The following is a 288,358-nucleotide window of genomic DNA, read 5'->3' as shown; positions in this document are numbered from 1 at the left end:
ATTCACTCCTTGTACTACATTCTCACCTTTAAGATAACTTGAATACAGAGTCCAAAACACTAAAGCACATTCTGAGTCCTCAAAATACAGCCACCTTACAGTATATCAGCTGGAGAAATCACTCAGTTAAAGCAACATTATGTAGAAATTGGGATTTTGTGCGATTTGGCGTCCCCCACAGTTGCAACACTACTGTCGTAAATATAAAACCCAGGTCTGTAACAATTTCACAGATGTAATGTAGGTGCTGACTACAAACAAAACTCATTCCATCATAACAATGTCATGTCTCTAAAACTTGTATGTATCGCTGTGATCCTGCCCTCTCACTGAAGTTACACAGTGCAGAAACAAGCGATAGCTGTGACAGACACCATTCACCCTATAACAAGACAGTGTACCATCAAAATGATTTTAAAGCTGTTATTTTAAGGTTAAACAGTTGTATAATGTTGCTTTAAGCATGACTGACTGTTTATGATTTGTACTCTGATTATCATAAATCGCTTTCTTATTCAAGTCATCTCAAAATACTGTGATGACACTGTAATGCTGCTGTTGTTCGTCAGATAAAAGGAGCTGACACTGTGAAAACAGGAAGTTATAACTGTAAGACAGTTAACATCTGACATGAAGTGACAACTTTTGGTCTCCACCCATTATCTGTCACCACCAGTGAATCTGGCTACACCCTCTCTTCATGCATCAAGTTTAACCCTCAAGTCTCACTCATCATTGCGGCACACACACGTTACACACACTTGTGTTGTAAAAAAAAAAATATCAATACGCATCAATTCTGAATATTTGAAACGTGTTTTCACTTTCCTCTCCTGCTCTCTAAAATTATATGCCCCCAATGTGGTTTCAATGTTTCCCAAAGTGTCAAACATGGTATCCAATATCGATATTTTTCAAGGTTTTGTATCGAAGTTACATTTCCAGTATTGTGACAACACTAATAGACACACACACACACAGTAACACACCTCTCTGCCGCATTGACATTAGTAATTTAATGGGGGTCAGCGAGGTCTTTGGAACAGCATCAGAGCATGTCACCCTCAGAGTCACACACCCTGTGCCATGTCGCTCCACTGATAACCACAAATATAGACATAGCCTGCGCTTTGTTTGACGTGGCGCATGTGAAATGAATCAACAAACACTTACAATAACCGCAATCTACGGTACCTGGCATTGTTATATGTGTACAGGTGGATATTGTGGATATAGGGCGTCTCCTGATAAAAGTTGTTTATGAAACTGTGCCAGCCATCTGCCTGAGCCTCTCTCTGCTGCTGCTGCTGCTGCTGCTGCTGCTGTTAAACATTGTGGTAAAGCACCCTCCAGTGGAGGCAAACTCACACTGCTCAGTGTGGAGGTTAGAAAAAGGATCACAGATAATGACGGGTGTTTATATCTTCTCCTTTCTGCCTTTTTTTCTCTTGCAAACGTCATACGCCTGAGCTATAAGAGGGGCGAATAGAGAAGAAAAGGTGTGATCTATATTAAACAGAAGTGTCCCACAGTCTTAGTCATTTGTCCCTTTTCCTTTGGATTTGATCACTGGGGAAGATATTAATCATAAGGCTGCCAAAGATCCATGAATCTGTCGTTATTTAATTTTGGCACTGAGCCTTTCTGCTGAACCAGTGTGCTTAAGTAGAAGGTTAGTGTGCAGGTCATCTGCTTAGACCAACATGACTTCTACCTTCTCTTGCAGTCTGTATTTTTGTAATTGAAGGCAGAAGAAAAAACTGGACTACTTAACTGAAGACAGAAAAAGAGCTGAGGGTAGTGGCTCAAGTACAAAAAGAGTTTGCACACTTACATCTATCGTAATGCTCATTTAATTCCTTTATAAAAAATATCTACATGTTTATGGAAGTCAGATATTCATGTCTGATGCAACCTTTTTTATTTGAAGTTGTGAAGATTTTCCACACATGTTGTCTTTTTGCGCTTAATACTTAAAATAAGAGGAGGCGACTCCTGGTATTTTTTTAGGGACTAAACAATTTGTAAATTAAATGATTAGTTGACCGACGGAAAATGAATCTATAACTATTTTAGAAACTGATAAATCATCTAGCATTTATGATCTTTTCCTTGTTCTTGCCTCTTTGTTTGCTGCTTTGATGACATCACCTTGGACTTGGCATTTTCCATTATTTTCTAACATTTTACGAACAAATTTTAATGCATTAATCAGGGAGTAAAAGGTCATTTGTAATTTCTTTGACAAAGACCACGACAACAAAGCTCTCGAATTTGGATTCAGAGTTATAGTTTTGAACAGGCCGCCAGTCTAGACTCACAATTGATTAACTGCAACAATTATTTTCATTGACAAAATAATTCTGACAATTATATTTGCAGCTAGATGCTCTCGGGATAATAATGACAAAATGCCCATTCTGATGCAAACAGTTGTTTTTTTTGTCTGACCAAGAGTCCAGTGCTTACCCCATCGATTTAGAATTTTACTCCTAGAACACTGTCTGCCTGGTGCCTACATTACCCACAATGCACAATACTCGACCACCGACAGTTTTACTGGGGCACTGTGTGTGCTAATTTAGCCTTGAGTCGCTAGCAGAACGCAGAAATCTTTTCTAACTCCACACCTCCAGGAGTGACCTCCACCTCCACCTCCACCACTGATGCTGAGTCAAGTGACATCACTTGAGGCAACTCAGTTTTCGTGCAGCTTCCTCTGCAACCACAAAGGGCTTTATAAACCGTTCCCCTCCAAACAATCAATGATTAGATAGAAAATAGTTGCCACATGTTTTTCTCTGCTTCCACTGACTGACTCATCGTTTCAGCTCCAACTGTAAGGAAAAGAAAAGGCCTTCTTGTGAAGTCTTGCCATGAGGAGTCTGTCAGGAGGTTGGATTGAAGAAAAAAAGGAACCACTGACTGAAAACCACAACACCGGTGGCCACAGTGCACGTGGAAAACACACGTCCAGGCAAAGAAAAAAACATGCTGACTACACACACGCTCACTCAGCGGTCCACACATGCACAAACACACACTCCTCTCTTCCAGGTAATGTATGTAATGGTGTTTGTGACACATGCCCACACTCACACATAGACTGTAGGTCTGAGGAAGAAAGAGGATGGGGGGGGCGACAAGACAAGCAATCCAGTAAAAAGCATTCCTCAGACCCTCTCTCCTGGTGGGTGGCCGGCTTGGGTGCTGCAGCACAGAGACAGCAGCTCGTTTTCCAGAAATCCTTCACAGCCATTGTGTCTGCCCGTCTGTCCGGTGTTACACATTGACGTAGCTGCTGAACATTTCTAACAAAGCGCCAGATGATCCTTGACTAGCACTGACACAGATCTTTTTAAACATGTATCAGCTGAATGGTTGTTTATCAGTTGCTTGTATGCGTTTTAAATTAAATCTTCCAATCAGAGAAGCTATTTTTGATCAAAGTTTAGAAGGTTTTTCTTCTAAAAGCCCGTCTACACGAATTGGATTCAACGTTTCATTTAGTTTGCGTGTAAAGAGGAGCAAGGAGCCACGCACTCAGTCAGCCGCTCAGCTAGCCAACCATGGCAAGCTTAAACTGGCAGGCTCTTCAACCACTCCATCATATTTGACACTTGAATCAGCCACAGCTCTTAATGCATGAATGGCAGGCTGCATCTGTTTTCTGGCCAACCCCAAACCGCGGCAGACCGCAAGACACCCACACCGGTTACAGACATGTTCCACATATTCACCGAGGCTGAGGGAACAATAAGTATCAAACTCAGGTGCCTCCCACGAGCTGCGGTCCATTAAAAACTGGTTCTACTACTACTTACACATGTAAAAGATACTGTATACACTGTAAATCCTACTGTATGTATTCTTAACAGGCATTTAAAGAAAAACGATTTGTCTACAAACTCAAAAAATTACTTCAAAACAATCACTGGACAATTATCGACTAATTTCAAGTCCAAATTTTATGGAACATCATTTTAAAATCTACCCAAACATCTAATGGTTTCCAAACATTACAAATACACGCAGTGGCCAGTAAATTAGGAACACGTAAAACAAAAATCCTTGAATAAATCTTGAAGGTTATAATGTATTTAGTTTTTGTTTTAGCATCATGTCGATGATCTTTATGGACATTTTTGAGGCTGTCCTTTGTGGTGCTGTTGAACTGTATTAAGTCATCTTTCATTTAATATGAACGCTGTTGCATAAGTGCATATTCAACAGCGTTTTTATTTGGTGATTATGAAGATTATTACTTCTATTTTTGAGAAAATTAGAACATATGGGAAAATGTCACCTTGTGTTTTGTAATGCAGTGAACCACAGTCAGCTCTGTACGACTGTATGTAAAAAAAAAATGCCCAAAAATGCTTACAAATGTTCAGCAAGTGGTTATTAAAATAAAATATCGATAAATCTTGCATCACCTTTGGTAGGCACTGTATTAATCTGCATTATCTATTTCTCCGATGAAGTGTTGCAGCCAGACGAAAAAAACATGCCATCTTTGGTTATGCATATTTGCCTCGTTATAAAGCATCAGATCTGGTAGTAGTGCTTCTGCTTCTGATGCCACTTTAAAAAAAATCCTTTAAAATACTTCTGCATCACAAATCTTAAGTTTAAGTACTCTTTATGCAACAGAGTGGCCCATGTCTGAGTTAAATCATTTTATATTGAATTATTGGATGATTACTTCTGATGCATAAACATTTAAATGTTGATTCAGGTGGAGTTAATAATGATTACTCGTACTACTGAGCAGTTTAATTTATAATGCTGCAAGTCAAATCGACAACGTATATATACACTTCACAAACACAGTATGGTAAAACTATTACTCATTACGTCTTTGCTTTAAAACTGCAGAAAAAAGGTACATTTTTTATAGTTTCATAAAGTTTTGTGTTTTTTGTGTAGATTCTCATTACTCTACTTAACACTTTATACTTTAATCCTATTGTACTTTTTACTCTACTGCATTTATTTGTAAGCTACAGTATATTTACTTCACAAATTAAGATTTCACACACAAAACATGCAATGAATCTATAAAGTATTATGGACTGTTACATATTAAACTACTCAATAGTGTATAAAATAGCTAGAATAAACTAATGACACATAAATGCATCAGTAATAAAAATTCAATTGTATATGACATAATTGTATGACAATGACGGAGGACATTTTGCATGTTTGCATTAACTGATATTTTCTGTACAGTTTGATAATAATAACATACTTTTACGTCATTATAGGACTTAGAAACGTAACTTTAAGAAGCATTTTTTATTTAGTAAGTATATGAGTACTCCCTCCTCTCCTCCTCTTACACACGCTTAACAACACACACCAGAGAAGAAGACATAATAAAGTATATTAAAGTATAAAATAAAGAGTAGTGGAGACAGAAATGAAAGCCAAAACTAACCAAGAAAAAGAGTTAAGACTGCTAAGAATTAACACCAGCACACACACACACACACACACACACACACACACACACACACACTCAATCTGCAATCTGAAGAGCAGCTGTTGGTGGGAGTGTGCCAGTGTGTGTCATTACATGTTTTCCTGTGGCGTTCATACATAGTTTCTCTATTCAGCAGGAAAGCCCAGCTCTCAACACTAGACAGAGGCAGCTAATACCCCTGTCTGTCAGAGCCGCTCAAAGAGCAAGTGATTGGAGATGACAAACGAGGCAGTAAGACAGGTCAGGCAGCTAAATGGCAGCGGCAGAATGAGGGAGCAAAGAGAGCGCAGGCGGGGACAGAAAGGAGCATGTAAGTGCCAACAGGGAGGTGTGTGTGTGTTCTTGCATATTTGTTAATCATACCGTGAGGGTCTCTGCGGGTCTGACGCCACACTCATCTGTCAGTCTGAGGGAGATTGAAGTTTGTTTCCGGCTCTGGATTCACTTCCAACACCGGTCCTGTCCCCCCACGAGGGTCTCTTGTCACTCAGGCTTACACACTGGAATCCACAAGAGAAAGAAGACGCATGTGTGTGTGTGTGTGTGTGTGAAAATATGGCCACAAAATCCTCCGTCTTTAACCCCAAATAATCTGTTGCACAGCATGTGTGTGTTAGGACTTACCTTCTCCTCATCAGGCTTTATCCTGGTGTGGACCCTTTCCTCAAAATGGTGAAATGTTGGATCAAAAAGGGATAGAGGCGTTGGAAGTACATCACACAATAATTGTGAAGGAACTATCGACTCATTTCACTTTATTTACAGACTTTAATAAGGTACATCACACAGGAAACCAGAATAGGAGATTTACCGTCGGCCCTTATTTACACTTTTACTATATTATTATCCAGATAATATCCAGAACAACTACAAAATGATCTTTATTCCATAGAGGAAGGCCATATTCCTCTGTTTTGGGAAGATCCAGGGCTGTAGTGGACGGTGAACACACATAAACTCACGTTAAGCCATGTTTTTTAAGTGAAACATTTGCTACTATTACTTAACATTTGACAGTTCAGCCAATGGCCTTCTAGTTAAGGTTACCACAACTGGTAACTTCCTCCCCACAGTTCATTTGCAAATTATTGCATCTGTTCATTTTTACATTTTCCACAGCATCTCAACTTTTTTGTAATCAGGGTTGTCGCTTTCTCGCCTGTTGTTTGCTAGAAAACCAAACAGAAGCCTTCTATGTCCTCTCCCTTTTTGGAAGCTTTTACCTTTTTTTAAAAAATTGTTGTGTAATCTACCAGATGACAAAAGCAAGAATTTGTTACATCTGTCTCCTTCATTCTCTGTCTGTCACTTGATGCAAGAGTACATAATGATGAAAAACAAAGGAAAAATGAAAAAAAAAAAAAACATGAAGATGACGTCTAATTTTTGTGCAAATTAATAATAATAAAAAAAATTGCAAACATTTGACAGAAATTGTAAGACCCAAAAAAAAAGGGTGGAAAAAAAGTCAAAGAAAAAAGTTTGACTGTTTGATGATGTAGATAATAATATGACATTTTATGCCTAATAATCCACCTTTAAGGTTAACAAAGGTATATTAACAAATAATATTTAAGGTTCACGATAGTTCATGACGCTGCTGTTCAGGGAAAAAGTCATTGATGGAGAATTTATATCTTGTTTCCGACAAAACAATTAGCTTACCCTCTCTATCTATGAAGAACTGGCGTTTGAGCCAGAGCTATTTGGCAGCACTGAGCACATTAACTCCAGTGTAGCTCATTCCTGGTCATAAATTCTCCACAGTGGTTTAGCTTGTAAAAGGTTTTTAAGTGTGAGCCAACAGTGAACCAGAGAGAAGGGCTTTCATGACAAATGGTGCCAGGTTAAGGACCAGCCGCACAGCATGCAAAACAGGACAATGGGACAACATTTGGTGTGCAAATCCATCAGTCCATTCAAATGCTGTCCCAAACAAAAGGTTGATACACAAACAAATCAATTAACCTGAGGGGTGGGGGGGTGGGGGGGGTCTGAATAAATAAAAAAGGTGTATCATCAGCTCATGTAGGCTCAACTCTGGCACCTTTAAAAGCAGAATTTAACATTTGACTTCCAAACTAAATATAACTCCTAATAAAGTCTCCAGATACTGTGACATTTGAAAGTGTCAGGATTTCCCCTCTCAGTGTTAAGGAGGAGTCTGGGTGCAGAGCTAGCGAGGCAGTGGAACCTGTCCGTTTCTGGATCTATTCTCCTTCTTTAATCCCGGAGATAGTCACACCCATCGCTCTGCCATTGTGCAACTGAAGCCTCTCTATGCATGACAGAGCATAGACGCTGGAGTTTATCAACCTTCAAACACAGCCCGAATCACACGAACACACATGCATACATGTTTGCACATAAGCGTGCAAACTCAGCAATGCTCAGACACGCAATTCAAAGTCTTTGCTTTCATTCATTCGTGCATCTACATCCTCGCTACTGTATACCTGCAGATTGAGGGCCTCAGCCTGCATCCAGCTGTTGGACAGCCGCTCTCTACCTCCACGTCTGGCTCTGGTCAGTTTTTGCCTTGTCATCGGGTGCTTAAGACACCCACACATGAAAATAGAGTTTGTTACTTCTGAAAGAATCCAGAGTAACTTGTCGAGCAGCTAAGCCTTATCCTTCTGAACAACACTGTTTCAGTCTTGTTAAGAAATCACACAGCATGTCAGGTTGTGAATAAAACAATCTCCTTTGCGTCATCTTCCCTACACATCTTCTGTTTGTGTTGCCTCCTTTATCCAACCTTCAGCTCTTGATTTAGCGCTTTTCCGTCCTGGTCTTTGTCTCCAGTTGTTGCCTTTAGAGGATGACTCTTGTTTACAACAACTTGGATCATGGTTTTGTAGTTTGGGCCATTGTTTCAATCACTTATGCTAACGTCATATTCAATAATAGCTGAGATCTGAAAATAGAGCGATAATGCTACAATGTAGTCTGGCAGGACAAGAGGTATGTAAGAGTGTTCGGATGATCAAACAGTCAGTTAATTAGCCAGATTCCAAAATATAAACCACTTTATTTTACTTCTCTCTCAACTCAAACATGCACACACTACAAAATTTGAAAGTAATAGTGCATCACACACTACAGGATATTATCAATATTATCATGCTAGAGGAGCAATGCACCACCTCATGTGAACTCATGGGAAGTTGTAGACAAAACAAAGACTGACAGCTTGGTGAAACAACTCGCTGTAGTAGTGCTTTGGAGTACGAAATGAGCCACGATGAGAAAATGGTCAGGGAGACACAGTCGATGCAAGTTGTCAATTCTTCAGCGAGGGGTTGAGATTTTATCTGTCAGTCTTAATATCCGTCAACAGGTGTTTGCTAGCCAACACCTGTCGTTCACTTCCATCTCTTTGTTGACTTGTCTCTCTTGTAGGCTACTGATGTACAGATGTAGTCATCCAGGTTTAACTCCTAAATATCAAACACGTTTGCAATCATCAGGGTTGGCCAGATGAGTCTGAGACTGGATTTGTAAGCCCCTAATATTACCAGAATGTGCGATAAATCAACCTAAAGCTCCAGAAGTATGTACAGATAGGATATCAAGGCTCTGTGTAACATCAACTTTCAGAAGAAAAGAGTCTGTTTTTCAGCAGCCACCATATCTATATAGTTTAGAATTGATGTGTCCATTTCCTGCATGTGTCTCAAGCATAAATACACATTTGCAGCTCATTTAGATCAAGTAACGGATGCTTTGTGGCTGTTCTTGATCATGATAAACTTTCGTTGCTCCTAACTGACTGTTGACTGCTGTTCAACATATTATGAGCCGCAATCAAATATCTTAGTTGGTCAACTGACCGGCGACAGAAAACAGATGTTCTAAAAGAAATCAAACCCAAATCACCAACATTCGCAAGGGATTAATATTATCACATGACCTCTGAAATATGGTAGGTAATATGCAGTTTCTCACAGGATTAAGTTAACAGATGTCGTCCGCAATTAATACAAATTACCAGAGGTCCCCAGGTATGACTTAAAATGTTATTGTTACAGCAGCGGTCTCCAAATCTATAAAAACAATACCCAAATTGTGCTTAACTTGATTTACCCCTTAACTCCAGACCAGATGATGAAATCACTCTCCATACATTACAACTGTATGATAAAAGCTTTCATATGTATTTTTTTTTTTTTTTTTGCATTAGTTTCCTCCACGTGCTCCACTGCGGACTTTGAGTTGCAGTAGGTGTGAATGGTTGTCTGACTCTATGTGTCAGTCCTGTGTTTGACTGACAACCTGTCCAAGGTGTAGTCCGCATCTCACTCACTGTCAGCTGGGTTCGGGCTCCAGCCCCTTCCCTCGTGACACTCGCGCATAGATGATGGATGGATAGATTACTGATCGGGTTTTTAATCTCTTTGAATAGAAACTCTCTCCCTCTGTCCTGGTTATTCTATATATGAAAAATATAATATGCATAAAGTATATTATGTAAGTTCATATAAACTCCCTGACAGCACAGATGTTAAATACAATGGCAACATTAGTGAAAGCCAAACAAAGAAAAGGAAAATATCTGCTTTGGGGCAGACATCCACCTGCACCTGCACAGAGCGAAACCCAGGTGAGGAGGTATCTGATGAGGGAGATTATCAGCATTGTTCATCAGTATTCCCTCTCTCTCTCCCTCTCTCTCTCTATCTCTCTCTCTGACTCACACACTCGCTCATAATGTTTCCTCAACGGTTGATCCACCTTTAACCTATGTTTGCACCCGGCTATCTTTGCCAAGCAGAAGCCTCCACGTTATACCACAGAAGCCTTCTGTCTAAACCAGATTTTAAGACAATACCGCTTCAGGGGTGTGTGGGTATGTGTATGTGTGTATTAAATTTACAATTGCATTAAAATAACATTCTTTCCCAGGTCTCATTACAGCTATTACACTAGTAGCAGATCCTTAGAAGATTCTTTCCACAAAGGGCAAAGATATGTTGTGTTTGAGTGCCTGATTGCTTGCATACAAGATGTGGCTTGTATTGGCTTTTTGCCTTAAGTACAGATAATCCACATGTGTCAGTGATTGAGGAGCTACAAATCCCGCAGCAACAGACACACAGGTGGCACTGGAAAGAAACTGCACAGCACTCTAGATTTCTCCTACTCTCTGTCTTACTTGGCCGGCTACCATGCGAGGCTGAGTCAGAAGGGCAGCCTCCCACTGCACAACCCAGATACAGGTATGCGTGAGACTTACAACACCCAACACTACCTCTCGCACACACACAAGTGGACTGCTCTGCACCACATCCTGTTTGAGTGGTCATGCACTAGTCTCTCAGTCAAGTCACGCATGGAGATGCTTTGCCACCACTGTCATCGCATGCATCGTCTCTCTCAGATGGAAAGTGCTTTAGTCGCCATGGCAGACAATGTTACCAAACAATGTAACCCGGAACTATAAATAAATAAATAGCTAATTACTGATGACTAATAAATGCACTATGTGTACACAATGTCAGAGGTATTTATTTTTTACCTTCAAAGAACCGAAGCAGACTCTTAATCCTGCTCTGCCAATATACTGAGTACTGAACACAAAGTGGAGTAATGCACCAATCTACCTGTGGTTCCTAACCCAGGGGTTGTGAGATAATAATTAAAAAAAAAAACACACAAACACATTAAAGATGGGTGTTTGTTTTTCAAACTTCACACTTCTACAAACTATTTTAAATCAAATGTCTTTCTTCGGCTGAACTGATCACAGCCGTTGCACTCAGAACTTTGAAAAACCTGTCTGACCTGGAAAAGTGCAATGGAATGGTCATCCAAGATGAAATTCCAAGTCAGAAACGTGTTGTAACAACAACTTTGTAGTTGCCAGTTTCACTTCTATTCAATTGATTTATGCCTGATAGAGGTGTTTACGAGCATGCGGTATGAGCCTACTCCTCCCATCTCTTTTTTAGGTGCCCTTATCTGTTAAATCAGCCGTTGAAGTTGCTTGTGAAGTTCAAAGACTTTGCCATACAAACATCCGTTTGCTGCGGACATCCATGTTTTCTCAAGCAAATGGACTGGGACACATTTTGATTCACAAATACTGACTTGGAAATATCGAACTCTGACTTGCAATGGACTGCAGCATTAAAACTGCATTCTTTCAACTCCACTGTTTGCAAAAAGAAGTCTGATTGTATGTGAGCTTATGAGAAAATGACCCTATTTCTCACTTGATTTATTACCTCAGTAAATGTTTTCCTAGTGAGTTAATGGTCTCAATCGCTAGTTTCAAGTCTTTTTCAATACAGCATGATGTTCATAGACAACAAAGCAGGGTATGCTTGTGGTTGACAAGTCGCTAGGATGCCGATGGCCGTGTTGCCAATCTCAAGGCTTCAAAACAGAAGTCTAGAAACATATGTGGGTTTACACTTGATTACAGCTCATAGACATGTGCAACTTGTGATAAGGAGTCACAAATAGTCACTGATTGGCTACAAAGGCTAACATGAACAATGGTATTCTGACTTTGGTGTTTTTTAATGAACTATCGTGACAACTATTGGATGGATTGCCATAAAATTTGGTTCAGACATCCATGTCCCCCTCAGGATGAACGGTGATAATTTTGGTGATTCCCTGACTTTTCATCTAGCGCCGTCACAAGGTCAAAGTTTGTCTATACTTTGGTTTATGATCAAAAATCTCTCCCATCGCCCCTGCTGTACTTGCAACACACCTGCTAAATATTAGCATGTTAGCATTGTCAATGAGCGCATTTTAGCATGTTCATGTTAGCATATTGCTAAGTAAAGCCTAACAGAGCTTATTGTATTCATTTCATTATGATTTATGACTCCTATATTAACATCTGTGTGTGTTCGGAGACCGTTTGTCCTGCACCTGCAAAATAATAGCGCGCTTGAGGAGGTATTGTTTTGCTAAATCTACTCACTGTTTATGCTTCATTTATATAAAAATCAATCATCTCTTCATATTAAACAAAACAACATGTTCAATATCATACAATGACAAACATGCATTCTCAGAGCCAAGCTCCTTTCCACAAGTGCTTCATCTGCCAAGCTTAAAAAGACATGTCAGGAGTTTGACAGCTGAGAAAACACAACACTGTGCTCAGGGATATCGGTGGAAGCTGGATGAATACCTGTATCTTCCTGCTGAGGAATCAGAGGATTTGGGTGGCGCTGAAAGCTTGTCAGCAATGACACACAAAAGCAGTGATGTGGTTCAACGAACAATTGCAATGCCTGGGACAAAACTAGCAATTATGATCAACTGAGATAGAAGATAAAAAAAAAAATTAACTGCCAATTATTGCTGCAATAACGGAGATACAGGTTTGGTAGGGTGCCTGGCTTACACAGGCAAGACAACAGAGAGCTTAATAAATCTAATTACACCTTACGTTTACCTGCTGGTAACAAATCTATGTTAGTGTTTTTAAATTGTCTCTTAATCTCTCTACTATATCTACATGTATGATAACCAATTTTAGCTTTATGCTGTAAGCATTAAGGATTAGTTGTTGGCTTTCTTGCCAAGACTTAAATGAGAGGACTGATATCATTCTAATGTGTGTGTAGATATAAAGCTACAGCCAGCGGCATAATCAGGGGGAAACCACTATCCCGGCTCTGTCCAAAGATACTAAAATCCACCTATCAACACCTCTAAAGCTTGCTATTTAACACGTTATAGCTCATCTGTTTAATCAGCACAAAAACGTGTAAAAATGTCAGGTTGTGTTTTTAACGGGGGTTATATTATGACTCTTTCTTACAATTCTTAGAGAATAAACAAACACAATTGAACATGTTAATGAGAGGGCAATTGGAGGTGCTCGTTAGTGAATTTTGTTATCTTTGGACAGGGCCAGGCTCGCCGTTTCCCCCTGCTTTCAGACTTTGTGCTAAGCTAAGCTAACCAGCTGCGAGCTTTAGCTTTAATTTGCAAGTTGTATCGATCTTCTCATCAAAAAGGTGGCAAATGAGTGTATATTCATTAGAAAGGTTGAACTTTTAATTTGAAAAACTACATTTAAACGTACATACAGTATGTCGTTTCTGCCATGATGGGTCGCTAAATGAACAATGAAAACAAAAGATGTGTTGACATTGTGAAGTAGTGTGGGATCATGGGAGTTTTTCTCCAAACTGCCGATGAAAAACTATCTGACGTGGCACAGGCAGAAATGTTGGGACAAGGTAATGTCGGTTTATTCATGTTATGTAAGGTCAAATTCACAGACTTCCCTCCTCACTTTCCGACGTATCATCCGATGTTATCCTGAAAGTTATAATGACAGATGCACAAATGAAACGCGCCATTACCTTGAATAAAATTATGGATTTCTCTGGGTTTGAACATTGTTGAGAAACATTTGGGATAATGTGAGTACACAACTCAACAAAACTACAACAAATGTTTAAGTGTTTTTAGACATTTTAATGCAGAAATGTTTCATATTTCACGTTTAAAATAACGTGTTTAAAACACCTGTTTTTAAAAAGCTATTTTGTAATAAATAAATTGTTCAAAATAACCTTAAATGACATCACTTTGCAGCCTGAATTGCGTGCCGCTACGGAGCCACACACAAAAAGGGCTGTACCGCATAACTCGAGAGAAAAGACAGCGAAAGCTTTACTTCATGGGAAATGCTTTGCCAAAGCCCCAAGAGCTCTGCGTGGTAACAACACATCTCCTCTGACGCTGACCCCCTCCATCCTCCTCTCTGCCTCGCTGTCAGACAGCAGACACACAGACAGAGAAATGAATCTGTGTTAATGAAGTAGAACAAAATAAGGAGGATAGTGCTCGACTCCTATAACCATCCTAACGTGCGATTCTATTGTGCAACCGAGGCTCCTTTCAGGTGCAGGCATGGGTAAAAATGCTCATGTGTGGCTGCCTGGGCTCTGTGCAGGCTGAGACAACTATGAGGTGTTGACACATAGATCCTAACAGGGCCCAACTGACATGGATGCACTGACATTTGCAACCAGGCATGACTATAATTGTGATCTGTGTTACAGTGCAGGAGAGAGATACTGTCTCTATCAGGTAAGGAGGGGTGAGTCATTCTGTGTGAGTCATACAGACAAAACCTGATCCACAACTGACTAAGAATAGGGACGTTAATGTGGGTAATTTGATCATCTACTGATAAATTAACAGATTTATAAATATATAAATAAAGCAGAGGATTATTCTCATCATTTTAGCCAAGACGTTATTTTCTCACATTCTTTTGTCAGCGTTGGATTCACACCTCTAATCCTTCAGCACTAATAAGCGTTGATGTTTTTTTTTTTTTTGTGATAATTAGTTGACAAGTGCTAATTGAAGTGTCGCTGTCTGACTCATGGAGTCCGTCTGGCTCTGATGCGGCCGATTATCTAACTTAGATAATTGCCTCTAATGGATGTGGACTTCCATAAAGGCAGGGTCATTGTTTTAATTTGTTGTGTCGGAAGTATTGAGAGATGAGCTGTCACATTGTTAGTGTTGGTCTTTTCATAGAATTTGTTGGAAAATATAGAATAAATGCAGAATAATCACGCAGAAATAAAATAAGAAATAGTCACTGGATTGTTGTTTTAGCTTCACCGGTTATTCAGACAGAGCCACAGCTGTTTCGAGCTCTGTGAGTTGTTCACACCCTGAAATCAAATAAGAGTATTCAAGTTTACATGAAGGTCATATTGATTCACATTAATACAGGTGGTAATTAATGTGGAACTGTTTGAGAAGGGATTCCAGTAAGGTAGCCTGACTTTTTTTTTTTTTTAAACATCAAATACAACGTCATCTGTCCATCTGTTGAATGCTTTCTTCTGCAACTTCATGGTGATGTGATGAAGGACAATGAACAGAAACAGACTGCTTTGTGCCTGCAGATTTTTAAAAATCATGTCTGAAATTAAATGCTGCTAGTACTCGAACAATCAGAGATGTTCAGCGCTGCAAGCCCAACCCCCAAAGTTCTGGTACTTTTGGAAAATACTACCCCTCCACCACTAATTCTGAAGGTTCCCCGTCCCTGGGGAAAGTTCCTGCGGTGGAAACGCGGCTTTATTAAACACACTTTAACACACACTCACACACACAGTGATTTAACGGCTGGCTCCCCGGGCAGCGCAGCGCTTCAGTTATGTAAACTGGCCCGGGTTTGGAGCAAGTCAACCGTCAGAACTTTGCATCTTCACCAAGCCCCTGCAGCTGCTAATGCAAACACGAAGCCCTCATTTGCTCCACAGTGGCCTGACTGGGTCAGCGTTCACACACACACAGACAAACATACACACACACACACAAACAGCAGTAGATTCAAATTCAAATAAGAAATAAAAAGCTCCATCTTACAACCTGATAACCACAGTTTGAAAAAGGGAAACTTCTTAAAATATTGTAAATATTTTTACTATAATAAATAAATTATGCATTTTTTGGTTAATAATTTTTTTTGCATTTCTTTAGACAATAAAATATAACTTCAAGGCAGATTTAATCCCAATTTTTTCAGGAGGTGGTGGAGACCAAAGACAAAGCAAAAAGTGAACTTAATATGTGATGATATGTCATGTTTGCCTTCAGAAATTGTTTCAGCTGCCCAAGTGGCAAAATATATATATATATATTTACAGGTTTAATGATGAATAATTCTATTTTAAATACACAATTATTTATTTTATTTTATTTTTGCCTGAATCATTTAAATGTACAGTAAAGGGCACCACTGGTAAGATTTTAATTTTACATTTTATTTTCTTATATTTCTGAGCAATTTGCATTCAATTTGATAATGAACTCAATCCTTGCAGAAAATAAGCATTAATGACTACATGATTAGTATTTAGCAGCAATTGTTTGCATCTTTACATCATTTTTACCAGTTGTATGTAATTTAGTACACAACTGAGAAATATAAACTTCCCCCTCATTAACGCAGCTACAGTTCAAGATCGTCCATTACCTGCTTTGCTCACCTATTTTTTAAAGCTGCTGCATGTGACTTGAGCCCTGTTTTCACCTAGAATCAGTACTGAAGTCGTCCACCACCTGTATACGTGCAGTCACCAAATGGTTAAAGTCAAGTGTTCAAATTCAAATATCTAATTTGTTTGTCTTTGTTTGGAGAGAGCCGTTTCTCTCTGGCACAGCCAGAAGTATATGTGAGACACAAAGTGAAGAGCTCTTCATTTGCCTTGGCTACAGCCCTGCTCTCCTGTGCAGCTGTCCCAGCCTCCAGCCGTCATTTGCGTCTCCACACTGTGCTGTGACGGACAGGTGGAGGCCTCTCACGGCGGCATCAATGCATGGCTCCAGGGCCCTTAGCTGTGGAGGCCCTAACATATACTCAGTGATGCCAAACCCAAGTGCACTTCAAATGCAAGACTCAGTTTGCAGCTAGCTACAGCAGATTTAAAAAATCCAACAGATGAAGGTTCAGAAATTGAAGACAGTGCATGAGCGTACAGAGGCTAGACAAATTGACAAAATTGATGGAAGACTTACTTTGACTTTAATGTAACCATATCACTGTTTTAAGCTCTGCAACAAAAGTGAGTTATATTAATGCATCCATCTGTTTTGTTTTTTGCTGATACTCTGCTGAGCTGTGTATTGTTCGTCTTCTTTTGCTCTCTTTGTTGTCACACAAATGAAAATGCTAACAGCTTATTAATATTCCTCTTTGCAACACGCTCTCACAAAAAGTATTCTGTCATTTTTAGGAAAAGATCATACTTTACTTTCAGTCTCTTCACATTAGTTACAGTATTTAGGTACATTATCTTATTTACGTTACATGAATTATAAAAAACATTGCTTTTGGTCACAAATGGTACTCAAACTCCTGTAAATGACCCACCCAAACGCTCCCTTGCACAGATTTTCCTCACTCGACTGCATTAGAGGGGCGCTTCAAGAAGCCACATTCGAGGGGAACTTATAGCGTCAAACTTAGAGGCATAGAGGCACTGAGCAGGCTGCTGTATGTGGTGCGCTGGGAGTGAGAACAGGCTGCCCTTTTAGTCAATAACCTTCTCTTCTTGGTGTTTAATGCTGGACAGGCAATGTGCAGTCAGTTTATCAGGGCTGTTTTGCCAACTGACACTGTGGAAAGTGAATCATCTTAATCTTATAGATGCTAAAAAGTTCCACAGAGGTAAGGGGAACTCCAGATACTACAATTGTTATTTTATCTACTGCTAATGTAAAAGTTATGATTAGAGCAGCTTTTTGAGTGGGGAAAAAAAGCAAGCAATCAAAGGATAATAACGAGACTTGTGTTCATTGTTATTCAGTCAAAACATTGTTTTTGAAAAGAGGGTTATCTCTAAAAAGAGAACGAGATCTTTTCAGGTTGCACAACACAATCCGTTTGGCATGACCTGGCAATCATTTGAGTCACATCAGCACGCTATTAAACGTTCTTGATCAGAGATGTTGACAGTAGAGTCACCTTTCAGCAGCATAACTCAAATTTTTAATCCGCCAGCACAAACGCGGAGATGAAAAGCTCATGAACAAATATTAACAGTAAATGCTCTTCGAGTGCCAAATCATGATGCATAAGCAAACTATGGCAGCTATGAGCCTGAGCTCCAGTAACAACGGGTACCTGAGAAATTACTCACCACTAATTGTTCACAGCCATAAAGCATAATAAGCTGTCTTAGCCAAAGGGTGAGGTCCACTGCACACTACACTGCATGTCCATCACGTCTGTCAGAAGGTGATGTGAATTAACCACAAAATCAAACACATTAATACAGTCATTTTGATAAGAGTGCATTAACGTAATGCAATGTCCAATATGTTTGCACTGTATCTTAAAAACACGGCTCAAATTGTCTGTTCAAGTTGACAAGTTCAAATTTGAATTGATTAAATGTGAAAATATAATGCTAAGATTAAATAAACCATCACCACCACTGCTGTTTTGTGCGCTGCACAGCCAAACACTTTATCGTCGTATTGGCTGCAAATGTACTTCATCAATTTGTTATTTTGTACGGTATGATAACCATCTTGAAAAATGTCATGGTTTACGGTGTAACGGTATGCAGTCTTGCAACAACTACTATTATCATCAGTTACAGTCACTCTAAAAGGAATGAAAACTGAAGGGCATGGTGTTAGGTAATCACACAGACCCCAGTATTAAACATAACTATACCTCAAAAACTATTTGGGATAACAAAGGTGTCCCTACATCATAAAAGGGATGAGAACGATTTTTTTTTTTTCTTTAGTCAAAATTTTAGGTAACACAATTTTAACATTTTCAACCAAAAAAAAAAAAAAAGTTCGGGAACAAACACTTAATTATACTTTCACAAAACATTACACCCTGACAGACATAAAACTTGACATGAACTAGAAATATATTTACTTTATAAAAACTATTTTTATTTTTAACTACAGATGTGAACTGTTTTTAAATAATGGTGCAACTGTACTGTACTTAAGTTATTTCTGTGTTTTTAAATTTGATTTTGCTAATATCTAACAAGGGGACCAAAAAGACAGTGAAATTTCACACCCTCATAAGTTTGTAAATGCAACTAACCGTTATTTTCTTGATGATAGCTCCATTAAATTTTAATTACTTATATAAATTTGTCAGTATTCTATATATTGTCACAAAAAGGTGTCAAATGTTTGCTTCTCTCTTAGTCTCCTTCATTGACACGGGTGTCAGGTAGCTTGGCATCCCCTATGTGTACTCACACACACACACACACACACACTCTTCTACAGTATACACATGTACAACCTCAGGCAAATCCCCCTTTACTCATAGATTACTCATAAGCACACAGTATTGTAAAAAAAATATTTTAACATGTAAATCAAGCAGCAACAACAGACTGACAAAATAGTTTGTCATAGTGCACTTTAAAGAGAAGCTGGGTTTAAGTAAATATGTTTAGTAACATGAAATCAAAATATTTTTGTAACAGTGGCTTAGTCTTACCACATGACAGATATCACATCAATCATTGCACAATACCGCAGCTGAGTGTCTGATAATAATGTAATCATCATAAATAGCAATAAATAAAGAAATAAGTCTAAGTTCTGCATATATAATAACATACTATGATGGCTTTAATATATTCTAAAAAAAGTTTAACTTGTCTCACAGTTTTAACCGTTGTTTATTATGTACTTTTTTATAACATCTGTCTTTGTTTCTCTTCCGTTTGGTCTCCATTTTCAGCAAGATGCACGACCTTGGAATAAAAAAATATATTTTTTGTTGTGTGCAGGTATAAATAATTGAAGCCAATAGGTATGTGGACTCTCACATTTACCTTGTGTCAAACCATCATACACACAACCCATCATATAACAGAGTGCTGCAGGTCCTGCCCATTGACTGAGAGCCACATCCCCCGGCCCTCCCCACAGGACTAAACCTTTCATCAGGCTGTTTGTCTGAGCAAACCCACGCTCTCTCACCAAGCTCTCCCGCTCTGACACATGCCCGCAGTGTTAACCCAGCCTGGTGTTGAGCGGTGGGAGTGTGCTGCCGTGTTATTCCCTCTGTTTGTTTAAGTGATTAAGGTGGTGAACCCCAGCCCTGTGGAGTCACTTCATACCACCAGAGCTGCTCAGAGTGTCAGCATTGTCTCTATTACTGGTGCCGGTGGAATTTAATAGTGTTTAAAGTCAGCTTTAAAGCAGCGCTTTCACAGATTAGACTATCCAAGAATGGGTTTGGTAATTTGAAATGAAAACGTGTGTGCAAAATAAACTAATGTACAGAAAAAATACCTCTATTGTCCAGCAAGTATTACCACTAATTCCTAGAAGATACTCATAATCAAAACCAATTCAATGAACGATTTCCTCATCGAGGGTTGGTTATTCCTGTCTCTCGGGTTGCGTCCAGGGATTATGATGATGGCCTATATTTTGCATGCTGAAATCACAGGCCGGCCTTTGTCTGGAAAACATTTACATCTCTTAACACAGCTGGCTTGTCCAACCACTGGCACAAAACAAACAAGGAAGCAAGGTAGAAAAACAACACGTAGGTTAAGTTACCACTAAAGAGGTCTTTTAGTGTTAAACATCAAAACAACATGGACCATTTTGGACCTTTTAGAATAAACTGAGGTTGGCTTTAAAGGAAGATTTGAATATCAAAAAGGAAACAGTGTTTGTTTGGACAGTTCTGGTCTATGAAAGTAAAAAAGTCGTGCATAGAATAAATCTGATAGTCAAAGTAAACACATAAAAAGTAATCAAAGGTTAACAATGACAATTTATTGTGCATGTATTTATTGATCAATTCAATTCAATTCAACAGGCTTTATTGGCATGACTGTGTGTTACAATATTGCCAAAGCAAAGGATTACATTTATTACATTATTGATCAACAACAGTTAAAACTTTTAAAAATCTGATCAAAAAAGTCGATTCTGGTTTGGATAGTTCATATTCTTTTTTTCCATTTCAGGATATTTATTATGCAAATAACCTAAAACTGATAAAATATCCAGCACAAAGCAAGCAGACTCTGTCGAACATGAACAATAGACCCTTATAGAGCAGAGGTATGTCGAGAGCATGTGATGCTTAAGGGGGTGTGGCCCTCAGGTGGAGGTAATACACTCTACAGGTAACACTGAGTGACTCATTCTATCACACACACACCTTTAACACCACGGATGGCGCGCTCATGCCTTAACTCTTCAACTTAACTTGACAACAAACTCGGGGGAATAAGGGCAGCATTTCATGAAACAGGACTCTCTCTTGAAGAACTGCAGGATATGGACTCAAAGACAGTGATTACTTAGAAACTACTGTGATCTAGCATGATTGTGTGCTGGGCTGATCTCTTGATTTGATTTCCACCGTGCAGGATTTAATCTGTCTCCTCAGGGAACGTCATCTAAACTGTGGAAGTACTAACAGCGTGCAGCACTTGCAGTGAGTTTGCTTTATAACCCGTCTGTTACGTGATATTTTTGAACTGTCCATGACAATGCCGGTGGTCAAAGTTGAGAAAGACTCTTCAGCAGACATCACCTCATCTGCCTCCAGCCCTCCAGTGCAGACTGAGGAGCAGCCCAGAGGTCGGAGAAGAAAGAGACCTCTCCAGCGAGGGAAACCCCCTTACAGCTACATTGCACTCATTTCCATGGCCATAGCCAACTCCCCTGACCGCAAGCTGACTTTAGGGGGCATCTACAAATTCATCACAGAGCGCTTCCCCTTCTACAGAGACAATTCAAAGAAATGGCAGAACTCAATCCGCCATAACTTGACTCTCAATGATTGTTTTATCAAGATCCCTCGGGAGCCGGGGCGGCCAGGGAAGGGCAACTACTGGGCTTTAGACCCAAACGCAGAGGACATGTTCGAGAGCGGCAGCTTCCTGAGGCGCAGGAAGAGGTTTAAGCGCAGTGACCTCAGCACTTACACCACATATGTCCATGAGACACCAGTTTTCTCTCCTGTCCAGATTGCCAGATCGGCCACATATGCCAACTCTGTCTATCCTAACATGACAGTCAGTCCACCCTACGGGCAGCAGCTGACCTCTGCCTATTACCCATCTTCATCTCCTCCTGGGTTTGGACCTAGTCAGACCCGCATGTTCAGCATCAATAACATCATAGGGCACCCGACTCCAGCCAGCATGCTAGGAGGTCCAGGGCCAGAGGTGATGCAGCAGTCCAACCGGAGCTTCAGTCCCGAGGGGCATCCAAGTGAATCTGCTCCCTGCAGCCTGGGAGCCCCAGCTTTCCAGAGCCAACCATGCGGAGGGGCCGTATCATCCCGCTCCTCTTCACATCCCGGGTTCATCTACTCCGGCCCAAACGGCCACCCACACCACCAGAGCTCGTATGGACAGGGTCACAGCCAGGGGTATGCAGTGGCAGGACGCCTCCATTCCTCAGCCCACGGGTCTGCAGAGGCCATGGACCATTACGGCAGGGTCTCCCCAGTGTTCTCCCAGTATAGCAGTGCTGCAGGTCCTATCGCCAACACAGGGGGTTACCTGAGACACCCCACATACCCAGGGAATATGGACAGGTTTGTGTCTGCCATTTGAGCTACTGAGAACCTCGAGCCGAGCATCTCACGAGCTGGTGAACAGAACATCAGAGACTTGAGTGAGCCAGAGATGATTGTTTTTCTTTGTTCGTGAGACAAACAGACTGATGAAAAAACACCTCTCCTGACACAACTGTGATTCACTTCATTTACCCTACAACACATTTTCCGTATTAATGGCAATTTTACTTTGAGATAGATGCTTTAAAATTGGAGTTAAATGTCAAGGCCTCTTCACAGCGTGTGAGAGTGTCAAGTTCATCCAACACTGTGTGCAGTTGTTAGCTTTTGTTTTTGTCATGAATTGAATGTGCAAGTTTTTGTATTTACATTACCGGTGAGTTTAAGTGACAGACTTTGAAATGTTTGAATAAATTATTGTGCTTCATGGTCATAGGCTTTGCAATAAGTGGCTTGTATGAAGAACATCAGCTTTAGTATATTTGCATGTATTTTGTTGCTAAGTGAAAATGCATAATAGGTTGCCTTTTTGGAAATAAACGGAATCATATAGCACTTTTGTTCTTCAAGAATAAAACATTTAAATTATTGATGTATTATTGCTGTTACAGTTTTAGCAATTGCGCCAAAATGTCACACTAGAATCTTTTTTTTTTTTTTTTTAAATGTTCAAAGCTGAAATTTTGATTTGCAGCCAGGTGACATCAGTTATCCACATACTGAATTTATATAATTTTATAATTGAACTATAATACAAAAGAGCTAACCGAGCAAGACATGTAACACCCTGAAAAAAATATTCCCTCCAAAATATTTTTCTTTTGTGCTTGTGTTTCTTTGCGTTTCAGCCTCAGCTGGTTTAAAGTGATGTCTGGAGCCGCAGTATTACCAGTCACCATGACCGGCCTCAATTATCATGCCCAGACATCAACACAGCACTTAAGACACACAGACGCAGTTAATCTACCACACAGATCCACTAATCAAGAAAATGAATTGACTCGTAACTCGATATTTCAGCCTATCAAGTTAAGTAGTGTGAGTCCTTTATCGCACCACCAGAAACCTCCTTTACGCAAAGTCTGCATATCTGACAAGATGGGACTAGTAAGGAGACGCTTCATTTTAGCGAGGAAGACACTGAAGTTTCTATCAGAAAAGAAGCTTTGTTGACAGATATGACTTCGCCGTCTCTATCCTTAGTTGAAAGGATCAGTTTTTCTTGAGTGCTGCTCAAATCTTAAAATCTGTGAGGATTTAGCGATAGCAGTAATGAACAAGAGTCAGATTCTAATCATTTAAAAAGGACAAAGGTTTAATTATTGTTAGAACTGCACTCAAGATTAAAGTGACAGAGGTGATTCGTGAAGAATATTTGCATTACAAACATCAGCTCGGGTTATGGTCCAACAGCAGGCTATTAAATAATAGAATTTGGCTGATTTTCGTCAGAAAGTTTCAGTGTGCTTATTTAAGACACTAAGGTGTAACTTACAGTAGCAAACCTAATGTTAACAGCTTCAGAAAATGACTGCAGTTATAGTATGGTAATCTTAATCTGCAGCCTATCCAACCACATTTAAGGTTAAATTCAGTTGTACATGGAAACACTATTATTGCACCTGTACCAGCTTTTAGTAATGTTCACTTTTTTTTGTTTGTATTTTTTGCGAGGGAGCTTTTTAGCCTTTAATAGATAGAACAGCTGTACATAGACAGGAACGTGGGGAGAAAGAAAGGGGAAAACATGCAGCAAATGGCCACTGTTCCCGTTACGTCCATGTCAAAAAAATAAACTAAACTAAAGCGCGACCGAAGATGGCTGGATGGAAACTAAATGGGCCGGAGTCAAACCCAGGCCGCTTGCATATAGGTTGCACACTCTGCCAGGTGAGCTAGACAGGACATTTTGTAAATTAAGTTGTATATTTTGAGCATTTGAACAAGAACCTCCAAAAGAAATGTAATTCAGGTATCAGTACTACAATCTGCTCTCTTTTAATAAATCATCTGATATTAACAAATGTAAGGACATTTTAGGCCTAACTCCCTCATATTCAAAGGAAACAAGGAATAGCTTGACTCAGATAAAAGGCTAATTACTGTCACAACAAGGCAGAATGCTTCTAATGAGAACTAGCAGGCTTTACAGAAGCTCGCGGACACAATTAAAAAGAGAAAGCGGCTCGAGTATGTGAACGCTTTTCAATTGTGCTGCTACAGTGATTGCAGAAAACTGCGGGGGAGACACATGAAGACAGCCTATTTACAAACGGGTTAAATTTATAAATTCAAGCTCTGTCAAGGACCCATGGGAACCCTATATTATCTGCGCAGGAGCACAAATGCATAAAGGTAAGAACACTGTGCAGTTTGCAGTAACACACATCTGTTTTCAGAATATTGTATGTAAAAACCAACAGTGTCTGCGTGTGTTTTTAAAAAGCGACAAACTGACACAAAATAGTCAAAAACCTCCATTACTCTTGGAATGTGTAAAAAAAGAGACCATAAATAAGAAACAAATACAACTTGTTTTATTTCAATCATACTAAAAATATGAATACTTAACTGTCAGGACAAGCTAAAACATAACAGACATAAATAAAATGAACGCAGGTGACAATAAACATGTCAGCCGATGTATTCAACAAGCTGTTGGAGCTGTTCGCTATTCTTCACGACATCTGGCAAAGACAGCAGAGTCTGTGTGGAGAAAACATTCACTACCATAAATATATGTACACACATCAAGCGTTTACAGGATACATTTAAGATGAAAGAGTAAGCATCTCTCACCTCTCTGACTTTATTGATCATGTGGTTCAACATCTGAAGCTCATTCTCACTTTTCTGCTGGTTGGTCTGGTGGATGATTTGCTGCGTGAGGTATGACAACATCATGAACATACTGGATTACATCCTCATTTATATGACAGGTCTTTTGTTAAATATAAAAATAATTTCAATAAAAGCAGATTAACAAACATGGCATGTACACAGTAATATCAGTGACTACTTCAGTACATGAAGCAGATTCTTACGTGTCTTTTTGCTCTCTCGAGGAGTTTAACTCTGGCCTGCTCCACCTCCTGCAGACTCAGCTTCAGTCTCTCCACCTGCAGATAAAAATCAAAGGACCCGTGTTAGAGAAAGTGAGCATTATTAGGGTTAGTGTTTTCTCAATCATCACCTAAAAAGTATTCTAATAAATATTCTGCAGCTGACAATTCTCACGATAAAGGACAGCGTGATACCTCTTTCAACAACCGAATCTTCTCTTCCATGAAATGTGCTGGAGGAGCTGATTGGCCACCGGCTTTTCTCAGCTCCTCCCGCAGGAATTGAGACTCCGCCATTGACTGCTGGAGGGAACGACGAAGCTCGATCACCTCCTTTCGCAATTCCTGTTAATAATGGACAAATTTGACAAAATAAATGACAAATATATATGTTGACAACAATTGTTACATTAAGCCAACTGTGTTCTGGGTGTTTTATAGTGTATTAATAAATACACTTTGTGCCTTACATTACTGTCAGTTTTGTGTTTATTCAGAATTTCTTGGGTCTCTTGTACTTCTGACATCAACTTCGCCACAGTTTTCTCGTCCTGTGTAAAGAGAAACATCATTACAGGAATGTTTCAGTGCTTTTCTCAGCTCAACAAGATAATTTACATCAGTCCATCCGTGCCCATTTTGAATTTCATTAGCCGTCATAGAGATGTCCAATAGTTCTTACCTGAGCTTTCTGCTGCAGTGCCTGATTTCCCCTCTCAGCCAGGCTGTTCAGACGGCTGAGTTGATGCTTGAGCTCAAACACCTCAGTCTGTTGTCTATTGTTTGCGGCCTGCTGCTCCACCTGCAGGCCACAGCTGGAATAAAAAAGTACATACACATTAGAAAATGCTGGACAAGACGCCAATCGACATGCATCACCTTAAGTTTTACATTATGCTTATATAAACAAACGATGCTCTTTTCTAAACTAATTTGTAAAATCTGACAAAAAAACAAAAAAAAACCTCAAAATCAAAAAAATTATTTCTCTCAGAGGCAAGCGTCAGAGAACATTAAAGAATATATATAAAATGTATTAACAAACTGAATATGTCCCCTTCTCTACGGCCCCATCAAAACAAAATCTTTGATGAAGGCCTTGTGCCAAAGCATGTTTGAATAAAATGCAGACTCTTTCAGCTGGTGTTCCAGAGTTGTCTTTCACATTTGCTTTTCTCATCACTTGAGCACCTACTTGACTGTTGAAGTGGCAGCAACTATTTAATCAATTAATTGAGTCAATTTTTCTGAGCAAAGACATGAATTATTCTTCAGCTCCAGCTCCAGGATTAGTGGCTATTATTGTCTAATGAGATAATTAATTCAATATATTCTGGTTTTTAAGCCATTGGTCGGCTAAAACAAGCAATTAAATGAAATCTTCCTTGGCTTAAAGGATAAAACATGAACATTTTGTCATTATCTACTCACCCCATTGTGGATGGGATGCTGGGTGGACATTCATTCTAAGACAAAATCTTTACTGTTGCTGCTAACTAAAGATGTTGAGGGTGTAATTAATGTCTTTTCAAATCAATTTGGGAAGTTGGAAATTCCAGAAACTTGGATTAACTGGACAAGCTGTATGGAGCCGTCACTAAATCCTACACAACAGACCTTTAAGTAATTTATCAAGCAAAAAATGCCAAACATTTCCTGCCTCCCATGTTTTCCCACAAAATAATTTTCTGTTTTGCTGTTTCATGCTCCATTGTTCTGGCATTCTTTACAGTTTTCTAATATTTTCTAAACAAAGCAGTTTGATGATGATTAATGATTAGCAACTCAACTAATAATTAAAGTTATTTTTAGTTGTGGTCCTAAATTTATTAGTCATAATTCTAAAACAGATTCCTACAGGAAATCACTTACATGATGTTGTGCAACTCCTCCAGCTGGGCATCTTTACGCTGCAGCACCAGCTTCAGGGTGCTGTCGAGCTCTGTGACGGTGCTGTCCAGGCCGGTGAACAGCTTTGCCAAGCTGTTCTGGTCGTCGTCCTCCTCAGGCTCAAACTCTACTGCGTTCAAATTCTTTTTTGGGGTGACGGCTGCAATGCGGGTGAAGGCACTCGTCTCACTGAACAAAGTTTCACACTGTGGCTCAGGCACGTCTGAGGAGACTGAAGAGATAGTGAACTACAACTTAGATTTTCTACAGCCCAAAGTCATTAGATGGCGTTAAGCACTCTACTCTCTGAACCGAATTCAAGGTGTTTAATCAGATTGTTCAAATGTAGGCAGGCAATTATGGTCCCTTCAAAATTACTCAGACTCATGTTGATTCAAAATACAGCTGGCACAACAGACAGAAAATGATGGCTGTGTTTATTATCCGCGGGGAAAATGTGATAATTGCCACAGCAAATAATGTAGAAAGAACAAGAATTGAAGTGAAAAAAGCACAATGATTAATAACATGAGAACAAAAACCCAAGTTTGAGCCATTTACAGCTGTCACAGGTGAGTATCTGGGTGCCACTGTTCAAAAAACACATCTCTAATAGCAACAGATGTTCACGGAAGCATTGCTTGCAATCTGTGGTTGAGAGGATGATCATCAAGTGAGGTTGGAAGATGTTTCTTGACCCATTAAGATTGACCACCTGCACGATTTAATCTGCGTCACTATGTCAGTTGGAAAGTTGCTAATTGTGTTCAAGGCTAAAAAACGACAGAAGCCGAGTAATTGGCTGCTTTAATGAGCAAATAGTCTCAGTTTGATTCTCTCAAGAGTAAAATTCAAGTGCTTTTAAGGTACCTCAACCAAAAATATCCAGACTCTCAAAGCCTTTATCCTAACATCTAATCTTGAAAAGGAGCCAGCCTTTCAAGATTGTAAACACCAAGACGCCTGATAGTTACTACATTCTGGAAAAAGTATCACAGTACCTGGTCCAGGAGGTGTCTCTGTGCTGGCGTCTTCCTCCTTCTCAGCAGTTAATGCAACCATGATGCTGTCGACAAAGGAGCAGGAGGGGTGACGACGCTCTACGTTGTAGACTGCTTGAGACTCCTTATCCTGAAGTGGGTCTTGTTTCTAAAAAATTACAACATACAAGCCTGCATGAAAAGGACGCTTTTTCTCTGCAGTCCAATTACTTTCACATATTTTTTAAATTCATTTTAGTTCAACTTGCTTTCACAAAAATTGCTTTTTGAACCTTGCATTTCTGAATAGAATATAAACATGGGCAAAGACGGTGAAATCTGGATGTTCTGCTTTAGGTTGTTTTTACCTGGTCATTGAGAGCTGCATGAAGCTCATTGGTCAGGCCTCGCAGTGTGTGATGCAGCAAAGTAATCTCAGTGCCTGTTTGTGCAAGTTTGTCTCCGAGCTCAAGCTGGGTGGCACTGGCTTTGAACTTTGTGGTTTCCAGCTCCTCCTGCAAACTCCTGTTCTCAAGCCTGCATTGTACATACGCAGACAGACAAGTTATCATGCAGCAGGATACAGACAAAAACAGCTTTTAAACAATTTGAAGTAAGATTAGAGTCGGATTTGTTGAAGTTTAATACAGCTGCATGAGACTGAAGACTATGCTTTTTCATATTTGCCATTACCGTCATTCACACAATGAAAAACTGTTTTGATTCATTAATGGTCTAATGGTTTAATAGATACAAAAAAAGGAATCCAACATAATATATAAAATATATTACACACCGCAAACAACTTTATAAGCAAAGAACAAGTTTATTAAGCAAATAAGTGGTCAGTGGTGTCGTCAACCCGACAAATGCAATCTGCTAAATCTGGATATAATAACAGCACATTAACTGGTTTTCAGCTTTAATCATAAAATATATAAAAAGACATTTTAAACAGGTGTTAACTTAAACTTACTGAAGTTTACTTAGTTCTCCTTTTAGGTCCTCACACTGGATGTTCCTCTCGCGGAGCCCCTGCAGGTTGGAACTCAGCATACGCTCACTTTCAGACATCTGCTCCCTCGCCAACTCATTCTCCATCTGCAAGAACTGACACACACAGACAACAGGAAATTAAACCAGAAATTCACCAGAAACCAGAAGTCACATACTATTCCAGTGATGACAGCAGTCTTTGCTGTGTGAATGAACAAGTCTAGACTGTAGTCAGACCAAATCAGGCGTTGTGGCAATTACTGCAGGGTTGTGCGCCGATGTGGGAGGACACAATTGTGAGAGTATCATTTGGTCTGTGAACTCCACCTGGGTAGTGCCCAGATTCCAGCTCCCGGCTTGGGAGCAACAACTCTTAAGCCTTCTTCTCCATCCGCAACAAGTTAGCAGCATCTTTATCCTAAATTTGGCAGACTTGAATGTTTGTGCATGTATCTTTTTTTGGCCTATATGACAGTATTGGTTTCACCCTGACACATAAATGTGTGATGTCAACCACACCAAAATGAAAGACAGTAGTAGGATTTATAGTGATACTTTTATAAATTGAGTACAAATACAACTCTGTCCAGCCGGTCTGATCGCTGGCTAATATGATGGGCCACCGCAGTGTGACATTGAGTTGTGTTTCTCCAAAGTTGATCCCATTTCACGTTTTTGGGCAGGGCCGCTGCATTTCTTCAGTAACCCCTGTGATCCGCACCATTGCATCCTTCACGCACTAACCACCCCCTAAATAAATGGAAGGATTGCCGTTTTCATCATGCCTGATTGGACCTGAATGAGGCCTTAAATGGATTGTCCTGCCGTCAAGATAGCTGACAGAGCTCCACTGCCTGCAGCACATTTTCTCTCCAATCATGATTTTTGGGGCAGAAAATTATTTCCACTCAAGACAGCAAAGAGGACACAAAATCTTTAGAAAATGTTTGCCATAAAAGCTCAACTTCAATTGTTCAGCTCCATGTTGGCTTAAAGTAAAAGTGTATCATGTGTATTAGGAGTGAGATCAAACTATAAGCAGAGTGGGTAAATACATTTTTTTTTTTTTTTAAATGAAGGCAGGCCATTTGTTCCAAACAAATGCTTCAATCTTCTCAGACATGGCGGTCTAAAATCACTGGCACAACCCAGGTCACATGTATAAAAAAAAAGTGTACGTTGTATATAGAAGACCAGGAAACTGACCTCGTTCATCTCCCGGACGTTGCTGAGCTGTTTGCAAACCTCCTGGAGCTGCTGGATCTCCACGCTCTGGGATTGTGAGAGGGCCTGCAGCTGACTGAGCTGCCACTCACTTTGAGCCAGAGCCTGACTCAACTCACACACACGCTGCTCCGACTGACCCAGTGACGTCTCCAACCTGGACAGAGACAAAACACAGGTAGTGACATTAGTTTCAGTATTTAGGCAACACTTTTCAGGTAAGTGTTGGTCTTGTCTTGGTTGTATGTGTGGCAAGGAGTTTGGTTTGCTCTCTGAGAACAAGATTGTCTATAGGTCCCATTCTTAACATCTTATTATTGTCTTACTAAATGGGTCTCAGTGCAGTTTGAAATAAGTGCAGTTTGAAATAAGTGTAAAGTTAACAAGTGATATACAGATGTCAGAAGGAAACTTTTTTTTAACATTCTGTCTTCGCTAAGATGCTGAATGCTGAAATAACCATCTTCCATAACTATGAGTAAACAAAACCATTGTCAACACTTACTCGTTTGCCTTGTCCTTGGCTTGCTGGATGTCCTTCCATGACTGCTGCAAACTGAAACAACATCATTTTTAGCACCTGCTTGCTGCAGTTCAGTGACATTTTTTGCTTTGTCAAGACCATACACACATAATGTTTTAGTAGCACAGTACTTGTTTTCCTTTACATTATTCAGCACATGTATATGTTGTGGAGGTCATACTTTGTAGTCTCAGCAGCAAGGGCCTGCTCCAGGAAGGTGTAGGAGGCCAAAGTGGAGGATACAGTGGCAGACAGCTCTGTCACCTTCCTCTCCAGTTGACCCCTCTCTTCATCTCCTTCTGTTAGCTTCTGACGCAGCACACCCATCTCTGAAAAGAAAAGAAAGATATGTAAGGCTGATGAAGAAGCAAACTATATTGACTGTTTATACAGCTGGAATGAAATACCCAAACATATTTATTTCAGTTTTTTTACCTGAGGTCAGAATTGTCACCTGCAGATTTAAATCACCAATCTGTTCTCTGGCAGTTTGGAGATCCAAATTAGTTTGGTTCCATTCTTCTTCCATCTGTTGAGTAAGTTCATTTAAATTTAAGAAATAGTCCTCGTGGTTCACAGCCATCATCACACTTAAAAAAACAAGTGTCCAAATTAAATTATAAACATCTGACCTGCTCTCTCTCTTCAATGGCTTGGTCTCTAGCAGTGATATGCTCGTCCCTCTCTCTCAGAGCAGCAGCTGCCTTCTCGTTGAGCTTCAGAAGTATGGGAGCAGTTTTCTGCAGAAGGCCTCTGACTGTGCAGAGCTGTGAAAAGATGACCACAAGAAAGCACCAGAAATATTATTGGATTTTAAACAAAGTTGGACATAATGTCACCATTAAGACACCACACAAGAGTGAAATTAAGGTATCATTGTCTTGTTAATATATTGAGAGTAAATGTCTTTTTGTAGATTACAAACTACAATTTAGATAAAATGGTTTAAAACAAAAAACACTGTTGGTGCTGTTTTAAGTCAAAAACACACAGACTCTTTAGTTAATATCATAAATTATCAATTATAGTTCTTAGAAAGAAAATCAGGATGGTCCAAAATAGAAATTGGCAGGTATGACTTAAAAAAAAAAGAAATCTTTACCAATTGTGACTTTTGGGAATAGCTACATACTGTGTGAAGGTATTGTTACAAGCCTACAAAGCTTATTTAAGTCTCTTTTGAAGAACATTTTGAACATACTTCTTTCATCAAACTGGATTGTTCCTCTTTGGTTGTGGACAAAATGTCAGAAGCAGAATTCAGCGTTTCAATTTGGGCTTGGTTTAATGCCACCTGTATTATTAGGGGGAAAAAAGAGAGATTAAACTCATTTGTTGAATGTATGCTGAATAGATGTTTTGTTTTTGGCCTGTTCTCTGTTACCAGTTCTGGGTAAGTCTGGTTTATGGCAGCAAACAGTTCTTCCTGAGACCCCACAATCCTCTCCAGCTGTGAGATTTCTGTGGCACAGTGTGTCCTCAGCTGTTCCATCGCACTGAAGGCCTGAAAACACATAACCAGTCACACACTTAATGCTCCTGGAGTGAAGAATGCTATGAAAATTAATTCAACTTTAGAAGGCAGTTTGAATATTCTCCATAAGACAGAAAGCTACAACTCCTGCTACATAAAGAATTAAGCAATAAGTGGGCTGTGATTTTTTTTTTTCTTTCATTTGAGATGCCTCAGTTGGCTCCTCACCCAATATCAGCACAGGAATTATTAAAAAAATATTTTTACCTCATCTTTTCACAACAAAAGCATGACAAACATCCCTGTTTTTGAAGTACTGGCTTCATCAATTCAAAATAATGACAAGATTCTTTTGTGTTGTAACCTGCAGTAGAGCCACTTAAACAAAGATTGGATATAATCATCAAGCTAGACACAAAACACACACTGAACTACTCAAATCACATTAACAGTTAAGAGATTTGTTGCCATGCTTACCGCCTCCTTGGTTGTGAAGGCCTCCTCCATCTGTATTCTCATGTCATCTTTTTGGAGCAGAGCGTCTTTGACCTTCTGCATCATTACCGTCTGTGTCTCTTTAGTTTTCTCTAATAGAGACTTCATCTGACCGTACTGAACAGTACAGGGAAAATACACATCAACTTATTCATACCCACTGGATAATTATATAAAATCATGCTGTCACTGTTAGATGGCAAAGATATGAAAGACGCGTTTACATACATGTGAAACGAGGCTTTGATGATCCTCTTTGACAACTTCTCCTATTTGCTTCATGTTAGAGAGAGCAGTATCCGTGTCACAACTCAAAGATGTCTGTTGGGACAAAGACAGACACTTAACTGCGAGAACAAAATCATTTATATCAGTTATCAGAGTCAGAGGCTTTTGTCTATAAAGTTTCAATAATTTTTGCAACATAGAACATGTTTGTCATTGATTGTCTCACCATGGTGACACTCATGTCCTGCATGCGCTGCACAAGGTTCTGTAGAGAACTTCCGTCTTGCTCCAACTCACCAATCCTGTTCAGAGCCTCCAAATATAGGTCTCTGTGCATCGAGGTCTATATAAAATACAAAACAAATAATCCATTGAACAGAAAACGTGGCGTCTATGAAAAATCAACACAGTGATAAACTAAACTGAAGATGTCATCATAGTAAGAATTAAATCTAAAAATGAAAATCTGACTGTGACCTCACCTGACTGAGTTCAGTGTGGTCTGTCTGCACTAGTTTCTCCCTGAGGTCTGAAGGGGCCGGGCCGGCAGAACATTCACGTGTCCTGGCTGCAGTCAACTGCTGCACCAGAGCTTCCACCATAATCATACTGGACCTTAACCTCTGTTCCAGCTCTTGTCTGGGAAGACACTCTAGGCTGCCTGGAGGTACACTGAGAGCATGTCAAGAGAAGGAAACAGTGAGAGGCAGACACAGAAAACACAGAAAGCTGAATTTGCCATGTTGTTATCATGAAACAAATTTTTTAAATAACTAATTCAAAGGCTACACTAACTTCCACAGGAGCGGGTCAGTCAGAGTGCAGGAATCGACCACAGAGAACTCCCTCCGTCTCTCAAACTGGCCAGATGTATTGACGCTGTGGTCTACCCATTTCATAGGACTGGTGCCCACACAGACACTGTGAGATTCTGTAGGAGTAGCTTGTGCCGATGGATTGACAGCAGCAGGAGGCGGAACTGGAGCAGAGACAGGAACAGGATCCATCTTTCCTGTCACTAATAAGAGGAACTCTGCCATCTGCCGGAGCTGTTGCTGAAGGGGACCATCTGGAACCGAAGGAACATCCAGAACCGGCTTCTCCACTTCAGGCTGAGGCACTGCGCAAGGCTTCACATCCACATCGGCCTCAGTGACTGGGCCTGGCTGGGCCTTGCAACCGAGTACTGTAGAGTTAAACAGAGGACGCGGCATGGGGCTCTCCAAGTGCTCTGCCCACAACCCAGCGGGGTTGACGTTAACAGGAGCTAAGAAGCTCTTTTCATCCTCAAGAGCAGAATCGGCAGCCAAAAATTGGTCAGCAGCAGGATCCTTATTAGACCCTAATACAAACAGAGAGGCTCTCCTAAGAACAGGACTGAGGAGTCCAAACTGCAAAGCTGATGCTACTGAGGGGCATCTTGACAGCACTTTGAAAACATCAGGGAGGTTTTCTGCATAAGTTGGTATGTCTGCCGAGTCACAAAGAACAGGTTCATTCCCATATGAACCAAGAGCACTGTCTTTTGCCTCACTCGATCCATGGGGTCCACTGCTGAGGTGCATTTCAGAGACGGGTTCCTGATGCACTGCCACAGGTACAGGAGCTGTGGCCGAGGCCGCAAGATGGCTGCATTCAGAAGACTCGGCTTTATGAGGCACTGAAGGCAATGCACTGTCCTCAGGATGCATCAAGTCATTTTTTGATGGTTCTTGCATTTGAGAGTGAACAGATTTATCACCCAGTGCCTTTAAAGACGTGTTAGTCAGTGACGATGTAGTGATAGCTGGTGGGTCACTATCTACCACAACCTCACTGTTTTCTACGTGGCTGTTAGGTTGGTCGTAGTTATCTTGAATTTGATTCTGTGTAATAGAAGTATTTACACCGTTGTCATCCAGGGTCTGGCTGATCACAGCCTGGTCATCAGGAAGAGTGGAGGTCTTCTGAGACAACACGGCTCCATCTGATTCTTCACTCTCACCTCTGGCACTGAGGAAAGAGCCGACTGTAACACCCTTTTGTGTGTCAGTCGGTCTATCAGGTGCCACCAAGCTGATCCGTTTAACCTCCTCCACAGCATCAGGGCTGAATTGTAATGGTTCGTGGGTAATGGTGAGGTTGCCACTTGGGGTTGATGGATAGCTTTCAACATTACAGTATGGGTGATCTAAATGATCATCACCATTTTGCACATCTTGGTAACCAGCTACAATGCTTGGATCCATACCACCATTGTATGACTCACTGCAGGCCACAGTTTGGTCAGCTGGCAGAGGAACAGTCTCATCTGCAAGTTTGGTGCCATCTGAAATTTGAATCTCGCCTCCAGTGCAGTTAAATGACTTAAAGGTTACATCACTCAGTCCATTAGCAGGCTCTTCGGAACCATTTGTGGTTTCAGAGGAGGCGGAGGCGATGACGCAAACACCATTTTGACTGCTACAGTAGGGATGATCTGCATGTTCCACTTGACATATTTGGCTGCAGTCCAAGAGATTGGTTGAATTCACACTGTTGTTTACTAAGGGTTCATCAAGCTGTGCCTTGGGTAGAGGAATGGTCTCATCTTGTAGTCTGGGGACATCAGAAACTTCCACCTCGCCGCCATCACAGACAAAGGATTTCCAAGTGACATCTTGCTGAAAAGCTCTGAAATCTTGTGTGGCACATTCATCAGCCAAGTCCCCAGATGCCGGTGTAGAGTTGGACATTTCACATGCTGTGTTGATATCAACCAGGGAGGCATCTTTCATCGCAGGATTGTGATAGGGGTGTTCTTTGTGGTCACAACATGACTGAACTATCATACTGTCAGAGATGACTGTATCTTCTGCCTCACAAGTGTTTATCATAGCCTGATCCTTGGGCAAAATAATACTCTCTTCGGCACACACTGAAGCACCTGTAATCTCAACTTCGCCCCCAGGACAGATAAAGGATTTAAATGTTACATCTCCAAGTCCACAAGCTGTCTCAGCAGTTGTCATATCAATGTTGGCAACATTGGTTTGTATCAATTTGGTGAATGGAGGAGATTGTGAGTAGGGTACTGGGTTACAGAGAGGAACATCACTCTGTGGATTAAAATGAAAGCAGGGTAAGAAAAAGTCTTGAAAACATTGCAAACAGTAGGAGCATTTCCAAACATAAGTATTTACCCACCATTGTCATCAGTGATTTTGACTTGATTTTTGATGATGGAGTCGACAGATGCAGCATTTCATTCTCCAGACTTCTCAGAGGGGCACGCTCCCCACGTTTGCTTGAAAGCTAATGTTAACAGAAGTCAAACAAAATATCATTAGCTCGTTCAGTCATATTTAACAACATACATGGCGCATACCATAGAACAAAAGTCTTACCAAGCCTTCCCCACTGGAACTTGACTTCCTGGAAGACATTATTCTGAAGTGCTGGGAAACTCCTTCTACGACTGCAAATCAAGACAGACAATTCCCCATTAAACGTGATTTAAGAGAACAGCTGGTCAAACTGATTGGTGGACAATGACGTTAAGCTAGCTTAGAAGCAACTGACATCACGTCACGTATGGAGTACTGGCACTTGACAGAAAGTAGCTTTGTGATTATTAACATATGAATAAGCGATGATAACTAACCAAACATAACTTAGATGTATGAGGTAACACTAAGTTATTGTACAATGTACTGCTAAGAATAATGTTAGCAAGGGTGTAGGCTAGCAAATAACTAGTTTTGGAAAGCGTTAACGCTGTTCGTTAGCAACTCAAGTTGGTTTACACACACCTCACCGCGTCAGATAACGACAATTTTATCCCGAGCAAACTATAAATTCCGTAAAGCAGGCCCTGAAATCATATAAAACCACATTTACCTTCGAACTTTAGACCGCCAACTTTAACCAGTGTAGCAAAAGTGATGAGAATAGCGTAAACAGACCAAGCGCTGAGCTGCCATCAACCCAACCGCGTTTCATTCAAAACACAAATGTCAGCTCTGTGATTGGTCCGCTTCTCTTCTTCGGTTGTTTTATGACACATAGGGCGGACGTACCGCGTACTACCACACGCTGCTGCCCCCAACAGGAAGTTAGTGTCACTACACTAGGGCGTTTTAGTTGCTGATGAGAAATCTACAATTGTCTCGTTTTTTTTCTTTATAATTTCATGCCTGGACATGAATAAATATCACCTCTCTTTTCCTTTTGAGGCCTTGTTCGTCCATTTAATGTGTCTCATATCGTCATTTGCTCCTCTCATCAAATGATCTTGTGACATTTAACCCACTTAGCCACAGCCTTACCTTTTCCACACTCTTGTACTTCTCCTGTTCATTTAGGTTGCCTAATTTCCAAATCCAACAACAGCTTCATTCTTAACATTTCCCTTGTTCATTAACCATCCTCTCTCAGACTCAAAAACACACCACTATAAATGGTGGAAAAAGATGGAAAATGATTTGCTGCAACTGTTGGTATGGGGAGCTTTACCACTGGTAAACTACAAATATAAACACAAAAATCTACTGTGTATAGAGGGCCAGTTACTTCCTACAAATTAAGAAAAATAATTGAAAGTGGAAATGATAAACAACTGTTGTCTAAACTATACCGTAAGATTTACTTCTCTACACCAGTAGAAGTTTTGACCAAAGATCAGAATCAGAATCAGAAATATTGTATTGATCCCAGTAGGGGAAATTGCGTATGTTATGGTTTCCCACAAAATGAAAAAAAATGAAAAAGCATTGTTTCAAAAATCTTTTATTTAATCTATTTATACATAATTAAACATATATTGTGTTTAATATGTATGATTTATTTTTTTCCTCAAAAAGGTCTCACATTCAGCTGTACAGACACTGGAAATGTCTAGGTAAAGAACATTTGACAGCTTCTCGTTTTGTTTCTTTGCATGCATGAAAGAGTCTTTCCACCTCCGGAGGGTGAGACGGTTCCTTACGTTGAGGCAATGTGTTGCTCAACAGGCCGGACTTGCAGCACTTCAGCAAAGCCTCTTCCAAACCAGCAGGTGATGTCAGCTGTGTCCAGGGTAAAGAAGAAGAGTCTGTCTCTGCAGCGTGTCCTCCTGTAGACTGACCTTGGGTCTGCTGACAGCACCCCTCTGATGGCGGCTGCAGCCTCCTCTGGACTGCGCAGGAACTTGAACCTGGGTCCGTCACTCTCAGCGGGTCCTGCGGTCATGTAGAGGAACTATTTTCATATTCATCTCTTTCGCAACAGCTCCCTCTTGTGGAGAGAAGCACAACATCACCCTGGCTTCATCATACTACAATGCACATTGAAAGTCTGTCTTACCTGACCGGTGTGCTGGAAGGAATTCTGCCAACTCCCTCTCAGCCTGAGGGGTGAATCGAACCTCCAGACTGCCAACAGGGGGCTCTCTGATCCAGCCAGCGATGGTGCTGTAAGCCTCTTCTCCGTAGCAAGGGTGCTCCACCGATGACTCTTGCGGTTTGCTTTTGGTTGAATCTGAAACCCGATCATCACTCTCACAACTCATCTGAAAAAGGTCACCTTGGGTCACATATGTCTTGACGTCCTCGAGCACATTGTGGAGGTGTCCTGGGAGAGAAAATTGAGCACTGACTCCAGATGAATCAGCTTTAGTTGTTTCTCTTGCGAGGACACTTTTCAGGTCTGACTGAGCATCTGTTTCAGAGTCATTTTGGAGGTTTAACATCTCTGCTGACTCATTTAGTGACACAGTAGTTCCACCTGGTTGGTTGTTTGAATCACAAGATTCTGAGTCCATGTCCATCCTGGTGTTTGGGGAGTCGTACTCTGGGATGTAAGGTTTGATGTCCAGGACTGGGGTTCCAGCAATCATGTCAATTTCTGACAGATGTACTGTATCACCTAGAAAATAAAGATGTATTCAGTTTTTAAACAGACAATTAGTAAACATGGGGATATGTTCTCCTAAATCTGTACAAATGTCCTCAAAAAGACACAATTACCACACAATTAGTCATTTAAGACACATTTTGTTAACACTCACCTACAATTTTATCAAGTTTAGCTAGAGTTAGGCCGAGAGCATTCGGTCGGTGCGGACTGCGTGTGGAGTACACACCAACTCTCTGACCGTTCAGTCTGGGAGGCTTCACTTTGGCTTTGTAGCTCAGGTGTCCATTTTTGTGGAAGAGAAAGATGATCCTGTAGAGACCAAATATAGGAAATACTCAACTGACATAAACAGTTGATACATAAAGTCTGTATGTGTGCATAGGCGGTTTCTGACCTTGTGTAACATGGGGGGAAATCAGTGTTACTGAGGGACTGTTAACTGAAATGTCTCAGTGAAAACTCATTGCAACAAGTTTCAAGTCAAGCTTCAGTGCTGTTAAACACTTTCGAGTCTACTCAACTTTGTTTATATACTTCAGCACCCGCCGCAAAGTTGAAACAACAGACAAAATTAAACACCAATAGATTTATACGTGCCAAAAATTACAACAATTACACAATATAATGTTAAATCCATACATACAAGTCAATACAATCAAACATACCAAGGATAAATATAATGTAAAAACAAATGATTAAAACTTAAAAACTACGGCATTAAGATTCTTATAAATATTGTGAGTTTGCCATTCTTATACCCTGTGGCACTTAGTTCCACAGTTTTGGGCCATAATACAGAGACACTCTCACTGGTATTTTATGGGACGCATAAGGAACAGTCAAAAGGAAAGCTGTGGAGGTGCTCATTGGTCTGGCTGAAACATAAAATGAAGAAAATCTTCAAGTAAGGAGGGTCCAAGTTCATTTAAAGCTTTACTAGCAAGTAAAAGATACAGGTAGCATACAGTGTCTTAACCAGTGGGGTATTATCATCCATTTCCTTGTTTTAGTGAAGTCACTGCATTATTCAGTCAGTGGAATGAAAAACACTTCTTAGAAACCAAAAATAACACTTTTTGCTAATATTTTGGGTAATATCGATCCTGAATCAAGAACTGGACCATCATATACACAGTATGTGACCTACCAGACATGGGAGTAGTGCTCCAGGCCCACCAGAGCGTGCTCAGGGTTGTTGAAGACACTCTGCTGGATGCGCAGTTCTGCCCTCGAGGGGCCACAAATGGTGGGCTGTCTGGGGGTCCCGTTCTTCACAGAGAAGCAGGAACTGATGTAACCGATCGGGACAGTCTGGATGTTTCCTGGAATTATACACAGTCAAAAATGTTGTTTGGATTTTGAACATTTGTAATGCAGATTATCCTTTCTGCGCATTTCCTTCACTCGTAATTACAAATAAAAAGTACTCAGTGGTAGCACCTGCACTCATGTGTTCCACCATCATTTATACTTAGTTCTGCCTTCCTCCATGCGTGGGGGCTTATCGGCTTTTATTTTATTGATTAATTAATGTATGTCAAAAGTTAATATATAGTATAAATGTATATTTTAGTGCTCAAATGATTAATTAAGTTGATTAACAATAATATTAATCAGATTTGCTGCTTTTCTCTGATTGTGTACATTCAATATCTTATGGTTTTGGATTGGTCAGACAAAACAAGTAATTTGAGGATGTCACTATTAGGGATGTTCTGATACTGATGCCAGTATTGGGCAAGCTTCTGATACTGGGAACAGTATCAGCGAGTGCACTGATCTGGTACAACACAATTTATTTATTAAAAACAGGACCCTGCTATTTCCCAGGAGCATCCCGAACAAATATATGTAACAGATACAGATTTGTTATTGCACAAGTAGCCAATATCCCTAAAGAGCAGGCAACTAAAAATAACATATATACGTGTAACGCACTGGTATAGGATCTTGCTTGGTGTCGGCCGATACGTGGTGTTCATGTATAGGTATCGGGAAGGGAAAAATGGTATCACAACATCTCTAGATGTAACCTTAGACTCTTTTTACGATTTCAGCGACATTCCAGTATCTAAATTACTAAAAGACTCATGAAAAATATACACAGACGTATTAATAGATAATAAAAAAGCACAATATTTGACTATGCATACTGAGTGTGTTTAGCACAACAATGTCCATTGGAATGATTAAAGTTCAATCTTGTCTTATGCGATGCAGGAAAATAAACTGCAACAACAGTATGTATTAATAGTAGGATGTACTGTAGATGTTCTCAGGTAGTCCTGTACAGAAATGTCTTTATTTTCAGTACTACTGGGTTGACTTTATAATTGTACAAATGATGATTACCTTTCTCTAATGCAGCCTGTGATGATGGTGGTGAAGGCGGTGGTGGTGGTGGTGGTGGTGTCTGGTCTCTAGCAGGTTCACAGAGTTCAACCTTTGACACAGCAGACTGAATGGATATCATGTGTTTGCGATGAGCTCTGACTGCACTGTCCAACATCTGCCTGTCAAAGAGGGGCAGATACAAGTAAACATACCATGACGAAAGATCTTATACAATACAGTCCTGTAAAAGCAGCTTTATATATTAATGACACGTCTGAAGAAGATGAAACACTAAACATTTACGTATCAACACCATATCTAAAGAGACAAACTGTTAGGGTGTATGGTACATTCATATCTCCTCTTGTGAACGTACCTCAGGTTCTTGATTTCTTTTCTCATCACAGAAACCTGCTGATTCAGTTTATTGACGTGCTCGCCGCAGCAGTCACACGCAGGACTCATCGTGTAAAGGAGGACAGAAAGGTCAGACACCCCTCAATCGGTCAACTTTCAGCTCGCTGCTAAACACAAACAAACCTCACGCAGGCGACACATGTGCGAGATCCCCAATGCGGAAGTACATGTCACACTTCCTGTTGGTGAGCGTTTCACGTGACCACATAACAACCACCTGAGCAGTGTGGCTTCATGTGGATTTGTCACGTCCTCTATATTGTTTGTTTTAAAGTAAATATAAACAGAAAACACTACAAGCAGCTAATACAAATAAATTACGCGTGAATATTACAGAAGTCACTGATGAAATTGCACTAACATTGCAGGCCAGCAGGGGGCGGACAAGAGTGATGTCAGGCTCATCTACTTTTTTTTTTTATTTAATAAAGCTTTATTTATCAATACAAAACCAACAATATAAAGTCATTGGTGGAATGTAAGTACTGTGCATTCACCCGAGTACTGCTCTTGAGTACTTTTACTCTACATGTATTACATTTATCTGAAAGCTTTACTCAACAGATTTAAATTGTACATGCAAAATATAAGATCATAAAAAATCATGTCATACAATCAGAGGTGTGGACTAAAGTCACTTGACAGAAAATAAATGACTTGGACTCGATATGATGACTTGAATGACTTGTCTGTGTTCATTTGATTTATTTATTTATTCATTAATTTATTTGTTTGTTTGTTTGTGTCTGGCTGTCAGTATTTCACTGTTTCAAAGTGACAAGGAGGGAATATTCTTTTATTGAAGAAATTAAGAAGTAAATAAGCCTTAATAAGATATCAATTTCACTGATTATCAGTTATAATACAAGTACAATTCAATGTCTTTCTTTTTGAACCTGTTACATAAATTGGCTAGTAATATCATTATTAAACAGGTAGTGATACCTTGTCTTTTTCTGCAAGTATCTGCAGTATCTTTGGGAGGGGAGGGGACTTGACTTGCTTTAACTAAGGACTCGACTTGACTTGACCTGACACAACCTGTGACCTGAGTTGACTTGCCCAAGAAAAAAATGACTTGAGTCACATGTCTGAATACAATGCAAAGTTACAGATGATACTATAGGTTAATGGGGTTTCAATTGGCTCTACCTCCCAGGTACAAAGTGAAAAGTAAGAATAGAAAGTAAGGGGAAGTTTCTTAGGCCACAAAACATTCTTGTACGTTAGTTATGGGTGGTTTAACATTTAGAGGGATAAAGGGCTGTCGAGTTTGATATTGGATTACGCTAAATTTAATTAAAGGGGACTATGCACACTACTGAGTGCCATTTTAGTTTCCAATGCAGTTATTTTATTTTAATTACTCAAACAATGAGTAGCTGATCTATTGTAGTCGTGTTTCATGTACATAAAATACTTTGGATGTAAAACACATTATTTTGCTTACATGGAAATATTGCTGTGCTGTTATTGGTGAAAGGGGTTAAATTAAGTACCACAGATAATAAGAACAGATAATAAGAATATAAAATAAAAAGTGTAAACATATGTGCATTAAGCTATGATGTGTGACAACTATTGCAACAAAAATATGTAAAGACATGTGGCTCATATGACACTATAACTACAATGTAGATAATATCAATAATACTGAAATAGGTCATAACTGATAATAAATTACAGTATAAACGCCTGAGATATACTGGAGCAATTAAACACAACAGGCTGCATCATCAGGTAGAGTTCATCTTCGTCATTCCTGCTCATTTCTAATCTAATCTAGGAGAAAAAACATGACGATGGATGTTACAAAAGCAGATACATCCTCAAAAACTACTATTGAAACTTTCAAAATAAATGTATGATAGTCTCATTAGAGCCTGTACAAAAACACTATCTGTCTATCACTTAATTTAAAGAAAATCACACTTATTTAATTACTGATCATTTATACGTCACATTTACATTGTTAGTCTGTGCGGTCACAGATAATAATGACCACAGTCAGGGGATTATAAGCAGTGTACTTTATTCAGTGAAAAAACAACTTTTACAAAATTGAATCAAATAAATCCACAATTGCAAATACATAATTACCATTGATTAATGCCATTTACTTTTAAATAAAAGCAGGCAAAATTTGCTGTTTGCTGAATGTAAAATACAAAATAGAATTCATGAGCTTCGCCCTGAAGCACAAACCAGAATAAATAAGCATAAAGGTTTGGTTTGAATTCATAAGTTTGACAAATAAGCGATGCATATGATCAAAATGTTTGTTCTCTTCCACCAACGGGCTGCATACTAACCAGAATAATACTCAGATACAAACTGTGACCCAAAAGGATGCCGTCTGGTTTCTGTGTTTATGAACCGCGGCGGTATCTGAAATGTGTGTTTTAGAAAATTAGTATGAGTTTCCTGGGAGATATTCTTGTGTAGGAGGCGTCGAGGACAAAGTGGGAACTGAGAACATTTTGTTTTGTTCAGGTACGTTGATCAAGGGTGTCCCATTCAGATCTAAAAAAGACAGACAGACAGGAAACAATTAATTTTAAGTTTCATGTTTCAACAGTTCCAAAAAGTCAAAATGTCCTCTTTTTTACCTTCGTCCACTCTTTTGTCTTGAGATGGAGGGATGTCTTCCTCCTCGGGTGGGGCCAAGTCATCAATCAGGACCTGGTTAGGAGCCTCCCTGCCTTGTGCCGCTACATAGAGGGCCCCCACCTGGCGAGGCGCTGTGGGAGGAGCAGGAGCCTCATCTGGATCAGGGGCTTGGGTTGAGGTGGGGACTGGAAAATCATCTGGAGCTGAAGCTGGAGCCACGTCTTGGACAGGGATTGGAGCCTTATCTAGATCTTTGGTGGGAGCTGGAGCAGGAACTGAGGGTGAAAAAAGAGCTGGAGTCGGGATGAATGGAGCTGGAGCAAAGAGGGGGTTTTGGAGGGATCCAAACACTAGCTGAGGAGCAGGGGCAGCGAGGACAGGTACTGGTTGCACTTCCACAGCAGCTAATATTTGATCGGGGATGACCTCAGCGGGTTCAGGCACCACCACTACTGCAGGAGCTTCCTGAGGCGCTGCTGCCTCCTCCGGCATGACAGATATCTCTGCCGTGGCTTCATTCTTCCTGGGCCTTCCTCTCTTCTTTGTTCCACTCCTGTCCCCTGCAGCTCTCTGTCTTTTCCTCGGGCTCTCCACCCTGAACGAGTACAACAATTGCAATCAACCACAAAAACAGTGGACATTGATATTAGCTCTTTGTGATACTCCTGCAAAGCTAATAGTACAAAGTCCTTGACCTGGATCTGGGGCGTCAATAGAAACAACAGAGCAACCTTTGGTTTCCTCTTGCTCCATATTCAATATAAAGCAGTGTGATAAGCAGCTGATAATGTTTTTACATTGTGGAGTGCAGTGAGTTTTATAATGCCAAAATCTTCCTAACCAATGCTTAAAATTCGACTGTTACTCTCCATTGCATTAAACCAATTATTTGCTGTCTGAGTTGAATTTGTAGAATTCGTCTCTGATGGTAACTCAAACTGATCATAGCTGTAAATGTAGGTCACTGCACTAACATTGACTGTGCTCTTCTATAAATTTACCCCAAAACCCACTGGTTAGTCTCCTTCTCTTCTGCTTCAGCCTTTCTCTTCCTGAGAAGATCCCTGTCCCTCAGTCGTCGGCCGATCCCACCTATAAAACAGAAACCCGTTCAGAGAAACCATCTTAACGAGGGCAGCATAAAATCAAAGAAATGCAGAGCAGTATTTATTCATGCATGACAGGCAAATGTGAGTGAATGATGGCATATCAAGATGTGGTTTTCTACTAGCTACGCCCTGGCAAGTCTTTGACAGAAACCTTTCCATAACACTTAAAATATAATTACACATTTACAACTAAACTTGTCTTTTTATTTGTTGTAACACAGCTCAGATGTTGATTAAAATATTTCTGCATGAGTTGACCTTAGTTGACACCACACTGTATGCAAATGAATAGCTAGCTCACTCAACCTTCTTGAGTTGAAACACTGAAGTACTTCCTTTCAAAAGAAGAGAAGAAATATTAAAAGTTAACCTTTGTCCTCGTTTGGATTCACATATTCCGACTCCTGTTTCTCTTGTTGCAACGTCTCGTCCATTTCTGACTCCTGCTATGAATGAATTCAACTCATTGACGGCGGGCGAGCACAGCACAGAAGACGGAATAACGTCTGACTGTTTTCTATTCCCACCCCTAAGTGAATTATCTGGTTAACCATTACCATAGTGCTGGAAGAGTTCTTGCAGCTTTTGCTCTTATCATATTTGTAAAGCTGGAGGAGTTGGCACAGCACTCAGAGAGAGCGAGAGAGAGAGAGAGAGAGAGAGAGAGAGAGAAGTTGTGTGTAGGCAGTGTGTGACAGGGAGGAAACATGTACAGTATATGTGGTAAAGGAGGAAATACATATATAAGTGGGCTTATGGACTCAAACAATCATGTGTGAAAATGCTGTTTTATTTAACTGGTGACCACATTTGAAAATAAAAAGGGTTTTTCTTTTTTTTATTTGCATGCTAGAGGCTGATAGTGAAGCTAAAATACTGCTGTTGCTTAGCAATGGCAAACCTCAGTACAAACTTTATTACAGACTCAGGGTCCAGGAAAGGACAAGCAATCGATTGAATAAATTACATGCAAAAGCAGAATAAAAGATCATAGTTTCAAAGAGGAAGAAAGTATATATTAGTGTCTTACAAAGAGATAACTGTGTAATCAATGTCTCCACAGCCAGGACTGGTAGCATGAAGTGCTACACCTTACGTTTGATAAAACCAAAATTATTTCATTTTCAGAGACAATAAAGTGGCTCTTTCTAACTATTTATAGCAATTTGCATGTATTAATCACCTTTTTTTTCCCCAGATGTGAGCAGATTGTTCCCTTTACAAGCCTGTGGACGATTTGTTTCAGTTGTTAGATGCTGCTGGACTGTGGATTTCTTTTTGAAGAACTTGGTTCAGACAGTGACAGCCCAAAGGATGTGACTTTATTCTAGAGCGCCTCATCTCAGTGCCTCTCTCCACTCCGCTAACAGAGAGCAACAGTAGCTAACGTTTAGAAATGGAGTCTGCTAACATAAGCTACTGACAGGCTTTCAGCACAATACAGAAGTTGCACAGAACCCCTTTAAGACAGCAAATACATTTAATACACAAGATTTCTTAAAACAACCTGGAAAGCCAGCAGCCACAAGCACTTCACTTGCACTATAACATCTAGGTCTCTTAAATAATATTCTCAAAGCATCAATGAGCTACTTGAAGTCTTCTTAAGCTTGCTTTTTTGTAGTTTGACCACAACACAACAAATGGACGTCTTTCACATCAAAATTATTATTTCTTTACTTTTCTGATCATAATTTTAGTTTATTTTTGAAAGTGTAAAACTAAAATTCTTACATATTGCACCTTTAACTTTTGGTGCGAATCCCAATAAATGGACGGATCAAGGACATTTTTTGCACTTTCTTTTGGTTTGGTTTGTTTTTTTTACATTTTCCTTAATTATTTAGGTGGCTCGCATCTATGAGTCAATACAATTTGATCTGGATCCAAATAAAAATCTGGATCTGGTGGATTTAAATATGTTGTTATATTTTGATATTGGATTAGGCTTGATTGAATTTAAGGGAACTGTTGGGGCTAGGCGGAGGTATTAGATTACTATGTTGAAACGCCATTAGACGCAGCAAGAAATCCTGCCTTCTACTAGCAGGGGCATACCCATCTTATCTCACAGATGGAGAGCTGCTGTAGTGGGGTGTGTTCTCAATCTTCTCACAGCACATTGAGCCCTGATGTGTGCGTTTGAGCCACTCAGAGAGAGAAGCTGTCCAACAGAGTAAATAACACTCAACTGCCAATTGCCTCCAGCTCTGTAGGGGAAATGTTGAGGGTCTCTTGGTTGAATTCACTCACATCTGTATTGAAGGAGCTTCTAGCAATTCACACACACTTTCTCAGAAAAACTGTGTGTCAGTATAAATTGCCGTCTGGTTCATGTATGTAGGACATTCTTTACGGATGGATTTATGGGTGGAAAATATGCGGCTTCACCTGTTTTGTCATTTCAAAAACCTCATCTTCTCTGGGATACACTGACTGAAATGATCAAACTGTCCCATTGTTAGATGAGGGGCTGACACTAATGATTATTTTCATTTTAGATTAAAAAAAAAAAACAGAACATATTTACATTTAAGATGCTGAAATCAGAGAACTTGGACTTTTTTTCTTTGAAAATAGCAGAAAAAACGATTATCAACCACGAATATAGTCGGTTATTAACTGAATGCTTGACAACTAATCAATTAATCATTGCAGCTCTAGTTAGATGTCCCGTTGTCGAACAAAAACTGACACACACATTCAAACTACCTGAAGAGTTAAGTGTGTCCTTTTCCAAATGACAGACTATTATCTGCCTTACTGTTGAAGCCAAAAGCATAAAAGGCTGTCGCTCACACTGACACACACCCTACTGTTGCACAATGAAACTCAAGTTTGAGGAATGTCAAAGCAGATATTACAGTGCCATCTTCTGGTGTGTCTTTTCAACTACCAATCACAGGTTTAATAACCCTTTATATGCATATATATTAAATACACAAGGCCAGAGAGACTATTTTGGATAATGTGCCTTGAATAGTGCACATAAAGCATTACAGCCTATAAACTATGTTCATTTATGTTAACTCTTTATTATACTACTGACTGAACATGAAAAATCTCTCATTTGACCAAAAATACAAAACATTATTGCTGATTTTATGTGTTAATTCACAAAAAAAAAAATCAGCCATTCATACTGAGCAGACTTCTTCTTGGAGGCCAGGCGTCTCAGGAAGTACAGGGGGGTGGGGTTAGAGGGGGTGCCATACTCTCCATATGCATATACAATGCTCTCTTTACTGCAAACCAAACACACCCCTCCTTTCTTGCAATGTGTCCAAAAAAAAAAACGGTTAAAAGAAAGTGACATTTAAGAGCCAAAAAAAAAAAAAAAGTACAACACATTTTATCCATTATGCAGTTTATTGATCAAAATTGTCAAAATACAAATTCACCATTTCATTGCCTGGGCTGCAATTACAATCTAACAAAGGAGATGTTTGTAGCTTTTGGTGGCAACAGGTTTGAGCAACACTATAGAAACAGGATTTCCTTATGTTATGTTAGATATTTGCCTTACTTGCACACTGGATATGAAACGATACCACTACTACAACGTTAAACATATAAAACGTGGGCACGTTTTAAAAAGCTATGAAACTTTATTAAGTTAAGCAGATAAACAAAGTAAGCCATATGACCTACTTTATCGACGTCTAATTGGTTGAGTGCTATTTTTGGGGGGGTAAAGTGTACACATGTGTTCTGCACGCCTTCATTTAATAACAGTGGCTTCACATACAGAAAGGATCCCCCGTCTTCACTAAACATCGTACAGTAGTTTCCTTGCAGAAATAAATTGCACCATAGCACCGTTTCGGGGCAGCGTCATGTTTTGTGACTGCAATGCCTTTGTGGAGGCGATGGGCGGTTCTGGACGCAGATGGCGCTGTTGAGCATATATTTTGTTTCAGTCCCGTTTCCCTCCATGGTTTCTCCTCTCTCCGACTAACTTAGCGTTTGGCTCAGTTCATTATACAGTCCTATATTCTCCCTCCATTAGGGCATCTCTGCCTTTGGACTGAAGATCCCACCAAAACCCAAGAGAGAAAAGTTTAACTTTCATAGGGCAAGATGGACATGAAAAAGAGGATCCACTTGGAGCTAAGAAACAGGACACCGTCTGATGTGAGTCGTGCTTTTTTAAAACCAGCCCTTAGTTTTCTGGCTAGCCTTTGCTAGCCTGCTTGCTACTTTTTTTTTGCTTTGCGAGTGACCTGTGTGGCTAACGTAATGGTGACCACATGGGCTTTAGATTGTGTTTCTCGTTTATAATAGGGCGGAAAAACACTCGCACAACAAAGCTTAATCCTTTATACTGCTCGGGATTGGGCGTATAGGGGCAACGAGACGAGAAAAGCTATATTCAATCGTTACTTTGAAACGGCGATTCCTCAGCTTGCTGGCATTATTGCAGTGCTTTAACCGTTTCGCAGCCTCCTTGGTCAGCGGTGCACACACGATCCAGCTCGACTCCACCGATGTAGCACAATTAGTAAACTTCTTTTTACGCTGGTAGATGAGGAAATCTTCCTCCTCCTGCGCCGCGTTTGGCATTCACATAGTGGTATATTTTATACAGTCCTCGGAAGCCATGTTTGCTGCTAGCATAACTGCTAAAATGGGGCGCTTTTTTTTTTTTGCTTTTTTTTTGTTGGTATTACAAATGCTCTTTACAACTCTGATGCGTTCGTGCAAGAAAGAAAAAAAAAGAAAAAAGAGTTTTTGCTTAACGGGGCCGATCACGAGTTACGTCTTGAAATTTCTGTAGAGTACGTTAATATCAAATGGCCAGATTCAGCAGCGACAACAAAAAAAACAGTCACTTGATTCACGAGTCATCCATACCTTTTTCACCATAAGCTCAGCCAGTTTGATGTCTGCACAAACAACAAAAAAGAGCCAGCTGCCCCCTGTAATCGTGCTTTGTTTGAAGCCACGTTTAAGCTGTTGCGATTTGTAAGTTGTTGGTTTTTTTTTTAAAGGGAGTGTGCAGCAGTTAATTCCCTAAAATAGCTTGCAACACTTAGTACAGCAGCGACGTTGCCCCCCTTTCATATCGTTGCATCTACACCGTCTAAACATTGCATACTTATTTAATGAAGTCTGGTGGTCGGATGATTCCCAGCCAGAATCAGACAGCAGCCACCTAACTTAGTATTTTTGTTCCCGCCATATTACCCCCATCGCTACACTGCTCAAAGACAACAAAAAGAAAAAAGAAAAAATACCCGGTTGTAAACTTAAAACATCAAAACAACAGCGAGCGTTTTCTTCCAGTCGTTGTCATTTAAAAGCTAAACTTGACATCGTTTGCAACTACACGGATCGATGTGTTAGCCGGCCGGCCAGCTTCATTTCACCGAGCCAGCCTGCCTGAATGACACGGGAGATCCGGTGCACCGCGCTTCATGCGTGGGCAGCCAAAAACTCGACGGTCGGCGTTTCCCCTCGACTCATGCACGAAATAAAACTAATTAAACATCGGAAAAATAACAAAGGTTATGTGTAAGTAGCGATAATTACTTTCTAAACAGCACTTTTTTTTTGCCATTGAAGTGTTCAGAGAACTGCATACTGTATCTCAGGAATCGCCATGTTGTCATTCTGTCGTCTTTGAAGCTCTGGGAGAAAGGAACTGTCTCCATCTTTGTTTTTACTAAATTTCCGTTCTCAATATATTTCCTTCGCCACTTCGACCTGAAAACGATGCAGTACCCTGTAACAAACTGGCAATATCGGTCGTTCGCTCGACGACAAAGAATATTCCACTTCCCCAATGAAAGCTGGTTATACGGAAAAAAAGAAAATCTTTTCTAAGGGTGTATTCGCAATCCTTTCCGTTGCTGTTGGGTTGGCTAATGGCGGGCAGACAGACCTCTGTAGCTGCTCCTCTACTGCACGGCAGCGTTTAAAAGGGGCAATGGCTAGCGTGTAGCAAGCTAGCTCACAAAAATCATTGCATTTGTCATTAGTGACTGCATCGGCAGGCCATGGGAAGCTGCCGCTTTTGCTCTTCCTCGTCTCAAACAAACCCATTCACTAGCTGTCGCGCCCGGGTAAATTAAGCACACAGCGACTCAAAGTGTTTTGAGACGGAGACGAGGCGTCCATTGAGGGGTTTTACTTGAGAAATCGTGATCTTTGACGTTTGGCAACAACTTTTTTTGCAACGTTTTCGTCCAACACCGAATTGCGCAACCAGTGTTGGCTTTTCACTGACTGAAAGTAACTCCGCCTTCAGACTTGTTTTTCTAATATTTAACAGCAACTACAAAATGCCTTTTGATTATTTTACACAAAGTAAAAGGCCATTTTGCTAAACAACTGCACCCACCCACCCTCCCCCATTAAACACGCTGTGGTTGTGTTGTTTGACAGCTTGTTTTTATCCAAGATGTTTTTAGTTGACAAAAATAAAATCATTTTGTTTTGTAAAAGAGAGTTTGTGGAATATTTTTGCAATATTAAAAATTTTGTTTGTTTTATGTAAATTTGTAATTATGGATCAATAATGAGATGGTTCCACTCAATGCACAAAACAGTAGAGATTTTACGTGGTAATACATATTTTTTATGTATTTCAGGTACGAGAACTTGTCCTCGACAATTGTCGATCAAGTGAAGGAAAAATTGAAGGCCTCACAGCTGAGTTTGTCAACCTGGAGTTCCTCAGTTTGATAAATGTTGGCTTAATCTCAGTCTCCAACCTGCCTAAACTAGGAAAACTCAAAAAGGTAAAAGTGACGTTTCACCTTCATACTTCCATGTAAAATCTGAAATGTGACAGCGGTGTCAGCTGGAGTAATGTTTCCTTCTTCTGTCTTTCAGCTGGAGTTGAGTGACAACAGAATCAGTGGCGGCCTTGATGTTTTAGCAGAGAAACTACCCAACCTCACACATCTAAACCTGAGCGGCAACAAATTGAAAGACATCAGCACGTTGGAACCATTGGTATGATTCAACTCACATGCGCGCTCGCCATGCATAACTATTTGCATGCCTACACGATGTGTATATTTAGTCTGAGGTTGCTGCATGCAATGTGCTTTTTGTTGTCATATCTCATGTTTACTTTACTATGATTAGACAAAGAGCTTTGAATATTCCTACAAACTGTTGTTATGTATGCAGCTGTATTCATGTAAATGTGATTAGTAGTGATGCAAATTTTAAGTAATTTCTTGACTTGATAGTCTGCTGACTTAATCAATTATTGGTTCGTCATTAATAATTTATGAAGTATGGAGGACATTTTCCCATTGGAAGACTGAGTTACCATTGACTTGATCTATAGGAGGCAACATTAGGAGTTAAAAGAACAGATAAAGTGAACACCAAGTTACTTAAATAATAAACTAAATAATACAAAATAATGACTAAGCGCTATTCAACAACTGGCCCAACAAAATCCAACCCATATTTAGGTTACTAAATGGCTAAAATGTAAAAACATCAGTTTGTATAGAATCGTCTTTTTGTATTTGTTAAATGACAAATTACGTGTAATTTAATTTAATACATTTTCTCATTCCAGTATTTTATTTTGATATATTTGATAAACGAGAATTTGCAACAAAGTATTTTTTGATGTATTTGTGCCTGTCTCCAATACATTTTTAATCAGTTAAATTCTTAAAGACAATCAATCGATTAATGATTCATCATTAACATCCCTGGACTGATTGCAGTTCATTAACTGTTCTCAAATCACAGCTAAAAAGCAGCATATACATTTTTAATTTAAGCCCTGTTTTCTGTTTATTTGGATATTGATATTCAAACGATCTGTTGTTACACTGAATTATTTACTGGAACCAACCCTCTTTATCAATAACTCATGTGATTAATACTCGCTCGCATTAATTTCCAATAACTATTTGAAACTCGTATCAGAACAAAAATGTTTTTGAGAACTTAAGAAAACTGCATACACGATTCCTCTAGTTAGGACTGCAAGAAACTGCAGTGTATGTTGTGATCTAGTAGATTATTTGGAAATTGAATTGGGAAACCAAAACTTTATTGATAAAATCAACAGATACAAAAGTCTTTTTGTCTGTTAGAGAGTATTAACTATCCGGCAAATAATAGTAGTTCATCACATTGATGGAAAAAATGTCATAAATCCAATACTGCCTCAAAGTTGTTGTAGTAGTACAATGCCAGAGATGATAAAGAGATAACCTACTCTGTATAAATGTTACATCTACTGTTTATTTACAGACCAACCAAGCTTATGCACAGTCTACACACATTGGCATGTAGTGTCCTTAACTCAAGACATGACAGTAGTTCAGCTTATCACAATTAGAGCTTTAACAATTAGTTGATCAAAGGAAAAACAACCTCCAACTATTTTCATAACTGATTAATCATTTAATTCATTTTTCAAGCAAAACTGTTAAATATTTGCTGGTTCCAGCTTCTTAAATGTACAGAGTTGCTGCTTTTCTTCATCATTTATGATGGTCTTTGGGTTTTGGATGTTGGTTGAACAAAAGATGCGATTCGAAGGTGTCACTTTGGCCCCGCAGAAATTGTGATGAGCATTTTTCACAAGTTTTTTATTACATTTTATAGACTAAAAAATTTATTGTGATAAATAAATAAATAATCTTTAGTTGCAGTCCTAATCGCAGTACTTGACTGTATCTGATCAACAGAAAAAGCTGGATAACCTGAAGAGTTTGGACCTGTTCAACTGTGAAGTGACAAACCTGAACGACTACAGAGAGAGCGTGTTCAAACTGCTGCCCCAGCTCACCTACCTGGATGGCTATGACATGGAGGACAGGGAAGCCTCTGACTCTGACGGAGAGGTGGACGGAGACGGTGTAGATGATGATGAAGATGAAGGTAAGAAGCTCTTCCAGTATCTAACAGATGGCTTCCTGGTCTTGCTGCTGTAATGCTATCCTTTAGTCCACAATAGCTGCCCTCATGACTGCTGCCTGCCTGGAACTTGGCTTTGATTTTCAACACAATTTAAATTGGTGGTTTACTGATTGTTGCTTATTTTTGTATTGCAGAGGGAGAGGAGGAGGAAGACGAGGACGGCGAGGAGGAGGACTTTGATGAGGAAGAGGATGATGAGGAAGATGAAGAGGAGGTAGAAGGAGAAGAGGATGACGACGAGGTCAGCGGAGAAGATGAGGTAACAAGAATAAAAGCTCGACGGGGATTATTTGGCTGAACATTTTGTACAAGGAGTTCAGATGTATCGTTTCTGTTTTAACTTGTACATTTTTGTTGACCAAGGAGGAAGACTTCGGTCAGGATGGGGAAGTGGATGAAGAAGACGACGATGACGATGATGACGAAGACGGTACGTAACATTTCCTTAGTTTCTAAATGCCCCTTCGCATATCAAAAACATAAAAACCCTTAAAAAAACGTATTTCAACATAGTAAACTATTAATGTAACTGAAATACAACACTCCTTTTTCATATCACAGTACAAGGAATGATTACATATTATTCTGATTGGGTTGAAGCGTCGATGGCATACCAAATGAAAAAAAATACAATTTACCAACTCAAAAAAGTATTTTTACTGTTTAGTTACTGCTCAAAATTTAAGTCCAAAATCATATACAGCGTGTACTATCATACTGCCCTTGTGTTATTACGTAGTAATGTGTGTAGTCAAAGGTCAGTAGTCAAATGTACTAAAACTGCAGTTGGACACAAAACAGTTTTGCCATTAATGTCAAGGCAGAATGGCCTAGAAGGGATAGTGGCCTTTAGATTTTACATTTATTTGTACAAAAGCTGCAGATATTGGTAAATTGTGTACATAATGTTGAGTACATTCACATTTAATGGTGTCATGGTGAACTTGATAATGACTAATACAAACTCGATATCAGGAATAATATGACACCTGCTGGTGGCTTTGTTTACAGAGGAAGCTTTATGCAGGAGAGTTTAAAAAGTTCACAGGGACTTATCAAGTGCCTGCTACACTGATTACATTATTGACTATTCATTATATAACTGGAATAAGATAATTGTACTTGATCAGTTACAAGTCAAAAATGATATAAGAATGTTAAAACCGACAAGCTTGGAGTGTAAAATTGGAGAGAAGGGCCGGTTAAATCCTGAAAAATGTCAATACTGAAGATGCATATCTGACACTGTTTATTTTGAGCTGCTGATCATGTAACATTATAACATGTAGGGGCAGCAAAACATGATAGTGTCCATTCTTAAACACTGCCCACACTTCCTGAGATTACACCAGAGCAGCCATTCTCAGCCAGGGCGCCTCAGAGCACCATCTAGAAAGGCTAAGATGTAGTCAGCCAACATGGATGATTTAATTGTCCGTAGCTCCAATGAGATTTGATGTGTTAAAACTTGTAGACTTTTCCCTCCTCTCTGAACCCCTGTACTGCGAATTGCATCGTGTTTTTTTTTTTTTTACATCAGTGTGCTGCAGTTGTTCTTCTCCCTCCTCTTCTTGTGTATGTTCCTTGGTGAATCGCAAACTAGACTTTAAAAGGGCATACCATCACCTATTGTATTTGAGTGTGTAGATGCTGCGCTTGTCAATGAAAGCAATCTGGCTTCGTATATCAGCTCTATTTATTAGCTTTTTTTATTATAATTTTTTTATTATTATTCTTTTATTCTTATTTTAAAGATATTATAAATACATATCATGTGTTCCTACTAGTTATTTTTCTTTCCAAATGTATTCACAAATACACAGATACATTTTTCTTTCTCTGAAATAACATTTTTTCACAATTAAAGCATGAGACCTAGGATGTCTAATTTAGAGATTTTTAGCAGATAACACCCTAAATTAATGTTAAACAGCCATAGTATTTCTAAGATATGTTAAGCATAAAGACTACTATATATAGATTGTAAGAATCTTGCATATTGTGATTGTGACATGACTCGAGGGCTAGAAGGAGTCGGGTTGTTATTTTGATGCCTGCAGATGGAATATTCCTTTTAATATTCACCGTTTTGCTTAAATTGAAGTTTCGTGGTCTTGGCACCCCTGACACACCACATGACACAGATTTCCTCTTTGCCCCCAGAAGCAGAAACTGGCAAAGGCGAGAAGAGAAAGCGAGACCCAGAGGATGACGACGATGACGACGATGATGAAGACGACGATTAAGAGCAAAACTGAAAACGAGAGCCTACCGAGTTACCCTTCCTCCCCCACAAACCCGAACGTCCGCCCTCCTACGACTCGCACCGCCTTTGTAATCCACGTCTACCCCCCCCCCAGCTCTGAGCTCTTTTTATGGGGCAAGACTGTACCGGATGGGTGGGCCAAGTGGAGCTGCCCTCCCTCTTTTTTTCTCCCCCCACCCCATGGAACTGAGAGCCACCCAACACCCTCCACCTCACCCACCCCACGGCCCCGAGGTTCTCAGGCAGCCCAGCACTCAGCATTCCACAATTTCACTGTCGATCCCTCTTTATGTATTCCCGTGTGAGGACTTTGGGACTGGTATCTAGTTTTGGGTCTGTGCTTTTAATATTTTGTTGGAAGAATTATTTTTTGTTGTTGGGTTTATTATTTCTCATTTTTTGTCTTTTATTTTTTTCTGTTCCTTATTTTTCCCAATAAAATTATTGCTATAGCAGCTGTGCAACCAGCGAGCCATGATTTTTAGTGTGGCTGCCTGTTGCACAAATCAAGGTTGTAGCTACATTTTTACTTTCTGTATGACAAAAAAAACAACTTTGTAAATAAAATGTTAACATTTTGTGCTTTTCTCTCGTCCTGCCTTGCTTTTCTGGTGTCCCAAAAACTAACAAAAAGGGATGAAATGGCGGCCATATGGTCCCTTTCCCTTTCTCTCATCGACCCCTGCTGTTACGCTCTCATCATGCTGGTCACTGCAGTGGCCACAGGAAAGGCTTTAAAAAATGGGTTTATTATTTTTTTTATGGGTCTATGTTGATACAATACTCACATGCAATGTAATGTACTAAATGTATTTTTACACAGAATGTGGATTGTGGACATTGTCCGCCATCAAGGGATCACTTGGCAGCCATCATGGACAGGAAAAATGAGCACAGTCGTGGTTCCCAGCCACTTTATGTGTTGGCTTCATGTCTATGAGCTGTGAACAATTTCATGTGAATAACTTTTATAGGGCCGCAGAGGAAAGCATGTAAAAAGTGTGTTGAGGGAGAGGGGGGAAAAAAGAGGCAAAAATACAATATCTGTTTTTTTCTTTTCCAACTTGTCAAACAACCCTCATTTTGTGACTTATGGTGGTGGGACCTGACCCCCAGATTGGGAACGGGTAATTTACAGTGACCAATAACTTTGAATGCACCTATAGTACTGATTTGAAAATATCTTTTTTTAAACACAAATCTTCACTGTAAGCTAAGCTACAGGCATTAGGGTGCACCCCATCTGAAATGCACAAGCTTAGAAAAGGTTTAAGTGAGGAGAAAGCTGCAACACTGTTATGCTCCGGAAATGTTTTGTGGACTACGAAACGTCACCCGACTTTCTATCAGCATGGGGGTGAGTACATAATGACTGAATTTTCATTTTTGAATGACCCATTGCTTAAATGCTGGAGCAGCCTGCAGTGAATAATACATTCTGTGACAAAATGTCATTTTTCACTTTACAGACACAGTAATGTTACTCAGAGAGTCTGAAACGCCTTTATTTTTTACATTAAGCCAAGCAATAGCAACCAAAGTGCATTACTGTGCTTTTGAAGAACAATAATGTGTTTTTAAAGCAGTTTGTGGCTGCTGCTGCTCCTTTTAGAGCCCATGTTTGAATTTTAAACACAAGCCAGCCGATCATGTGCAGATGAAAAATGTCAGCCCTCCACATTTTGCAGCTTCAGACACTCAAAATAGTCAAGAGTTAACTGAGGAAGATATAGGACCTGCAAGCAGCACAGAAACCTCTGCTAAAATATTAATGTGTTTGTGCAATTGAGTTAAAATGCTTTTTACTTCAATTTATTGTTTTAGGCAGGGCAATATTCTGCTCTATTAGAGAAGAGACAAATGGATTTCTCAGAAAAGTTTAATTATATTTCATGTGATGAATATATTTTTTGCATGTTTTAGAAACAATATTTAAAGAAAAGGTTTTTTTTTTAGTTGTCACTAAAAGCATTCAACAATTTAAAGACATCACAATAATTGCATTAAAATGCAGGCACAGTGAGGCGCATATGAACCCAGCAACAACCCTTTAATGAAATGCTTTATTAAATCAGACAGTGAATGCTACAGCTGAGTCCGCAGCAACATTATTGCTCCAGTGTAATGTAAGAAATGTGCATGCTTTAATACCGAGAGGTCTCTGGAATGGATCGATAATGTTCTCATTTGGCTTGTTGAGAAGTTTTTCTGAGGACTTGGCCACATTCATAAAAGAGCAACAGAATGATGATCATCTATTACAAGTTTTAGAACAGCAAAGCAGTCATCAGTGTACCACAACACTGTGATGATTCATTTATAAGATAACTCGGGAGAAACGGCAAGAAAAGATTTATGAAGAAAGAGCTTGCCTTTTCAACTCCATTCTGGTTATTGTTAATAATCTATGTTCATGGATGACAAGTATATTGAAACTACTTGTGCAAACTGCATTTGCACAAGTTTACAAGGTGGTACACCACAAATATCCAAAAATATGAGTGGGTATTTATTGATCTAGCTGGCAGTAAAGTCATGATTTTTTAGTGTCATACTGTAGCTTTGAAATAGTGTCATTTCACCAAAACCACAAATATTAAACCAAATACAATCATTCATCAAATTAAAGGGATATTCCAGCAATTTAGTATTGCACATAAATGAAGCTGGTCAGGGGTCACAATATCCTGACTTTTGGTCCGTAGTATGGGTCAAGCTATAAAATGCTGCATTCAGTGGCATCTCTTTGTTAACTAGTAAACGCTATTTGTTTCAAATTCCACAGATATTCCAGTGTGTTATCCCCAAGCCCGAGTTGAAATAACTCAAGTGACATCATAAAAACATTCAGTTATGAAAATGATTGGTGAAGTAACATTTCATAATAATGAGCTGAGTTTTAATAATATCTTAGTCACACATTATTGGTAAATGTATGTATTTTCACAATGCATTCATATGATTATCTTATGGCTTTTTTATGTATTTAAAGGAGACATATTGTGCTTTTTTCAGGTTCATAATTTTATTTTGGGTTACTGCTATTGCTATGTTTTAATGCTCAATAAACACATCAGTTTTCTCATACTCTGCAGTGCTGAAGAGACGCTCTGTTTTAGCTCCTGTCTCTTTAAGGCCCCCCCCTCCTCCCAAATACGCAGTCTGCTCTGATTGGTCAGCTCACACACGCCTGAGCCAGCACCGCTCACCATGACTTCAGTCGGCTGTGCTGTGCTGCATAAATTATGCAAATGTATGACGTGGTGATGTATTGTGATGTCAAGAAGTCACGGAATTAAAGGCGGGACTACTGATGAGGCGTTTCAGGCACTTCAGGAGCAGAGAGGAGCTCCCGTTGGCACAGACTGTTTTAAATTTAAAGACGGGTTAGGGTTAATGGATAAGAACCTTTAAAACACATTAAAGGAAAGGGAAAAAAACGAAAAAGCAAAATAGGTCTCCTTTAATATTACAATTCTGGGGATATGGGAGGTAATATGGGGCAACTGTAAAAAGAGTGAGAGCAGATCACATTTCTGCTGTTCTTGGTTCAGTCACTATGAAATAGTGCTAAAGAAATGGGCTCAAAAATGGCAGCTGCTATTGTTATTTATCTGGAGATATGCAGTATTTATCTGTGGTATCAACTGCGTCAAGCACTGAGTTCCAAAGCTAACTTAAGCAGACACTTAAACAATGTTTTCTCACTTGCATCGACTTCTGTGAGGCAGAAATAGTATAAATACATTTAAAATAAAGCCAATTTGAATACATTCTTTGGGATCTGTCACCTTAAAAGGTGCTATATGTAAGAATTGACCACTTGTCAAATTCAACAAATAGGGGACAGCATATCAATACAGTAACTGCTTACTGCTGATAACTGTAGCTGTCGTTAGCTAGTTAGCTCAGTTAGGCGTGCAGCAAGCAGTCAAGAGTGGGAGGCCGAAGCATCAGGGAGGCTAGTTGGTTAGCATGCTAACTTCGGAAGAAATCTCTGCAACAGCGTAGACGTCATAACATCAAAACTGTTATTTCTTCACATTCTGTTGATCATTTCTGTCCATTTTTTAATCTTGTCAACTAAATTCTTACATATTGCACCTTTAAAGTGTTGTGATGTGAACAAACGGCCAAATCAGCCCTTGAGATCGTCCACTGGCCACAGCACATTGTGGCAACGCGCTGAGACTTGTCCACCAAAAGCAGTCGGTGGTTAGAGGACAAAAGTCAGCCAGAGATGAGGCTGTGCTAGAACTGTCCTGCCAGAGGTCAAAAGGTTCACAATTGTATTGAGGCCAGTGTGTCTGTATGTGTGTGGGTTAGTGTGGCAGTTTCCACGTGTTGCTTCTTTGAAAAGTGAAAGAAAATCATTATGGAGCTTGTGCCTCTGACTATATACTGTAAATACAAGCATGCATGGTTGGTTGTATTGTATCTGACTATTCGTATCTTCGGTTCAACAAATATTGTTTGTGTTGCCTAATATCTGCAAGCGGTTCTGTGACATCTATGCATATTTACATGCAGACCAGAGACTTGTCAGTCTCAACGTGGAGATGAGAGACAAGGGAATGTTTTCTCTAGGTCAAAGTCGACTGTCCCGACTGCATCGTGGCAAAAACTATGAACACCATTCAAGAGTTCCCTGAGGGAAAACACATGTCTATATGTCATGAAGGATGGCCTTTACCATCTGCTCAGTGTAAATGTGTGTACATTTTAGTTAAGTCTTTGAGGTTGATCATCATAGCTTAGCATTTAAAAACTAACAAAACGTTAATGAATTCCCTGTCACATGTAAGTAAAATGTTCATAAATTAGAGATGAAGACTCGTCTCCTGTTGAGTTCACTTCTGTTCCACTAGCCTCGTCCAGACTACGTCATTTCACACAGAGGGTTTCTTTCAAAGCTGAAACATCAGACTGGAAGTCTCTGTCCATCCTCTGAAAAAACATATATCCACGTATCTGTACTTGTTCTTCTCATCCCTTTTAGCGTTAAGGTCCAGTGTGTAGGATTTAGTGTCATCAAGCAGTTAGGTTGACAATTGCAAGCAACTGAACACCCCTCCTCTCACTCTCTCCTAAGGTGGCCATTAAATAGGCAAAAACCATGAAAGGCCCTCTCTAGAGCCAGTGTTTGATTCTAGACTACTGTAGAAACTAGGGGTGGGAATTACAGAGTAACTCACATTACGTTGACCACGATAACATTAGTATCACGTTACAGCGATTCATCTGTAACATCTAATGATACATCACAATATCTGCGCCATCATTCTAATCTAAAATAGCCGTAAACTGGCAAAATGCTGAACTGCCAGAAAGCTGCGCAGTTCTGGAGTTAAAATGCTTAAAGTGTAATTGTAGGAAACTTGGAAATTTGGAAAACCCATTTTAGCATTTTGCTGTCTGAGAAAACAACGCCCTCCGCAATCAGTTGACTTTTGGACAACCTATATAGGTTATAAAAACAAGTTGCCTTCCATGTTTCTCTCCATTGCTGAGGTTGCTCTCAGTCTCAAAAGGGTTGGTTAAGGCAAGGAAAACACAGTGATTCTTAGTTTCAGGGGATTATACATGAATTAAAACATAATTATGAATATCATATTCCATTTCTGCAAAAAATATATTCCATTTATCCCCATAAATCCTACACACTGGACCTTTAAAACTAAAAAACTCAACTCAATGTACATTTGCTCTAAAACTTCTTTTGCTATTTAAGCTCCAGGACGAGCATATAAGTGACCCTGAGTGGCGATTGTTTTCAAGGTAAGAAATGTTCTGTCAATAATTATTTTTTTGTTAGCATTCAACAACCACAGGCGGAGTGGGCGATATGAATAAAATCCTGTCATTTTTATCTACTTTTATATTGTCTTGTCAATCTATTTTATATTATCATGACATATTAAATTCACTGGAAAATCTGTTATACAGATGCCAGGAAACTGTTTAATAAATGATTAATTCAGACAGGAAAGTCTGTGTCTAATCCAATTAATTAAATAATGGACGAATCAATCATCTAAGCAACTGAAAGGGAGCTCTACCATGGGATTAAACGTGTGGCAAAATCTCTTACATTAGGCCAACTACTGTCACCCTGACTCATGGTGTCACTCATCAGAGATCCGAGGTGTTCAAATCCTACTCTCCACTACAGTCGCAGTTTAAAATATGAGCAGAAGCCCCAGTGTCGTGTTTCAGAGAGAAATAAGACACCCTGTTAGGGAAAATACCTACACAACTGAAAGCTAGTGGATCACAAGCTCACCCTGCAGTGGAGCAGGACTCCGGCTCTACAATGGCTTTTATATTAGTTCATCACAGTGACTCCACAACAGGAATAAAGCAATTATGCTGTTTTTAGGTCGTTTTTTTTTTAACAGTTTGCGAGCTGTGTTTTCCAAAAAATCACCAATTCAAGTACTTGATTAAATGGTATTTTCTTTGAGTGTATTTTTCAAAAATAAATATAAAAATTAAGATCAGAAAATGCCACATGGCATCAGTTACAGAGTTGGCTTACACATTAGCTGCTGTCAAACTGATTGATTCCCACCAATTTTCCAGTCATTCAAAAATAAAAACAAATGAAGCTCAATGGAACAAAGAAAAAAAAAAAAACACAGCGGGGATCATGATATTTATCATTTCGATCATTCCCATTCAAGCACGCATACATTAAAACACCACAGGCATCTCCACTTACAGTAGTTTAAATATTGGGGGGGAAACAACAATCACCAAGCCTAGAAAATAAATTCAGCGTTATCTCACAATCACACAGGATGTCTGCGCCTCCCCTGCAACAACTCTCGAACAACACGCAGACATCACTCACTCGAGACAGGCACAAACATCCTTTTATCTCTCCGCTAAAAAGAGAATAAAAAAGCTAAAAAAATTACAATGAACTTGCATAGCTGCGAAGCGTACAAAAAGAAAGGTGGTGAGGTTGAACAGGTGCAAAGAGTTTGAAAACATGTCACAGGTGGGTCAGACTCAGTGTTTGAGTGTATGTACATGAACAAAGAGTATGTGCACCTTGTGTGGGACAGACAGAACGACAGAGTGAGCGCAAACATAAAGTTGAGGTTTAAATCACCCCTGTGCAGTGAGTACGCGGGATAAGAGGTGACACGAAGTGTAGCGATTTTGAAAATGGGGTTTGTACAGTAATGCATGTGTTCCCATGAGGAGGTGAGGGTGACTCCACAAGTCTTAAAGTGAGCTCTGAGCCTGGGAGTTTTTGATGTTCTTTATCTCCAGCTCCAGCTGTTTGACACGCACGTCCCTCTGGTGGACGAGCTCCCTCAACCGTCGGATCTCCTCCTGCTGCTTGTGAAACTTCAGACGCAGCTGTGGACAAAACACACACACAATATATTGGAATACATCAAGGTCGTCAATTCAATTAGAGATGGTGGAGACGTCTTTGACAAGAAATCCTGGTTTTGTCATCCCCTGCTTTTAAGCTTTAATATGATTTAGTCCTCTGATGATATACAATTGAGCTATTAAAATTCTGGACAGGCCATTAAGATCACAACATTACTATGTTCTTAAGAAGTTAAAGTTTTGATCATTTTATCACATTAGCTGATCAGAAACTCATCTGTAAATGAACGACACAATCAGGCTCCTCAGTGACTGTGTGGTTCCACTTCACTTCAGGCTCAGTAACACGAAGAGCATCCAACAGGACCTGTGAGGGGCCTTTACATTAACCCTCATTTGGACAAACCGTTCTTTCTGATTACCTGCCAAACTCAAACTGGATCCTGACTGGGATCATTTTAAACTCAAACAGTTTCTGAAGAGGGATCAGTCATCTAGTCATGAATGTATCTGGTGCTGCTTGTTTTACGGTGTTTCACTGTATTGTCTTACCGTCTGTGTTTCATATTGTTCTGTCTGTATTTTCTTGTTTGATTTATTGTTGAGTTTGGCTTTGTGTTGTCTTTTATTTGCTTTGGTTTCATGTTTTTAAGGGCCCATCTAGGGACTCAACTAAACTAAACTCAGTCATGTGTTTTGGGCATGTGTCACATTAACTGTCAAATCTATGTCACTGTATGTGGGAAAAACATATATATAATCACAATCATTCAGTCATAGATATGAAAGGATATAAACTCGAGAAATTACTATAAATCAGTCAGTACCTCGTTCTCTGTCCGTGGCGGAGAGCAAAGTGCGAGGTCTTCTCCGTTGCTGACGGATGTCCGACTCCTGTCGTCCACTGTACGGCTGCCGTCCTCCCTGCCGTCTTTGGTTCCCAGTTGGTCCTGAATGTACGCCAGCTGTAGCATCCCCGGTCTGCTCTGAGACCTGCGGGTGTCCAACAAGTTCCCCCTCTCCTTGTTCATATCCGAATACGACTCTGCTATTTGACTTCCAGGCTTCAGGGACATCAGCACAGGGCCTGGAAGACAAAAGTTAGAAGTTGAACTACGTGTTAGATTATAAAATAGTTTGAATCAGTCCAACCATGACCAGCTACAACATTAAGTCGTCAACATTGTGATCTTGATTTCACCAGCAATCACCCAGCCTTACTTGTAATTTTGTTTTTTTTTCAGGCATATTTGCACCTTGATTGTGAATTAGTTTGGAGCAGTTCACCTCCAGCCTTTCACAATAAGAGGAAACCTGTAAATCCCCCAACACCTCACCATCATATACAAATGTCACACACACACACACATTAACTCTGACCTTTATCGACGCCACTGAGCCACTCCTCTGCAGTCAAAGCAGGCCGGTTTCCAGCCGTCATTGGATAGATGTCTTCTTGGTACGACTCCGACTGGAGACACACACACAGTACATTCAGACAGACGTACAGTAAGCACACCAAATTAGGACTCTGAAATCTATTAAGCTTTTGTTTCATATCCCCTGATGATTGAGGCTCGTGTGAGTCTAAGCGCTCTCACCCGGCGGGGCACGATCATGGAAAGAGGCTCGATGAGACTCTTGATTGTCACCAGTTTGTAGAACCTGAACACCTCACAGGAGCTCACATCCAGCCCCCTCTTTGGCATCACACCTGAAGTAAAACACACAGACAGAGACGGTTTTACTCTGTTACACAGGAAACACATATTTTCTGCTGCACTACTGTGATATACTTATAATTATAGCATCTTTTGTTAGATTTTGCTAAGAGTCAAATGCATAATATGTCATTTCTGTCACAAGGGCTCCTTCAATCAAAATAAAACAAAGACACTCGCTGTATACTAAAGCTGCGCTGAGTGATTGAGATAAGGTAGGTATGTGCGAGAACACCAAGACAAAACATAGCAAATAGGCTTTAGCGTGATTACATTAAAGCTTGACAAATGAGTATAATTCTATAAATTTTGCTACATGAAAAATACAAATTTTAAAAGCCCTTTAACAAGCACATATGAAGTTTATGTTCATATTGCGATGGAAAAAGGTGCCACTGCTAGACAATACAGTGCAGGAACAGACATGATATGGTAAAATAAAAATTGGGAATGATTACTTTTGTATCGCAAATTTCATTTTCACTGGAAAAAAAAACCATGATGATTATTGGGTCTGTACCAAGCAAACATGTTTTCTCACTAGGTCTTGGACGATATGAAATTGTCATGTCAGGATTATGTCCAAGATAACTGGGATTCATGATATTATCACAATAATCATAAAAATTTACTTAAACTTAAAAAAAAACAACCTGAAATTCCACTAAAACGTACTGGAATCACTTTACCCTTTCATTTTGTTTGAAAACAAATATTATCATGTATTACAGATAGGACACACACTTAAAGGATAAATAAATGGTGGTAACCTCATTTTCCTTTTGTTCTTCAGTTTGGAGTCTGTAGTATTTACACACATCTGATTTAACTTGTTTTTGTGGGGTTTCATAAAAAAAGGAAAATGAAAAATAACGTGTTTTTTATCTCGATCCGCGATAAAATCATATTACGTCCCGTCCCTACTTCTTACTTCTCAGGACATCTCTGCAGCACCACAGTGCTTCATTATAATGCTGCTGTCATACACTTCACCTTCATTAAAAATGGCAGCTGCTGCGATTTCAATCATATTTGGATTGATCGTTTAGCACTAATGTGCAGGAAAGAAATTAAAGGCTTTTTAACACCAACCTAAAATCAAATAAATGGGCTGTTTTTGCTCATTAGATCCTTGCAATGAATTTGGACATTGATTTTTTGAGGTTTTATTACACTTTTGGACTGCGACACTTCTTTGAACACGCAATGCCGTATTTTTTAAAGTTTCAGTTGTATACTAAGTGGATTATTTTTGAAGTTCTTGTTGAAATTGAGTCTTTGCTATCAATGCATATATGACATGTTGATTTCTTCACATTCTTGAGCGGTGAATGAAAATCTGGCAGAATTTACTGTAATGTCTTTTTTACCTGTAATTTAATGGGCGATATTCATCTGAGATAACAAAGATAGCTTAAGAACACAAAAGTAAGATACATAATACAATAAAACAACTTAAAATGGCCTTAAGTGGGCTTAAATAAATATTTAATAGATTTTAGTAGACTCTTGAAATTTGAGATTTTACTTGATCACCAAACTGAAGGACTAGATGCTCCAGCACTGTGCCTCCTCAGGTAGTCTAACGGACTTATCAGAACAACACTCAACCATCCGCTATCTTTGATCGAACGCTAACTGAAAACAACACATGACTGTTACACACAGAGTGGCGAAGTGTAAATGTTCAGAGTTTTACAAGCAGCCTCTCTATTCTTTGAAAATCCAGCGGAGGATTAGTTGGAATTCTGCCTTCATTGCTGCTGTTCAGTTCCATAAATATTTAATCTGAGACTAGTTTCTAAACATCTTCCATCCAACAGTATCCTCTTGAGTTAAAAGTCTACAACATGTCTGTCAGTCTGCAGACCATCACTTCACATGAAGTGATCTGTGTGATCACCTGGTTTGGCTATTCAAATATTGCAGGCTTATTTGCACAGCAGCTTTGCTTACAGGTGCAGGAGTGTCAGTACGCCCCGAAGGACGGCAGAGTTTCGAGAAAGATCGACTGACTAATTTTTCAGCCGTTCAAGTAAGGAGACAGTTAAAAGAAACATAGAAAAGTAGGCAACTGGACTTGTTTCACCTCTCATCCGAGAAGCTTCTTCAGTTCTAACTAACAAAAGTTTCCAAGAGTTTGATAGTACCAGTGTGTGGAAGTGTGTGTTTCTTACCCATTCCTTTCTGAGGTAGGTTTGAGCGGTACTCTGTCAGGTAGTGGATATACGGTTTTTCTGAGCTGATCTCATAGTACCTTATATTCCCGTCACCCTGATAGAGACAAGAGAAGCCTTTGTAACAATCATATGTTCGTACGTATTTTGTGTTTGAATGTGCAGATGCTTTTTTGTTGCTTTTAAAAGACCCACCTTCCCGGCAACGTAGAGCATGTGTGTGTCGGGGTCATAGAATGGAAAAAGGTTTCCTGACGAACCATCGAGGTTTTCTTGTAACAAAGACACAGACAGATCGTCCTACAAACACACACAGACAAAAAAAAAAAAGACAACAACACTTCAGCACCAGCAACATGCACAGAAAAATCCCTGATATCAAAATCCACTTTGAAATAAAAAGCACTCTCCAGCTCCGAATTAAAAAAAAAAACACTGAGCACTCAATCCCTAATCCGCACTCCGGCCATAATCTCCCAGACACGACATACTCTCACATCATAACGCATCAGCCTGCCACACCGACTGCTATCACAGGCTGACAGGTGTGACTGATCACAGGTAAAGACACAATCAATAAGGGAGAACCTCTGTCTCATTTTTATCACAGTGAGGTCTTCAGGTTTACTGTGGATGGTTTCATTTGTCAATCAATCTGTCCACTAGATGGCAGAGTTGTGTGTGTGAGAGAGAGAGAACACTTCACACCATGAGGGCACACGTCAGGATGGGATGAGCTTCTGTTTACTACGTGCTTTTATTTTGTTTTCCTACAGTCCAAGTGTTTGATTCTCACATGAGGCCATTTGGAGCAAGAACAGATGAAGCGATGAGTTGCTGAACACCATTTCTCAGTTTATTAATTCTAAAATATTCTGCTGGTGATGTCTCATCCATTATTTAATTTGTATTATTATTAATAAGGGCTGCAACTAATGACAGTTTTCATTAACGATTAATCTGCTCATTATCTTCATTATTAATCGATTCATCTTTAAGTCTATAAACAGTGTGAAAAATACTCATCAAAATTTCCCAAAACTCAAAGACTCATTTTCTTTCAGTAATGACAAAGAAAAGCGACAAAACCTCACATTCAAGGAGCCTGAACGAGCAGATGTTTGACATTTTTGCTTGAAAACTGACTGAAAAGATAAATCCTTTAGTTGATTATCAGGATACTGGCTGATCTAAACATCCGCACTAAGGGAGACTAGACTTTAACCATCAGAGCTCTTACTGAACTCTGGATTGCTCTGTCTCAGCAGAATCAATTATTTTTCTTTCTGTTTTTTTCTGTTTCTGCCACTGTCCCAGCTCTTTTATCTTGTGTATTCACACATTGATCTATTAACATAACATAATATAACAGTTTTCAAGCAAAAAGTTTCAAGTTTCGTGCTTTAAATTGTCAGGATATGTTGCTCTTTGTTACGATATCTGATCGGAAACTGAACATCTTTGGGTTTTGAATTGCTGTTTAAATGACAACTAGGAATTTGAATACATCACCATCAGCTGTGGGAAATTATAACAGGCACTTTTCACAATTAGCTTACACTGTATTGACAAAATGATAAACAGATTCACTAAGAAAGTAGACTAGTAGATTAAGTGAAAATGAAAATACTTCTCTGTAAATGTGAAATTCAGTAACTAAGACATTCAACCATTTACCTTTGTGAGACACCTTCTCTCACAATAAAGAAACACAAAGCAACTGCAACAGAACAGCACATGTGAGCTAATGATCCTAACTCAAAAGAGACCTTCTGCAGACTGATCTCATGGTCTTCATCAATGAATGGAGCCGGTTCAGGTGTCATCACGTGACCTGAGAGTGTCACACTTCAGTCACCTGATGACAAGTGACTGAATGCGTCATCACGTGACAGAACTTCGCTTTTATAACACCTGATCTCGCTCCATTCATGAAGACGTGAAATGTGGATGAAAGTGCGGGAGAAGCTACTAAGTGAACCTTTGCTCTCAGCTGTTGTTCTCACCTGATCCCACAGAGCGATCTGTCGATCGTTCCAACGTGAGGTGCCTGTTGTGAGGAGCATCTTCATGTTTCCCAGGATCAGCACCTTACTGGCTTTGTGATTCTTAGTGTTGGCTTCCTGCAAACACACAACATGCATCAAACAAAGCATGAAGCAAACTTTACTAAGCATTTTGTACGCACAGCGTAAGACTTAAAAATAATGGAAAAGGCCGACAGTGACTGCTCAACACTACATCACTGTGATGTAATGTTCCATATACCCTCGTTTGGCAGGTGAAGGTAGTGAGAGCAGACTGATTTAAAGCGTGTGAGTCAGTGGCTGGTGACCCAGAGGTCTGAGGAGTTATGCTGTGGGCCAGCTCAGGCCAGAGGTGTCAGTTTTGGCTGTGTGGTGCTGGATGAGTGCCTGGTCTGGGAAGGATAAAAGGAGCAGGGAACTCCCACTTATGCAAGATTGGCTGGGATGCTATTGAACACTAAAAGACACACTAAAGACTTTTCACTGTGAAATATTTGGATTTTAGCAAGAAATATGTGAGTTTAAGTGATTTTTAATGTCCACACATATCCAAACGCTGTTTTCAGCTCATTGTTCGTTACAGGTTTAAGTAAATGAGGTTCTTTTGTGAAGAGTGCATCTCATAAAATGCTAAATAGAATGCCTTTCAAAATAAGAGCGCTAACGTGCACAAAGCCTTACCTGCAGTATGTTTCCTGAGCGTGGCTCCATGAGTCGGACCTTCCTGTCTTTGCAGGTGGTGGCGAGGAGGCTGCCGTCTGTGTTGAAAGACATGGAGAGGACGACGTCTGTGTGGTGGCTGATGGTCCGCACCGGGTTCTTTATCACCTGCTCCGGACAGTCCAGGTTCCAGATCATCACCTGCACATGTCAAGGCACACAAACAAATACACACACACACAGGACAGAGGGAAGTTAAACACTGTTCATTTGCATCTACTACCCTCATCATAATCATATAAAGCTGGTTGAAAATCTAGCTTTAGTTTCCCTTTAACTGTGCTGCTACAAACAGCTGCGACCTGTTTGGCTGCATTGTAATGAAATACATAATTACTTATACAGTGTGTCACTTTAGGCCCCGAGTCTTTACCTCGTCACAGTTCTTTTGTGGCTGTGTAAGGCGAGTGTGCGTGAGTGTGTCTGTTTGTGTTACCTTGTAGTCGTAGGCCGTACTGAAGAGGATGTTGTTAGCAGTCGGGTGCCACTCGATGAGGCCTACTCTGCGGCTGTGACCCTGAAGCTCCTTCCATGGTACTGTCAGGTTCTTCAGCACGCCATGAGGAGGGATTTCCCACACTTTCACCTGTAGACATATACACAAACAGTGGTTGGATTTTGCCGACGTGCCAAGATTATTCAGTCCTTGACAATCACCACAGTAAAACAGAGATTGAGAAAACTGGCTTTTAAGTTTTAGTCTGCGCAGACGTGGGACAGTTTACAGAAACTTCTGAGGTTGCACAGGTTGATCCTTTTTGCTCGGTTCAAATTATTTTTTAATAATTTAGAGTTTTGTACTATTGTTTGGACAAACAACCACTGTGGATGTGTCACTTTGTGCACTTAGTACTCGAGATATCATTTATCACTGTTCACCTTTTATATCTAACAGCCAAATGAAAAATATCCAATACAGAAAATAATCCAGGATTGACTGAATCTGGAAAAAGGAAAACACAGCCTCGGGACACACTTTGTAAAAATAGTATTAAGAGGAAACAAAAACCTGTTGACTCTTCGTTTCTCTTTCTGTGTACAGAGATTTGTTCTGAGCCAGGTCAGAGCTGAGGAATGTGTGGAATGACTTCTAGTTCTTCTTGAAGGCTAAACGGCGAAGGCAATAAAATTATCTCCCTGCTGCTACATGCTCGATTTCAGGGAAAACGATAACGAGCCAGTGAACCATTTAGAAAATGTGCCTGGCATGTACAAACCGTGGAGTCCTCGGAGCAGGAGGCGATGCAGTAGTCGTTGAAGGGATTCCACTTGATGTCTAACACGTTGCCTCTGTGGCCCGACACTCTGGGGTTTTGAGGGTCCACTTTACCCGTCTGATAGACAAACACACAAAAATAAACAGAATCACAACATAGAACATTTGAAATTATTCATGTGTATTATTGGATTAAAGGAGAAGTTTGACATTTTGGGAAATTTGCCGACTCGATTAGCGTCGTGAAACTGAAGCAAAACAGTGAAGTTTTTGGCGATTAAACCAAATCAATGAGGTAAAAGTCAGCTGTAGGACTGTAGGAAGGAGTGGGATGATCATTATGTGTGATTCATCACTTTGAACAAACCCTTTCACATGACATGTAGTCATTTAGTTGATTGTTAAAAGAATCCTGCACTGAACAGAAATGTTTTGTGGACTCCGAAACTTCACCCGACATTCCATTAACATGGGGTTGAGTAGATAATGTCTGAATTGTACTTTTTGGGTGAAATTATCCTTTGAGAATCTAAACAGACGTCGATCTGTGCAGGTTGGAACAAGTATCCAGCGTGCAAGCAGCTGAATTCTTCATGACGTGAACATGAACTTAGTAGCGTGAACGACTGAAACTGAAGATGGAATTGCACAAAACCTTTGTGACACACGCCCCGGTGTTAGAAGGGAGAAGCCACTGAGTCTTACTGAAGATTTTCTGCCTCAACAAGAACACTAATTACACTGTTGGTACAAACAACCTTCCTTCAACTGACACACCTGCAGGCTAGATTAATGTGCAGGTGAGGTGGGGAATGATGTAACCACTATCTGTGCTTCCAGCCAACCTAACATACGCACAGGTAAGTAGAACATTACACTTCTGTTCATATATTTATGTGTGTTAACTACTTTCCCCACAGAACAATAGCTTATCTGTAAGTGCACACACATGAAGGCAGTAGAGGGGGGGAGTGCGGAAGTTTCACCTCCTCGAGACATTGAAAGGAGGGGAAGAGTGGGGTCAAACGATGAGTTATGTCATTCCTAAGCTCGTATGCAATTCCTGTCCATGCCAGGAGGGTGGTGATAATTCACCGAGACGATTTAAAAGATGGAGACAGACAGAGAGAGGAGGGAGCCTGATGAATCGCTCCAGACCGGAGATCTACAGCGGGACTGTAAATTTAACCAGCACACCAGTGAGGAGGTCTGACTGAGTTTATTTGAGAGATCTCTATTGTTTCTGATAACACCACTGGATGTGATAATACGCATAAATAATGTCTGGAAGAGTGTGGATTGATCATGTTTAAGCTGAGGTTGGTGAGCGAGATAAGACAGAATGATGAGGAGGAAAAAAGACCACAAGCGATGTTTAGGTTGTAGTGGAGGAGCTGACGGGGGTTTCCCAGTGTTTAGAGATTCTTTTGGCTGCACTGCGGTCGTCCTATTTATAATCTGAGAGCAGAGCTGTCTCTTCCAGGTGTGCTGTGTGTGCAGGAGCAAAGAGAAAGACCAGCATAGATAGAAAATAAGCATTATTTGCTATCTATGGGGAAACTTTCTGCTCCTAATAATCACTTAAAGGTTAAAGATTAAATTGTTTAAGCCCATTTATGCTACATATGAGAAACAAAATTGTATAGAGTCACGTCTGATGTGAACTGCTGCTGTGCAAGTAGACGACTTGTTGCTGTATATCTTTGTTACATCTTTCGTCAACCTGCCCAGACGTGAGAACTTTTTGGAACCTGACTTGTTGATTTTTCAACTTCTCCTGTTGCATGCCAGATAGGTGGTTTGCTGGAAGAAAGTACTAATTTGTTGCAGTATCAAACATCTTTTTATGCTGAGCTCTCACTATGCAAAAATACTAATAATACTTGTAACTCAAGTCAAGTCAAATTTATTTCTTTAGAGCAATTCAAACAACACAAGTTGACCAATGCGCTTTGCAAACATTGGCCGAGAGCAGACGATAAAAATGCATGCACATACCCAAGCAGAGGTCCAGATAAAATGAATGAGTGATGTAAAAACTAGTAAAACAACCACTATGAGAGCCCGTTTAGTAGTGGCCATTTAAGTATAATCAAAAGCCAAAATAAAAGTCCTTGAACTACACAAGCCACAAGCCATTTTCCTCTCCTACCAAAATGGATAAAATGAAGGTCCAGACCTTCAATTATTCACAAAAACCAAATTAGAGAATTGACCTAGTGTGCATGTTTTGATGGTGGAGAAAACCTGGAGGAAACCCACGCAATCACAGGGAGAACATGGAAACTCCAAACAGAAAGGCCAGACCCTTTAACAGTCTTGCTGTGAGGCAACAGTGCTAACCACTGCGCCACCATGCAGCTAAAATACTCTGATGAGATGAATTTTGTGTGTAGGCATCTAAATATTTTCCCTTAGATTACATTTGCAGAGATATTGTTAATTGGGATTAACATGATTTGGACAGTGAGAGCAGGGTTTTTTCTCGGCCTGATAATCTCTCTGAATTTATATTTCATTTCACATTATTTTGTCTTGCACTATGTTCACGTTAGATGATTTCTGATTTTGTGTGGGGATTATTTTGTTTTGCTTAAACCAATCAGTAGCGTCTGTCACACAGATGTCTCTTTCAGCCGACACGGACACGGCAGTAGAGATTCCTAAAAGCAGTTAATGTTTTCCACAGAGGTCTAATAAATATGTTGTAAAAGGAATTTGTTGTACAGTTGTTGTGTCTCATCCATGCTTATTTTTGTCACTATTTTTCATTATTCCTACACTTTTACATAAAATGTCTATATCTGATATTATTTTGGTTAAAAGATTATAAAAATGTGTGTTTTTGAAAGAGACCCTTTTTGCGGGCCATTTTATTCGTCTGATCTTTGACACGATGTAAAGTTATTTGTTTGCAATGTCATTTAATATATGAGAAGTTCAATTTTTGCCTGCTAAATGTTTCACCACTATCACCTTTATCGAATAATCACCTTTCTGACGGTTTCTGACAGTCTGACTGTTCCAAAAACTGAAAATGTATGAGCTTTGTAAAAGAAGAATTCATGAAAGAGCGGTTGTTTTGGATTGCCTCAGATTGTACAGGTGTACCTAATAAATTGCTCAGTTGTTTGTGTGCACAACACCAGACCTAGCATGAGCATGTAGCATGAGATGAGACACATCACATTATCTGTTATCAGCATAAATGATGAAATGGTGCGTGTGCCACTTTAAAAAGCTGACATGGGTCTGTAAAACCTGCCATGAGGTCGAGATACTCACATGATGGACAGACAGGACCAGGAAGGCCCCTCCCCCGGCACACTCGGTGATGACTGCCAGGAAACGTGGGTTGACAGCACAGAAGTTGTTGTCCTGGACGCTGCGTGTGATTGGCACGCCATCATAGCAGCTCTCCTTGGTGGCGGCCTTACCGAACACGTGGCGGAACTTGGAGCTGCGGTACTGAGGACGCCATGTCATCTGAGAGAGGAGAGAGGGAGGGAGGAGAGGGAGGAGAGGGAGGTCAGTCAAGGAGAATCATCTCTCACAGTTATGGTGATGGGGCTTTTTATACTCCTGCTCCTCTCTCACAAGAAAAGAGCGAAGTGATGAGGGACGTGATCGATTTTACAAAACATGAGCTGCATTCGCTCTAGACACTGAACTGGTTCCCCCCCAAAAATGAATGCACACTGCTTCAAGAACAAAGTTAAACAGTTTTATTATTGATACAAGATTAAAAACAAGAGTAATTGTTGTGGTATGTTTTGAAGCAGTGTGCTTTAATATGGGGGCGAATCAGTTCCCTTTCTTATACACAATGCTTGCCTACCCGAGCATCAGGAGCCTTGTGTTACAATGATTTAGCACTTCCTCCATTATTTTTATGGTATTTACTGAAACCTATATGTTATTTTTACACTAGTATGGTAACCATTATTTCTCAAGTTATAGATATTTGTGAGGCATTGTCCAAAACAATGTCTTGTGGTGTCCCACAGGGTACTATTTTAATCACACTTTAATTACCATTAATTGTTAATTATGTTAGGTGTTTACTTGTTCCACAATCTTTATTTCAATTTCTAAGTATTCTGCTCTTTTGGTGTCTTATAGTTATAAGAATATGGTAAAACAATTTCCGAGCAAAAGCTTTGGAAAGTCTGGCAGTTGCTGGTAAATAATCACTTAATCACTACACTTAACGCCTCGTGGCTGTAAGCCTTGAGCACCAGTCAAGTTGCTGTTCCTGAGTTACAATGTTGAATAACGTCCAGAACATTTTTTGCAGAATATTGTGACGTCACAGTGAAGTTGACCTTTTGGATACATCTGTGTGAAACCAACATTATTATGGGAATTGTTGAGTAATGGCCAAAATGTATTTTGTAAGGTCACATACCCCTTTTTGACCAAGGTGGTTCAGACACTGGTTCTCTGGAGCCTGGAGCCAGTTCTGTGCATCTTGACAGTCAAAGAACTGGCTCCTGGCAAGGAAAACTGGTTCAAGAGCAGCACCAACACTGTAGTGGTCAAGAACAAAGAACCACTAACGAGCTACAACTTATCCATCAGATGATAAACAAAAGATTTTCACTAATCGAAAGCAACAGTGGTCCGAGGACTGGTCACGTTTGGATGCCAATGTAGGGATGCAAAGCCAGGATCAACACTTTGAAAAGAGTTGATGTCGTCCGCCATAGTTATTCCTAGCAATGCTGGGAACTCGGAGACCTGTACAGTGTCCGAATTATGTGACTCTACAGTGGCTCTTATGCCCATGAAAAAACAAACGGGTTCTTCAAAGGTTTACAGGTTGAACCAACTTGGAACCAGCACTAGGTTCGCTTTGGTGGAAAAGGGGTAACAGTGATCTGACCCCCAAAATTCTAATCAGCTCATCTCTGAGTCCAAGTGGAGATTTTTGCCAAATTTGAGGAAATTCCCTCAAGGCTTTCTTGAGATATTGCCTTCACAAGACTGGTACGAACATACATAGGTACGGACAGACAACCCGAAAACATAATGCCTCGAGCCACAGCTATCGTTACACGCAGGCATAAAAAAGTTTGTTGTCAGGGTCAACTCAGCGCAGTGTGTTAAAATGTACAACGTAATGTAACAATTTCTCAAGCTCAGACATTTATTTATTGAATGTGTTGTATTTTAGATCAACGTGTGTCTGGTGAATGTCTGGTACGAAGAAACAAGACACATCATTATCTAGTGTCATGACTTTCTGTTTATGTCGGTACTTCAAAGCGTCCTAGAGATAAAAATTTACATATTTAAAAATAAATTCATTAAACACCTTCTTATGCTGCAAGCCCTCAAAAACAAGCTGAGGTGACGTGTGAATTATATTAAAATGGTGAAAGTAGTTTGTGAGATTATGTTGAGGGCAGATTTTAACAAAAAAATGTATGATTTAACAACAATATGTATGTTATATGAGTTATTCTTGTTCCTTGTTAAATCATTTGTTTATGTGTTGTAAATAATATTCATAGTCATGACTGTAATTATGTTACAAAGAGATTGCTTGTTTAATAATGTCAGTTTAATGTCTTTTCAGTGTTATCCTTGATTAATATGTCCTGGCCAAGCAAATTAATTTCACTATGCAAATAAAATCAATCCCTCAGTAATTTACAAAACACTAAATAAATTCAAGGCTGGAAAAAAATGCGAGACTTCCCAAATCCAGAGTCCCTTTTTAGCCACTTTCATAAAGCTAGTCGATGCATATGTCATTATATTGTGAGAGATAAGTGGCTCTGGTCCACTGGGACGAGGCCTGGCCAGCCAGCATGTCTGCTCTGCTACTCTGCCTGGCTCCCTGCCTGCCTGCTGCATGGTCATTACTTATGAATTAGGGGTGGAGGAGGTTGATGGACAAGATGTTAACAGAAAAAATGGACCCAAACAACGACTTCCAGTAGCCAGACAGAGTGAAGCAGTAAATGGGCAGTGAAAATAGGCCAAAGAACGACAAGACACAACATTCTTCAGATGTCATCTAAAAACAATCCCTGTCCTTTTAATCAATGACATCATTCTTCTGATTTACTGTATGTGGACTGCCCGCTGGCCTTTCAGATGATGGCTAAATAAATACAACCAATATGCAAACAGAGTGACATCACAGTGAGGGCAGTAAAAATAACAGCATTTGGTTAGCATGACGCAGGTGTGGCTGCTGGCTGGAAAAGAAGCTGAGCAGGGAATGAAAGTGACAGAAAATCTGGCTAAAGAAAATAAATTTAAAGGAGAATCTCCGAGTAACAGAAATGCACCGATAGGGGTTGTGACTCTCCAGGTCTCGGTTTACTCTTCCACCTCTCACCTTCTACCCTGAGGCTGTCACAAAGAGCCTCATGCTGTCACACTGGAATGTTTCCCCACCTGATGAATAGCTTCATTAAACCTCTCAGGTGTTCAAGAGTCTGACTGCCTCTGAGACACCATCAATCAAAGAACACATCTTCAGATGGCAAACTTCTGTGCTGTCAATGCTAACAACTGACATTAGCACTAAATGAAGCACAACACAAGCCATTAGACAAAGCAAAATTATGTCCTGATGATGGCACTAGATGAAATTTGACTCAATCACCAAAGTTATTACAAAAAATGTGCAGAACATGAACGTGTTAACCAAATTTGATGACCATCCATCCAACAGCTGTCGAGACAAGTCACTAAAGATATCGTCCTAATAGTGGCGCTTTAGAGGAAAAGTCAGGGGATCACCATAGTCATTAGGAATCATGGCATTTTTATCTACTTGGCTCAAACATTTAGCAAAACAGTTGGCAATTAATTCAGTCAATCACTTTCAGGTCTACACAGGAACATGTAACTCTTTATATGCAGTATCTTTACTGACATGCATTCCTCTGTAGTTTCCTGTGGTTAAGTCAGTTGTTCCCATTCGATAACCTGATAACGCACGTGTTGTAATGCATAACCACCCAAGATACATTCTTGATCATTATCACTCCATTGTGCATTTAAAAGAAATGCCACCTGCTCCGCTCTATAAGAACAAAACCAACATTTGAAGGAACCTTCCTCATAACTTAACTATTGACCTGACTCAGAGAAATTGTTACTTGCTTCACATTTCCACATTTGACCTGAATTTTGAATGCATCAACCAGCCGGTGCACGTTTTTTGCTAAAGCACTGCTCAGTAAACTACATGTACTTACAAACTGAGCACATCTGGGTCGATATAATCAGCATTCATGTGTTGCTGAGGCTTACAAGACCAGAGGGAGAGCCTTCCAGGGCAGAAAGCTAAGACATCTTGTCACATCTAAAGCAGGTTGTAATCAGGCCAGCAGCAGCTTCCTCTCGGCTGTGTCTTGCAGCAGGTACGCAGGAGGCTGCATGGTAGGCGGCCTGTCTCGGCTCCTCACAGAACTGATGACGAAAACACTATTCTGGCTATTTTTACGCCGGGCTTCTTGCTGATCAAAAGACAGTCAGGCACATTCACTGACAGCAGAAAAACGTTTTTTAATCACACAAGGCTTCTTTGACAGGGTTTATGTGTGGCATTTTCTTCTTCTTCTTTTTTTTTTTTTTTTAAAAGAGATGCAGTCCTTTATTGTCAGAGGGAAATTTATTTTAGTCCGTGACCAGTGAGTCACAGCAGCAACTGCAATAAGGGGGCTATAAAAACAGTCATAAAACTAAACTGAAAACACAGATATGACTTTAAAAAAAGATATATTGTACATCTGGTTTGCTCAGCTAGAGTTCTTGTGTGGGTTTGTGCTTGTATATCGATGTGCAAAGCATACGTATTCACCTATTCCTCACCTACAGGCTGTCTTTTAAGCACCTCATAACTCATAAACGCGTACACAAGCAGCCACTCCTCTCTTTGGCTTGCCAAGGCTCCGTGCTGGAGGAGGGGGGGGGGTTCAAAGTTTACCTGCTGGTGTCGAGATATCGGTTACTTAAGCTGCATTGGGCCTGAAGCTACGAGGAGAAAGACGTTTTGAACTGAGAATCTGCTAATCCTGACACTCTGCCCTCTCCTGTATGAACAAAGATGACCTCCCGACTCCAAACTTAATCCAGAAACTCACAATTCATAACACCAAGCGTGCGACAGCCCCGCCTTCTCCATCTGTAGACGGGATGGATGTAATGTTTTGTAAACGCTCCGAGTGAAACTCAAGACGGGGAGTGTACAGGAGCGAACACATGCCGTGGTGTGACAGTATGTGTGTCTGAGCGAGTGAGACACACTTCACTCGGTCGAGACTGTCTGCTATCATACACAGATGACAGCTTACAACCTCTGTCTGGTAATAGGATAACAGCCACACTGGTAATCCAATAGCTGCTTCATTGCATTTAGAGCGCACATGTGAATAAGTATAAAAGGATGAGACAGGCTGTGTGTCTGTCTGGAAGTGTTTACCCGGAGAAACTACAGGCAGCTTCTGAAAAAGAAGCTGGATGCACATTTTCTGTGGCACTGGAACAGAAATGTAACCATGTCTGACATCTATAAGAGGATGTGAGTGTTCAGACATCACAGATTTATGAACAAACACCTGCTTAGTTTCTGTTCTGTACATTTCTGACATTTCAAAGCACTTTTCGACGCCCTGGCCTCCACTTTTGTACATTCAGATCTTCAGATTAGCTCACAGCAGCCCTTTATTCCAGGAGGCTGTTTCACTGGTGTATGAATTCATAAACAGACAAAAGTGATTAATGATTAACGTTTATAGGAGTCTGGTGGGCAGGGTGTGGATGTGTAATGAAACCAACTGACTCGGGGGTGGAAAAGAACTTCTGATTTGAATAATGTTGACAAATTTAGGTTGTTTTGGAGGACGAATGAGTTTCTAATCAGGCTGACTGTCTCAGTCCCTCAGCAGCCTCGGTGAATCTATGCTTTTTCATTTCAATTCATTTGGATATGAAGTTGAGATTATAGTATTGTTCCACTTTATTACAACTTGTACCTTCTTATTTGGAGTTTTGGCCCTCATCTCTATTAATCATCAGGATATTGTACTCATGAAAGTAATTGCTAAGATCAAGGAGCACAATAACTTTACTACTCAGACCATCAGGCTGTTGTGAAGCAACAGTTTACACCCTGGATCCAACAATTAAAATCTGGATACAGCATAGGAGATGGCGCCCCGTTCATTCCTATGAAAGCTTCTCAGTGGGGCATGAAGCCAAAAAAGCTCAACTTCCCATGTCTAAGAAAGAATAAATACTAGAGCGTCCGCCAACCGCGCCGGCTAACTTCCGGCTTAGCGGCCAGTTAACTTGAATAAAGATTAAATTATTCAATCTTGTGGCTCTTCTAGACTAGACTAATTTTATTGGACTGAATGGCTCAAATTATGACAGTCGAAATGTCATTTTGCGGGGGCTGTGACGCTCAAAAAAATGTATCCACCGTTTTTCAGCCACTTCTTTCACCAGGGGCATCGCGGGACGTTGTAATTGAGCGGTTTGGCCACTATGAAAGTTGGCTTCAAAGCCAGGCGCTCTTCCTGAGGTTTAGACAGATTGTCTAAACCACTTCACCTGAAATGTTTGTAATAATCCTTTATTGCATATGAAAACTGTGTGACTTTACAACTATGACGAGTACGTCAGGTCAAAGCTGAAACCAGAGAGTGGGTCTGTAAAATGTGATGGGTGTTTACACCAGACACAGTTCGGGTGATCATTTTAACGTTTGCTTTATTTTCTCTTTCACATCAGTTTGACTAATGACAGGGTTTGTTTAAAACATGTGCAAACATCAAACTGCATGTGTTTCTTGCACAGTCCGACCTTTTTTTAAGTTAACATTGCTGGTCCCAGATCTCAGCCATTATCTTAATGAGTGTGCTGTTCAACCAGCAAAACTGTGAAAGTGAGACCAAAGTTGTGATCAGCTGTTTGTGCTTGGTTCACTGCTGGTGTGAAGATGAATCAGAAATCAATACAGAACTCAGCCACTTCTCACATTAAATCACTGGTGTACCATTAGAGTTTCTATCATCTCCCCATTGATAAGACAACACAATTCCTGTGTCCATTAGCCATTAAAGAACATCCATGAACTGTTTGCAGGACAACAGGATACAACACAGACAGCCTTACTGTAAACAGATACCAACACACTCATACTGCACACTTCAGACGAATACTTTTCCTCAAACATTACTGATTCATATTTGTCATTTAACCCGCTCGATGTGTCAGTGTGTCAGTGTGCCTAGACTTCCTCTTGAGTACACTGATCATTATTTACAGTCCGATTAGCAACAAGTGACACGACCAACCTTTGTAATAAGGTGAAATACAACGCAAATTAATTTCTGTAATCAGACATCTGCATATTAATGCAGATACATTTAAGCAAGCTAACATACTTATACTGAAAATAAACTTCAACATTGCTGGGACCAGTAATGTTGAAGTATATTTTCAGTATAACTATGTTAGCGTGCTAACGTTAGCATTTGATCTAAACGTACGAGAAGGAACTTTTAAAGCAACATTATGTAGAAATTGCCATTTTGTGTGACTTGGTGCCCCCCAAAAGTTTCTGAGTGCAACAACACTGTCGTGAATACAAATCCCAGGTCTGTAACAATTCGTCAGACATAATGTAGGTGCTAACTACATACAAAACTTATTACGTCATAACAATGTGGTGTGTTTAAAACTTGTATGTTGAAGTAAACATGTATGTAACGCTGTGATCCTTCCCTCTCACTGAAGTTACATAGTGCAGAAACAAGTGAAGGGGGGGTGAAGTGGCTGAGACAGAGACACCCTTCACCCTATTACAAGACACTGTACCATCAACATGATTTTGAAGCTGTTATTTTAAGGTAAAAAAGTTACATAGTGCTACAAGTGCTAGTTACTAGGTAATAAGGCCCAGGTTTCTCACAAGTGCCTATAATCTTAATAAACGTGTTTATGGCGCTATTATTTACACTTTAATAATGTTAATAGGCATCTTATCTGTGAGAGAGCCATATAATCTATTAACCAGCACTTAGTACAAGGTACTTAATATAAAGCTTCACAGAAGATGCTACGGATGCAGTTTGATCAGAGCTGAATAAGTCTTGAGGTTTGAGCTCTAACCTTCACTTCCACAGCTGGATGAAAAGCACTGCATGCTCATCGGTTCATAAACCTTGACGTGAGAAACAGGATAGCAGGCTTAATGAAAAGACCTCAAACAGACTGCCATTCAAACCACAAGGCACATATTTCAGCGAATGGTAGTGTTTTGAAGGGTGGACGCCGCCATAAATAGCCATCTGTGGTGAAAGATGACTTGACTGGGACGGTGGATGATGATGTCATTCTCACTGTTGTGGAACAGCCTCAGTTTCATATTGACATTTTCTTTTTAGAAAATACTTCCACGCTTATGGCAGCGAATGAGCGGCTACTCGTCCAAGTTTGAGCCGCGGGATAATTAACTAAAAAGGAGTCGGCTGTCAGATAAATCTGAGGCGCGCAGGGAAAGTTTTTTAAAAATAGTTTCTCAAATATGCACAGACGCAGGCGAGGCAAAGGGATGTTTGAGGAAAGATTTTTTGTTTCATCTTGTTGAAGCCTGTCTCATGCACATGCACACAGACCTTGAATCCCCAGGGGAAAAAGTGAGCTCACACACACACACACACACACACACACACACACAGAAAGAGACAGAGAGTGAGGCATTTGTGGACAGAGGTCTAAAGAGTAAAAGATCAATAACGGTATGTGAAACTGCAGAGACAAGCAGGACATGAAAGATATGAAGAGAGAGACGACACGGAAGAGAAAGAAAGAGCATGCAATTGAGCAAGAGGTGTGTGTGTGTGTGTGTGTGTGTGTGTGTGTGTGTGTGTGTGCGTGTGTGTGTGAAGTCAAAGTGGGAGTTCAGCAGCACTCACCCTGTCGAGTGAGTCGTCACCGGCACAAGAAGAAGCAGCAATGGGTCCAATGAGTGAGAAAAAGTTCAACTCTGTGTCTGAGTGGCAGGCCAAAAAGATTTTAAATACTCCCCCTTAGAAAAGATCACTTGTCTGGCTTTATCTCAAGCACATGGGTCAACACTGCTTCCACACACACGCATGCACACACACACACACCCCAACGCACACACACCAGCAGCCCGTCCTGAGTCTTACTATCCCGTCCGAGCTTCTTTCTCTTCTTTGATGTCCACACAGACAGTCAGAGGAGACGGTGGGCGTGTGTGTGCAGCATGAAGCCGAGTGCGTGTGTGAACAGGCAGGAGGAGAGCGCAGGAGTGTGTGTGTGTATGTGTGTGTGTGTGTGTGTGTGTGTACACTCCCTGAGAGGGAGGTGACTACAAGGAGGGAGAGGGAGGGAGAGAGAGAAAGAGAGAGAGAGAGAGTGCAGCAGGTAATCTGTGAGCGCCGCTCCCTCTTGTCACTCCTCCACAGCGAGTTTGCTCAATCAGGATTCCTCGCTCGATCTTTAAGGAGAAGGAGGAGACGCTCCTCTTCACCCTCGTTGCTCAATAATAAATGACCTACTTGTCTCTTTTCGATAGAATTGTAGCTCATAAAAGCGAATTACATCATCTCTTCTGTATAACCGTTCTCCTTGTCTAGAAATATCTATTCCTAGAAAGTCTGACGAAAAGTAAGGGAAGGTAAGACAAACAGAGTTCTTTCTTTAAGGCAAATTAATGCATTTAAAGAGCTTGAGAAGACAATAAAAAACAATAAACTAAATTAAAATAGTATTAGATATAAATACACACTATCAGTGATATAAGTCAACTTCATTTTCCAACTTTAAAGACGCTAACTACATAATGCCAACGTCCCAGGTTCTTTGCTGCATGTCATCCCCTTTTCCCTCCCTCCTGTCACCTCAGCGCAGCTGGATTCATGAGATCACGTGATCATGTGATGTTGAGGATCTATCACGCAGGCGTTGAACCAGTCAGCATCCTACGAGAAACTACTGGCAGCGATTTAGATGTGACGACCGGCATGAGAAGCATTTGAAAACAACAATGGCAGCTTCGAAAGAGGTTAGCATAGAAGAACTGGAGAGTGTATTTCATTAACAGAAAAGCAAAGAACACTGAAGGACTTTCTCGATGGAAAAGTGGTTTTGACGTTAGCCTGTGACAGACGTTGATAGACAGATGGTTTATCCAATCGTCTTCTGTAGCTGACTCTGTTAAACAGATGATAACATTCTCATATCTATCATTGGCCCCTGAATTGAATTGAACTCGTATCATGCCAGATTTTGTGATATCGGTAAATATCGCATCATTCTCCAAAGAATCGATGTATAGTATCGTGATGAAACTGGTGATTTACAGCCCTGGTAACAAACCATCTCTCACACAACAGGTTCAAAGTTGGGACACATTTTCAGAAACAAAATAGGTACTTATTTCATTAATAAGTTACACTGTGTAAGAGTAAAGGTTATCCGCTACACACACACAGAACATACATTTCTACTTAATGTTATAATCTCTGGCCGTCCCTCTCAAACCACGCGTCCTCTGTGAAGTTCGATCTGACACAGACAAAGAACCTTCAAGTTAAAGCAAAGAGATGCAACATGCACTCTAAATTAGATCGGCTGCTGGATTGTTTGGCAGAAAGCCTAAAATCCATTCAACCGTTCACATGGCTTCAGCTGGACCACAGCGGTTATCAGTCCAAGTCAAACTGAGGCATTATGTAATGCCACATTAGCATGAGAGGCTAGGAGAGCTAACAGGTCGATAAGAGGACGGGGGGGGGGGGAGCTGGCCACTGACAACTGGCCTTCACATGGTCACACGGGTGTAGCCGAGGGGCTGATCAATTGTTGTTATTGCACAAACGTGCATGCTGCACGCCAGTTGTAAAGATCATCAGGACTACTGATGCAACAGCTACCTGCAACAGTTAGGTCTAATTGAGGTACAGACTTAAAAGTTTAATCTGGCTTTACTCCCATATTTCTTGTTTCAGATTTTATTTAATGCTGGTTTAACAAGTTTTCTCAACTGTATCCTCGTCTCTTTTTTCCTGCAGTCTTGTAAGTTTCACGTTTGTCTGACTGTTGGATTTTTGCCGTTGCTTTAATTGTTTTGTGCACACAGGGCATGCATGTAACAGAGAGAACTCTCACCAGACCACCCCATATAAATAAAGATTGAATTAATAAATGTATCCAAGGTAACAATGCTGCAATGTAAAGACACTCCATTAGAATTTGTACTCAAAACTGTACATACAGTTAAAAATGAATGAATTTCACATCTCAAGTACTGTATTTCTGATGTACTGATTTGACCCAGAAATCCCGAACTCAGCGCTATGAAACACCCGGTTTTATTGATAAGTAGGCAGGTTTTTGTCACTAACTGATCTAGTGGAAAGAAAGCCAGCTCGAACATTATTTTTCCAGGAAAAATCCAGCCTAGTAGCTGACTGAATAGTATAGGTGAAGTGAAGTTTACAGAAAGCATGGATGGTGTCATTTTTCTCCAGCCATTATACTGTGCAATCAGTTTTTTCTCCAGAATGACACATTACAGCAAAAAACATGTATTTTTCCAGTTTAAAAACAAAAAAAACATTATAATTATGCAGCATGGCCTCTTTTAAAGTGTTACTGAATTGTTACTCCTGATAAATGAATGTGTAAGCAGACAATTTTGGCGCCAATTTAAACTACAGTATTTACCGCTGGTGCAGTGACTCATATTTTGCAAGATGATGTTTCGCGTGTGAACTCTAAATACAAAACGTGTGTCCATGTGGTTGCGCGTCAACATTGCAGTACAGTGCTTGAGAGAATGCACCTACCGCACACCCACACGTTTACACTACTGATAAAGCCAGCTGGAAACACATCTCCCCCAAATACACAACAAAGTCCAACGGTCACACACAGGACAAGACACACAGGACACAGGCGGGGAAAAAAGATGTGGGAAGTGGTTGACTCATCAAAGGGGAAAACAAGAACTTTAATACACTCCTAACCCTAACATTAGACAGTGACCGTATAGATAAAATTAAAAGGAAGAGCAGAACAGAATGATTAGAGATACTGAAATTACAAGGAAATGCTTGTGTTGGCTTTATTCAGACGAGCAGTTTTTCAATCTGACGTTCAATACTGTGCCAAAGGTGTGTCACAGACATCCAGCAGACAGACAGTGGAGCGATTGGACAGTGTCACCATGTATCTACTCCTCTTATCAAAGCAGACAGACAGCTTTGATTTATGAACACTTTGCTGGCTGCGCTGTATTTCCTCTCATTCAGCTCTCGATTAAACCTTAGCACTTTAAGTGTGTGTGTGTGTGTGTATGTGTGAGTTGTAGCAATTATCAATAAGGACAGGGCATGAGTCCTAAAAGCTTGCGACTCTTTCCAAAGAGCTCCAACCACAAGGCTCGCTCTCTAATCACAGATCACACGGTCGCAGACTAATAGCTGGCTGCTGTGAGAAAATAGGCCAGAGCCTTTGACACCGCAGAGACACAATGGCCTTCCCTTCCTCACTTTGTCATTCCCGATTAGCCGTCTGACTGTGTTTTGACTGTAAAACACCTGGTTTCAGTGCCAAGTACAATCATGTGTTTCAGTTTGGGGCCTAAGCTGCTGTAGGAAGGTTTAGGCTTCTTGGGACTAGAGCTGAGTGTATTCACTCCGGGCTTTCAATGGTCAAGTGTTCAACAACTGAGCAAATAGTGCAGTCCCATTCAAGTACACACTTAACTGAACAGGTGCAGCTGATGATTGAATAAGTCATCTGGAGCTGGTGAAGTCCAGTGTACACAGAAACCTCCATTAAAGACGGATTAATTTACACGAGTTGTTCAGAGAGCAAATAAAAGGGCAACACCTTCCTACCGTAGCAATAAAACCCCTTTGCATCACTTGGTATGGCAGCAATATAGTTAGTTAGTACTGAGCAATACTGAGAAAAGCAAGGTCAAGCTTTTGTCAATTTGTTATTAATTTGCATGTTGTTTGACGCTCTGATTCTGTTGCTTTAGTGTGCAAATGAGGAGCCACACCTGCACCAACACAGGAAAGACACTGATTCAACAAGCCGTCACGCAGGAGTCAGTGAAAACATTTCTCATTCGTACTGCAAGTACAATTTATATTACGTAATTAAAACTAAATTTGGGGATAATGTTGATTCCAGGGGTTTATTTTAATGGAAACAACATTCATTATATGACTAAATGTCATAAATGTAGATTTTCTGAGGGGCAAAATACATTTTCAACTACCTACTGCACAGTTACAGCTTTTGAGATTATCAAATAATTATTTAATTAAACATTAACTTGTGATTGGAGTTGGAGATGAAACTTCTCTGACAATAAAAAACATGTAATATCAAGAGATCAGTGGCGGAAGAAGTATTCAGATCCTTTACTTAAGTAAACGTACTAATACCTAACTGTGAAAATACACAATGAGAAGTAAAAGTCTGTAAAATTTTAAATCAAAACAAAATAAGTAGTCTCTGCTGCTAGGGGTCTCTTGGGAGGAGAGAGTCGGATGCAGAGCCAGACCTTTAGGAGGAATAAACACCTGCAGTCACAATGGATTCTGCTCTGATTCAGAGCTGTTTACCAACAGGAGGAGAGCTCACAGATTACTTTTAAACTTTTGGGATCAAAAAGGGGATTCATCTTCTTATCTTCACTCCTGTTTATCAACCTGACTGCAGCAGCAATCCGCGGAGGTGACCGCCTGTTTTAGCTTTCTTCCTGCTCATTTCCTGCTAATTCAAGCAGGAAATGAGCAGGGTATGAAAAAATGTAGTTTGAAAAGTAGTTAGTAACTTCAGCTGTCAGACAAATGAAGTGGAGTAAAAAGTACAATATTTGCCTCTGAGCTGTAGTGAAGTAGCACTTATCTAGCAACACAGTACCAAAGCCAGGGATTAATTACAATACACTGTTAAGGCCCAAACTGTGGGGCGTCCTCCTAGGGACGGGGCCTTCAAAGCATTTCAGGACAAATGATAAAAGATAAATCTGGGGTGAGATTAAAGTTGATTGAATGTGATACTTCAGGGAACAAAAAGCAATCAACAGTGCTCTTAATGCTGGCCAAACTATACGGATTCAGGACAGCAAGAGTCAATTAGACAGATGGAGAGTCTTTGTCAGGGAAGAAAAGTCAAACAGGTGATGCTAAGCAGGCAAACATCTTGGGTTCATTCACTGTCAGTGTCAGCTGGAGAGCTTCGTACCTTGAAGTGAGTCCAACAGAATCAAATGAGAACCATACATTAAAGAAGCAGTTCGTGATCTTTAAAATTCAACTTAGTGGTTTCCAATTATTGGACTCACTGAGGAGACGAATAAAGGGCACCTTGAAAATTTGAGCGTGACAGGAAAAAGCACTGGAAATACTGAAGTTGCTGTTTTTTTTTTTTGCATCATGTGAATCCCCTTCATCTTTTTTGGATATCTAATTGACTGGATCACCAAAAATAGGCATTTGATTTATAAACACATTCTTAGACGCATTTCAAGAAAAGCTGTACGTACTGTCACCACAACTGCGACAAGACTGACAGTACGTGTAAAAAGAAACTACTAAGACTAGTACTACTGTGAGAACATCAGTAACACAAGACACACACAAAATGAGGATACAACATGAACAATCAAGTTCAGTCAGAGTTAATCTGCTCATGTGTCTCAACAGGTTGAGGTGTGACTTAATGTACTGATAAAATCACAGGTAAATCTCTGCCAGTCTAAACCTGAGAAGCTTTTTTTTATAAAGTTTCTTTCCAGATGTTGTTTTACTGTGTTGGAGCACAAACATGCCTCTTTCAGTTACAGGAAACAGTGCGCAGATGTTCAGGTCAGATACCATGATCCATTCGAGCTGATCAAACACCTGATTGCGATCAGGAGACAGGCAGTGATGTGGGGGACAAACTATTTGATAAGACGATCAATCGTCATTTCAAAACTATGTTGCTGATGTCTGCGGTTCCAAACGAAAGAGCCACATTTCACCATATGGACGACTGAAGCGCATCGTGCGATGGTGATCTCACCTGTTAGCTTATACGTTGACTCACGTTAGCATGCCTGTGCAGTGCCCCTCATTCCTTCACGTCTGATTCAGTCCAATATCTGCATTAACACAGCCGTTTGAAACCCTTCCATTCGTGATATCACAGCCTCACTTACCTGCTTACATCATCGCTGGCAGCGAGAGACAGTTTGTACAGCCAATAATCCCTGAACTCACATCAAAGAAATACATTTACTCATTGTAAAGATCAAGAATCTGTTATATATTGAAACATTTAAGTGCACCTCTCTCTCTCTGTTTTCACACATACAACGACGGTGATTAGAAACGCAGAGAATGTAATCTTGCAGACTTCAAACAAGCGGCTGGCATCCAGGAGCACTACAGCAAACGAGCTGGAAACCAAATCAATTCCTTTATTGGCTGACGGTAAAAGGGTCCAGCCTTGAGACATGCTGGACGGAGGTTGTATTACACACAACACATAATGATCACATCAGAAAGTAAGAGAGAGAGAGAGAGAGAGAGAGGGGCACCCGTAAGACAGCTGGCAGGCACAGTTGTGCTTGTGTGTAGGAATACGGACGTTGTACCGTTGAGGGAATGTAGTGCCAAAGGAAAAGGCTGTCCGACGGCCAAAAATGTTCAAAGTATAGCGTACACTTAAACGGACGCATACTTTCTTAAGGTGGGCCTTCTTTAAGGTGGCTAAAATACGTCTTGCTGGCAATCCTGGTTAGCAGTACAATGCTCTGCTTCCCTGTCGGTGCCACGCGCTGCTTCTCCACACAGGGTCTCCCCCTGACGGTCATCTACTGCAGGTTATACACTGACTCGGGATAAATACCTCATACAACCCCACATCAAAAGACCCGAACTATCCCTTAAAGTGACTAGTTATTTTGCAGATTTAGATCAATAATACAAAAAATAATCAACAAATAAATTAGCTTAAAAAGCTTGCAAGTTACGTTAAAGCAGACAGCACTTTAATCCATTCCTATTGTGTCCGTTAATGTGTTTTCAATTGTATTTAATGCAACACCCTCCAGACTCGTCAGATATCATATTTCTCTTACCATGTGGTTACTTCAGCTGTAGGCTACAAAACAACAAGCAAATCAAGAAAGGGGAAGCACTTTAATATCATTTTTGTTGGTGAGGCAAGAAACCACACGTTGTTATCAGTTGTTAAAGTGTGTTACGTATAGATATCCACATAAACAATAAGCTTGTGGCTGACTGAGTACTATATGCTCATGTCTTTTTCCCTCTTTTCTGTGTAATTGGAGCAGATTAAATGTTTCCATGTCCCTTCACTTCACTGAGCAGAAATCATCTGATAAGAATGATTTTATTAAAGCAAAAGACACAAAAAGGAAGCGCATAAAATACTGCTAAGTGCCGGATGTCTCAAATGTACGTGAAGACTCTCACAACTGAAAAGGCAATGTGAGTGTGACTCAGGTCGTAGCCTCCAGAGGGTTTCTGTTATCTCGTATTAATTACAACTAAGCGAAGCAGCTCTGCAGACAGTCTTTGCCGCGCGAGCTCCCGACACAATTAGAAATACTCAGCATCAAAGAGAAGAAGGAAGAGGATGAATACGTGCAACACTCACAGCCACAAGAGCCACAAGACGAGGTTTGATGTTCTAAATTTAGCTCAAGAGGCGCCGCCTTGGGAATTTATATGGTAAAGAGATGCAATTTATTACAGAATTCGCGCTTATATGTGATGAATATTAAATAACAAACTGGTTGAAGGTTGATCAATTATTCAGCAAAGGCAGTGAGCTTGTTCTTCAGACCAAACAGGTCACAGGGTTCCTTATCACTGAGATTAATACAGTGTCAGTGAGCCTCACCAGCTAAGGTCATTCATCCATCCTAACCATAGTGACTGTAGTCAAGGTGAGTTTCACTTTCTATGACTCACGGGATTAGCCTTCCTTTATATAGGCACAGCTTCTCTCAGTCAACAAAACACAGACGGCGTACTGCAGCAGTGCACGCCCTGCTACGAGGCTGAGGGAGGCCACCGCTAACGAGATCAACCCCATTAGCTAACTGCATTAGCGGGTTGTGATACTCGACATACACAGTGTGCAGCTCGCTGACATGCTAATGCTCAAGTGTTTTGTCAATGAGAATACCATCACAACGTAAGCCGGGAAACTCAAAACTAGCACGAGCTTACGTTTTTAGTCAACGTGTTGGAAATTCTGATATTAGTGATGCTAGCGGCACGGTCAGGCTGCGCTAAATGCTAACGTCTGCGTGCAAACACGCTCACAAAGACACCAAGCTGATGTGTAACAGGTGTAATGTTTACCGTGTTCACCATCTTGGTTTAGCGTGTTAGCATGCTACTGTATACGAGGTAAATACGAGGTAAAGCTAATGAGAATGTCGCCATAAACTAAAATAATTGACAAATTACGACAAATTTTGACCTGAAGGTAGATTTAAAAAGTTACTACAACTCATCATGAGGGGATCCAACAGCTGTGGAGCAATCTCACTAAAAACCACAAATGTAAAAATGCTAGTGATCACCCAAAGCATAAAGGGTCACCCTCAGGGGACCATGATGTCTGCACAAAATATCCTCAAAATCCATCCAATAGTTGCTGAGATATTTCAGTGGTAGACTGAACTCTCCGTTCCCGTTTAACAATATGAGATGGAGTACTTGACCCTGCACTCACTTTAACGATCTTGCACATATAGGCTTCTGCGGGTTAGAGCATTCAACCTACATTATAGAGTATATCGCACTGTACATCCATTTGCAAAAAGCTTTCGAGAGGCCACTCTTGTTCAGTCTGATAAACAAATGTACACATTGCCACTTGCCTTGTCAGGCAGCGAGCGTTCATTTGCTCCGACAGCATTTTTCATGAGGTACAACCATTAGGGCTACTTTAGAGCTCTGGAATCAATATGGTGAACACACACGAGTGTGAGAGGCCATCTACGTGTCTTCATGAATAATGAATCACACTCTGCTGACCCATCTGCCTCAGATGATGACCCCCTGATTCCAGAAACAACAGGAGCACACACTGAAACAGTGCTACTAAATAAACACATCCTGTAGCTGCAGGTGTAGTTCAACAGAGGAGTGAAAAATCAATCTGAACATTGATGAAATAAAAGCTCTAAGACTGGTTGCTGACCTGGTGGTCACAAGATAGATCTGATGATAAACAAGTTTGGGGCAAGGAAAAGATAATTAAAATCAACACTTATTGAAAATCACATCTCTCAGAGTGTTTATAGCTCATAAAAGAGGTCATAAATCTACTTCCCGATCATATATTAAGATTTTCATGATAAAGATATTTACTGTAAATATCTTAACCCACATTCATTCCATGCACTTCTGTGGTTAAGCTTCAGCTTCATGTCTGGACATATGAACTGTTGAGAGCGTGTCGGGGAGGATTGGGTAAAGGGGTCAGCAGAGGACAAGACTGTTAATTCCAGCACCTTTATGTGCACACTTGTAAATACCGCTATGTTACGTGTTAAGTTAATTTTAACAATTGTCTCAATGATGACATACACAGGAAAAGTGACCACATTGTAGCACATAGAGGGTTTTTTTAGGTGATACTCTTAAAAATAAATCCCTGGTTTTAAGTAACAGTTCCCGCTGTTAAGAAGGCATTTCCAGACTCTTCTAACCATCTGGATAAAAATCTAAATATTTAATCCGCTGTTACACTTTTAACCCGTTTTCCAAGCTGCGTCCTGATCCAACCAAAGATGGCAGCAGAAGGGTTGCACGATATGGATACTGATTACCGATAATTACCTGCTTCTCACGGCCAACACTGTTAAATTAACCGATAATCTCACATTTTTTTTAAAAATAGTAAGTTAATCACACCTAAGGGTGAGGAAAGCTCTCCTCTTCTTCTTTCAAAGTAAAAAAAAAAAAAGATATTATATGAAATGTTAAGATAATAGTGAGGGTGGGCGATATGTCAAAGATCTTCTTTAATGGTTTCCATAATTTTATATCACGATGTACAGTAGTTCTCTAGTTGAATTAAGAAATGGGTTAAAATAACGATGACATACTTCTATCACTTCTTCTTTTGACTCTACTTGAGAATTAAAAACAAACAAAGGACTCGAGGCAGAAAGTGGTGCTACAGCTCATTAAGAGCTCACCAGCACTGTCAGATTATAGACAGTCTGGCTCGCTCAGTGTCCCAACACAGTGCTGAAGTTTCCTCTTTCCTGTGGCCTTCATAGTGTCACCTTACTATAACGTGGCCTGATAAACCTTTACAAGAGCACCACGAGCTCGACACTGAACAAATCCAAAGACTCTCTCTCTCTCTCTCTCTCTATTTGGTTAAGTAATCCCCTCCCTGTTTGCCCCACGTGGGCGCCGCACCAGATAATCCTCAAACAGTCGGACAGCTGTCATGTCAGGAACGTGCAGGACAACCTGCCACGACTGATCTGAGTGACAGTGATGTAACAGTAAAGGGAGGAATGGAAACACAAACAGGTCTTTCAAAGCTTTTGTTTAAAAAGTCATTAAGCTGGGTTGTGTAAATGACCCTGCCCTGCAGTGTCAAAGGAACAGCAGGAGCTGGTTTGCTGGGGGTGGCTGGTGGTCTTCAGGCGGTCTGTGTGTGACAATAACAGTGAGAGGGTTGTGCGGGTCACGTGCAGACTCTTCGGTTACATAAGAGCATTTTAGGATTTCCAAACCATTGTCAGGACAAGTACAGTAATCATCTTTAACATCCACCAGCAGATTGTTTCCTAAAGCCGGTGCACTTAAATATGGCAGACTTGTCTGAAAAGGTTCGCTCGCTGCCTTGAGAGCATCCAGCAATAAGTGACTCACATCCATCACTAAACATCTCAGTGTAAGTTTAAAGATTATATTTGATCACAACAAAGTGTCAGATGATGGATCCACTTCAGGTTTAAACATCTGCCCACTTGATGGAGATTGTCGTAACGAGGCGTAATTATCGCGTCAGTCACCGCTCACACGTCGCAGTAAATTGCAGATCAGAAGTTGTATGTCGTTGCTAAAGAAGTGAGGAAACAGGAAATTAATCAGCAACTATTTTCATAATTGCTTAATCATTTGAGTCCCCTTTCAAGGCTTCTCAAATGTGGGGATTGGCTATTTTTCTCAGTTTTATAGAATTTAAAAAACTAATTTCTCCCGCTCAGTCAAAAGTTAACAAACAGCCCAGTCACCAGGATGTAACGTCAGCAGTTAACGTTCAGCAAACCACAGTAATGTCCAAGGTTGACATGTGTACAGCACCAAACACGGCATATCACGTTCACATTATATGCTTATTGGTCACCTTTCACATCGGGAGGTGGAGGGGAAGTTTGTAGCATTATTGCAAGCCAACATGGCTGCCAATCGGGCGACCGGAGTTTCGAGTCACACCACTGGATATTTTTAAGGACACCTAGAGACATTTCCATCCGTTTATCTGAGGTCAAAACCGTTTTTTAAGGAGAGCTGCGGACATTTCCAGCGGTTTCTGCGGCAAACCAAAACCTGCTATTTTTCCATCTATCATCATCAATTTTCCAGTTTGAACTCATCAGTGGTTTTGTAGAAACTCATCAATGACCGAATGTTATCACTCGACTGCATTTTTACCAAAACGCGACAACAACACCACATTATTCCTATTCTAAAATGAAAGAATACAACAAAAATCCTTAATCTGACAGAGGCAGTGTATCTATACCAAACGGTTCATTGACACAAACACCATGAAGTCACCTCGGCCCTGCTGGGGAGGGAGGCAGGCCTTCAATGGGTTTAGTGTTGAGTGAACCATAGGAGGGAGTGGTGGTGGTGGAGTCAGAGTCTTAAGGCCCCTGCAGGCTTTGTTCTGGAGGTATAGTCATGCATGGGGCAACATTTAGTGGTAACATCAGGTTCTCAACCACCACCCCCTTAAAACACAAAGTCTGCTTTGACTCTGATAGTGAAGCGACAGAGGACACATGAGATGATCTCATTCACCTTCAGGCTGTTTCTGACTGTTACTAAATCAGTGACATAATCCAGCGTAAGGACAAAGAGGAATACACACAGTTCAGTAAGGGACACAACTACACACATTTATTTTGTTCGGTAATCAATTTTGTGGTTCCAGCTGCTGCTTTTCTTAATTTTATATTATTGTACGTGTATTATTTGCGGGTTTTGGACCAATGAAGATGAATGAAGATGGTTTCTTGAGCCCTTCGAAGTTGTGATGGCAATCTTCAGGTTTTCAGTGGTACTTTGAGCTAAATGCTAATGTCAGCATGCTATGTATGTTTTTTACAGAATCCAATCTTACTTTAGTGTGTTACCATGCCAACATCTGCTAATTAGCACTAAACACAAAACAACTGAGGCTGATGGGAGTGTCATCAGCTTTGCAGGTATTTGGTCATAAAAGTAAGTACTGCACGGCACAAAAATGCTCTGGAAGCTCGTGTTCAGTCTCTTTTCATTATTTGCATTATTCTATAGACAAACCTAACAAGTCTAACTGATGGTATTAAAATAACAGTTAGTCACAAACCTCCACATTGGTCATAAAGCTACAAAATATAAAGTCATCTCGTGTTGTATTTGGTATTCTGGACACACCTAACAACAACTCAACAGTCTGACCTGGTTACATCATGACTTACCACCCTTTAATTGGTTTCTTTCGTCACCTCTGTGTGGAGCAGCACCTAATGATCCATCACAATGCCACAAACCTGACACATTCTGCAGTCCAAGCACTGCTGAGGAAGGAGAGCTGCGTGTTCACTATCTGGGCATCAGCACAGTTGGGACTTTTTCTTATCAGCCAACGCCGTTGACTCATTTGCATTAGTGGAAATACGTCAGAAACATACACGGCTGCAACTAAAAATGATTCTGTTCATACAAATATAAACAAATAATCTGTTTCATATCTATCTCCATTATTTATTTGTTTATAAAATGCGAGAAAATAGTTTTTGTTTTGTCCAATTGACAGTTACAAAGTTCATTCTTGACCTTAAAGGTGCGATATCTAAGAATTCAGTTTTGACGTCTATGAATTGTGTTGATACTGACTGAAGTTAGCATGCTAAAAGGCTAGCCCCAGCCCATCCCAGTCCAAAGCTCTTGTGCCAGTGGTGTAAACAGCAACAGTCTCTCTCCCTAGACCACTAGATGCACCGCTAAACGAGCTAACAGCAGCTACAGTTAGGGGTAACCCTGGTGATATGCTGCTCTGTTTGTTTTGAGTATGATTTTGAGCTGATGAGTTTGTGGTATTTTTTGTTCATAAAATGACTTAAAACTGACAATAGACGAGATTTTTCTTCAACCTATTATTAGTTAATACTGATTACACGATGTAATGGCGTAGAATAAATCCGAGTTTAATCTGGTAGGACTAGAAACCTTCAGCCTTCACCATGCAATTTTCATTACCACCAGTACCTCTCCAGTACCCGAACTCTCCTAGAAAATGAAGAACCAGCCAGACTGTCAGCCTGGCACCATTTCTATCCGCTGTCACATCTCCATTAGAGACTAAATGAATTAATGAACACTTTCTTTCTCTTGTGTTGTTGGTAGTTGCTATTCTGCAGAAAATGGAAAGCGGTCCAGTTGTCTTTGTGACAGCAGTGCCGACAGTAACACCACTTGGAAAAGCTAGGAGTGGTCAGTTGTCTGTTTCCACTTTACAACAGCTCCGGCTTGTTTTCTCATATTCTTTCCATGAGGTTTAAAACACACACCGCAGTGCAGAGAGCAATCTTAAATTACATGTCAACAGGCTTCTGAGTTAATCAGGGCACACTGTTTGTCTTAAATACAGGTTATACCTCCTGATATTTGGCAATCACTTTATGCTCATAGCAGCATGACAGTGACATACTGTCAGAATGCCAATAAGGCGCTCTGGTTCAAGGGCGTGTTTGCTCAAAAGCGCGCCTTCAATTCAACGCAGTTATTACAGCAGGTAGGACTTTGACACCTGGAACCAGCAGCGAGGTCGTGTATCATCTCAGAAACCTGCAGCTCTGGTTGCTGTTTTGACGTTTGTGACGTTTAGTACAAGATAAACAGAAAATAACTTATGAGTGACTTCTCATGAAGGAGATCAGCAGATAAAACAATAATTTGCCTCTGAAGAAGTGAGCTTCAAGCTGCACAAAGCTGGAGAATCTCAGGTATTTGTTAACAGTCTGTGTGATAACGTGCCAGAGATACTGGGTGACGTTTTATGGCCCAACACGAAAGTGCACAACATATTTCACTAATGACAACAGTAGCAGAGAGTACAGTGTCTTCAAATACCACAAACTCCTCCTTCAAAACATTAAAAGACACCATGACGATATGTTCTTCGACACAGTTAAAAGCCAGCTACACGCAGTGAGGCTGGGAGATTTTGAGCAAAGATGTGTAGCACGCTCATTAGTCTAATGCTCATTTTGGCTGGACTTTGCAATTGGGTAGGCGACCGGCCTACTTAGACAGATCTGGTGCTGGCACGACACCTCTACACTGCTCTACGCTCCAGAAGTCATGACTCAAGTTGTCACACTTGAATTTGACACGCCACAGCCTGAAACACCAAGTTTGTGAATGAAAAGCTGGTGAACCAACAGGCTAACTTAACAAGATGTTGTACAGTAATGTGTGAGGCCTGCTCCCGAGAAACACTCGTCCTTCTTTTTATACGTCCACGGCGTCTTTGGATGCAAAAACTAGTATACGCCCCCGAGGGCAGGATGAGATATCAACATTTTATTTTATAATTTTCCAGGAAATTACAAACTTTAGAAGACTTACGCTGACAAATATATGATAAAAAAAAGACTGGAAAAGACACAAACATGAGTGAGTGATCAATCTTTCCATCTAACTCACAAAAATAAAAGCACCTACGTGAATTTCCCAAAATGTTGAGCTCTGTCCCTAATATCACACAGAACTACTCAACTTTCTGGACCATCCTCATGTAATTATAATAAACTGTGACTGGTGATGGATTACTATAGTAACAATAAGTCCGTAAAGATGTATATTGTTGATGTTGAATTATATTAAACCAAACAAGCTGCCTGTCCTGGACTCGCCCCTGTGGAAGTGATGTCCCGTGCCACAATTGCCCAGTTGGCACCGAGTCCCACATGTCTTTCTCCCACTGTTCAACATGTGGTGACCATTAGACTCGGGTCATTAAACACAGAGCCCTCAAACTGCTTTTCTTTTGTCCTTAGTTTGTTTACATCCATCCAGACTAGAGTGGGTAAAAACAATGGATTTAAACCATCCGGACACAACGCAACCACCCACCGTGCTAAAATAAAAGATTTCACTTATAACCGATGATGTTGTTTGCAGACATGAAGACGACAGTAAATGAATGGGTACAATACTGGGTTTGAAGTTACTGTTGCTGACGGGACGTGTGAATCACCAACAGTTACTTTCATTAAACGTTCATTTTGATTGTTTTATGTGTGAAGCGGAAAAAAAAACAATTAAAAAGGACCATCGTTTGTTCTCAAAACCAAATGTGACATCTTTAGATCACCAAATTCAAATTGTGGCCTCATGAATTCATCTCGGTTTGGGATTTATTGTCTTTCTATAGACTCGTCAACATTTTATATCATTTTTTATTAAAACATTTAAAATATTTACAGTCAGTGGTTTAGATTTAGATGTAGGAGGAAGCTTCAGTGACAAAATAAAGAATTGTTTTATATAAAGCTGAAACAATTTGTCCATTAGTCAATCGACAGAACATTATCAGCTATTGTGATATATTATTTTTTGCGTTTGGATAGCTGAAACCAGATTTTTTTTTTTTAAATAATCTAAACAATTCGATTGCAGTCATCTGTGATATTGAGGATTCATTTTCTTTAAATTAAGATTTCAACTCATCGACTCTGAAACGATTCATGTTTTCAGTGCAACATATGAACCTTTGTGTATTTTCAGTCGTGTCCAATGAATAATATTTAAATTTGTGTCAATCTATTTACAATTGTATAGATTTTTGTTAAATAATTAACATTTTTGTTAAAGACTTACCATCATTTCAATTATAGCTGAAACATACCAGAGTTCATGAGTCATTGTTACGGTTTCAGCTTCTCAAATGTTAGCATTTGGTGTTTTTCTTTCCTTTATAGGATTGTGAACTGAATATATTTGACTTTTTCGATTGTTGTTCGTATAATGCGGTACAATACAATCATGGAGCATTTTTCACCATTCGTCTGATCTTTTTGGAGCAAAAACAATTGATTGTTTATTTATCAATGTTGATCTGTTAAATTACTCTCCAACTATTTTGATAATTGATAACTCTGGTTCGACCTTCTTAAAAGTGTCTCTTTACTCCTCTGACAGCAAACTTTGGAAGCCAGTTTCCACTCACCCAAGACAAAAAGTCATAATTATGACACAGAAAGTAGATATTGTGATCGGTGTAACAAACGAATGTAAAAACAAATCAACACAAATTCATACTGTTTTACTTTGTTTCTATTTGGCGGACCCTGCCACCTTTCTAGCTCCAAACAGTGTTCTGGGGACCTTATTTTCCATCTGAGAACAGCTTGTTTATTCAGTTATGGAAAAAAATAAATATGTCTGAGTTTGTATTATTACCTCATTAACACTGTAAATATAAAAAATATGAGTTTGAATTTCTTCTCCAAAACTACAGAGTGCTCCTTTAAGTGGTGGAAATGGGCTTCCACAGAAATCTGATATCTTTGTGTGACGCTGATCGACATTTGTCACCATTTTCTGCCTTTTTACAGCCCAAACAACTAATCGATTAATGAGGTAAGTTGCAGCCGCAAACAGCTGTGCACCTCTGTATCAGAGCACAAGCTCATCATCTATCTAGAGGGATTAACATCACAACTACACCTCTTCTCATCATCCATTATTGATTTTATTCTTTTATTCATCTCTATTTTTGCGTTACTCTGCCTGTCTCCTTCTTCTTCTGTTATTGTGCCTGTCGTATGGCTTTTATTCCTGTTATTTATTCATACTGTCTTTTGTGTTTTCTACATTTTCTGTTCTGCCTTCTTGTTCTAACTTCACCTCAGACTCCGCTTCTGCTTTTGTAAGCTGTTTTTTAAAAGGTGCTATATAAATAAAGTTTATTATCATCATCATTATTATTATTATTATTATTATTATTATTATTATTATTATTATTATTATTATCATTACAAAGGGGCTCATTGGTGTGCATGACATGGATTAAAAAGACATGCATCTTAACCAACATGCTGCCACACATTAATCAGCTAACTCACCTACACACACACACACACACACACACACACACACTTGCAGACTGGAGTTGAGTTGTGTTTTGCTGGCCGCATGGCAGAGCTGCAGCTCGGAGCCACGCCGCAGCTGCAGCTGGTGGTGCTGGTGGTGCTGGTGCAAGTGCAGCGCCCAAAATAAACTGTCCGACTCTCAATCCGTTCATCCTGCAGCCGCACAGACACAAGCGAGCAACAACAACAAGGCTGCACGACTTTCCACTGAAGTGAACTCACCTTTGTGACGGTCATATGGGGCGAGTCGCGTCGGCAGGTGGTGGCAGTTTTCCCTGAGGAGGACTCAGTGGTGGAGCTGCTGCTGCTGCTGCTGCTGGTGGAGCTGCTGGTGGAGCTGCCGGGCGGAGACGAGTCGTGTTATAACAGCGGTGGTTGTTGCATGGTGGTCAATTAAAAGTCATGATGCCCGGCTCGACCTTGACAGTCCCCGAGAAGAAAAAATAAAAAAGCTCACGGACAGAACATGTCCCTCCTGAAACACAACACAGTCAGCGTGAGGAGGAGGAGGAGGAGGAGGAGGAGGAGGAGAGTACAGGATGCGACGAGGGAGGGGCGAGGCAGGCTGATCTCCAGCACAAACTGAAATGATGACGGTGATTTAAAATAAATAAATAAATAAATGATTTCCCAACATGAAATGAGAGTTTATCATGAATCAAAGATTAATTTTTATTTTTTTTATTTTTTTTGCAGAAACTTTATGTTTTTTTTGCACAAATTTTCCCATAATCCCTTGCATAACCCATGCATATACACAGTGGCAGTCCTACTTTGTGCTGTTGACTCACATTTTGCTCTTTTAAATCAAGAGAGCTCAACTTTTTTTCCCTTGAAGCAGTCACCTGTTTATTTTACTGTGTTGTTAAAATGCAAAATGGTACTGTACGGAAGCCCGGAGAGGCCAGTGAGAGAAATTATGATTTGAATTGATGGTCCATTTTCATAAGTCTGATCACGCCTCAGTTGATGACTTCAGAACAGGTGAAACACGCCTGGTGAAGTGCATTAATATTTGTCTCTCAGGGCCTCCGTAGTTCAAGGATCCCAGTTTCTCTTAAAGGGGCTCTGTGGGTCTTCTGAGTTGTGCTGGAAACCAGTCGTTAGTTTCCATTTGACATTTTTCACCTCACGTTACAACTCGCTCACATATGGCCAATAAAGAAGCGATTAATACATGTAAATGATGATAAATTATCACACGGAGACCCTTTAAATAAGTCACTTCCTGCACAGTGTCACTCGGCTCGAAGTGCTCAGATCATGACAAATAATAATAATAAGGGATCTGACATATTCAAAGAGCAGTTTACTTAATGAAAATTAAAAACAGGATAAACATTGATTCAGATCATTATTTTATTTTGCTGAAACATCTGGTGGGCCGAGACAATCCTTACAGCGGGCCAGCTCTGGTCCGCAGGCCACACTTTAAATGAACAAAACCAATAGTTCGACTCCTTGTTCAGGCACTTCATGTGAAAACTGTGCATCTCAAACAGTTTCAGTAGTTTTTAGTGAATAAGAGATTACTTTGCCAATCTACATTTTTAAACATTTGGTCTTTATATCTGCATCTGCAGTTCTGATACCTTTCAGGCACAAACATGGACCCATATATACAGCAGGTGGGTCATGTGTGCTGTTAGTTAGATGATATTCATACATTTATTTTCTTTAATTCTTTAAAACTGTGTGTCTCTAGTATGTTCTGTGGTTTGTATTTTGGAGGGCAGTTGCAGTCGTGTTGGTTCTTCATCATTTTCAGTTTCCACTTTAGTGTAAAACACAACAATTAAATCCTAAAAATCAAACAATTGATGTACAATTAATGCTTGAAATCTGTGTGCAAGAAGAAAAAAAACTGCGGTGCAGTGAGTGAGCTGTATGTGACGGGTGCATGAAGGGAACCAACAGTGCAGCACAGACAGAGAAGAAGAAGAAGAAGAAGAGGAGGCTCACAGATCAGTCTTGCCTCGGGGCTTTGAAGCAGGTGTGACAGGTCAGTAAACTGTAAAGCTGTCAGTGTGTTGTCAGACTCTCACTGCACAGCGCGTTATCATCATATTTTGCATAGATCCCATATTTTCCTGACTGTGCATGTGTGTGTGTGTGAGAGAGAGCTGAACAGATCCTTAACTGACAACATTCACTCTATAGGATACATCATAGATACATACATAGATGGATTAGTAGATGCTAAACACAGTATCTTGACCTTTGATAGAGACTAACGGAGCCCTAACAATAACAGGAATCTAAAAAAGTGTCATTAAATATGTTTCTAGGTGTATTTTCTTTTTTTCAAAAATGTGACCCAACCTTGTTTAAATCCTTCATGCTCTCACATGCTATGTTAAAGTGCATACTGTATATGTCCCTTTGTGAGTGAGGTTTGGTGAACATCTGTATTTGAAGGTGTTTGTTGCCCTCTAGTGTTGAAACGCAGCCATCACAAGAGGATTCATGAAAGCAGGAGCCACTCTGAGGGACATGACAGAGATCTCAACTGCTGTATCTGTGCCTTGCTTAAGTACTTTTTACTTGAATCCCAACATTTTAACACAAATATCTGAACTTTCTGCTCCCTACATTTCCAAAACAGACTCCTTACTTTAGTTTTGATGCCTTTTAAGGGGAATTATCAATTATGGATTATTTATGATGCTTTACCAAACCAAAATGTAAATATTTGACCTCCTGGGAATGAGACCAAAATATCAAGTATCTTTCTGGTGCGTTTAAGAACAGCTTGGACAAATCCCACTGATTCTACCTTCAAGTTTAATAGTCTTTGAAACACATTAACATGACGTGAGGTTCAGTTATCTTTGCACAGAAATGTCCTTCAGAGGGACACTTTTTATTCTTAGTATCTGTACTTCTGCTTGAGTAAAGAATGTGTTTACCTTTGCCACCTCTGGTGTTGGAGGAAATATTCAGAAAATTGAAGTACATAAAAAAAGACCTGCATTGAGTCATTTGTCAAACTATAACGTCAAATATTGTTTAAAACTTCAGTAAAAAACAAAACAATGTTTTAAATTGTTACTACTGGCCTCCCTTTAGGTTAAATTGACTTAGTTTAAAATGTGCCTGCACCGTGGACAAGCCCCATAATCCTCTGGATTGAAGACTCACTGTTATGTTGTGGATGTTATGTTGTCTTTTAATTTGTACGCTGTCCCAGAGTTTATATTTTAGGAGACTGTTACTTATTATCTGTTTCTCTGCTATTAATTAAGGACCGATGACAAATGTTCTCAGGGCCTGGAGAGCCTCCTCTTCAGGTTTTCTTTTGGAGAGAAGAAAAATGGCTTCATAATAAAAAGTGAAGTACTTCCTCGAGTGGGGGCTTGTTTTATTTCTTGTATGAATCCTTGAGCAAAAGGATGAGGTGGAGTTGTTGTTTGTCTCTTCTCTCTGTTTGTTTTTCATATCATTTCTACAAAGGCAGCCAACCTTTCCATTTAAAATAGGGGCCAGGTGTCTAATAAAGCAGAGAAGTTGTAAATGTTGGTTTATACGTTGCTTTTAATCAACTTATAATCATAATGTATGATATTCTTTCATCTTTATTTACAAGAGGGCTGCGTTTCGAACCAATACTCTTTTCAATAACCGACCGAATTGTGACCATGAACCACAGGAGCTTATCAAACCCAGTTTGAATCTCCATTGTTGTATCCCTCTCTTTCTTGTTTCTTGTCTTGTGTATCCCTACAAAATAAAAGCATAAAACATCAAATACCCGATGTTGGCCCTAAATGCTTGATCAGACTTTTACCTCACACACATGTTGGACAGATATCGCCTGAAAAATGCACACCTGTTTGTGTAAACATGTTGAACAGATGCATTTGAAAAGAAAAGGAAAGAAATGTTAGCGATCTTTGCCAGCAAATCTGAAGCTGTGAGAACCTGACAACACCAGAATATACTGAATCATATTTCTATTGATGTGATGTCTATGTAATAAAAGTTATCCAGCTTAATATTCAGACATAAATAATCCTGAAAAGACAAATACAAAAGTCTTATCGTGGATTTAGTAAAATTTAATTTATCTACAATTATCCCTCCATACAGGCATACAGACTGATAGATTCTTTATTCATTTCAATGTGGCTCATAAATTGATAAGTTACACAATATCATACAGAAGCTTGATGCCAGAACTGGACAAAAAGTTGCAAAAATATCTTTTTTGTCTTTACATCTTTTCTGTCAGTGTTTTGCAGCATATTGTAGAGCGGTTAGTTGTCAAAGTGAAATGAAACAACTCTGAGTGTCTGAATACTGAACATACACACTGAACTGATCGGGGTGTGAAGGTGAACTCAGGGCGCAGCACAGTGACATGTTGCAGGTGGTGCTAATGTTGTGGGTGCATCTGGTGGGAGCATGATAAAAATGAGAGTAATATCAAATTTGTTTAGTTGCATTTTTGCTACATTTTAAATCCTCCTCTCTACGTTTCCCAGATGACTTGTGTGTCAAAATTAACACTACGTGACGATACATTACAATAAACACAAGACTGGTAAAATCATCACAGACTGATGGTAAACGTGGCAGAGATGAATGCACTGACGTCTTGTAGCTGTCACTGAAAACTGAAGAACCACATCTTGAACACATAAATGTCCAAATAACTAACGTGAACATGTGATGTGACAGAGGGGGTAAAGAAAAGTGAAGACAGCATGGCAGCTGGAGAGAAACTGCTTCAATATATTAGTCCTATGCTTCCGTTTCTCACATGTGTTTCTGAAAAGTCTTTTCTTGTAAATTCCCATCTCTCTCTTTTTTTTCCTTTCAGTGTTTTGTTTCTTCTAGTCCTCATCATCGTCCTCCTCTTCCTCCTCCTCATCGTCGTCTGTCTGGTCCCTGGCGTCGAGGTCGTCTTCATCGTCCACCTGCAGGGAAAATGTCACAGTCTAACTAGAGCAAACACACAACACACAGCTGAGTGGTCGGGACACAAAGCAACGTCTTTAAAGTTGTTGCTCTACCACCAAGATTAATAGTCACGACATCTATTACTAAAAACTAAGACCACAGTTGCACCGGCAGCTTCAAAGACTAGAAAGCCATTACATTAACACCTCTTCTCACCGACATACACAGATGTTTTAGTCTTGTAAGTCAGAGAGGACGACGTAATGAATAAGTAAATGCTGAGCTCTTTATACTTATTATACTTATCTTTATCCAGGCTAGATTCACTCAAATTCATGGACCCAACACCGCAAAGTTTGATGCAGAGGTCAAGGTTCATGACTGTTACAAAACAGAGCTACCAGGCTTTACAGAAGCTCACAGTCTATTTGCAAAAAAATTTTCAAGGCTTTAATTTTCCCCCCACAAAATTTGAACGAGACAGTGGATGTAGAGACGAAGAGTTGGAGGTGACTGAACTTTATTAAAGGGAGGTGAACTTGAGTTGAGTTGTGGCTCTGCACTGACACTGATTATAAAAAGATATCTCTCTCATGGCTGTTGCACCAGATCGCTTAGCGTTTGCAGAGAGTTTATCCAGTGGTGCAGATTCAGGGTTAACAAATCAAAAAATCTAGAATCAAAACTTTGATTTAGTTTTAGACCTGCATCAACAATATTACTTTGCACATATTAGTCATTAGATTAATGCCTGTAGTCCACTTTTAGTCAAGAAAAACTGCAGACTTTTAAACAATGAGTCTAATTTCTTATTTTCTGATTATCAGCACCAAATGGCCAAGACTGGAAACACTCAATCTCAATCGAGACTGGATGAGAGTTTAACAGCAGTAAAGTTGTTCAGCCTTTCTAAAACGATGGCCAGAGTTAAAACTCCCACTGACGTTAGAAAAAAAATGTAATACTGATTTTTCTACCGTCTCTCCGAGGTCTTTGAGTCTCTGTTTGAGGCTGTAGATCTTCTGGTCCTGGTCTGCCAGCAGCATCAGCAGGTCGTCCTGCTCTTTCTTGGACTCTTGCACCTCCGTTTGCAGCTTCGCTTTCTCCGTCTGCAGGATGGCCACCGTGCTGTTGACTGAAGCCAGCTGCTGCTCCAGCTCTGGCTGGCTTTGTGACGAGTTCTTTGCCTCCTCCTGCACAAACGAAAAAGAGGGAGAGGACAGAGAGGGAAAAGGAGGATGTAGATGTTTAGTAGGATGATCCATAAATACAAATGATGGGAACTCAGGAAAAATCCTTAACAACTGATGGATAAAAAAAAAATACTTTCAAAGACGTCAGATAATGAAAGTAAAAGTGATTCTACAAACCCTGAGTCTCTCTGTTTCAGTCGTCAGTGCTGCCAGTCTGCTCTCTAGTTCAGCCATCTTGGCAGCGTCTAATGAGCCGTCACTACTGGGAACTGCGTCTGAGGACTGAGAGAAACCAGTGCAAGGTCAATTAATTTAGTATGTGCTGTGATATATTTGATAAAAACATGTCATATTTGCATGATATTTACCCCAGCTTCAGCTCTTCTCAGCAGCTCTTGTCTCTCTGTCTTCATCTGGTTGATTTCTGCAGACTGTGACTGGACCTGACTCCTCAGAGCCTCCAGCTCCTGCAACAAACAGTCAATAGGAGAAATGCTTTAGATTGAAATTTTAAGGTCAAGTCTGGTGATATGCTATATTTTGTCTATATTATATTAAACTTGATTCTACTGTCATGAGTTGCCTGTGTAGTCAAACCTGAATTATTCTTACTGCACTTAAATGCACTTAAATTTCCAGTTCACATTGCTGACAAATGTATAGTGGTCTTAATGGAAAATCAATAGAAATTGCATAACAAATATTACTCTGTGCCATAGACCTCCATTCTTGCACAATAAATGAGCCACACATTTACTCTGGATAACATGCTTCTTAATTACCATGAAGACAAGCAGGGCAGTTTATGTTGAGTCAGTCTCATATTACCTGTACTGCTGCTGTAAATACTCACAAGATATTTGTGTATTTTTAACATTTACATCTTCAAAAGGAACACATGGGTGCAGGGCTAAAGGTCGGGAAGTTGGAAAGTATTAAGAGGCAGACCAGTTTTGTTGGTTGTTATCCATTCATGCAACAAAAATACAGAACACCAGCCTGTTTGTAAAGGGACAGTCTATAGCGATGAATCCCACCTTGAGGAGTTCTGTGTTGTCTGATCCTCCTGCTGAACCATCTGCCGTCTGTGACATCTCCGACCTCTGCGGTCACATACAAAAAAAACAGTAAGTTAGTGATACGCTATAATGTCATTATCACTGTCACAGGATAAAAGTAAAACTCTCCATACTGTTCTAACTGTAAGATTATATTCAGAATAGCTAACAACCTCTTTCTTTTCTTGTTCTCAGGTCTCTCTTGGAAAAGACCTTTATCTCAACGAGCATTGTTAATCAAATAAAGATTAAATAACAGTAAAATAAAATAAAAGATGATCAGTTAATCCTGCTGATTATTTTCTTAATACTGATGTTTTAAATGTCCTGTTTGACCAAGAGTCCAAAACTACAATATATAGGAATTACAATGATAAAAAACAAAGAAGGCAAAAAGCAACAAATTATTAATCGATTATCAACAATAGCTGCCTATTAATTTTCTCTCTCTGACTTACATCCACACTAAATTCGACGCCCCAGGGAAGTGTTTCTGCTGTAAGGATTTGTTTGTTGTTTTAAATAGTTTTGGTTTGCCTGAACACTGTAGTTGGCAACCAGTACTGTAATGCTGCCTGACTGTTGCCACAGTTGTGAAGGTGTGGTTTTTTTTTTAACAATCATAGTCTACCGGCTGGTTATATGTTATGTGTGCATCAGACCAGAGAAAACTAAACACAGCTTGTTCCATGAGGTCAACTGTTTTCAGTAGGGATGCACATTTTACATTTTTTTTATGACCGATAACCGACGCTCATTAACCGATTAATAACCGTTAACTGATAAGATTTAAATGCTCTATTGAGTGTCTGTGACCCATTCAAAAGTACCGTGACAATTTTTTTTTTCTTATGGGCTTTATTATTAAATGTGCAAATACAGCCAAGTAAACACAAACCAAACAAACACCCCGTTGCAACAATAACCCGATGCACAAACACGTTAAATCCGTCATTTACCGCCAGCTGCAGTGTGTGTGCAAAACAGGGGATCGAGTCCCAGCTGACCCGTCCGGGAGAGTTGGCGGCCACGATGTTGCGCGCGTTGTCGTGGACGCATGCAGACACTTTCCCACTAAGTCCCCACGTCTCCACCGCATCAACTAGTTTAGCTGTGAGGTTATCAGCTGTGTGTCTACCTGGCATACTCTGCTTTAACAGGACGGCGGAATTAACTTTCCAGTCCTCATCGATATAGTGACATGTAATTGTCACATAGCTCTCTGTCGTGAGCGCGGTCCAGCAGTCCGTTGTAATAGCCACGAACTTAGTACTTGCAAGTTGCGTTTTCAGTTCTTTTTGTCTCTCCTCAAAACGAGCCTCTAATCGACGGGTAATGGTCGGTCTTGATGGGACTTGGTAATTTGGCTCGACATAGGCCAGTAGCTCCTGAAACCCATCGCCACTGACCACACTGATAGGCAGAATGTCTTTTTCCACCATTGTACAAATCTTCTGCGTGATCTCCTCAGACCGCCGCGCGTCGCATCTTCTGCCTGCCATCATGGAAGGCAAAGTTTGCTGTGATGGTCCTCCACCATCTGTTCCTGGGTGTTTGTTTCGCAAGTGGTACTGCATCGTACTCGTACTGCTTGAATATTTCAATGCTGTACCGCATAGTTTGCATATTACCTCCTCTCCTTTGCGGTCAAAATTGTCCCACACAGAACTCCTTTTTGCGCGCTTCATTTTTGCCGTGAAGTGGGCTGTGGCGGAAAGCACGTAAAGGCACGTGTTGCACGTATGGCACGCGTCGACACGCCCCCATGAGTTGATTGACAAGTAGGCCAGCTAAAAAAAAATAAAATAACCGATAGTATTAATCGGTCAAGGTTCCTGTTATCGGTTAACGGTTAAACGGTTAACCATGTGCATCCCTAGTTTTCAGTGACGACATGTTCTGGTGGTCGAACTGTGACCACCGTTGCTGTTTGGGGAAACGCTCCCCAGGGTGTCACCGAGCTGGAGGAGTGTGTTTTGCCTGCACGGCTCATCCACCTCCACTTGAAGCTTAGACAAACAAACACACACACACACACACACGGACGTCTTGATAAAGTCTGCGCCCTGACAACAGCTAAAAATTTTTCTTCCCAAAATCAGACACACAAAAATAAACACGTAGATGCCGTACACAACATTTACTAACCAGTGTGTTGATGAGTGCGTCTTTGTCACCGAGCTGTGACTGAAGGAGTGTGTGCTGCTTGCGGAGCTCCTCCATCTCCTCTCTGAGCTGTGTGAGCTCCTCCGTCTGCAGACCGTTCATCTGTGAGCCGTCTCCCTGACTCTGGTTCTCCTTACCTGAAGTTATGAAGACATACTCTGTTAAAATGTCAGATTCAACAGGAAGTGTGATGTGAATGTTGATGTTCTAGACATGTACACTACCAGGAAAATATATTCACTGCTTTACATTGCCATCAGACAGCCCTTTTTTGGTGGGGAACTGATGTCGTTATATTGCTCATTCCACAGCCACCAAACTCCACTGACAAAAACAGTAATTTTCCCTCACAGAACACGAGAGTTAGTCTACCGCTGCCTCAATCAGATTGTTTTTCTTGTAATATTGTGAGACTTTGGTGAATCTGAACTAACCCTTTTAAACACAGAAGTCACACAATAACACAAACAAACTAGTAGATAAAGGCAGCAGCAGACCAGCAACTCCCGTGTACTGCGAGGTAAAATTATTGTTTTATTGCCAAAGGAGTCTGGTGACTATGAAGCGAAAATATATGGATAAAGTGACTTCTATTTCCTGTCGGAAAGGGCTGTCTAATGGAGAGGTAAAGTGGTGAAAAATATTATAAATATAGATTGACTTTTTTGCTGGACCTTTTACAGGTGTTGAGTATACACAGTTCATTGCTTAGCGTCCTGCCCCTGTAATCCTGCTGCTTCTCCAAACTGAGGACGTGCCGTCCGAAGGTCATCCACTGACTACTGATAAGAACCTCAAACAACCCTGTTTAACCCAAATTATTCCTTTGAGGCAAGAGTTTAGTTCCAGTTATTCTTTCTGAGTCATCATTATTCTGTGCGGATGTGACAGCATTTTAGTCACTATCTAAATTCTTCAGATAAGGTGGAACAAAGACTCCATGACTCCAGTAAATAACTATAACTTCCTGCTGTTTTCTCAAGAAATTGTCAAATAACTCCCCTAAAACCACAAATGTACATTTTCACATTGTGTTTGTGGAAGAAAGAATATAAATCAACCAGGACAGAGGCCAGAAATATGAAAAGCCAGAACACAGAATTTTAAAGGTATTTAACTGCATTTAGGACAAGATTAAAGATTTTGTTAACCCACACTTGTCCAACATTGTTTTATGTCCGACATAAAACACCAGTTGAAGGTGAACCACTGTGGTGAACCCACCTAATTTTAGCTTGAGGATGTTGTACTGATCTTTGTGCTGCTGGATCTGGGACACCTGCTGGGTGAGCGTAGTCTGCATCTGTTCGTTCTGAGATGCCATGGATGATACCTGCTCTTTCAGCTCTTGGATCTGAGCATCCTGAGGATCAAAATAAAAAGAGTCAACAGGAGAAAACATTAAATATAAATAACATCAAATACACAAAAAAACAAAACCACATGCAGAATTTAAAATGACAGTACCACTTATCTCTGTTTACCTGTTCTCTGATCAGCTCTTTATACTGAGTTACAATGTTGTCATGTTGCTCTAAAGTCTTCTTCACTTCCTCTTCCTTCTTCTCCTCCTCGCTGGATTTGTGAACTGCTTTGGTGATCATACCTGTAATAAAAACAATTCGTAAAACGTTGTGAAACTCTCCAACTGCTAATAAAAAATGATTCATTAATCATTGGATGATAAGAACCGTCTCTGACTGACCCTCCAGTTCTTTGACCAGTTTGGTGAACTCGTGGTCGAACAGCATCTGCTCTGGAGACGGGAAAACAGGCTGTGGCTTCTGAGCTGCCCGCGAGTACAGCTCATGTTTAGTGATGAAGCCCAGTTTCTCTACAAAGTTCTCCTTTCCGATGCGCTTCTCGATGAGCTGCTTTAGCTTCTCTCTGAGGAAGACAGAGATGACAAGGCAGGTTTTAAATAGGATGACCCTGATCAAGGCCACAAGCCAAAACATGTCGGTTTGACATTAACATTGTTCTTTTAACTGCAAGTGTTGCTAGAGTTTTGACCTATTCAAAGACCTACAGCATGGGAGTATCACTGTAATAACAAAGCAGAGGAAAGAACTGAAAAATCTGTGCTTCCACAGCAGAACAGCAGTCTACTTGTATGATTCACATCTGTATAACAAAGTCAGGCAGCAGTGACAGCTCACCAAACACACAGTTGATTACATAACATGAATACATTCATACACAGCCAATATTAGTTCAAGTATGTGGTAGAAACACAGCATGTGAATCCAATAAGACTTTAGTTCACGTGAAATTGTTTTTTCATTTGGTCTATAATGTATATCTGATAAGTAATTTTTAAGGTGCATGAGCCGACACTTACTTGGTGTAGTTTTCCAGCGAGTTGTCGTTGTAATAGATGCAGATGCCGAGAAGCAGCGCACACAGGCCCTGCACCAGCCGTTCATCCTCTCCCAAGTTCTCTGAGATCTGGGCTGTCAGCTGCAGGAGTCACTGAGTCAAGGATTCATTCAACACCAACTAGTTTCACGCTACCACACCCATTTTTAACCTGGAAGTCAAATATGAGGCTCCCATTCTCATTGATAAAAAGTTTTTGTTGCCACATTTTATGTCGAGTGATTAAAAAAAAGAAAAGGTAATAGTTACTATGACTTAAAACAGACATGTATTGTAATGAAACATGTGTCTGGTTGCAAGCTGCTTCGAGGATACAAAAGGAACGTTTTCCTGATTGTGTAGAAAGTGTGTGACAGCTATCGGACAGTTGCTGATCCACGTGCACAGCAGCATGAGGAGGCCCACCCTGGTCTGCACTTTACTGCCCTGCAGAGCACAAGAGAAAACAAAAGAAATGTCAACACAGGCTTCTAGGATGAGAGAAGAAATGGTTGACAAGATCTCAATGTAGACCAGATATGTAATATTCTACACATATTAAAACATTTTGAGTTTAGAAAGTGAAGAACCAGATTTTAAATATGGGAGGTTATGTACATCAAGGCATGTGATTGTAAACAATATCAGAATGGCAACCAATGTTAAAGTTATCCAACAAAATTAATGCAAAAAGAAAGTAAAACAGGGGCTGTAAAAGGGCAACAAAAGTGCTTGAATATGAGTTGGTGTTAAAATCTTTAATTTGGTTGACAGATGATTTTCTGACAACTCACTATTTTTTTCCCATCCTGTATTTGATTTTCCAAAGAACATAAATATAGAAAAGGTTAAAAACCATCAGTGTTTAATTGGGAGCACTTCAATCACATCAACCATTAGTAGTTAATGAGGTTATAAGAAACACAAAAGGAGTCAAATTAATACAATCAGTGTATTAAAACAAGGTTATGCTGACAAGAAGAAGCTGTATTAAGCTCACTGAATACATCAATGTCCTTAAAGCCTAAAAAACCCTCTTCTTTACCGCCACAAATTCATGATTTCAATTAAAGTTTGTAATTTTCATTCTACTAGTGATTGATGACTTACAATCCAAGTATCAGATCCAAGTATTCAAATTCTAATTTTACTGCATTTCCAGATATCAGCACATGCAAAGCAAATCCTGCTAAATGTGCTTTTAAAAAAACAAAACATGAAATTGTAATAATAAAAAGATGATATAAAAATGATCGTGCATTTCCATGACAACAGCTTTGAGAAGCAGCTAAGAGGTTTAAGATCTACAACAAAAAAGCTCAAGCTGGATTTTCTTTCATCTTCACAAATGTCTCAAGTAATTATGCAGTGTCAAACAATTTATTTAAATCAGCTGCAGAAAAGGGTGATTTTCATGGAGTTGAAATATAAGATGATGAAAATCAGTACAGATTAAATCAAAGTGCAGAGGCAAACAGAAACTGTAAACTCTTCACCGTAGCGTAACGCTGATAAGAAGCTGGCGCATTAAGACTGAATGCACATCATGCTTTAAGAAGAGCAGACTTCTTTACTCTGGTGAAATAAACAATGTCAAAACTGAGTAAATATGGAGATCTGAGCAGTGACGGTGCGGATAAATACTTATCAGCATTCCAGACTACAAAAACTTACGAAATCACCTTTTCAGATTTAGTCTCCAAATGTGACGTAATGCAAAAATGAAGAGGAAAAACAAAAGACAGGAAATGACCACATGTCAAGTATTAATAGAACACACATTGGCCTCAGCAAAAAATAAAAAATAAAATAAATCATACAGTGTATCTGTGTGGGTGATTGTGGTTAAAACTACAGCCGACAGGTTAAAACTGAAGACTCCATCTTGTCATTAAGACCTTTAAAGTCAAACATCAGTACAATGGAGCCGAGGCCGGATGTGTCTGGAGCAGGACTTCTATTCCAGGCTACTTCTGGCTGTCCGAGCTCCTCACTCTTTCCCTAAGAGAAACCCTCAGTATGTGAAACACATTTCTGTTGCTTCTATCTACAATCTTATTCTTTACAGTCATTAGCTGAAGTTAGATTAGGCCAAGATTTACTAGCGAACCAAGAGTTTCCTTCGGGGTCAGCTCCTTCTTTACTACAACAGTCCAGTAAAAACCAGCACTTCTCTTGACGCCACACTAAGTGACCTGTCAATATCTCACTCCATCTTGTCACTATTAAACAAAACCCTAAAACAAAAACATTTAGCTGCAGATCTGATCCAAAATCTACAAAATCGATCATCCCAAATCTGGAAGATGTTGCTTTGCGTAGAGGTGATCTTGACTCCATCTAGTTGGTACTGCTCAACCTCTTAAGCTCACCCAGAGATCTTGCCCACAGTGTCAAGAGCCCATTTTTGTTGGGAAAGACTACCGCTTTTGCCTGCTGCCACCTTGTTACTTCTTCTGCCTTAACTTGACCAAATAACATTGGTGCCCAGGACAGGGGCCCATTTTCCTTGATCCAAACTTGGTCACCTCACTTGAGACCAACCCCGCTGAAACCAAAGCGTTTGTCAAGCAATAGCAAAGACTTTCACCAGGAAAGCGCAAAGAAGTTCATGCATTTTAGCAGACTGCCATCCCAGAATCTACAGTGGGAGAAAAATCAAAGAATTGGCAGCTCCACGATGGTTGGTTAAGAATGGCTGAATAATTCAACCTTCATCTGACACTTAAACAGACAACTGAGCAATCTTCATAAGCACAGTTTAAACTTTAAAACCATCTGGTGCCTGCACTGTGTATTTGTAAGCAGGTAGATATAAATAAAAGGACCAGAAAGGAGCAGACAAACAAGAGCAGAGATCTCTCCCTTCAACAGGAAAAGGCCCAAAAGTTTCTGCATTGCACACTTCCTGTGCACACAGATAAGGGCCTGCAGTCAAATAACGGTCTATTCGCAGCTCAAATTAGGTGTTAGGACATCTCTGAGCTCATACCACTAAAAACAGCTGCTATGTCCCTTTTCTCTGAACCTCTGTCAGATGTACACTTGTGTACTCGCCCACACTCGCCCATGAGAGAGCAACTAGAGCTTCCAAATCTGTGGTGAGGAGTGCACCCATGTGCCACCTGAAAGGGGAAGAACTGGGTCATAGCCATACGTTAGGGACGCAGAAGTGGTAGTGAAGAGTTAAAGGGAAGCAAGATCCCCCGAAACGTGGGCCAATGAGACCCCTACTACAGATGCCAAGCCAAAACAACCAGTACATGTGCCGCCCAAACACTCAAAACACACAAACAGAGACACAGTGCACACACACGTTACTCACCCGCCGGACGATCTTATCTCCCTGCAAAATTACAATAATGTCACATTGTTCTATTCACTATTGTTGACACTTTATTAACCTTTGTTTGCCAAGAATATGCCTCTTTTCTTATAAAGTCCTTCTACCCTTAGACACATAACCATTCGGCATCTCTGTCATTCCAGCAGCTCACTGTCAGGGTCCTACCTGGGAGAGGATGTTGGTGCACTGCTGCAGCAGGGACACAGGGGGCTTCCCAAGGCTTGTGGCCAGCTGAACCCTCAGCAGCTGCTCCTTCTGGGTGAGGTTGTCCTGCAGGGCGTGAGCCAGGGCCACAGCGGCGCACCAGTTGGACAGAGAGTCTGCTGAGAAGAGGCCTCCACACAGCAGCTGGCCCGCTGAGATGGAATTTGCTGGGGGGAGAAAGTGAGCAAGTCAGTACGACAGTAAGTAATTAAAATGAAACCGTATCCAGCAGAATAAACACATGTCCATCAATTTTGTGTGGTCCCATTTTATCACAACTTTTAGATTAAGTCCAAACTGCTCCCGTTCAACAAAAGACAAGTTTTTGTCAATTACACTTTTTTTTTTTACTTAATCTAACGTTCTTAACCCTAACTTGTCTTGTTCGGGACTTGGAGTTGCGTTTTATGTATGATTTGTGCTATAAAATATAGTTTGTTCGATTGATTCATTCGATTAATTGTTTTTCCTGCATTACATTATATATCAGCCACATTATATATCAGCCAGCCAGTGCTTTAAATGTGTCACTTCCAAAACATAACTACTAAAATTAATTTTACAGTTTTAAATGTTGTGAAGGGCAGATGTCAATATGGTAGAAGTGGAACTCCCGCTCCTTATTAAAAGTGGGAGTAGGAAGCTTCAACAATAACTCAAACTCCAAACATGTTGAACACTAGCTTCTGGACAGAATTATAATTGTAAAACTGAAAAATAGAGCCGGCACACTCGATAACGCTGGCATGAACATTTATAACCTACATGTCATGTTTGTGGGCACAGGCCCTTCTGCTAATTATACGGCTACAGATTACTGTCAATTTAATCACAATTAATCAAAATGTTACTGAACCTGAAATATGGCCATGTTCTATATCCAAACTGCAAAGCCACAATTTTTTGATAGAGCTGAAATGTGACATAACACCATTATTATGAAGTACTGTAGTGTTGCAGAGATGTCCTGGTCGACAAATCTTGTTCTCCAGATGTAAGAAAATTTGTTTTGTTTGGTTGAGATCCCAAAAATTGTCACACCATCACAATTTCAATAGATATTTTTAACTGAAAATAAAAACTGTGATGCAAAAATGTGTTTTCCCACTTACAGTGAATCTCAAAATATTTTTTTCAATCAGAGGTATATAATGTTTTCTCAGGTCAATTTGTCTACAAACACTACATCCTTATAGGAAAACAATGGATAATCCCACTTCTAAATTCTCATCTTGGTATAACTGACCATCGATGGTGGAGGGCAGCAGCGTAGCAACAATCTCTCCCTGGCCTTTCTGGTTTTTGTAGAGGAAACACTGGAAACAGTAGAGGACTGCACAGCGGAGCACAAACGGTTGTCTCTCGTTCACCATGGACATGAGCAGCACCACGATGGCTGGTCTGTGAACACATGAGGAAGAAAGAAAAAGTTAGTATGAGTACAGAAATCACTATCAGGTCGTTATGGGAGATTTAACATCTTGATTCTCTCACCTCGGTGGGTTTGAAGGAGCGTTGACAGAAGCAAAGTAGTCCTGGTTGACCTGTGAGCCTCTGATGACCTCTGATACAGTGTTGATGGTCTGAAAGACAGAAACCAGATAACAAGCTTGAATTCACTGAGCCTTCCGAGTCAGCAACAATCCTTCTTTGTATTGGTAAGTGATCCTGTCATTACCTCAGTGAGGATGTCAGCAGGCACACCAGTGGCCATGAGAATGGTACACAGCTGCTGCAGCAGACCACACTGGTACATGGACTTCTGACAGCTGGCTGTGGCTCCAGGTGAGTTCACTGGAGACACCATGACTCGGACCAACTGGGAACAGAGCGCAAGATTTCAACAACTCAACATCCCATTGTTCTGCTTGTTAGGTTAAAGTTCAACATGACTGCTACGTGTTACCTGCAGCATGAGGTGGAGGTTGGTGACCTTCTGTGCAGACCAGCCAGAGTTATCATCTCCAACCTCAAACCAGGGCTTCATTCTCTGGATGTAGGAGCCCTCCTTGAAGAAGTTCTGATTGGAGCTATTGTTCTTCAGCAGGTTAAGCAGCAGCAGCAAACAGTCCTCCACCACAATACCTGCACCGAGGGGAAGGAATTTACGTCAGGACATTATATCACAAGAAAGAACAATGATCTTACTGTTTTAATGACAGAAAATACTAGAAGTGTGATTTAATTCGAAAAGTCTAGCAACAATTGTGCACTGAATCTAAAAATCCTTTTACCTCCATCACTGCTGCCCTCTTCTGTGATGATATCAAGAAGGCGCTCAAATGCGTTTTCAAATGCCACAATTTTCTGAATGGCAGCATTGCTTTTGGTCAGCTGTTGGAGCAACAGCAAGCCCTGTTGGAAGAGAAAAACAGATCGTCATACATCTCTTCATTATAAAAAGACCTGCAATAAAAGCCTGTTGTTGTGGGGGCGTTTTGTTTAAGGTACCAGTGAGACAGGAAATACAATCCAGGAAGTCCACTTCTGATAACAGATCTGTGATTTAAAAGGCTTCTCAGACGCCAAAACACTGCGCGGCTGTTTTTAACACTGCTGACACAAGATTTTAGAACTCTGGAAAGTTATCATGGCTGCAATCTTCAAGCCAATTAGCTATCATCTGATGCCGATTTAGGCAACAGCCAATTGTTCAGGGCTTCTAGAATAACTAGTGGATATCCAAATAACAAATAACTGATATCCAGGCCAAAAGGTCCTCTTCTGTGTGCCAGTTATTGTTCACAGTCATATAAGCAACTTGAGTTGGGAGAGTTGTAGTTGAGTGACGACTAATCTCTATAAAAAGATATCTGCATATGAATACAGATACATTTCAAAACAGCTAACAAAAAGCTAAATCGCTGTCATACAATAGCAGATGGGTTACATTTCGTCAGACGGACTGGAATCAGGAATGTCGCTTACATGCATGTGATTAGCCAACACAGCGCTGTGCAGGATGACATAACGTAGCATTGCAGCAAAAACTGAACGAGGTACAACACTGAATGTTTTTGCTGGCACCCTCTGTGTTGGCAGGGCTGTGTTTTTCACACAGAACTAAAATTGGTCTGAACGTGACCTTTATTTCAGAAGCTTTCATACTGGGCTTATTATAAAATGGCAGCTGAAACAGCAGGGACAAGTACTTACATCATTGCGAATGACTTCTCTAGAGTCTGCCAATAGGTCCATCAATCTGGAAACACCTGAGAATAGGCACAAAGAAAAAGGGGGACTAAATACTGGGTGAACCTTTAAAAAAACTCATCTTTTTGTGCGAATTGTTAACGTTTTGAGAGTTAACAGATTCTCTCAATAAAGACATACAGAGAGATGTTGATATAACACTGAGGGTGCAGGTCCTGAGTAAAATCCTGACATTACAAAACAAGTTTGATCAATCTGGAGAGGAGAAACTCACCCATGGGGCTGACCAGAATGATCCCCTGGACTTGGACACCCTGGTTCTTCAGGAGTGCGGTCAACAGCTTCACTCCAGGCCAACGTACATGGAAGTCAAACTCCTGAAAATCACATCAATGCATGAACACATCAGGCAGTAATATAATAAAACAGAGGTCCTGCCACAGGAGCAGAAACAGCTCAGTACCTCCAACATAGTGAGCAGCAGAGTCACATGTTCAGGGTCCTGAATGAACGTGTCTGTGAACTGGACTCCCAGGTCATCTGCCTGCTTCTGGGCGTTCTCATCTGTGAAGGAGATTGAAAGCTGAAATTAGTAACGTCTCTGATGAATACTACTCCACAGCAGGAGTCATCAGTCAAGTGAGGTCACCAGTTGGTTTGTTCACAGCAATCAGCCCAAGTTAGAAAGCCATAATTATTGGAAAAGAAAACTTTTCTCAGAGTGTTTGTCACTGGTGGTTTTCTGCTATTATATTCTGACTTTACAAAAAATATGTACATTTAATTTACATAAAAAATTGTGTGCATGCTCAGGGTGACACTATTGAACACGCCTACTGGAAAATAAGGGTGACACACAGGTGAGGGGGCAGTAGGATGGGAGTGTGAACAGGGTGAGATCAGAGGGGTTACTATAGAAGGGGTTTCGTTTAGTGTGACAGGCTAGTTAGCAAAACCACTGCATTGACAATATGTATGTATTCAACCTATTTATGTGTTCATAGCTTAAATGGCACATTTTTTATACATGTTTTGATTTATTCATCTCTAAGATTCCTGCTTCCTCCCCAAAACAATAAAAAACTTTTGGTCATGGCATTGGAAAATTAAATTAAAAGCTGCAATAATCATTATGGATCAAATGACTACGTGAAATTTGAAAAGGGGGCATTTGTAGTGACAAGCCCACATATAATTATCAACCAACTTAGTTGTACTAATCATTTTAGCTTCTTTTAGCTGAATGTTTTGGTTTTCCAACCTGTATCTTTAAAGTTTTGGCTCAATCTCACCGCTCTTATGAGCATTGTTTCTAGACATAGCATCTCACATTCCCTTTCCAATGTCTTAATATTAAGAATTAAAAGTGCATTGCTTTTTGAAAAGGTGCACTGGCTTTATTATGCTATTATATTATCATATAAGTGGCATTAAATGGTACTAAATTGACAATAAAATCGTTTATGGCAATTATTTTCGGGGAAAATATGTCACCCAGTAAAAAGTAGTTATAGTGACAGGTCTAGAGGACAGATAATTCCCTCAGGAGTTGGTTGGGACTGAGCTAAAAGGATGGTGAATATTGGACTTACATCTTACATCTGAGTGTGTCGGGTGTATAAATATGCAACTATATTTTTGTCTATGACGTTATCAGGGGACTAAAACACAGTAAATTAAAGTAGGTTGAACGAGGCAATATGTCCTTTAAGTCCCTGTTACTAACGATTCTCATTTCTCAAAACAAAACACTAGATTCTTTTGTATTTTTGGGGTACACTGATAATGAAAAAACCCAAGAGGCAAACAAAACTAAAGAGTATTATTTCACCACCACAACAGTGCAAAACAACCAGCTACTAAAATGTGAAGGAAACAAAGGAGCAAGGAGACATAACATACTATAAGACAGAGGTTCGGGGATGTGAAGTTATTAGTGAAGCATTCTTGTTACCACCCAAACACCTTCTAGTAACTTCTGCAGTGCCAACTGATCTTAGTGAAGTTAGTTATCTAGCAGTTCTATTACTACTGTGTGGATAGCTTGGTTTCAGTACTGACCAGGCATGGAAGCATTCTTATGCTTCCCTGAGACAGAGATAGGGGTTACTGCGTCTGCGAGAGCAGGGGGAGGGAGAGTAAGTTTACAGCCTCACCCAAAAGAAGCTAGCATTCATTTCAACCACTCTGAAGAAGAGTAGAACCAGCTGAGTGATTCTTGTGAAGACATGCCACGACAACAACCAAAACACAGCCTTAGTTTCCATCAGCTGTTTACAATCTGTGCAGCTACAGCAGGAGGTGTAAACAAGAATATTAATGTGCTCTTTTTCCAAAATCCAACCAAGAGGAATCTTTGATTGGTAAGTGCTGCAGGAGGTTAGAGGGGGGTGGTAACATGCACAGTCAGAGAGTTTTACCTTCTGATTCATCTGTAGGGTTAAAACATGGAAGAGAAGAGAGACGAGAATCTTTATATACAGCAGACATTATCAGAGGAGGGGAATGCAAATTGACTGATGTCCAGTTGACATGAATTGAACTCATTTATACATGCAAACAAAACCACAGTCAACAGTAGCCACACAATTAAGAAGAATTATCTTCAAATGATAACAGATTTCAAGTGAATTTGATCATTTCTCATAATTGTGGGAAGGTTTAATACCTTGCTCTTCCTCCTCATCATTACAGATGATGTTGTACAGTGTGTCCAAAGCATAGCCGAGGATTTCAGAGTCAGACCTGTTCAATTGGCAGGAAGAAGCAGAGTGTTAACAAACCATGTTAACTTGAGTCGCATAACACATCTAACAAATAACACATTATACAGTAACGGGTACAAAGCTATTTTGGGCCAACAATGACGGATACCTATGGTGGCCGAGGGCAAACACACACAACATTTACGTTGGGAGAAACATGCCACAGCTTCAGAAATGATTCCAATTCATTAAAATATATGATACAAAATACAACAAAGGAAATGTGCTGTCAATTAATAAACGAGCTGCAGAAAGCCACAAACATATTAACAGCAAACACGCTGCAGATACAGAAAAGTGGAAACAGCTTGATTTCAGATCTGAGAGAGAGAGCAGACGAGAATGTGTTTCTTTTTGAAGCAGGAAGAAAAATGGAATAAAAAGGCAACACAAAAAGGTTTGTATTCTTTTTTCCAATTGGTCTTCGACTTTGACAATATTATAAAAGAGCAACATATCTGGTCTTTCTCTCTTGGGTCTAAAGTCAAGTTGTTTCACTTAGCGTCGTCCCACCTAGGGGGACTACGCCTGGAAAACTTCCGTTGTTTTGGTTTGTGTGTTTTGGATTTTGCGTCGTTGTAGTGTGTTTGCCCTTGTCAGCCACCGCAGATACCAGACCAAACAAAAACACAGACATTACATCAACATACCTGTCGGTTTGCAGTATGTTAATCAAGTGATCCATCGCCTGTGTGCCAACTTCCATGCGATATTTCTACAAAAGATAATAAAGCATGTTTATTTGTGTATCAGCTTTCAACAACAAAGCCATTCAAGTGTTGCATATAAGACATGAAAGGCTATTACAAATTAAATAAACACAAGGTAATATAAAACAACAGGAGTTTGAAAGAGTAAAAGAACTAACAAATACAACCTATAATTGAGAAAACAGGAGCATAACAGTTACAACGTGCTGTCGACGTGCTGCTCAATAACCATCAAATTCAAATTCCTTTATTTTAAAAATAAAGGAATTTCAATCAATGTGGACAACAAAAAAATTAACTTTGTTTTATTAACTTATAAAAAAACAGGAAGTCTGCACATCCATGTCAGTGTTTCTGCCTGGCGCTGACACCAGTGTGTGTTAACGTGCGACCCTGATGCCTCCTAAACCCCTTATTCATGCCTGATCAACTCATTACTCATGGTTGATGGGGCAGCCAGTTACAAAACTATCCATGAACAGAACAACTGGCTTTGAAGAAGTTGATGTCAATGGCAATGATTAGTTCATTTTAAATAGCAGAGTTTGACAAATTAGTGTTTTGTCCATGACAGTGTGGCAGAGGAGAAAAAAATCACATAGGAGAGGAGGGATTTAATTCCACTGCTATTTTCTCTTTTGCCGACAGCTACACCAGTAAATTAAAAAAGGTTAATACACTAAAAAAAAAAAAGTACTGGAAGCATCACTAAAGTTTATCAACAAAAAATCTCTAACCATAAAACACATGATACGTACACTCAATTGTTAGTTTATAATGTCTAGTGAGATAAAAAACCAATAAACAAACAAATGCAGTCATTACAACAGCCCTGCAATAAAATCCAACCTTTAAGAAGGTTATACTGCTCAGTATTTATTGCATTTTGTACTGAGAAGGGATTTAGAAACACTCTCAGTAAAACTTAAAACAAAAGAGTAGAACCACAAACTCCAAAACGAGTTAAACAGTTAAATCACCTCTTCAAAAACATTTTCAACAAAAACTGAACATTAAAACCTTTATGAAGGAAGGATTTTCTGCAGGACTGTTTTATCAGAGTGCATAAGTGATGGCTAGATTTACCAAATAAACTAAGCAGCTGGGTGCATTCTTTACTGCACCTGTTTCCAATAGCTTTGTTTTAATACTTTACCTTAGAGAGCGACTTAAGAGCACGGACAGCATCTCTGCGATCTTCTAGGAGCGTTGAGGAGGCAACGCGGTCACACAACTTCTGGATCTGTTAACAGAGGAAGAGAAGATGTCTTTATCTATATGATTTCATAGTGGGGGGCATTTTGCAGATCAGTGGACCTAATGTTGTCGCATATACTTCAGAGCCTTGGGGTAAACAGTATCATCACAATTTCTTCAAGTCTTGGTCTGAGGAGTCATGAGATAATTGACAGAAAAGGAAGACAACTTTCCTGTTAAGTCTTTTCTCTACTCTTTCTAATCTAAATATTATTTAAATAAAATAAAGAAACAAACACACATTCTTTGGTTCACTTGGTTACATAGTCACAACTGGTACCATATGAAATTGTTTGGATTTAAGGTACCACAAACACTGCGAAACACTGAACTACAGGACAGAATCACAGGCCTAATTTTTTCAGGAAAAAGTTAAGAAACTAGTACTGTTGCAATCAACATCAAACTGTAGAATAGCACAAGAATTAATTGATTATACAGCAAATAAATATAATTTACTAACTCAAAAAACTGGATTAATGTTTAGTTACATCTTTAAATATAAGTCGTATGAAGGATTTTAAAACAAACTATTATGTTTTCTGCAGGGAGGACAAGCTGACTCTCTCAAGAGCCAAAACAGGAATGCCTAGAGACAAAGATCTGATTATGTGGCTATCACGCTCCTGCAAAAAACAGCAGGACCAACTTCCAAATAAAATAACTCTGCACACAATACATACGTATTGCACATAAATACATGCATCTCATATCTTATTTTAATTGTAGATAACACTAGTTTCATACTAGGATTAGACCTGTGAGGATTTACTCCTTTTAAATATTTATTTGCCACTGGAAATTAAATAACCTTGGGTGTTGGGCAACATAAACAACTTGTCACCTTGTACTCTGGGAAATGGTGATTTTTGACATTTACTGGACTTATTCAGTCATTGGGGGAAAAAAACAGCACGTTACTCGATAATGAAAGTAATACTCAATTGCAGACCTAGCAAAGAGGACCTATTTTTATGATGTGCTATAGCTTTGACTGATTTTTATACGTTTCTGGGTTTGAATATTTCCAGCTTCTGTATTGTTGGAGGTGATTTTAATACAGATATTGTAGGAAGGTGTTGATTGAGAGACTGACAGCTGATATTCTTAATGTTTGTTACTATCCGTTTTCTTTCATTCACTCATCGTTCATTTTAGCTACACGTATGGAAAACACGAGATATGTCACAACAGCCCTGCTGCTGACTGACAGGTATGCTACGTTAGCTAATTAGCCTCCTGACTAGCTCGTTGATCTAATTTAGGGAGGCCCCAGTGTCTTAGTATGTCCCTAGGTGTTTTTTATAGAGAAATATAATCCTCAATGTAGAAAAAAAGACACGTTTTATTGGTGACGTGTGTGTGGTCTCAGTTTGTCGGGCACACCGTGGAGGAAATGTAAGCTAGCCGCAGCTAGCCGGGGCTGGTTTCCTACCGTCTCCGCTCCGGACGGCTGCGGCCCGGCTGCCTGCCCACCCATCACTCCTCTGAAGAAGTTCATCTTTACAGACGTCCTCTCGGTGCCGTATTCAAAGAGTGTCTCCCTCTGAAAAACCCCTCAGACTCCCCTCTTAGTGGTCCGTGCAATAACTATGTGAGTTGAAAAAGAAAAAAGGATACACAATGATGTTTTTTTTTACACTGTGTACACTGACTGACCGACCCCGGAACACAAATGTGATAGCACCGCGCATGCGCGCAGACGTGGCGCTACGTGGCTGAGCAGCAGACACGTCATTAGGTTATTTAAAGGGCCAGCAGACCTCATTCATTACTCTGTGTGACGTCACTGATACGAACAGTGAATCTAACTAAGTACATTTACTCAAGTACTGTACTTAAAGGTGCAATATGTAAGAATTTTGGTTGAAGACATTCTAGTATTTTATTTTTAATAAAGGGGCAAAATGTCATTTTCACTTTTCATCTAATAATTTTGGATTTTTTATCTCATAATTATAATTTACCATGGGAATATATGTTGTTTTTTTTATCAATTATGTATGTAAAACTATGATCCTACATTTTCACTGACGTTACATAATAGCAATTCTTTAATTAATGTACTTTTACAGAAATCAGCTCAGTATCAGTTTTGATACCCATATATACATTAACGTAAATATACGTATAATTGACTTTTACTTGTTCTTTTGATAGGTTACTTCAGAACATTTAATATCAGATATTTTAAACTTTCTTCAAGTACTATTCATATGGACATCTTTCACTTTTACCAAAGTAGTATGTCCATTCGATATCTATACTTTTACTTAAGTATGTCTTTTGGGTACTTTTTACAACACTGGTAGTAATTCAAACGCAGTAGTAAATTAGAAATAAAAATGATTAGCAAAAATACTCCATTACTGGTAAATTCTACTTCAGGTGCAGCAAAATGTATTAAAAGTGTCAAAAAGAAAAGTAGCCAATAAACAGCAGACTGTCACTGATATATGAGTATTTCTGATATAAATAGCAGTTAACTTGTCATATTCTGGGTCTTCACTGTTGGTCAGTTTAATCTGTACAAATGCATCCAATTTTATAAACATATCATATGTGTTGTATATTAAATCTTAATCTGAAAACTGTAAAAATTACAATATTTCTGTCAAAATGTAGTATATGAAAGTATAAAGAAACAAAACAAACATGAAAACACAAAAAAGGTACGAGTACCTCCAAAAGCACAACAAAAACAACTTGCAGAACAAGAAAGGGAATTATTTGAGTATTAGGAGACTGATATAATTTAATGTTGTTTATCTATGGTTTTATTTTATCTGTATTGATTTCTTATGTTTTGGTCAGCATTGGTCGATCGGAGTGGGAGTACTGTGTTTTCCTTGTTATTGTTATTACTAACTTACAGAGGGCATGACTTTGGTGTCCTCCCAACCCCATCTGCCTTTTGACTTCTCTAATGTTTGGGTTCACCATAGTTACACAGTTTACTCTAAGCATGTTGTCTGTATCTCTTATTTTTGTGACTCACAGGGCCAAAGCACCGAGCCATGTATCTCCACACCTGAAGAAAAATAAAACAAGCTGATTCACGTAGGCTCAGTAATTAAAGTAATTCTGTTGATAAAGTGATGTTGGGAGTGAAGCAATACTGTTATAAATTAAATTCAAGTCAGGTTATGATACAAACACCTGAGTCATAATAACACAAACAAATAAGGTATTTAAAAAAAGATCCACTCCTTGTTTTAAGTGTCACTGAGGGTCTTCAGGAAACATTTTCTGTCAGCGATGGAACAAACAATGACAGCAGCTCTGATTTTTCTTCTGTGTTTACAAAACACAAGTAAGACGAGTTTCAGCCTTCATTCTTTAAGAAATGATTTAGAAAAGCTTATTGTTTATTGTTTATTAAGGATCCCCTACTGCATAGAGGAAAGATACATTTTCACTGGCTGTCATGATGCGAGGACTGTAGTCTGAGCATCTAAAGCTAGGTCTTGTATGTTGTACATTTTTTGAAGCCATTTGAGGCAAATTTGTGATTTGGGGCTTTATTTGACTTTTCTTCACTAGGCTGATAATTGGATAATTTAGACTGATTGTGATAAATTCATATATTTAATGCTGACTTTTAAGAAAAAAAGTTATTTATTTACTAGAATTGTATTGTTTGCAGCTTTAATACAGCAAGTAGAGCTTAATACTGAAAAAACAAAATCTGCAGAGAAAACAACTGAATTTTGAGCCTCTGAAAAGAAAAAAATGATGATGATGATGACTTTATTTTTTATTTCTCGTCAACTCTTTCTAAGGGATGAGGTCATCAGACTCATGACCTCAAAGTTTCTAAAATCATAGCGACGGGGTTGCATTTAACAAACCTATGAAATAATGAAAAACAATACTTTGTCTTTTCTTCAAGGAGCTCTGCCTGTTAGGAATGACCGTGCCAACTATCAACATAAAGCTTCAGGAAATGAAAAACAAGGTAATGTGTGACAGAAATGAATTTCTTGGCACTACATGAGATTCTCTTGTGGTTGAACTTTAATGCAGTATCATATGTGTATTGCTTATGTTGTAGGGACCTTTGTCAAAGAAAGTGTTGCTGCTCAGACAAGAAATGAAAACCTTCCATGTCAGATTTTTCCTGTCACTAATGATCCTTCGATGGGAATCACCACCACTGCTCCACCTGTAATCTCCACCAGTAAACCACATCATCAGACTATTCCTCCTCCCGCACCTACTGTCATACATCAGAAACCGCCTCCTCTTCCACCTAAAGTATTCTGCCAACGTATTGGTCCTTACTATATTCTCCCACATAATCCAGCCAGTGGGGGGTCTCATGTGTTTGGACAAGGAGGGGGTCAACCTTTTCCACAACCACCTTTTGGAGCGTCTGGCTCCCTCCGACCTCCTCAGTGGTTTTTGGATCTTCTGAGAAGTAAGCACCTCCCTGTAGGCACATTTCCTCAAGGCAACATCAAACCAACAGGAAATGAAAGAGGTTTCCTCTCAGCTGAAAGGTTCGATTCGACATCGAGTAAAATGTCATCTGAGGAGGATAGTGATAGTGACGGGGACTGATTCATGTGACTGCTTATATCTTGTCTTTCAGTCTTAAAGGTGATCTTTCGAGCTTTCTTCATTTCATTTACTGTTACCAAAACACATTGTGTCAGACGGACATGTTGAGTGTATTTCCTTCCTCACAGAACATTTGTTAAGCCGACTTTTCTCCTCCATATTCATTAGTTTACAGTCTAAATACTAAGTATATACGAGTTAATTCTATTTCTTATCTCTTATCTCTTATTATATTGTTTATTTTTTACTTTTTATTATTGTTTAAGTGTGATACTGTCCTTTGGCTGCTGTGACTAAGAAATTTCCCCATTTGCGGGACAAATAAAGGAATTCTGATTTTGATTCTGATTCTTCTTCTTCATCGCCTCTGTTGGTTTAGTTTGAGTGTGTTTCTTGACGTGTTAGCACCGCCTGTAGATCAGTGGAATAATGTGAAACTATTGGCTGAAACGTGCAGCGTGTATCACATAAACACATTGCTCCATGGCGTTTACAATGTTTGTTAAATTCCCAGTGAAGTTTTTTTTTTGTTTCAGTGCACTTCTATCATCATTTCTATTCATATTCTGCCCCCAACTCTGGACATACTGTATATATCTTTGTCATGAGTGTTGGATAACCATATTTGGGAGATTACTGCAAAAAAAAATGAGTGTTTCTGTACAGTACATACAGAATTCTTTTTCTCCCTAATCGGTATCAAGTAGGCCCCAAAAATCAAGTATCTGTCCGGAGACACAACATTCAGAAAGAAGGGTCAAAATGTAATTAAATATAAAGCAGAAAGACATCCTGACGTTTAGTCCCCGCTATGCTACGAAATCACTGGATCCAACTCTTTGGGTTACACAAATCCATATTTTATCTTCCTACCAGGTAAACACCTACATAAATAAAACTCCACACCCTAAATCTACAGATTTAGGGTGTGGAGTTACAGGCTTTTTTCCCTCGAAACCCAAGCTGGGATTTTCTTAATCTTAACAAGAGCCGATAGAGACTTTTCTACCCAAAGTCCAGGGAACTTCTTTCCAAGAAACCAAAGATCCACAGAGATTAGGCAAATTAGTTTGCCGATGTAGGAAAAAGCAACATGAGGCTACAGATTTTTAAAAAATGATGGCTGAAATAAACCGCTAGGCAGTTATGGGCTTAATCGCTAGTTTCAAGCCATCTTCAATACAACACGATGTTCACTTTGTAAATTATGGTCCCATTTAGAGTCAAATAAATGTGCATGAGCGTGGCTATGATCGACAAGTCACTGGCACCGCGAGTTCTCAGTTAGATCAAATCAGGAAATCCTTTAGCAATTCCAACCTCTCTACCAAATGTGTTCACTTCTGGCTCCAAAACACAAAGTTGGCGACAGCCATAATGCCAAACTCGAGGCTTCAAAACGGTAGTCTACAAACCAATGGGTGAAGTCAAGATGGGTTAACACCTGGGAAGAACTCACTAAATATGGCAACAGGTAGGAACACGGGGCAGGTACACACATTATCCTTTACTTCATCCTTCACTTCAACATTACATGGTCGTTTATTTGTCCACGGCGGAATAAATGCCATGAAATTTATAATCCAATAGATGACAGTAAAGTTCAACAGTGACAAAACATAGCAGATATGATGACACCGTGTCATAATCCACATTCAGGGGTACCAGTAACCAGCAGGAGCAGCCGACACGTGTAGTTGCTCAAATTTCAACTCGGGGACAGTGTTTTAATGGGAGACCTGGTACAATTATAAATATATCGAGACATATAAAATGGCGTTTGTAGATTTGGATATCATAGAAGAGTGGACTATGGGCCTTCCCAAAGGTCTGCGCTCTCCGAGTATCTCTCTAGTTTAATCTTGTGTTAGCTTATTTTAATAGTTACATTATTTTTTTACTGAGTAACCTGCAAATATGACAAACGGTATGAGTGGTGCTGATATCAGTAGTTTATTGTATGTTAAGTCCAACACATTCAAAATAGAAAGGAAAAAAGAAAAGAAAAAAAACAAACTAAAAAAAACAAACAAAAAAAAAAATTCTCCACCTGCAACACTTTTGTACTAGCAACAAGTAAAGGGTAAACACAGTAAAATTAAGATGGCAGCCAACTGTTTACCACACCTGCTAAAGCCAAGAAGGTACTTCTATTTCCATTCAAAAAGGACTGGAATGATTCACAATGAGGATCCACTCATTTTCAACCACAGAAAAATAAACTTACATGTTTGTTTGTTTTTTTAATGTGGATCCTTTAAAGTTTGGAAAAAAGGGTTGGTCGTTGAAACCCTCAGTGAAAAAAGAAGAACTATCCAACCCTAAATTTATATGCTCAAACATTTTCACCACCACTACAATGTAAAAGCACAGATTGGTCTGAAAGCATGATGGCTCTTCTTCACCACTCTCTTCAATTGACCATTGCTGTAAAAAGTGTGATTGCAGTCAAGTGCCCATGTTAAGCAATTACCTGACAAATAAACATTCGGGGTAGAGGCACCCATAAGAGCTGTCTGTTAAAAACACTCCAAGACCAAAAGAGCAGTATTTTTTCTGTAATATTAGGTCAAAGGCTGATGGTAACAAATGAAGAGTCTCTCTATTGAAAACTACTCTCACGTCTGAAAATATTTCTTCTCACCTACATGGGGGAGTAGCTGAGCATCACTGTGGAAAACTAAATTAAATTTGCCATGTCCGAGCATTAAATCAAATATTATTTCATGTGGATTACAAGATGAGCACTAATATTTTCTTGTATCATCGCCAGATGAGAAATTTGGAAAGAGGCTTGTGTTCAAACTGACAGATTGTCCCAGAAATGTTGGGAATAGTGCAATACCACCAGACAAGGAAGACCTCATAAGAATATTTGTCCAGAAAAATGCTACATCAATTTCACTTCCCATTTCAGTGCAAGATAACAAAAAAAAAAATAATAAAAAAAAAGGTTAACATCTCATGTTTATGTTTTCCTTTCCAGCTGAAAGCAAAAGGTCTTCCCTCCCTACCGATTGGTAAAAAGAAAACATGCCAGAGGACAAGGAGGAGACAACAAGTATGGCATTCAGACTCGCCTTGAATGGAAAAATAAATGAATATAAGCACAATGAATAATCAGCATATGAAAATACAAATGCATAAACAGCTAGAAAAGTGAGAACAATTATTTGCTAGTCTGCAGGCTGGAACTACGGCCAGCCCACCCGCACAGATCATTACAAAATTGTTGCTGAGAAAAGAACAGTCTGACAACTTCTGAGTCCGGGGATTAACCCGAGTGCTGCCATGAGTCAAAAATGACGGTCAGACTGAAAAGAAAGAATAAACAGTATCTGAATCACATTGTGAGACTTTCCAAACTGAAATCACGGTTGTGCAGAGCTGACATGTTCAACCAAGGACCAAGCACTCCACTGTCACCATCTTTAATGTACCTTTTGTTTTTTCTTTTGGGAGTAGTTCTTCAGATGCACGTCTTAACCATTTAACATCGAACAGAACTTGAGGCACCTATTGTCTCTACAAAACCCAGAACAGACACAATACAAAACAAATGTACAAAACTCACAACAGATCATCTTAGGTAGTAAAACAGTATGGAAAAAAGAAATGCACCTGAAAAACCTAAAATCCTGTGAATACTGCAATTTCTTTCTTTTGTATCTGCTCCCAGAAGACAATAGTTCAAAATGAGCAGCTCTGCATTGGGAGGCGGCGAGCTCCGAACCGCTTTAGTAAGACTGGAAAAGGTGAAATAGAAGGCACCATCATGCTCTTATCAAGTCGAGAGAGAAATTAAATTATACACAGAAAACCAAACATACAGTAAACTATGATTTTTGCTGTACATTTATTCTGTTACTCTGCACTTAAGACAGGAAGGGAGGGAAGAGGGGAGGGAGGCGTCGTCCATCCCGGTTTTTGCGGTCTAGCTGGCAGGGAAAAACATGAAGAAAATCAAACTTTGAAAAAGAAAAACAGAGCGAGCAGCCATCGTTACCACCACTCTTCTATTGTTCAACTTTGTTTCTTGTTTATCCTTTGTCCCCCCACTCATTTGGTGAAAGTCCAGGATTTGAGCTTTTTCTTAATGTGATTTATAAATGAGGAAAAATATAATGTAGATTTGCTTGTCATCTTGTCCATCCAGCAGTAATTGAAGCGTAGTTTTGGGTCAAAAGTGAGAAAAGTACATTGGTCACAGCAGACAGGCTGTAAGCGAGGCCTGCCCCGTTAAGTCGTATCGCTTTGAGACAAAACACGTCTCTCCAGCTGCGTTCCGAGCGTGGATGTCAATGTAATACGACAAAAGTACCCATTAGTGCATATTGATGAGTGCATTATGCAATTTTGAAGCAGTGGTCTCTCAAAAGGAAAAAAGTAAAAGGCAAGCTTTTCCCCTGGAACTGCACAAATTTTGCATCTCACTCTTCCGACAGTAACGGGCAGAAAACTACCATATAAAATGTGCAATAGAGGGATTTCGTGAAGCAGCGCCCCAGTTAAGTCAAGGCATATAATCTCTTTTCCAAATGATGGGCTGTACTGTCGTAGTTAAAAGTCTTATCAGTCCCTCCTAATGTGGCAGATTACTCCTGGTTGGTTTGCCTTTTTTCACGAATTTACAAATTAAAGTTTGTGACTTCTTGAGATACCCGAAAAGGATGCTCAGCTCACAACTAATAAGCGAAATTTTTTTGTTTGCTTATTCTGTTTTGTCTATTTCACAAACAAATGGTTGACAGGCTGTGTCACATTCCAAAGCAAAGAGGGAACAAAAAATAAAAAATAAAACAAAAAACAAATATATACGTTTATACATGAAGATTTCTTTTCGTTAACGAGAACGGTTGAAGATGAAGAACACGGTACTACTTCCACACTGCAGGTGGTGCTCTTCTCAGCGACGCTGGGTCGTGAAGCGACCCTCTCCCTGGCCTCCAGAGCCGCGTCCGGAGCCCATGCCAGGTTTGGGGGCCATGCCGCCTCGAGGTGGTGGTCCCCTCCCGTCGCGTTCACGCATCATTCCGCTTCCCACGATGCCTCGCGAACCGCCAGGGCCTCTATCGTTGCGCCTCATGTCCCGACGCTCATCTCCTCCACCGCGGGTCTCTCGTTCACGCACCGCCCTCGTCTTCTTCTCCTCCACATTCAGACGCACCTCACCTCGGAACATGATGGGCTGCAGGGAGAAAAGCAATGTCACTACGGAAGAAACCAGGACTGAATATTTCCCCGTTCCATTTCACAACCCACATCATTCACTGGTTTGCACACAAGTTTGTTGATCTGTTCCAGACTATGTAAGCACTGTTCTGTGTCACATTGGTCTGACCTGACAAGTTCTGTGTCCCTGCCAGTGAAACAATTTTTATCTCTGAGGTTGTGTTCAGACCGACTCCAGCCCTGTATGAAAAAAATGCAGCCCCCTCGTTCGTTTGAGTGAGGCCAGTCTGGTGTTGCAGTTGGGGTGCCAACACAGGCAATAAAAGTTTGTAACATCATACAGCAAGTTGCATTGTTCAGTCCCATGCATGCAAGCACACCATCCTGGTGGATTACTCTGTAACATCAGTGAAGTGTTTCTACCGTTTACCTCGAGCTCATTGGAACAAAAGATGAACCGATTGCTGTTGTGTTACATTTCCAGAGTTGTAAAATCCTGTCAAAGTATTATAAGCCTCCAAACTAGGAGGACAAGGATCTGTTACTCAAACTGGATTTTCTTGTCTCAGAATACCTGAAGCGACACGTGTACGACTGCCCATCCAGATATAGATAAATGTCGTGCAAAGGCTGATTACACCAGAGTGAAAAATATTCAAGTTAAAAAACTTTCTACATTTTACAGTCTCATTGTGCCAATCTACTGTTTTTGGGGAAAGTTTGTCTCGTCTTGCCATTTGTTGAGCCCTCAAACTGCACTTCTGGATTCATATTTTATTTCATCTGCACCTGTTGCAACACGGCAATGCAGCTCCTTGTATCTTTTTTTTGTTTTTTAACTCAATGTTAGTCTGAACACAGCCTCAGATATCCATTTGCAAACTTGAAATGTTACTGACATGACAATGGGAAACAAACACACCGGTATATTTATAATGGCATAAATATGACTGCGTGGAGTTTATGACGAATGTGTCAGATTCAGGGTCTGACTAATTGTAGAAATGTGTGTCACCAAACCATCACCAAAAGAATGAAAGTGGGTAATGAAAATATCAATACATGCCCCGTCTACCTTGGCCCCCAGGATTTTTTGCACAGGATCAGAGTCGTCAAAGACCACGAATCCAAAGTTGGGCAGCTTCCCACCAACGCCCTTGGTGTTGATCCGTAGCTCCACAACGTTTCCATATGCTGTACGAATAAAAAGACATTATTTAATCTAACTATTTCTATTCACCCCATGCATGATTTTTGCAGGACGTGGAGTAAGTGTTGCTTTTCAAGGAAACATACTCATGAAGAACTCTTTGAGCTCGCTCTCATCGATGTCATGTGGGAGGTTGCCAACAAAAAGCTGGTGGCTGTCTGGATAGCGAGGATTTCGCCTGCTGTCCATGTCACCAGACTCAGAATCTCCCCTGCCACCTGCACGTCAGAACAACAGGCAGAAAAACACCAGATCAGCTCACATGAATCATCTGCATCACAGTAAAATTCTGGCATGATGAACGCCAAACTTATGCAACAAGTAAGAAGATAATGACTGAATGTTGTTGGTCAGTAATCAAAGAATGATCGTGGGTACCTTTGTTAACAAAACTCAAGTGTGGTTTTCCTGTTTGTGACTCCGAAGATGCAACACCATCTAATAGTGACAGAGACATTCAAGGCGTCAGAATAAACAAAACAAAAGAAGGTAAGAAATCTTTATTCTGGGGAATGAGTGTTGGCATTACCAGGTCTGGGACCCCGAGGAGCGAATGCCGGTCTGTCGCGTGTGCGCTGGTCTCTGGGCCGAAGAGGTGCTGTCTGTGTCTCCGGCTTGGCTTCAGCTCTGGGCTGTGAGGTGGAGGAGTGTGACACAAAAAATGAGCCAGACTTCCTTTTTATTAATGCTTTTACTCAGTGCTCCAGAGACTAGTTAAAGTGACCTCGTCTGACCTGGTTATGATTTAATTTCAAGTCTCTCAAGTCACTCTGCTGCTTTAACTTAACCATTTTTTGTTGTTTTTGTCCCCCCAACTTTTCAACGAGACCTTATGTTAGACTATAGAAAGAAATCGAATGTTTTAGTCTGAGTGGCAACACAACATTTTAATATGATCTATGCATGCAATGAAATAAAGTACTTGTTTTTGGTATTTAATTCACTTGTTTAAGTGAAAACAGACATGGCTATCTGGTTATTTTCATTTATCTTAATTAAGCTAATGCTCTTTCTTAATATTCTTTGTAGAGCTAAACCCCATCTAAACTGCTGTACAAATAATCCATTTAAAGTCTGAGGAAGTCTTGAAATAATTAGATTTGATGGAATAAAGTACGTGAGCATCAACATGCTTTCACAAAGTCCTTGCAAAGGGAAATACCTTCTTCCAGACATAATTAAATAAAAAGACTGTCAACACAACAATCCTATTCAGAAAACCCACCCCTGCCTGATAGACCTGGACAGTGAATTTTCTTTATTAAAGGGCTTTTTATTTCTACTGGGACTCGTTGGAAACTCTACTGTTACTAAACACAACACAATTGAAGAGGCATTGGACGAAATTAACCAGTCAAAGAGTGCCCCTCACACAAACCTCCATTTCTACTGCTGCTGGTAACCACTGTCAGGTCTTTATGAACATTGTGGTAGACTCTTATATAGTGACACATTTCTAGTGTACTCTTATTATCAGAAAAGTCTAATTTTTTAATGCAAATTTCATATCCAGTGGTAGTTGGTTACCTGTGAGCTTGGAGCTTTAACAACATGGGGTGAGATCCCAGAGGAGGCGACTGTGCCAGAAGGAGGCAGGTTTTTACTGGTCACCGAGGCCCATGAGAAAGTCTGTAAAATATTGAACAAAAATGAACTCTGTGTGAGAGCAAATCTTCAAGTTGCACCCACGGCTTTTTTTTTTTTTTAATGTGTTATGTTAGCATACTTGATAGATCAAAACAAAGGGCACAAAGGAGAGACTCTGAGCGAGGAGATTACGCCCCTCATAATCAAATACAAGAGAAGTACACAACAGAGACACATCAGTCTTACCTTGGGGGGCTCCTGGGTGTTAGGTGGAGACTCCACAGGGACCGGTGAAGGTGCCTTCTCCTCCATCTCTTCAAGAACCTTCTCATCTGCTTCAGGCTTTATCTCCTCTACTTTGGGCTCTGGTTCAGGCTCTGGCTCGGGTTCTTGGGCTGGCTCCTCCATGGGCTCCTCTACTCCATTACTACAGAGCATAAATCAGCAGGCCGTCACTTACACAGAAGTTTAAAAGGCAAAATCATTCATGATTTTTTTTTTTTTTTTTTTTAAAAGGACAAAACACACTAATATATAAAGCTGAGGTTAAGATGAAGTTTTAGCATACGTGACAGGGTGAGGTTCGTAGTAGGTGGTGCTGTTGGGGCTTTCCTGAAGTGGCTCAGGGGAAGGCTGCCTCTCCTCTGGCTCCTCTTCAACTTCCTCCTCTGATTCTAAGAGAGAAAAAGAAAATAAACAAATTGAGAGGTTATTTCCCCTAGCAGCCCCACCTTTTACCATGAAAACATAACCTAAAAACTTGCATTTTAAAATAATATTTTTGGATATTTGTGAACATCTTACCCTCATCAAGCTCAGCCTCAGAGTCTCCAAAAACCTCATCCTCGTAACGGAAGATGTCATTGTGGACGTAGAACTTGTTTGCCACTGAACCCTAAGAAGATTTGTCATGCAAACAAAGAAAATTCAGCGCTCAAGAGTGTCCATTTTAAAATTCAAAGCCTACCACAATTTATCCTTTTTTCTTTTCAAGCAAGCCAATAAAATGTCCCCAACTTCTTTTTAGTTAACAACACAGACATACATCTCAGGGCATAATCATGTGTTACTGTTGTTATTACTCAAAAATAATGTCTGTTAACAGTACTGTAAGGTGGAGGTACTCACCTCTGGAGCAAGCACAAAAGTTTGCATGAACTTCCTCATGGGCTGACCATTGTTGGAAAGTTCTCCAAGGACCTGCACCACCACTCCGTCGCTCAGTGTGGCGTGGGCATCCACATGCCTGATCTTTGTGTGGCATTCACTGAACTGCAGGGACATAACCTTCTTGTGGATTTCCTAGGGGACGCAGACACAAGAAAATAACCATTTAATTGATAATGATCACATTTTCATGCTACTGTTGACTGGATCCTTCAACTACCAGCACAAAACCAATCATACCATTGAAAAAAAAAACATATTTTTACTTCCAGCAAACTTTTGATGACATGTTACAAAACTTAAATTAGAAAATCTCTTTCCCATTTGCTTCAATTTGTTGGCAGTTAGCCTAAATCTGAGGTCAGCCAGTGTGTGGTTTACTTTCACTTTCATTACTCAGCTTTGCCTTGAAAGCAGGGTAATAATTTCATATCTGACACCATTTTGCTCAGACTCAAACAACAGAAATACTGATACATGGAAGCATGAGGCATCAAGTTTTATACAATGCAAGAACCACGTCAACAATGTTTCCTCCTATGTTTATTCCTTCCTCGAACGCTGTCAATGATAAATTTTGTGCCATGTTCGATTTAGTTAAAATGATTACTTCTTCATCAGCACTGTAAATATTACCAGACACCTACTTTACAGTATTTTCAATGTGAATCTTCATTATTGATCCATAACACTTACCGCTTGCCCATACACTGCTTCCGCCAGCTTTCCACTTGCGTCAAGTCCTCCATGAACATAGGAAGAATTCCTCCCATAAAACCTGAGTGGCACAAGAATATGACAGTTAATTAATCAGAGTGTTACAAACACCTACACATTTTGTGTGTAATTCAAAACATTTGGGTAATTACCTGTGCAGGAAATCTGGTGCCTTGTTTAAGAGTGTGTAATACTGCCTCACAAACTCCCGCCCTACAAGCAGGGGACTTGGCTTCTCCATCACCATTTCTTTGGTAAACAATATTAAGTGCTGGAAGAAGAAGATAAACAAAGATTTAATTGTAAACATTTATCTAAAAGAAGGAGTTAACATACATGAATACACCACTAGTCAGTTGGCAATTTATTAAGTAAGTTTAACTTAAAAAAATAATAAAAATCTGAGCATTTTAACTTTCATAAAGGTTGGATTTGTTGTACAACTTCTGTGTTCAGCTGCATTTATTTAGGTTAGACACACCTAATGAATCAGTAACTGAGTGCAGGAGACGGTGACTGAATTGTTTGAAGTCTTGACATTATAAGGAAGTCCACATTAGTACACATTAACCTTTACTGTGCCTAAGGTAAACAACACAGATGTGTCTGAGCAGGAAGTACACGAAGGGCAAAATCTGAATCAGTCTGATGGACCCTTTCGCCAGGACAACGTTTCACTTTCTTTGTCTCTTGGGGCCAATGTTTTCTCTGACCCACATCAATCCCATGGCAGGCGTACGACAGCTGACTGTTTAGCTAGCTGGCTAACACACAAGCTAACATGCAACTGCGCCATCACGTTCATCCAATGAGACAAAGAGGGAAACCGGCAGAAGATAAAAAGGGAAGCGACTGGTGCAGGTGTTCAATTTAGGCAGCTGAGAAAACTAACTTAACTACAATTAAATCCTTCCCTTAAAAGTATCAACCACATACATGTGTTACACACATCTGTACGTCCCTTTCTAGATAAGTGGCCTACTGTACGAGTTGGGCCTTTCATCTCTATGCTAACAACATTTTGCCAGTTCTCACATTTGTCGCAGGTTCATTAGCCATGTATCTTGACAGATTGAGTATTTGCATCATGTTTTCCTATTCTAGTCATTTCAGGAGCACTGTACGACTACAGTTTCACCTAAGTCAACATTATATATGCTGTAAAAACAACAGAAGGAATATTAATTGGAAACTACCGGCCTCCCCGCTGTCATCTTCAATGGCTAACGCTAGCCCGGCATACAGGAAAGCAACGCCAAGCTTGCGACATGGTTAGTTAGCTAGCTAACACTAGCTCTAGCTAACTTGTGGCGTCGTCGTTTTTCCTTCAGCCGGTGGTCATTTTAGCAATGTGCGGGAGGAGCATATTTCATGATTAAACAGAGGTGTTTCGGTAAACACAGAAATACGGACAACTGTCAGTATTTTACTTTGCTTTGAGTTCACGCGGACAGCTCTCAAGCTGATACCAAACGAGGAAAACCATGAAGCCGACATAACGTTGAGCTAGTGATAGCCATTGTAGTGCACCAATAAAGTATGTCCATGTTTCCCCAATGGGGGTCCGAAACTGACAGCACCAACTACTATTATACAATTGATTGTACCGCAATCGTTACACACTGCAGGCAATATAAACCCTTTCTCAAACTTTAAAACAAATTACTCCCAACTTACACTGTCTAACAGCATTCAATGAAACAACTTCAGTGCTATGCTAGCTCAAAGAAAACAAAGGAAGCCCGATTTGACAAATTCAGTTGATGCGCATCATTTTTTTGCCTGCATAGCTAAAACGGGCTATTTGTACAGTAGCGACACACCAAGCTGGCAACTTTGAATGGTTACTGTCTGTCTGTCGCGTTGTCGTGGTTTTTCACTAGACAATGCGGCTAACGGTTAGCTAGCTGGTACGTACTACGTTAGCTTGTCAGTCGTTTGATAGCTAACTTAGCTTGGAGGAAGGCTAACTTACCTTATGAAAGACCTATCTATGTAGACAGAATTATTTGTAATAAATAACTACGAGTTGGCGACTGCAAACTGTTCTGAAATACAAAGTACTCCAGGTGTGTGTTATAATATCCCCCACGCTCTACTATCTAATAGTTTATGATCTCTGCTGTACCAGAGATTGAAAATTTAAAGTGATAGCTTCTATTTATTGTTTTACCCCTGCAATCTGGGGCAGGGAACCCCCATCACAAAGAATCAGCCAATGGACTGTTTACACTAGGCAACATAAATTATGACGCAAAACAAATAACTCCGCCCCCTCAACTTTCTACTATTGCTCTCCTGACACCATTGAGTTGACTGGAAACAGTGTTTGATGATAACCACTGTCATGTTTTCTTGCATTGTACTTCTAATTATTCTAGTAGTAAAATAAATCTGCTGATTGTACACGTGCAGATACGTTCGCTCAACATGAGAGGTTACAGACAGTAAAAATAGTTGCATAATGTCATAGGTGGAATAGCCGATGTCATCGGGGTCAACTCAGCCTGCGTTACAACCTCATAGTATGGGATTTGAAAGGAGTCCCATAAAAATAACAGGTTTTGCTCACTGTGATCATATTGCACTTTCGATGTAAGTGATGTGGGACGAAATCCCTCCAGTCCCTTCTCCGAGTAAAAAGGTAGTAGTAAAATGTCAGTATGAAGTCGTTAGATATGAGCATCAGTCAAATGAAGTGGACAGCTTACAAAGTTACAGTCTTTGTAGTGCCAAATTCATTTTTTGTGCTTCCCTGGACAGTGTTAACTCACTGAACTGCAGTGGGAGGACACTAACAAAGTAAAAAAATGAATGTTTGCCACTAGCTCAGCTTGAAATACAACATATGCCTTTTATGCCATCATCTAATGAAAACACATAGTGTCATTTGTGTTTTATTTAACTAACAAGTTTAGTGTTAATCAGCAGATTGAGTTTCTTGTCTTTTCAAAATTAAAGCTCAAACACAGAGTTCCCTGAGGAGGCTAATTTAATATAGGGAAAAATATCTTGTAATGTGAACTTTATGATATTAACTTGGTGTTGAATGCAAGCTATAAATGTCACTTACATGTGGTATACGGTTTTGTGTGTGATTGTTATTTAACAAAACAGAGACACTGGCACACAAATGTCAAGCTGTATTTGTCATCTCACCTCTTAAATGACCATTGCATCAGTTTATCTTCCACCAGTCTCCCAGATCAGCTGCTAGAGACTTTTTCTAAAGACAAACACAAGGGATAAGTCGGTCATACAGTGAAATATGACTCTCCTTATTAAACTATCTCTCAGAACAAGTCTATATTAGCCTAAATCAGAGCTGCTTTCAAGTCTCAACGCTGCAATAAATGACAAAAATAATCCCAAAGTTGTCACCTAAAACAAATGACCAGTTTTATAGATAGCACACTCAGCAGGCAGATTTCTGTAATATAACAATAATAATCATGTGAAACATCACTTCTCCCAAGAGAAGGTCACAGTGAGGGATCAGCTGGACAAGAACTGTTGTGTCAAACAAGGACTGTGCTTTGATACTAATTTACATACATTCAACAATGGGGATGCATTCCTGTTACTTTTGGTGGGTTTGCCACTGGTGTAGGGCCAGCTTAAAGAAATAAATGTGGATATTGAGCACCACCAAGTGGTCAAACGAGCTTTGTGTCTTATACTTTGGTAAAGCAGACACACGTGCCATCATTCTGGTAACAGAAAAAGGTGTGATAACAAAAGCATCGGTCAGTTTATATATTTAGCTGGTCTGATGAGTCAAATCTGAGAAAAATCCAATATAATCTGATAATTAAATTACCTTGGCTAATAATGTGATTAGGCCTTTATATTTTCTATGAACAGGTTGTCTTTGATAACAATTACAATTTTAGAAGTATTGTTAATTATTGTTATTATTATTATTGTTATTATTATTATTATTATTATTAGGCCTGTTAGTGTTATTAACAATGTTGTGACAGTCTGAAAATAGGAGAGGCCAGCACTTTCATTTTGGAGATTATATGCTTCATTCAGAAATAAGTTTCAAACTAGTCCTTTTTAAAGGTGCAGTATGTACAATTTGCCACCTGTTGAATTCATACAAATAGGGGGCAGCATATCACCAGGGTAACCGCTAACTGCTGCTAACTATAACTGTCGTTAGTTAGCTAGGGCTCGTGACCACATAGCGTTTTTTTTTTGTTTTTTTTCTGAGCGCAAGCGTCTTTTTTCAATTGTTTGCAATCAGTCATCTCATGCAGCGTTTCATCCCCGCCAGCGCTTAAAATAGCTGTGTGGACACAGGCCGTTAGTTAGCTCAGTCAGCCGTGCAGCTAGCGGCCCGCACTTGGAGCTTGAAGTGGTATTATCGGTCCTGGACTAGCTGGTTAGCACGCTAACTTCAGCAGATATCTCTGCAGCACAACTCATCGACATCTTAGATATAACGTCAAAACTCAATTTTGGTTATATTTTGAATGTTGTCATGTTAAATTGTTGCATATTGCAGCTTTAACAGGAGCTGAGTGAATATAAGCTGCTTTCCACCGCCACTGCTTGTTGTCATAGCAACCGCAGACCCAAACATACAGAGATTACGTAATGTTTACAACTACTCATCTAAATAAATACTGTTAAACATTTTTTTAAAAACAAATTAAAGGTTAATTGGACATTATAAAGGATTCAAAAAGATTACATTTATTTATTTATTTTTTTTATACTGATCTTTACGAGTTAACAGAAACGATCCCACACAAACCAGTGCGATCTATTTGAAGCTGTTCAAATTCAAACCAATAGTTTAAGAAAGTCATTTAAAAAGTTGCCTCAGTAAAGGAAAATAAAGTTTTTCCATCCTTCGCTGCGACGCCATGACTCCTCGTGTAACCTGAGTCCCGGACAGATGTGAGCGGTGGGTTTTTTCTGGGGGAACAGTCGGGAGAACAAGATGGCTGTCCTGGGGCAAGAAGAGAGTGCTTCTCGCTCCACATAAACACGGAATTTTAATCGCCAATTAATGAAGACAGCTGCTTTGGGTAACGACCTCAGTAGATTATTATGTAACAACTTTAAAACGCTTTAAAGGCATCGCTCTGTGACGACGGACATCTTTTATTTGAGGCGGATTTGTGGAGATCGCTGGATGTTTTCTGAGGGAAACTTTTCTGGGAAGAGTGAAGTAACGGTGGCTGAGAGGAGCAGGGTAACTCTGCGTCTCCAATGCGACGTTTATACACCATTTAATCGTTTTATTAGTTTATTTAGTTAGCTGACTAACTTCCCCCAGTCTGCTCTGCTTTTTAAGGCGTTGAACACTCGAGTATCTCTGCTTTAAGTCGCTTTTTCAGATGCCTCGCTCCAGATAAAAAAAAAAAAAATAGCTAGCTAACTAACTGGACCATGAGTTCATCCCGAGTCAGACCGCAGCAGCTACCGCCGAGCCAAGCTGGTAGACTGCCGCACAGACTGGACTCAAGCGAAGGGATAGAGATGGAGAACATCCAGCACCAGGACCTGGGTCTCGGAGGAGTCATAGGCACCCCGTCCCCTCCGTCCAGACAGGCGTGGAGTCGGGATAACCCGGGGTTCGAGCCTGAGGATGAGATCATGGAAGCCGACTGGCCTCCAGCGAGTCCCGGGAGGAGGTCGGTGTCCACGGCCTCCAGCAGCAGCTGCAGCAGCGGTCTGGGCAGCTACACCGGCGGGGGCAGCAGCACCCACATCCCCCGAGGAGGACTGTACCCGACCCCGACTGTGGATGCCCAGCAGCAGGACAGGCATGAGCACCGCAGCTGTCTGAAGCAGATCCTCCAGAAGATCAGAAGTCAGTCTCTGTCTTTATTCCTGGTTAACCTTTCAGACCAACAGAGTTGATTAGATGGGTTGTTAAATGGGCACTATGTTGTTTTGGAGAAGAAATTAAAACTCAGAATGTTAATATTTACAGTGTTAATCAGGCAATAATTCAAACTCAGAAATATTTATTTTATTCAGAACTGAATAAACAAGCTGCTCCAGAGCAAAATAAGGTCCTCCGAACACTGTTAGAGCTAAAAAGGTGGCAGGGTCCGCCAAATGTAAACAAAGTACAGCAGTGTGTACCCCTGTTGTCTTGTAAGATCAATTTGTTTATTCAGTTGATTCAGTCATTAAAAAAAAGAGAGTTTGTTTATTTAGTTTGTTTAGACATCAGTCAATGAAGTTTCTTCCCCAAAACTACATAGTGCACCTTTAATTCTCTACAGATCAGTCACAGCATGATAATATACAGGTAACATGATAGTTAAGAAATAAGAAACAGTGTCAATAAATTAAAAAGTAAAATTCTCTATGACATCAGGATAAGCTCTCTGATTAAAGTCTCTGCTTAACTTAAAATACATTTTCTGAGGTAGGCATATTTTATCATATGCTGATCTGTTGTCTGATGATTATATATTTGTGTAGCCAGTGCACTTCTGCCCTTTGACTGCAATGTAATCATGTCTCTGCAGTTCTGTGGGGCACAGAGCTGATGGAGGACAGCGACAGCAGTCGAGAAAGGTACCTCAGGAACGTACTGAGAGAGATGCTCACCTATATCGCATTCCTCATCACCCTTTGTATCTGTAAGTAAACACTAAAAAATCCAGCAGATTGACATAAAACATAGTTGTACACAAGATTGGGCTCAGAAACCACTCATCTGTAATAACTAGAGTTGTTGTCTGCCTCACTATTGAGAAATAAACTTGATAGGAATTAGCTTTCAGTCAAGGCATTTTTCATCTGAACTGATACGAATGTTTCAGCAATGTTGACTCATTTGCACGACCTGCACAGCAAGTGAGTAACGACTATTTGGGAAAAGTGCTAGTTGAGCCTCATCATGTACTCCAAGCCCTGATACTACATAGCCCACTTTCCAGTCTTACATCAGTCCCAGTTCCATTCTGCATATTAATTATAATCAGGTTATTGGGGTGTCTGTATGTCGTGTTTTCACACTGGAAATAGGGCAAAATTAGAATTCAGTTGAATTTTTTTTCTCTTGGTGACTGCAATAAAGTATACTACAATGATTAATAGTACACACACAATTCAGTTATAAGCTAAATCATTCTCAGTTGGGCACTAATAAGAACAGCTGCTGCCAAACAGAGCCTTAGAAGAGAATAGATATGGTAGCTCACAGTGTGTGCTTACTGGTTTTGGCAGCTGAAAATCTAATCTCTGACACTTGTCAGCGGGTTTAAATCTCAGCAGGCACAAATTTGATGGCCGCATTTTGGGATGGTAAACAAATTGACGGAAATCCCACATTTAAAGTGTGTGCAATGCGAAAACTAATGGTGAAGTTTCTCTACTCTCTTTCGGCTGCAATGAAAAATGCCAAACTGTGGTTTAGGGTGGATCAGGAAATGACTTCCTGGCAGACTGGATTAAGGCATATTCTGCCAGGCAGAGCCTGCCTATTAAAAGCAGTTTCCAGAGCTGCTCCCTGATGCATACTGAATACTACAGAGATTAGTAATGCATACATGAAATTAAATTAAGTTTAATCTAATTTTGAGTTTATGTTTTGTGTTTGCAAGGTCATACTGCCTGTAAACACAATTATGCACACAAAACATCTAACCTGCATTAATTCCCCTGTGTGTCATTCTGTGTTTTAACCATGGCTTGTTGTGTGTTGAAATGACTTTAAATTGTGCTTTGCTCTGCAGTGACCTATGGGATGGTGAGTGCCAATATGTACTACTATACCAAAGTCATGTCTCAGCTTTTCCTGGACACACCGCTGTCTGCAGGGGACCCTTCCACTTTTAGAAGCCTCTCAACCATGGAGGATTTCTGGAGGGTAAACATGCATTAATTTTCTCATTCTGTTATATATTGAGAAGGGAGCCTCTGCACACGTACTGTAGATGGCATGCAAGTAGACATTTTGGGAAATACACAATTCGATTTCTTGCCATGAGTTGGATGACAAAATCAATACTTCTGTGATATCTTTCTGTTAAATACAAGGCAACATCCATCAGACACTTAGCTTAACGTAACATAAAGCTCGGATGAGATTAAACTGGCTCTGCTCAACGTTAAGGGAGTTTTGAACACACAATTTGAAAAGGTTGAGAGCCACTGCAATTTAATAAGACTATCTCAAGATCAGTGTATTTCATGAAATATCACCAAAAACTGTGAACAGAAGCTGAGCAGCGCACAATTTACATTTGTTGCATGTTTTCCATAATAAACTTAACAAATCCAACTGGCATATGAACATTTAAAAAAATTAATTATCACCTGTTGTCAATCTGTTCAGCCTCTGATGGACACAATATGCAAGGATCGATTTGAAGTCTGTATAATTTGGCCTCCTTACAGTTCACAGAGGGACCTTTCCTCAATGGCATGTACTGGGAGGTGTGGTACAACAACAAGAGCCTGCCAGAGAATCAGAGTCTCATCTACTACGAGAACCTCCTCCTCGGAGTGCCTCGGCTCCGGCAGGTCAAAGTCCGCAACGAGTCCTGTTCTGTCCATGAAGATCTGAGAGACGAGGTCCAGGACTGCTTCAACATGTACACCCCAGCCAACGAGGACACCGCCCCCTTTGGCCCCAAGAATGGAACTGCGTACGTCCAAAACGAGACTACAGCTGTACGATATGTTTTACACCAACAAATGTCTACATCCTCAGTCTTTTCTTTCTGGTGTCTTTTAGGTGGGTGTATGGAACAGAGAGCGAGATGAACAGTAGCAGTTATTGGGGTCAGGTGTCTAAATATGGAGGTGGAGGATACTACCAAGACCTGTCTCGTACAAAAGAAGAGTCAATGATCCAACTGCAGTTTCTCAAAGACCACCTGTGGTTGGACAGAGGCACCAGAGCTGTGTTTCTCGACTTCTCCGTCTACAATGGGAACATCAACCTCTTCTGCATCGCCAGGTAAGAATCATCGGATACAACATATCCATTTACAAAGTAATCGAAGGCCATGACTAATGCATTTTCATGATAAATTGTTTAGTCCATAAAATGTCCTTCAAAAACCCAAAGAATATTAATTTGCTCTGACAAATGACAAAAACAATCTTTTTAAACTGACTTATCGTTTCAGCTGTAGAATAATGATTATTTCAGATGTATTGACTTCAAACTATATGGAGTACAATAATGACAACAATGATACTTGGAAGGGATGAAATGCGTCAAAAAGTGTTTGAATAGAGATAAAATGTTCTTCAAGAAGGCACCTACGTAACTTTGGTTTATCCTGCACTACCAACAAAACAAACAAAACTACCAAATGATATTTTTTACTAATTCGACAATTAATGTCAGGAAAAACTACAGAAAGTTGAACGGTGACGTCTTCACATTGCTCTTTCCATCAGACAAACATTTCTAAACGCAAAAATATTACATTTATGACAGTATTAACCAAAGAAAAGGCACAAATCCCCACATTTAAGAATCCGAAAGAGCAAATGTGTGTATTTTTGTTTCATAGCTAAATTATAGGCCCAATGTGTAGGATTTGGGGGGACCTATTGGCAGAAACAGAATATAATATTCATAATTATGTTTTCATTCGTTTATAATCACCTGAAACTAAGAATCGTTGTGTTTCCGTTGCCTTAGAATGAGCCTTTAATATTTACAGAGCGAAGGGTGCTCTTTCAAGTCCACCGTATTGCACCGCCATGTTTCTACAGTAGCCCAGAACGGACTCTGGGTCTAGTAGAGGGACTTTTTGTGGCCACCATGGGTTCTGATTCATGTGTGGGTGATGTGAGCAGTATTCAGTTGGTTGCCTCAACCTAGATGCCACTAAGTCCTACTCATGATGGTTTAATAATTGATCAACTAATCAGTTAATCTTGAAACTACTACTTGTAACTACAGTTGTACGAATGCTACCTGTTAACCTTTTTTGGTGCATTTGTCAGGCTTTTGGTGGAGTTCCCTGCTACTGGTGGGGTGGTGACCTCCTGGCAGTTTCAAACAGTGCGTCTGATACGGTATGTGTCCAGCTGGGACTACTTTGTGGGTCTGTGTGAGGTGGCATTCTGCCTCTTCATCCTCTACTACGTGGTGGAGGAGGTGCTGGAGATCCGCATCCACCGCCTGCATTACTTCAAGAGCCTGTGGAACTGTCTGGATATTCTCATTGTCGCGGTGAGTGTCAGAGTTGTATTTTGGCTTTATTTAAGAATCGTTTTTTTAACGAGTTTGACTGATTTTGTTGTTTGCTCTCTCTGCTTGTTTCTCAGCTGAGTGTTGTTGCTATTATCATGAACATAACCAGAACAGCCATGGTTGGGAATCTTCTCAAAGGCCTTTTGGAGAACCACAATGCTCACCCCAGCTTTGAGTCTTTGGCCAACCTGCAGGTCCAGTTCAATAACGTGGCTGCGATCATCATCTTTTTTTCCTGGGTCAAGGTATAAATTTTTTTTCCTTTTGGTTCATGATCATTCGAAAACTACCACAGAGGATGTAATATTGAAATTATTTCTCTCGTCCTCTCAGCTTTTTAAGTTCATCAACTTCAATAAGACCATGAGTCAGCTCTCCAGCACTATGTCTCGCTGTGCCAAGGACCTTGTGGGTTTTGCCATCATGTTCTTCATCATCTTCCTGGCCTACGCTCAGCTAGCCTATTTGGTGTTTGGAACCCAGGTCAACGACTTCAGCACTTTCCAGGCCAGCATGTGAGAACATTCAAAACTAAAGTCCACAAATATACAAATACCTCTAACAACTGATGTTTCCTGTTGATCAAAAATGTTGAAATGTGTTGCTGTTTGTGTAGTTTCACACAGTTCCGTATCATTCTGGGAGACTTTGAGTTCTCAGAAATAGAGGAGGCCAATCCAGTGCTCGGACCTATCTACTTTACAACCTTTGTCTTCTTCATTTTCTTTATCCTCATGGTGAGTTTGGTAGTCACACATGTTGTGTTGTAGTTTGGTCACGTTGTTTACAGATGCCCCTCGCTAACACCAGAATACCTTTTCTCTGTCTATAAAGAACATGTTCCTGGCCATCATCAATGACACGTACTCTGAGGTGAAGGCCGACATGTCCCAACAGAGGTCTGAGATGGAAATGACTGACCTCATTAAGAAGGTATTGAACTGCATCTATCATTCATTTTGTCCAGGTAGACTTCTATTAAATCAACATGAGTCACCATGGCAATAATGACAGAACAGCTGAGGGATCAGAGTGTACACCTGGAAGTGATATTTTTTCCAGATATTGCAATTTCTGTGTTTGGTTGGATCTTCTTAGAGAAACAGATATTTGAAAAATGTCATTAGAAAATAAATTAGAGAAGAAAAAGAATATTGGAAAAGCTTTCCAGCAAAGATGTTAGTGGAATTGATTGTTTGTTGTCTGTGAAGTTTGATATTCTGACTTCTTCGTTTGAACTTTATAACCTATAGTAGATATCAGGCTTTCAGTCCCAATCGAATTATTGGGATGTTGTAATGGAAAGGGTTTGTACTGAGAGATAATGGTGGAATACTGTATAACTTAGGGGATCTTTGTGTCAGATTAACGAACAATCACAGTATGTGTTTCTATCCTTATCTGTGCTACCTATCACTTAACAACATTATGGGTTACACTTCGTAATGCTCATCATTAATAGCTGGTAAATTTATTGTTTTAGAGTTAATTAAACTGTAGTTAATAGTTATTTCACTGTTAATAAACAAAGAAAGGCTTAATATAAACCATTTTTAAGTAATTGTTAAGGTTTATAAACATCAGTTGCAACATTATAATGGCCATCCAGATAATGTTTATAGATGAATTACACAATATTTATTAAAGTGTTATAAACATCAGTTGCAACTTTACAATAAACAATCTAACTTGAGTTTAAAATAACTGTGCATCTATCATTTATTAAAGATGAGCATTATAAAGTGTTACAATATTATGCAGCTGACTTATATCTAGTCCAATGGGATTTCTCTCTCTTAGGGTTGTAACAAAGCCTTGATGAAGTTGAGACTGAAGAAGACAGCAGTAGACGACATCTCCGACAGTCTGCGTCAGGCCGGGGGCAAACTGAACTTTGATGAACTCCGCCAGGATCTGAAAGGGTGATAGAAACCTAAAAGCTACAAACTATGCTGATGTTATTTCGATGTTCAATGTGTTTGGTTTTGTAACTTTAAATTTACCCATATATAATGTATTATGTACTGAGTGTGTTTCCTTTTTTTTGTGTCTTTGTTCAGAAAGGGTCACACAGATGCAGAGATTCAGGCCATCTTTGCAAAGTACGATCAGGATGGCGATCCGGATCTGACGGAGCATGAACACCAGCAAATGAGAGACGACCTGGAGAAAGAGAGAGTGAGTGACGATGCCAACTGCTTCTTAAATTTGTGAAACAAAAGTTGAAAAAAACACAGCACACGCTGCATTTATGTGGGAGTGTCCACCGAGCCACAACAGCTGCAGATGTTCAGTGTGTTTCTGCTCGTATGCTAGGAGGACTTGGATCTGGAACGCAATTCGCTGACTAGACCCAGCAGTGGGCGGAGCTTCCCTCGCACCCAGGACGACTCAGAGGAAGACGATGACGAGGATAGTGGCCACAGCTCTCGTCGTCGCGGCAGCAGCTCAGGGGGCGTCTCCTACGAAGAGTTTCAAGTGTATGGAGCTTTTGTTGTTTTCATTCTGTAGCTTAAATGCAGGTTAATCAGTGAGGGCCATAATCATGCATACACTTCCCTTTTGACTGAAATCAATATAATAGTCAATTAATTATCAATCAATAATTCAATATAAGTAAGGCCACTAATGCTGTCTGTTTCTCAGGCTGGTGAGACGTGTGGACAGGATGGAGCACTCTATCGGCAGCATAGTGTCCAAGATCGACGCTGTGATCGTGAAGCTGGAAGGCATGGAGAGAGCGAAACTCAAGAGGAGAGACGTGCTGGGCCGGCTGCTGGACGGAGTCATGGAGGTGAGATGAAGTGAATACACAGGCAGGGTGTTTACATGCAATTTACATGCAGTGAGAGTGGATGCTTACATCATCATCGTTATCATTTTTGGTGAGGACAGTCCTTTTGTCAGTGATGTGGTGACGGCTTGTTTCTGCTGCCCTCAAGTGGCCGAAACAAAGCATGTTATTGCAGGTTAAAGTAAGTTGGTTGCAGCCGACCTTCTGCAATAATCTGACCTCTTAAACGTCTTACAGGCAAAACAGTTTGTGTAATTGAGGTAGGAGATAAGAAAAACTGATTTCCTCAGCTGGATTTCTCCTGAAAAAAAATTTATCTTATCTTTAATAATTATAGAATACAGAAATAGGTTTATATGCATATTTACAGTAACCAGGTCACCACAGTGCATCCTGTGTATCCCAGTTTCTTACGTGCCTGTAAACATACTGTACAAGTTAATCTGTTGTTGTCTGTCAGGATGAGCGTCTGGGACGGGACACAGACGTCCACAGGGAGCAGATGGAGAGGCTGGTGAGGGAGGAACTGGAGCGCTGGGAGTCTGACGATATGGTCTCACAGGTCAGCCACCCACAGCCGGCCACTCCTGTCGGCCCCCGGCCCCGTCCATCCTCTTCCATGTCTGCCGACGGCCTCGACACAAGCACAAATGGGAGCAGCCATGTGTGAGGACTTGGCCCGGTGAAGGATATTCCACTCTGGCAAGAAACTCTGTACTTAAGATTTCCCAGCAGCGGTACAAGGAAATGAAGAGGTGGGACCATTTTTGCAGAACAAAAATGAGATGTCTTATTGAAGCTGTTAATGACGTATTACAAAGGAGGTGACAAAATCAAACCCACTCCACCTTAAATAAATGCACTGAAAGTGAGTGAGGCTCTTGAGAGAGACGTCTAAAAGTAGTCACTACACTCTTTTATCAAGTATTACTTTAACGGGATGATGAATGGAAGAAAAAACGTGTGAAAGAAGTCAAAGGATAATGAAGGATTTACATTATACAGTATTACAGTATACAGCAGCCTTCAGCGTACTCAGTTGTACTCAGAATACACAGCGTATGATTTAAGTATTACATGAGAAACGTGCTCCACCTGCTTTTGATTACTGTACGCACACAGCATTTATTTAGCATTTACACAAATACCAAAAAAGGCGTTTCTATGACTGTTAATTTTGCTGATTATTTTTTTTTCGTCATTTTAATACACAGTAGGTACAAGTGTGGCACTTTCTGTCATATTTACTCATCTTCTGTACATCAATGAAGCTTCAAATTAGGTAGCTTATTATCATTTTATGATACATATTGTAACTTAAAACAAACTTCGATTTGGAGTGCACCTGTTCATGGGAAACCCATGCATTTATTATGTTTTTTTTTTCCCTGTGCCTTACTTTTTTTACAATCTATTTCTTTTTTTAATCTGTTATGATAAAATAAAGTGTTATTAAAATATAAGTTTGTTTCATCATTTTGTTTTCTCTGGTCTGGATGATTCATTTTCAGCAACAAGAAACATCCATTAATATGACAAAAATATTATCTTCATTTTTAAACATTTTTAACATTATTACTCCACAAATTTAACATATTAAAGATGACAGATGCCAAATCAGTAGTCATTTTTCTTGGTTCGCTCATACAGAACAGTAGATCTTCAGTCATCCGCACTTTATTGAATGTATATATGCCCTTTAATCTTATTGGGATTGCATCTCGTTCATTGCTTATCTTGTAGTTGTAAGAAGATATAAAGCCTTGTGAAATATAATTTCTTATAATTGTATTATTATTTTTGAAATTTAAATTTAAATTAGTTAAACTGGAAATCATTAGGAAACTACAGACCTGTAAAATAAAGCACTGCCGTGTCATCCCAACAGAATTACTATGCTAACATCAAAATAACAAGACTAACACCAAGGTTAGATGAAAATGTTTATACATGTTCTCACAAAAAACTGTATCTGAGTGTAAATGTATGTATAGAAATCTTTCGAACAATAGAAAAAGTGAGCACGTACTTACTATCTATGTGGTATAACTCTACAGTATCTACAATACAAATAATCAGTGCTGAGCTTAAAAAAAGAACGATTCTGGAAATTGTGCAAAAGCTAACCAAGACTACTGAATTACAAAAGTACTGAAAAAAGGCATAGTCTGATTTTAAAATAGTACAGCAAATGTAAATATTCATAAATAAACACTTTGAAATATAAACCTGTAAGAAAAACAGCACACATTTATCACCGTCGTTGTGTAAAAGTCTTTAAACGTTAGGAAAGTCTCTTCTGTGTTGACTTCTTAAACCACTACAACAGTGTGAAAAATAAAATAGCTGACATTGTCATATTAGTTCCTAAAACACGTGGTCTTAAACTGAAGTTTTCTTTCAGGGTTGTATTTTAACTACACTGAATATCCAAGTATTTTAAAAACCACAGGAATACTCAAAGATATAGTTTGACATTTGGGGAAAATGTGGTTATTCACCCAGATGAGAAGACCGATACTCTCATATCTGTACGTTGAAGCTGCTCTGGTCAGTATTTTTCATATTAACAATGAATCAAATTACGATCGACTAACTGTTTTGGTTTGACATCATGCAACTTTACAGTTTTAGTTCACTGTCACTGCTCTCATACAGTCATTTTTTGGCATAGAAGGCAGCTGATATTGGCGAAAAAGCTCTAAAACCTAACATTGCTACCTACTTAGCACTAAGGGTGCTTAAGGGTGCCATTTTTGACTTTGCTGAATTTGAACATTTACTGGCCTGGTTCCTTAAAGAGAAAAATAAAGAACAAAAAAATCGCACATTTAAGTGAATTTCTTGATGTAGCGGAGTTTCAGATAGGCGATGATGAGGAATATGAACGTCATAACGGTCAAAGCCACATGATTCTCCCACAGTCCCCAGGTGGTGTACTCTATTCCCAGGTAGTCCAGATACTGCTCTCCTGTGCATCTGAAACAACACATGTCACAACTGGTCACTTATAGAAATTACATTTCAATATTTAAGCTGATTTTTTGTTCTTTATAAATGTTCTAGTGTCAACTGGAATTACGCTTATGATTGTAGAAATGTCAACTTTTAACCTGAGGCCTGGTGGTCTTATTTTGCTGGAAATGTCATCATTTGTTTCAGGGGAACAGATCACAGAGTTATCACAGTGCATATATACAGCATGCAGGTCCACTCACGTCAGGCCCACTGTGCTCACACTGCAGTTGGTCATTGAAGCCGACATGTTGGTGTTTTGGATCACAGCCTCCTCGCAGAACTTCAAACCCACAAACTCATTGATCTTCAAGGCCTGAGCATAGACAGCATAGTCAATCAACGCTGAGCAGATCAAAGTGAATAAAGTACATTAGACTGAAGGCTGAGACTGAATGCTGATCTGTGGCGATCAATGGAGGAATGTAAACTGACTCCTCTGAGAGTGGACTTCCTAAATTGTCTCAGGAACATGAGATGACAACATTTTACCTACCTACCTCGCTAACGAACTTCCCTTTATTTTGACTTACTGCGAGCCCGTAGCGAGGAATGCTGAAGTACTTCAGCCAAGCCAGCCAGTCCATGATGCTGGGCAGGTTCACCAGGAGACCTGAGAAAATCTAAAACAACAAACTGAAGCTATAAGTTTTTTTTTCACAGCCAACATCTCTGTGTTTTTCTGTGTCGCTGCGTCTCTCACCATCATGAATACGAAGGTGATGGTCATGAAGATGTTGGCGAGAGCCACGACGCTCTGGTCAGCTGAGATGGCCATGGTCATGGCTGTGGCTGTGTAGGCCACCAGAGTCACTGTCAGCGTGAAGACGAAGAAGGCTGCTGCTGTGGATTTGAGCCCTGAGTGGACACATACACATACATTCTGCTATTAAAGACTAAATACTGAGCAACTAAATCTAGATTCAGTTATATGTCTGTTGCTCAAAGACGGAAACTTTAAGTATTCCACAAACTCATTAGTTTATCGATGTGTTAGTCTTACCGATCATAAAGTAGACGATACCGCTGAAGATGACGGAGGTGATGGTGCGCAGGGTGATGTCAGACAGGATCTTAGAGAGGAAGTACACTGACACTCTGTAGTAGCCGCTGATGTACTCGTGCCTGTCACAAGAAAACAGAAATCAAATTCCAGCTCTACCCCCTCAGTGCAGAGTTATGCCAGCTTGTTGAGTCCCGTACAACCTCCAGACAGGTTACATACACAAAGAGTTCCCTCTCGATGATGAATAGCTCAGCTGCAGACACAGTGCTGAAACACTGGTTGGTTGTGATGAAGAAGAGAGCACCCATCCTGTAGGAGGAACAAAAACATTTATACAGAGCGAATACTCTAAGTCAGCATTCTGTCAAAATTTATCATTTTTTATCTGAACTGTCCTTTATTTTATCTTTAATGTAAAATAGTTGTATAGTTGCACTGTAGGATGTAGCCTCCTATCTCACTTGAATTGTTCTATTATTATTATTTCATATTTAAAAAACTGTGATGAACCACAACACCGTCGCTATTGTTTATTAATTAATTTGTATTGTTTATCATAAATAATGTTTGGGTGGATTTTGAGCAATTATTGGGCTGGAAAACATCAAATGTTCATCAAATTGCTCCTAATTCCTAGTATATAAGACATTTATATACCTGCCCTCAAGCTCCAGTTCTCTGCCAGATTGTCTGTAGTACCTTCCTGCCTTGTGTTTTTATCTCTGCCTGCCTCGTCTGATTGCTTGCCTGTCAAAGGAATAATTTAACATTTTGGGAAAATCTGGGACAATCGATACCCCTCTCATGTCTGTGCGGAAAATATTAAAACCACAGCCAACAGCCTGTTAGCTTGGCTTAGCTTAGCTTGGCTGGAAGCAGGGGGAAACAGCTAGCCCGGCCCTGGAAAAAGGTAACAAAATCTGCTTACCAGCACCTTTAAAGCTCACTGATTAACATGTAATATCTGTTTGTTTCAGTACAGAAACAACACATTTCTTATCTTGGATACTTGTGATCAAAATGCAGGAAAGCGACTTCAAAATTCTGCTTATTGCTTTAAATACACAGAAGGAGAAGTATCATAAAATCCAAATACCTCAAAATTGTGCCTAAAATTGTACTTTAACGCAGGCTGTGTAAATTAAATGCCTTGAATTACGGCAGCATCTGATGTCTGGCATCGAGAGTTCACCTCAAACAGTCAACACTGTGCAGATTATGGTTCTGAATGCGGTGTGGTCCATATATACATACAGCGACTTAAAAGAAGGCGACTGACTGAACTTAACATTTAAGCCGCGTACACTGTCGTCTGACTGCCATACTGCCTATGCATTGACCATGAATATAATGACATTAGGGACCTTATATTCCACTGAACCATGCACAGAAGTGAAGAGGGAGACTGTTTAGATTTCTGATGTGCTTCACTGGGCTTGTGAGTACCAGGTTGTGCCCAATAAAACATGGTAAGAGGATTATCCTTTCAGGAATCGCTCGACTTTTCACACCTCTTTGTGTGAGTGACTTACAAAACATCAAGATTTATTAGAAAACATTTCCCAATAATCAATATACCCATATTAAATAGCAACATAATATTCTAGATTAACAGAAACAACCTAAATATTATATTTTTATGTACATTATCACAGGTGTAAAGATAATAATAGCAAGCACAAACTTTAGAATATAATTATAAATGTGCTGTTGATGCTACAAAGAAGTCAGAGCCCAGCTGCAGCAAAAAAAAAAGTGTAGATAAATATAACTTTCCTGAAACAAGCTCTATACCAATGGGGAAAACTTAGAGACTTTATGATTAATATAAGGAAAGTTTAAGTTTAAAGTTTTTAAAATTACTGAAGTCGTCCACAGCTACAGTAGCTGCTGTTAAAAACAGAGGATTTTTGAGGACATACTGTATGCAGGGTGTGTTTCAGCAGCTCTCTCACCTGTTCTGGATACCACTCTGGTCGTCTTTGACCCCGAAGAAAATGGCTCCTACGATGAGGGCGAGGAAGATGTTGACTCCCAGCTGCACAGAGAAAAACAGTGAAAAGCAAGCTAGGAAAGTCCTGCAAACTTTGCAAACAATAGCATGAAACAACATTTGCGAGTTGCAAGATAAGCATGAAACAAAAGGATGAGTTTTTTGCCGTATTTTCTTTCACTTTGATTGTTAGGATTTGCATGAGGACCCCTGTGAAGAACACAAGCCGCAACACGTCAGTCTTAATATTCCTCCCAAGTTTTGCTGGACTTTTGACCCTTTGCTTCCTTCATGCATCTTGCCAGTGGTTGAGGAGGTGCCAGTAACCCCACCTATACAGAAACTAATCAGTTAGGGCAGTAACTCACGATTATTTTCAATGAATGACAAAGAAATGCAGCAATTCCTTACATTTAAGTTGTTGACATTTCTGCTTGAAAAAAATCACTGAAACGATTAATCAAGTAGTCGTTGCAGCTGTATTAACAATATACGTATTATCTTTTTGTCTTCATGGCAAAGGAAGGTTTACCTCCGCGGCTATTCGGAAGAAAATCGTTGGTGCAGTAATTCAGAGCCACAGTTCCTCTAATTGTGAACTGAATTCTTTGTGAAAAATGGAAATAACACTTAAGCGGTGTCCTCTTTGACAAAAAAGTCAATGTCTCTGAGGATCAAGGGGTCAAGTGGACGACGGCCTATCCAAGAGAACAACCAGAACTGGTGGTGGGGGAAGATGACAGAAAAGAGTGAGAAAAGTGAAAGCGACACAAGTTTTAATCCTAACAATTTACAGATTATGACAGGACTAAGCGGTTCCCAGGGTGAAGGGATAAGCTAATACGGTTGAGCCTTTTTCACCTCATTCCCCGCAGCCCCTCATGTGAAAGCGGGGCAGTGGAGTGATAGGTCATGACGCCATCATGTGATGAGTCTCAACCATGGCCAAGGGGCTTTGGCCAGATATGATATCAGTTCAGATCCTGGCCCAAAGAGGCAAGAGTGGGGTCACAACAGTCACCAAAGCCGATTACGGCGCCCACGCCACCTAGAGCCCCTCTTGTAGGATTATTTTGACTTATTTAGGGCCAATTAGCTGTTAATAATTCTTAAAGTGAGGAGACTTCTGACGGCATTTTGCAGCCATGGGGTGACTAATGAGGGCATTAAGTCTTGACGCCTCCGGAGTGCTGTCTATGAATCCTGTTCATGATGATAACAGCAGTAACACTGAGTATTTTCTTCTCTTTTCACTCTTTGAAGTGCTTGAACAAAGTGAAGGTGATGTTGGCACAGCATCATGTTTAAACCTTTAAACCTAAAACCAGATAACTTTAAAAGTTCATTAGGTATCTGTCAGAGATGTAGATCTGCAGCTTAGACTTGAGTCACAAAACGAGAACCAAAACAGTTAAACACAGCTCTGTCATCTGTGGCAAAAAATGTTGGAAACTAAAGTCAACAGACGGCTTTAAGTTTCTCACTGTCATATTTTTACCATTCGTGATGAGTTCTCTGTTTTAAGTGAGAGTGAGTAGTGAAGGTGTGTTTACCTGGGCCACAGATGTTTGTGGGTTCAACATGAGGTTCTGGAAGGTTCGTTTAAGCACCCAACGTAGCTGGTGGAAGAAGGAACTGTTGTATGTGATGGTGCGGGATTTTGGACATAAGATACACTCCTTATCCTGGACGATGCGGTCCAGCTCCGCTCTTGTGTCACCGGAGTAGCTGCTGTTCCTGAACTCCTCCACCAGACGCTCCTCGATGCTCTGCCTGGAGCTGCTGACGTCCTCAAAGTCCAAATCTAGCCACGAACAAAGGAAAAATGATTGATTTAAGTATTGGATGACAGAAGACACCAATAATCCCTTTACCATATAAATCTGTAATTTGCTTATAGATATAAGCTTTAAATAAACCTTCTTGTCATAATCTGGTTTGAACTGTATTTTTTATTGTTCTGTTTTAATCTGTTTTATTCAATTTGAGCTTTTTTTATCTTTTATTTTTACTCTTTGTATATATTTATATACATATTCTTAATATTACATATTTTATATCTTGTCTGAATGCCTTTTATGCCTTACGTATACATACTTATACTTAATTACTTTGTTGAATTGTGCTGTACAAATACATTACCTTCTCTAAAAATAAAAATGTAGCTACTTTCACAGGTCCCCCACAGTCCAGATGACTGACTGATCGAAACTGACTTTTATCTCGAGTTCCACACAACAATATCCTTCGAAAACATCATTCATACAGTTCGATCCAGGGACATTAGACGTGATTCAAGTGGCGGGTTGAAATAAATGCTGTTACCTTCAGACCCGTGCACTTTGGTCATGGTTGTGGCGGTGAAGTCTCCGTTAATGACATCCAGAAAGAAATCGGCTGGGTTGTTGTGGGGCTCGCAGGGGTAGCCTGGAACACAGGTCACAAAGATTTATTGTTGGTTTTTATAAGCTTTATAAGAAAACATCTGCACAACCACATACATTAATGTATAGGTGCCACCACTGAAACATCAGGAACAATATAAACATGTCTCGTGGTACAAATAAATTGCCACATAGTCACCAATGTTGGCGAAGTAGTCCAAAGCATTTGGAGCTGGTCCGTGGTACACCATTTTACCATTAACCAGCAGAGTCAGAGTGTCAAACAGTCTGTAGATCGAGTATCGCGGTTGGTGGATGGACATAATTATGGTTCTTCCATGACCGGCCATTCTGAAAAGACACACAGTTAAAAATGTTTATATATTAAAGAAAATAAAATTAAGATGCAAAAATAAACAAGAGTTTAATCAAATTCAGTGTCTTTGGGTTCACAGTCAGTATTATTGTAGTATTTTATTATAATCAATTCATTATATAAAAAAGAGGACATTTTATGTTTTCATATGTGATTTTAATTATTCATTTATAATAATCAAACACTGTAATAGTCCAAAAATAATTCCTGTGGCTATTATAGAGGTTTTTATTATATAACAGTTGCTCTTTATTACATTGAGTAAAAAAAACACCAGTAATAAACTAATGTTGTATTTCAATTCAAATTACATTAAATATCAAGTGCTGCAATTTGGGAAAAGGATTATGTCCAAAGAGGCAGCATAAAATGTCATAAAATATAAATGATGCTAAATTAAATTAAGATGTTTACATTGTAGTAGGTATGAAATACACGTTTAATCACAGACAAAGACTGAACTCTGAATATGATCCTTAATAAAATCATCTTTGATACCTCTTCAGTAACAGCAGGACAGAGTTAGCAGTGCTGGCATCCAGTCCTGTGGTCGGTTCATCCAGAAAGAGAACGGAGGGATCAATAATCAGCTCCATGCCGATGTTTGTCCTCTTCCTCTCTCCTCCAGAGATTCCCCGGGTCATCTGTGTGCCCACCTGTCAAAAACATAAGGACCCAAACCATCAACCCAAGCAGACCGTGAGGTTAGATAAGTAAATGGGACGTGTGTGTGTAAATTGATTTACCTTGGAGTCAGCCACCTTGGTGAGACCCAGTTCTTTAATGAGATGATTGACCCGAGCCTCCTTCTCACTCTGAGGCACAGAGCAGGGCAGCCGCAGCGCTGCAGAGAAACGCAGATTCTCCCGAACAGTCAGGGTGCCCATGACCACGTCTTCCTGAGGAGGGAGATGAGAGGCTTGAGGTCAAAGGTCAGAGACATAGAGATGTTCTGCTTTGCTGCATTTTCTGTAAATCTACGTTTCTACAGACCTGTAATGCAGGGAAATGTTTACCTAATAGTGCTGCTCTGTATTTAAAGCTGCTATAATCAACATTTTTGTATTAAAAAGAAATCAAATTACTACTGCCCAAACTTTGAGGCCCGTTCCCTGAAGGTTTGCAAGTGCTTAGGGTTGTCCCACTGTCAAATCGTCAAGTGAAGGAGGCTTCTCTCGCAGACATTTTGAGCCTTTTATGCCCACTTTTCGTAAATTGCATTTCTGGAGACTTTGCCTGAGGGAACAACCCACAGTACGCCGTTGTGACAATAAACATGGGGTTACCAGTGGAAGCCCTTGAACGTTAAAAAAAAATCCAATAATCCAAATGATGGCACTCTTAAATACAACTACACTACAGCTGATTCTCTACTTAAATCACTCAGTTTATGTAACAACAACAAAAAAATACATAATAAGCTTTTGAAGCATCATGAAACTCTTTTTCCCTGAAACCTCTGACTGAATGTGTTTATATTTTGTCATTTTTATTTTTGTTGTCATGTGTCTTTTATTTTTAAAATGTAAAATAAAGAGCCCCAAACTCACAAAGTACTGTGATATACTGCCTGCAACATTACTGTTTTGGTGCAGTCTCACCGCTCTCATCTGTCTTGTTTACAGCAGACAGAAAAAAAGCAACTAGTCTGGAGTATTTAGCAGCTGAAGAATCAGATATTCATCTCAGGAATTTGGTGAAATCTAAACCAGCAAGTGAAAACAAGCCTGTAAATTATAAATATTGTTACTGGACTTACTAAAAGGTAATAAATCATGCAGTTTTAAGTGATCAATATAACACACCTGAACTACATAACCAGAGAGGCACTTGAAGTTTGGAGGCTGCGGCGCTCTGTCGATGAGGACTTCACCTGAGAGACCTGAAGGATCCTTTCTGGCAGCCAAAATATCCAAGAACCTTTCAACAACGACAAGAACAACAAGAACAATGCTTAAATATATCTACAACAAATGCAGGAGATTATTTCTTTTTACTATATTTCTTCTCTGGTATCAAGTTATTGATACTCACGAAGATTTTCCACTTCCAGTAGGTCCAAGAATGGCGTTGAGACCGGGTCTCATAATCCCACTGCAAAGACAACAACACAGTAACTAATTTAACGTGGATAAATTCATTTAAAGGCAAAAATTAGGATGTACGCAACTTTTCTGTATTCGTTTTAAGATACAAATGTCAGCGGTGTGAAAGAAAGTGGATTACTGTGACTCTTGCACATGTGATTTAACTTAGTAGCACTTATATCATTTACCTCATGACACTAAATTCATTTTTCTCCCCGTAATCCCAAATAAAATGATGATCATGAAAGGATTTTGCAGTTCATAAAAGCTGCACATACACAGAGAAATAATCTATACCGGGATGTAAAAAAAATTCAAAGGCCAATCCTTTGACTTCAGAAAGAACAGTTACACAAAAGCACCAGAAAGAGTCAGTGATATAAAACGGAATTAAAAGATTGAATAAAAGCCTGGCAGTGGATCACGTGATGCTGTTTAATTCGTTTCCCTGGCAGACTTCTCTTTAGTGCATCAGAGAGATTATATGCAAGAAACCATGCTTAATATCATATAATTAACACGGAGGCGGGAAAAGGCCCAAAAACTTGTGTGAAATGATTCATTCCTCCATGGGAAATGTCAGCTGTGTTTAATACCATCAGAAAGAAACCAATGTAAGGGTCCATTCACTATTGTCCCGATCTGGATAAGGATACAATGAGCCATATTGAACTGACGTGAGGAAATACCGTAATAATTTACTGTAACATGGTCTCCCAAATGAAGGAGCTCAAAAGAAGCATATTTTATTGAACCCAAAACAATCAATTACACAACGTGTTTCTGCAAGTCGGCAAACCAAAAACCGCCTGATTCACGATAGTCTTTGTCTTATTCTGAGGAAAAGCTTGTAATTAATCTGACGCAGCTTTGAATGTGTTTGTTTAAGACAGAACAATAAGCACTAATCTTAGAAAATGATGAATTATTGTGGATCTCTGTGTATATTTTAGCGAGTAATAGTGAGAAAACAGAGTAGATGAAGAGACACAAAACAGATAAAGAGTGTGTATACAAGTTTTACAACTGACTTGAGGTCCACCAGTATTTCCCTGGGACTGGTTTTCCTTTTGCAGAGGAAGCCGCTCTTCAGCTGCACTTTGTACTGGATGTTGTGGAAGCTCACGGTGGAGCCGCACGGCTGCTTGTTCTGGTCCACGGCCGTGGTGACCTTTGACCTGGCCGTCCCGTTGGTGCCGATATCTTCTATCATTGCGATGTTGACGTGATTGGCTCTCTCCATCGTTCTGTGCGAGGAACAGCCTGTCCGATGAATGTCTCTTACTGACTGTCCACATCCACTATAATCGTTAAATATTAAAAATACTATTATGAAACAAACATCAATCTTACAGGAAAAAGAGCCGAGGCAATATGTCTCACAGCTGATGCCAACAGATGAGATGCGTTAGAATATTTCCTTGTGGAGATTAAAATACTTCTATCTACCTCTGGTAACACTTAAAAGGGAAATCTACTTATTCTACTAAAGAAACAGATCAGTCAATGTTTGTTATGGTAATATGAATCAATTCAAAATCAAATATTTTTAAATTAATAACAATGTCTGAGGCAGAAGTGTTTGAGTCTCTTAAATGTTCGCTGTGCAAAATTCAAAAAACAGCAAAGACAAATATTTGTTTTAAAGACGCTGTGAACTGAAATCCAGGTGGAATAACCAGCAACTTCATCATATAAATAATATCTGACAACCATTTCCAAATGTCGTCATTCAAGTCAGAAAAGACTGTCTAAAAAAAAAAAAACAGACTGTCCAGTTTCTTTATTCTACTGAACCCGTTCCCGTCATCACGAAACCGACATCTACTGTCGATAAGAAGCAAATAATAAAGTAGGCAAACCAGAATGAATTACAGCGTGCTGTGTCCGTGGTATAATTCAAAAAATGAAGCATATTTTTTCAATTATACTTTTTTGTTTTCATATCATTATATTTTTCATGAGATGTTTTTGGTTGGAGGTTGTAGATTTATACAGACGTCCAAAGAAAACTTCCTGGATCTCACACAGCCTGATAAATGACAACAAAATAATAATTACAATAAATAAAATCCTAATTTATTTTCACTACTTTAGTATTTCAAATACGACATACTCAGAAGACATGGCTCAAATTGTAAATGTATAAAAGTATAAATGTATTCATTTTTCATGCAACAAACATCGTTGTCATCAGAGCGCATCGCTACATCTGAGGACAGTCAGTGTTGGATATCCAGCATTTCAGCATTTCAACTGTTACCAAGTACAAGCTTAAAGTTTGGGGAACATATTGGTAAATGAGAATTTTAGTCTGATTTATTTAATCATTTGTTCTTTCTGTTTGAAAGAAAATGACCACAGATGTCATATTTACTAAATAAACATTGAGAACTTATAATATGTATCAGGAACAATTTGGCTGCTTTCTTTGCTAGAAGCACGTTTTTAGTAACTTTGACACTGGACAGAACATTTATGAAAAACTGTGTCTAGAAATAATCAAAGAGTGAGTCGACTGCTTAGTACAATTAGTATCCAGACAAATCTAATCCATAAAAACCACACAGAGCACACATGACTTCAGTATTTTAAAACCCTGGCTACAATTCTCACACTACTTAATATCCTGTATTCCCTTTTCAATTCAAAACTTAAAACATTTATGTACATATGGTTAAAAAGGGTGACTGCATAATTAATTTTAAGAAACTACCAGATTAGTTCACCACCACGATGTTGTTGCAAAGTAATAAAAAGTTGAGTTGCAGTGACTTACCGGCGTGTGAGACTGTGAGAAGGCTGCTGGTCCAGAGTCCTGCTGCAGCCTTCAGGAGCGCTGCTGCTGCTGCAGACTGACAGAGCAGAGTGTGAGACTGTGCAGGCTGACCAACATCAGCTCATGACAGCAGGGACAGGTGCCTCGCCATCCAGCCACACACTCAGCTGGGATCCCACCTAGCTGCACAGTGGTTTAACCCTTTATTCACCACCCAAAAGGACGTGAATGATTGAAATGAAGGTTATTTTTCCCTCCTGTAACATTGGTTTCCATTAATTTCTGTTCAGTAGGAAAATCTCATTACACTTGTTACGGGTGTGCAATTTATCTCAGTGAACATCAAGTTTGCAGTCATAGACATACTTTGTTACATGTGCATTTCTTGCATTTAAACTCTTTTTAGTATTAGCATCAAAATATTTAAAGTAGTGAAAGTGAATGTACTCAATATGCAGGATTCTCCATTTCAGATTAATGTATGTTATATTACTGGGTTGTTATTATCATAGATGCATTAATGAGGTCATCACTATTATGTTGCTGGTGGTAATATATAATGGTGGCTTTTTTTGTTTAAGTACTTTATATAAGTATTATCAGTCAAATGTACAAGAATGAAGCTCTGCATAATGAACATAGACCTCTACATGCAAGAAAAATATAATTAAGGGAGACTAAATCAATGGTAGTACGTGCTAAATGTTGCTAAATAAAATATGGTCTGTATCCGTCAGGTTAAAAGCTAATGAGACTGTTAGCAAAAACTACGGAAGCCCTAAAGGGCCATGCATTCATACTAATTTTCTCGAGATCTCGAGATAACGAAACTTTGTTTTCCCGAGATAACGATATAATTAATTCGAGATCTTGAGAAAACAAAACGATAGTGTAGTATATTAAATCATTGCAGGAAACATCATTCAGTGTAGCAATGTCAGAGGAGCAGGAGCATATCAATCACCGCGTCACATATCTTTTCAATCAAGGCCTGACACAGGCTGAAATAGCATTATGCCTTGCTATTACAGATAATATACACATTAGTGTGCGTAATCTAAAAAGATGGTTAGCAAGGCTTCAGCTATATCGGCGGCGCAATCTAAGTGAGCCTAATGTCGTCATTAACTACATAGCTGACCAACTACGAGGTCCCGGGCATCTCCATAATCTCAGGCCGATCATATCACAGTCATTATCTCGAGATCTCGAATTAATTATATCGTTATCTCGGGAAAACAAAGTTTCGTTATCTTGAGATCTCGAGAAAATTATCTTGTTATCTCGAGTTGTTATTTCGAGATAATAACTCGAGATCTCGAGAAAACAAATGAAATTAACTCGTTATCACGGAAAATGGAGGAAATAAAATGTATGAATGCATGGCCCTTTAGTACGGAAGCCCTAAAGGGCCATGCATTCGTACATTTTATTCATTCATACATTTTTATTTCCTAACGAAACATGTCGTCGTTAACTACATAGCTGACCAGCTACGAGGTCCCGGGCGTCTCCATAATCTCAGGCCGATCATATCACAGTCATTATCTCGAGATCTCGAATTAATTATATCGTTATCTCGGGAAAACAAAATTTCGTTATCTCGAGATCTCGAGAAAATTATCTCGTTATCTCGAGTTGTTATTTCGAGATAATAACTCGAGATCTCGAGAAAACAAGTGAGCCTGATGTAGTTAATGACGAAATCTCTAATTAATTATATCATTATCTCTGGAAAACAAAGTTTCGTTATCTCGAGATCTCGAGATAATGATCCCGTTATCTCGGGAAAACGGCAGTTGTTATTTCGAGATAATAACTCGAGATCTCGAGAAAACAAATGAAATTAACTGGTTATCACGGGAAAACGGAGGAAATAAAATGTATGAATGCATGGCCCTTTAGGGCTTCCGTAATAACACATATATTAAGGTGTTAAATTATATAACTGTCTTTGTCAAACAGTTAACAACGCTTACCTGTTAGTTAAAATTAGCTAGCCAACATTTAAGTCTTGCAAAGTGACACAGTTGTCAAATATTCCCACAAAAACATGAGTTCAACAAAAACAACATACTTTTTGGTGTATAGTTTTTTTATTTAAGTGTCTCACAAACCATTCAGACCAAAAATACAGTACTGACAGAGTGCTGCTGCTGCTACAGTCACATTTAGGTCCCGAATATAGATCCACAGCTACGATGATTATATTTGAACGGCAGTGAAACAGAATACAGTAAATAAAAAATGAACAGTGTGATAGATAATGAGAAGGCTTGTACTGAGGACGTGTTAATCATAAAGACAAAGTCCTTATAAGAAAATCAAGGTTTCGTTCGACGTGTGAATGAGGAGGAAAACAGTATTTACAAAACATTAATAAATGATGTTTGAGGAAAATGATGTTAACACAAGTTTTTTTTTCACAAATACAACAATGCTGATAAATATGAAGTGTTGCATTTGTCTAACTTTAACAACCACAAAACAAAAAGATCAACAGTGAACGAAAACTGTACGATCTAACGGTTTAAGTCTGCCTTACACTGGAAACGTATCCACTCACATTAGGTCAGCCAAGACAACTTATACAGCTTAATTACTTCTATACCACCACATGGTTTGATTGTGTTCCTTAGTCATGGAGGGCATTGAAGCAAACATTCACATTGTCATACATGGCTCTTAGCTGAACAGTTCTTTAGTGTTGCATTAAGTGTGCTTCGCTCTTTCTGAGTGACATGTAAGTGGAGTAAAAGAGGAGTTACTGATTGTAATCAAGTTACAATCGAAATCATGTAGCTTTTCACAATATGAGCACCGACACAAAGTTCATGCGTGGGTGAAATATTCTGATATGAGACGAGTTAAGTTAATGCAACAGAACTATCAGTTTTCCAGATGTACATAAATAGAATTATTTACAAAACATAAAATATACATTTCTGTACCCTGAACACGTATTAGTGCCCTAACGAGACTTATTTAAAATCAGTACAGATATTAACACTTATACGAGCGTGAGCGGTGTCCAAACAGCAAGAAACATCGATATCTCACTTTTACACATGTCAGACTCAGCCAGTTAAATGCTGTTCATATAAACAGCATTAAGCAACTCCATTCTCACTAGTTCACCAGATCACAGAACAGTAAAGGGTCATTTTCTCCCAAAATGTTAATATTTCTGTTTCACACAACTTGCAAAGGAAACTCCAGACTTGACAAACAGTCATTGAGACGTACTCGCTGACTCTTTTTGGCCATGGTACCTGTATTCCAGTCGCTTCTGAATTGTGACGATCTCTGAACATATAAGACGTTTTTGTACACTCGTACAAAAGGTTCAACTAATTCCAATCAATTGACAAATTAATGCAGTTTAATTATCGTCTTTTCCCACAAGTCCGACTGTTGACACTGAGAAATTAACCAGCAGGTAAAATCCAGATGCAACTTCTTTTTCTTTTCTTTTTGAAAACTTATCCACATTAAGGTCATTATTAAAACATGTAAGTGCAAACTTGGGCATTATGAGCAGCTAGAATAAATGATTTGAATGGCAGAGTCGGGAATTGGAGTCTTAAAATCTTAGCTAATGTACCGAGTGATGTCTTGCATGTCATCATGAATTCCTGTCTGCCATTCAAACACTTCTCAGCTTTAAGCACCTGTAAGGTCATTGGCTTGCTAGTAGATAAAACCTTTTATAAAGGGGGTCTTTTTCATTTAGTGCACATCATGAATTCACCGCCTCTTATTCCACAGAGGCGAATAAATATCATGCTACTCTAAATAACATTTTGTTACCCTTAGGTATTATTCTCTGGGCAAACCACACTCTTTATAATGTTTCCACAAGAGCACTGTTGTTCGATTGTATTGCACACATAATTAGGTCCACAGACCAGCCACTTTCATCCCACGTCCTGCTGACTACGCCCAGCGACCGCTGGACACAAAACTTCTGCTGAAAGAGAAACTTGAGTCCGAACTCTCGTGTCTTCCCCAAGCACCGAAGGGCACCACGATAATTGTGCTGTTGTCCTCTGAGCCATATTGAAGAGCCTGAGAGAGAAGAGACACATTATCATTTAAAAATTGCTGGTTAGCATGCTAACTGCAGTAGACATCTCTGCATCTTAATACACGTCTCTGACATAACAGTTTTGTTGATACTTGATCACATTCTGTTGATAACGTTCGCTCATTTTTTAAAATTCTTAACTACTATGACAATGACAACGATGACGACTACTACTACTTAATACTTAAATCACCTGACCTAACATTTTGTTAAGAGAGGATATTGTGCTAACAGAGATGGGAGGGCAAACTGGAGGTGTTGTATATTTTAACTCATTCGTTTTAACTTTTTTCAGAGGGGATACCACGGACACGCAATTCAAAAAAATCAGGAAATTTATATTCACAATGATCAAGTTATCTCTCATTGTACCATCCCTACAGAACATTTAAGCATTTTTTTCAATGAATATTCCTCTCTGCCACAACTAAAACAATCCTTCCAATAAACAAACATCAAATGCACTCCGTGAGTCAAATCACAAAGATCTCTTACCTTACATACATTGCGTGTTCATTATGGGCACATTAAATACTAAAGTATGAGCGTCTTACCTGGTCAGATATTCTCTGAGCTGCCTCCTTGGGGTCATGGCACTGGTTGATGACATTGCAGATCTCCTGGCTGTTCATAATGAAGTTAATGCCATCTGTGGTCAGCGCCAGAAACGAGTCGTGGACGTGGTGCAACTGAAGAGAAGGAAAGAAATATTTAGCAACACTTCTAATTATTTTGAACTATTATTATTAGAATTAGCCTGAAACATCCAGCAAACGAATGTGAAAAATTCTCCACTTTTCTAAAACCTACCGAGACTCTCTTGGTCTCAGGCTCAGCAATGACCCCCATGTTCTTCAGGTCAAAGTCTCCAATGCTGCGCGTCATGGCCAGCCTGCCGTTGACGTTTGGCTGTCCCAGACTATTCCAGGTGATAAAACCCCCACTTTTCTTTATCCTTGAGGCAGAGAGGCAAACAGAGAATTATTATAATGGTGTAAGATGTTCCAGCAGGCAACAACCCAGCAGAGGCAACTGACAACAATGAAGTTATACTAATTTTATGGACCTTTTTGTCAAACATGGCACAACTGACAACGCCTTTGTACCTCTCTTTCTCGTCTTTCCTCTCAGGAGTGTGGTCGACAGTGAGTTTAAGGGCCTTGCCCTTGCGGCACAGCATGGCACGGCTGTCACCCACACTGCCTACTACTAGCTCAATGCCGTCCCTCAGCAGGGCCACAGTGGAGGTGGTTCCTGCATTCATCCCCGGTACTACAGAGACATAAATGGAAACATTAGAGGTGGAAAGTGCCATCAAAAAGGTTCACACACAAAGTCACTGTTCACAGTGATCACAACAGCCACATGGTGTGTCTTACACTCTCACATCCACACACTTAAACATGGACACATGGGTGGGAAGTCAAAAAGTGGACTTGCAGCAAACTAGAGGTTACACAGTTAACAATAGAGGAGGCAGTCACACATGCAGGTCGAACTGTTTCAGCACAGAGTTGAGGTCCTGAACAAATTTTACCGCAGACTTATATCTAAGGCTGAACCTCTGTCAGTGATAACTATTTAAAAAAAAAACACAAAAACTCATCTAAAAAAAAGAAAAGCAAAAAAAAACCTTTTTTAATACTTTCTAAGAGGGCTGGTTTGATTTACTTATAGCTTTGTATGCATTTATCTGCAGATACAAATGTGAAAAATTCACCACTAATCTGTCAAAACAAAAGTGACGTCAAACTTAACTAAAACTTGATTATGGCAGTTGGTACCATACTGATTAATGCAGGCAAACAGTGAGACGTTATTTTAACTCTGAACTCGGCAACATGGTTTCAGACAACTTTATCTGTCTGGCAAATTAACTGCACATAACACTAAACTTTATTTCCTAAAGGGATGTGAGTTTGTTAAAACTAGGGATGCACCATATGAATTTTTTTCAGCCGATACAATAACCGATAATTACCTGCTTCTCATGGCTGGTACCGATAAGATAACCAAAAATGTCACATTTTGGTAATTTAAAAAAAGTTTTATATTCTTCTTCTTCTGCACTTGTTTTAATTCAATGAAAGCAATTTGGCTGAATATTAACAGCTAGAATTTCACAGATACTGATAAATAGCCGATAATATACATTTCCCAATATCAGGCTGATAATTTAGCAGTGCGATGTGTATGGGGTATCCCTAGTTAAAACAGCATCACATGCCATAATAAGATTTATCTGCTGACATTTGTAGGCCTGCATTAGACTTCAAACTCACTGAACTAACTAGAGTCTTTAAGCCACATGTTTTTAAATCTGCATATTTGACATGCTGCATCTCATGGACTAAGATCTGTTACTGACAACATACATTTCATACAACTTGTCAAACTTAAGCACTGTCTCACAAGAAGCTTTGCATACACTTGGTGAGAGAAGAAAGAAAAGGAAGAGAGACATAGAGAGAGCGAGGAGTGAGAGAAAGTTAGGGAACCTTCCAGTAGGCCAGGATTTAGGACCCGCTGGACTCTCCTTCAATATCTAGCCTCTCGTCATCCACATTGGTGCCAAGGGCCTCCAGCTCTTAGCTGGGTCAGCAGCTGCCGTAGATAACATGCACACACACACACAGGCATATTGGGACATTTCACACAGCGTGGCCGATGTATGGCCACATAATAGATACACTAGCTTTTATACAAGTAGATAACCGTAATCAGACACAATGCCCTTTGAGAAAAGTCAAGCTAATTTGAAAAGTTTCTATATGACAAGGGCTAACACGTAGACCACATGGTTTATTGAGAGAAATGGTTTGCATTCATTTGTTTGAGGGAGGCTAAAATGAACCATAACATTAATTTCAATGGCCGTGCTAAAAAAACATACTTTGCAGATTGAGAATAAGCCATAACATGGGTGACAAATTAAAGGAAAACAACATTAAGTGTCAGGCACACGAGACTTGAGAACAGCTTCAGTGTTCTTTGTAGGGCTGAACCAAAGAGCTACCAACTCAAAGCACTTTGTGTCTGCATCTAGCTTGGCACACAGAGCCCAACTTATTCTCCAAAAGATATTTGGTGCAGCCCTGGTTTGTTGGCATACACTCTGCAAGTCTCTGGACCTCTACCGCTCTTTTAAGTGCTGGGTAACTGGGTTGACATGTGACTGTGAAAACCACAGCACAGGCCACAACACATATCTTCTACATGCACATCATAAACCTTTATGTGACCCAGTGTGCCCTGTGTGGAAAGAGCCACATTCGTTATGTTTATCCACAAATGCACGTTTTTCCTTTAAATTGTCACCATTCTGTATGTGTAGATGCAGTACTGGAAGCAATGAAGCACTAGCATTCGCTCTACTTGTAGCTGTGTTATTGTTCATCAGTTATTCATTAACTTGGGCTTAAATGACAGACCTCTAACCAAAAGTGCTCAGGTTATGTCAGTTGAGAAATCCAATGCTTCAAAGCCTATGGAGGATAAGTAAGTTAGGTTTTGAAGAGAGAAAAAGAAAACTTTCATTGCATACGTGTGTGTATAAATACACAGTTTCTCATCTATGTACATGTAACATGAAAGAACCTACCATTTGGAGTGAAGTGCATGTGCCTTGCAAGAGCTTTATCTACTTCAAGGAAGGCCTTCGTTAAAACCAATTCCAGATTGGACTCCTTTTCCACAAGGTCCCTGAAACAACAACCAAAAGACTTCATTGATGACAATATCAGACACAAAGATATGTTTTTTTCCTCACAATCATCAACATTTTCTGACATTCAAATAGTTAACTGGTCAATTAATTTCCTGTGATAATGACTGGTGCAGACGTGTGTTAACAGCATATCTAATGATTTCCTTACTTGATGAATTTCTCCATGTATTTTTCACAAAAGTCAGCTGCTTCCGGCCCACCATGCCCATCAAACACAGCAAAGTAGAGGATGTTGTCAGTCATTTGGGAGACCTGAAAGCGGTCTTCATTCTCCTTGCGTTGACCAATCAGCGAAGCACAGCCTACCCTTGATAAGCTGACTTTAGGAATGGGCTTGCCATAGCGGATGCTTGGCGGCAGCAGGATGGGCTCATCAATACGATTGTCCCAGATGCCAAATGAATCCCAAGTAGTGGGTCGGCCGCTGCTGTCTGCATCAAAGCGTGTGTTGCTGTGCCGTTTCTCTGAAGGGCTGTAAAGTTGTCTCCGGAAGATTGTGAACTGAAGGTGGCTGTCCTGCTGGTACGAGAATGGGACTATGGCTTTCTGTAAAAGACCAGTGCGACCCACATGAGGACCACTGCACCTTGCCAGGCGCACGAGACAGGCTGCTGACATCACCCTAACAGCACAAACTCTGGAGAAGCACTGGATGCAGAGGTAGAGGGATCTGCTGTCCAAACACTGAGGAAAAATCAGTTTTAGTTAGACTGGACGCATTTCAGTGAACATTCATAAAATCTATTTTGTTTGTTCAGGAGGGGCCCATGATAGTTTTATTACCACCATCCCTGTGTTTCTTATCTCCAAAGAGATAGAAACAGGTTAATAAGATGCAATCACTTTACTTGTTTACAAAATGGTTGTTTAGATAGTAAGTGACCTAGTTACAAAAGGATTTGAGGGACCAAGTAATCACTGCATGGTACTAAATGGTAACTCATGAGGAGAGCAGTCTCTCTACTGTTAGGATTTGTTGCTTTTCTTTGCTGTATGTAATAACAAACTTATTATCTTTGAGTTTTAGGCTTTTCCTCAGACCCCCAGCTTTTGAATACACCTCCTTTGGCCTTTGGACATTGTCATGATCATTTTCACAATATTCTGACAACTGACCAAACACTTAATGTAGACAACAGATCAATCGAAATAAAGATAATAGTCTGTTGCAGCCCGATGGGCGTCTTTCAAAGCTGACCCACAATAATCATAATCAAATCATATGCATTAAAAATCCTCATTAGCTATTAAGCCTCGATTCAGTCCAGATAAAACTGAGCGTATTACACATGCATATACGAAAGGTTGTCAACAATCTGTGTTTGTTTACTGATCATAACTGAAATTACATAATTATTAATTATGTTATATAATTGTTATATAATTAAATAATTAATTCACCCTGTTTATTGCTGTATTTGCAAACATTGCTAATGTATAACGTGCATCTTAACATTTGACCAGCATCGGGGAATAATAATAGCAACATACCTTTCTGTCCGACAACATTCACAAAGTGTACCTGCAGTATTATGACATTTGTTTCAAGAGTGACGATAAGATTAACGTTGAGGTTACACGCATGATGCAACTCTGAGCAGTCATAACACTAGCTCCTGCCGCTAACAATACATCGGCATCTCGATTACATAATGCACATGCCAGATGCGGTGTGCACGTTTTTCTGTTAGGATACTCAAATACTACTAAATAACATATCATTGTTGACATTATTTATTAAGCAGTTGGATTAACGTCAAAGATAACGGCTTTGCGTTTCAGCAGCGCTAGCATTAACTAGCTAGAATAACATTAGCTGTCTTTAGCTGACTAGCTAGCTAGGTGGTTAGCATTCGGTAGAAGTTCGCAGTTTGCCCAGCATTAGATAGACCATCACCTTGACCTTACAACGACATGTTCACTAAAAATCATACCTTCGATATGTTGAATTTATTTACACGATTTAATCCTCGGCTGGTTCCTTGAAGAGAAGCCGCTAATGTCTGAATGGAAACCGCCGCCCTCGCCTCACTGTTGTGAATCCTCAATGTTATCATACACGGCCTGTGATGTAACCGCGCCAATCAGCGTGCAAGAAACGTTTACGCCTACAGCTACGCCCCCACGTATAGTGAAGATGATTGGTCGACGGGACGGTGAATGACAGCTGTGTGCACCAATCATCAATCGGCAGTTCTGGCACTGGGTAGCCAATCAGAGAAGCAGTTGATGCTGCAGGCCCCTGTAGGGGTAGTGGGCACCATGTATGTGAGTTTAAATCAACTTTATTTACTTCTCCGTACACACCATCCATTTTGTTCCCGGTTCTTCTGGGGCCCAAGCACTGTCGTCTTCCTCTATGACCATTACTCTGATATGTACGGTGGCCGTGAAGTGCAAAACACAACGGCAAATCAGACAACAACGGCAAAAGAGAAAACACAACACAAAGAGAGAAAACACAACACAAAAAGAGAAAACACAACACAAAAAGAGAAAACACAACACAAAAAGAGAAAACACAACACAAAAAGAGAAAACACAACGGCAAAAGAGAAAACACAACACAAAAAGAGAAAACACAACACAAAAAGAGAAAACACAACACAGAAAGAGAAAACACAACAACATTAACCAAACCGGAAAAGGTAGGAACCCTCGGGCGACATGAATCGTCGCTGATTGGACTGGTCCGTCCTTTGAACCGGAAGGACATGGTTTACATGTTTTCAAAACAAGAGCGCTGCCAGTGACGACGTACACACTGCTATTAAAGAATATTTTGATGCAGGACATGGATATGGGTCCGTGTATCATCTGATCATGCAATTCTATTTAATGTGGCAAACGAAAAACGAAAATACGAGTCAATATTTCGTTTTTCTGTATGCACCAAACATTGAAAACTGGTGTTTGTTTTCCTATTTTCAGCCCAAACGAGCGGGTGAGGCCACTCGAGGGTGTCCAGCGGGGAAGCTCTGAAATCACACAGAGACGCCGGATTATCACCGCAGCAGTGGTTCGCCAATTCTCCGCCGTTGGTTGTTCACACAGAACCAAGCAGCTCCGGCGTAAAAGACGAACCGGAGTATAATTCACACAGAAAGCCGGCGCTGCGGCTCCAAAGGAGGTGTGACGGTACACGTCATGACGATGACGTATGTGTTTTTTTCAAGGTGTTTCCCGGTGTCCTCCTGTTAATCTAAACATGTACCCGCTGACTGATTATAATCATATGGATGCCGTTATAATGTGTTGTGATTGAGATCCCGACCCACCAAACATCCTGGAAAGTGACAAAGTTACGTTTTTCTCTAAATTACATAATCACCATCAGTCAACAGGACGTCTGACTATTTCACTCGGGGGGAAAGAGGCTGTTTTCTGGGGGGAAAGTTCACTGAGTCTCGGTCAGGAGGGCTGATCGTCGCGGTGATTTGGTCTCGTCATCAAAATATTCTTTAATAGCAGTGTGTACGTCGTCACTGGCAGCGCTCTTGTTTTGAAAACATGTAAACCATGTCCTTCCGGTTCAAAGGACGGACCAGTCCAATCAGCGACGATTCATGTCGCCCAAGGGTTCCTACCTTTTCCGGTTTGGTTAATGTTGTTGTGTTTTCTCTTTTTGTGTTGTGTTTTCTCTTTTTGTGTTGTGTTTTCTCTTTTGCCGTTGTGTTTTCTCTTTTTGTGTTGTGTTTTCTCTTTTTGTGTTGTGTTTTCTCTTTTTGTGTTGTGTTTTCTCTCTTTGTGTTGTGTTTTCTCTTTTGCCGTTGTTGTCTGATTTGCCGTTGTGTTTTGCACTTCACGGCCACCGTAGCGTCCAGACCTTTTCCCCTGGAGGGCGAAACTGAAGCTTAATGGTTGGCCACACCTATTGTGGCCTATTGTGTTAAGATGCAAAATGGTTCCTGGATCTCAAGTTACCTTAACTTACTGACTTCCTGCGTAAGGTGTCACCCAGCCCACTGTGCTCAGATGAAGAAAAATAAACAGTGATTTATATTATATATTATTATCTTTACTATTTATTTTATTTTTCATTAGAAACATCTGTTGCGGCAAATCAAACCCAACAGCAGGCCAATTTTGACCCACGGGCCCCACTTTGGACAGCCCTGCTCCAGACAGTCACTTTTTGGCTGTTGTCCTGTCTATGATAATGTTTATAGCATTTTTTTATTGTGCCAAATTCTGACGCAGGGGAAACTGGAGTGATGATTGGTTAGGGTAGGGGTAAGAACATCAGAGTAAGCCAATCAGAGGCAGAGTAGGGCGGGTCATTTGTAAATTCACTTCCTGATCGGCGTCCAATCGCGGCTTTCCTGTCTAGAATGTTCAGTGACGTAGCCAGCTTTGACACTTCCTAGTTTGTTTTCTGAGCTGAACCGAAACCAGACGCCCAATTACAGAATGCATCTGTCCAGGTAAACAACCCATTTACATTTTAAATGAACCAGACATAACGCAACACCGTTTTGCTTACAATTTAGACATCGGTTAACCCGTGGATATCTGTGTTTTTTTTGTCAGCGATGAGGTGACAGTCAGCGATGCTATAGCTCGCTAAGGTTAATTAGCTAACTGTTAACTATCATTGTAACTCGGCTTGGGTTTGTTAGCAAGCGAGCTGCTTTGGTTCCGTTTCTGAACTGTCTAACCAGCTAAAATCAGTTCACACACAAAGCAACGCCTGCACACCGTGTTGACCATGTCTACACCACGTATACACAGGCCACTCCTCTTTCACGCTCTCCCCAGCAGGCAGCTAGCTAACGTAACCTTAAATACATGTCCTCATTACAGATGATGGGGTTCGTCCAGGTGCACACACAAACACAGCTAAGTAGCTGCTAGTTCAGTGGGAGTCATATTAAGCTAATTCTTATTGCAGTGTGTGCTAATTATAGTAACCCACAGTTAATAAACATGGCTTAATGCTGTTTCACAGGCACTCAGAACCAAGTTTGGGGTATATGATAGAGTTATTCGTGTTTTATTCAGGGTTTACTATGTGGTATCTGTGTGCTTACTGTGGTCTTACAGTTCAGTTTCAATTTTTTCTTCGACACTGTCAGTATACACCCACTTGTCAGGTTAGTAGGTACACGCTGAAAATAATGCAGTCGTATCCAACGACCTACCTTCCCTCATGAAGCTTATAATGTTTAGTTTTAGCTGTAATTGTAAGGGAACTCCAGACAGGTGTTTACTCAATGTCCTGGTCATTTTGAATGATGCAGACTACAGCTACTAATAGTATTAAGATGATTTTGTTGCACTTGTAAATCAGTTAGTGCTTTACTGAAGTCAAACATAAAATCAAGTGAACACTGATCATTTTGATAAATTAGCAAGAACCATGTAAGAAAAAAGGCAAGTAAAACACCAAATCCTCCCGGGTGTTTTGAATATGTAGTCTACCCTCATTGTTATGGAACAGATTTAGCAAAAAGAGAACGTCATGACTCGGCCCGCAGTTAACATTTATTTTGATTGTTGATTCATCTGCCCGTTATTTTCTTTATTTATCGTGATGTCTGTAAGATGGGAGAAAATAGTGCAAAATGTCTTTCACAATTTCTCAGCTCAGCTCAGGCTGACATCTTCAAATGGATTGTTTTCTCTCACCAGCAGTCTAAAACATAAAAGTATTCAATTTACTTTTATAGATGAAGAAGGTCGGATTTATTGCAGGGCTTTTTCTATTTGGCTGTTTTAGTTTTAGCTAGGTGTACCTCCTAAATTTGTATACAGGGAGTACATTCAAGAATAATATTATGTTCATAAATCAGTGACAGAGGCTGCAAACAACTTCTCAAATAAGGGTCAGATGGATATAAAAGTGATCTAATTAAAGTGAAGAAACACTTGGAATGAAGTCATTTGAAGACTGATTCCAACACTCCTTGTCTTTCTGTCTCCAGGTTTATATCATGTTTTTTTTTCTCACCAGAATCTACTTTATTGGCCAACTATTTGTACACATACAAGGAATTTGATGCAGTCCTTCGATTCCTCTTTATCATATAATATTCAGTACCCATTTGTTTATTACCCTTGGCTAACTCAGTCAGTTACATGCATGTATTGCATGTGGACAGGACTGCTTGGAGCTGTTTAAGCCGGGATTACACTGACAGGGTTTATTTAAACACACTGCCTGTTCCTCTGTTATACAGCTTACATCATTCTCACACACAGCCACGCCCACCTCTAAACCCATCTTTACTTTATTCTTAAAAACATCAGGGCTGCACACGTGGAGCAAAGTGATCAGTGTGAGTTCCTCATGAAGAAAGATGACATGATTACTAATAGTTTTTATGTTTCTTCCAGGGTTGGAAGTTACATGAAGAGGAGAAAGCGGGGCTGCTCTCAAGCCTGATCACTTTTTTGTCTTCCTCCGTCTGGCCATCACTCTCTGCCTCTTCGGATTGGTGCTCACCCCCCCTTTTCCCTCGCCAACATGCTGTGTTGGGGGAATGCAAAGGATGGACAGTTGGGTATCGGTGTGGAGAGGAACCCCATGTTTGAGCCAAGGAACTGTCATGTGTTCAGTGGCAGGGGACTGAAAGACGTGGCCTGTGGAGGGCAACACACAATGTTCCTGCTGCAGGATGGTAGTGTGTACACATGTGGTTCTAACAGCTGTGGACAGCTGGGCCACGACAAACCAGGGACCTCCCCAGGTGAGATTTCAGTGCGAACAGCAGATTGACTGAGTTTGGGTTAATCATTACAATCTATAGGTTGTTGCAGCAGGTGATGTGTGGAAAGTTACCAGGGGTAGTTAACAGATGTGAGAATGTGGGGTCTAAATGCTGTGTGTATTGAAAGAGCTAGAATCCATGTCCTATAATTTTTGACCATGCTATCGGCATGGCTCCAGGGATGGTAATGTCAGTCTCTCAGTTAGTCAAACACTTTGGTCCAGATTTAAATATCTCTTCTGCCATTGGATTGATTGCTCTGAAGTTTTGGGCAGACATTAATGGACCCAGGTGGCTGAATTCTTCTGACTTTGTTTGTGCCATCATAAGGTTGACATCTGTGGTTCAGAGTGAATTATCTTGACAACTATTGTAAAGATTACCATAAAATGTGAGACAGATATTTGAGGCTGTCCTTTGTGTTTAGTGCTAATAAACAAATGTTAGCATGCCAACACGACAAACTAAGATAGATAGATAGATATGATACGTGCCTAACATTAGGGCTGAACGATTTTTCTGACCAATACTGAGATTGCGATTTGATTTGCAAGTTTTTTTTAAAGTCAAGCTTCCATTAAATATTCACTATGTATCACTCATTTCAGCTGACTTTTTTGCCGTACACTGGTCTCATAGGTGCCTGTGGTGTTTTTTCAAGTGCTGGTACAAGTTTGTGGTGTTGCCTCGTGGTGCTGCAACTGTTCCATGATAGGTCTTGCATAGTACCTTTTTTCTCGTTGCATGTCTGTCTCTTCGAAGCCGAATTAATTCCATATCATATCGTGAGCCTTTAGCTCAATGTAACATTAATTCTAAGTTCAGCCCAATAGAGCCACTAACTTAGTCTTAGTCTCTTTTCTGTACAGTGAATGTTGGTGTTAGAAATGACAGATATGGGGAAATTTGAATTTTTGATTCCAATCTCAAACTTCCCAAGCGATGAAAATACAGTGTAAAAAACATTCAAACTAGAAGAAATATGACATTGCAGTTGCAGCTGGATTTGCTGTGGGGTAGTTCTACTCTCATGGGAGAATATTTCATGATGCCTTGATTTCAGCATACTGATTTTCCAGGTAGCCCCATCTTTGTGTACAATTGAGGAAGCTGAATATGCAATAAAATGTCTTTTGCAGGTCTAAAAAAGTTAATCTGCTCCGGTTTTACAGCTGCTTCACCACACCTGGATTATTGGATAATTACTAAGCATAAATGGGGTTATATCTTAAGCTTCACACATAATGGATTTGATGTTTTATACATACAATTAGTTTAAATGCAAATACACATTATTCTTTTGTTAAATTGTCAATTCTGACATCTATTGTCAACATCAGATTGCACGGCATAACCATTTCTGGGAGATTTGAAACACTCATAGCTTGTGAAGTGATTGCAGACAGTGGTGGGTCTGTGTTGGTGTCATGTGGGTGGAAGTTTGTGTTGTGTGTTACTTTGTATAGGCATGTGGGTGAAGCTGTAACAACAATGAATAAATGCAAGAATCTCTGAACCTTGAGCAAATAAATACACCTATTACAAAGAAGCTGACAAAACACCTTGGTGACGTGTAGGATGGAAAATCTGCTAGATGATAATCAACTTATTGTATAAGCACTCCCTTTATACATGCATACATATACTCAATGTTTTGATAAGTAAGCCTTTATCAGGTTTGTTTAGTTGTTTGAATATATCTTTTTAATAATCCTACGAAGTGTAGATTCCTGATTACATTTTTTGAAACAAGACTCAACAATACTGAGCTCAGTTTAAACCACAGCATCAGTTTGATAGCAGGAAACCAGGTCACCAACTACACAGTTTCCGATTATCTGCACCACATTGCCTCCTCACAAGTGCCACTTGCAGAGCATCACATGGAGACAAGCCTACTTTTTACGGCGCAGTTGACAGCATAGATGATTTTTTTCTGTCTATATATAGCTTGATACGTTCATAGCTTCTGTTTCTCAGGTGTTTATATGTTATTTTACAGGCCTTTTTCTGCCTAGGTAATTAAAAGAGAAACTATTTTACTTTAAGCAGTCCAAAACATCAGATAAAATGTCTGAGTTAAATGCCTTACATGGGTTGGGTCCATGAGGGCTGACTGTTATTCAAGAGTCAAGCTGTACAAGTACACTTCTGGAATTCTTTGACTGGGAGGCTCCATTGCAGCAAACAGTGAATAAAAAGGAAAACTGAAAATAAATATATGTAACGCTTATAGATATAAACAAAGAGTATTATACTACTTTTTCATTTAGGTGCACCAGCACACTCAATCATGAATTTCTTATTAAATGTGTTAACACATTTTGTAAATTACTGTAAAAAAAGAAAAAACAAAGTGCAGATATGTGTTTTTTTCCCTCATCTAAATCACCCACAACAAGAAATTGTGATAATCCCAATTGTTCAGTAAAATAACCTCAAAATTTCAGCCAGTCCGGTGCGACCGATGAAAATGTTTTGGTCACACTTGACAGATCTTCGGGTTCCCTGTATCAAAACAACATAAATGCCAATGATGAGATAAACAGAAATGAAAGGTACAATCATTCATTTGATGATGTGATGATAACAAATGCCAGGCTAGGGCGTACCAAAATACAATGGTAGAGTCAGTAAAGAAAATATTTTAATGTATTTCTTTGTCATGAAACTGTCGATGCCAAGCTCTTCCTCCTCTCCACAGAGCTGGTCGGAGCTCTAGACACTCAGAAGATAACGATGGTGTCGTGCGGGCGGGCCCATTCTATGGCGGTGAACGAGCAGGGTCAAGTGTTTGCCTGGGGAGCTGGTGAAGGTGGCCAGCTCGGCCTGGGGACAGCAGAGGCGGCAGTTCGAATCCCAAGGTGACTGAGTAACACACCATAGAGACATCCAAGCTTTCAGCCTGACAGGAGAAAAAACACTACAAGAAAATGACAGTGAGAGATTGGAGGTCTGATAAACAAATGTTTATGTTTTTTTATTTCCTAGATTGGTCAAAAGGCTGTGTGACCATCGGATCTCTCAAGTAATGTGTGGGAACCAGCACTGCATTGCACTTTCTAGAGGTGTGACAGTCTTTTCATAGCACACCAGCACTGTTCAGATCTAGAGTCTTCCATTACGTATTTGCCTGTGCAGGCAGTATTCAGTATAGATGTGCCTCTCTGTCCTTTCCCTGTCAGATGGCCAGCTGTTCACATGGGGCCAGAACACCAGCGGTCAGCTCGGTCTGGGGAAAGGAGAGCCCAGCAAGCTGTCCCCTCATCCCCTCAAGTCTCTGGCGGGAATTCCTTTGGCAAAGATAACCGCCGGGGGAGACCACAGCTTTGCTCTCTCCTTGTCCGGAGCTGTATTCGGTTGGGGCAAGAACAAAGCTGGACAACTGGGTCTCAATGATAAACAAGGTAATAATCAGCTGGATGGAAAGAAGCCACATTGCTGTTTCAGAGAGATAAAGGATTTATTGTAGTTAATTATTTATTATGACAATATTATACTATGTTTGTTGTTGTTTCTGACATGCCTCTGTGGAATAGTGATACCATACTATAAATCCAATGTTTCACCTGCTTTAACACTGTCCAGGAAGTGTTTGTTTTTGTTTAGAAATGTGTGTTACAAGTTATTATAGGTGGCCATGTTTGGGGACTACTGTAGAAACATTAAATGCAAGCTCTCTTCTGTCTTCCCATTTTTTTGACAGAATATTGGGCAGAATAGTCACTGAATAATTGCCACTGCAGTACTAGATTGAAATGCCGTAGTTGACTTTACCACTTATTTGCAAATTGAATTAGTATCAGCGAAGAAAAGCATGACCTTGCTTTGGTTGTTTGTGTCCCCTTCCTCAGATCGTGCTGTCCCGTGCCACATCAAATTTTTGAGGTCTCAAAAAGTTGTTCACATCAGCTGTGGAGACGAACACACAGCAGCCCTCACAAAGGTATGAATATGGATAAACCCCAACGTGTGCTTTTTAGTTCAAACATTCACATAATCTAAGTACAACCAACATGTGTTAAATATTCCAGTTTGATTAGAACAGTGGTTTCAGACTGTTTGTGCTCAAGGCACACCTCTATTCAAATCTGTGCAAAACAGCCTCTATAACGTGTTATTCAATCACTCTGTACATGTTTATTTCTTCTTCCCAGTAAGGTTTTTGAATATAGAATTTAAATTTAACATTTTTTAAAACTCATTCTTCACTTGTTGTATAGTTGTATGTATCAGTAATAACCTGTGGTTGTAACAATATCCTACAGCGCATCTGGACTTGCCTCACGGCGCACAATTTGGGAACCACCGTGTTAGATGCTGCTTGCTCAGCTGCCGGATAACTGATAGACCAGTTATTTTTGCTGTATAGTGACTCACTACTTGTTGCATGTGAATATATCAACTAAGGTGCACAGATTAAACAACCATCTAGACTGCCCAACCCTTATTTATCTTAACCCACCACCTGACACCTGGGCTTATTTACCTTGAACAACTGGATTACTAAGTGAAGAATCTCATCTATTGTCTCTCCTGCAGGATGGTGGCTTGTTTACATTTGGTGATGGCTCGTGGGGTCAGCTGGGTCACGGCTCTACCAATAATGAACTTCTACCCAGGCGAGTGCTGGAGCTCATGGGCACTGAGGTGTCCCAGATCACCTGCGGCAGGTACTGTTTTTTCTAGACTATTTAATCTGGTGTAGCTGTTCAGTCTGATGCAACTCAGTAAGCTTCTATCTTTGTGAACCTTGAACTTTGTTAAGATTCAGTCAGAAAGTTGTTGATTAAGCTCTATGGTAATTTTTGTTGCTGTAGTCACTGGTGTTGCGCAGTGCTGTAGTCACTGGTGTTGCGCAGTGTGTGTTTGTGCTTCCCATTCACTAAAGATTCAAAGATAACAAATGAATTGTTGGGTCATTGAATCGGCTTAAATTCATCTGTACAGCCCAAACTAATAGCGTGGTGTAAAAAAGCTGGTTTTAATGCTCTGCATCCTAAATCTTACTGCTTTTTCCCTTCGTCAGGCACCACACGTTGGCGTTTGTTACTTCCTCCAGTGTGGTGTATGCGTTTGGTTGTAACAGCCACGGTCAGCTTGGCACAGGAATACTGGGGGACGCTAGAAGCCCATTTCCTGTCAAGACCAGTTTCCTGACTGGAAATTTCCAAAGAACAGGTAAGCAGAAGACTCTGTGCTCAGAGCTGTATGATTGTGATGGAAGCTTAAATGGATGTTTTTTCTAAAATGCTATTAATATTTTCTTTGATTAGTACTTATCTAGTAAGTATGTAGATGTTATTTCCCTATTCTCTTGGATGTATAAGCAATAGGGTCCTCGATAATAGCTTTTTAAAGACCAACCACAGTCACATGCAGAGAGCCCAAAACTGAAACAGGCACTGACCTCTAGTTCGAATGCATAAATTAGTGTAATCGGCTAATAACCACCCTTTCACTCAGATGGTTGGTAAATGTCCTGTTAGTGCCGGATGGGCTCCCACGTGCTTATCCGTCACGTTGTATGTGGCTGTGCTGATGTGTGACTGAGGATGAAAGACTGAATTTGCTCAAAAAAATGGAAACGTTTGGAGAAATAAAAGAAGAAAAATCCACTGTTGTTTGTGGTATAGGAGTTATCAAAATTCAGCTTGTGATGTGAAAGTGTTTGTTGATAATTTGATGTAGTGCATCACTGAGGAGTCTTTTTTTAAACTGGAAGACAACTATGACAACCCTTTGATGTGTGTCAGAGTTAACAGTTTAATAGTTTGATCATTCCTTGATGCATCCACAATATATTCTCCTTTATCCATCATGAGGTATCAGCATTATTTTCAAGGTCAAGTTTATTTGTAAAGCAAAATTTCAGACAAATGCGGTTGATCTCAGCTAACATGTGCTGTTTTCTCCTTGCTTTCTTCCAAACAATATACAGTGACCAAAATCATCTGTGGAGGAGACCACAGCTTCTTATTGTACTCTAATGAACAGGTATGTGATTAAGACTTTAGTAAACCTCCCTCTACAGCTTGTTCCCTGAGTAGTAATATATCTCCCACTTCTTCTTCTTGTCTTCTTCTTTCTACTTCAGCTTCTGCTTCTTCTTCACCCTCTGTTTCGTTTTCTGCTACTGCTACTGCTGCTGCTTCTTCTTCTTCTTCAGCCTCTGTTTCTTCTTCTTCTTCTTCTTCTTCTTCTTTGTCTTCTTCTTCTTCAGCTTCTTCTTTCTTTTTCTTTTTCTTCTTCTTCTTGTTATATTTATTTGCATCAGATGACTACAGATCTGTCCATAAACAATTCTTTAATCACACGATTCAAAGCATGATTATCGAAATACCACATGCAAAGGGAAAACCAAGTGTCTGATAAAGGTGAACTGTAGAAAATAGAGATAAGGAGAAACCTCCAGTCCATTTAATACATGAATTCCCTATCCTCACAGTCAGCACCAAATCCTCAACACAAACCTTAACATAATCATAATAACAAAATAAAATTACTGATTAAAACTATTTCAAAATATGTTGCTAAATGAAAAGAAAGACACTCTGATTCACAGCATCTTTTGTTGATGCCTTCATTTAATCAGTTCAGTGTTTCACCACAGGGGGACAGTAATGTCTAAGCTTTTCAACAATGTTTCAACATTACACTTACAGCGTATTGGAGCTATACTCTATATGGAGCATTTGTCTTCTACGAATCTACTGCGATTTGTCAGGAATGTGCACTGATAAAGACAAAACACATTCAGCCTCTACGGAGAAAATATTTAGACTTCAGGCGTGGCCCATTTACTTTATCTTCATGGAGGAAAGAGACACAACCCAGACGGAAGCCCAGATGTCTCTGTGCTGAACTGTGACACACACATACACACACACACACACACGCACGCACGCACGCACGCACGCACGCACGCACGCACACACACACACACACACACACATGCACACAAACAGTGGAAGTAGCAGTGCAAACAATCTTTTTGTGACAGTGCTGTTTTCTTGTCTGTTTATCTTCCTCTCTGCAGAGTTCTGTCCCTCCAGAAGACTTCAGAGTGATTAATATCACTAAATCAATCTCCCCGATCAATTATGAGAGATTAAATTCATGGAGGTTAAAGCTGATGTACAGCACAGATTCTAGTGTCACAAAGTAAGTGAAGTAAAACAGTTATTATTTAAAATATATAAAATGTTAATTCTCTGGTAGATATTTGGTATTATCGGTTGTTAAATAAGTCATATTTTTTAATGGTCTCTGTACTTGTTTGTCTGTTTTATGTTTTTGTGCACAGTGACATCATTATTCAACTCTCCTCCACGGCATGTTGGAACGCCAGCTTCTTGGACCAAAGGTAGGTAAACACCATGCTTACATGTATTAAAGGAACGGTTCGCCCAAAAACAAAAATTCATTCATCATCTCCTCCCCCCCTTGTCGATGGAAAGTCAGTCCACAAAACATTTCTGGAGCTTCACAGCAAGACCATGTTGCAGCATTCGCCTAAACAGCTGAAGTAGATTGGGATTTGTTTTCAAAAGTGAAACAAACAACTGAAAGAGAAAAGTAAAATGGCTCCATACACCTTATCCAACATAATCCAAGTCACTTGAACCCACATCCAAAATTGATTTGAAAAGACATTAATTACACCCTCAGTGTGCGGTCGAGCTCCATCTACTTCAGTTGTTTGATAATTATCTAATTATCAAAATTATATAAAAAGGTTTGTATAATTTTTTAGGTTTACCTGTACCTGATCCATCAGCATGTGTTCAAAATAGCACAAACACAGGATCTTTGAACTCTTCCAGGCAGGTGGTAGTCATGTTTGATATCAAAACCCCATTCTACCTCTGTTCACACTTTGGCACCCTACAATATCAAATTGGTCTGGAATAATCTCGATTTTCTCAAAGAAACACATATTACGCAACTAGAAACCATGAGGCTGAATGCACAGACTCACATGTAAGCTAGCGTCCTGGGAACTGATTCAGCAGGGACCTCACATGCTCCACTTATTATCATGGTATGTCGTCTTATCCAACAAAACATGCTGACCGGCAGGCCTGGGAAAGATGCAATCTGTCTGGTCACTGATTCAGATTTGTCTGACCGTCAGTCTGTGTGAAGGTGTGATTACTTTTTTGTACAGACTCATCAGCAGATACTTATCGTGTCCGGGTAATGAACTGTGGAGGTGATCAGGGTGGAAACACACCTCTGGAGACAACATGAAATACTAAAAGCAGGAAAGATACATCTTAAACTGTAAAACATGCTGTGAAACATGGTCAGCAATTTTTTTTAAGTATAGTCAAAACCAGACTGCAGGTAGGACCTAAGACTTATTGTCATTTTCATTGTGTTACATTTTGGGCCCAGAACTGCTCATCTGTTTCTTTCAGCCCACAGAGTCTCAGAATTGAGTGGGTCAGTGCTCGTACTCACTCTGTACTATCTGCATCAGTGTGTTTTGTTTGGCAAACAGTCTCCACACGATCAAATCTGATGTATTTTGTATTATGACTAAATAAAACCTGTGGTATATGAATGTGACGGCTTACACTGTCAGTAGTTGCTGTCCTTCATGCTGAAAGGTTTAGTTGTCTTTGCGGAGGCATGTTTATCAGTTTGTACTTGCTCAGACTGAAGAGGAGATCTTCTTAGGGATTGACTTAAATACCTTAAGGCTGTGCATTGTGTGTGTGCTCATGCCGGCGTGTGTTAAGAATTAGCACATCCACCATTCAGTGAACTTGGCTCATAGCTGACCTTCACATGACAGATCGGTGTTTAATCCAAAGTAACGTGTCTTTTTACATGAAGGCTTTACCACAAAGTCCCTGAACCTGAGCTGTGACCTATTTTTATCCTGTTAGTGATCCATGAGACATCATAGATAGTCCACACATAATTATATGTTTGTTTGCATTCTCAGTGATGATACCCACTTCAAAACCAACCCAAAGATCCCAGGCATCGATCTCAACTCTGTCAGACTGCTATTTGCGACGCTCAGCAAGCCGGCTTTCTCTGGACTTCTGGAGCAGGTATTGACAAAATACTGTATTTAATAATTGTATCAGTCAAGGTAATACGTTTTTTTAATTTTTACATGTAACTCCTTACCTTTATTTCAAGGACATAAACATGAAGGACTATTTTTTATAATGCCTCTTAAAAACAAAAGCTGTAAATCTTCATATTGCTTTAATGTCCACTACATGTTCTGTAATTCCCACAATCACTCAGGAGTTTTGTTCCTTGCTTGTGGTCTTGTTTCACTCAGTCATGTCGCCTAATGATTGTGCCCTTAAAGCAGCACTAATCAGAAATTTGATATTAACAATGGGTCAAATAGTCAGTTGGTTGTAATGTGAAAGGTGTCACTTGTTCGTAGTGACAAACTCTTTAGCGCTACAGAGCGTTTTAGCATCTTTCAGCTTATTGTTTTGGTTTTTACAGCCTGCAACTTTAACTGTTTCAGTCCACTCTTACCGCTCATCATCAACCTCTTTTCTTGCATCTGGCAGCTATTTTCAGGAAAAACAAGCCTCTGCACATGACCTGCTCAGCACCACAGAGCAGGGAGATACAATTAGCGACTAGCCGGTGAACATAGTGGAGCATTTAGCAGCTAAAGAGCCAGATATTTCCCTCAGGAGTCGATGGAGACCAAAGCAGGGCTAATGGAGAGTATATATCTTCCATTCATCAGGTGGACACAAACATGACTCCAAATCATTGCTAATTTTGCTCTGTCCCTGCTGGTTGTGTAACTAGGTATTTGTGTCCTAACACATTCACCATACCACTGTCACATGTTGTGTTTACTGATCCCAAGTGGCCCAAAAAAAAAATTAATGAATGCTGATTTAAAGCAGCAAAATTAAGATGAGCTCAGAAAATGAAGGAGAATTCAAACCTGCCAGTTCTGTCTCCTGCAGAAGAATCATTTCTGTCTACCTGCCCTGAGAAAGTGCGTGCATCAGTGATTGAGGTCAAATGATGCAGGTTACGGCAAGCGAGGGAGTAAGCTAACGTTGAGCAAACCTTAAAAGTGCAATATGAACTTGAGCTGCACGGCTAACAAGCCAATGTCATCAACAGTTAGCAGCAATTAGCGGTTACTCTAGTCAAATGCTGCCCCTTATTTGACAGATTAATTCTTACCTATTGCACCTTTGAAGCCTGTTATTACTAAAAATTCAAAACCTCTTTATTTAAACCTAAAACAATCCCCTCAAAATAGAAGTAGTAATTCTGGGAGACATTTGTGTCCATAAATAAAAGAAAAAAACAACAAATATTGACATAACTTAGATTTGATATTGAGCAAAGTCTCAAATTAACTCCCTGTTTAGGTTTATGCCACCATAAAATAGCAGTGTTAAAGGAGGAACATTGGGATTGTTACACAGAAGAGGATGTGTAACTAGTGGTTTTACCAAAACATCCATGTCATATGTAAATATTGGTCGTGTTTTGAAAGTACACCAAGTCCTGCCGCAGTTCCACAGCGGAAAACTGCAGCACTGAGTCACAACCTCTAACATTAGCTCGATAATGTTAGGTTTTGGGTTCATGTACCTCAAAGCAACATGAATTATAATCTGTGTATACACTGAGGCCTCATTCCAAACCACTAAAAGCCTCTCCCAAAATTTAGTGACTGATATTTTTCTCCTGCTGACAAGTTGATCCAAGCGGAATTTAAAAAATATACCACAAATTTGTCTGGTTTGTTTGTTGATACTTGCAGCTTTCAAACATATCATAATACACTACATTTCAAATCCTTTTCTCTGAATAACAGTAAATATTATTTCTTTGATCTGTGTAATTATATACACAATACGTCTCAACTCTGTTTCCTCTTCAGGCCACCAAGAGCTTTGAGAGTCTGTTGATCCCTCAGCTGCCACGCTCCCCTCCAGACGTCGAGGCCATGAGGATCTACCTCATACTGTCCGAGTACCCGGCGCTGCAGGACTCCAAGAACTACATCCGCCTCACCATCCCCCTGGCAATGGCCATCCTCCGGCTAGACGCCAACCCCAGCAAAGTATTGGGTATCATACTTGCATGCACACACTACAAGTTTTTTTTTTTTTTATATCAATCAAGTTATTTGACACAGAACATCCTACCATATCAAACCCTGTGGCTCCATGTGACATCACACTACATGACTCCGTCAACTCGTTATCTACAATATGTCATCTACAGTATGTCAGCGTCCTCCATATACACCTGTGCATAAAATGTTATCCCAAGGAATGTTTAAGATACGCCACCAAACAAGAAAAAGGTTCCAGAAAATGCCAGAACATCACCAAAAAGTAAACAGCCTGACTGACGATGGATGTTTGGGGCTGATGTTGATATTTGGGAACATCAGGAGTTGTCCTCCCTAGAAAAGTTAAGTTGGTAGCTGGTCGAGTGCCTTCAGTGTGAGAGGAATCAACAACAAACAAAAGGGTTTGCCAAAGCACGGGATGCCCTTTCATACCTACAAAGTAATATAGTTTAAAAACAAATTTATTTATTTGACATTCATTACCCATAACCCTAACCCTAACCCATCTGCAGAAGCCACATGCTTCAAACGGTTTTCATTCAAGAACCCTAAGCATTCATTTGGTACATCTTCTGATTACTGTCAGTGTTAGAAGAAGTAATCAGTATTGAGTGTAGAAATACTCGGTTACAAGTAAAAGTCTTACATTTAGCATTTGCATTAAAATATAGTGCATCTGGAAAAGATGCAGCTAATTTGATCTACTTAATATACAGCTGGGGAGCTCAGTCTATAATAGTACATCATAATGTATTAGTTGTTTTGTCTTATTTTGTATTATTGACCCAAATCTGCAAACTCACTAGTAAAGCTGTCAAAATAAGTATGAAGTAAAAAGTATAATATTTGCCTTCAAATATAGTGGCGTAGAAGAAGAAAGTAGCATTAGTTACATTCCACCACTGGTCATCGTAAACCATTGTCATGTTTTTAATATTTGCTCTGTAAATTAATTTGACCTGTTTCTCTGTCCGTCAGATAACTGGTGGTGTTTTGTGGACGGCAGTGTTTTCACCAGAATGGTCGACATGTACAAGAGCATCGTTGTGTTTATGCTGACGGGAGGCAAGACGCTGCTGGTACCGGTCTTCTACGAGAACTATTTTGTTGCCACACTGAGACTGCTGGAGAAACTCCACAAGGTATCCACACACGTCACCACCAAGTCCATCAGTTCTGCATCATCCCTCAGTTCAGTCTGAGTTGGAAATGTGTGTTTCCTGGTACTAATCTGTAGACTGCCATGTACCTGTGACATTTCCTGGAGTTGAGGCAGGTGTTTGTTCTGTCACCAGGTAAACTTAAAGGCCCAGCATGTGGAGTACAACCAATTTTATATCCCTGACATCACCAGCCTGGTGGACATCCAGGAAGACTACCTCAAATGGTTTCTGAGTAAAGCTGAGATTGTGAGTACCGACTTTCTCCGACAAAGTTTCACTTCCTTGGTACTTTACATCTGCATACACACATACACACACGCTCTTAAATCATGTCATTGTCAGTGTCTACAGAGAGTGAAATTTTATCCACACCTGCTTGCGGGTGTGCTGCTGATTTTCAGTTCTTGCTATTCAATGAGTGTTTGAATCCACAGAAAAGCCCCCGTGACTCCTTTGACATTGGAGGGATTTTTTAAATTCTTATTACAGTTTCATTTCAAGTCAGGATTAGTGACTTTGCTTTCTATTTTGTTTTCTAGAAAGGATCTTCCTCCCCGTCACAGGTACTTGATTTAAGATCAAACTCGAACATCCAAAATTCCACATCAGATTTATTTGATTATTGTAGTAAGTTTATTTCTTAACTTTCCTTGCAGAGTGACTTCCCCGCAGTGAACCTATGTGCCTACCCGTTCATACTGAACGCTCAAGCCAAGACAACCATGCTGCAAACAGACGCTGAACTGCAAATGCAGGTATCTACTGTTAATGTAGAAATAGTTTTCCTGTGGTTTCATACAGTTCGATCACTGATTTGAGTTTAAAGATGAAGATTTTATTAACTTCATAGTAAAATAAATGTCTCTCTCTTCTTGCTCTTTCCAAGATGGCAGTAAGCGGTGCGAACCTTCACAATGTCTTCATGCTGCTCACGCTGGAACCCCATCTTGCCAGGAACCCTTACTTGGTGCTCCATGTGCGCAGGAACCATTTAGTGAGTGACACGCTACGTGAGCTCACCATGTACTCTGATGTGGACCTCAAGAAACCGCTCAAGGTGAGAGCTACGCCTAAAAGCTCCTGAAGGTCACTGTAGGTCTGTGATTCCTTTCCCACAAACCCTCTGTCCTTTTCGTGATCGCCTCGTTTTCCCCCTGCAGGTGATCTTTGATGGCGAGGAGGCCGTAGATGCAGGCGGAGTTACTAAAGAGTTCTTCCTGCTGCTGTTGAAAGAGCTGATGGATCCTGTGTACGGGATGTTCACACATTACAAAGAGTCCAACCTGCTGTGGTTCTCAGACAAAGTAAGTCACTATGCAGAACAACGGCTTCAGTTCCGAAACATGCATATCGCAAGTTAATAAAAACGAATAACTGGAAACACATTAGCTTTGTGACGGCTTTTCACAACAAGTAGTACAATCTATGATTTTATCCAGCTGGATATTGCTCCGTACCTCCTCGATCTCACCTTCATATTCAGGGGCTGACACAGTAGTTTGACAAATAAATATCACGGGCCTTTTGAACCCCATATTACATTCTTAGAGTTTGTTCACTTGTCATGGAAACAGCTCAGTTGTAACCATTCAACCCGAGTATGCAACTTTGCTTCTTTTGTTTGTTTATTTCTTTTTTTATTTGTGCACTTATATTAGTAGTATAAAAAATATCCTAATGTGATGAAGAATAACAATGCTGTCCACAGCAAAGACGTTACTGCTGTTATGTTTAAATATTGAATACAGATTGACATTGGGATTCAGTCTTTTTTATATGTAAGTAATGTTTTACTGTTATTATGACGTTGAGTTAATTTGCTTCAACTTGAAAGATAATGTGGAGCTAGACAGACACTTACATGCTGATAACGGAGGTAGTTGTTTTTGTCTTCTGTCTGCTCTCTATGGATCGGAGGCAGTGACAGTTTGAGAGGCAGTGACAGTTTGTCAATGCTGTCAGTGCAGGCTTAGAGGTAATGCATCTGGAACATTGTTCAAAAGCTTTAAATGAATTTACTGGCTGTTACTGAAAAGGCAGTTCAGGGTTTACAGTTAGACAGTATATCAGTCACTCAAATGAAGGTGGATTCTTGTTGTGCTTTTGTTTTGTTTGTTCTTTTAATACATGACTGCACTAAGCCTGTAATGGATCTGCAGAATGTGTGTTATTTGACCTGCAGCTGTATTTTCCAGGAAGAGCTGCTGATTCTGACATAACACAGTGATGTCAGTGGCAACACTCAGGTTTACAAAACACTCACCTCCATAAGGGAACATTTCCCCGAACTCGAGGAATCACTGGTTACACTAGTCCTTTGACAAGAGATCCAGCAATGAAACAGAATCATCAATGAGCAGTTTTGTCCCTGTCTGTCTGTGTCAGCTCAAAGTGCCTTTTTATAACCCCTTATTTATTATATTTATTTATTTATTATATACATTTTTAAGGGCCACCACATGTAGTTGGTTTTTAAGTGTGAGCTTGGATTACATGTTTCACTGAAATATTCCAGTTATTCACAGCTCAAAAATAATACATACAACATTTTTGTGATTTAGCTTGTGGGTTGTGAGGAACTGGATGTTCAGTTCATGTTTATGTGCATAATACAGATAGTTTTGTCAGATGTTAGAAAGCAGTACAAAAGGCAATGAAAAATAAAATATTTTTTTCTTGTGTGTTTCCAGTGTTTTGTTGAGCAGAACTGGTTTCACCTGATTGGGATCATCTGCGGTCTCGCCATCTACAACTCCACGGTGGTGGACCTCCACTTCCCTCTGGTTCTCTACAAGAAGCTACTGGAGGTAACGCCCACGCTGGAGGACTTCAAGGAGCTCTCACCCACCGAGGCCAGGTAACATCCTCCAAGCTTTAAAGCAGTGTGAGACAGAATATGCTTTTTTCTCCACTCAGATGGTAGCTCTGTTTTTGTCCTAGAGATTGCTCCCTCTTGCAAACCATTTATCTTGTTTGTTTGGTCTAAAATTGGGACCTTGTTCCAGATTACTTTTGTTTAAATAGAAATTATGTTCAGTCCTGCTGCCCTCAAACACACTCAAAAAAGGCTCCTTAAGCTTTGTCATGGGGATGTAACAGTGTGTTTTTTTAAGTATCAGTGAAACTGACTGCCGCAGGGAAATGCCTCTTCATTGAATTTAGAGCCGGAAGGGTCAGCATTTCCTCAGTGCCTGATTGTGTCCAGAGTATTGATTTTGAGATTAGTCCTCTGTAAGCTACAAGTGGGGCTGCACAGCCTGTTGTGTTGCTATTAGAGACGAGGCAACCTTAAAGGACACGATCTTGAAAAATAATTTGCTACATTTTTATGTGGACTGTCTTCAGAGTTTGACAGGCTAAAGTTACATGCCAGCTACATGTAAGCATAATGTTTAAAATTATTTGAGATTTAATTATTTTTATTGTCTTTTCAGTATCTTAAGATACCCAGTATTTGGATTCAAATCAGCAGACGATGGTATTAGATCCTCTTTCTTTAATTAGCATTTTCTTTGCCATCTAAGCTTGTCCTCTTTCCATGTATCCATAAATATTTTAGTGCGTGTTTGGTGCGTGTTGTTCTAACAGGAGAGCTGTAGGACAGCACAGCTGATCCCTGGTTTTCATTTTATAAGTCAAACTGGGACAGATTTAAACCTGGGGCAGCAGGTGGATTTAATAAACTCTCTGATAAGGTAGAAAAAACAGATTTACAATCCCACAGAGTTGCTGATATTTCTAAAAACAGAGAAGGTATTATTACAGCTATCAACAAAGCCCTCAGCTTTGCATGATGATATACATGAAGGGGCTTGTTTTAGTTTCTCTTCATGGCGTCCTAAGAATGATTTTAAATGAATTATACCAACAAAAAGATTAATAGCTTGTGTTGTTTTGCCATTGTAATGATCATGTGTAAATAGTGTGCCTTCTGTTTATTCTTTAGGAGTCTACAACAACTTCTAGACTTTGACGGAGCTGATGTGGAGGAGACGTTTCTTCTCAACTTCGCTGTAAGTCAAACTTTTTACCCTCATTAATACTAACTTTAGGGATGAACCCTTTAACTGAAAACTGTTGCATTATAAGCATGTCATCTTCATCCTACAATGTCTACACTTAATTCCTGAAATGTAAAAAACTCCGACCTGAGACTTGTTGTGTTCACATCTCAGATCACCAGGGAGAACTATGGGATGACAGAAGTCAAGGAGCTCATCCCTGGAGGAGAGAGCATCAGCGTGGACAAAAACAACAGGTGAGAAAGCTGCTCACTGTTCGAGGTTGATGTGTTTAAGAATTGATTCATCAACTCGTCCTTCACTTGATGTCCCATTTGAAATGACCTTGTTTTATGAATATTTTAATGCTCGGCACTCTGTTCTTTCTGCGAGATAAACAGATAAGGTTTTTAATATATTGTTTCCAGCACTGAGATTATCGTGTGCTCACACAGCTGGCAGCTTGTGGCCCATTGTCCTCACTGAAGGTCGTGTTCTGTGTTGGAAACATAGAGAACAAAGATTAATTTGGGTATTTTAAGCATCATTCTGTGTTTTTTTTCTCCACCGTCAACACCCTGTTTCTTCAGCTCGTCCTTGTGCCGCTGGCATTGATTCCAGTGTTATGTGGATGAGTCCACAGAGAGGTGCGGGGCGGGCGGTGTCAACATGTCTGGCTGCTGGTGCTGAACAGATGGCGAGAGCAACAGTGACCCAAGTTGCTCCTGCAAAATCCTCTCAACACCCAGATATAAAACTGTAATAACAGGAATAATAGAGAAAAAGGTTGTTTCTGTGGTATAAAACATCCACAGACACACACTAAAGGAGAGATCTAGACTGAAGGCTCGTTGTCAGACAGATGATTTCCTGTCTTTGTGTTTCTCTGTCAGATTTGTCAGGGTATGAATCTGTGTGCTCTATTTGTGAGCTTATTGAGACAGTACTTGTACGTGTGCTGGTTTGTTATATGAAGCTCCTGCAGTCCAGTTTACTTATTTAGACTCAGTGAAACAATATTTCTGGTGCATCTTTCTTCCTTATTTTCAAGATTTTTCCTGTTTTAACAGGATGTTGTGACAGAGTGAAAAACAGCAAGTCATCAGTTCTTTGTGGTCGAGTGGTGAAAGTGCAACTGTTCAGTAATCTGTGATTATTTATTTATTTATTTCAAATGAATCATCACCTCCTGGTTCATGCTGGAGTCGTTACTGTCAACTTTGTTTTCCAGAAAATGGTCGTTAAAGGGTAACTCCAACAGTTCTCTGAGATTATTACTGAATTTCATATGATATGCTAATTTCTTCCACACAGTATTTTACATATATGTTGAATATATATATATATATATTGTCCAGTTGTTCTAACACCTAACACCTCATTGATGCTTCAGTATATGATGCTTATATTTAGTGAGGCATTCAAACTAATCAACGGCTGCAACATTACATCTAATGGAAGTATTTCAGATGTTTTATTCATCATTTTATGCACATTTGATGATGACTGAAGAGATTATCAGTTTAATCTACCTGAGTAAATTCTGCAGTTTGACCTCACTGAGATGTAAATAAGCTCAGATCAGACTGGAGACACACACAGTAACACGTACACACACACACACACACACACACACACACACACACACACACACTGATACAATGGAGGGGCCGGAAGGGAGTGTTTACAGTTACGCCTTGAAGTTTGAATGAATTCTTTCCTTATAAACTGATTAGTGAGGATGCAGCTGCTGTGCAGAACAAATTAATGATCTGAATGTTTACTCAACCTGTGTGGTGTGTGTGTGCGCTTGTGTGTGCGTTTCAGGAAGGAGTTTGTCGAGGCCTACCTGCGCTACGTGTTTTCAGACTCGGTGAGCGAGCAGTACTCGGCCTTCTCCTCCGGCTTCCTGAAGGTGTGCGGGGGGGAGATCTTGTCGCTGTTCCAGCCCTCTGAGCTGATGGCCATGGTGGTCGGCAACAACAATTACAACTGGGAGGAGATGGAAAAGGTCAGAATGTTGTTAAAAATCTGTCCTGTAGACTTTTTGCTTTGGACACATTTACTGTCCTACAAACCATTTCTGGTCTGCAGTCAGATCTGTTTCTCTTAGTACACATAGTTCAGTTGGAATGACTGTAAGTAGAAAATCCTCAAATCCTCAGTGACGCAAGTGTTTTCAAATTTATAGTTGTGGATGTGCTGATGATCAGGTTTCACTGGACAGACTGACTTTTACGTAATAAACATCTGTTAGTTATAGTTTTACTGACAAAGGGAGTATATTTGACTAACACAGTAAACAGTAACACATGACTCGTGACATCATGCCAACTTGGGAAGATTTATTGAGCAGCTGCAGGTTTTGTTCCTTCTTGTTCACACACTATAAGAGTTTATAGTTTTTAGTTTGAGGGCAAAGATAACTTTTTTTTAACCATGAAAGCTCTGTGAAGCTGTACTAAGACACAGCGGTGCTTTAAGCTAAATGCTAATTAGGGATCAACTGATATGTTTCTTTCAGGGCCGATACTGATACCAAAAATAAATGCATTCATAAATATACCTTACAAAGGAAATATAAAAAATGATTAACTTGGTTAAAATGCTTAACAATATATATAATATATATAATAATAATATATAATAATATTTTATTTCAAATTAATGTATAAAATCCCCCCAAATTGATATCTCTTATAGTAATATCTACTTTTTATCAGTCAAGGAAGAGAAAATTGTAAATGTGCAAGACTCAGTGGTTAATGTTCATCTGTTGTCCCTGACCAGACGTTAAAAAGGTATCCCAAAACGACACATCAAAAATCACACATCTTTATGGATAATATTGACGGTCGGCTTGTTTTATGGCTTGTGGTTGTGTGTGTGTCTTGGCACTTGGTGTCACATATTTTACTGGTGATATCAGCCCTGGTGCACAGAGGTCCCTTGTGCAGGGATCGTTATGTAAGATATCATAAAAATCAAAGCTGAAATGAGAAATGTACTGAAATTGCGTACATTTTGTGGAGAAAATACAAAAAAGCATGCACGTCTCTGAGGAATTTGTTTCACTGATTAATGTGTAAATGTCACTGCCAGGGAGGAAATGGTTGAGTAATAATAAAACAGAGAAAAGCTTCTCATCACAGCATCTTTCCTCTCTGCAGAATGCCGTTTACAAAGGGGAATACTCAGCCACTCATCCAACAGTCAGATTGTTCTGGGAGGTTTTCCACGAGTTCCCTCTGGAGAAGAAGAAGCAGTTCTTATGTAAGCTTTTAATTGCCTCATTGCTCAATCTGCATGACAGTTTAATGCTCACGCTCTCGCCCTCAAACATGTTATAAATACTGTAATTATGTGCACATTGTTTCTGTGGGGAAATGGGGAAGCCTGAACATTTTGACATTATCTCAAGCGCTTTGTTGTAAATGCATCATGTGGCATTACATGAGCATATAAAAGCATAATTACAATATGCAGTAAATTCCTTGTGTATTTTTTAGGCCATGGTATATATATATATATATATATATATATATATATATATATATATATATATATATATATATATATATATATATATATATATATATTTATATATATATATATATATATATATATATATATATATATATATATATTATATATATATATATATATATATATATACCATATACCATCAAAAATGAACTGAAATCTACTAATTATTAATAATAATCTACTAAAGTTAGCATGCTAATCAGCTAGCCCCGGTCCTGAAAACAGCTTTCTCCCAGTGGTCCAAAGCTCCTGTGCTAGTGGTGTAAACACCAACGCTTCTCTTGTAGTCCAGCTAGCTGCACGACTAACTGAGCTAACAAGCAAACAGTAGCCACAGTCAGGGCTACTGCATATGTGAAAAAAGTTGCAAAAGTGTTGCTATCACAGTTTGAGAGTACAGACAAGTCTATTCTTCAACTATAAAATATCTAGGTCAGCAGGAATCTTGGTCACAAGTCACTGATAGCGAAATGTAAACATACCACGAGGAGTTTTTAACTGGTTATAAAACAATCTCAATTTAATACTGATGCCTCTATATGACCTGCACAAGCAAACACGACCACCAGCGACAAGATTGGCTATTTCTGACCAGTTGTTCTAGTTATTCTGAATGGCTATCATGGGGTTGGATAAGTCATAAATTTCACTAATCACAGGGTCTTGTCCACATGTTGTTGTCAGGAAAAACACTGAACCCAAAATATCATATATATCATAGTTTAATATAAATACAGACATTTAACATGTATGCAGCTGTATGTGGATAAACATTTTCTTCTCTACTCTTACTCCTCTGTTCCCTGCCCCTCCAGTGTTCCTGACCGGCAGCGACCGGATCCCCATCCACGGCATGGAGAGCCTGCGTATCGTCATCCAGTCCACCACAGCGGAGGAGCACTACCTGCCGGTGGCCCACACCTGCTACAACCTGCTGGACATGCCCCGCTACCAGACCAAAGAGATCCTGCGCTGCCGCCTCACTCGGGCCGTGGAGCAGTACGAGGGTTTCAGCCTGGTCTGAGGACGGGAGATCTTAATGCACTTTAACAGCAATACACCACCGTGTCAGTGTCAAAAGAGTGTAACGGGGGGCTCCGGCGCACAGGAAAGTCACTCTCTTTATATGCTCTTACAAGATTGTTAAGCATCTTGAATCTGAAAGGTCTATGTATGTAAATGCAGAGTATTATTGTTTTGATTGCTTTGGGCAAAGTTTCTCAACCTTTATGGACCAATGGGAAGATATTTGATGTGTGATATTTATTTGACTACAGAAAAATGACAAGCTGGGATCAAAAATATGTTGGGACCTAAAATCAAAGACCACAGAAGGTTGAGAAACTGGCTTTGGGTGTTTGTGTAGTTTCATTAGTTTGTCTTAATTTGCACAGCTGTGTATTTTATATTCAACTCCTTAAATTCTATTTTTCACCTTTAAATAATTCTGTTATTACCTTGAGACAATATATCTGCTTTTTGTTACATTTAATTTATTAAATAGAGTGGTTATTTTTTGACAAAATGAAAATGTGTATATATGTATGTAAATAGCACTTTGAATATAATCTTTACCCTCGACATTGGGAGCAGTGTTCGTCCGGCTGATCCTTTATAATCTGGACACCAGCATGTCCTCTCTGCCTGAAACTAATGGACAATGGAAGAAGAGTATCTGGCAGGCGGGAGGGTGCAGGATGAGACATGGTGAATATTATTTGCAATCTTTCCTTTTGAGCTGTGGATCACAGAGCAGCTGACTTTGTCTTGAACCTGCATTCAACAGTGTTGCCTTCTACAGCAAAACCTACACAGAAAGCTGACTTTTAAAGGATTTATAGTGGTTGTTATCTGTGTGCATGTTCATGAGTGAAAGCAAAAAAACCTTGATTGTAATTTAAAAAGTTTGACATTTTGGGAGATATGCGTATTATCTTTATGGCAGAGAGTTGGATGAGCAGATTCACTGATACTATTTTCATGTCTGCTCTTTAAATTTAAAATGGCGAGCAACAGCGGGTTAGCTTAGCACAAACTCTGGAAATGGGGTGAAACAGCCAGCCGAGCTCCGTTTTTTCTTGATTGAGTCAAGTGATGTTTTATAAATTGTTCTGAAAAATTGTTCCCAAGGTATCAAATTATAAATATATATATTAATCCTCATAAAAACAGTTGATCTACAGGGGATTTTCTGCCTTACTATTTCTCAGCTGGTACTGGTGTTACCATATTCTGACCTTTGATTAGGCAAGGAATTTCAGCTAGGATTAAGTTGCCACCATAAACATTTATTATTAATTTATTTCTATTAATTGCTTACCATACTTTGATAGCTTTTATCCAACATGGCACCACCGCAGTATTTAGATTGGGGAGTCTGGTTGCCTGGCAACTACTCAGGGCCTAGAAAAAGTCTGGCACATAAGTCCGAGTAAAGCGTTGAATTGTTTTTACACTTAGTTTTTGGACATATTAAACAAATGAGACATAACACGTTAATCAGAGCACATTAGAGATGCGACTTGGCAGATTTTTTAGCTGCTGGATGGATCCATACGAGCCGTTTCCCTCTGTTTCCAGTCTTTCTACTAGGCTAAGCTAACCTGCTGCTAGCTGTAGCTTCATATTAGCTGGCTAACTCTCTGGCAGAAAGAGTATACACACACGTCCCAAAATGTTTTTTAAAACTTCACATATAATCATTAAAATTAGCAATTGTAATTAGTTTATGTCCGAGTTGCAGATAATTAAAATGTGACATTTGTGGCACCAACAAGTGCATATTTAACAGATGACCCGTAAAGTACTCTAGATATAAAGTCAGTTGATAAACTGTGTATGACTTGTTCCAAAACTTGCCCTGATGCTGTATTTATTCCTGCGGTCAAACCTCTTAATCCAAAATGTTTAATTAGGTCGTGCACTGGTGTGAAGTGTGTGAAATGGTCTTGCATATATATCTATATTTTTTATATATTTCATACCTGACAGTGGTGTTAAAGTGAGTTCAGACAGTAAATGACTTGATGTGTCCTGACTAACAGGTCACACTGACGCATCCATTTAGCAATAACAACCTGAAACAGCCCAGTAATGTAGTGATGACTGGGTTCTTCTAAAGGTCTTAAACACTGGACTCTTCTGAGACAGTTCGTCCTCTTGCTTCGCTCTATACTGCATGTACACACATGATCTACATGTTCAGTCGATATTTGTCTAATTAAAGCTGATTTCTCCTGCAGAGTTTAGTCCTATGCAAAGGTTTGTGCAGCCCTCGACTTTTTTGCACCTTTTAATGTGCTACTGAAAATGTGATTTTTGCATATTTGTCTGAAATCTACACAAAGCTCTCTGTTCCAGCCAACTTTTTAAATAAAACAAGACAATGTGAAAGCACAGTTCCCTGCATGTGTCATGATTGCATTATTGGACAAGAGTATGTTCAACGTTTTGAATCATGTTCCTGGCTCAGGATGTAGAAAGTGAGGACATGATCGGGACGAGTATGCTATGTCTTTTGCTAGCGATTTGCAAAATTGTTATGCAAAAATTGCGAAATACTTAAAAAGATGACAATTTTAAAACCCATAAGGGATAATGGGAAATCGTCTGCAAGTGAGCTCAAACCCAAGCCTCTTTGGAGCCTTGTTGCTTTGCCATACCTTAACATAGAAAAGTGATTCAAAGTTTAAATGGATCACAAGACTTGGGACTTCACTGGCCGAACTGCACATTTTGATCATTTGAATGGTTTACGAGCAAACGCAGTTAACTTGTTCTGGACATTTTCAGATTTTATAATGGGTTTGTTTTGCAGAAGCTGAGAGGAGCGAGACAAAATCCTGGAACATTTCTCTGAATCTTGATTAAGAGCCCACAATTTTCACTCCACACACATAAATTATAGATCAAATCAGTATGAAATGTTGTGCTGGTCGCAGCCATGTAATTATGGAAGCAAACAGACTTTTGGCTGTATGGGCTTTCAAGCACCAGCAACTCCACAATAAGCTCCCGTGCCAGTCCCAAAGTGCCAGTTTTGTAACTCGCTTTCATTCCCTCATTATTCCCAATCTGTATCAGTGTGTTCAACAACCTCTCCCGTCAGTCAGGATGCAAAATTTTGACAATAAGTGTTACGGTGTATTCAATAGAAGCAGGAGTTTGGGAGTTGTTTTCCTATGAAATTAAGTGAGCTAACACATAATCAATGACAGTCAGACACACACACACCCACACACACAAAAACACACACAGACTATATTTTCTATAGCTTATTTCTTTATCATTTTTCCAACAATTTAAAGTATATTTATCTGCTCATGCATTCGTCAAGCCAGGAAGTCTTTTTTAAGTATTTTGTAGTAAATGAGTACTAACAAGTGACAGTCTAATATCCATGGCTGGTAACTCATTGAGTGAGACAGCTCTCTCTCACAGACAGACACAGCTATTTATGTATATAACTACTTACCAAGCATCAGGCACACCCAAAATTTCTTGAGAAATTTTCTAGTTTAAACATGCTGTCTAAACTTGACTAACTGATGTTGTCGTGTTGACAGATCGGCAGTTTTCTTCAAACATTTCTGCAGAATTTAACAACTAACCCAAAAGATGACGTTAGTTTTACCTAATTTTTCCTGAACACAACTTAAGTTCACATCATGGTTTTGTCCCTTTTTGCTTTTTCCATGTATAAACAGAAGAGAGCTGATGATTAATTGATCCACAGAAAATAAATCATTTCTTTTTTGTCATTTAAATAATTTTTCAAGCAAGATTTCTTTAGGATTTCTTGGTTTTCTGTTTTATATGATTGTAAACTAAATAACTTTGTAATATCTGAAACAAGAAATTTGAGGACGTCACCTTGGACATACCACAACCAAACTACAGGTTAATTACTCAAGAAAACAATTGGAATATTAATCAATAATGAAAATAAAATGTACTGACGATGCAGTTTCCATATCAACTCAGTCACACAAAGAAAATCCACGCAGCCCAGAAATTCAGTAAAAATATGATTTCATTTATATTATATACAAAATACAAATACAATTTATGTACTAAAATGTACACACTCAAAATTCATTAAGCCTTGCCAGTGTTTACATTCAGTAAAAACGAAATTCACACTGATAAATCATCCATTTTGGAGAAAGAAAGGAAACATGTACTCGCTCACAGAAATGTAAACATACACAGTGATCCATATTTACAACAGAACAAAAACAAAAGGAAAAGAGCTCTGGAGAGGACGAGAGGGAAACCGCTGAGAAAACTGACGCTTTTGTGTCCCGGAGTCGTCTCACAAACGTCCTTGTCAATGTTCATCAGTGTGAGCAAAAACATACCAGTGATTCAAGATGAGAAATAGCTTATTTGACATGAAGGAAATGAGGGGGGGAAAAAAAGCACGTCAATGCATGAAATGTACAGTCAGATGCTGAAGAAAGTACCAGTGATCATAAAAATAAGCCGTTTTATTGATAATGAGCTATTTTGGTTTGCAGTTTGTACTCTGAGTCTCTATCTTTGGGTTGTTTTAAAATCAGAAACCACTTCTTTTAGTGAGTAAATACTTGATTCAACTTCTAGAGAAGCAACATAACATTTCAGATATTATTTGATGGTCAGGACTGAAATAGAGACAGCTATTCATTTAGAGAATACTGTTAAGATGATTAAAGTTATACAAATAGTAACGTCTCCCTTAAAAAAATACACATAAATCTTGATCGCAAAATCCTTCTTTTTTTAAAATAGCAATAATTTCATATCTATTATTTTACTCGCAAGGATTGTTTTTTTAAGACTTCTACAGTAAAAACATGGGAAAAATAACTTTTCTGTTCCAATAAAAACATTCAGAAGGATAGAAATAAATTATTAGCAGTAAAAGTGTGATTCAGGTTACTTGTGTGCGTCGCTGCTTAGTCTCTGAGAGAACAAAACGTCCTCTTGTGAAGGTGAAGTTTGGTTGGAAATTAACTTCTCAGGTGAAGCTGGTGACTTTGTGTCGCTTTGAATCCGTCGTGGGTCGGCGCCTCTCTGCAGGCTCCAGAGGAAAACCCCGCCGTGCTCGACGGTCCGGAATAACTAGCTGTTTCTCCACGAGCCAGAAACATGAGCAACACAAGATGGCAGTGAGATGGAAAACCAGCTCGTTTCTCTGGAGACTAAGCATCAGTCTTTTTTAGAGTCTTTTATTTGTTCTCAGATTAACTTCGATGAGTCTCTTTTGCTGATTAGGACTTCCAGCAGCCGCAGTTTGGCTTTGACGTGCTTGTATTCGTTGTACTCCACTGCCAATGGGGAGCGGTCCTCTTTCTGCACATTTCTATGGGAACGAGACAACAAACATTAAGAAACAGACGAAGGTTCGCCTGTGGAAAACCCATCATATGAAACTTTGTTCAGAATGTCCGCTCTCTTATGTAATCCCAGCAAATTCTTCTTCCTTTTACCTTCCGTTTTGTCTCAAGAACTGGTCCTCAAACTCTTTCAGGTTCTTGCGGAGCCTCTTCTTCTCCTCTCGCGCCTCTTGGAGCTGCTCCACAAGTTCCTCCCTGTAAGAGAAAGAGGAGAAATATATTAAAATTATTAAAAGTTTGTTATGCAGTGGTGGAAGAAGTATTCAGCTCCTTTATTTAAGTAAGTACAAGAAAAACTACAAGATAAAAAAAAACCCTGCGTTCAAAAGTTTACCCTGAGGCCTTTTCAGAAAAATATACTGAAAGTATCAAAAGAAAAAGTACTCCCTAAAGTGACTCTTAATGTATTATTAGTCAAGACAGTCAAATTATTAGATTGTTTACACTGATGCATTCATGTCTAAGTGGTGTCTAAGCAGTCTAAGCCGCTAAGCCGCTAAGCCTCTGAAATGTACAGAGGTGGATATAAAATGGACGTACTCAGGTAACAACATGACTTACGTGGTGGCGGAGTGCAGGTTGGACAGCCTCATGTCTGTCATGTTCTTCGAAGGCGAGAGTTCGTCCACGGGTGAAATGAAACCGTCCGCTTCCTCGTCCATGTGCTCCAGGAAGCCGATGACGCTGATCTCGGGCTGCACGCTCACTGTGAACTGTGTCTTTGAGTCTCCGTCGTCCTCCGAGCCGTCCTCTTCCTCCTGCAGGAGCATAAAAGATCAAAAGGTCAAAGGGTGGCCGCGGTTTGAAAACGGCCACGTCGTGCTGTGGCGTCAAAACTGAGACGTCCAGGCTCAAACGTGAGAGTCGTGCTGTGTTAGTCATCAATGGTTATAAATCATCAGCAGCAAAATGCACTTAATGGTCCTCGTTGGTGATTCATGTCTATTCTCATTAGTATATATAGATGGAGTTAATGGACGCATTCAACCAGAAGACACACAGTCCACTGAGAGCCAACTTTATGTAATCTGACGGTCCTAAACCAACGATAAACAGCAAAATGCACTGAGCAAAATGATTTAGTTTGATCACAGTTCGTCTTCAAACACCCCTGAAAGATAATTCTGGTTTATTACAAATTCTCCCATCAGTCCGGGACGCTGAAATCTTCCAGGACACGTGGACCCTCGTCTGACTGCTCGTGTGTGTCGCCTCATCTGACTCATCTGAAGCGTGTTACTTGATCTCAGGAATTAGCTCAAGTTTTATGCTAGTATATGAAGTATAACTATAAGTCCCAAAATGTAATAATCCAGAATGATCCCTTAAAAAGCAAGTACCGCTCACACACTTGGATCAATAATCACAAAGCGGTTCAAACATCAGATCCAGGCAGCTACTGATTCATCGTCTCTACAGGTGCTGGTGGCGGGAAAACAGGCAACTACCCAATCAACAGGCAGCAATCAGGTTCATTAGAGGGGAGGGTGGGGTTGGAGGGAGGTGGGGCGGCTGATTATTCAAGCAGCAGCGGCAGCAGCAGCTCTTCACCTTGATATCATCGAAGAAGAGTGCGGTTTCGCCCTCGATAATGGGCTGAAGGAGGGGACCTCTGCGCTTGCTGGAGGGAGAGCCCTGTGGTGACGGTTAAGAAGGAGGCGTTAACCACGCTGGTGTTTACAAAAAAAACCCGCCAGACTGCCTTCCAGATTTCACTATTTTCTGTACTCATATCCCTCCTTTTCTGTCCGTTGATTCCTCTTTTTTCTGTCGTGTTTTCCACAGGATGTCCAAATGCCCATCATTTTGAAAACCTAACTTGATTCTAATTCGTCTTAACAAACAGCTTCCTGAATGCGGGCCAAGACTGGGGTTGAGTTGACTTATTTGGGATGGCAACCACTGATCAAAACATCACAACAGATGCTTATTTTATGACATGAACGTGCACAAAACAGAACAGGATCATGACTGTAATCAAAATGTATTTAATTTAGGACTGAAAAAGAGGCAACAGGTGGTGCTTGTTACAAGGTTGAAGCTGGAAAAATAATAGCATAAAAAGCGCTCTACTCCAGCATCATCTGCCCTTTTCAGGACAATAAGCACGCTGCACCATTATTTCTAATGTATAGATTGGCAGCAGACACAACTTGCATAATGGAGATTAGAGTGCATTATATAACTTATATATGCCGCAGGTCTATAATGCATATCATATCTTACATAATATAAATGGTTATGAATACTTGAATACACAGATAATTGTTTTATGCAATTGTTTATTATCTAAAATTCAGAGCAAACATGTTTTTATATCACAGTGGAGTGTTTCTACAGTTCCTGACCCTGTCTTGCACTGAGCTGTTCATGATGTCACTTCCTGTGAACTCAATCTGCCACCTATGAGCTCCTTTATGACCAGGGCGATTCACTGAGCTGCTAAAGCCTGGACTTAGAGCCTTGAAAGGTGGATAACACGTCTGTGGCACGGCTGCCACCGGTTCCCACGGCAGGCACTAAAGCCAGCGTGAGCTGAGGATTAAGTGTCTGCAGACGTTTTGACAATGTGCTGTCAAAGAGCAGCAGGACGACTGGACAGCGGTGGAGGGAGAAAGTAGAAGGAGGAGGAGGAGGAGGAGGAGGTGGTTAAAGGTGTGATACTTACAATGACGGGGATGGTGGAGGCTCTGCACAGGATCTGCTTCACCAGGCGGTATCTGTCATACAGGGGCTTCATGATTTGCCTCTCGCTCTTGGTGACCTGGCAAAAAGGAGGAAACAGAGACACCTCGTTAGCGTTGTGTTAGCCTCTTTCTGTCCTCTTCTGTCTCCTCGCAGACTAACTAGCCACAGCGCTAACATAACCCAAAATGACAGCTGACCCAAAGCAGCTCTTCAGAGCGTGAAGGTCATTGACATAAAAACACAGAGGCACGCAGTGCGAGGAGGTGACAGAGAGGTCAGCTGTACTTCCTGTTATAGTACAGTACAGCTGACGGTTTGGATGGCACAGTTATTTTGAGATTGGGTTCGACGTGAAACAAAGTGAGTGTCAGCTTTTTTCAAATCCAAATAAAGTTGAATAAGTTATACATCATTTTATTTTTAACTACACACTCTTGTGATCTGGGTCACAGTCAAGTGGTGAAGAAGATTTCTTGAGGAGGCTGTGTGTGTTTGTTTATTTAAAAGAGAAGAAGTGGATGGTGACTCACTGGTCGGCCGTGGATACTCTCATAGTAGAGCAGAGCTTTCTGCAGGGCGACTTTCTCCGCTCCGATCTGCTCTCGTGTCATATCCTGTCAGCGGGGGGACAGGGGACAACAGGAAGTGAGTCAAAACATTTCAGAAACGGCCGGAGTTCATTCTGTGTTGCAACACACATCTCAGCACCATAATAAATTGAAGCCCTGCTGCTGCTGCCTGCTTTAAAAGTGATGCTGTTGATATTACACGAAACATCCATTTGCTGCTCCATGTTTTATTCATTCGTCCTTGCGAGAGCGCTCATGGTCTCACCTTGATGTCCTCGGGCCGGTTCACCTCCTCCCTCTTCTCCTGCAGCTTCTTCTGAATCGTCTCCAGGGTGCTCTCCACCGGAGGCTTCGGCACTTTCTCCTGCTGCGGTTTCTTCTCCAGCTGAGAGCCGAAGCTTTTGGGCAGCGTGTTGCTGCGCTGGCGGGTCAGAGGCGGCAGGTCCTCTTCAGACTTCATCAGCTTGTGTTCTGAAGAGAAACAGGAAAACATCTATAAGGGCTTTGTTGATGTTTAGTTTCCACTGTGTTTGGGCTGATGCTCATGTCTATGTCTCACCTTTTAGCTCTTTACGAAGCTTGGCCAGCTCAGTTACCCATCTGAGCACCTCTGGGTTTGCAGCTTTATCACCGTGGGAGGGCTGGAATAAAGAAAAAACGGCAACAGAACATTTACAAACAGGTTCTCGAGCATAAATCTCTAGTTGTCTTACAGAAGACAGTCTCACACCACTTCTCTTTTCACAAACAGTTTTAATGAGTCTCTGAGTCAGATAGCTTCAGAGACTCATTAAAATCGAGTCAGTGACCTTGTTAAAGGTTTGAAAAAATTGCCTTTTGAGTCAGATTTTGTTATTCCTAGCATGGTTGTTGCTGCTGCACCTACCCTGTATTTCCGCTCCTCTTCAAACCTCTCCTCGAACCTGTGGATCTTCTTCTTCAGTATGTGGATCCTCTTCGTGAGCTGGGCGGATGTCAACTCCTCTTTCTCATCGTCACAGGAGCCAAGAGACGAACTCCGTCTGCGACTGGAGAGATTCATAACTATTAGTTAACTTCACTGACGGCCCCTTCGCACAGCCTGTACATGCAGAACCATGTCGAGTGTTTTACCTGACAAACGAGTGTGCGTTTGGCGGCGAGGGAGGCACTTCAGTGTCGTCCAGGTACTGCTGGCACTGTCCGTAGGCGTAGAAGCGGGGGGACAGCATCGGGTCGCTGTCTTCCTCCAGCAGCTGGCGGATCAGACGTCCACCGGCGTGAGGGGACAGTCGAGCCTCCTCCCGGTCCATGCTCTCCCTCTGCAGTGACGAGTACGCTGGGACTGGTTCTGAGTGACACAGACAAACAAGCTTTGTGTTAAAATGTGACACTTTCCTCATTCTGCTGTCAAAGAGGAGATGTGAACAGGTTAGTCCGGGGAGCCTGTTCTGAAATGTGGTGCGTGCCAGCAGACAACACAGAGCTCGTTTTAGTACTGTTAGAGCATATTCATCCTCAGGGCTCTACAGCTACTGAACAATCACAAACACAGTCACCTCTAGATTTCTGTAGTATTTTGTGAACTCTAACAAGTAAAAACTTTCACTACAACTACAATTTTTGCTAAAAGATAACTTTTATTACTGTATATATGCCATATGGATAATAACAGTTTGGAGATTTTGGCTGCAACTAGCATTTTTTCCTTTATTGATGAATCTGCAGGTCATTTTCTTAATTAATTAGATTAATCCTTGGCTCCGTCCAAATTCCAAAGCATAGCGTAAAATATCTATCATAGTTTATTGTAGCCTCAAGGCGACGTCTTCAAACTGCTTGTTTTATTCATCCGAGCATCGACAAACTCAAACCTATTAATCTTTTATCACACAAGACAAAGAGAAGCACTCAAATCCTCAAAACTGAGAGGCTAGAACCAGGAAACCTTGAGCAAAAGACTATCAAAACTAAATACATTTTCGGCCAGAGGATGAAACTGGTCCTGCAATTATTTGAATTGTTGATAAATCTGTTGAGTATTTTCTTGATTAATCTGTTAGTTGCTATAAAATGTCAGAAAATGGTGAAAAATGTCCATCAGTGTTTCCTAAAGCAAACATGACGTACTCATATGTCTTGTCTTGTCCACAACCCAAAGATATTCAGCTTGCTGTCGTAGACGAGCGAAGAAACCGGAAAAAAATTCACATTTAAGAAGAACAAAAAAGTTGATCAATTTAAAATTTGTTTAAAATGAACGACTCAAATTTGTAATGTTTAACAAACGGGAGCATTTTGCCCACTTGCAACCAAATCCAAAATAAAAAACAGCATATTCTTCCTGCTAGAATCTGTTTTACAAGATGAATTAAAGTGGAGAGAGTCCAACAGCATGTTCATTTTCCAAAGCTCAGCACCTTTTCTCTTCAAAGACACTATGAGGTCATTTCTTTCCCGGCTGACATCTTTTTGGATCCTCTCGGGCGTTGTGAAAGTCACTAAACACGATGGAGCTGCTCTCTTTAAAACCGTTGTGGGAAAAAAATAAAAACCCTTCCTCTGGGGCTCGACAGTCACAGATGCTGTCCTAAAACTGTGGGTAAGACACACCCACCCTCCCTCTCTCTCTGTCCATCCCCTGGTTACAGTCTCTGCTCTGGTAATAATTATGTCTGGTCGAAATAGCCTTGCAGATACCCCTGACAATCCCCAGGCTATTAATAATGCCTGGCACTCCGTGGGATAATGTCAGGGCGCGACCCCTGTTGAGAGGTGCGGTGACGAGTTTGTGTTGTAGTTTCCAGTCTGCATGGTGAGAGATAAACCTGCCCTGTGTGTCCGTCCGAGCACGTGTTCATGAGAGAAAGACCAGGCTAGGTTGTCTGAGAGAGTTCACTGTTAAAATAAGAAGGGGAAAAAGCCTATAGAATAACACGACACTCAGCAGGAGTAATAATGTAGATTTCATGGAAAAGGAGAGGTCATAACACGGGGAGGGGAAGATGGAGGGAGAGAAAACAAGCTCAGGAGGAAACCAACTGTCAGTGCAAACATTCAAGGTGTCAGAAATCACCCGGGAAAATATGCATGCCCAGTCTAAAACTGCACATGCGTATTTTTCTTAGCTGGGGTGTACGAGAAGCAACTTATCTCAAATTCCAGCTCTGGTCCTTGGAGACCTCCTGCGCTTCTGGGTACGTGCAGTTTATCAAGTAGCATGTTAGAGCTCGCTCACAGCAGCAGGTGAAACCTTCAATCATGCCGAACGTCTTCTCTCTGAGCTTCATTATCTAGCTCAGTGGAGCCGGCCAGTAAGGCTCCATGGCATTTGAAATTAATCCTTTAAATCAACTGCTCGCTGATGGTCGGGGATTAAATAGACTAATGAAACAAAAAAACATGCCAGTTTGCCATTTCGCTAAAGGTTGTTGAGTGTGCGACGCACGGCCACAATGTTCCAGATCATTCAAGCATGTTGCCATGCAGTGGGAAAGGTCATTCAGACAGCCTTTTCTTTCTTCCCTTCTTTCTCTCGCTCTGACATGTTATATGCAGCGAAGCAAGTCAGCACTGACAGTGATGCAACGGTACACTTACCATCACAAAAACTTGGATGAAAGATACTTTTGAAATCAAGGAAGGGGGTGTTAAAGAACGGAGAATCTAGAGGAACAGAAGAAGAGGGGAGAGGAGAGGGAAATGACAAAATGAAGGAAGGAAAACAAGGAAACAGAAGTAAAAAAAATAAAAGGACAAGCGTACATCCTCCTTTCTGGGAAATAAAACTAACAAGCAGCAACAATTTCCCTAAACCGCAATTAACTCGCAAGACAAATGAGCCTCAGAGTCTTGGTTCTTCCTGCCAAAACGCCTGTTAATGTCTTTCCCACCGGCGCTGCTGGCACACAGGCGAGGACAGACTAGCAGCAAATATCAGGTCAACATGACAGGCGCTGGCACACACTGTACTGGGATAAAGGTCTCACACCACCGCCTAATGCCCTCAGCCACCCACAAGCCCATTTGTACAGTATTACACCTCCTGTACTGTACCTACTGCCTTTATACAGCTTTATTAACTGCTTACTCAGCTTGGCACATTTTGCCAGAACATAAATCCTTTCTTTGACTCTCCTGAGTGAAGAATAAACGTGCCAGTTACACAGGGGGGAAAAAAAAAACAACTTTGCACAATGCATTTACACAAGCGCAGTTCGTGCTATGGCAAGCCCTGCTGGCTCTCATGCTCCAAAGGCCCTGATCTGTTCGCCATCTCGTGCACCTAAAGGGGATACTGGGATACTGTATGTCTGAGCGGCCTGTCACAGCCAATCATGCGGGCTCCCTGTGGTGTCCCCGCTGCCAGGCACTCAGTTATATATTCAGGACAGGATGTACAAAGAAGGAGATTTAAGCAGAGGTGAAAGGCCAAGAAAAACAACAGATCTGATAAAACAAAATGTCCTCATGATGTCGGTGCCAAACAGCCACCTGGAATGCAAATTTCCTAAATAAACTGTACAAAGCTTCCCTCTGTTGCATCCTCAAGCAAAATGCATTTTAATCACAAACACCCACGCTCGGAGACGCCTTGTACAGACTGGAAGGGCCAGAAGGACTGACACTGCAGCTCTGATCAGACTAAAGCAACAGTTTGTTGGCTCAGGCACAATATTTATGTACCTTCTTCTCTCGTGCTGCAAATGCTGCACAGCAACAACAGCCTCTGATTGCCAGTGATCACACTCGGCCACTAGAGAGCTCCACAAAACATGCAATAGCCTTTTACTGCTCCAAACATGAGGCTGTTGAAGTTGAGAGATTTATTGCATGGAACAATTTTTGCTCTGACTGCCACATCAAACAGGAAACAGAGGTGGTGGGAGTGAGGAGGACCAGCGTTTGCAGCGGAAACATGTGAAAACTAGCCCCGACTTGTTCTATAACGAGATTTCACTGTAGGAATGAACCTGTTGGTTATCATTCCAACGTACAGTTCAGCATTTAATGCTTGTGCTTTCGCTGCTCACCACAGAAACCCCCACCCCAACCTCCGCTGTGTCGCAACGTCCGAACAAAACAATCACTGTGGCTGTGCACGATTTCCTCTCTGCACTGCACAAACTGACACATTAATAACAAACCTAAAAAAAAAAAGGGTCTGACAGCAAAATGGGAAAAAAAGGGGAGACGTGAATAATATGAATGTTTCTGCAAACTCTGCATGAAGAGGTACAATTGATCAGCCAGCCCAGCATGAAATAAATCAACCAGAGATCATGCAAGTGTGATTTAGTGCAAAGAGGCACTTTAATGCACATGCACAGACGTCATTATCAGCCTTCCTGAGAGCGGATGAGACGGTTTTCAACCAGGATCAATAATGCAAGCCAAGTTTCTGCAGCTGCTTCACTCCACTGTTATCACACCTCCACTTTAATGATTGATTTTTAGCAGCAGCTGAGCCAGAAAACAATCCAGTGCCAGACATCACCAAGAAACTTAAACATCCTGGTTAAAAAAAAAAAAAAACACACAACACAAAACACAGCTTGCTCTTTGAATAACAGCACAGCAGGAGCTCTACACTTGGCTGCACTTTGTACATTCAAGGCTCCCATGTGGCCACAATCCAGCAAAACAACTAACTTGTCTGCTTATCTCACCACGTCTCCAGTGAGCGTTTCTCCTCCAGATATAGGTGTGTAGAGAACTTAAGAGGATCTTTAACAAATTAAGTCCTACAGGAGAGGCATCAGGAGGAGGAGGAGGAGGAGGAGGAGGCAGCAGAAGGTGTGCAGCTGCCACCCCAGACACTCATGTGCTGAGCTTGGGGAGGAGGAGGGCTGTCTGGACATGTGTGTGTGTGTGTGTGTGTGTGTGTGTGTGTGTGTGTGTGTGTGTGTGTGTGTGTGTGTGTGTGTGTGTGTGAGTGAGTGAAAGGAGTGTATTCCAGATTGAGAGATGAAGAGAGACACCAAAAAAAAAAGCATGAAAAACAACAGCAGGCTGGCCCTCACCTCCCCAGTTGTTGTCCTCGGTGAGTGCCGTCAGGTCCAGCCGGGGCACGTCCTCGCAGCTCGTCTTCTCGCAATCCGGGTCCGAGGCTCGCACCTCCCCGCCGCCGCCGCCGCCGCCACCACCGACCCTCCCCGTGTCACAAGTCACAGGCGACTCCTGGATCTTCATCCTTAGCGTCTGCACAACCATGAGAGAAAAGAAACGAGCGCTCAACGACGATGACCAGCCTGTGAACACACTCTTTAAGTTGAGCCACACTCTCCCTCAGACTGGCCCTGCCCTGTCGGAGGGGGCTGGTCCCTGGCTGTGATTGGCTGCCTCCGCTGGCCAAAACATCCGCCCATCTGCCCTGTGGCTCCGCCCCCTTCCCCCTCACACACACTGGAATCCCTCACCCTCCCCTCCCTCCCCTTGTTTTCTCTCTACAGTAGTCCTCCCTTGCTTTCTCTCCATGCATATATTCTGGACTTGTTTGTCTCACAGCAGCAAGAGCACATGGGAGGGGTGAGGGAGTGAGGGAGGGAGGGAGGGAGGGAGAGAGAGGTGAGGACAAAAAGAAAGCAAGCAGATTGTGAGCCAGCACACGTAGGCTGACTGGGTGTTTTTTATCCTCTCCCTATCCATGTTTCTCTGCAGCTCACAGCACAGATATTACATGCTTCTCCTCCAGCGCCTCGCTACTACATCTGTTTCCTCCCCCTCTCCTCTCGCCTCTTCCTCATCTCTTAACTGTCCAAAAACGCCACGATCAAAGCTGTGAAATCAAACTCCAGTATACTGTAAATAATTTGGAGGAAACAACATACTCAGCTGGTCATGCATTTAGAGAGTGTCCACGGATCACTTAGCGCTAAGCCCATGGGGTCCCATTTCCTCTGTCTGGGCGTGGGACCAAGCTATTTTTAGGGGAAAACAGATCAAGACACACTGCTACTAGACCTCATAAATGCCAGGGACGGCTTACGGGAAGGGGTGCACTCAGAGTCTGGTTACAACAGGCCTCGTTTCATTTTCTTTTGTTCATGATACTAAGTTGTTGTTGGCGGGTTTATGAGAGATTACAGTGTAACAGCACAGTTAGTCTCAAGTGTGTGTGAAAACAAGGAGTTCATCAAATCTCCTCAGCCGCTACATGTGAATCACGTAGAACACAAGCGCCCGGAGAACGTGCAGACTGTGAGGAGCACCTTTACCAATCCAGGAATGAGTAAGTACATGAGTAAGTACTTCCCGCTCGCTCTATTCCCACTCCTCCTCCTCATCACAAGTCCAAACACACGTATCCCCCTAAATAACATTCAGACCAATGTCATGCTCAGCTGTATCCGCTTCCAGACCCACACAAACAAATAAACAAACAAACACAGCAGTGATAAACAAAAGCAAAATGAGGCACACAAAATGCAAAGTAATTATGAGTCGATACATAAGAAAGAAATCAGTAAACAAATGACATGTGGATGTGAATATTAATAAATGTTCTCTGAATATGATTATTGGCTGTTTTCTCTGTTGGTTGGTGTCATTTAAGAACTCATTAGCTACTGGTCAGTTTGATGAGAGCCCGCTGTGCGTCACTTAAAGCTGCTATTTGTAAGAAAAGTTGATTTTTGAGTCTCATTCCCAACTCAAACACAAACTGACGCTTTGGGATTGTAGGACAGGTAGTGGAGTGAGACTCAAAAATCAATTTTTCTTACAAATATCACCTTGAAGAAGAAAAAAATGAAATAACTAATATATACATAGAAAGGAAGTAATGATTTGTTTGTTAAATACGTCATTATTCTAACATTTTAATCATATATTTGCTGGTTAAATAATTCACAGTAGTCCCTTTTCACAACAAGGACTTTTCATGCTCAAGTTCTTCGCCAAGGAGGTTATGTTTTCGGTTCAGTTTGTCTGTTTGTCAGCAGGATAACGGAAAAGCTACTGACCTGGTTTTCATAAAGCTTGGTGGAAGCGTGCATTACAAGCAAAGGAAGAACCCATTACATTTTGGAGTGGAACCAAATCAGGGGGCAGATACATGAATTGTTGTTTAGCTCCGGCCTCCGCGGCTGCTCAGCAACAAACTCTCTTTAGCACAGTAGCCACCCACTGAGGGGAAGAGTGAGCGAGAGCGCCGGCAGCAACGGTAGTGAAGCAGCGGGGAATGGAACAGCGTGTACAGCCAGAGTATTTTCACATCGAACTCTGTTAATCAAAGGTGTATTTCAAACAAAACCCAAGTTGATGATTGCGGGAACAGTGGAGAGACACACAAGCAAATAATTATTCTCTTAATTCCAAATGTGAATCCGCTGCGATAAACTGTACCAGAGATATCATGGAAAATTGTTTGAACTTTTCCAAGATGGCGAGGCACAGCTAGGCACGAACATATTTTGACATGATTCTGATAATTTTGGAAATATATTCTTGCATATTTGCATGTCAGAGAAGAGAGGTCACTGACCTCTGAGTACGCTTATAGTGAATTTTGTGCCAGTTCACACCTTCAAGTTTTAAGTGTGCAGATTCACAGATATTTAAAGGCTAACTACGGCATACTGCTTCATTAACGTAATGGCAGTCTGTTCTTAGGTAACTTTGAAAGTTTATGATCAAAGACACACTTGTAAGCTGTAAATCAGCAGCTTGTGTCTGCTTTGCTCGACACTTAATTACTGTACTTTGTGTTACCAGCACAGCTGATGGTACTCATGCAATTAAAGTATGGACTCATTAGCTTGAAACAGAAGTGTCTACAGGGTCAATGTTATGTAATGTTATGAGTCTCAGAGGTGAGAGATGTTGAGAGAGGAGCAGCTGAACAACACATCATCACATACTGTAATAAGATTATTATATTATCTGCTTTCAAGGGGCCAAAAAGTTTCTTCAGCAGGCTGCACTTCTGTTGTCAATCCTTTTATATGCAAATGACTCGATAAAGGGAGTTTGATAAACGACTTTCACTGGATGATTGGATTATCTTACTTGTTTTGACTGATTGATAAGGTTGGCTGACGGTCATCGACCACTGACTGAGCCCTCTACCATCACAACATCATGAATGATTTAAAGACCTGACTGTTACATCGTTGTCAACCTTTTCTTTCATCACGGCAACAGAGAGAGACGGGGAAGCTCACATTACATTACAATCCGCTCACATATGGCCAAAAATAAAAAATAGTAATCATGTAAATTACTACGAATTGTTAAAGGGAGTAAAGAAAAGACCAGGCAAGTAAGTGAGGATGTACTGTGAATGGGCTTAAATGTGCAAATAATAGAAACAGTCATTAATATCCAACATACGTACACATACATCGTATCCCATAGGACACCAATCAGCAGCAGAATCGCTGGTGTCAGTGTTGACTACAATGTAAACCCACTTCAAGATGCTCTGAAGAGTGACACAGTGGATTACCAGGAGCACAGATGTTACAGTTCACCGAGTCCTGCTGTGTTCAGGCGTAATTCTAATGTACGTGCACACACACACACACACACACACACACACACACACACACACACACACACACACACACACACACACAGCTGAGTCCACACTCTGTTCTCTGGAACATCCACTGTGTTCACTGAAACACACTCGAGCCACGATTACATCATCGGGAGATGTCCAGCTGGTGCAAAGTAGGGGGGGGGTAGACAGAGCTACTGTGTGTGAGTGTGTGTGTGTGTGTGTGTGTGTGGGGTGGTGGTGGTGAGGTGGTGGTGATGGGGGGTATTAAACAATGATTAAGCTGTGTTTGGGGGGCTTACACACAGTATACAAACAAACACACTGAGGAATTTAAAGGGCATTTTGCTGAGATGGCACACAAACACGCATGTAACCTTGGACACACACACACACACACACACACACAAAATGTGTTGGATTTGGCCTCACGTAAGCTTCCTATCTGATCGTTCATGTGTGGTGGAGCTCTCCCTACACGTTTCCTTTCAAAGCACATGCACACGCACACGTCCACTTTCTGTGGTGCATGGTGTCCTTTTGAACCACAAAACTCATCAAATAAAAGGCGTAAGCTGCTGCAAAAAAACCCGACTACGGTATTTATGCGGGCATTTCATTTACATGTCAGCCTATTTCAAGACAGCCAGCCTGACCTGCACACATGAGCTGATAAGAAACAACGGCGGCCCTCATTTCCCACTATCAGTTTTCTTAGCTTGTAGATGTTCTGACGGAGGAGTCGTGTGTGTTATCGGTTTACAGGGACTAAAGTTATAACGCAACATACACGGACATATTGAGACGTGCCATACACCAACATGCTACGATTGAGGGTTTGTGTGTTTAAGAATCACAAAAAGTTGTTAAACAGAGCTGTGAAATGGAGCAAAGTGCTTTTTATTTTATTTTTTGAAATTTATATTTTTATGAAATGTCAAAAATTATACGAACTCTGTCCAAAGAGTCCAAGAAGATGTTTTATTTTGTCCACACAACAGTCCAAAACCCAAATATATGCAATTTGCACCAAAGTTAAAAGCCCATTTTAGAGGATGAAGACAACAAATGTTTCTGCCAGAGTACTACATTATGTATAAGTCAAACTAACAGGAGGTCACCATGGAGACGAGATCAGCCTATTAATTAATCTTAAGTAACTGCAGCTCAGAGGAAGACGAAGATGGCCTGACGGTAACAATCACGTCTGTGAGTTGCTCGTGTTGTTAATGACCAGCTGAGATGCTGCTGCAACAGCCTCCTCTCAGAGTGGCGCCATGCTGGCTCCAGATGGCTGCTCAGTGGCACAGTGTGGTGGTGGTGGTGGTGGTGGCAGAGCTGCAGCCTGAGCTGCTACTAAAATCCATCTGGGCTGCTTAGAGAGAGGGATTCACCATATTGGTCCAGTGCTGTATGATTCTGTTCAGTGGTTCTGTTCAGAGACGAGCAGACGGAGAGGGTGACTTGTTTCCTTATGCTCACAACCACAGCAACACCAGACTTCAATTCAAAAGTTCTGGATTCCCACAATGTTTTGAAAGACTGCCTGGAGAACAACTGCATGTTTGTTTTAGAACGGTGGGAAAATCCCTTTTAGCAAGAAACTGAAATGATATGTTTCTGTGGAACTGCAGATGAGTTTCTGTTCAGCAAATCAGCTGTGGTTGTGTTGCCACACACAGCTGAGTAAGGGAGCAGCACGGTGAAGGTTAGCATCACACTGGTCAAAAGACAAACATCTGTGGTTAGAGATTTTCCAAGTGCCTACTCTCTCTGTTTGTCACTGTTTTTTTTTTGTGAAGACGAGGGTTATTTATTCAAACCTCTCATTTCACAGATTCTTTTATTCTTCTGTTTTATTTCTAACTTTTTATTCTTTTATTTTGCTTGTTATATACAATTGTTTATGTCTTTTGATACAGCTTTGTGTTTCTTTTATATCCTTTCTGAATGCCTTTTTGTGTCGTATGTAGAGCACTTTGACTTAAAGTGCAGATACCAACACAATACTTTACTTGAAGGAACATAAACATTTTTCTCTATATAAGGCGAGGCCAAACCTCTCAAATGTTAAACTAAATAAGAGTACCTGTACAATCGTTTAAATCAGCAAGTGTTTTAAAGAAAGCTACAGATCTGAACGAGCATTTGATGCTTTCAGAACTTTGGTGCTGCTTCACATTCAGTCAGTAACAAAGCAGTATTGAGATTCAACACCTGGCCCGTCCCATCCCCTTTCTTCCACATCCATATCACTACAATCTGATACTCTATTTTTCTCTAGAGGAACGTGCATGGCAGAGCAGGTCCACTGTGCAAGAATAGGGAAGAAGAAGAGCTGAAACTAATAGTGCAACTAAACATACGGAGCGAGACTCAGGTCAGGAATCGTGATCTTACTTGTGAAGGAGAAGGGAGGCCATCTTTTCTTGAAATGTCATTCCTGAAAAATTCAACAGAGAAACAACGTTAGCAAAGTCTGGTCACATCAGCCTATGTCAAATCAAAGACTTCCAGTTTATCTTACAGTCAGAAACCTCAGGAAACCTAAACAAGTTTATACATACACATACACATGCAGTATATCTTTGCTGCCTGTCTTTATCAGATAAACTGTATGTTATAAACATCACAGTGTGTCGAACAAATTTCTTAAGATAACAGGCAGAGCTGTTAGTGGCAGCCAGTAGCTTCTCAATGTAAAACAAACATTCAGGCAACAGATGAACAACTTGTGTGTTCATAGGAAAAGTAAAACATGGCGAGAAAAAGGGATTCACCATGAATTGAACAGCTTACCCTGTCTGAAGTGTCTCCATGTAGGTAACTCCAGGTCTCTCACCAACACATTCCTTGAGCTGGAAAAAGACGTAAACAATTCGAATGTTAATCAGATGGGACAAGCCGTGTTATATTATCATAATCAATGAAAAATGATTATTGTTTTTATGAACCTTTCTGGATGATCATCTTTAAACCTTTCACGGGTGTGTCATTGCTAGTTTTTGGAGCTATCGGTAAAAACACCACAAGCTGACGCTGTGAAACAGAGTAGCTACACACGACTTAACAAGCTGCTTTACTGAAATGAAATATCACTTTCAGTTCGTGCTCATTTTATACGAAACATGAAACAAGGAACCACGATTGCTTCTAATAACCAACTATTATCCTTGAAATAAAAACCTTAATAAGGCATTGTTCTGGCTTTAGATCTGGTAGCTGCAAAATGAATAGTTAACAGTTAGTAAGTGCATAGTTAACTGCTAATAAATGATAAACTAAAATATGTTTTAATCGTAATAAAGCATTAAAGTTTATTAAAGGTTTAACAATTCCATAAAAGCTAAGTTAATTACACTTAAATGTGTTTGTAATGATATTACAAACAATTATAAGAAACTCATGAAGCTTTTAAGGCTTTAAAGTTCTTACTCAGTCTGTAAACTGTAAACGAGTGCTCACAAACGGGCTAAAATAAAAACATTAAACATGTTTATTATGCTATTATCAACACGTATATAGTCTTATTAACACACAGCAGCGTTAATAAGCATCTTATAAAGTCATTATTACCTATTAAGGACGTTAATATAAAGCGTTCCGCCCATTGGTAACATAAAAAACAAATTAAAAGCTTTTAGAAAAATGTTGGTGGACAAGAAAGAGTTTACAGCCTAGTTATCTCTGTGAGGCTGTATGTAATAACCATGCAATGCTCATCAGGTTTGATGTTTAGCGTGTTCACCGTCTTGGTTTAGCATGTTAGCACGTTAACATTTGGTAATTTGCACTACACACATGCTACATTAGTTTTTGTTAAAAAAATATTTTATTGGCAGAGATCTATTTGAAAAAGGTCAGTTGTTACAGTTCATTCTGTTGGAAACACCAATTTCTGCTTTGTTTCTATCCATTCCTCTTCCATGTTTCATTTCACTCTGGACAAAACTGATGGACTGAGCGTGTGAATCGAGCCACGTCGCTAGCATTGCTAAACACATCAAGCCAAAGATACAGAGGCTGGAGACAAGTGCATTAAACTTGTAAATTAAAAAATGTGATACTAAAATTGATCAAAAAGATCACATAGACCAAAAACTACTGCATGAATTGTATTATGCTGTGTAGCTGTGCGATGCACAACACCATGGATATCACTATAGAGGCTTTCAGCAGTCCTAATTACCCTCCGTGACTCCTGACATAACAGGCCCACATTCGCGGAGACGGCTGTTCACACGGACAGACACACAGACCCTGCCAAGCAAACGTCTGCTGTCAGCCACTCAACACGACACTCGTCCAGCCAATCATGATTGTGCCAACTATCACATATATACCATATGTGTGTCAAGGCATCGTGTGTCATCTGTGCTCTTATGTAAATGGTTTGCATGGGGACTGTGTTCCATGAGAGTGAGAGTGTAAACTCAACGAATCTATTTCCATTAGGCGGCCATCGTGACGGCACGCCATGAAGCTGAACTGTACATTGCCACATAACATTTATGAGCCAAGTGTGGGTAATAATCCGACTTGCTGTCATGCGGCTGTAGTGTAAAAAGAGTCTGTGGAGGCTGGATCATATTACTACAGCTTCAGGGTTCACACCATGTCCTCGCTTTGAATTTGACTGCTTTCACACACTCGTCGTACGGAGCACTAGCTGCGCTACACAACTGTTGGGTATGACTCACTGCATCATGGTTGGCAGGCGATAGATAGCTGAACAAGTGTTTTATTACCCAGCTGACTGGTCCACTTAACCTGGATGCTGATGATACAGTGAGCTATGTATGTTTAAGGGCTACTAACAAAAGGGTTGTTTATCTTGTTATCCTACTCATTATTTCTGCAACTAGCCGATTCATTGCAGCTGTACAAAATATCAGAAAATATGTGAAATGCACAACACAATTTCCCAGCCCCCGAAGTGATGCCTTCGCATTGCTTGCTGAGTCAAACCAACAATCCAAAGATGTTACATTACAATGATAAAAATGCATTAAATCTTCGTATTTGCAAAGCTGGAAGGAGAGAATATTTATTTCTTTATTCTGGTTTTTACTTGAAAACCGACTTAAGCGACTACACAGTCATCAAAGTTGTTGTCACATGATTATCTGTCCAGTGGTACAGATACCAAAACAAATATCCAATGCAATCTTCTCATATAGTAAACAAACGCAAAATTTTGATTTAAATCTCAAACTTTTGGAACATAGACAAAGTAATTAAGAGTAAATATCCTAGTAGCCATTCAATATCAGCTTTTGGTGTTTGACAGCTTCCAAGTTTCTGACATTCAGTGCTATGGACATTATTCAGCTGGAACAAAAAACCTAGTCATTATATATCCATTATTGATAAATTGACAGTCAATCAATATAACCAGAAGTTATGGTCTGTTTTTATCAAATCTCTCTAAAATTTCCTCAGACAACATGAGCTATTAGATACCTTTGTGTAAATGGTCGTGTGAAATCTCTACCTACCACCCAGCAGCTGAGCAGAAGCTACTTCAGTGTAGAAGCTGTTAAGCCCACACAATAAAAAAAAAAAAACAAGACAATGAAACCTCTAAGGCTTAGATTAGATTAAATGATCAAAGTAACATTCTACATTAAAACGGTACTGTATCTCAATCATTTCCCCTCTACACGATGCTAATTATCGCATCAGCAAACCCAAACTTTGCAACACTGTGGTCTCGAGCACCCACACAGCAACAGTTGAAAGGACAACTTGCTCTCTGGTGCATCATCTTCTTCAGCGGATAAAAGCTGCAGCTAATTGTGCGCTCATAAGTGGCCCTTACATTTGCACTGCTTCTGGCAAAAGTGGTTAACAATTACTGTGGCATGCTACATATTACACGTGGCTGTAAAATGAGAATGGCAGGGAGCCATTAGAGCAGCTGCACTGCTTCCTGTCATCATCCACCTCGCCGTTGTCTGCTTTAAGTGATTCTTGATAAATACAAGTGACAATTATTTGCAGTGAGTCCGAAAAAAAAAGGATGACAGGGGGTTGAGATGAAGGCTGTCAGCATCACAGGTGCATGAAGGGAGAAGATGTGTGGTGATGCTGTTTGATGCCCTGTAAACTGACGTGAGGTTTTTGGTATGTAACATTTGCTGAAATTTTTAGAAATCACTGCGATCTAAAGTAGCTGAAATAACGCGACAAACAACTGAACATACTTGTTTTCTGACCTACTTCTAGTGCTGAGTAGTCACAGTGAGAGAAAAGAAAGCAGTCAAACAAACACTCAATAACTATGAGCGAAGAGTAGGAGAGACACTGCCAGGGCTGTGACAAACCACAAAGATAAAAAGAGATGAGGAGAAAAAGGTGTGATGACTCACTGCGTGGGCGTCCTGGTTGTCAGTGAGCTGCACCAGTGTCGGATTGTGTTTCGACTTCCTGGGCTTCGGAGTCCGCTCAGCGCGACCACTCTGGCCTCCCTGGGAGTCCTCGCTGCTGCCCGTGTCCTCCCCCACGCTGCCCGAGCTGCTTCCTCCGCTCGATGGGATGTTCTCCTTGTTGGTGTCTGCTCTGACGGACGCGGCTCTGTTCTCAGACAGAAGAGAATAACAGTGAGGAAATGAGACATCTGCCTTCCATCTCGCTCTCTCTGTTGCTTTCTTTTCTATCAGCTTGACATACGGGTGAACTGCTTCAGGAAACTAAATGCCAGGGTCATCCTGAAACCTCATTTACTTATACGTTCTCCAGCAGCAAATGTGCTGTTTAGCTTTCGTGATAATTCTATTTACTGTCCACTCTCTTATTGACATTTCCTTCTGGCTGTGGTCTGATACACTCCTCTAATCCATGTGTCACCGATCTCTCAGACTCTATCAAATCTCCGTCAACAAGGATTAGCTTCTTACTGCGATGACTCCAGTTGTTTTGGCTGTACTAGGTCTCAGTGGACGAGCTTGCCGCACAGAATGCACACCAACTGGAAGCAGTAGAGCTGCAGTGAGGCACTGAGGTCAGGGTTCAGTAATAAATGCCATCTTACAGAGTTTTACCAGTGCAGCACAATACGTGGAGAAATTAACTCATAACCAGAGTGTCCTTATTGGCTGGAGAATTTCAATGGGTCGGATGGTTCTGCTCTGCTTTGTACTCACTCATTGATACCAACCTAATAAATACACCAGAGGTTTTGCATTAAGATCCATACAATATTCCCTGAGAAATTAGCAAAAATATCGAAAATTGCCCTGTGTGAGAAAAAATTCCTGGATCTGTCACTTTATCCAGATCCTAAACTTACTGGGGTCGATTCTGGGCCGAGACCCATCGTCCATCCAAGTTTCGTTGAAATCTGATCAGTAGTTTTTGTGTAATGATGCTGACAAACCAACCAACCAACCAAAACATAACCTCCATGGCGATGGTAAAAAAAAAAGTTTCATTTCAGTGTTGCATCTAAAGACAAACCGCATGCTGGTACCATCAACTACAAACGTCCTGACGGTGTCGGACTCATTTTACCTGTTTCTTTCTTTGTGTCTCAGCCCCTCCTCCTGTTGCTCTCTCTGGTGTCGACGTCTCTGGCGGGCAGTTGGCGTCACACTTGGAGACGGTGGTGGTGAAATCTGATCCTCTACATCAAAGAGGTGCTGCTCCACGGCCGAACGTATCGTCCTGTCCAGAAAACTAATGGACAAACGAAAAAAATGAGAGCAAAAGCTGTTTAAGAAATCTGCAACTTAACGTAAGAAGTATGATTTAAGAAATCATCTCTAAATAATTTCAATAATTCCAAGACCTGGCAACACTACACTGCATTTCATGCCACTATGTTGTCAGTAATGAAGCCAACTTACTTTATCACATCTGGTCTGCAGTGGACGGGGGAGAGGTGGTTACTGAAAGAAAAACAAGCAGGTAGAAGGTTACTGCGACAGAAACAGGTGGTCACAACAGGTCACTGAGCAACGCTGAAAATCCCCCGGGCTCTGGCTCTGGCCCTAGGTGATCAAGGCATCTCATGTGCATGAGTGAGTGTTAACATCAGCTGTGCTCAGAGCATAAGTAGGTCCTCTGAGAGCAGAATGGCCTGCATATATGACTACATGTAAGTCCTATGGTCCCTACGTACTGTCTATATTGATCTATAGCTTTATCTGTATCTTCTTTTTTGTTGTTCTCCCCCTCTCATGTTCTTAAAACACACACAGGCGTGTCATCTGGAGTGTGATAAACAATAGCAGGTGGTTATACTATCTGTGCAGGGGAGTGTCTGTATCTATTTTGGTATATCTTCATCTAGATAAAAAGATATCGTATCATTATTACATTAGAGTCCGACAGCAGCATATAACAAGTGATAACACATCAACTAAACAGTGGGTTTGTTACTGAAGATGCAACCCATGCAATTAAGGACTAGAAGAACTTACTCAAAGAGCAAAGGTACAACCCTCAGTGGTTCAGTTTCCATTTTTTTGCGATGGAAAATGTCATTCATCAGACTTTCCAAAGAGCTTAAACCCTTTTTCTGAGAGAGTCTGTTCATATTCTTTGCTAATTAGTACAAAATACTGGGTAGTGAATCCCAACAGTCCAATCAAGATAAAACAAAACTGATGTGCAGCTTTTAGAAACAGTTTCTGATATTTATTTTTGCAACAATCTTCATCTTCACTTCCTGACAGGAGTACAGCTACCTCGACATGTTTAGGGGTGACCTAAAAGAAATCTTTCATAAACAGTGGTGTTGACAGTAATAGCACAGCTTGGCACAGACCCAGTGCAGTGCACTGATAAAGGGAGAGATAATAATGGAGTTAAGGTGTGAAGGTGACTGTGGTGAACCTGCGTAAAATAGCAGGTACATGTAGTGATATCACCGCTGTGTGATAGAGAATAAGATTAAAAGCTGGCATCTGCTATCCTGCTAGTCAGATGATGATTTTGATGAGCTTGGTAAGTTAAAATCATAAACACAGGGCTGTAAAGGCTTTGGTGCTTTTTATGGTCAGTTTTAACATCTCAGCTCACAACTGTAAAGATTTTTATCATGTAAAGACGAGACAAGACTTCACTTTCACTCCAGTTTTTTTTTTATTCAGACAGCTGGAAAATAAAGAGGACGGACAGAGGAGTGAAAGTTATGTCAGCTAATGCTCACACAGGTGGTCCAGAGGCAGCGGACTAAACTGCTTCATTATCTCTGAGCGCAGCAGGAAAAATATTAGCCTGCTACCTTATAATAGATTTGGCACTGCATGCAACAGGTTAAAGCAACAGAAAATGGTTTAATGGCTTACTAATGTTGACTTGACTTTGGCTGTTAACGCCTGCAAATGTCAGAGGCACGAATTCATAAAGGGCAGTGGATACACTAAAGCCTGAAATATGATAAAGGCTTTCTCGAGCTGCCTTCTGAGTACTGCCCTCCATGCTTATAAAGGTGATGGTAGGGTTAATTACATAACTGGAATTTGTGCCAGGAGGAGATGGTTATTATACAAATCAAGTGTACTGTGCCCTGTGATGCAATTTGCATCATTGCATCGAAATTGTAAAGGTTTAAGACAATGGTTCCCAACTTTTTTGGCTCGTGGCCTTGTAAAACAAAGCACTCTGTGACTGGGTGATAAAGGTTATGGCACTTGAGGAGAAATTTCATGAGAAAATGAGAGAAATTATAGAAAAGTCAAAACCATATGGACAAAAACTATTTCTTAAAATATCTTTAATCACCTTTTGAGCCCTCAGATGTATCCTTGGGCCTTGTAGGAGAATCAGCCTCCATGTTGGAAAGACTGGTTTAAGACAGTTATTTGTCCATGTGTATTGAGAACAGCTGATGGATTGGTGGATAGTTTGATTATGATATAAATGTCTAGGCAAATAAATTTATTGGTCCATTTTTGTGTGGTTAAACGTTTTCTTCCATCTTAAGACACTGAATAAACACTTTGTGGATAACAGAATCTTCTTTCTATGTTGGTCTGAAATGTGAAATCGGGTTTCTTATATGTCCACTTGTGCCACGTTTAGGCTGTTGATGACATAAACAGCTGAGTGTGACTGCCTGTGAGTTGTAAGTATCTTGTGGCAGCTATCATCTACCCAAATAGACTTCGGGTTGGCACTGTACAAACCAAGTGTGGCACTTTGGTAAATCACCAGACAAAGTTGTCATTAGTGCCTAGAATAAACTTTGCACCATTTCCGTTTTAACTAACGATGCAGCAGTGTGAAACCAGTATGGTATGAGACAGGATTGTTGTCTGGTGTGTAATGGTGGCAGTCTGAGTCATGAACTACTGGCAAATGAGACAGTAAGGCAAGCGGGATGAATGATTGCATCAGAGACATGACAAAAATATCACCACCACGCCAACAATCCTTTCTTAAACTCATATATTCCAAAAATATAAAATTACACCACTAGCTCCAGTCAACTGTTCGATCAGGGACCAATCAGATTGTGATCCTGAAACTCTATGATTATGTAATTTCATTACCCTGTTGTATAAACTTTATGCAAGCTATACAGACCTTGAGAGTCACTCCCTGCCTTTCTATTGCCAATGGCGTACTACAACATGAGAAACAACATGAAAACAGACTACTGTTTAAGTATGATCGACTTTACCCTGCGTAGGGATAAAAAAAGAAGTTGTATAAAGATAAAGATAACAGTAGTTTGGTCAATGTCTGCTACAGTCACACCTGGACAGAGCAAACATGAACTTGGATTGAGGCCAATGCAGTGAGGACTACCTTAAAGGTTTTCACAACACACACACACACACACACACACACATACATATATATTATATATATATAGACACTCAAGACCAGGCAAGTTTACTTGTATGGCACACACACAAGGCAATATAAAAAGACACGTGAGAGTGGAGTGCTAGTGAAAGCATGTTGGTGTTGAGCAGAAGAGGCCTGAGAATGGAGCCTTGGGGAACTCCACATGTACTTTTGTACACTCAGATGTAAATATCGATCAGCACAAAGGAGTCCCTGTCCTTCGATTAGGATTCAGTGCAGCCCTGCGATATAGCAATACCAAGACTACAAAATCCTGACTAAAATATCTCTAAGACAAAATTATTTAGGTTGTTAAGTCTGTTGGAAAAAGCATGAGACTAGAGAAGTGTTGACTATTTGCAGGATAGTTAAGTTAATTAGCGAGCTTTGGACGTGCTGGTAGATCGATGTTTTTTTTTTACCTTTGGACAGAGCCAGGCTAACACCTTTGCATTTAACGGACGGTTATGAGAGTGGTATCAAACATCTCATCTAACTCTTGGTAAGAACGCAAATAATACAAGAATAAATTAATATGTTGAAGTACTCATTTACAGATATATAGAGAACCTTATTTCAGAAAACCTTTGTATGGTAGTGAATGGAGAGAGACATGAATCATTTTTCGATCCCGTTTGAATTGTGTCATGTATCACACATATGATGTTTGTCAATTTAAAAGATACATTTTCATCTTGAGAAAGTCGCAGTTTGTCATAAAACTAATGAAATATAAAACTTGATGATAGTATTCTCTAATGCTCTCTAAATACGAAGACTGAATTTACCAGTCATCGACAGTTTTTCCTTGTTTTCAGTTTGATGGCGTCTGTGAGATTTACTGAACTGTTAAGTCAGGTCTGTATTGAAATGATAGGTCTGGGATTTTAATTGTGTAATTATGTAATTGTGCTATTTTTGTTTCTCTGAATGTGGATTTTAAAAGCCAGCAGTGCAAGTCTTTGTTTTACAAGAGCTTAACGTTTGCTTTATATAATTGCTTCATTTAGGAACTTATAACTAAGAAAATTGCTGACCAAATCAAAGTAAGAACAAAATAACATGTTTCCATAATTAGTGTCTGTTATGGGGTTTTTAAAGTTTAGTGGTCTTTGATGCATAGAAAGCAAGGAGGAAACAACTGAAAATCTTCCACAGCAGAAGCTTATACCAGTTAAATCCTCTGCGCTGTGTACCCAGGGACGTCGATTCAGGTAATCCAGTATTACACCACAGTCAGATATTAGCCAGGACCTTTAGAGTCTTTGGTCAACACACACAGAAAAAAAAAATGATGTTGATCTATGATCCATTTTGACTGGGCTGAGGTTAAGCTCCCCTGTGGCAGCCTTCTGTTTGTGAAGGAATGCAAGTCGACTTCAGCAGAGAAAGAGAAAGTCTGGATGGTATGTGTGTGTGTATGTGACAAAGTACAAGCGGGCCATGGAGTTAGTCACTGATGAACGTGAGCAAGAGCAATGAATGGGAGAGAGACAAAGTGAGGTGAAGGTGCAGAGAGGGCGTCAACAGACAGTAGTCTTAGTCATTTCCAGACGCTGGATTAGACAGGATAGAGCTGCAACTACTGATTTCACTATCGGTCACCATATTTTATAAAGTTTACAATTACATAGTCGGGTGACACCATGACTTTTTTAGTTTGTTGTTAAATTTCGCAATAAATATTAAATGGGTTGCCATAATATCTGATAGACATTTATGCCCCCTCAGGATGAATTATAATGATTTTGGTGTTCCCCTGACTTTTTATCCAGCATCATCATCAGGTCAACTCTTCAATTTGTTGTTTGTGACCGACTACTTGAAAGCCTTTGTCATTCTTTTCAGCCTCAGCTTTACTCTAGCAAATGCTAGCATGTTAAGCGAAACTAAAATGGTGAGAGTTAAATATTAATATAAATATAACCGAATGGAAATCCCCTTCAGAAATCCCTCCCCCACTCTTCCCCCTCACTCTTTTCTGTTATTTTCCATGTAAATAACCAAGTGCCACCCGATGAATGTCTTTCAGGAGAGACTGAGTGAAAAGTTCACTATTGTCCCTACATATTCAAACTATATCACATCTCTATGATGGCCTACTTTTCAGTTGACCTTCCAGTGTCGCCTTGTAGAAGGTATAAACATTTTTCTTATTGGACCTGGTCGAACAACACTTCATGGGAATGAGTCAAGCAATATCTCCAGTCTCATAGAGCTGCATGTCTGTTGACTCTTTGCCTCACTGAGATTTTCAAACCTGATGGCGGCCTTAGGAAGAGATAAAGAGCCCACCTCTTGACCTGCCTCCTTACCCTCAGAGTTCAAATATAAACTATTTTCAACCAAGAGGAAAGGTTTTATATACATGCAAGTACAGGGCATGGTATACCTGTACAAACACATGGTTACTGTATGCAAATGTATGCATATTCATGTGCCTGTATATGCTTTGTGTTGAGAAATCTTGGAAATATTTTAAATCATGTGAGTAGTAAAATGTCAAGTATGCCAATTACAGAGATTATGTAATATATACGAAGAGATTATGCACCCCATACGACAGTCAAACATGTTATAGTAATATACATACTGTACATAGCTGACTCTATGACCGACCACATGTCCAGGACTTAGATTAAGTCCTTCGATAAGTTGGGACCTTTGACCTTCTATCATGGATGAAAAGCATTTGTTTCATTACATTATGACCAAGAGACAAAGATGTCCCAGTCAAAGTTAAAAGGTTTTTGTTCCATCCAGATTTACTGCTGGGACAAAAAAACATAATGTTCAAGCTGGTATGAAGTATACAATCCTAAAGTGTATTTTGTATGTTGTACTCCACTCTTCACTTCAGCTCTGCCTGAGTGCCTTATTCTAGATAATCTGACTCAACACTCCGGTGAAGCCTTTCTCCTCTGTCTATTCATTTCTTTTGGGGAAAAACAATACAAAGCAGCTGCCATGGAGTCATATCAGCTCTGAGGTCATGACGGCAAACATCGCTCCAAAATGTGCCAAATGAGAATGACTAACTGAAGAAGCAGCCGTTAAGACTGACTAAACAAGCTGCTGAGTATTGAAGGCTTTAGGTCAACATGCGTTGGGAGCAAACTGGGAAACGAAGGCAGAGGGGACATTGATGATTAACGAGTGATTATCAAGAGGGTGTGGATGAAACGTTATCAGCTGCACGTGCAAAAGCATTAGGTTGGCTGTATATTGTATGCGTTGATTGTCATTCCAGTCAGTTGCAATGGGTTTATTTTTACCCAGAAGACTTTATGTTCCTCTTTGGAGTTAATGACAAGAAAATTAACTGAGGATTATTTTCAGTATGGATTAATCTGCCAGTTATTATTGATTACAATAATAATGGAATAATAAATGGAAATATATGTTGAAAAAATGCATCAGTGGACCTTCTGAGCATTAAACAAGAGAACACAAGGTATTTTCTCATTATTTGTTTTGCTTAAAAAATTGTTCGAAACGATGAACTGCTCATCAAAATAGTTCAAGTTATTATTCTTCTAACATTGTCCAATGATCTTAGGCATCATTCGGAAACACAGTGTTTTTGCCCAGACATGTCTTTTGCCTAAGCGGTGTGTCTGAAACTTATTCTGTGGGCGCCTCCACCACAATAACCAAACAGTGGTGAGCAAACTGTTGCATGTGCACGCTGCCCTGCTTTCCCTCTAACTGGTGGTTCCATTGTTTCCGATGATAATGCACCAAGGCAGCACACAGCCACTTCCCCCACACCTCCAGTGCAAAACAACACGCTGTCACCCAGTTCTGAAGCTTTCCAACACAAAGACAAGAGGCCTACCTCATGTAAAAAGGAGATATTGGCCTCTCTTCTTCTTGGGAACTGGAATATAAAAAACAAAAATACACATAATTAATTGCAGGATGTGGTTATAAAGTGCTACGGCATAAAAACATTAGCCCCTCCTCTCCCTTCATCATTACATGTCATTGGGGCTGAAAATAGGAGCATGTCGCTGGCTTTTGTCTGCAGAATAATAGTCATGCAGTTCTACAGATCAGTGGCTTTGTTGAGCTTGTCTCTGGTAATTATTATGAACCAAGAGAGAAATGGGTGCTTGCTCGAGAATATAGGCAGGCTACTGCCACTGGATGTACGCCAGCAACACATGATGAAATTATGCAACGATAAGAGGAACTCAGTCTTGGCACTGAATGTTGGGGTTGCTTAACATTTTCATATCCTGGCACTTACAGGCTGAAAATTTCATAATCGCCTAGTCTTGTTTGCCCAAGCAGAGCTGAATACTGTATTATCTCCTCTCAAGTCAAAGGAGGAAGAAAAACACTGCAACCAAATCTCATCCGTGAGAACGTGTAACAAATACATACATGTTACGCCGAGGTTTGAAAGTATTTCATAACTCAAATCAACCAGGTTGTAAAATGTAAAAATAACAATTCAATTGAGCTGCTTCAGTTTTATTGTCCTGGTATTGTGCACACTGGCTCACTCTCAAAGTTTACTGGGACGTCTGAACAGAACAGAACAGAACAGAACAGAACCGTTGTTAATGTTGTTAGAAACACTTGCACTTTTCCTATTATGACAAGTCAAAATGTCTGCTGTGGAAAGATATGTTTTTCACTGTACAAGACACAACAGGGTGACTGTTCATCACTTAAAACCCCTATCGAGACTTTTTTTTGGATGTTCACTTGCGACAAGCAGACACATGAACTCTGCCTGTGCTGTCAGTTTACAACAGAAAGGATTTGGACAAAAGGCAAGATTAGATGTGTTGTTTGTGACAAACCATGTACAGCAGCAGCAGCAGCAGAGATTGTCACTATGTCCATTCCAGACATCTTCAGCTGCTAAACTGAGTATTTATCATTTGAGGAATTATTAATTGTATTAATTTGACTATTTTGAGCAAAGATGCCAAAAATACCTGTGTTTCACTGTGTCATTGTGATAATTTGCTGCTTTCTCTCTCTATATTTTGTTGGGCTGTGGACAGATCGGACAAAACAAGCAATGCTGATGACTCATGCTGGGCTTGAGGAAATTGTGACGGCCGTTTGTCACAGCTTTTTAAATATTTTGTCGACTCAACAAAATAATTATTAATCAAGGAAATTGTCAGCAGACTAATTTAGTTGCAGCCCTATCCTCAAAATAAAACATGTGGCTGACTCACAATCATAAATACCCCAAACATGATTTGTTTTTGTTTTAGTCCCGACTAAAATGAATTATTGTACTTTATACTATACAGTATCAGCAGAAGCCTAAACGTGCAGTCACATCATGTTGTTTATAAAGCAGCAAAAATATTCTGTTTTGCTGATTTTGTTCGATGTCTTAAGGGAGAGCAGAAAATCAATCTGAAACAATTTCCAGCTTGAGACAACTTTGCCTGCTGCACCAACACAAAGTCTGATGGTTGGTTGTAAACATGTTGAGTCTCAGATGTTCTCAAACACAGAAAACAGAGTTGTTTTTCACTGGACCAATCAGTGAATGTTTGGTTCTCTGGTGTGTTCTGGTACATGGCGTGCATTCATGTGGCTTCCTGTGAGGGGAGGGAGAACCACTTTGGTCCTTTGGGCAGCACCTCAACAAGTTCAAAACAAAGGATTTAGGTTTCAATTCAGGCGTGAATCAAAATGGGCCAAAGTTCGTTGAACTTCGAAAGTCTTCTCAAATGACACAATGTACAGGAAGTGTGCCTGTGCTCCTCAGTGAAGGTGTAGTTCACCACAAACACTTCCGAATTCCTTCTGAGCCACCGGAGTGAATGCCTTGTTCTTAACCGGTGTTACACAGTCTGGCAAGCGTATTAAAATAATGTGTGCCGTCACTGCCGCCGTGAATTGCAAAAGCGGAAATCCTGCTTACCCACTACCTTACTGAGGGGATAACAAGAAGCTTTGTAAGGGTGCTCGGAAAAAGCCTGATCCCTCCGGGGTGAACGGAAAACTACCAATGTCAAAGGCGGATGTGGACGCTGGACACCTGAAAAATCCTCCAGAAATGTTCGGTGCAGTACCTCTCCTATTGCTCTGCCCTGTCTTACTTTTATCCAAAACCCATCAACAACACTCGCTGTAGTGTTATTAAGTAACGTTTTAGGTCTTATCAAATCAAAAAGATGTGAATACTATTCTAGAAGGGCCATCACAAGGTGTCTGGATTAATGCTGTCGATTGCTCAAAAATAGGTTAAGTGAAGAAAAACAGTCTAGCTCGGGAAGACTAAAATGCATTCTCTCTATAGTAAAATGATATATTTTAAATTTACTGCATCGATTATTAAGGAGCCAAGGTGAATCTGGGAACAGTCTAGCCAGAATCCCATTGTGTCCCAGGTCCTCTGCTCAGTCTCTAGTCCCTTCAGGACCCCCAAAACTGTCGGCTTTTCAACGGGTGCTGGACATTCTTAGAATATCTCAGAGCACAAAGTGTGTGGTAGTCATGACCTAAAGTATTTAATGGATAAGCTTGGCTAAGCTATGCTTGGTAAATGTTCATCCCAGCGGAGAACATCAACAAAAGAGAGCAAAGCAACAAAGAGGGTTTGAAACTAAGGCACAGACATGCAGATGAACATTATGATTTATGGATGAAATATGATGGACGAATCTTGTTATGTGTCTCTGTCATGACTGTTATCTATTCACCGCCCGGGCACTAAAAACATGAGAGGCCCGCTCCAGAGCCAGTGTTTGGTTTGTGCGTTCTCTGCAACATAACAGACGCCGTCAAAGAGGAACCCACTCGCTCTGTGGATACAAAAGGCTCATTCTCAGGTAACAAAAACACAATGATTCTTCTATTCTTCTATTTTTCATATTTCCATTTTTCCCCTAAATCCCAAACACGCTGGTCCTAGGAATGACGGAAAATACTGAAAAATGCCCATCAGTACTTCTGAGAGACCACAGCCTGAAGTGATGTCTTCACATATCTTCTGTGTGTGTGTCATACTAAACTTTTATGTAATGTGTTAATGGATCTGGTGCTGACACAGTGTGAGACTCTGAGTAGTGTCATATGAAAGGTCACTGGCGTCTTCGACAAGTCGTAGTAGGAGCCAAACAGCATCATCATTTCTCAAAATCTAAATGTTACTCAGACAAAAGCAACAAATCATGACATTTGAGAAGAGATCCAGCCTTGGCTGAACATTTTATTCAGTACTGGCTTAAAAAACATGTAGATGATTTTGGACCAGTGCCTTGGTAAACTGACCTGCAGTCATCCTTTTCCCTCACTATCAAGCCCGGTATCTGACTTTCTGTGAGGTCTGTCGCTAAACTTGAACATCAAACTTAGTGTCCAGAACGTCACCTTTAAAATGTTGTCCCGCAAAAAGGCTTCAGCTCTCCTAACTAGTCTCTGGCCTGAGAAAACTGAAAAGATTCTTGGATGAATGGTGAAAATATCAATAAGAATAAGAATAAAACAGCTGGTTGGCTTTGCCTTAGTACTTGTAGATAAAATGTAACCTGATTGACTAAGACTCCTCATAGACCTAACTTAAGGGACCTCTATCCTGTATAGGATTTGGCACTAACATCAATAGAACAGGAGAACCAGTTTGATCCAGCCTGCAGGATTTTGCTGTAAATATGTGCTGTCAGGCTTTCAGGTTGATGGATGAGACTTCCTGACAGGCGGCCAACAATACTGTTATACCCACAGGGAACCTGCACTCACACCACACTGCAACGTTCCTCACTCCCACTTATTTCCAACAGGATTCTAAGAAACCTGATGGTTACATCACAAGATTCAGTGAACCATGGCAACACCACACAAAAGACAGTATGCATCCCCTACTTGAAACTACGCAAAGCTGAGAGCATAATAAGTTCACATGATGCTGCTATGTTAGCTCATGTGGCCTGTGTGGTGAATGAGACTGGTGTCATATTTCAGGTACAGGTGAGAGCACTGTGGCATACATAATGACTGGATTAATGTGTTTGATAAGGAGGAGGCATGCGTTACGTTGAAGACGTGTCATGTTAAATGTCGTCTGCTGGAAGGCTCTGATTCAGAGGCCTAAACGTGGATACAAGACAGGATCTAAAAGTGGAACCACTAATATCAAACCCTGACGATGATGATTTGAGTTCTTGTGCGTGCTGAATGTGATCTGAGCGAGCGGAGTGACTCACAACAGGGGAAGTTCCTGGAATGAGGGGTGCATGGGTCGAATATAATACACGTTATCAGATATATATAAACCTGCAGCGCGGGACTTTTATATATAAATGGACGTCCCCTTGCCAAGGGAGTTCACACAGTCCTGATTAAGCCTCTCACCGCCACATATATCTCTCTGTATTCACAGTATAGTAGAGTTTTTAAAGTTTGTGCTGACTTTTCCCATTGTCTCACTACCAGCAAAGACTGGTTAGCCAGTGCTGAAGGGGAAGCAACCGGAGTGACAGAGTAGGCTACAGCAAAGAGGAAATAGTGTGGTGCATAAGCACGTTGACAGTGTTTGTGGAGTCATTCTTACTGCCAGAGCGGGAAGACAAAAGTTCTGTACCACAGGTTTTAAAAAATAGCTTTTTTACCACCAACAAGGCTTAAACGCACTCTAAATTCTGGATTTCATATTCTATATCAACAAAAAGAAAATCGTGAATGAAAAGTAAAAATGTATGAAAACCATACGTGGCTCTGCTGCTGTATGTGCTGTATTATGCTGACACAGACGTGTCTGACACATACCTACGGAAAGTGAGAGCAAGCTGACAAGCTGGCATGAGAGCAGTTACAGATAAGAAAACACAGATGGATCCACTTCTGGAAAATTATCATATATTTGCTATGGGTGTATGTGTGAAAATCACAGCGACTTTAACCCCTTTTTTGTAAATACAAACTCAACTTTATCTATTTTCCACTGTATTCACTTACATCCTTTAAATCACCAAATTCTACTGCTGGGTATCAAAAGCCTCCTTCCATTAAAGACAGCATCTTTATCTTTTCGCGAACTGCAGGTGTCTATTTGTAAATACCAAAGAGTTCAGACTGCTGACGCACTTCACTGGGATCCCCCGTCATGCCGTCTGTACATCAGTCACCCAATGCGACCTGACAAGGAGAATCTTAGCGTGTGAAGGAAATCTAACAGGAGATTTACTGACACCCTGACATGGCGAGGAAAGCTCTGCCACCTTAGAAGTATCACATTTGACACTGCATGCAGACAAGAACATCTGGTCCATTAGTGATGATCAATTCATTGATTTAACAAATGAGGAAGAGTTCTGAAAACAGAGAATTATCACTTGAATTTGTGAGAATGATAAAAATAATATTGCCCATAATATATGTAATAATATTACCCATAATATATATGTATAATATATTCAGTAAACATAGATATATATTTAAATCTATGTAAGTGGGTGAGGTGATATTTGTAATCCAGTACACAGGTGGTATGTGTGTGTGTGTGTGTGTGTGTGTTACCAAACTTTTATGTAATGTGTTAATGGATCTGGTGCTGACACGGTGTGAGACTTTGATTAATGTCATATCAAAGGTCACCGGTGTGTTCGACAAGTCGTAGTAGGAGCCAAACAGCATCATCATTTCTCATCTGAGTGCTCTGACATGACACAGATAACATTTACTACTTTGCTCCACATTCAACACAACACAAACTCTACACTGTCACTGAAAAATCCCTCAATTGAAAACACACACTGTGGATAAATGGGATTTGGAGTGCGTGAGAAGAGGTTTTAAACAGTATGATAACGACCTTTTTTAGACAAACAGTGCAGGTGTGAGCGCAGCCAAGGTTAATGCTAGTCTAAACCCTCAGTCAAAGCAGCAAGAACCCCAACAACAGACACAGCTGTAGCCTTGCTATTCCAGGACTGAGGACACTCGACACCAAGTGGTTCCAGTTTCAGCTTCTTATAATAGGCTTGTTTGCATGCCAAAGGCACATTGCCACAAGGCAGGGGCTTTAGATCCCTGATCGCTGTCAGACACTCAGGATTCTTCACCCTCACCCTACGCTGATAGCACATCAGCTATGCAAACAGTGGTCATAACCTATTTACCGCTGCTAGAATCATCCCTAGTCTTCCACACTGGAATCACAAAACCAAAAATAGAGATTGGTAAATTGTAAAGTAAGTGAGGTAAGTTTTGTTATGCATGAAGTAGTTAAGTTTCGCTCTTTTTTAATAAAATAAATTCAGCAAAATTATCATATATAAGTTTGTGTTTGTAATTTTCTAACACACTGACCTGTTGAGGGCCTCCATGCTGCTAGCAGGGCTAATGTCAAGTTGGGTGGGTTGCGATGCAGCGTCTGGGGTATCTGGGCGAGCCACTGGTACCGGAGCTGTGTCCATCGCCTCTGGACTGGGGCTTCTCAGCTGGGAGGTCAGGGGCAAAACTATTGGTATTGACAGGGGCCTCGCATGGGGCAACCCAGCAGAGCGGCAGGGCTGAGGAACAACGTGAGTCACGACGTCACTCTTCCCTTTCCTCACCTGAGAGAAATAGAGATGCCAAACGACAGGTGAGTCTCGTGATGGGAAACACGAGACGTAAATGATACACTAATCGACACAATCAAGCTCAGCGTAGAGCCACACACACAGAGGAACACACCTTTTCTCAGGTTACTATAAAACATGCTTTTGGAGTTCATCTGAGGTGACGCAGGGAGCAATAAAAGAGCTATTAAACAGGCGAGGGGAAAAAAGAGGTTAGCTAATAAAACTGTAAGGTTAGACTGATGTTTGTCTTACCGTGCTGACCCTGAGTGGGTATAAACGGCGTGAACCGCTTACTGTAGTGTAGGAGAAGAACCTCAATCTAACTACAGCCACGTTGTTAAACGAGCCCTTCTGCATTTTTACTGAGGTTTCACCAGGGAGTCCTGAGAGACGTGTTGAAGAATGTGCCACTGAGCTTTCTCTTAGTTTATATATGAAGAGGACTGGTATGGCTGCTCATGGACACTGAGGCCAAATAACTGCCTGGCTGTGGTAAACAGAGTACGAAATGGGTCTGACGCCAGCAGCTGAAGTATTGATAATGGTCAAAAACAACCAATGCTAAAAGAGGCTTGGCTCTAGATAGACGTCTGTCGGTTGAATTAAAAGGTTTTCTTTCTTCTTTTTTTTTGTTTTTTTTACACCAATTATCAGCAGAACATTTCCATTTGGGGTTTTACTTAATGGGTTGTTCTAAAAGCTATGGCCGCTGCTTCCATTTAGTCACTGGTGCACTTAATGGGTGAATCTTTGGGAACATAATTAGCTCCACAAGCTTCTTTAGCGAGACCCGGTATGGATTTTGCCCCTCAGGGGTTTCTAATTGATTTGGCTAAATTTGTCATTCAGAGTAAACTACCAGAGGGAAAAAGAGAAAATGAATGGGCACATTAGCTTTTTTTCAGGAGAGTAGTGCCTATCCTAAAATCCAGGTAAAAACAGTGTTTTGACAATGAATTTCAGTGGTAAAAAACTGTCAGAAAATAATGAAAAATGAAAAATGTCGACCAGTGTTTGGTCGAGATGACGTCCTCAAATGTGTTTTTGGTCCACAAGACAAGGATATTCAGTTTACTGTCACATTTAGTTTGATTTATTTTGTTTAGATTGTCTGATTGAGTGCATTTGTTTTTGTATTCTAATTTTTATTTATCAAATACTTTGCGAAATGACACAAATTTTGTGTTTCTTTAATAAAATTTTAAAACTGCCCTCCCTTTCACTCACAGTTTAATTTAGTATCATGGCGTTATTTCAAAATGTATACATCTCATTCATATAATAACAACACTTTCACTTAGGTCAGGTTGGAAACCTTATTTACCTGTTGGGCCACAGACTAAAGAAAATGACAGCTTGAGTTTATTAAAAATTAAAAATTGCCAGTTAGTCTGAGCAGTGTTGAGATATTGCTGTTGGTGTAGGTTTGGTTTATCAGAGACACAAGAAAAGCAACACATTAAATAAAATGAGCACAGCAGAAACAGTCAGATAGGTTGGAACACAGAGTTTAACTAAAATGTGTCCAGTAAGTCCAAAAACATCTACGTAAATGTGTGTATTTTTTCTGTCTCTGTGATATATGATGGTACAAGTATTTATAGTAAAAGAGTAGGTTATTTGAGTCTATTATATAGTGAATAATAATTATCATGAGACACACATTATGTATATTACATAAACGACATAGTGAAGTAGTGTGACTATATAACAAACAGTGAACGATTTTAGACACAGTCACGGAAACTCAGCCAGCCAAAGCTAAAAATCAAACTGCAGATCAGTGTCAATAGTGTTAACTACTGATCCGTCATGCGGTCTCCATTCCTGGCTCTCAGTTTCTGCCTATGCATAAAAAAGAGCTCTAACAGACCAACAACAAGTCGGAGCTAAATAGGCCAGATGGCAAAGAAGCCTGACGGACCAAAATGAGGATATGACCTGGTTTCTAAATCATGGATTAACTAATAGTTTGTTTTTGGCAAAAATATCTGCAAAAAGTCTGCCAAGAAAGCCAAATAAAATACAAAGAACTTAACATTTCACTTTGGTGCGCTTTTCTGTCTGCTACAATGAAAGGCAGCTGTAGCTGGCCTCTGTTAACAGATCTCTGCTTACTGACCGGTGACAGCTCGTTTCTCAGATGTCTAGTTTTTCTGACGTGTCTTTTGCAATCTGATCCATACCTGTTCCTGCTTTTACGAGCAAGCAAACACTTTTCCTTGAAAAGATAAATGCTGACATTTTCAAATTTTGAAAAAAGTACTGAAATTTTTTTTTTTTGTGTTTTTTTCACAGCAACAGAAGGTTTTCTTCCAACAACAAGGATTTTGTACTACTACCGCCAAGAATGACTGTATTCCCGCAACTGCATTATGTGTGTTCAACAACACACAAGTTCCCCTTTGATCAGACATTCATCCGTTTAATAACAGGTGTATCATAAATCAAACAGACATGTTTAGAGCTCTCGAAACTGAAGTGTGTGTGGGTGTGTGTGTGTGTGTGTGTGTTTGTTTGTTTGAGTGCTTGTCTCTCACCACAAGACCTGACCGGAGGCTGATAAACACTGAATCATTTAGACTTATAATACCTCTGCCTCACAGTGCCATAGTACCAAACACAGAGTGTAGCTCTGTGTGTAGTGATCGGTCTGAAACTCACACTTCTAACTGCATCTCAGCACGCACGAGTCTGGCCTTGAGAGTGAGACAGTTTTTATGGAAGCGGATGAGTGTTTTGGAAATGTAGCTATAAAAGTTAATATTAATAGTGATGCTGAATCACTTGATAAATCATTATGGAAGGAATCATTCACAGGAAGTATCTGCTCCCCACATGTCTTGGTTGGAGCTTTATCTGTTGACACTCGTGTTCTTAGAGCTGTTTTGGCATTTTTGCCTTTTGATTTAGTTAGCTTTCTGGAGCTAATTTCTTGCTAATGCAATGTTATACCACTAGTAAAGTATACGCTGAATCACTGTTAAATATGTATACTTTCTTTTTAGCTTTACTGTTGTGGACACTATGTGTATGTTAAGGTAAGGCTGGACGGTATGGCCCTAAAATTATATCACGTTTGACCAAATAGATCCTACCAGCGAAAGACGCAATTTATTCCATATGACAATATCCAAAATCTAAGATGCTATATAGTCTCATATCACGATAACCATATTTATCATACATATTGCCCAGCCCAATGTTAAAGCAACATTATGTAACTTTTTTGCCTTAAAATAACAGCTTCCAAATCATGTTGATGGTACAGTGTCTTGTAATAGGGTGAATGGTGTCTCTGTCTCAGCTAACACTATGTAACTTCAGCGTTACATACATGTTTACCTCAAGATAAAGTTTTCAACACACAACACTGTCATGACGTGATGAGTTTTGTTCGTAGTTAACACCTACATTACATCTGACAAATTGTTCCACTCAGAAACTGTGGGGGGCCAAAATGCCAATTTTTACATACTGTTGCTTTAACTAGATCAAGTAATGTGTTGCACTTCCTTAAGTGTGAACATAATGTTGATCTTTCAGTGGTGATGCCTTGTTTTCCCCTGGCACGAAGCACAACTTATAAAGAATTTAACAGCAGTTACCGTATGCTGTTTTGAATTCAGTTTCCTTCTTACTGTACTTAGTCATTTTTTACAACACACGTGGTTTTACTTTTGGGAATCTCCTTCCTGATTTGTAATCACTGTCATTGAGTTTGTTGTCCAATACTGTTTACAGTTTCACAATTGCGTCCAATAAAAGCCTCAAAGGCATCCTGCTGTTATCAACGCTTATTGGAAGTGTAGTTTGTTTTGCTGTATAACTGTGGACCTATAAGCAGAGTTAGGGTAGAGGGGCTAACTGCCTGCTTAGCTGTAAGCTTAAAGTAACGCCAGGCATTTAAAAATATTCTTAAGCTTTAGTTACATTCCAGCTCTGCAAAACGCAGATTTTTCAGGGACTACTGAAGGAAACAAACATCCTTCACCAGCAGATGTTTTTACCCTCCTGAGCTTATCATGCCGTCAGTCAGCAATTCTTTTATCTCCGCAGTGACACTGGTCTTGATATGTGCGCTGCATTTATGGCATCAGTTCTTTGTTTAAAACTGCTTTCAAAACAACCACGGAGAGATAAATCCTGTCTTGTCATAGTGAAACCAACCTCACAGGAATTACTCATCATTTTAACACATATACAAAATATTAACTTAAATGTACCTAATTTTGGATCTATGTGAGACCAAAGTAACCGACTTTAAACAGAGTTTAGACGTTTACTTCGTTAAATGCAACTCTCTTGTTGATCTTGATAAAAATGAACCCGGAGCTCACTTTATACCACATGAACACAAACAGGAAATGTCCTTGATTGTAATTTAATTCATGCCAAAATGCAGCTCTTGTGGCAGACCTCATCTGTAATAATACCACAACACAGTAGGAAGAGCATACCACGGCCCATGTTTGTCTCGCACTGCAAATAATCGTGCTGTTGTTTCCTGCAGCAGATTGCCTTTATCAAATCAAATCATGTGACTGAGCTGCGAGGCCACGGGCATCAGAGGCTGTCTGAGAGATGGCCTCAGGCCAAGCAGCAATGAGGCAAAACAGCAGATAAGAAAGCAGGAAGGATCTATTCGGGAGGTGAGAAAAAACAATTAATCGCAGAAATTAACAACAGTAATAAACCGTTATTTTCTGTACCTTCCTTTTCCTTGGTCTTGTCTGTGAAGTTTCAGTGGAGGATTTGTTCCGAGGTTCTGCATTTTGTCGTTGGTTTTTATGTCCAGCCTTGGAATATACATTCATAGAAAATGCAAAATAAGGAGATTAGTGCATAGAAAATGATTTGTTTAACAGTACACAGTCAGTTAAATGTACAAGAATGCATTTACTAATGCAGTTAACAGCTAAGTTAAAACATTCCTGGCTACTGAGTGCACGAAATAATGTCGGGCTGCAAGATAATCCTAATTAATGTGTTGGATTATGTTCATGACTCATGAATGAGTTTAACCTAAAGCAATTACCTTCTAACATTTTCTACATCTTATATCATTATTTTGACAAAGTCTATGCTACAGTAGCAGTTTTGGCGCAAAATTCCATTTTTATTGCTAGATTTAAAGTACAAAAATAAAAATGCTTTTCCCCATCATTTCAAAACTAAGACTAAACTCCTTCAAAATATCATAAAGTGTGAGAAAATACAAATCCAAACAGTGCTTTTTGTAAAGACTTGTTCCTGAGAATAACTGATAACTTATCTCTAATATCAGTAGTAAAGGTCGTATTAACAAGGTCGTCATATACTCTCACTGAGTGACCTGATTACAATTCAAGGCGGTATACCCAAGTCAGCTGACACTGATAACATCTTTAAGGCTCACAGAAACCTACACTGACGCACACAGAAAAAGGCTTTGGCGTTAGAAAACAGCTTTTCCAAAACATGCCCCTGTCATGTTAATCACGTCACACAGGTCACATGGATGGTGTTAAAAAGAAATATGTAAGGGAATTTGCAGGGCTCATGCAAGTTTGACCCAGGAATGTCATGCATAAACAACAACCCTGCATTTCACAGCAGACAGACGCAGACAAAGATTTCCATGACAGGTACACTGAGAAACTTTAACGCATAAACAAAGATGCACACATGCAGGTGTGCTGCTGTAGTGCCAGACACACACCTTCGTCCTGGGAACTGGTGTCGGTGTTTTTGCATCGGGGTGGTCGGGTGACGTCTTTGCGCCTGCGTCTGTCACTTGTGCCTCCTGGGAACAGAAAGAGGAGAAAAGAAGACGGTCACATATACAGACATACAGTCTAATGACAAAAGGAGTGACAAACCATGCTCACAGAGGCTAGGAGACTTTGATCTCCAGTTTCTTATTGTTGTAACTTTAGCCTCATATATGCAGTAGACGTGAAATATCTTTTCACATTCAGGGAGTCGTTTCAGAGCTCCTGTTAATGTGTGGCCTACTTTTGCCTTTCTTCTGCGAGCCTCAACAACAGAGTTCAGAATAGATTTTAACATGTTGACAATCTGCATTCTCAACCACATTCACTCTCATAAACACTTCATTCCCACCTCACTACTTTGTGATTGAAGGAAGAGTCAACACCGGTGATCATATGTGCTCGATCAAAGGCATTAAGAGGAAGGTCAGGAGGTGAGGGGCCTCAGGAGCCTGAGCGTGCATGTAAACACGTGTTTGTGTGTGCGTGTGCATGTTTATGTGTAAGACAATCTCATGAGGGGTTTCCTATAGGTCAGCTGGGTCTCATGTGGCTGTGCCCTTACAGACCTGCACAACACAGCACAGGCATTTTATCACAAAGAATCAATGTCAGAGTAGTGTTTATGGATTGTATTCTACTGCCACTATGAATACGGACCTTTGGATTTCATGAGCTCAGGCTGCACGTGGCTGCTTCATTTATAAAGTTATGACCATCTTCAGCAGTTTTATTTTGCATGGTAAGCACTAGTGTCACATGGGAACCAGACACTATGCGTGATGATGTTAAAAATGGTTGAAGAGTTACTCCGAGAGAAGAGGTCAAGCCCACGGGCAACTAAATCCCAATAGTCATTCCCGGCATCAAATGGCCCCTGTCACGTTTCAATAACACAGTCATCAATCAAAAATGGACGCATTTGCTTTAGACTGCTGTGAAGGACGTCTTTTCAAATATGGAAATTCGGCCAAAGTTTTGCACCTCCATCCGAGATATGACAGGTGACAGAAAGTCACACAAACTGCAGCTGTTGCAGCAGAAAATATTCAGCCATTTCACCGTCTTTACTGCACTTGTACAAACTTTAATTTATTGTGATTTTACGCTACAGTCTTAAAATGATATTAAAAATGTCAAGCAAGCTTGGATGGTTAGTCTCGCTGTGTCAAAATCACATATTGTGAACTACATACCCAATATGTGTGCCATTGTTCAACATACTTTTGTGTGAATAAACAGTAGTGTATATGTATTCTAAGGCTTACTAACAATTAAACTTAAGCGTTACTTTTGCCACGTTGCTCTCTTTTTGTCACTGTCTGTTATGTCGTCGTCATTACTTTATTGCAGTGTGGGAAATGTATGCCTTTTCAGTGTCCAGTGCTTTCATGCTTGAATATTTTCCTGGAAACTGTATACCCTTCACAAACTATTGGTTTCATATTAAGGTTTCGGACACACACAAAAAATCTCACATGGTATTTAAGTTGGTATGGATTTTCAGATGCAGTCTGTGTCTCAGTTAGCATCATCACGGGATAAAGCCCACAGCTTTGATTCTCTGCCTGTCTGTGATGAGTTCGCTTGAGGTTAGCTTGTGAAGACCTGATGACAGACCATCTATATATTTGCCCATCATGTCTATGTTTATGTCTTATTTTCTTGTTGTTATACCTTTGTAACACTTGTGTCATTTTTCCCATGTTGTTACACCTCTTCACTCATTAAAAAAAAATGAATAAAAAGTGTCAACATTTTCCTCGGGAAGCGGAAACTTGGACAGCCTAACTACCTCAGTATTTCTAAAACCTTACAGCTACAGCTGTGCATTTGTAACTCATAAAACAAGTGAAACTGTCTTAGCAATAAATAATAATCTAAATCTATTCACACAATTCTTCATGTATTTTAAGAAATATGAAAACCAAAACCAGAATTTGTGATCATATGACATCAAGACTTTGAAGTGGGTGGTTTGCTGTGTTTTGCTTGGGATATTTCTGTCACATTTTCCCCGGGTAGCTACAGATGCTGCAGCAAGATGCCGCCAGGAAAACCAGCGGACCAGACAAACCAGCTAATCAATGAAGACATCAACCATCAAGGCAGGAAATATAAATCAACAGCCAGAGACTCAAAACAGCCACCTGTGGAGGAGTGGTCCCTGGGAGGCTGTGATATAAGATCAATAGTTAAATCCATTTTAGCTCGACATTATGTAAGCCTGTATTTATAAACCATCACTCCTCCAAGTGGATCGGCACTGAGGGTGAGGTCACAGGCCAGACAGGAACTCATACTGTTTGAAAAGCATGGGCACAACATGTGACTCACACTAAGCTGTCTTACCAGATTCAGGACTGATTCACTACATCGTACAGACCTCCATCACTGATCTATTTCATATAAACATTAGCATCTGGTGTTCCTGAGTTCCATGAGTATACAACACCTTGACAATAATAAGGGTCGGCTGTTCTTCCACGCAGCCTTCTCTGTCTCTGTCGCTCTCGAATATACTGCCGTAGCTCTGGATGAGCTTGACCATGATCTTGTTGCAGATATTTTGGTCCTTCATTGCTTCGAAACCAGGAGACACGCTGGAAAAGAGGGAGGAGAGAAAAAAAAATCAAAAAAATTGCACTAAACAGATGAGATTTCACAAAAATCTAATTCAAATCATGACAGCGACGGTAAATTAATTGAAGGATTTGTTAATTCTGTCACATTTTATTCTTTCACTCTGCAGAATCGAAGTTAATTGACAGTGATTTTGATACAGACATTGACATTTAATCAGCAGTTAGTGGACAGAATTCTGCTTCCCTGCTAATCCCTGTATGATGTTTGATGCCAATGAACAGCTGTGTGAGATCTACACTGGGCTGTAGGCCTAACTGTAGGCCTAATTATATAACACACACACACACACACACACGCACACGCACACACAGTACAGCCTGATGAAGAGAACAGGTTGTACAGTGTGAGGGAGTATCCAGTAAGTACAGTTTCTTCTTCTCTTTTGTTTTCTGTTCAGTGGGAGTGGATCTCTTTTTATCAGGCAGGGTTTTCCGGCCTGAACACCCCAGTTTATTACTGGAGATGCCCACCAGTCACCAATCTGGAGAACAGTGGGTCAAAATGTTCCAGTATAATTTGAAACTCGCTGTCCAGTAAGCCTATCAAAAATAGACCGGTGAGGACAGAGGTACTTAGATCAGCAGCTGCAGGGAGGCACATGAGCCACTGAGGTATCATTTATTCACGAACATCATATTAACTTTTGAAAACACATCACCGTCAACTGTTTCTCATATGTCATATGACATTTATTTCAAAATCGTTCACTGATCTCAGCCAGTGGTCTTAACCTATAGCTTGGGACCTTTTATCAAAATAATATCAGACTTCTGATACCAGAGGGGAATAAGGATCAAAGGGGGAGTTGACATCAATGGGAAATGTATGGGCGACGTCATTTAATGTAAAAAATAAGCATCACTAGCAGATATTTACACTGTCATGATTTTATCTTCACTAAATAAGCTACAGCACCACCTGCTGGCCACATATCTCCCATTCTGAAAACAAGCCAAGACATCTATTCTTTTCACAAGCGAAAACTTACCAAAAAAAAGCAAATTTTTGTGACAAAATTAACCAACACAGAGTCTGTAGGCTAAATCTTGACTTGAGGCTCATTATCTCAGTATGTCCTGCATGTTATTAAAGTGGAATCATTCAACCCATCCAACTGCTCTGACAGATGAAACCTGTGTTTGATATCTGACTCACTAACACAAATAGAGGGAAGATGACTGAATCCCTCAGTTGTAGCTGTCTTAACTGTAACTATACAAAGGCATATTGTTCTCCTCTGTTATTTAAAGACCACATCACACATTTCGTGAAGGTCAAACTGAATTCAAACTTGCCAAAAACTTTCAGGAATGTGAGTTATGTTCAAGGAAATGAACACTGATGAAAGTCTGTGTAAAGGACTGCATGCTTTGATGAATAAAGTTGGTATGTTAAGTCAAGTGGCCTCCTTCGCCCTTGAGTGTGACTCATTAAAGCCAATGTCAGGCTGAGGCGTTAATTCAATCCTAACCCTGGTGATTGATAATTGGATTGAAGGCGAGATAATGATACAAGGTTAAGGCGCTTACACTTTGACTGGCACACCTTTAGCATTTCAAAATGACTATGCTCGTAGATCTCTGATTGTCTGCGCTATAACTATTACTGTTGTCGCTTTATCACTTGCAGCAGTTATTGCACACATCGGAATGACAGAAAACCAAAACAAAACCAACACACAGCGCACTGATGACCTGTTATCATCATACTCTCTGTCTAACCAATAAACTAAGGCGGAATAATACACAAAAATAAAGAATACTGGGCAGAAAATAAAATTAGGAATGCCTTGTTTACTCTGTCTCTAAATTATACATGTGAATATTTCTGGGTCGCAACACAATCTCAGGCTTTCAGTATTCACAGCACAACAATCCTTAAAGCTGCACGATCCAGTATTTTTAAAATATATAAGTGTGTTATGTGGAAGGTGTCGCTTGGAGTGACAAACCCATAAAGATTTATCACCTGTCTTTACAGTTCTTCTAGGGGACGTTTTAGTCTCTTTCAGCTCATTGTTTTGTTTTCTTGGCCCACAGTCGGATCCCTCTCGTCAACCTGTTTGCTACGGTCCCAGCACCAAATAACAGACAAAGTTAGCGACTAGCTTTGGAACACAGTGGAGCGTTTAGCAGCTAAAGAGCCACACATTTCCTTCAAGAGTTGGCGGAGACCAAAACAGAGCTGAAGGAGAGTGGATATTGGACTTGGGTTCACCAGGTCAGCTGTGTATCTGGCTTTATATCTGCTGGACGCCATATCAGTGTATCGTACGGTGTGTCCGTGTTGTGTTTACAGCTTGTTACAGTGCCCCCAAGACGCCAAAAAAAACCGAATAATGTAGGTTGAAAGGTATTAAAGCCTCAATCATAACTGTTCAAAGTACTTACATTTTCACTGATCATTGTTGGTTGTGCAGTATGTGAAGGATATAAAGTAAAAATAAAATGTTTATCACATCTGCCTCATAAAAAACTCACTGGAAGACACTGGGTCCAAACACAGTGGCGAGGTTGAGGGCAGTCATACGGTTTTCCTTGTGGTTGCACTCCACAAGGGTGAGGAAGTGGCAGAGGTAGCGGAGGAGGCTGTAGTGGACATCAGGAAGCTGCTGGAGCAGGTCCCTCATATCTGACCAAGAGACATCATCACCGCACTCTACAGACACACAACAAGACATCACAACAGGTCAGAGGTTGTTCTGAACCATCCCGCTACATTTCATGTTTTACACTCACTGTTTTTCTTTTTTCTGTTCAGGAAAACTGAAAACGTTAATACTCTGCTGGTCTTTTCACCCACAATCAAATGACCAGGAATGAAGTGATGAGTGATGAGTGACACGACCACCTTGCTTTACTTTGGAGGAAGAAACCCTGAAAAATAAATAGACTCCTTGGTGAATAATTTTCAAATCCGTAATTGAGTAAATAGTTTAACAGCTGGGCTCATGCAGGTAGCAGCAGCTCCATGCACCTGCTATTCCTAACATCTAATCTCGAGTTGTGGTAACTAGTAATACGTGAGCATTAGAGCAAAGAGCCTGCAAATATGTTGATGCTATTACTCGGGGTGCATAATTGGGTCAGCGTTGGATAAACGGTTATGGCTACTGATCCCGAATGAATCAGTGACGCAAACGTTGTGCGTGCGTGCGTCTACGTGAAGGTGGGCATGTGTGTACATCTGAGTAAATAGAGTGTGTGTGTAGGAGGTGGGAGGTAATGGCTTAGAGCGATCGAGTTCAAGCAGGTTAAGTTTAGAATGCAGCAGATGCATTTTAAGCACTTGGTAACAGTGTGTGTGTGTGTTTGTGAGGCGCTTTTATACTTTTCATCATCAAGTTTTTACAGGTTAGTGCACACACACACACACGCACAAACACAAACACACACACATTTGGAGGGATGGAAATAAAATCCACAGCAAAACTTTCTAGGAAGACCACAACTATAGTGGGTTATGGTGGCATTCATGGTGTATGATAACATGGTCATAATGCTTTACGACTACACTCATTAACACACAACACTTTCTGACGACCTCATCAACAGTCAGAAAACACTGTAGATGTGACGTATGATGAATTATAAGTTCAAATGTCTTATGGACTTGACTTGTTAGAAACTGGAGGTTTAGTGATGGGGCTTATAATACTATAATACTTATTTGATATCAATATTACTCATAGCTTATCTTCTATATATTCTGAGTAGCTGTTGCAAATATTAGGAATGCAAGTAGTTTTGAATACTCATCTCTGTTTTTGTCCGCCACTTCAAAGTACGATGTACAAAAAAACTGAGACAGAGAATATTTTGCAAATAATATAATTTTCTTGGAAGCCTCAGGGCAGTGTGACAACCCTTAGCGGTTAGCCGTCAATTACTTTTCAATTAACTGGATAGTCATTTAGGGATTTAAAATGTCAAAATATAATGAGAATTATCCATCACAACCATCCAGAGCTCAATGTGATGTCTATGTTTGGCTAATTATTAACCCTCAAGCGTATTCAAGTTAGAATTTACAATAACATTGAAATGAGAAAAGCAAAACTCGTCACATTTGAGACACTGTAACCAGCAAATGTTTGAGATGTTTTGTTTTGAATAACTTAAAATGTATTAACTGACTGATAAATCAGTGACTATAGAGTCCCTAATGTTATGAAGCTCAATGGGACTTTGGTTTACTGTTTAATTCAGGTCACAGCCTCACTTAAGTCTTACTGGCTTTATTGAGGTGTGTAGCCATTATTAACTCAACTGACGGACAACAGTCAGCACAAAAATACTGTTCACATTCCAAACTATAAATGGACTGCATTTATCTTTTATTTAAATTTGCCAAATACTGGCAGGGAGGCCAAACAAATTTTATAACATACACCAAAATCATTTCATCCGGTGGTTATGGCCGAGCCCTGTGCCAAAGGGCGATTTCTAATGCAGTGTTTGGCCGTAGGCCCAGAATAATGGGCTGATATTTATGAGGTCTGTGAGGGCAAAACAAATAGTGCAGTCAAAATGTACACTCTTCTCCCATTAAACAGATTAAACCCAGTGAGTGAGGGGAGCAGAGAGTGAGCGCAGACACTCCCCCTGCCAAATCACTCACTTTACCTTTTATGACCTCCAAGATTCGAGCCAGAAATATGAGGTCCATCACATTTATAGTCACAGAGACACTCTCTCGCTCTCTCTCTCTCTCTCTCTCTCTCTCCCACACAAACATACACACACACACACCTTTATTTGCACTGCCTGGTGCAGATGACTGCAGTGCTAATAAATATTTCAACATTTTCAGGCACTAAATATAGCTTTGCTTATCATCCGTGACCACGGCCATGACCCAGATATTCACCACACTTGTGATGGTGTTAATATCAAATTGTGGATTTGAGATCACATGAAGTTTGTAAAAATGGAAACCTGATCTACTCGAGCTGGTAGAGTAATTCATGACAAATAGACAGATACGATAGAATCGGGACAAGTAGGTGTTGTAACACATGCAAACCCTCATAGTTTGAGTTTGTGGTTTGATTATTTCCTGTTTTATTTTGAAGTTATATCCTCCTGTCATTTCTCACTTTCTACTCCATCCCTTTGTGATTTTCTGCCCCTCCCTAATGTGTTTCACCTGTGTCCAATTATCCCTACCTCCCTTGTGTAGATATTCTGTGTGCTCTGCTCTCTTTGTCTCAGTCTGTTCCTGTGTCTCCGTGTCCCATCTCCCCATGGTGTGTTTCTGGTTTGTACTTTGCTTTTTCGCTTTAGTTTCTTGGATTTCTCTGATTTTGTTATTTGCCTTTTGCCTTCCTTGTGTTGTTGCTTCTTGGATTCTGGATTTTGGATTTATTAGAAGTTGGTTTTATTTGATAAAGCTTGCATTTTGTTCCATTACCTGCTTGCTTGTGTGTCTTGCGTTTGGGTCTCTTTTTGTGTAATCTGGCACAAACTACTTTCACTTACCTTGGTAGTGATGTATCAGTGCCTGCTGGACTGTTGAGTCTACCAGACCCTCTGGCAGGTCCCTGAGGTACTTTTTGAGCAAGCTGGCCACCGTGCAGGAATCAGATTCAGACAGAAGGTCCACATGCTCTCCCCTCTCCAGCCGCTCTTTCAGGGTCTCCACAGAACGCACATTCCCATTCACTCTGAACAGACCCTCCTGATGCAAGGCTGGAGGAAAATCAGACAAATATTGTTAACTGTATCACTCACTTACAGTTAACTCATGAGCCAGCCTATCAGTCAAATATTCAAGTGAGCTGACAGATGAAATAAAATAAGATGCTCCCCTAAAAAATGTTATTATCAAGCCATTTAAAAGTTTAGATTAGGCTTTATTTGCTTGTGTTTTTAAAATATCTCACTATTTTTTTTCCAGGAGAAGATGACTGTCATCTTAAAAAAAAAAAGAATAACAGCTAAATACATTCAATTGTTAGGAGAGATAGTCTGAAGTACTAATAATGTCAGCCTTGGAGGTGCATACGGAACTGGCCACAATTTAACTGTGTGTACTGAAGTATCAAAACAGACACGGTTAGTTGTATGATATCAAATATACTTCCATTGTCTGTATCATACTTTGAAAGCCCTGTAGGTCCAGTAGCCATGTTCCACTTCCCTGTACTGACATCTAGTGGTCAAACAGAAGAACTACGGAAGATGATAAAGTAGGTCAACACCGAGTACCATATCTGTAGGTTATGTTACGTAGGATTAATGACAATGAACTTTCTAAGTATTTTATTGCGTCTGTTTTCTTTCTCTTTTTTTTTACAACATTGCCCTTTAAAAAAATATTTATACGTATAGGTATATACTTTACTCTATTTCTAAGAAAGTCACTTCATTGACTTTTTCTGTGTTTGGGTGGGATGAGAAACGGGGGAAGCTTTAACTTTGGATATCTAATTTTCTAATTTACAATGCTGACGTTCATGTTACATATCAAAATTGAAATTGCCAGTGATAGAAAAGTTCTTCTTGTTGTGTGGTAATGTGGTGTTGCTAAGGTGTAAAGTCCACAGACTGTAATTACTGGATATATCGTAAATGAATGTAAACAAATGTAAGCCCAGAGCAGTAAATAAAAACAAACAAACATTAAAATCTCTGAAACATAGCAGCATGTTTGCAAATTGTAATGTAAAGTTTTCCTCACCATGCTTGCGGAGATGCTCCACCATCCTCCGCATCACCAGAGGCACACCATCCTCCACCAGGCCCTTCTGCTGCAGCTCAAACAGGGACGCTCCAAACAGCTTGGTGTGCTTGACCATCCTTTGTCGCAGTATGGGTATCTGCACCATATTCTTCATGTCTTCTTTAACCTGCACTGCTGTCTTGTTGTGCTGGAGGGAAAAGAGCAGAGAGCAGCAGTCAGCCGCTGACACTACGGCCACAGAGCTCAGCGCTGGAGCATCAGGTAAGACAGCACGGAGACACCTGTCCTGGAGGAGAGAGGCCAGCTCTGCTCCATAGACTAAAAGGTGTGTGTGGTGATGGTGGTGTCTCTGTGGAGCCCCTACATGCACACCTCCTGCAGTGGTAGTGGCATGTACTTTGAGGCCAGTGTGTTCTGAGAGCTGGGAGGGCCGGCAGTGCAATGTGTTGCTACGACAAATATAGAGTTACCACGCAACACCTTTGGTGAAAGGCATCGTCAGAGTGACACACACACCTGCACAAATAGACGTATGCATGAAGACACACACACAGGTGTATGTTCAGGTGAGGTGATATGCAGCTAATATTAACAACTATGATATTCAGTTTAAATGCCTACAAAGACTGGCAGGTTAAAAAGCTTTCTGAGAAACCACTGTGTGCCTTTCGGAAGTCTATGAAGCTCATGTATGAACGGAGAGTGTACCAAACAAGAGTTGGCTGAGCTGAACAGAAACTTCTTTCAATCCAGTGGGGAAAAAAAATGTGAAAAAAGTACTCAGCAGCTACTAGGAAGGCTTTCAAGGCTCTGTAGTGCCTTTCAGATGGCACCAGAAAGAAGAGGTAAATAACAACAAAACAGATGCATAGTGGGTCTATGCATGACACCATCTTGTCCTCTGACAACGAGTTATGTTTTGGTGCAGATTAAAGGATATGAGATTTTGAAAATTAATACAGCAACAAACAACTCCTTGCAATGTAAAGATACAGTGGAGTAACAGAGTCCTGTGCAGAGAATGAAGTTACACTCCCTCTTGTGTGTGTTGTACTCCAAGGATCTCTGTTCTTTGTTTTGTTAGCTGGGCCGGCAACACCTACGTGTAAGGGCCCTCACGCACCAAACCAACACTGAAGAACTAATGGCTACAAAGCCTGACTATTGTGTGTCTCACTGTCAAAAAGCTGAACTTGAACACACCTCAAAGACTGCAGCCAACAGCCAACAAGCTTGTATGTTCTCGGACTGGAAGAGATGTACACATTTTCATAATGATAAAGCAGCATTTTTTGGCACCTCTCTTGCTAAGAATTTGGATACTACAGGCCCTTTTTTCTTTTTTTTGCAGTTTCTCTTCTTATGCACTGATTCACTTTGCTGCCAGTCAGTGATTTCTCTCACCGACAGGATCATCATCCGCCACCAATTCCACACACTCAAGCAGCCAAAAAAGCTGCCGCCAAGGGCTGACTTGCTGGAAAGCAATGTTCATAGGGACCATTTAATCATTATTTTATAGCCATGACATTGTGCAATCAACATTTACATTTATTTGACTTTATAATGACATGTTAAAGCAAAAAAAGTAGTTGAGAAATGTACTTGTTGCTTTCCATCTCTGCTGTGCTCTAATTGCTAATAGCCAATAGCTCTAATAGCTGAGCCCTGTCTCCTCAGTGGACACACCTTGTGAACCAGAGTCTCAGCTCATATAGAGTGGTTTTAATTCACCAGCTGTTCATGTCTCATCTGATAACATGACAAAGCAAATAGTGCCACATGCTGTCTCTCCCTGTTTATAGATGCACAGACTGTACAGCACACAATCTCATTGTCTCCCTCTGAGTGTAAACACTGAGTGTACACAGAAATCTCTGCCAACATTAGACTCCAGGGTGAATTGCTGATTTGTTTGGCACATTTAACTGCAGCAAAATGCATTTATGTCTCTGTGTATTCAGTACTAGGAGTAAAAAGAGAGGTACGATTTGGACAGGGTGAGGAGGAAAAGACTTCCTGCACAGATTCAGAGCAAGTTTTACTCTTGTATCCATAGCTACGACTGCACCATGTGACATGCTGTTGTTCCAGAGTTCACTGCTTCAAATGAGTGAACTGACCCACAGTGAAATGAGAGGCCCTCCGACTATGATTTCATCACAGTGAGGTCCACGCAGTGTCACAGTGCTGGAAGGAGGAAGTGCCACTGGATTTATCCCCTGTGTGGCCAATTGTTTAGACAGAATGGGTCCAGGGTACATGTGCCACGCTCGGGTCAGCTGATTTAAACCCACCTCACAGATGGTGCTGACATGGCTAAGGAGAGAAGATCTTTACCATGGCAGATGCTCTGGCAGCATTAATACAACATGCATTTGAGAAGCTTGTACAGGCAGTGAGTTCATGGTGCTCATTTGTGCACTTCTGTCTGACAGGTGCATGAAAATATGCCGATTTCACCCTCCTGATGAATGTCAAATAGTATTTAAGAACACTTCAAAGTGACATTACCTACATGGATAAATTGCACTGACACAGTGTATTTTGAGAATAATAGACTGGCTAGGTCAGTAAGTGCGAGAAGACGTTAGCAGTCGGTATAAGTCAGAGGTTTTAAAAAGGTATAAATGAAAGAGATATTATTTTTAATTACACAAAATCAAGCACAACTTCATAATTCTTTCAATATTCATGTAGCTGTATGATAGAGAAGGGATTATCCGGAAATCTATGTATCTACTTTTTAAATGTGTTTGTTTATTGACCTTTCAGCACTATCACAGGTTCATAAAGACAATTTTCATTAAAAACTCAACAATTAATTACAATTAAACATCTGTAATAAATAGACCCAAGAATTTCAAATAGACACATTTTAAAATGTAAAGTTATCCAAGCTAAAATCTAATATCTCATATCACAAATCTGAAATCTAAAATCAGCTGTCATTTCTGCAAATACATATATTCAAACTGTTCTGAAGATATCAAGCAGATTATTGTTGGGATTCTGATCCACCTCTCTATGCAGGCAGGCATCTTAAAATACAGACTTTAAAAGTTAGCTACATTTTTAAGAATCTTTATATAACTTAAGATGAACTGATCATACAGTTTTGTAGTATTCTGTACAGGTGTAACAGTCTGTTGTTGGTAATAATGTTAGTGGGTCACAGCACTGTAGTAGTACTACGACTCATGCAGGTGTTCAAGAGTTAAGCTGGTCTGAGCTAGGTCTGACTGTGACAGGCCTTACTGAACAGATGTCCCCTAAATCTGTCTTTACTATTAGTGCACACACACACACACACACACACACACACACGCATGCACGCACGCACGCACACACACACACAACCTTTTTTTCTTGGTATTGAGCTATGCACAGAAACATATATTATGTTAACAGGTGTGTGTTCATGACACATTTCACAAGTTGATACCTGATTGTCACCTTTTACATTTAAGGTTAATTCAGATAGATTAACAATAACGTATCTAAAACTAGAATGGCACTCAGTAGAGCGCATACCTCTGCCAAGGCCATATAGTCCCCTTTCCCACCTTCACATCAGAGTTGAGCTGTAGTGTCGGACACGTTAAACCCCGGCTGTGAGCTGGTTGTCTTGTAAACACATACTTGTGCTTTTGTCACTTTGTTTGTATGGAAGTGATGATAAACTGAGCACATAGAAACATCACACCCCTCCCTCTCAGCCTCCCTTCCACAGTAATTACACAGCTATAGTTATATATTCAGTGTTAGTGTTAGGTGTTTGCAGTCAAGCCAAAGTTAAGTTTTTCCCTTTGCTAAAACAGCCACGATTAAAGGGAAACACTTCCTGGTGGTACCCATTTGCCTCTATTGTTATCCGGGACAGTCTGCTGTGATTAGCTTAATAATCCTCATCTCCTGCTCCCCTCCCCCATCCTTAAAATACTTTTCACACCACAACTTCTGACAGTGAGAGAGAAACCTATTGTCAAGGGGGTAACTGAGAGACTCTGGGAGCAAAAGGAAGTCTGCCCTCTCCTCTTAAAAAGCACCTCTAACACTTTGAGACACTTTTCTGAAATATTTTGTGTAGCTAAGTGGGGTGAACAAGCCCGTGTTTTAAAAGAGGTTATGGTTAACAGTCAAGACCATCTTCCTGTGTCTTTAACTTGCTCATGAGGAAGATAAGCAAGCCCAAGCATGTGCCCTTCTTTTTCCCAGCCCTCCACCCTCTCCCTCCCCATTGACTCTGTCCCTATGTGGGTGGCCGCTGAAGCAACTGGTAGCAAAAGCTCCACAGGCACCAGAAGCAACAGCTGCTCAACTCAGAGAAACTAGTGCTAGTCATGCAGTTTGAAAGAAATTAGACCGTTAAAGGAGGTTCAGTTCTTAGAAAAATACTTTTTCTTTTGAGGAAGTTTTGTGAAAAGTGACCTCATTGGGGGAAAAAAAGTTGCTTGGAAAAAATGAGCAGGAAACATGAAGCTCACCATGTATATTTATTCCTGTTTTTTTCTGTTACACTGTTATACAAAGATGGCAGACTTAAACAAGTGCTGGCTGGCAGGGAATCAGCTTTCTCTGTTAGGACTGCAAGTGAAAGGACTCATCTTGATGCCGGTAGTTAGTGAGCGAAGTTTAATTGAGGAGGGCGAAGCTCGAAGAGAATTAAGAAGACATTTGTCCGTCCAAGACATTTTTAAAAAGCCACTTGGGTGTACTAGAACATTTAACACACACACACACACACACGCACACCGTCACAACACACTGAACAGCAGCACACAGTCCCTTTATGCATTCTTCAGCCCTTAATCATAGGTTGAATGGGAAGACTTTGAGCCAACTCAAAGCTTTGTAGCTTCTACTCACACAGATGGTCAGAGCTCCAGCCCCCATTCTCCCACAGAAGAAACGCCTGCGGAGGCAAAGATGAGGGGAAAATTACTGCTGTCCTCCCTCCTCCTCCTCCTCTTCTCCTCACTCTGTTCCAGGACACACTCTTGTTGGCCTTTTCCCTCTGGTGGGAATCCCTTTCACCTTAAAACGTGCCATCCAAATATTCCCAAAAAAAGACACAATACAGGCAATCCACGTCAGGAGAGAGTGTGAGGAAGTGCTGTCAGGACCGGCAGGCTGTCCAACTCATGAGCACAGATTAGTGCTTGTCTCTCTGCCTCTCTCTTCCTCCCTCTATACTCCCCTCTCTCCTCCTAGGCTGAAATCTGAGCCGTGCTCTCCCATTGGCTGAGCGGCCTGGTCATGTGATTAAGGGGTTAAAACCCAAAACTTTAAATGTGTGCCTGCAGGAATCATCTGTCTGCAGCTGAGGGAAGAAAAAGAGGAGGGAGCTTGTGCGCAGTGAGGACTGGAAAGATTGGCCAGACGTGCTGACAGACAGTGTTGCAAAAGTCTTACTTGAGTAAAGGAGAAGATATTGTGCTAAAATATTACTTCTGCTAAAGTAAAAGTACACATTTAAATAGTGTTTGAGTAAAAGTATCTGATATTAAATGTACTCAAGGTTAAAAAATAACTTTCCGGCAATAACTAAACTTTGAAAAAGTGTCAAACATACAAATGAAATTAATACATAAATCAACTTATCAATGGTCTGGCCAATTATCGGATCTAATGTTCAGCATTTTTCTGATTATCGTAAACTGTGTAATAATTAATTTGGCTTTGATAATCTGCAAAGTTACTAGTAACTTAAGTTATCAAATAAATATATTTGTGTAAAAGCACAATATCTGCCTCTAAAATGTAGTCAACTCGAAGCATAAAGTTGCAGAAAAAAAAACTCAAGCAAAGTAGAAATACCTCAAAATTGTACTTAAGTGCAGTACTTGACTAAATGTACTTAGTTACATTCTATCACTGGTGTAGCAGCAGTGAAGTAACACACAGAAATAGTACAAAACCACAGAGTTTTTAATATAGTTTGTACAACAGCATCCTTATTATTACAATAATAATTATAGGAAAGCAAAAGGGTTGCATAGAAAAATTCATACATCAAAAGTATGAAAATGAATGAATATAAACTGTTCTCACACTGCCAGAGAGATGCCTTATTATAGCTTAAATGTATCATAAAAACGTACAAAGACTTCTTCCGTAGCTGAAGGAACAACAGAAATTAACATTAACGCTGTCAGAAATCTTCATTTCAAGATGTGAGCTTTAGTTGGTTTTGCCATTTTCATAAATAAACTTCTTCATGTTGTCGTTGATCCAGTCGCTGAAGGCAGACACGCGGGTGAATACTGAGGGCTTCTTGTCTTTGATGCAGCCCTGAGGTCCGAAGCTGACGATGCCGTGCACCTCCCAGTTCGGAGTCGCTCCAGTGGACGTGCAGGCTAAAGGACCTCCAGAGTCACCCTTCGGGAGAGCAGAAGAGAAAGTGGTGAACATTTGATTTTGACAGTCACTAGAAATCATCTCTGTAAAGGAATTTTACACATAAAGGTCATTCTTTATCAAAAATGTGACAGAGTTTTCCCGAGGGGGGCAAATGTCAGCTCTATTGAATTTTCAAAACCTTCACTACAGTTCTGAAGGCTCTTTTCTAAATTTCTAATCTTCCCAGGCTCTGTTTGCATGATCGCTCATTACGGCAAACGAATAATGTTCCTATTTTCCCATGTCCAATTATGCCTGAAAACCGTGCAGCCATTTGCAATCAAGGCTGACTGACCACGAACAAAAACAGTTTACAGGGTGTTACATAAAAGACAATCATGAGAGGCCTGAACACTTATGTAATGTGTGAGAAAACAACCAAGCACCATCCTCATCTAAAGGATATCAGTGTGTTCATCTAAAACATTTTAATTTTCTCTCAAAGAGTCTTCTCACCTGGCAGGCTGACTTCAGCTCATCTGGGGACTCGTATCCAGCACAAATCATGGAGGGCCTGAGGGTGTCCCACCAGTAAGCAGGTTGGCTGCAGGTATTGAAGTCAACGATGGGAAGTGCCGCCTGATTTAGCTTCTTGGCTACTTGGGGAAACAAGTTACCTAAGATAGAAGTGACAAGTAAAAGTAAGTAGTAAGTAGTAAGTGAGTAATCTGATGACTTTAGATTGTGATTGCTCTTGAAGGTGTCCACAATCCAGTTTTCAGGTGAAGTGTAGAGATTGTGATATTCAATGTTGTCGTACTTCTGTTTTCCAAACTTTACAAAACCGCATTGACTGCTATGTGAACAACTCGAGCTATGCTGATTGGACAAATTACTTCACAGGAATGGAGAAATTCATTCATTTCAAGTCTGGCTATAGTCTATAGGACATTTTATAATTTAGGAAAAAAATCCAAGGCCCCAAATGGATATGATGACTCATTATATAGCATTACGACTACAGTTCCAATACAGGAAATTGAAATTCATGATCACTTCTACCTTTCTCGTCTCCCCAGCCGGTGACGAAGCAAGGTGTCCCGGTATGCATCAAATCCCCAGGTATGGGCAGGCAGATGGGGCTGATCTCCCTCGTCATTTTGACAGGCTTGGCCAAATGCACCAAGGCTATGTCATTGGTGATGTCACTGGAATCCTGTTCATAGACGAACCCCTCGTGGCGGATGATGCCATCCACCATATAGCATTCCTCTGCTGAGGGAACGTCCATGGAGGAGTTCATGTGGTGTTTCCCCAAACACATGCGCCAGTAGGAAGGTTTATTCAGTGGGCTGGAAAGCAGTTACAAGGTTGAAGGTGAAAGTTAGAACTTGTTCTACTTTTTCCTTTGGCCATTGTGCAAGCTGGTTGGCCACTTAGTGGCAGTGGAAACAAGTTGCGAACACAACATTGACATATATACACTGATATATGGCAAACAGTTGCTTATTTACATGTCTGGCAGTTATGGAGCAACAATAACATTCATTTGGACTTTCTTCTGTAAATGTATTTCCAATATTCACTCTGCTTTTAGCTCTGTTTTCAGATCATTATATTCTGATTATATTACAGCTTCTTTAAAGAACTGTGAGCCTTTCAGATGGCGTGTGCTGTCGGCCTTTCTGTGTTGGTATCTTACAACATGAAACAGTGAGCAGCAGTCAGGATCCATTCTTCGTGGATCAAAGAACCTCCACAACCGTGCATGTAAGGTATGGGAGACATCGGTGAGGCCTGGGGAAGAGAAATACATTAATTCAGAATAAAACCTTTTTTCTCTGACTGTTAATGATGCACACAGAGAAACAGGTGTTGGCAGTACCTGCATGGAGACTTGCCAGGGCCAGGAGTGGGGGATCGCCTCTTCCCCGTTAACCACCCTCGTGGCAACTGTTTTGGGTTTAACTGCTGGGTTTCCGCAATTTGCTGGCCAGTCTGTGGAGAGAATATGTACAATTAACCATCTGTAACTAGTGTGTCATGTATTGTACCTGCATTTTAACAGGTAAAGTCAATGGAAGACCGGATTAAAACTTCAGTTTCAGGGCCCACTGCGGTTTATACCATCTGAGGAAGCTCCATTTTGAAAGTGGAAACCCACATCAGAGACGGGGCAGCTATGACTTTGACTACACTCACCGATAGTGATGTTGTCCCATGGGTTGGGAGGTGGAGGAGGTAAAGTGGGGAAAACAGTGAGATCAGTGGTCCAGTAACCACGGAACCCGCTCTGTTGATTGTTCCCGTTAGCCACAAAGCGTATGACGACTGAGTTGCCCATGATGGTGATTACTGGTGGAAGGCCAAAGCCGCAGAATCGACCTGAAAAACAGACAAGACCGGATCATTTTCTCACTACTGATAAAACTGAAATACTTACCAAAACAAAATAAACACAGGAGAATTTGAAGAACAATAACCAACCTTGTGATTTCATGTTTTGTCCATTGAAGAACTCCACGTAGTCCACACAGTCTCCTAACATGTTTATAGCTTGCAGCTCAAAGTGAGTGAAGACGACACTGACACTTTCTGCTGAGGGAATACTGATATGCCATGTGCACACAGACTGAGCTGGGTAGTCACCGGGCCACTTAGGAGAGATGATTTCACCCTGTTCGCTGCCGAAGTTTCCTCCACAAGTAACTGTGTGTGTGTGGGAAAGAGAGACAGGGGAACAGAAAGAAGAAACAATGAGATACATCGGATTTGCTTGAAGGCTATTCCCTGCGTGTCCTGTCAGCTTCACTTTTCTCCTGTCTTACCCTCATTAGGATACACTGCCCTCCAGGTAGCAGTGAAGCCGGTGTCCACCACCTTGTCATTGGAGGAGAAGCTGATTTGAAGTTGGTCTCCACTGCTCACCAGGTCTCTAGGGGGTACATGGCTGCAGTATGTGCCTGAGGAGAAGTGAACATGAAGGCTTACTCTTTGAAGGAACGTCTGTCCTAAAAGCTTGTGTAAAAAGTTTAAAGTATATTGACGTCTTTTTTGCTTTTTTGTTGCTTCTTTCTGTCCTATTTTTATATTATGCATGCAGGACACATAAGCATGTTTACATGACTTTTATGGCTGAGACACAGGAGATCACAGAGCAGTAGGCTCAGAGCTACAGCTGCCGGCTGCAGGGAAAAGTCACACCTATTCTAGTGAGGAGCAGGTAAACATAAAAACAGAGAATGGGAAAACTGCATTCTCATAATGTTTATGCAATTTTTCAACTATTTAGGATTTTTTTCATTTAAGTACAGCCTGTTGGTCTTGTGTAACATTTCATGCATGTTGAGATTCATGTTGGCGACTGGCTGGGCTGCATCGTATTTAATTGCTGACCTTTTTTCTATGTATAAGTATGTTTATATATATTATTTTATAAATTTGGTATATCATGTTCTCTTATTAAGGTTTTTTTGGTTGACCCTTAAATATTGACTTGAAGCATTGTATTTTAAGATATTAGATATAGATATTAGGCATTAATGACTGCTGTCTTTTAGTTGTCATTGACTAATCTCATAAAGCAGTCAAATAGACAATTCATTGCAGATTCATCATATTTTATTCATCCAATAACAATGATCAATTCTGTCAAAAAGGTCTCAAATACAACCAGTTCAGGCTGTTTACAAATGAGCAGTGATCTGACTGGACGACGTACTGTAGATAATGTTTGGTTGTGGTTGTGATAGTCCACTAGTTGATTGTTCTGTGAGTCCCCTAGTAGATAGTTTCCCTAATCTGAATAGAAGATGTTTTCTATTCTGACTTACATCCTGTATTTTTCTAGTTTGTGCTTGTTGGCTGCTTGCTTTTTGGTTTCTTCCATAGATTTGCCTACTGAGTTGATTGCCCTGATTTGAAACCCGTCGTTAGGATCAATGCAAGTTAGGTCTTTTTTTGTTTTATTGTGAAGAAACGTAAATAAGTATATGTGAATAACTCAGCAAATGTACTATCAGCTAGAGAGAATAAGGAGGCAGATATTCACATACCTAGACTTCCTGTTCTGTCTGTGATGCTGACTTTGTCATTCAAGCACATCTGACTCTCCTCAAGGGAGAAACTGTGGAAATGGAGGTGGACCACTTTGCCGACAGGCACCTGGATGTTCCACTGGCATCTGGCTTTGTTGCTGTAGCTGCCAGGGTAACCCATCGAGGACACCGTGCCTTCAGTGCCAATCAAGTTCTTTGGCCCTCCACAGCCAGATGCTACACGTGGAGAACAGAGGGTGAAAACAAGCAAGAAATTCTTTGACCGTATTTAGGTTTGGGGCAAAGTGGGTCAGTTTAGACCAGCTGGATTCTTACTGTGCTCATTGTAGATGTCCCTGCGGATGACGTTTTCGATCCAGGGAATGTAGGCAGAGGAGCGGGTGAACACGGAGGGCTTCTTATCCATTATGCAACCGATAGGGCCAAAGCTGGTTATACCGTGAACTTCCCAAGGACCACCGGCAGCATCCTGGCACACCAGAGGACCACCTGAATCTCCCTGTCAAACATCAGAAACAACATCAGCAGTTAGATGTGTAAAATCATCACACTGACAATCAGTCCTGTCCTCTTGTAGGATTTATTTTACCTGACAGACAGACTTGAGCTCATCAGGCAGGGTATAACCACAGCAGATCATGGAGGTCTTGACCTGGAACCACCAGTAGTCCATCCTCTTGCAGGTGTCGTATGGCACAACAGGCAGGGCCACTTGATTAAGGGCCTCTGCAACTTTAGCATTCATGGAATCACCTAAGAATCACAAAAAACAATTTTGATTGTTAAAAAGATCTTAACTTGTCACACCGAGGAGCATAAATACAGGATGTATTTACAGATTAAGTCCAGCAGAGGGCATGCAAACTATGCAATTTATGAGGAGTGAGTGTCTCCTGAAGTGGTGGATTATTGTATTATTTTAGTGTATAAAATAACTACTTCAAAGTAGTTAAAAAATGTGAGACTATCTGTGCACAAAACCCAGGAATCCAGAGATATTATTGCAAGATATGATCCAAATATGATTATATGCATAGTGATATTCTCCAATCTTTGGAAACTATTCAACTCCCAGCATGGGACCACTTTTATACCGCTATGGAGTTCATGTCATCCCAGAAACTGTAGAAATAAGATCATATTTGGACCATCTATGACAAAAATAAGATCATCTGGTATCTTAATATATTATATATTCTCATGAAATACATTGAGGCCTGATATGGTGCATACTGTTAAGCTCCAGGGCCCGTTTGATTGACAGCTCATTTGAGCAGATCGGATGTAATATGCCCGCCCTAGAGCCCACAACAGTCAAGCAGTGACCCACTCTCTCTTCTTTCTCCTCTCTCATGAGCCACTTACATGTCAGCCTCTGGACAATTGATGCATCATATAGTCAATGAGATTTCAAATCCAAAAATCTATAGTTTGATTCAATTTCTAAAGCCATACATTTGGAAATTATGCAAGTTTGTGTAGTTTTATTTGTTTTGCTATTTAAATAGGTTGTTTTGTTTATTTCATATTCATGAAGTTAATGTAAATAAGAATATAAAGAACTATACTGAGTTTTTACCCCTGTTACTCTCAAGCAGGGGTAATACGAAGTCACAAAAAGGCATTTTTTTTGCCAGATGCCAAAATATTTCCTTAGACAAACATGTGTTAAGTGTTCATTTTCAGTTTTATTGTTATCTAATTTGAACTTTGACCATGTAAGACGATATGATGTGGACCGATTGTGTTTTCCAGCTAACAGGGGCACTTACAGGTCATCTGCAGGCTAATTTTCAGGCAGATATCTGATCATAATATTCTGAATTATGGCCCTTTTAATATATGAGTGTAAACATGCAGACGTGGACTTCATGTGCAGTACCGGTCTCATCTCCCCAGCCAGTGGCGTAGCACTTCTTGCCCCCAGGTAGCACTTCTTCCACTGAGGGAAGGCAGGCATACGAGATCTCATAAGTGGGCGTTGCGTCTCCGTCCAGCCTGACCAGAGCAATGTCAAACTCCACCGTGGGCACTGTGGGATACTTGAACCCCTCATGGCGATAGATACCAGCCACACCGAAGCAGTGCTCACTCGACTCTGTGTAGGTCAGGTTGTGCTTGCCGAGGCACATGCGCCAACGCTGCAGCTCATCAGCGTATCTGGGCAACAGATCAGCAGATGAATTAATAATAAGTCCTCACAGTTTACAGTAAACGCACAGAGATATATGTCAATTCAATTCAGCTCAATAGGCTTTATTTGCATGACATTTTGCATTTGATTTATTTATTGATTGATTGACTGATTTATTGTTGCCAAAGCACAATTATGAAAACTATAATTATGAAAAATAAGGGAGGAAATGAACAAATACCATAAATAAATGTAGTGGGAAAAAATTGAAATACTCTACTTAGTAACATTCCATCACTGTGTATGTACTGTATATGTATGTACACACACTTAAGCTACATACATACACATATACATACAATTTTTTTAATTAACTTTTTTCTCTTTTCTTGTGGCAGGAAGTGGCATACTTCACAGAGGGCACTGCATATTCGTTCTTTTACCCTCAGAACGAGGAGTAATTCCTCCCTGTCTGTCAAACTCTGGCAATCAGGTCAGTATTTTTCAAATTTTGTGAAGAATTCCTTCCTAAAATTTGTGTAATTTTTACATTCTGTTAAAGCTGCTGTAAGCGTTGCCGTTGTTTCAGCTAACTTCCTGTCCATTTTTCAGTTAGCTATCCTCCTCTGTACGTCACCACGTAAACACGCAGCGGTAATCGCCAGACATAGCAGCAAACAGGCGGATCCTGCACTCTGCTCCTTCATGAGCAGAGTGGACTGTCTCCACTGAGTTTTCTGTCCTGATTGGATACAGTGGGCAGGGATATCATAAAATGTATTTTCTATTTTACTGCATGAACAGGAGGAGGAGAGACATGGGTTACCAACCAAACACTTCATTACTGAAGGATTACTGTAGGAGTATAGAGCTACTTAACACTTATTTTGATAAAGATATATCACTTACAGCAGCTTTAAAAAGTGTTATTCTGTTTCACTGTATTATTCAAGATGACAAGCTATTTGAACAGTGTCTGTTTTTCCTGTGCGAATTTGCACCACACACAGCATATTCACCACTGTGGCACACAACCTCATATACATTCTACTCACGCACACAGCAGAAAACTATACAGCAACAATCTCCTCAGTGCACCATCATCTCTCTTTCTAAAGGCCACTGAAGACCATTAGCCAGCAAGCTATCTCTAACAAGGCATTGCTCTTGCACTGTAATAAGCCTGAGGTAAGAGCACAGACACCAAACTGCCTGATGAGATTAAGCAAATGGGCTTCCAGGAAGTTTGAGAAAACTCTGTGGATGAAAGTGGCATTAAAAACCTACACTAGTGTATATATTTCTTAATTTGTCTTTGGACCTGTGCTGTATGTGAGAAGGATGAAAGAGATCATTTACCTTATGAAGCAGTGGGCTGCTGTAAGTACCCAGTTCTTATGAATGAGAGTACCACCACAGGTATGGGAGAAGCTGGGTTCTGGACGGCTCTCTGGCCAGACCTGAAACAAACACACACCGACAAGCAGAGAAGAAGACATTGAAGACATTTGTATATTGATCATTAAATATGTAAGCAAATATCCTGCAGCAGTCAGTCAATTGGTGAATATGACAAAGAGAAGACAGAGGAGTGGGGAACAAATTACTCTTTGATATCATATAATGAATAACAAATCTGCTCGAGCTTATGCCGATGGAAAGTCAGCTGAAGTTTCACAAAACACAAAATGTTCCGATCAGTGCCGTTCCGATTACATCGCGGTACACGCCAAGTGCCCCCTCAGCCAATTGCTCTTTGCCATTGCTATTGAGCCTCTTGCCATTAGTATCAGGAATCACCCTTATATTGAACCCATCCGGCTGGGTAATGTGGATCACCATATTTCCCTATATGCGGACAATGTTGTTCTCTTCATATCACAACCAGAGAAATCAGTTCCTGCTTTGTTGGATCTTATTAGAACATTTGGTGAAGTTTCGGGATACACAATTAACTGGCAGAAGAGTGAATTCATGTCACTGGGCGCTGATCTCAACACTGAATTTTTGCATAATCTCCCGTTCAAAATTACAGACAGGCTGAAGTATCTTGGTGTAGTTTTGCCAGAAGACCCTAAACTAATTTTTAAGCTGAACTTTCTTGAGAAAGTGGAGAAACTGAAGAGGGACACTGAAAAATGGAGGACTCTTCCTCTTTCTATGGTGGGTTGAATAAATGCCATCAATATGGTTTCCCTGCTGAGGTTCTTGAATCTCTTTCAAAATGTACCTATTTTTTTGGCACAACCTTTTCTCAAATCTTTGGATTCGATAGTTCTGCCTTTTATTTGGGCCTTTAAAGTTCACAGAATTTCAAAAACTCTTCTATTCTCAACACCCAGATCTCCTGCAACTGTTAAGATGGATAATATGATCATTTTCAATTGCTTAAAAATATGGCAGCAAATTAGGAAGGGCTGCAGACTTCCAGACACTTCTATCCATGCCCCAGTATATCGCAACCATGCATTCTCTCCATCCCTCTCGGACGGGTCTTTTAACAGTTGGAGGCTAAAGGGTTTAGTCACTCTGAAAGATCTGTATATTAATAAACAGTTTGCCACATTTGCTCAGATAAAAAGCAAGTTTTCTCTTCCCACAACACATTTTTTCCGATACTTGCAGATTAAGAATTATGTCCGTCAATGTGTGCCTAACTTTGAGTCCCTTCCAGAAGATAAAATGATTTTTAAGCTTTTGTTGGGTCCACCTGAATCTAAAAAATTGGTGTCTGACTTTGTAAATATATTCTTTGAACAAACGGTTTATGCTACACACTCTTTGAAAAACTCCTGGGAGGAGGAGCTGGGAATGCAGATTGGAGATGAGGTTTGGAAGGAGGGCCTTGGTAGGGCCCGATCTTGCTCTATTAACACCAGGCACCAGTTAATCCAATTTAAGGTGATGCACAGGCTTCATTACTCAAAAACCAAACTGCACAGAATCTTTCCCACCATTATATAATTTTTGGTGTAACATATTTAAGTGGTTTTCTGACATGTACAGCTGTGTGTTTGATCCTGACCCAATGATCGCATTATTTGGGGTTTCTCCTTCTCTACTTAAACATAGAGTTTCGGTGCAAAGCACATTTATGTATGGAATAGTAATTGCAAAGAAAATGATTTTAAAACTCTGGAAGTCAGATACTGTGCCTCAGTTTAAGATCTGGTTAAGTTACCTCATTCTGACATAATTAGCTGTATCTTTGCATGAATTCTCTACATTTATTAGCGGACTCTCTCACCTGCATGGACACCTGCCAGGGCCAGGAGTGCGGATTGGCCGGCTCTCCGTTCACAATGCGTGACGTAATAGCAGGAGGAATGGATGGTTTCCCACATGTAGTTGGCCAGTCTAGAAAATGAGAAGAAAACCATTGTTATCCATCCTGTGTCTGGTTTTCTGTGCATGTATGAATGTGTTTGTGGTTTGTGTGTGTATAAACAAAGCTTGAATATACAGTATATATCTGCAGCTCACAGATAAGCCCGTTCAGTTAATGGCTCTGTTGTTCCAATTTTAATTTTTAATTTTTTACACTGCTGGCTACAGCGAACTATGTCCCTCTGTTTTTGGCTTTTACTAATCTAATCTGCAGCAATGTATTCAGTGTATCTTCATGCAAACATAACACAATCCTCCTGCTGTAAAACAAAAAATGGGTCCTGAACTGGACTTTCCAGCTCAGGCTCCTTGACATCCTAACATCACTACCTGTGAAGATATACATTTATTGTGGTCATCCAAGGAGTTGACATTAAATTGTCCCAGTCACTCTTGTCCCACATCCCTTCATTTCTCACACTTCTTTCCTTCCTTCCCCAACACATAGGGCACCTCTGGTCAGAGCCTGGCTGGGAAAAAAAAACCGAGAGGCAGCAGAGTTCATCTATAAAACTCTATTTCAGCAATCGGCTCGGCAGGAACCTGGGCCACCTGGGGCTCATCGCTGGGTGAAGAATGAGGATCAGTGAGGAAGGAAAGTGAAGCACTGGGCCAGTTCACATCATGCTCTCACCTATCACCTTGTTTTACTGCGCATCTACTGTAGGCGCCGGAAGGTGGAGGTGGGTGTGAGGTGGGGGTATGAAGAAGGGGTGAGGATGGGAGGAAGCATTAATCAGATGAATATAAGGCAGAGCTCTGTGCAGCAATACTGCTCTGCTAACCCCAAGATGTTCTATAATATGACTGGAGGGATAAGTAAGTGGAGATTGCAAATAAAGTAACCCAAAATATCATGTGTAAGGTTAAATCATATATATGAAATACAATATTTCACATTTGGCACATGAAATACATGGAGTTACTGTACAAGTAGCCGCGCTACAGTAAACTGTAGCTATGTGAAATCTGGTCATCTTTGGAGCTGTGGCTATTATTTTTAAAGGTAAAGATTGTTGTTGGGATAGAGGGGTAGGATGAAGGTTTTTCCATATTGGAAATGTCCGGTCACACCTGTTTAAATTAACACCACTGACAACTACTGATGACATATGAGGGTCTTTAAGGGTTGTCCCATTTCATAGGGGTAGATTTTAATCACTACCCCGTGTAACTCTGTTCTGAGGGGCAAGGAGTTCCCCTAAAAAACAAGGGGTAGGTGTACAAATTGGAAATGGGATTGAGCTTTGGTTTTACATACTAGACCTTTATTATCAACAGGTCTGGTGACTATAGTATTTGTTGATTAATAAATTATTAGTTGAGTCCATAAAATGCCCCAAAAATAAAGAAAAATGCTTGTCACAATTGTTCAGAGCCCCAGCTCATGTATTAAAATGACCTGTTGCGTCCAAACAACAGGCCTAAATTCAAAGATACTAAGTTTACAATAAAAACAGACAGAAAAAGCAGCAAACCCTCACATGCTAGAGGCTAAAATAACTATTGAATTGATTATTGAAATTGTTGACTGTCTCAGCACTTAATGTTATACCTGCATTATTATTATTATTACTATTATTATCATTATTATTATCATTATTATTATTATTATTGGCCACTTGGGGGCAATGAAACATGCTGAAAACACAACATTTCATTTATATTATTGCCTTTCAAAGTTGCGGTGCAAGTGTGTAAAAAAAAAAGGCCTGGATTTCCACATCCAGTTGGCATGACCAACATTATCTGTCATTTGGATTGCATTTGTTCAATACTCACGCTCCTGTAAGCTCTGATTTGCTTTCCAAGGAAAATATCTGGTTCTACAGTTACATTCACCAGCAAGTTGCAAGTGTCTATCTGCTGTTTGGTGCTGTGCAGATATTCTACCATTGATTTATCACAGATTTTATGCTGAAAACAGCTGCCTGCCTGTGTTTGGAACTGAAGTTGATGAGAGGCAAATTGCAGGCAGGAAAATCAGGTGTTGATTCTCTCTGGGTTCATCACTTTTGCGTTACACATCATCAGTTGTCAACATGAAAAATATAGAATAGTGCAGCTAAAGTTTACTTTCAATATTGCAGTGTAATGAAGGTTTTAGTAAACTGTGTCATGTTCATATAGATACTCCACCTATCGTGATGTTGTCCCATGGATTGGGCTTAACAGGCGGCTCAGTGGGAGCAGGCAGGCTGTGGTTTGTCGTCCAGTAGGCCCTGAAGCCTTTGGACTCAGTAAACAAGTCTGAATGGAAACGAATCACCAGCCTGTCCCCTCTTGTCTGGATGGGAGGAGGCAGCTTAGTCCCGCAAAATGGACCTAAAATATATTGAAACAATTAATATAGTGACCCACAGGACGTACAAGTGCTAATGTAGGTGCAGTAAAAATGTTATAGACGATCATGGAAGTAGCCAGTCATGTAGTAGCTCCGCAAAACAAACATACCGTGCTTTCCATTCAGTGCATTAGTCGAACTATTGATGTCGTACACCATTATGTTATCATAGCATTTGGACGATATGAAATCTTTGGCTTCGAGGTCAAAGTGCGTGAAGTCCAGTGTGATTTTCTCGCCAGAAGGTGCAGCGATGTTCCACATGCACTCAGTGTTAGCCTTGTAGTTCATAGGCCAGTTCTGGGACCTGATAACCCCGGTTTCCTCATGGGAAGAAAAGCCACAGCCTTGGATATCTGAAACAGAGATGACAACAACAGATATGTGATCATATTATAATTATATAAGATAATAATTAGATAAGTGTAGACGAGGTACAGTATCTGCCTGTGAGAAGAGAGAGTCTTGAGGAGTAACTAATTAATAGGTTTTCTTCATCAGATTTCAAAGGGAAAATTGAAGTAGAAACAGACAACTTCCCCCCCTTAACATTTCTATGTTGTATTATTGCTGTCGCAAAGACAACTGGATAACTTTCCTTTGAAAACAAGAGTTTATTCATTCCTTTATTCTATCATGGATATGTGAAAGCAGATAGGAATGGTGCCAATCTGCCTGCCTGACTGGATCGCCAGTCAGCCCTCATTTTCTCAGGAGATTTCGTGCCTGGTGCCAGACAAAACTGCATAGTGAAAGCAAGGTTTATAGGGAACCAATCTAAACGCAGATGGTGTCATTATTGTATAGCCATTACATTGTGCAATCAACATTTACTTCATAATGATATGTTAAAGCAAAAAAAAAAAAAGAAAAGGTCTATTACCAGTATCCTGAGGGACATTTCTGTGCAGCAGAAAGTAGTAAAGAGTGCAAATATCTTTGTGTAACATATATAAAAACTGGTAAACGGTAAGGTGCAAATAAGAGCTGTATACACAACAGAAAAATAAAGAAGTTAACAGTAATAATCACAAAAGTAAAAAGGTGAGATGCAGAGCCAAAAAAATAGGTGTAAAATCCAAAATATATACAGTGTCCATATATTAATGGTAAAGGTTTCAGATATGTATGAGAAAGTGGCATAAAACTGTGTACCACTATATCAATGTGAGGTACAGGACAGTGTTTATGGTTCATCCCATAACAAATACTGAAAAGACAAGAGAGAAGAAAAGAGAAGATGACTGGTTGCTCTTTTTGACACAATGTTGGCAAAAATTATGTCGGGTGCTCTTGGAAAACGGGAGAAAGGGTGATTACCAAGGTAGTCCAGGCACTCCAAAACAGAAAATATCAATATATCAAAAAACAAAGAAGGACATATTAAAAAGCGTTTGTTGTGGTGGCTAAATCATTAACAAAGCCAACATGTTTCAACCATTAGGTCTTCATCAGGGCTTGCTATAATTTCTACTTTAAATACGATGTGTCTTTTGTTACACATTAGACTAACCAACTGTATCAGTCGCTGAAAATGAGCTGCACTTGGACCATCTACGAAGTGCAGGTAACATGATACACAATACGACATGCATTAAACCACTTCATAATTGTTATGTATTTTTATTTCAGTAAAAATCTGGGCCCTTAAGTACTTTTTCCACCATTGCACGTGGGGTCTCACCTCATTTTCATGCCTGACAATCATGATAAAGAAAAGATAAAGCAGTTTTATCTTGCCTTTTATGCTTCACACTGTACCCTGACCTGTGCTGAACAAAGATCACACTGCCTATGCAATGACTTTGCCTTTTCTATAAATATGTGACAGGAGGAGTGAAAATGTTTTATGGTTAGATTTAATGAGGTGTTGAGCTGCTTCAGCAGATGTGAGTGTGTTCTGGTTTGTGTATGTGTGTTGTGTATGTGCGTGTGTGTGTGTCCTCAGTACCTGCGATATCCTCGGGGTACACAGCCTCCCAGCTGGCAGAGAATCCTCGGTCTGTGAGGCGACTGTCGGACTGGAAGGTGACAGATATTGTGTCACTGGCACTGACTATCACCGGGGGGATGAGGTAGCCACAGTGTGTGCCTGAGATTGAGGGAGAGGAAGGACAGGGGTAAAAGATGGAGGTAAACGAAGAGAGAAGAGCCAGGATTAGACGGATGGTTCAGAGAATGTAGCTAAACAGATAAGAGGGGTAAATACTGTAAGCACTGTTGGCTGTAAGTAAGTGTGTGCTAGTGTGAGGCTGAGTGTGTCATGTGTGCTTGATGGATGGTGACGCTGACCAACAAATGAAGATGACTTTACTGTCTGAGTGTGAATTCATCAGCTACTGAACACAAAATGAGGTGGAAAGTTGACACTGTTCACATGTAAACAGTGCTTGTTTTAAATGATCAGTCTTGTACATGTATTTTTATTGTTTTTTTTCATGGCACAAATTGTAATACATTGTCGTTGTTTTAATTCTTAGAGGTTATTATCATCATAGTTTCGCTGTGCCTCTCTCAGCACTAGAAAAGTCCAATATTCTCTTTGCCTTTAAGCCCTTATGAGAAAAAATATATCAGTCTCTTAGCTTCATGGTACAACATATGGACCAGTAAGCCAAAACAATCAGCTGATTCTCAGCGGGATATACAGAACTAGCATCACAGCCCTTTCTCCTTACAGGCAGTCATTTGTTAGCTGTAGCTTAAAGGCTGTGAAATGTTGCAAGAGCTTATATTGCTGTATGAATGTTGTTCCTGGAACATCATAATTAAAGGGGCTCTCTGTAACAATTTGTAGCAGTTTATATGTATCAGTCACTTTTTTGCTGGTCATATGTGAGCAGACTGTAACCTTCCCTTTCTCTCTCGATTGCCTTTATGTTGTTAAATGCTGCCGGACTGTGAATTTCTTTGTGAAGGACTCGGGTCGGATTTTCCGCAACAGTCAAAAGGATGTGAATTTTATGCACGCTCTCGAGGGGCCTCATCACAGTGCCTCTCAACACTCGCTAACAGAGAGTAACAGTAGCTAGTTAGTCTATAAATGGAGTCTATTAACATAAACTAACAACCAGCTTCCAGCATTACAAAGAAGCTCCACAGAGCCCCTTTAATGTTGCTCCTTTATTGCAATTGACCAATCATGTTTTTGTAAGGTCGTAGCTTTACGACCAGAAAAAAGTTATTCACTCTAACACGTGGTTAACGTGGTGAAAGGGTTTATTTCTAACCCAAACCATGTTTTCCTAAACCTAACCAAACTGAAGAAAAGAGGAAAAAGTAATTGAACTTAGTGTAAAAATATCTATCTTAAGTTAGCCAACAGTGAACTGATGTGAGCCACAATGTCCTTTTCGCTTATGAAGTTTTCAGTTGTGTAAGGAATATTGTGTTATATCTTCATTTATAACTTACATAATCCAACTTTAAGGGCTCTTTGAAACTCAAACCTTAGCTGCTTATTCTCATTTCTGCTTTTCATTTCTCGCTTCAAACACATACCCCACGACATAACAGGACGCACCATTAACACACTCCTCCCATCACCTATCTGCGTGTGTTTCACAGAGAGCGTGTGCTTCTATCTCAGCGCTTTAGTCCTTGAGAACTCAGCAATAGATAAAGCGGTATCAGCCCGACTGCAGCCACTGAAGTGAATAATAATGAGATGTAATTTATAGTTTGCTGGGCTCTGAGCAAAGAAGATCCTAATCGACAGTTTTACAGCAGGGGACAGATACTGTGATATTCATACAGTACTAGAGTCGTTAGTTGAGCAACGTGCAGCAGAAGCAAGCCAAAGTCCTCTTTTATATTGACAGGTTAAATTTTAAGCCGATGTGTATTAACTGTTTGCTGGGTTGCTGCATTCAGGCTACACAAAGCAGACGTGGCCCGAAAAACAGATATTTTCGAAGATTACCTAAGATGCATCATGCAGAAATAGCACAAAACAAGTCAGTGTTTTTGATGTAAAAGAGTAAAAGATGAAGCCATGGCTCACCTAGTGTGCTGTACTTGTCTGAGATGATCAGTTTGTCCTCCTTGCACTGTCCAGTCTCTCCTGTGATGGCGATGTCAGTAATCTGAAATTTAACCAGGAATCCTTTGGCCACAACGATCTCCCAGGAGTTATTTGCATGAGCAGGATATGAATTTGGGAAACCGTCAGACTGGATCACTCCTTTACGCCCTAGAGGAAGTAATGTTGAAAAGAATATTTGATCATATTCACACTTCATTTTGTAAGTTGTCTTAAGAAGAAGGAAACCTGGATCAATAGCCAGGTTTTCTGTGTGAGTTAATCCTCTTTCTTTTGTTTTTAATTGATGAGGAACTGCCCGCTTTGATAGAAAACAGCCCCATGAACAGGTTCATTATGCAGTACCTTAATTGGCCACTGGAGAGCAAAGGTCTGACTGCCAATAGCTTAAATACAGTGATGAATAGATAAACCTCAAGGGGTATCTCCCCTCTCCTACACAAAGAGCTGCTTGCATTCATCCTCAGCTGTCACTTTGTAAGAGCAGTGTTTGTGCAGGGAAAAGTGCACATGGAGGCACAATATTTGGCCAGCAGATGACCCTCACAGACCATGTGAGCACATACAGTAGATAATGATATTGTAGTTTGCTGTGTATCAGCATTAACTTTCGAGAGATAACTGATTACCGTTAATAATAAAAAATCTCTGAAGTCAGTTAAAAACAAGGTCGTAATGGACGATTTTCTTAGAGAGCTGTTCAGCCACATCGAGGTTAATGTTGTCATTTGGTTATCAGAGGTTATCAAATATGCTGAAGACAGTCCAGAGAAATTTTTTCTACATTACAGAGTCACACATTTGTATTTGCCTAGCGTCTCATTTGGCACGAAAGAATGATTTTAGCACAGCTGCTCTGTTGTTGTTAGTGGTGCTGGCTCAGGTGTGTGTGAGCTGACCAATCGGAGGAGACCTGGTATCCTTAAAGAGACAGGAGCTGAAACAGAGCATTTCAGACAGAGGGGGAATACAGTGCTGCACAGTATGAGAAAACTGTTGTGTTTTTTGAGCATTAAAACATTAAAACCTATTCTAGCAGTCATCCAAAATAAAAGTATGAACCTAAAAATGAGCCTAATATGGGACCTTTAAGCAAACAAGAAACAGTGAAACAGAAAGGTAGATTTGGAGAGGATACTTACCAGAAGTTGTGGGGGTTGGTTTTGTTGTCGGAGTGGGCTTTACTGGTGTTGTTGCGGGTTTGGATGTTGTGGGTCTGGATGTTGTTGCGGGTGGAGGAACAGTTGGGAGGCTGGACTTGGTGTAAGTTGCTTTGAATCCTTTAGAAGTCAAACTGCCGTCCGTTTTGAAGCGGACCACCATTGTGTTGCCACTGGAAACCACTGGCTTTGGCATTGTGCCTCCACAGAATTTACCTTTAATGGGTCATAGTCAGTGTTAAAAAGTGATGAACAATGTCAGAGGATTGTGCAACAACAGCAACGTCTTCATATATTAGTTTAGATGATTGACAATTTATCAATTTTACTTTAACTGTGAAGTCTATGCAGATATACTTAGATCCATTAAGTTCAAAAGAGACTCCAGAGTCTCTCTCCATTGTACAACTTCTCCAACTTTTAATTGAGCTCATCTTTTATTCATGGTGCAAATTCTTCTTCCTCTTGTATCCCTCACTGCATATACTAGAAACATTTCTAATGTCATGCTTACCTATTAAAGAAGAGCCAGCCTTGGCACCGTCGTAGACCTGAACATAGTCTCCACAGACCTCAGGAACCAGGTCAAAGGAAGTAAATGTCAGCCGAACCTTCTCGCCTTCAGGCACCGTGATTCTCCACTGATCCGACATAGACATAAAGTAAAAACAGACACATGGCAATCATTTGTACCTGCATCACCAAATAATTTCCCCAAATAATTTTCCTTGTTATGCACAGCCCATTTAAAAGACAGCAAATGGCAACAGTTGATTCTGCAGAAACTGCATTTTGACACACTTTAATTGATAACTTAATGTATCACTGATTCAGCTCTTGTTTGGACAGGTGCTGACTTGTAATACTAAACCACAGCAAGATGAAATCATGATGACAGCCAAATAACACCATCTGACTCCACATCCACACCCAGCGTGCAAGCCCTGACATTAAAACTGACTCAAATTAAATGAGATGCATTAATCACAGATCAAGATCACAAATGCTGTCAATGTGATCATAGCTGATGGATTTACATCGAGATGCTAAGCTGTAATCTTTAAGTTTGTTTAGAACCACATGCTAATCAATACTAACACGCTGTGTACCACTACAGTAAATTTAGTATGGTATGATATAATATCCAGGACATCTTCCTATTAGTGAGTTGCAGTTAATTTGCGCAATCCACAATTAAATTCTTCTTAAAACTGAATAAACCTCTATAACTTATGTTTCTCTCTCTAAACCGATCCGCTTTTGAAATCAGTAGATTTAACTAGCATGGATTTACATAATAAGTGGCAGCAGCTTTAAAACTAAATTCAGCATACCAATGAATCTTATTGAAGACATCATCCACATCTTAACAAAGGTTAGCCCTTAAATAACATTACAGACACAAAAATGCAACCTGTGACCACTAAGGGTATACAACAGCTATGTCAAGTAGTCTAGGTTATTTAACCTTATGTTTCCACGTTGTAAATAGGAAGTACACTGATTTCCTGATTTAGCTCATTTTAATTTAGCTGAATCAATTGTATTAGTGCTAATATTGGATTTTATTTAGCTGTAACTGCCAGCAATAGTGGCTTGACATGATAGTTATCTAATGGTACAATATTCAGGGAAGTCAGCTAGCTAGGCCTACTGCTGACTTTTGTTTTCCAATAAATGCCTCTAACCATCAATTGTTGCTCTCACTTTAGTTTTTGCCTGCTTTGACAGATTTTTTTGACCAGGAGTTGAAACTGAAATCAATGTACAACACTAAAGTTATTATGGCAAACATGTTAGCAAACAGTCTCCTTAGCATAAGAGCAACATTATCATTTTGAGGTGTGTTTCTGGTGACTTTCACTCTCCCTTTATCTCTTTTTTTGGACTCAACCAAGTCGAGAGGGAAATGTCTGGCTTCTAGCTGCTAAATGATGGATTGTTTGTTACTGTCTGCCATTTGGTGCTGGACAAGTGGCTAGCATACATCAGGTTAATCAGAGCTGAAATTAAAGGATTCTCAGTTATAAAACAGCTGTGTCTGGAAAAATACTAATGTGAGCACGAGAAGGAACCAAAATAGTAAAGCTGCGGCCTGTAAAACCAAAACAATGAGCTGAAAGAGGCTCAAATGCGCATTAAGTTATAGGGGAACTGCAGAGAAGGGTGATAATTCTCTACAGGTTTGTCATCGACCCCGTTTTAATATAACCACATCAATTATAGCAAAAATGCAAAATACTGTAGTTTATTAGGTAAAAAGAACAACTGATCCTAGTAAAGTTTATTCCGAGTTAAATATTTATTTCCAGTCTGTTGCAGAGGGCACACTGTGTAATATTGTGTACTACAACCTAACATCCTCAGATAAAGGTCAGCAGTGCCTCTTCAGATGTAAAAACACTCAGTGTAAGTGAATGTTACCATGTAGCTGTCATATTGGAGCTTTTATTGTGTGTCCTCTCCTGTGTGGGTGGCCGTACCTGGTACAGTGCTCCATTTGGGTAGTTCTGCTCAGGGAAGCCGGGGGTCATCATATCCCCCTGGTCACCTTGGAGAGAGCCACCAGCTCCGGCTATTTCTGGCAGCAGGGATGGAGGGAGGGTACTTCATACATAAACCTCAAGGATACTCGCAATACACCCCTCCAGCCCCACCCACCCCCTTTTCATTCCCCTTCCCTGCCCCTCTCTTCATTCCACACCCATTCCTGCAACATTTACTTTCTAGGTCAATCATACACTGTACGACAGACATCCAACATTATTCCAGAGTCAAGGCAATTTTCTTTCTGAAATGGATTCCCACTCATCTTCTTACCTGGTGCGAGCTCTGGAGACACAGCTTTGTAATGAGCCTTGAATCCTTTGTCTGTTTTTCTGTCATTGGAGATGAAGTGCACCGTCAGGTGGTTTGTAAGTGACACCAACGGCTTCGGCTTGACGTAGCCACAGTATTTACCTACAAAACCACAAAAATGATGATCATTTACAATAAAAAAGAAGGGTTAACTGTTAAAACAGAATATCACATAAAGATTACACAGAGACACGAAAGTGATGAAAACGACGACAGAGACATGCAAAGTAACTGCAAAGAGACACAAAACGACCAAACATTGATGCAAATGACCACAAAGTGACAACTACAAAGAGACACAGAATAACCACAAGATGATGGAGAATTACCACAAAGTGACACAAGACAATCACAATGACACAGAAAACAACTACAGAGGACCACAAAAATGATGCTACACAACCACATAATGATGCATTCAACTACAAAGTGATCCCAAAACATTTAGTTTCTTTCAGTCTGGGTGTCTTGCTCCTGAAAGAAAGGTAGGGCATTGTGTAGACTATGACAAATAGATATCTACTGATATTATCTCATATTAGACTCTCTAAAGTTGCTCATTTGGCATCCATTAATAAACCGAATAAATATTGTAACTATTAATGATGTAAAATGTATTTTTGCCAAACACCAGGACTTTGACTTTGAGTCTTCACACATTTTTTAATCATTCAACAAATATGCCACTATTATTTGAATCTGTGACCCAGTCTGTCCCGCCTGTGGGTTTATTTGCCTCTAATTAACTTTGAGAGAACAGAAATCAAAGATGTCTGTGAACCAAGCACACCGCTTTTAACTCTGCAGCCTGGTTGGAAAACTAGCGGTGGAGTGTGTGTGACTGTGAGTAAAGCAGTGTGCAGCGGACCAGCAGGATTGTGTGGCTCACTGGCTGAGTCTGCCCATGGATGGATGGACTGATTCGGGCATGACATCAAAGCTGGCACTGCGGGCTGAAAGAGCTGGTGTATCTATCTTCATGTAAGTCTGTCTGTCTATGTATGTATCTCACCAGGAAACATTCAGAATCGACCCTTTCTTTACTAACTACATTCTTTACCAATGGTTCCCAGAGAGTCTTGCAGTGTGACGAAGTCTCCCGTGCAGGAGTGAGAGTCCTCCAGAGCAAAGTCATCAAACCACACATGGATCACCTGCAACAGAAACATGCAGAGGTGTTTCATCTTGCTTTTTTCAATCTAAGAAGTTGATAGGAGAGACGGGCTGCTGACGGGGAAGGCAGTGTGAAATATGACCGCATGATGCATGTGTACCTGCAACCAGGCACATGTTAAGTGTGTGCCCCTGTCTGTATGTTTATGTGTGTTTAAAGATAGAAAAGGGAAGATAGAGACACACAAAAAGAGCCACAGTATCAGGCATTCAGGAAGGCAGCCATGCTAACAGAGAAAGAAGCATCAAGGATTTTGTTTCCTCCTGTGGGTGTGGGGAGGAGAGCTGAGGAGAATGAAGGAGACAAGGCAGCCATCTGTCCAAGACGCTGCCACTGCATTCATCCCAGCTGTCCTCCACTGCTTGGCCTCACATAAGACATGGACTTGACAAACTGATTAGACATCAGGCACAAACACTATAAAAGACTCTGTCTGATGTGGAGACAAGAGTGAATTGTTTTGATCAGCATTGTCCTGTAAAAAAAAAAAGAGATTAGATGATGTTGGAGCTGGGTTTTCGAGAGGAGAATTATTTTCTGCCATCACAGAATAATCTCATGTCTATAGAATACAATGATTATTTTGTGCCTTATAGATACAAAAATCATAAAAATCTATTTCTAAACACTGTATTGCTCACCTCACCAATAGGACAAAGGCCTACAGTGAAGCTGCTGAGGCAACATCAATTGAGGCTATTACATGAAAGCCAGTATTGAAAAATCTCCGAGCTTCTCTTTTGTCTAGAATCTTGATTATGCACACTGCTGGTCAATCTTAGAGGATTACAGCTATTAAAAGATTACAGAATCTGCATCTCACTGCTATAACACTGTCTGACTCACAATGGACGGTTTAAACGAAAAAGGATCAGAAATCGATGCAGGAGAACCAGACATGTTGTCCTTTTCATTCCACTCATTTGTCTTCCTTCAAAAGGTCAAAACCTTGTGCCTACATTACCCACAATGCAACCCGATTGCTAATGTAGCACAGATCCCTGGGACTGTAGCTCTACATAATTCACTGATTGAGATTCGGAAGAGCAGTGATGCTGATGCCATGTCACCTTGTCAGGGTCCACAGTGATGTGCCAGGTGCAGGTCTTGCCGTCGTCGTAGCTGTTGGGATAGTTCCAGCTGGTGAAGGTGCCTGACTCTTGAGACAGCTGCTGGGGACCACCACATCCCGACTCTTCCCCTGGAACTGTGAGACAAAAGAGAGCACTTGTTACTGTGTTATATCTTCTTTTTCATAACAGCTTCTAACCTGCATGGACTAAAAAATGGTGCCGCCGATGGAGGAAAAAAGCCTCTTCATTACCCTCCCCTGAAACAAGTCTAATTGTGTGTTCCAGCAGGAGCACAAGGTTTTGAGGTATATTAAGTTATAACTTTGACCTGCGGTTTGCGCTAGACGAAGAAATCAAGGGATCACCAAAGTCTGTAGGATTCATCCTCTGGGGACCTTGCATATTTGTAATTTCATAGCAATCCATCCAATAGTTGTTGAGATTTTTCAGTCTGAAACAAAGTGGTGGACCGTGACTTATAGTGCTTATGTGCTATTGTGCCAAAACTGGCACCACAGATTAAAAGGGGGAATATTTATCAGCAAATTCAAATGTCTAAAAAACACTGTATGGTTTCTGCAGTGAAAAATTAAAATCAATGGAGATGCCTTGGCAACAGCATTGATTATCATCCACAGTTGCAGCATGTTTCCCCTGTGGCCACGGCATCTTCTGTTCAGGAGTCTGGAGCACAGCTGTGTTTAACGACAAAAAACTGGAGCATATTCTGTCATTCAGGCAGAACATAGCTGTCAACATTATCACACTGTTGTTCTGTTATGTAAAACAAGCCATCTCGTTTTGGGGGGCAGTGATCCTTTTAATGCTTTTCATAAAGATAGACTGTATTTTTCTAGTTGTTCCAATGACCAAGATCCAACACTGAAACAGAGCATGAATTGATAATACAGAGCAACAGAGTGGATTTGCTTAAAGCAAATAGGTTCAGCTGATATTCATTTAATCACTTTACTCCTCTCATGCAAACCCAAACAATTCCCCACTTCCATTTTTAAAGAAAGGCACCAGGAATTTGTTTTTCCTGCCTAAGACAAGGAATAAAAATCTGTTTTTTAAAAATGAAAAAGTATTTCAATTCCTTCAGGATAGTAAGAGACGATTGGAGGATAGGAAAGTAAATCTCTTCGAGAAAATGTCAACAATCTGTTTTCCCTAAGATATTGACATGTTTTAATTCAGCAAAAGGCAGCAGGTTTCTGCAAAACCCTGATACGTTCACACTTGTACGTGTCATAGGCCTACGTGCCATATTGACAACACGTGTCATATCACGTTCATATTACATGTTATTGTATCTGCAGGTGGAGAGGATGGCGGTGGATTTACAGACGAGAAGCAACCCAATTGCAAGATTAAATGTTGGCAAAGTACGTTTCTGCAAAACCACAGATAAGTTAAACCTTTCTGTTTCTTTATGTTACTTTAGGTCCAATTGTCTATTTATCTCTTGTTACAACACTGCTTATACTCAGGTAAGGTTTGGGCACAAAAACAACTTAATTAGGGTTAGAAAAACATCATGTTTAGGGTTAAAACTCCCTGAAAATACCACGTGGATTCACACTTCCACATCCAGACTTGAACTGCGCTCACCAGTTTGGCAGCCTTGTCGCCTGTTACTTCACCACTGTCCCCTCCACCTCATGATATGAAAGCCATAATAAGTAATAATGTCATCACAACTTAAAATACAAAATTGTACCTGAACACATATACCTGCAACTTGTATTCTCACGATTAGGTTGCAAAACCCTGTTCTCACATTTGCTTAAATCTTACAACACTTGTCAGTCTACAGCCATACCGGTGGTAAATTGAGCTGAATGCTAACGCTAGCATGCTCTCAATGACAATACTAACATGCTAATGTTAACCAGCTAAAATGCTTATACCATGTTACCCATCTTAGTTCAGCATGTTATAAAAACTGTTTCTGATTTCCTATGCTATTTACATTTGATCTTCCAAATCATCAGATCATCATTTGCCACCCAGTCAAGTCAGGATAAATCACCAACTGCAGCCAATACAGTCGACAGTGAAAAACCACTGACAATAAAATTCATCATCTGTCAGCAGGGACTGCAGGTCCAATCTGACAAGATGCTTCTCAGTGTAGCTCAGTCACTGATGTGTGGCCTCAGGAAGCTCTCACTGTAGATTTTCCGTTGACATTCTTCACTGCTTGTCTTGTTGTATTTCCCCACAGCTACTGAAACGTTGACTACACAGAGTTTCTGGATACAGGAGCACAAATGAGGCACTAAAACCTCCAATTATAGAAAACTTTTTATTCTATTTTGTCTTGAGTAATGTTTAAAATTAAGATATTGTCATATAAATGTCGTTTAACTGTGTTGTTAAGGATTATTGTGCTGCTGGGTTTAGTTTTGTCTTATCTGAGAAGAACAATATAACTCATTATGAGCAAATACACTTAAGACACACTTACCTACTACCTCAGTTGAAGAGTCATTTTTTTCAGTGACATAGACGACTGCAAGGCCGATGCAGACACCCGTCATGGCCACGAAGAGAAATATCAGACACTTTTCCAGGGTGCTCAAACCCTTGGGCCGATAGCGACCCTTCTCAAAATCAAATTTCTCCATTTTCGCCATAGCGGGAGAGGATGCACCAAACTGAGCACGGTCCAACAACTCACCAACTTATTAGCATGAACACAAGGAGGTGTATCTTAACTGTGACGGCCCAGATGAACCTTGAGCTTCCTCAGGTGGGGTATTTGAACATGGCAGCCTGAGAGGGCTGCATGACACTGAGCCATAAATCATACCATATCATAACGACGAGTTAATGAGTATTGATAGTGTCCAAATCAAGAGGTCATCAGGATATCTTCCAAGGGAACTGACTGAAATTAAGGGTAAAGGCAAATGTCTCACCTGTTTGAGATGTTCAATGTGATTATTACTCAAGAATCTTCTAAATTATGTGATAAGATCTAATTATTAACTTTATAATTCAGTCATCCACTTCTCTGACTTAACCTTTCAGTGTTTCCAGGGTGAAAAGACATAAGTCAATGGGTTCAGATGGAACAATTATGCGACAATACAGTATTTTAAGGCTTTTTCAATTTGTGTTTTTGTTAATCACCCTCACATTTGTGTGGAAATAAAGTGCTTTTATTCACTGTGCTCACTACAGATAAGCAAAACAGCTCCAAGCAGCAAATTCACTATCTTAAAAACTGATGACTGAATGTTTTATTTATAGCGCTTTCATTTACAACACTCAGCGTGAAATTGAAATTGATAGTCAACAGATTTAAATCAGCAAGCCGCCTTGAGAAGAGATTGTGAGGGCCATTATCATTGAGGACACTGAGTTTAAGTCCTCAGTACTTTCACTTTTGTGCGTTTAAGCAACCTGAGCTTTAAACTTACAGATGGTGGGTATTTTATACGCTGACTGCAGCTTTTTTAGACAAAATGATTAAATTTTACTACTTCCATGCCAACAAAATGATAAATTAATAAACATTACTATATTATTATACCTGGACAGTCCGGCAGAGGGAGAGAAGGCTTTAAAACACAGATTGTCAATCAATAAAACTTTAATTTGTAACACCTTTGTAATATTGAAAGTGTTTTACAGATGCCAGACAAGCTGATAATAAGACAATAAATGCACACAGTCAAACAATTTGAGACTAACTCACAGGAGGAATACTAAAACTGAACAAGTTGTGAACACAGCGGTGACATAACATCAGCTTTTAAGTTGATAAGGTGAACTTGTTAGCAAAATGTTTCTTATTTGTACATCATTCTCCAACTCCTGAGGGAAATATTTGGGTCTTTAGCTGCTCAGTGCTCCTCTATAGTCACCAGCTAGGCCCTAATTATGTCTGTTTGCTGTTTGATCCTGAGTTGGTACAGTGGTGTTCAATTTATTTCAGATTTTTCCACTACAAACAGCTACCAGGTGTATCCAAAAACAATGCCGTGGGAGTGCTGATTAAAAGAAATATATATATTATATTTGGCGGACCCTGCCACCTTTCTAGCTTCAGACAGTGTTCAGGGGACCTTATTTTCCTCAGAGAACAGTGTGTTTATTCAGTTATGGACAAACCTACTAGTGGCACCAGAAGAAAAGCCAGAAGACTGCCAAAGTCATTGATACACATCCTCC

General features: G+C 40.2%; 14 protein-coding genes across 25 annotated transcripts in view; 4 read left to right on the top strand and 10 right to left on the bottom strand.

Annotated features, from left to right (window-relative positions):
* uso1 (USO1 vesicle transport factor) overlaps nucleotides 1-126,348 on the bottom strand; it is a 412,569-nt gene extending 286,221 nt beyond the window's left edge. Inside the window, exons 1-27 of one of the 6 annotated variants that reach the window (XR_012178785.1) lie at nucleotides 126,111-126,337; nucleotides 124,575-124,661; nucleotides 123,359-123,423; nucleotides 122,612-122,688; nucleotides 122,364-122,375; nucleotides 122,005-122,058; nucleotides 120,407-120,507; nucleotides 120,218-120,320; nucleotides 119,947-120,002; nucleotides 119,025-119,145; nucleotides 118,697-118,875; nucleotides 118,469-118,609; nucleotides 118,285-118,373; nucleotides 118,037-118,191; nucleotides 116,752-116,957; nucleotides 116,566-116,586; nucleotides 113,577-113,687; nucleotides 113,224-113,342; nucleotides 112,588-112,769; nucleotides 112,367-112,488; nucleotides 112,107-112,245; nucleotides 110,865-111,019; nucleotides 108,696-108,761; nucleotides 108,027-108,125; nucleotides 107,836-107,940; nucleotides 107,443-107,658; nucleotides 105,968-106,482 (exon numbers count right to left, since the gene is read on the bottom strand). Coding sequence is in view for 5 of the 6 variants with exons in the window: in XM_073465577.1 (XP_073321678.1) it covers nucleotides 106,399-106,482; nucleotides 107,443-107,658; nucleotides 107,836-107,940; nucleotides 108,027-108,125; nucleotides 108,696-108,761; nucleotides 110,865-111,019; nucleotides 112,107-112,245; nucleotides 112,367-112,488; nucleotides 112,588-112,769; nucleotides 113,224-113,342; nucleotides 113,577-113,687; nucleotides 116,566-116,586; nucleotides 116,752-116,957; nucleotides 118,037-118,191; nucleotides 118,285-118,373; nucleotides 118,469-118,609; nucleotides 118,697-118,875; nucleotides 119,025-119,145; nucleotides 119,947-120,002; nucleotides 120,218-120,320; nucleotides 120,407-120,507; nucleotides 122,005-122,058; nucleotides 122,364-122,375; nucleotides 122,612-122,688; nucleotides 123,359-123,423; nucleotides 124,575-124,661; nucleotides 126,111-126,176 (2,931 nt within the window). In the remaining variant the exon portion in view is untranslated. Of the gene's footprint in view, nucleotides 1-105,606; nucleotides 106,483-107,442; nucleotides 107,659-107,835; nucleotides 107,941-108,026; nucleotides 108,126-108,695; nucleotides 108,762-110,864; nucleotides 111,020-112,106; nucleotides 112,246-112,366; nucleotides 112,489-112,587; nucleotides 112,770-113,223; nucleotides 113,343-113,576; nucleotides 113,688-116,565; nucleotides 116,587-116,751; nucleotides 116,958-118,036; nucleotides 118,192-118,284; nucleotides 118,374-118,468; nucleotides 118,610-118,696; nucleotides 118,876-119,024; nucleotides 119,146-119,946; nucleotides 120,003-120,217; nucleotides 120,321-120,406; nucleotides 120,508-122,004; nucleotides 122,059-122,363; nucleotides 122,376-122,611; nucleotides 122,689-123,358; nucleotides 123,424-124,574; nucleotides 124,662-126,110 lie in introns of those variants that run through there. The other 5 variants (XM_073465577.1, XM_073465590.1, XM_073465600.1 and 2 more) reach the window with 5 other exon arrangements.
* On the top strand, nucleotides 21,499-22,578 carry foxe1 (forkhead box E1). Its single transcript, XM_073478298.1, has one exon. The coding sequence runs from the start codon at nucleotides 21,499-21,501 to the stop codon at nucleotides 22,576-22,578; it is 1,080 nt and encodes a 359-aa protein (XP_073334399.1).
* On the bottom strand, nucleotides 25,057-37,360 carry spag5 (sperm associated antigen 5). The gene is made up of 25 exons (XM_073482681.1): nucleotides 37,272-37,360; nucleotides 36,779-36,849; nucleotides 36,579-36,686; nucleotides 34,209-36,490; nucleotides 33,896-34,085; nucleotides 33,640-33,756; nucleotides 33,414-33,506; nucleotides 33,168-33,302; nucleotides 32,601-32,720; nucleotides 32,418-32,510; nucleotides 31,849-31,983; nucleotides 31,652-31,745; nucleotides 31,398-31,545; nucleotides 31,199-31,249; nucleotides 30,676-30,850; nucleotides 29,450-29,583; nucleotides 28,842-29,010; nucleotides 28,495-28,642; nucleotides 27,476-27,725; nucleotides 26,286-26,418; nucleotides 26,074-26,154; nucleotides 25,799-25,948; nucleotides 25,586-25,660; nucleotides 25,341-25,421; nucleotides 25,057-25,247 (listed from the first exon to the last, which is right to left on the bottom strand). Exons 2-25 carry the CDS (start codon nucleotides 36,815-36,817, stop codon nucleotides 25,176-25,178), a joined length of 5,073 nt encoding a protein of 1,690 aa, XP_073338782.1. The 5' UTR covers nucleotides 36,818-36,849; nucleotides 37,272-37,360; the 3' UTR covers nucleotides 25,057-25,175.
* trmo (tRNA methyltransferase O) lies at nucleotides 38,144-42,168 on the bottom strand. Its single transcript, XM_073493510.1, has 6 exons — nucleotides 41,977-42,168; nucleotides 41,619-41,779; nucleotides 40,414-40,588; nucleotides 39,418-39,575; nucleotides 38,715-39,275; nucleotides 38,144-38,590 (listed from the first exon to the last, which is right to left on the bottom strand). Exons 1-6 carry the CDS (start codon nucleotides 42,063-42,065, stop codon nucleotides 38,355-38,357), a joined length of 1,380 nt encoding a protein of 459 aa, XP_073349611.1. The 5' UTR covers nucleotides 42,066-42,168; the 3' UTR covers nucleotides 38,144-38,354.
* Nucleotides 44,033-46,302, bottom strand: hemgn (hemogen). 2 transcript variants are annotated; one of them, XM_073473154.1, is made up of 4 exons: nucleotides 46,107-46,302; nucleotides 45,629-45,719; nucleotides 44,627-45,222; nucleotides 44,033-44,540 (listed from the first exon to the last, which is right to left on the bottom strand). In XM_073473154.1, the coding sequence occupies exons 1-4, from the start codon at nucleotides 46,168-46,170 to the stop codon at nucleotides 44,428-44,430; spliced, it is 864 nt and encodes a 287-aa protein (XP_073329255.1). In that variant the 5' UTR covers nucleotides 46,171-46,302; the 3' UTR covers nucleotides 44,033-44,427. The 2 variants fall into 2 exon arrangements, with proteins under 2 accessions (XP_073329255.1, XP_073329263.1); XM_073473162.1 differs by having other exon boundaries at nucleotides 45,641-45,719; nucleotides 46,107-46,266.
* Nucleotides 49,440-57,484, top strand: anp32b (acidic (leucine-rich) nuclear phosphoprotein 32 family, member B). 2 transcript variants are annotated; one of them, XM_073465527.1, is made up of 7 exons: nucleotides 49,440-49,870; nucleotides 52,330-52,479; nucleotides 52,574-52,696; nucleotides 54,409-54,601; nucleotides 54,775-54,899; nucleotides 55,004-55,070; nucleotides 56,804-57,484. In XM_073465527.1, the coding sequence occupies exons 1-7, from the start codon at nucleotides 49,817-49,819 to the stop codon at nucleotides 56,884-56,886; spliced, it is 795 nt and encodes a 264-aa protein (XP_073321628.1). In that variant the 5' UTR covers nucleotides 49,440-49,816; the 3' UTR covers nucleotides 56,887-57,484. The 2 variants fall into 2 exon arrangements, with proteins under 2 accessions (XP_073321628.1, XP_073321635.1); XM_073465534.1 differs by having other exon boundaries at nucleotides 56,807-56,974.
* On the bottom strand, nucleotides 63,549-101,905 carry coro2aa (coronin 2Aa). Of its 2 annotated transcripts, none has more exons than XM_073465511.1 (12): nucleotides 84,066-84,399; nucleotides 75,403-75,603; nucleotides 72,119-72,235; nucleotides 71,338-71,487; nucleotides 70,863-71,042; nucleotides 70,161-70,277; nucleotides 68,350-68,454; nucleotides 68,155-68,251; nucleotides 65,858-65,970; nucleotides 65,637-65,727; nucleotides 65,084-65,343; nucleotides 63,549-64,277 (listed from the first exon to the last, which is right to left on the bottom strand). In XM_073465511.1, the coding sequence occupies exons 2-12, from the start codon at nucleotides 75,601-75,603 to the stop codon at nucleotides 64,140-64,142; spliced, it is 1,569 nt and encodes a 522-aa protein (XP_073321612.1). In that variant the 5' UTR covers nucleotides 84,066-84,399; the 3' UTR covers nucleotides 63,549-64,139. The 2 variants fall into 2 exon arrangements, with proteins under 2 accessions (XP_073321612.1, XP_073321619.1); XM_073465518.1 differs by lacking the exon at nucleotides 84,066-84,399 and adding an exon at nucleotides 101,786-101,905 and having other exon boundaries at nucleotides 64,048-64,277.
* Nucleotides 126,349-131,168: 4,820 nt separating the features above from the next.
* Nucleotides 131,169-141,266, bottom strand: g3bp2a (G3BP stress granule assembly factor 2a). 3 transcript variants are annotated; one of them, XM_073465489.1, is made up of 13 exons: nucleotides 141,067-141,266; nucleotides 139,244-139,362; nucleotides 139,071-139,152; nucleotides 138,336-138,509; nucleotides 138,012-138,102; nucleotides 137,776-137,881; nucleotides 137,454-137,634; nucleotides 137,148-137,249; nucleotides 136,150-136,252; nucleotides 135,999-136,058; nucleotides 135,707-135,838; nucleotides 135,486-135,604; nucleotides 131,169-134,426 (listed from the first exon to the last, which is right to left on the bottom strand). In XM_073465489.1, exons 2-13 carry the CDS (start codon nucleotides 139,336-139,338, stop codon nucleotides 134,145-134,147), a joined length of 1,527 nt encoding a protein of 508 aa, XP_073321590.1. In that variant the 5' UTR covers nucleotides 139,339-139,362; nucleotides 141,067-141,266; the 3' UTR covers nucleotides 131,169-134,144. The 3 variants fall into 3 exon arrangements, with proteins under 3 accessions (XP_073321590.1, XP_073321575.1, XP_073321583.1); XM_073465474.1 differs by having other exon boundaries at nucleotides 135,477-135,604; nucleotides 136,150-136,259; nucleotides 137,155-137,249; nucleotides 141,067-141,156; XM_073465482.1 differs by having other exon boundaries at nucleotides 136,150-136,259; nucleotides 137,155-137,249; nucleotides 141,067-141,156.
* Nucleotides 141,267-144,035: 2,769 nt separating this feature from the next.
* On the top strand, nucleotides 144,036-153,543 carry pkd2 (polycystic kidney disease 2). Of its 2 annotated transcripts, none has more exons than XM_073469267.1 (15): nucleotides 144,036-144,921; nucleotides 145,592-145,705; nucleotides 146,804-146,937; nucleotides 147,468-147,718; nucleotides 147,808-148,032; nucleotides 149,037-149,265; nucleotides 149,361-149,531; nucleotides 149,620-149,801; nucleotides 149,903-150,023; nucleotides 150,121-150,219; nucleotides 151,087-151,208; nucleotides 151,347-151,464; nucleotides 151,603-151,766; nucleotides 151,933-152,080; nucleotides 152,541-153,543. In XM_073469267.1, the coding sequence occupies exons 1-15, from the start codon at nucleotides 144,498-144,500 to the stop codon at nucleotides 152,748-152,750; spliced, it is 2,712 nt and encodes a 903-aa protein (XP_073325368.1). In that variant the 5' UTR covers nucleotides 144,036-144,497; the 3' UTR covers nucleotides 152,751-153,543. The 2 variants fall into 2 exon arrangements, with proteins under 2 accessions (XP_073325368.1, XP_073325376.1); XM_073469275.1 differs by having other exon boundaries at nucleotides 144,420-144,921; nucleotides 151,606-151,766; nucleotides 152,541-152,844.
* A 1,368-nt stretch (nucleotides 153,544-154,911) lies between these two features.
* abcg2d (ATP binding cassette subfamily G member 2 (JR blood group)) lies at nucleotides 154,912-164,184 on the bottom strand. The gene is made up of 15 exons (XM_073471078.1): nucleotides 163,973-164,184; nucleotides 162,889-162,948; nucleotides 162,660-162,774; nucleotides 161,601-161,753; nucleotides 161,353-161,510; nucleotides 160,678-160,829; nucleotides 160,420-160,521; nucleotides 159,648-159,898; nucleotides 158,057-158,139; nucleotides 156,321-156,410; nucleotides 156,099-156,220; nucleotides 155,799-155,953; nucleotides 155,629-155,718; nucleotides 155,299-155,411; nucleotides 154,912-155,059 (listed from the first exon to the last, which is right to left on the bottom strand). The coding sequence occupies exons 1-15, from the start codon at nucleotides 164,182-164,184 to the stop codon at nucleotides 154,912-154,914; spliced, it is 2,004 nt and encodes a 667-aa protein (XP_073327179.1).
* Nucleotides 164,185-167,797: 3,613 nt separating this feature from the next.
* ppm1kb (protein phosphatase, Mg2+/Mn2+ dependent 1Kb) lies at nucleotides 167,798-175,585 on the bottom strand. The gene is made up of 7 exons (XM_073465439.1): nucleotides 175,469-175,585; nucleotides 173,683-174,218; nucleotides 173,409-173,509; nucleotides 170,914-171,079; nucleotides 170,618-170,762; nucleotides 170,362-170,496; nucleotides 167,798-169,788 (listed from the first exon to the last, which is right to left on the bottom strand). The coding sequence occupies exons 2-7, from the start codon at nucleotides 174,150-174,152 to the stop codon at nucleotides 169,657-169,659; spliced, it is 1,149 nt and encodes a 382-aa protein (XP_073321540.1). The 5' UTR covers nucleotides 174,153-174,218; nucleotides 175,469-175,585; the 3' UTR covers nucleotides 167,798-169,656.
* Nucleotides 175,586-177,885: 2,300 nt separating this feature from the next.
* Nucleotides 177,886-203,450, top strand: herc3 (HECT and RLD domain containing E3 ubiquitin protein ligase 3). The gene is made up of 25 exons (XM_073465681.1): nucleotides 177,886-177,958; nucleotides 179,871-180,223; nucleotides 182,949-183,108; nucleotides 183,236-183,312; nucleotides 183,430-183,651; nucleotides 184,099-184,190; nucleotides 184,787-184,917; nucleotides 185,274-185,425; nucleotides 186,186-186,241; nucleotides 187,284-187,408; nucleotides 187,551-187,610; nucleotides 189,201-189,312; nucleotides 191,145-191,334; nucleotides 192,321-192,484; nucleotides 192,638-192,751; nucleotides 193,045-193,068; nucleotides 193,162-193,260; nucleotides 193,392-193,562; nucleotides 193,666-193,809; nucleotides 195,196-195,362; nucleotides 196,452-196,518; nucleotides 196,681-196,763; nucleotides 198,334-198,517; nucleotides 199,677-199,779; nucleotides 200,868-203,450. Exons 2-25 carry the CDS (start codon nucleotides 180,001-180,003, stop codon nucleotides 201,074-201,076), a joined length of 3,129 nt encoding a protein of 1,042 aa, XP_073321782.1. The 5' UTR covers nucleotides 177,886-177,958; nucleotides 179,871-180,000; the 3' UTR covers nucleotides 201,077-203,450.
* A 1,616-nt stretch (nucleotides 203,451-205,066) lies between these two features.
* fam13a (family with sequence similarity 13 member A) lies at nucleotides 205,067-260,496 on the bottom strand. Its single transcript, XM_073463474.1, has 25 exons — nucleotides 260,470-260,496; nucleotides 255,598-255,787; nucleotides 254,397-254,606; nucleotides 251,397-251,574; nucleotides 248,726-248,873; nucleotides 246,219-246,302; nucleotides 240,261-240,508; nucleotides 233,809-233,850; nucleotides 227,017-227,059; nucleotides 226,683-226,849; nucleotides 225,542-225,746; nucleotides 221,970-222,028; nucleotides 221,571-221,613; nucleotides 215,692-215,869; nucleotides 213,269-213,334; nucleotides 210,803-211,019; nucleotides 210,576-210,717; nucleotides 210,249-210,330; nucleotides 209,955-210,160; nucleotides 209,651-209,734; nucleotides 209,101-209,196; nucleotides 207,984-208,067; nucleotides 206,994-207,190; nucleotides 206,526-206,627; nucleotides 205,067-206,398 (listed from the first exon to the last, which is right to left on the bottom strand). The coding sequence occupies exons 1-25, from the start codon at nucleotides 260,494-260,496 to the stop codon at nucleotides 206,275-206,277; spliced, it is 3,222 nt and encodes a 1,073-aa protein (XP_073319575.1). The 3' UTR covers nucleotides 205,067-206,274.
* Nucleotides 260,497-261,783: 1,287 nt separating this feature from the next.
* Nucleotides 261,784-286,815, bottom strand: LOC140993787 (ovochymase-2). Its single transcript, XM_073463364.1, has 25 exons — nucleotides 286,647-286,815; nucleotides 284,171-284,301; nucleotides 282,987-283,080; nucleotides 281,888-282,028; nucleotides 281,551-281,648; nucleotides 279,582-279,708; nucleotides 279,050-279,283; nucleotides 277,869-278,057; nucleotides 275,817-275,957; nucleotides 273,976-274,221; nucleotides 273,661-273,846; nucleotides 271,382-271,491; nucleotides 269,494-269,594; nucleotides 267,883-268,160; nucleotides 266,590-266,753; nucleotides 266,316-266,499; nucleotides 265,998-266,216; nucleotides 264,771-264,905; nucleotides 264,430-264,651; nucleotides 264,145-264,327; nucleotides 263,828-263,940; nucleotides 263,645-263,739; nucleotides 263,005-263,294; nucleotides 262,459-262,619; nucleotides 261,784-261,981 (listed from the first exon to the last, which is right to left on the bottom strand). Exons 1-25 carry the CDS (start codon nucleotides 286,813-286,815, stop codon nucleotides 261,784-261,786), a joined length of 4,209 nt encoding a protein of 1,402 aa, XP_073319465.1.
* Between the last annotated feature and the right edge of the window lie 1,543 nt (nucleotides 286,816-288,358).

This window comes from Pagrus major, chromosome 1 (genome assembly GCF_040436345.1).
Source record: "Pagrus major chromosome 1, Pma_NU_1.0".
NCBI classification, from domain to species: domain Eukaryota; kingdom Metazoa; phylum Chordata; class Actinopteri; order Spariformes; family Sparidae; genus Pagrus; species Pagrus major.
This window is presented reverse-complemented; position numbering and strand designations above follow the sequence as displayed.

Coding starts and splice junctions, on each gene's coding strand:
- foxe1 (XM_073478298.1), top strand. CDS start 21,499: ATGACAATGCCGGTGGTCAAAGTTGAGAAAGACTCTTCAGCAGACATC.
- spag5 (XM_073482681.1), bottom strand. CDS start 36,817: ATGTCTTCCAGGAAGTCAAGTTCCAGTGGGGAAGGCTTG. Junction 33,507..33,639: donor AGGACATGAGTGTCACCATG/GTGAGACAATCA, acceptor TTGTCCCAACAG/ACATCTTTGAGTTGTGACAC. Junction 32,511..32,600: donor ACCAGACTTACCCAGAACTG/GTAACAGAGAAC, acceptor CTAATAATACAG/GTGGCATTAAACCAAGCCCA.
- trmo (XM_073493510.1), bottom strand. CDS start 42,065: ATGAGTCCTGCGTGTGACTGCTGCGGCGAGCACGTCAATAAACTGAAT. Junction 41,780..41,976: donor AAAGAAATCAAGAACCTGAG/GTACGTTCACAA, acceptor CCTCTTTGACAG/GCAGATGTTGGACAGTGCAG. Junction 39,576..40,413: donor GAGCACTACTCCCATGTCTG/GTAGGTCACATA, acceptor TGGTCTCTACAG/GATCATCTTTCTCTTCCACA.
- hemgn (XM_073473154.1), bottom strand. CDS start 46,170: ATGGACGAGACGTTGCAACAAGAGAAACAGGAGTCGGAATATGTGAAT. Junction 45,720..46,106: donor GAATCCAAACGAGGACAAAG/GTTAACTTTTAA, acceptor TCTGTTTTATAG/GTGGGATCGGCCGACGACTG. Junction 44,541..44,626: donor AGACAAAAGAGTGGACGAAG/GTAAAAAAGAGG, acceptor TGTCTTTTTTAG/ATCTGAATGGGACACCCTTG.
- anp32b (XM_073465527.1), top strand. CDS start 49,817: ATGGACATGAAAAAGAGGATCCACTTGGAGCTAAGAAACAGGACACCG. Junction 52,480..52,573: donor AACTAGGAAAACTCAAAAAG/GTAAAAGTGACG, acceptor TCTGTCTTTCAG/CTGGAGTTGAGTGACAACAG. Junction 55,071..56,803: donor TGACGATGATGACGAAGACG/GTACGTAACATT, acceptor CTTTGCCCCCAG/AAGCAGAAACTGGCAAAGGC.
- coro2aa (XM_073465518.1), bottom strand. Junction 71,043..71,337: donor GTACGGCCTACGACTACAAG/GTAACACAAACA, acceptor TGACATGTGCAG/GTGATGATCTGGAACCTGGA. Junction 65,971..68,154: donor CCTACCTCAGAAAGGAATGG/GTAAGAAACACA, acceptor GTTTTACTTCAG/GTGTGATGCCAAAGAGGGGG.
- g3bp2a (XM_073465474.1), bottom strand. CDS start 139,338: ATGGTGATGGAGAAGCCAAGTCCCCTGCTTGTAGGGCGGGAGTTTGTG. Junction 137,635..137,775: donor TACGAACCTCACCCTGTCAC/GTATGCTAAAAC, acceptor TATGCTCTGTAG/TAATGGAGTAGAGGAGCCCA. Junction 136,059..136,149: donor TCCTCGGGGTCCCAGACCTG/GTAATGCCAACA, acceptor TGTCACTATTAG/ATGGTGTTGCATCTTCGGAG.
- pkd2 (XM_073469267.1), top strand. CDS start 144,498: ATGAGTTCATCCCGAGTCAGACCGCAGCAGCTACCGCCGAGCCAAGCT. Junction 149,266..149,360: donor TGGATATTCTCATTGTCGCG/GTGAGTGTCAGA, acceptor CTTGTTTCTCAG/CTGAGTGTTGTTGCTATTAT. Junction 151,209..151,346: donor CTCCGCCAGGATCTGAAAGG/GTGATAGAAACC, acceptor GTCTTTGTTCAG/AAAGGGTCACACAGATGCAG.
- abcg2d (XM_073471078.1), bottom strand. CDS start 164,184: ATGGAGAGAGCCAATCACGTCAACATCGCAATGATAGAAGATATCGGC. Junction 159,899..160,419: donor CAAAGTGCACGGGTCTGAAG/GTAACAGCATTT, acceptor GTTCGTGGCTAG/ATTTGGACTTTGAGGACGTC. Junction 155,719..155,798: donor TCACCTTCGTATTCATGATG/GTGAGAGACGCA, acceptor TTGTTGTTTTAG/ATTTTCTCAGGTCTCCTGGT.
- ppm1kb (XM_073465439.1), bottom strand. CDS start 174,152: ATGTCAGCAGCCTGTCTCGTGCGCCTGGCAAGGTGCAGTGGTCCTCAT. Junction 170,763..170,913: donor AGGAAAGACGAGAAAGAGAG/GTACAAAGGCGT, acceptor CTCTGCCTCAAG/GATAAAGAAAAGTGGGGGTT. Junction 169,789..170,361: donor CTCAGAGAATATCTGACCAG/GTAAGACGCTCA, acceptor CTTCTCTCTCAG/GCTCTTCAATATGGCTCAGA.
- herc3 (XM_073465681.1), top strand. CDS start 180,001: ATGCTGTGTTGGGGGAATGCAAAGGATGGACAGTTGGGTATCGGTGTG. Junction 184,918..185,273: donor TCCCAGATCACCTGCGGCAG/GTACTGTTTTTT, acceptor TCCCTTCGTCAG/GCACCACACGTTGGCGTTTG. Junction 192,485..192,637: donor TGCTGGAGAAACTCCACAAG/GTATCCACACAC, acceptor TTCTGTCACCAG/GTAAACTTAAAGGCCCAGCA.
- fam13a (XM_073463474.1), bottom strand. CDS start 260,496: ATGGGGGCTGGAGCTCTGACCATCTGT. Junction 226,850..227,016: donor GCAGACCAGATGTGATAAAG/TAAGTTGGCTTC, acceptor CGTTTGTCCATT/AGTTTTCTGGACAGGACGAT. Junction 206,399..206,525: donor TTCTTGAGACAAAACGGAAG/GTAAAAGGAAGA, acceptor TCGTTCCCATAG/AAATGTGCAGAAAGAGGACC.
- LOC140993787 (XM_073463364.1), bottom strand. CDS start 286,815: ATGGCGAAAATGGAGAAATTTGATTTTGAGAAGGGTCGCTATCGGCCC. Junction 281,649..281,887: donor GTCTCCAGAGCTCGCACCAG/GTAAGAAGATGA, acceptor CCCTGCTGCCAG/AAATAGCCGGAGCTGGTGGC. Junction 266,217..266,315: donor GGACATCTACAATGAGCACA/GTAAGAATCCAG, acceptor CTCCACGTGTAG/CATCTGGCTGTGGAGGGCCA.